General features: G+C 40.9%; 1 protein-coding gene across 2 annotated transcripts; it reads right to left on the bottom strand.

The window, feature by feature from the left end:
* Nucleotides 1-29,704: 29,704 nt before the first annotated feature.
* On the bottom strand, nucleotides 29,705-177,646 carry col6a4a (collagen, type VI, alpha 4a). Of its 2 annotated transcripts, none has more exons than XM_060850256.1 (39): nucleotides 177,612-177,646; nucleotides 176,906-176,998; nucleotides 174,017-174,117; nucleotides 160,311-160,922; nucleotides 157,988-158,608; nucleotides 156,182-156,745; nucleotides 152,350-152,910; nucleotides 149,926-150,510; nucleotides 142,059-142,631; nucleotides 133,568-133,923; nucleotides 131,105-131,183; nucleotides 121,197-121,342; nucleotides 120,841-120,933; nucleotides 120,693-120,746; nucleotides 108,677-108,748; nucleotides 108,549-108,575; nucleotides 108,385-108,429; nucleotides 107,821-107,874; nucleotides 103,095-103,157; nucleotides 98,568-98,633; nucleotides 98,384-98,437; nucleotides 95,893-95,928; nucleotides 94,468-94,530; nucleotides 83,322-83,384; nucleotides 80,619-80,681; nucleotides 77,817-77,879; nucleotides 76,013-76,063; nucleotides 71,527-71,562; nucleotides 71,348-71,410; nucleotides 67,676-67,738; nucleotides 63,726-63,761; nucleotides 63,250-63,286; nucleotides 61,084-61,098; nucleotides 60,472-60,965; nucleotides 58,712-58,793; nucleotides 56,420-57,088; nucleotides 38,208-38,304; nucleotides 38,069-38,121; nucleotides 29,705-33,271 (listed from the first exon to the last, which is right to left on the bottom strand). In XM_060850256.1, exons 3-39 carry the CDS (start codon nucleotides 174,090-174,092, stop codon nucleotides 33,096-33,098), a joined length of 6,861 nt encoding a protein of 2,286 aa, XP_060706239.1. In that variant the 5' UTR covers nucleotides 174,093-174,117; nucleotides 176,906-176,998; nucleotides 177,612-177,646; the 3' UTR covers nucleotides 29,705-33,095. The 2 variants fall into 2 exon arrangements, with proteins under 2 accessions (XP_060706239.1, XP_060706238.1); XM_060850255.1 differs by having other exon boundaries at nucleotides 176,906-177,008; nucleotides 177,612-177,644.
* Nucleotides 177,647-227,970: the final 50,324 nt, after the last annotated feature.

Here is a 227,970-nt window from a genome sequence, read left to right as displayed (position 1 = left end):
TGTAGATGATGGAGAGTCAGGAAGTAAGCTGCTTGTTGCAGAATACCTAACTTATGAACTGTTATTGTTATGCCTGTTATAGTTGAGTTTTCTGTTCCATGGTGAACCTCCAAGATGGGAGACTCAGCGATAGCAAAGTCATTGAATATTATGGAAAAGGCAACCTTATTCGAAATAGTCATTCACCAGCCTTGCTGTTGTCCAGGTCTTGCTGTATGCAGGCAAAGGTTCTTTCATGACTTGAGAAATTGTGAATGAATCTGAGAATTGTGTAATAGTTGCCATTGTTGACCTTATAATTAAGAGAAATAACTAGAGATAGGACACTTCCTTTATGAACATCTGCAGTTGTGTTCTGGGCTGAGCTTATTTGATGCTGACTACCAGAATCATCTTCTTTCATACTTGGTATTGTTTCCACCAAACTCCAAGGGTCTCGATTAATTTAAACTTTGAAGGGGTTTTACACTTAGTCAATCACTTCTTACATCACAAGGTCAGCTACCTTCACACATTGATTCTAGAATTCAGCTGTCACATCCATATTCCAACCAGGACTGTGATAGTTCCTGGGACTGAATGTCTCTGGCAGAATCTAGAATTGGTGAATGGGTGAATAGGTGTCACTTGATGGCACTATTGAAGCTTCTTCCAACAATTTAATCATGTTTGAGAGTGGGTTGTTTGAGTGGCAATTGACTCTGTTGAATGTATTCTGCTTTTATGTCCATGCATACCTAGGCAATGATCCACATTGTTTTATAGCTAGTTTTATAGCTGTTTAGTTAGGAGTACTTTTGTTTCTGGAACACAAGTCCTCAGTGTCACAGCCAGATTGCTGTTGAGGTTTATAACCTTTGTCAGGTCCTCAGCAATGATGGAGATGGCAGAGGTTTGTTGAGAAGAATTATCCACTATCCAATGCCTGAAGATTTTTGTACATGCTTCAGTCTTTTACACTCATCCGCTGGGATGCAGATGACTATGGAGCATTTCTGTCTTATCAGTCATCTAATTGTCCACCACCATTTATGGCTGGATGCTGAGGATTGCAGAGCTTTGATCTGATTCATAGGTTTTGGGATTACTTACCATCTGCTGCTTTTCCTGTTGAACATACACTGAGTTTTGCAACGTTACCTGGCAACTGATTTAGGTATGACATGGAGATGCCGGTGTTGGACTGGAAAGAACAAAGTTAAAAATCACACAACATCAGGTTAATAGTCTAATGGGTTTATTTAGAAGTGCTGGCATTCGGAGCACAGTCCGTCAGAACTGCCGATCGATGAGTTGAGCAACATATCCTGTTCTTAAGAGGGCAACCTTGAGCACTTTCAGGTGTCCGTCACATTCCTCCTCATCTGAACAGATGCATACGGCTTTTCCGTAGTGGATGGCTGTTTTGATATATTTAGGGTGAAAGCTAGAGAAGTGTTGCATTGTGAGGTTATCCGTGGGTTTGCAGTAGAGTGAGGTGCTGAGGTGCCTGTCCTTGATGGAGATGCATGTGTCCAAGAATGAGACAGATGCTAAAGAGTAGTCTATGGTAAGTCTGATGGTGGGATGAAACTCATGGATATCACTGTGTAGTTGTTTCAGTGACTCTACGCCATGGGTCCAGAGAAAGAAAATGTCATCAATATACCTGGTGCATAGTGTTGGTTGGAGGTCCTATGTGGCAAAGAAGTCTTGTTCAAACTTGTGCATGAAAATGTTGGCACATTGGGGTACAAATTTGGTCCCCAGGGCTGTTCCGTGTGTCTGGATGGAAATCTGGTTGTCAAAGGTGAAAACGTTGTGGTCAAGGATGAAGCAGATGAGTTGTCGAATGGTGCTTGGAGATTGGAAGTTGTTGGTATTGATTACTGTTGCAGCAATGCTGTCATTGTGGGGAATGCTGGTGTAGAGTGCTGAAACGTCCATTATGACGAGGAATGTCATAATAGTCCATGGGTGCTGAGTTTCTGTCAGAAATCTGTAGTGTCACTACAAAAGCTGTGAGGTTCCCTGTACACTGGGTTTCAAGGTGCCTTTGACATTGCCCAAGAAGATCTCACACAGGGTCCCAATGCCTGATACAACTGGATGTCCAGGTGTGTTAGCTTTCTATATCTTGGGAAGGCTGTGGAAGTCCCCGACTTGAGAAATACATGGGATGAGACTGCGTAGGGAGCTCTGAAGGACTGGATCCAAAGTCCTGATCAATGTGTTTAGTTCACGGGTGTGTTCTTTGGTCGGATTGGCCAGTAGTTGCCTGTAGTGTTCCTGGTTGTTCAGTTGTCAGTACACTTCCTTGCAATAGTCCGTTCTATTCTGAATGACGAGGGCTCCTCCTTTTATCTGCTCGTTTGATGACGATGTTGTGATTGGTTTTGAGAGCATGGATGGTGTTGTGTTGTGATCAGGTGATGGTTTCTTCTGTCTTGTAGGTGTGGCTGATGAATCTGGCATTTACACATTTCCTGACGCTATAACCATCAAGGTCAAGCCCAGGGTAGTGGATCTCCAGAGGGGTCCAAATAGACTCCTCCTTTGGTTGCTCCACTACACATCCCTGTGATGATTATTCTAGTTTGTCGGTCATCTCATTGGGATTGCTGCAGACATCTTGGAAAAATTGTTGGAGTCTCATTCACCTGATGAATTCCTTTCTGTCTGCCGCAAGACCAGTGGAATCCATTTTGGTGGTGTAGCAGAAATTGAGCCCTCAGCTGAAAACTTCAATCTCAGCTACCGATAAAGGAGCAGCACTCCGAAAGCTGGTTCTTCCAATTAAACCCATTGGACTACAACCTGGTGAAGTGTAAATAGTTCAGCTCCTGACATGTTCTCCTGAGCTCCATCTTGAATTTGTTATTAATATAGTTTGATGGTAAGGAATGCTTGGGCATACACTAAGCCATCAGATATGTCTAATGATGACGTATAACTTTACATAACTTTCCAGAGGGCATTTGATAAGGTGCCTCACTGAAATCATTGCAGAGAAAAATGCTGAAGGTATCAGGGTAACGTACAAGTATGCTTAGCAGATTGGCTAGCTAGCAGAAAGCAAAGAGTGTGCATTAATGGATGTTTGGCTAATTGGTATGATGTGATGAGAGTAGTCCTGCAGTGGTCGGTACTAGGGCCTCAACTGTTTTAGAATTTACCATTAATGACTTAGACAAGGAGAATGAGGGCTTGGGAGGGCATGCAATGTTGAACGAAGGGAGTGCTGCACCTTATGAGGTGTTGCCTTTTGAATGCAATGTTAAACTGGGAACTTGCCTGTTCTTTAAAGTGCACGTAAACATTCTCATAACACTATTTTGAAGATGGGCAGAGACGTTATAACTGGTATCCTGGCCAACAGTAGATGCTCAAGAATCTGGTCATTATCACCTTGCTGTGTGAGGGAGCTTGCTGTACATAAATTGGTTCCAATGTTCCTTAAATTAAGATGATCAGGATATTTCAAGGAAAAGTTCTTAATTGGCTACTTTGGATATCTAAAGGCCATGAAAGTAATTTTATGCAGTTCCTTTTTTTAACCAGGTCTGTGAAAGGAAAGACTACAGGGAATTTAAACTATCATTTTATGATCCCAAAAATATAAACATCCCAGATGCCCTCCTGGTATCCTGAAAGTTTTCAACTCTGGTGTATTATTTGGATATATTGGCCTGAATTTTCATGGAATTGGAGACACTCCTTGCTGAGGTGAAATGGCGGCCAGGTCATGATTCGACAATTCCAACCTCATTCCTAAGGTTTCTGGTTCTTAACTATTCCATGTAAGGGTAGTTTCAGTCATGAGCCAGTGTCTAGCAATCCCTTCCTGGCTGGCACCATTGCAGAATTGTGGCATGTCTGACAACTCTGCCATTTTTCTGGAGTTCGGCCTAAAATGATTCATGACATCTCAGAGAGGTTGTAAAATGGAAGTTCAAAATGTCCTACCCATGTCCTCAAGCCAATCCATGAATCCCATACATCCCCATGGCCCCTCTTTCTCCATGGTAAGCTCTGACTCCCAGCCCCTCACACCCTTCCATGCAAAGCCTTAACACTTACATGCTTATTCAATGATTATATCCTGTGAGAACTAAATGAACTAATAGAATTCATTAAAACAAAGCTTTGATAATGCAATCATTTATTAATGACATTGAACTTTCTTTTGAAAAAACTAGGTTTTACTGAAAGCCAATAAATTTGTCAATCATTTAGATGTTTTAAAAGATTCAAGCAATTGTAAGATTTGATTAATTAGAAATCAGTTTAGAAGGTGTCATTAAAAGTAGAGAGGTGTCATTTAAGCAATGTTTTCCTTGGGACTCAGCTGTTTCAGTGTTCTAATGGATGTCTGAATTCACAGCCAAAAAAATCATTGTTCATATCCTTGCATACAATACCAAAACTTATAGCCGCCATCAGATGTAGTTTCATATTACAGGTCATCTCAAAGTGCTTTGATTTGTAGAGAAAACCCAAAGTTCTCGTATTGCGGAGTAACGTCCTCTGATATTAAGGAAAAGGATTGAACTCTGCTGTCAGGCCCAACATTTGATCCACAACTCTGCAGGACTTATAATATTTTCATGTGAGTTTCAACATTTTCTTCAGCCAAGAGTTGATCTTTCCTCAGCCTTCTCTGTCAAAGAACATCCTTATCATCTTCTTCTGGTTCTCTTGTGTGCTGTACATCATCCGGTGTCCTTTCCAGATCAACATTCCATCACCCTGAGAGAGTGGGTGATGAATGATGTTGTGGGTGAATTCCAGCTGGCAGTCCCTGCTATATTTCCCTCTCTGCTTTTTCCTTCTTGCTTCCAATTTCTGCAAAGAAAGAACCAAAGTCATGCAATGTGTTCTGTGCTGTCCAGTATTTTGCTTGGCCAAACAAGAATTGTGGATCAGTATTTTGTTTTGAATCTTTCGACTTTATCAGAGCAACCCAAATGATTCTCTATACCTTATTCCCCTATATCGATATGATATCCTAACAAGGGGTTTACAGTAACTCAGCTTCCAATATCCCTTACTCCCACATGCCTCTCAATGTCAAAATGGACCCTCCTCACTTATCACCCACCAGCCTCTACATCCAAAGGACAGTAAGCTGCTAATTCCTTCACCTCCAATGGGATGCTATGACCAGACACATTTTCTTTCCTCCAATTCCAAGGGACTGTTCCGTCCGGGACACTCTGGTCCACTCCTCCTCCATTCCCAGCACTTCCTCACATTCTTATGGCATCTCCCTCCACATTTGCAGGAGATGTACCTTCTCCCTTTTCACCATCCAAGGTCCCAGACATGCCTTCCAGGTGAAGCACTGTATTCACTGCTCACAGTGTGATCTTCTCTACACTAGGGAGCAAAATCAAACTTGGTGACTGCTTTGCAGAACTCCCACGTTCTGATTGTAAAAATGACCCTGAATTCAACAATGACTTTTTCTGTTCCTTTTAGGAATTAAAGAATGCAAGCTGGAACAAGTCAAAAGAGATCCACATCCCCCTGGAACATCGTTACCCTCTCCTTCCCTCTGACTTCATCCTTTCTCCTAACTCCATCACTTGTTGGATATTTATTATCCCTTCTGACTTTCCACTCTCTGATGCTGATGATTTCATACTCAGCAAAGGTCTTAGTTTTATCCCTCTGAGACTCCACCTCAGGCAATTTTGGGCACAAAATAATGTTGAACTCTTCTTCCACATCTTTTCCTCTTTCCTCATTTCTTTGGACAGGATTTTTCTCCCTATTCCACAGACCCCTTCACCCATCTCCACCAATTTCCCTCCACCTTGAGTCCTCCCTCTGGCCTTTTAATTGTACTCAACTGATTCATTGGGAACCGTTGATGTGACATGGTCGCCTTAATTTCTCTGCCACTCCTCACCCATTCAAACCTGTCCCCCTCTGAACTGACTGCACCCCGTGCTCTCAGATCCAACTCTGACTTTGAGATCAAACATGTCGATAAGTTGGTGCTGTTGTTGTTGGTGGACTGACCTCTACATTGCAGATGCAGAGCACCAGCTCTCATATGGCTCTTCCTGTCTCCCCCAGACCATGACCCCACCATGGAACACCAGGCCATTATGTCTACGACAGTCACTAACCTCATTTCATCCGGTGATGTCCTCCCCACTTCCTCCAAGTTCATAGTTCCCCAACTCCATCCAGCCCACGTCTACCTTCTCCCCAAATTGCATAAATAGAGCTGCCTGAGAAGACCCATCAGTTCTGCCTTATCCTGTTCCATGGAACCTATTTCTTCCTACTTCAGTTCTCTTGTTCAGTCCCTCCCAACTTCCATCTATGATTCTTCTGACACTTTACGTCAGTTTCAGAATTTCCAGTTCATGATGTCCAGCCACCTTCTCTTTACCATGGATTTCCGATCCCTTTACACATCCTTTCCCCACCAGTGTGGTCGCAGAACCCTCCACTTCTTCCTGGAAAGATGGGGCCTGAACAGTCTCCGTCCACCACTACTTTCCTCCGCCTGGCTGGACCCATTCTCACTTTGAACAACTTCCCTTTTAACTCTTTTCATCTTCTTCAGGTGAAGGGGGTTGGCATGGGCCCAATTATGCCTGTCTCTTGTTAGGGTATGTGGAACATGCCTCATTCCAGCCTTACTCTCTTTCTCTGGGAAATTGATAACATCATTAGTGCTGTTTCTCCCTCTCATCTCAAAGTGGAAAAGTTTATCAATTGTGCTTCCAATTTCCACCCTGCTTACACCTTCGCCCGGTCCAACTCTGCCTCCTTCCTTGACCTCTCAGTTTCCATTTCTAGGGATAGCTGGCCACCAATATCCATGACAAACCCATCAACTCTCACAGTTACCATGACTGTACAACCTCACACCCTGCTTCCTGCAAGGATTCCATTCCATTCTCCCAGTTTCTCCATCTCTGTCACATCTGTTCTGACCATGTTATCTTCCACACAGGAGAACGTCAGGACTGCAGAAGCTGGAGATCAGAGTCAAAAAGTGTGTTGCTGGAAAATCACAGCTGGTCAGGCAGCATCCAAGGAGCAGTAAAGTTGATGTTTCAAGCATAAGCGCTTCATCAGGAATGAGGGGATGGGGGTTGAGACGTAAATAGGAGGGGGGTGGAGTTGGGGGGAAGGTAACTGGGAATATAATAGGTGGAGTTGGGGAAAGTGATGGTGATAGGTTGGAGAGGAGGTTGGAGCAGATATGTAGGAAGGAAGATGAACAGGTTCAAGAGGGCAGTGCCGAGTTGGAAGTCTGACTCTGTGATAAGGTGGTGGGGGGGAAAGCAAATGAAGAAACTGATGAAATCTGCATTGACTCTGTGTGGTTAGAGCTTCCCAAGATGAAGATGAGGTGTTCTTTCTCCACGCATTGGATGGCAAAAGTTTGGCAGTGGAGGAGGCCCAGGTCAGGCAACCTTCAAAAGGTTCACCTTTTTCTTCAACAGCAGATTCCCCGCAATGTGGTCAACAGGGCCCTTAGCTGTGTCTGAGCCATTTCCCACCCTCACTCCCAGAGCACTGATAGGGTCCCCCTGCAACTCTCTTGCCACCCCATCAGCATCCACATTCAGAGGATTGTAAGCTGCCATTTCCGACACCTCCAGTGATATGCCCTATCCGGACGTGTATTCCCCTTCCTTCCTTTGTCAGAATTCCGCAGGGGCCATTCCCTCTAGCATGGAACACAGAATAGCTCCCTCAAACTAATGGAAACAGACCCCTCGGCACAATTCATCCATACTGACCAGACATCCCAATCTGACCTAATTCCATTTGTCAGAATTTGGCCTTTCTCCTTGTAAATCCTTCCTGTTCATACACCCATCCAAATGTCTTTAAATGTAATTGTACCAGCCTCCACCACTTCCTCTGGCAGCTCATTCCAGACACACATCACCTTCTGCATGAAAAAGTTGCTCCTCGGGTCTCTTTTAGATCTTTCTCCTCTCACTTTAAACCTATTCCCTCAATGTTTGGACTCCCCCCATCTTGGTAAAAGACCTTGGCTATTCACCCTATGTATGCCCCTCATAAAGCTCTATAATCACCCCTCAGCCCCTGACACTCCAGGGAAAAAAGCCCAAGCCTATTCAACTTTTCCATGTAACTCAAACCCTCCAGTGCTGGCAACATCCTTGTAAATCTTATCTGCCCCCTTTCAAGTTTAACAACAAGCTTCCTACAGAAGTGTGACCAGAATTCTATGCAATATTCTAAAGTGTCCTCGCCCATTTCCAGTTCAGCCACAACATGACATCCCACCTCCTATACTCAGAGTTCTGATCAATGAAGGCAAGTATGCCAAATGCTGTCTTCATCACCCTGTTTACATGTGACTCCACTTTCAAAGAACTATGTACCTGTCCCTTTGTTTGGCATCATTGCCGAAGACCCTACCATTAACTGTATAAGTCCTGCCCTGGTTTGCCTTATCAAAATGCAATACCTCACATTTATCTAAATTTAATTCCATCCGCTACTCCTCGGTTCACTGGCCTGTCTGATCAAGGTCCTATTGTACACTTGAGTTAACCTTCTTCACTGTCCACCAAACCACCAATTGTGGTATCCTCTGCCTACTTATTAACCATGCCTCCTATATTCACATTCATGTCTTTTATGCAAATCATGTTGAATGCTGGAACAGGTTCAAGGTGCCGAATAGCCTACTCCTGATGCTTTTTAAGCATATTTCTTCATTTATATCTCATAACCCCAGCATTTGCTATTTTTTCTATTAAACTTTCAATTTATCATGAGGCAATCATTGTGCCAAGAGACCATGTGTCCTGGACTGTAATACATGCTACACCCTGGATTGATTGTTTTTTTTCAGAAGATGGAGTGCAAAACAAGCTCTTAATCTGTTAAAGTCCACTTCATAAAAATAAAGAACGAAGGCTTAGATGGCTATCCTAATCAATCTTGATCACAGGCTGCCACTAAAGCCTTTACTATTTTCTTTATCTTTCTGGCTGTAATGCAATATTTAAATTGTTTGGAGATGGAATAATATGATATATTAAAGAGTGTATTGCTTGGCACTCTTTACCCTGTCCATTATGAGACACAGCATTTGATATCTGTTTTATTTTATTGGGCCTAGCTTAGTAGCTTTAAACAGTGTCAAAGTCTGCAACAGTGTTTTGCTCAGCCTGTCGCCATGTTGTAAATGAACTGACTTTATCTCAGATGGTCTGGGTCACCATCCCTGCTGAAGAGACGTGGGAAGGGAACATGATTGTTCCGTGTAAGCTTTGGGGATGCAGCCCAAAGCTCTACTATGAATATAATTGCAAACAAGTTTTGCTGCCTCAGCAGTTCATACATAACGAGGCATGCAGGTATTGCAACATTGAAAATCAATTTAGATTTGTTCACTAAGCTTTTCCTATGTGCAGTTGGCTCTTCTTCAATAACTGTTGTAAGAATTGAAAATGGTAATAGAATAAAATCCTTTCCACTTTCTACAAAGTATAATGTCAAATTAATCCCAGACTCAACTTTTAAAACATGCAAAGGGCACTTTGAGAGCAGTGAATGTTTGTGTTTCATTCTCCAGTGTACTCTTAGCTAAAGCAGAGGAAGGATATTCTACTGTACAAGTCAGTGTGGTTACAGAGCCAAAATTGTAACATGGAGTGTGGGAAAAGCTGGTTAAAAGAAATCATTCAATTCAAATTACATATATCCTTTCTCTTGCACAAATGCTGCCAGTTCCACCTCTCTTAAAGACAATATTGACGACAATTGCACAATGCAGCTGCATTTGCAGATTAGTGGCACAGGAGGATTCGCAACGGCAATGTCCATTGACAACTCACCAATAGAAACTTTGATTGAATGCTTCAAACAGTCTTCAAACTTCTTCTGTGATTGGAAGCTGCCCTGGCGGAGTAGCAAGTTGCAGCTGTAACAAAGGAATGCAGGTGGAGAATTTACAAGAATACCAATGACGTAAAGCTACAGACCCATAAAGGTAATGGGACAGGGGTCACAATTTGTGACCAATATATGTTATGCCAAGGAAAATATTAACACTTCACTACGTACAAAGGAAAGCAATGTCAATGGTGACCAACAGAGCAAGTGATGTTAAAGAGAGTCTGAAGAGGGGAGCAATAGTCTGGGCAAGTGTTTAGCCTCGATGTACATAGTTAGCATAGTGTGAAGAAATAATTACTTTACAAAGACACTAGCAAACTGTTTTTAGTAATGTATTGTACCCAACCACCTCAAGACTACCCTCATAATATAAGGTGACTGTGACTGAGAGCCCAAAAAAGTTACAGCAGCAGGAAAACCCTGAACACACACTGCCCCTGCAATTCCCACTCTCATTCCTTCCAATATTCTTGGTTGTATTTTACCTGGTTCCAGTGCCTTGTCAACTTTCAATGATGACAGCCCATCCAACATTTCCTTCATATCAATTTTGACATCTTCCATGAACAGGGATTCCTCTTCTCTCACCATGGCCTATGTAACATTTAGGACAAGTGGAAAGTATTTATTTAACACTCAGCTATGTCTCCTACTCCCATGCATGACTTCCCATTTTGGTCCCTGATCAACCCCTTTTCCTTTTACCACTCTTTTTTACTGATAATATGCCTATTTAACACTTTGAAATTTGCCATTATTTTGAGTCCCAATCTTTTCTCATAATCCCTCTGTATTTCTCCAAGATAATTTTGCATCTCCCCTCTGAACCTTTTCTATTCCATTTGGTTCTCAGTTGTATTTTCCACCTGACACCTGTCACAAGCACAACTTTTACTTCTTTACTTTAATTTCTGTCTCTTTATTTCATTCAGGGAGCTCTATAATTGTTTGCCCTTCATTTGCCTTTTGAGAGAATAGACAATAGACCATAGACGAAAGACAATAGATAATAGGAGTAGGCCATTCTGCCCTTCGAACCTGCACCACCATTCAATATGATCATGGCTGATCATCCTTGACAGCACAGGGACCACCTCCTCTTTGAAGATAACTCTTTGTTTCGCCTTTTGTTCAAACCTATCCAGCCTAGTTTCATTTTTTTTCTCCATTGAAGTTGGCTCACCCCCAGTTAATTATCCTTATTTGGGATTGCCTACTGACCTTTTCTATCACCTTCCTAAACCTTAAGTATGATGATCGCTGTCTGCTAAATGTACCCCACACTTTTCCAAGAACCATATCTAACAGTGCATCTTTTCTTGTTGGACTGAACACACAGCGCTGCAGGAAAGTTTCATGAACGCAGTCAAGGAACATATGTCCTTCTCCACTCTTACCACCACCAATGTCACTGGTTACATTGTGATAGTTAAAGTCTCCAGTTATACCATTCTATAATGTTGGCATCTCTCTCTAATTCTGAAAAATGCATTGCCGGAAAAGTGCAGCAGGTCAGGCAGCATCAAAGGAGCAGGAGAATTGATGTTTCGGGCATAAGCCCTTCATCAGGACTCTCTAATTTACATACAGGTTTATTCCTCTACATCCATCTCACTATTTGGTCATCTATAGACTGGACAAATCAACTTAATTGTACCATTTTTATTCCTTAGCTCTAGTCAAATTGGTTCTGTCCTTAAGCTCTCTGGGACCTCCTCACCCTCTAGCACTGCAATGATCTCCTTAATAGCACACAACATCTTTCCCTGTCCTTCCCCCTCTACCTTTCCTGAACACCTTGTACTCAGAAAATTTAATATCCAGAATTCTGTTTCTCAAGCCAGGTCTCTGTTATCCCATGACATCTTATTTCCACATGGAAATCTGTACCTATAATTCCCCAATCTTGTTTTTTAACATCCATGAACAATAACTTCAAAGTAAAATTCATTGTTTTCTCTCTAAATATGACTTCGCCCATTGATTTTCTAGTATTAGTGCTGTCTGTCTCTCCAAAGGTTTTGTATTCCTCTCTAATGTTTCCTCTTGGCTCTCATATCCTTGTTCAGATAAAGATCAACCATCAGCACCAGCAAAACATCTGGCAAGGAACTCAGTCCCAGCTCTCTTCAGATGCAATTCATCGGGCTTATACACGTGACATTTCTCCAGTCCCTTTTATTTTGCTCCAAAATGCCAGTGTAATGACCTGTGTTGCACTGTCGTGCATCTTTTTTGTTTTTAATGCCTTTTCTTTATCTTGTTAATGTACATTGCTACCCCTTGAAGAATTAGAGGCTTGTTGTAGCAAACTTCTGCCTGCAGGTGGCATTCATACCAAAAAGGAGTTTTTGACATGGCATGGGCTTTTTTAAAATTTGTGTTCATTTGGAAAAAGTAAAATGTAAAACCAATGAAAATGTAGGCACAAGCAAGCCCATTTAATGTTAAAAACTGTTTTCTTCAGTGTTTATGAGCTAAATTTTCTTCTAGGAGCACTTTGGAGCTTTCCTCTCAGGGCCCTTTTAGAGGGGGACAGTGGCTCAATGGTTAGCACTGCTGCCTCACAGCACCAGGGATCCAGGTCTCATTCCAACTGTGTGCAGTTTGCACATTCCACCCATGTCTGTGTGGATCTGCTTCAGTTTCCTCCCACAGTCCAAAACTGTGTAGGTTAGGTGGATCGGCCATGCTAAATTGCCCATAGCGTGCAGGCTAAATGAATTAGCCATGGCAAATGCAGGGACAGGATGGAACTGGTTGGCATGCCCTTCAGAGGGTTGGTGTGGACTCGATGGGCCAAATGGTCTGCTTCCACACTGTAGGGATTCCATGACTTTTCAATTTAAAAAAATTATGTCAGCACTAGTCTCTCATTTATTTTTAAAGAGACAGAAAGATAGAGAAACACAGTGCTTTACTAGATGTTATAACCATTGATTTTGTTTGTAGCTGTAACTTTAGCTCTGAACTCAGATTGTTAGGAAAGGAGTTTTGAAAACAGCCACCTTTTCAGATTTTAGCGTCCGCATTCTGCCATTAAGTAACTACCATGAGTCACTTCTGGTATATGCTTCTGCCAGTGTCAGACAGTGACAGCAGATTCCACAGTTTGTCCTATTTTCCTGTCTCCAATGCATGCACATCCCGGGGCATCATTTGTACCTGACTCCTCCAGACTGCAACAAGGGAGACTGCTCAGAGTCTCCTCTTGCTCCTGTCACTACACCCTTTGTATCTGCACATGCAAAGCTCCGAGCAGTTAACCATCAAAAGGCACAGCCAGGATGACTGGTCGTTTGGAGGAGAGGTGTAAGAAGGGCACCAGGCAGATGTTGCAGAGTTTGAGGCCTTGGGAGATGTTGTCTATCCAGAGTCACGGCTGCAAATTGGCAGGACTTTGGGGTCTCCAGCCCACCAACTAGCAGCCCACTTCAGTGGTTGGGGGTGGGGGGGGGTGGGGGGGGGTGTTAGTCTGGGGTCTTGGTCAGCAGCAGGCTGAGTTGGTAAAGATCAGTCTCGCCTGCAGGTTCAGGCAGGCCAGCATCAGTGAGGAAGTGGGACAACAGAGTCTATGGTGAATGAGGGCCTGGTAACATTCAGTAATCCTGAACCACAGGTCGTAACACAGTCCAAGCAGGGTCCTTGGCTCCTAGAAGCAGTCCCAGATCTTCTTGGAGAGGGCCAGGAGCAGAATTCCCGGTAAAAGTTGTCTAGCATTCTTCTACTTTGATGTAAATGCTCAAATCGCACTCAAATATCAGTGAAACGATAATGTGGGGTATATATTCAAAGATAAGGCTCTGTTCAGAGAATGTTCATTTGGAGCTAAGTATGGAATATTGAACTCATTTCACTACGGTTTCTGACTGCTTTTCAGATATGAGACTAATACATGATATATAATTGAGTTTGATAATGATTGACAGTAAGTTAAGCTCCTCCCCATTAAAAGTTTATGTCATTGTATCACCATAGGCAGCAAGCAACAGGCCTGAGCTCATCGTGAAAGGATGGTTTAACAACGTCCCTGACCTATCAACAGGTGGCAAGCCTGAGTAAACTGTGAAAGTCCAGGATACTGTGACAGATCCAAATAATAGGGGAGAGGAGGACAAGGTTCCAGGGTCCTATCAGACCTGGGAGGAGATGTTCAGCAAGTCCAAGGATTGGTGGATGAGGCCAATGTTCTTCAAGACCGGGGGGATATGTGGCAAATATGGCTGGTGGAGAAAAGGCAAGGCCAGGAAGACAGTTCAGAAGTTGGAACAGATACATTTATTCCCTCCAAGAGTTAGAGTCAAAACTCCTGCTCTCTACCAGAGACAGTAACATCAGTAGAATGGGCGGAGCGAATATTGCATGAGGGCAAAGGTGAGGACTGCAGATGCTGGAAACGAGAGTTTAGATCAGAATGTTGCTGGAAAAGCACAGCAGTCAGGCAGCATCCAAGGAGCAGGAAAATCAGCATTTCGGGCAAAAGCCCTTCATCAGGATTAGAGGCAGGTAGCCTCCAGGGTGGAGAGATAAATGTGGGGGGTTGGAAGTGCTGGGGAGAAGGTCATGAGGATAGTGCTGAGCTGGAGGTTGGAACTGGGGTAAGGTGGGGGGAGGGGAAATGAGGAAACTGGTGATGTCCACATTGATGCCCTGGGATTAAAGTGTTCCGAGGCGGACATGGGAGGGGGAGTTGAAATGTTGGGCCACGGGGCGATGGGGTTGAGATGTCCCTGAAGCGCTCTGCGAGGAGGCACACAGTTTCCCCAATGCAGAGGAGACTGCATTGGGAGCAACAGATACAATGTGCAGGTAAAACTTTGATGGATGTGGAAGGTTCCTTTGGGGCCTTAGATGGGGGTGAGGGAGGAGGTGTGGGTGCAGGTTTTGCAATTCCTGCAGTGGCAGGGGAGGGTGCCAGGACGGGAGGTTGGGTTGTAGGGGGGTTTGGACCTGACCGGATAGTCATGGAGGGAACAGTCTTTGCGGAAAGGGGTGGGGAGGGAAATATATCCCTGGTGGTGGGGTCCATTTGGAGGTGGCAGAAATTTCGGCAGATGATATAGTTATTGCTAAGGTTGGTAGGGTGGAAAGTGAGGACGGGGGTGGGGGAGGGGGGCTTCTGTCTTTGTTACAGTTGGAGGGGTAGGATTCGAGGGCGGAGGTGTGGGATGTGGATGAGATGCATTGGAAGGCATCTTCAACCACCTGAGAAGGAAAATTGCAATCTCTAAACAACTAGGCCATCTGGTGTGTTCTGTGGTGGAACTGGTCCTCCTGGGAGCAGATACGGCAGAGGAATTGGGAATATGGGATGGCATTTTTGCAGGAGGTAGGGTGGGAAGAGGTGTAATCCAAGTAGCTGTGGGAGTAGGTGGGTTTGTTAAAAAATGTCAGTGTCAAGTTGGTCCTCATGAATGGAGATGGAGAGATCCCGGAAGGGGAGAGAGGTGTCAGAGATGGTCTATGTGAATTTAAGAGCGAGTGGAATATGTTGGTGAAGTTGATGAATTGCTTAACCTACCCGCGAGAGCACAAGGTGGCAATGATGCAGTGGTCAATGTAACAGAGGAAGAGGTGGGGTGTGGTGCCGGTGTAATTACGGAAGATGGATTGTTCTACGTAGCCAACAAAGAGACAGGCATAGCTGGGGCCCATACAGGTGCCCATGGCTACCCCTTTGGTTTGGAGGAATTGGGAGGATCTGAAGGAGAAATTGTTAAGGGTGAGGACCAGTTCAGCCAAACGAATGAGAGTGTCAGTGGAAGGGTACTGTTGGGAACATTGGGAGAGGAAGAAACGGAGGGCTTCAAGGCCCTGGATATGGCGGATGGAGGCATCAAAGGAGCCTTCTACATCTATCAAAGTTTTCCCTGCACATCCACCAATGTCATTTATTGTATCCGTTGCTCCTGATGCGGTCTCCTCTACTTTGGGGAGACTGGATGCCTACTCGCAGAGCACTTCAGGAAACATCTCCAGGACACCCGCACCAATCAACCCCACCGCCCCATGGCCCAACATATCAACTTCCCGTCCCACTCTGTCGAGGGCATGCAGGTCCTGGGCCTCTTCCACCGCCGTTCCCTCACCACCCGACGCCTGGAGAAAGAACGCCTCATCTTCTGCCTTGGAACACTTCAATCCCAGGACATCAATGTGGACTTCACCAGTTTCCTCATTTCCTCTCTCCCCACCTTACACCAGTTCCAACCTTCCACCTATCACCTCCATCCCCACCCTCATTCACCTATTGTACTGTTTGCTACCTTCTCCCCAGCACCAGCACCAGCACCACCACCATCCCCGCCCCCCACCCACCTCCACCATTTATCTCTCCACCCTGGAGGCTTCCTGCCTCTAATCCTGATGAAGCGCTTTTGCCCGAAACATAGATTTTTCTGTTCCTTGGATGCTTCCTGACCTGCTGTGCTTTTCCAGCACCACTCTGATCTAAACTCTGAACATTGCATGAAGATACTGTTAGCTCACACATTTTTAATGTCTCTACCCTTGAGATGTTATGTTTCTAAAATATGATATTGCTGTAGAGTTGAGACAAATTAGTACAATAGAAGCAATTATAACTGGATTTAGTAACACCTAGATTTTGAAACAAAATACAAACATTTTAAATTAAGGTTTTGAAAATGTTAACATTAAGGATAGCTTTTCAAGTTTGAGTGGTTATTCTCTTAGTATTGTACTAATGGAACGTGGCAAGCCTGAACTTAAGATCTATTAAACAGCAACAAACTCTCTGTGCTATAATTTAGGTTAATCACAGTCTTAAAGTTTATGATGTGCGCAGCTGCCAATATATATTCATTTGCTGGATGGTGATGTAATGTGAGACTGCCCTTCACTGATACTTCACTTTGAAGATTCTTTGTTGGAACAATCTCTGCAACAACAGGCAAAAGTACTTTGGAATTTACAAATATTTAGTTCTTTTAATTTATTATTTGTACTAGAATAATTGTAGACTTCTCATTTTTACCCATTGTTTTATATGTTTACAAATGGTTTTAGCAATCCTGGAATGAAGTTGTATCAGTGAGATTAGGATGTAAATATGAAAATGAGAATCTGGCCGGACTCTTTACAAGGAGAGGTGAAGACAGAATTGTTCATATTTGAAACCACAATGTTAAACGCTTTGAATTACAATCTGGAATTAATCACAGTCAAATAAATCAGTTTTAGAGTTGCAAATATTTCACACAAATAGCCTAATAATGGTCTATTTAGAGACGCTGGAAAAAAGAAAAATCACAAGTGAATATACTGGTAACTTCAGATGGTATAGCATTAATAGCCTTTGTGTATCTAACAGCAATAATTGAGACAACTTCGAGCTCAATGCATCTAGCAGGACATTGTCACTAGAGCTATAAAAGAAAGAAAAGATTGTGAGAAGTCAATCCTGGAACAATTTGGTTCATGTCATAAGCCATATGTTGAACACAACCAGACATTTTCTTATAGCTTCAGCCTAATTTGACCTGCTCAATGATCACACAATTGTTTGCCAATTGTGTACTTGACTGTCCCACATGAACTATAAAGATTGTAACTGTCACCAGAGCTTGGTACATTGGTCTCATGAGGTCTAGATTTTCAGTACTAGAGTCATCATGCAAAAATGTTGTTATAAAAGCAGTTTTATTGTTTAAGGTTTTTTTTATCTATTTAGCATGCATGGGGAATATCTGAGGCTGGTCAATCAAAATGCCAATTCCTCATGCTCAACCAATCAATAGATGTTAGAATTAGAATTAGAATTAGCTGTATTGTCACAGGTACTCACATGAGTACAGTGAAAAGTTTACAAATTGCCACTTACCGCACCATCTTAGATACCAAGATAACAAGGTACCGAAGTGCAGATTCTTAAATACAAATTCTTAGAGAAATAAAAATCACAAAAATAAAAAGTCCAACAATAAGTTAGAAAAGTAGAGAAATAAGAGATCAGAATAAGAATATTTCCAACCCACACTGTGCCAGGGTTCAGCTGAAGGCCTGGAGTCAAGCCCATGCTGAGGCAGGGAGCTCGAGTTCACGTTGAGTCCAAGAGTCATAGCATGGAAATAGACCCCTTGGTCCAACCAGTCCATGCCGACCTTAATTCCCAACTAAACTAGACCTGCCTGCCTGCTCCTGGCCCTCCAAGCATTTTCATTCATGTGCTTATCTAAATGTCTTTTAAATGATATAACTGTACCCGCAACCACCACTTCACCTGCAAGTTCTTTCCACGCATGAACAACTCTTTGTGTCAAAAAAAAACTCTCGTGTCTTTTTTAAAATGTTTCTCCTCTCACCTTAAAAAACATGCCCCTTAGTCTTGAAATCCTTCACCCTAGGAAAAAGACATCTTACCTTATCTTTACCCTTTATTATTTTATAGACCTCTACAAAGTAATTTCTCAAACTCCTACACCTTCAGTGAAAAATGTCCCAGGCTATCCAGCCTCTATTTATAACTCAAACCCTCCACTCTTGGTAACATCCTGGTAAATCTCTCCTGAACCTTCTGTAGCTTAATAATATCCTTCCTAGAACAGGTTGACCAGAGGCTTCACCAACGTCCTCTACATCCTAAACATAACTCTTATACTCAAAGGCCTCAGTAGCGAAGGCAAGCATGCTAAATGCCTCCTTAACTTATCTATATGTGATGCAAACTTCAAAGAATTATGGACCTGAACCCCTAGGTCCCATTGTTCTACAAAACTACTCAAGGTTTCTCCTTTTAATTGTATAAGTCTTGACTTTGTTTGTTTTTCCAAAATGTAATACCTCGCATTTATCCAAATTAAACTCCATCTACCACACTTCAACCCATTGACCCAATTGAGCAAGATCTCTTTGTAATCTTGGATAACTTCCTTCACTGTCCACGATACCACTAATCCTGGTGTCATCCGCAAACTTACTAACCATGCTTTCTATATTCTCATCCAAATCGTTTATGTAAATGACAAACAAAAGTGGACCCAGCACTGATTTCATGGAACTCTGCTGGTCTCCAGTCCGAAAAACAATACTAACGCCAGGAGGTCTACTCCACACCGACTTTTACCTTGGACAATGCTAGTCCTGGTCAAGAATGGGACATATAAATTGAAAGGAAGAAAAGCACGTGAAAAGAAAGAGAATAAAAGAAAAGAAACAGAGTGGATGAGTTCTACTCTATCACCACCTTGGACACTATACTTATGGTGGTTTGGGTGTTGAGGTCTCATGAGAGATGTGGGAGGGGAATGTAAATCTAGTGAGTGGCACTGAGGGAACAGTAGGTCAGAATATAAAATATTCATGTGTGATTCATCTTTGAAAGTTAACTTTGTGTCTGTGCAGTGGGGAGCAGTGATGTAGGAATGACAGGCTAATATTTCAGTGAGGATAGCAATAATCTTGTGTTGGCCTTGCTAATGATTGCTTCTGAATATTAATGATTACTTCCCCAAATGCACCAAAGCTCCTGGTGGCTGCTGAGTGTTTTGATGTCTCCTAAAATAAGAAAAAAAGTGATTAAAAAGAATCATGATGATCTTAAAGGATGTTCAATTCATTGCTGTTGATGACAAACGATGACTGTTTCTGTAAAAAAAAACACTTTTCAAATTGTGTCTCTTGATGTCAAGTGATGCTACTAGATGCTTTGATCACAAAATGAAATCAACACTTTCCATTTGGCAAAATTAGGAAGGTTTTACTGGAACCATACTAAACATCAGTTGTAAACTGCAGTGACAACACTGTGTACAAGTCTGTCACCACAGTACAGGAAGGATGTGGGTGTGCTAGACATGTTAGAGAAATGATTTCCACACATATTGGCTGGAATAGAGAATTTTAACAATATGGGAAGATCGCATAAACTGGATTAATTTTGTGTAGAACAGGCAAGCAACTGAAAAACCATTCTGGAGAAAGGTCACTGGACCCAAAACATTGATTCTGCTTTCTCTCCAGAGATGTTGCAAGACTTGCTGAGATTTTCCAGCAAATTCTGTTTTTGTTTCTGATTTCCAACATCTGCAATTGATTTGGTTTTTTTTGTAACTTAAGAGACTTCTTTTAAATGGGAGTAACCTGCCAATTATCGTATTGTTTACATTTTACATGGAGACTTTTACTTCATAATTCAACTATCACAGCAGTGCACCAAACTCCGAACTTTCCCAGGACTGCAGACACTGAGGTAGGGTTTTGTATGTGCTGGCTCCTCGTGTTGAGTTTATTATCAATAATGTCTTTTATTTCGTAACAATCCAGGCGAAGTCTGTATGACTCAGCTTTGGAAGAGTGTTCTTGTTGACGATGTGGAGGGGTTAGAGCAAGGGGAGATGATGGCCTAGTTGTATTGTCACTGGACTGTTAATCCAGAGACTCCAGTGATGTTCTGGGTTTAACTCCCACCATGGTGGATGGTGGAATTTTAATTCAGTAGAAATCTGGAATTAAAAGTTAAATGAGGACCATGAATACATTGTCAATTATTGGAAAAACCTATCTGATTCACTCACATCCTTTAGATAAGGAAAATACCATCATATTTACTAACGGGAGAGAAACTGCAGCTGAGGGAAAGCCATCAAGGTCCTTTAATTGTCAGAAGATCAATGCACGGGTCAAAAAGCATAATCAAGAAAAGATTACTGTAAATCTATCCTGTTCCAGAAATGTTAAAATCCAGAGGAAAATCAGCAGTTTTATCAATTTTTGTACAATGTCTGGAAAATTACATTCAGTTTTGAAAATACTAATCAGGATGGGGTACAGCAGAGATACACAGGAATTAAATTAGAACACCAAAAACTGCCTTCTGTGATGGTCAATAAAATCTGGCCTGGCCAGTCACGTTCACGCCCTGTGAATGAGTAAACAAAAAGTTTCATTTATTGCTAAGTTTTGTTGGACAATGAGAAATAAATCTCAAAATGCTTGGAGCTATCATCAAGGAAGTGAGTCATCTGGATAGAAATTGTCCCATCGGGTAGATGCCATTTGGGTTCATGAAAGGCCGGTCATGTTTAACGCACGTGCTAGAACTCTTTGAGGGTATTACGAGTGCAGTGGACAATGGGGGACCAGTAAACATAGAACATAGAATATTACAGCGCAGTACAGGCCCTTCGGCCCTCGATGTTGCGCCACCCTGTCATACTAATCTGAAGCCCATCCCACCTACACTATTCCATTTGCCTGTCCAATGACGACTTAAATGCACTTAAACTTGGTGAATCTACCGTTGCAGGCAAAGCATTCCATACCCTTACCACTCTCTGACTAAAGAAACCACCTCTGACATCTGTCTGATATCTATCACCCCTCACTTTAAAGTTGTGTCCCCTAGTGTTTGCCATCCCCATACATGGAAAAAGGCTCTCCCTGTCCACTCTATCTAACCCTCTGATTATCTTGTATGTCTCTATTAAGTCACCTCTCAACCTTCTTCTCTCTAACGAGAACAGCCTCAAGGCCCTCAGCCTTTCCTGGAAAGATATTCCTTCCATACCAGGCAACATCCTAGTAAATGTCCTCTGCACCCTTTCCAAAGCTTCCACATCCTTCTTATAATGCGGTGACCAGAACTGTACACAATACTCCAAGGAGAAAGTGAGGACTGCAGATGCTGGAGATCAGAGCTGACAAAGGGCTGAAGAAGGGCTTATGCCCGAAATGTCGATTCTCCTGCTCCTTGGATGCTGCCTGACCTGCTGCGCTTTTCCAACAATACTCCAAGTGTGGCCGTACCAGAGCTTTGTACAGTTGCAGTATAACCTCCTGGTTCCAGAATTCAATCCCTCTATTAATAAAGGCCAAAACACTGTATGCCTTCTTAACAACCCTGTCAATCTGGGTGGCAAATATCAGGGATCTGTGTACATGGACACCGAGATCTCTCTGCTCATCTGCACTCACAAGAATCTTACCATTAGCCCAGTACTTTGCATTTCAATTGTGGTGTACTTGGATTTCCAGGAGGCACAGGATGCTGCACAAAAGGCTGCTACATAAGATAAAGGTATACAGTGTTATGGGTAATAGCATGGATAGAGGATTGGTTAACCAGCAGAAAACAAAAAGTGGGGATAAATGGGTATTTTTCTGGTTGCAGATCAGTGTCTGGTGGTGTGCTTCAATGATCAGTGTTGGGACTGCAATTTTTTACAATTTACATAGATGATTTAGAGTTGAGGGCCAAGAATAGTGTGTTAAAGCTTGTAAAAGACACTAAAATGAGTGATAGAGGACACTGAAAGGACAAAGTATAGATGTGTGCAGAGGACATTGAAAATCTGCAAAGGGATAAAGATTGGTTATGTGTGTGGGCAAGGGTGGATGGAGTACAATGTTGGTAAATGTGAGGTCATCCATTTTACATGAAATAGCACCAAAATGGACTATTATGTAAATGGTGAAAGATTGCAGCATGCTGCTGTGCAGAGGGACCTAGGTGTCCTGGTGTATGCATCACAAAAGGTTGGTTTGCAGCTGCAGCAGGTACTTAAGATGACAGTTGAAATATTGTCCTTCATTGCTAGAGGGATGGAATTTATAAAGAGGGGTGTTATGCTACAACTGTATAGGGGGCTAGTAAGGCTGTTTATGAGGCAATATACTGGAACTATACCCATTGGAATTTAGAAGAATGAGGGAGGATCTTGTAGAAACATACAACATTATGTGGGGAATAGATTAGAAGCAGGAAGGTTGCTTCCACTGGTGGGTGAAACTAGAACTAGGAGGCATAGCCTTAAAATAAGGGGGAGGAGAATTAAGGAGGAACTCCTTCTCCCAAAGGGCTGTGAATCTGTAGAATTTTCTGCCCAGGAAAGCCACTTCAGACCACTTCATTGAAAGTTTTTAAGCAATGATATATTTTGAAGAGTAAAGGAACTAAGATTTATGGTGAGCAGGTGGGTAAGTGGAGCTGAGTCCATGAAAAGATCACGGTGGCTCAGTGGTTGGCACTGCTGCCTCACAGTACCAGGAGCTTGTGTTTGATTCCAGCCTTGGGTGACTGTGTGGAGTTTGCACATTCTCCCTGTGGCGGTGTGGGTTTCCTCGCACACTCCTAAGACGTGCAGGTTAGGTGAACTGGCCATGCTAAGTTGCCCATAGTGTACAGGGATGTGTAGGTTTGGGTGGGACTCACTTTGGAAGGTTGCTGTAGACTTGTTGGGCCAAATGGCCTGTTTCCACACTGTAGGGATTCTATGAATGCAGAGTAGGCTAGATGGCCTACTCCTGCTCCTATTTCATATATGTTTATGTTCTTTCCTTGTCAGTTGGTTTGTGTTAGCAGGGACCAGTTCTCTGCTGGCTATTCTACCGCTTTGCAAGCTCTTCAAATAAGACTTTTTAAAAAATGCTTCCACTCTCCCTCATCCAGTTTGGATTAAAATGACAGAACATTAAGAACCTCATCGCTATGGTCATCTCCCCCTTTAGCAGTTTCTTCACTGGAGGTCTCACATATTTTGACCTGCTTTAACTGGGAATCTGTCGCTTTCTTCCATTCTTGCCTCTGCTTTTTTAATTTCAAATATTCTTTCTTGTTTCTTTCCCTATCTCTCACTTTCCTTGCCATGGTGCTGTAGCTGTAGTCTCTTCTGTTCCAGAATTAGCTGCATCAATTCAATTTCAAGGTTATCAGCTTCAAGCTTATAAATTTCAGATTTTATCATTTTTGCTCAGACCTCTATTTGTAATTCTCTGGCCTCATTCTTCACTTCATAAAAGAATAGTTCGTTTCAACTATTTCAAGTTATTTCAGTCCTAAAAACACGTTCACTTTGCAAGTGGACCTTTTGATTAACAGATGATATCACAAAACACACACGCGAGAAAAACCTGCACTGACATTTTTAAATTATGTCTAGAGATTAATTTAATTTCTACTGCCAAATCCTCTCCTTAGCCTATGGGTTCAAATCTTGAACCGTAGCTCCCAATTATCTGTTATGATCAGGCATGGAGTGCTAGTTGTGATTTCTTTTTCTCTTTCCCCACTCATCATTTGATTTCAGGAGGCTTTTCTATTAATTTTAAAAGGATGCTGGATTGCCAACACAGTGTGTACTTGACTGTCTGCAGCTTGTAAAAATTAAGCCAAACATTTGTTTCTGAGTTTAACATGTAAGAGATTAATTTTATTGCGAAACAACATCCAGGTAAAAAGACTGAAAATGCACAAATGGCTAAATAAAATACAGATAAAATAAAGATTCACTGATTGCATCAACTGCTTTGGTATTTCTGACACAGTCGGTTTACAGCAATGACTGGTGAACCCCAAAAATCACTGTTACTGGGTTGAAATCTTCCAGATAAAATTCTCTGTTTGCAATGAGGTAGTTTTCTGGCCAGATATCAAACCACAAACAGGATTTGCAGCTTTCTTTGAGAGGTCTTGGGAATGTTGGGGGAGGAGTGTGTAAGGCAATCATTTCTACTGTTTTTTGTCAATTTGTCTGCAAATCCAAATCCAGCATTCACACCCAGATACCTAGGTCCCATGGCTTCTCTTCAGCTTGGTCAACATCAGTTTGAAAAAATCAAGTGCAAATCCTGAGAGATTGTTCGTCTATTCCCAGTACTTAGCATACCCATTATCATTTTTTAGTTAAAGTGATTAACTTTTAATTTTCCAGCAAGGGTAAATATTGAAAATTTCTGCTTGTGGGAGAAACAGGCACTGTTTAAAAATAAAGGATAGGCATGGTCCATTTGGGGAAAGTGCACTTACACTTGAGTTCCACTGATCCTGGGGCTGTCACAGGAATTAAAGATTTAATCAAATTACTCAAAGTTCTTCAGTTGACCTGCCTGATGAACTCAGGTTAACAGAAATCATTGATCAAGTTTCTGAACTTAACAAGAAACTAAGATGCATTCCAAAGGGATTAGTTCTAACTACAGGAAATGGAAATAGATAGGGTATATAGCAAGGGGTTTTTCCCGGGGGTGGAGGAGTTCAAAACTAGGGAGCATATTTTTAAGGTGAGGGGAGAAAGTTTCAAAAAGAACCGAGTGTCAATTTATTTAAACATGGAATGTGGTTCATGTGTGAAATGAACTGCTCAAGCAAGTGGTGAATGTTGGTACAGTTACAGCATTTAAAAGACATTTGGATAAGTACATGAATAGGAAAGTTTGGAGGGGTATGGACCAAATGCAAGCAATTGGGACTAGTTGAATTTGAGAACATGGTCAGTGTGGACTGGTTGAACCTAAGGGTCTGTTTCCATGCTGCATGATTCTTGACTCAAATTGATTCTTGAATTGTTCATCCTCCAGCTTTGATGAAATATGAAGAACTGTTTACATACTTTGTCTTTATGTCTGTCAGGTCTCTGTGCAGCCTGCATCTCTGGGCTTTACAATGCAATTAATACAAGTGTAAATTGGCAACTACTTCCTAACAGTATCTATTGTTTAGTAAAAGTGTCCTGTTTTTCATGTTATTTTTGTTTACATGTGGCCAGCTGAAGAAATTGCAAATCAAATCTCAATCTAAATTCATCTGCAGGGCAAGTCTTTGATGTGACTGATTATACCAACCTCCTTTTCAGCCTTGCTTTCGTTGTCCAGCTTTGTGGTACTGGCTCATTGTCTCCATTCTTAATTAGTTAAATAAAACAAAAGAACTGTGAATACTGCAGACCTGAAACAAAACTGAAACTGCTGGAAAAAACTCAGCAGACCTGGCAGCAGTTATAATGTGTTGAATCCTGTGTCCCACAGATGCTGTCAGACATGCTGAGTTTAGCCAGCAATTACGATTTTTGTTTCATTCCTATAGTTTAAAAAAATACCTGCAAGAGCTTCTATTTCCACTCCAATAATGTTAGCTTTAGCTTTACATGATGGCCTCATTGAGACATCATGCAAACAAAATGCCAGATTTCATATATATGCTGATGATCCCTATTTCTATCCCAACACCATTTCCCTTAACCCCTCTTCTATCTGTGATTTGTCACCCTGTTTGTCTGACAGTCTCTGGATGAGCATACACATTTCCTAAGAAAATAGAAACATAGCAAATAGGTATTCGTCCCTTCTCAGTGCGCTTTTGGAATTCATTTCGATCATGGCTGTTACTTCGACTCCATACCCTGTTTCCATTTTTACCCTATACTCTTTGATCCCTTTATACCCAAGAGGTATATTTGACTCCTTCTCGAAAACATTCAATATTTTGGCTTCAATCGCCTTCTGTGGCAGAGAATTCCTTAGACTCATTACTCCCTGGATAAAGAAATTTCTCCTCATCCTAAATGGCCTTTCTTAAACTACCTAAATGACCTATCCTTTAACTATGATCCTTGGTCATCTGAAATATCCTTCATGTTTTTACACTGTCTAGTCCTGTTAATCTGTGCCAATCAGGGAGTCCTGGCTGACAGATAAGAGCAGCAGAGACAGACATCCTGTTCACTCTGACAGCTGACACTGAGGGAGCTAGATCAATGTCAAGGACTCTCCCCATGTAAATAAAGGGTGACTTGATGATGGGATACTGGCTTCTGTGGAGTTATATCAGGTGCCAGGTCTTGAACCAAGATTATAGGCTATAATCTGAACTAGAACATAGAACATAGAAAAATACAGCGCAGTACAGGCCCTTCAGCCCTCGATGTTGTGCCGACCAAAGCCTACCTAACTTACACTAGCCCAATAACCTCCATATGCTTATCCAATGCCCGCTTAAATGACCATAAAGAGGGAGAGTCCACTACTGCTACTGGCAGGGCATTCCATGAACTCACAACCTGCTGAGTAAAGAATCTACCCCTAACATCTGTCCTATACATACCACCCCTTAATTTAAAGCTGTGTCCCCTAGTAACAGCTGACTCCATTAGCGGAAAAAGGTTCTCACTGTCAACCCTATCTAAACCCCTAATCATCTTGTACACCTCTATCAAATCTCCCCAAAGCCTTCTTTTCTTCAATGAGAACAGCCCCAAGTGCCTCAGCCTTTCCTCATACGATCTTCCTACCATGCCAGGCAACATCCTGGTAAACCTCCTCTGCACTCATTCCAATGCCTCCACATCCTTCCTATAGTATGGCGACCAAAACTGCACACAATACTCCAGATGAGGCCGCACCAGAGTCTTATACAACTGCAACATGACCTCAGGACTCCGGAACTCAATTCCTCTACCAATAAAGCCCAGTACACCATATGCTTTCTTCACAGCACTATTTATCTGGGTGGCAACTTTCAGAGATCTGTGTACATGGACACCAAGATCCCTCTGCTCATCCACACTACCAAGTAGCCTACCATTAGCCCAGTAATCCATCTTTTTGTTACTCCTACCAAAGTGAATGACTTCACACTTAGCTACATTGAACTCCATTTGCCACCTTTCTGCCCAGCTCTGCAACTTATCTATATCCCGCTGTAACCTGCCACATCCTTCTTCGCTGTCCACAACTCCACCAACTTTCATGTCATCCACAAACTTGCTCACCCAGCTTTCAAGCCCCTCCTCTAGGTCATTTATAAACAAACAGCAATGGTCCCAAAACAGATCCTTGTGGAACACCGCTAGTAACTGCACTCCAAGATGAACCTATACCATCAACTACTACCCTCTGTCTCCTTCCAGCCAGCCAATTCCTAATCCAAACCTCTAATGCACCCTCAATGCCATACCTCCGTAGTTTTTGCATTAGCCTACCATGGGGTACCTTATCGAACGCCTTGCTAAAATCCATATACACCACATCTACTGCTTTACCCTCGTCCACTTCCTTGGTCACCTTCTCAAAGAACTCAATAAGGTTTGTGAGGCACGACCTGCCCTTCACAAAACCATGCTGACTATCCTTGATCACATTATTCCTATCCAGATGTTCATAAATCCTATCCCTTACAATTCTCTCCACAACAGAAGTGAGACTCACTGGCCTATAGTTACTAGGGCTATCCCTATTCCCCTTCTTGAACAAGGGGACCACATTCGCTATCCTCCAGTCTTCTGGCACTATTCCGTAGACAATGACGACATAAAAATCAAGGCCAATGGCTCCACTATCTCCTCCCTAGCTTCCCAGAGGATCCTAGGATAAATGCCATCAGGCCCAGGGGACTTATCTATTTTCATCCTTTCCAGTATTCCCCAGACCTCTTCCCTACATACCTCAAGGTCATCCATTCTAATCACTTGTGACTCAATATTCACATCAGCAACAGTGTCCTGTTCCTGAGTGAATACTGATGAAAAGTATTGATTTAGTGTCTCTCCAATCTCCTCCGCCTCCACGCACAACTTCCCACTACTATCCTTGGCTGGACCGATACCTACCCTAGTCATCCTTTTATTCCTGACATACCTATAGAAAGCCTTTGGGTTTTCCCTAATCCTACCAACTAAGGACTTTACATGTCCCCTTCTCGCTGCTCTTAGCTCTCTCTTTAGATCCTTCCTGGCTACCTTATAACTCTCAATCGCCCCAACTGAACCTTCACGCCTCATCTTTACATAGGCCACCCTCTTCCCTTTCACAAGGGATTCCAATTCCTTATTAAACCACGGCTCCCTCACAAGACCCTTTACTCCCTGCCTGACTGGTACATTCTTATCAAGGACACCCAATAGCTGTTCCTTGAACAATCTCCACATATCATTTGTGTTCTTCCCTTGAAGCCTATTTTTCCAATCCATGGATCCTAAGTCATGCCTCACCGCATCATAAGTTCCCTGTCCCCAGCTATAACTCTTGCCCTGCAGTGCACACTTATCCCTCTCCATCACTAGAGTAAAAGTCACCGAGTTGTGGTCACTGTCCCCAAAGTGCTCACCTACCTCCAAGTCTAACACCTGGCCTGGTTCATTACCTAGAACCAAATCCAGTATAGCCTCACCTCTTGTTGGCCTGTCTACATATTGTGTCAGGAAACCCTCCTGCACACATTGGACAAACACCGACCCATCTAAAGAATTCGAGCTTTAGCTTTCCCAGTCAATATCTGGAAAGTTAAAGTCCCCCATAACAAACACCCTGCTACTTTCACTTTTCTCCTGAATCATCCTCGCAATACTTTCCTCTACTTCTCTTGGACTATTAGGAGGCCTGTAGAAAACTCCTAACAGGGTGACCTCACCTTTCCTATTTCTAACCTCGAAATAGGTTAGAAATCAAACTGGCTCTGGCAAAAAAATGGAGGGATCTCATAAAAAGTTATCGGGAAATCATTATGGATGGGATTCATTTTCTTTGCTTTGTTACATAAAAATGTAAAAGCAAAAAGAGCAGATTAAAGGACCAGTTGGCATTTCCTATCTTATTTCCGATAATGCACATTCATTGCAATTAATGTATGTAAGATAGAGATAGCACCACAGAAGGAATAATTTCTAAGGTGTATAATCTCTGTCCTTCCTTTATAAAGCAGGATACAACTAGGATGGAGACAGGAGTTCCATAAGCTGGGAGGTTGCGCACTTGAACGTGGAACGGGCTCCAGTGTCACATACGAAGTTGTTGCAGGGGGACAGTATTGACCTTCATATTGATAGTCCTCATTTTTGGGGTCTGGGCTGGGCAAGAGACTTCCCTACTTTCAAAAGATGTACTTTTTTAAAAAGAAAAATCTCTTCTCCATTCCTGCTAAGGTTTTCTGGATAAATTGCACTTGCATCCCAGCAGTTTATGTAAATAAGGTTTTTTTCTTATTGACATCTGCGTCAATCCATTATGGCCATTCATGATGATCCTCTTGCATCACATTTTAAGTGCAAGGTGCAGATAATTTTTCATTCAAACAAAAACAGAATTGAGTTTATAAGTGCACTTTATATTACAAGACAAATAAATGTTATTATATCAAAGAACCGTAGATTTCACATCATCAAATTAGCATTACACTGAAGTCATCTGGTTAGAACCCAGTAGCACCACAAGAATCATTGACTAGGTTAGGTAATACAAAGTGACATACAAATAACTGTATTCCCTACCCTGAGCACAGAAAAATAATATTTCCCTTAAAAACAAGTAATACATTTTGTAAACAAAATGAAAGTATATGGGATGAAATGTAAAATGTCAGCATGGATTGAGGATTGGGTTGACGGGCAGAAAGTGAAGGGTAGCCATAACTGGGTCTTTCTCAGGTCAGTGGACTGTGACAAGAGGGATATTGTACAGACCAGTGCTTGGGCCTCAGCTTTTCAAAACCTACATCAGTGATTTAGGATAAAAAAAACACTTAGTGGGAGTGAGAGTTTTGAGGGCAATGCAAGGGAATTTAGGCAGGGATGAGTGAGAGGGCTATAAATGTCAGATGAAACATGAAGTGGATAAGTATGAGGTTATTCACTTTGGGGAAAGGAACAAAGATGAAGAGTATTTCTTAAGGGGTGAGAAATTGGACAGTGTTCCTGTCCAAAGGGAGGGTCGGGTCGGGTGGGATGATTTTCAATGTGATGAACTGGGGGAGTGAGAGAGGAGGATGAAAAAACAGAAAGAATGAGGCCGAGTGCCCTCTCTCTGTGTAACCCATAGCAACCGGGGAGGGAGGGAGTAAAAAAAAATTGGGCGTGGCATGGTGGCACAGTGGTTAGCACTGCTGCCTCATGTCAGTCGAGACTCGGGTTCAATTCCCACCTCAGGCGACTGACTGTGTGGAGTTTATACATTCTCCCCGTGTCTGTGTGGGTTTCCTTCGGGTGCTCCGGTTTCCTCTCACAGTCCAAAAATGTGCAGGTTAGGTGAATTGGCCATGCTAAATTGCCTGTAGTGTTAGGTGAAGGGGTAAATGTATGGGAATGGGTCTGGGTGGGTTGCTCTTCGGCGGGTCGGTGTGGACTTGTTAGGCCGAAGGGCCTGTTTCCACACTGTAAGTAATCTAATCTAATCTAATTCAGTAATCTAATATTCCGAGAGCCAAATATTCGTTGGAGCAGAGCACTGGAGATGTACACTGGGAGCCTGCAGAATCCTAGACACAGCCGATTCCAGGGGTATGACCCCGGAAATGGAAAACTCTGTCCCAGAAGTCACTTCAGTCTTCTCCGCCATTTTAGATTGTGGCTAAACATCCACCTCAATGCCACATCTGCAAGCTATCCTAACATCCCTCATGTAATTAGTAACCAGAAATCTGTCTATCTCTCTCGAGCTAACTTAATGAATGAGTTCCCATAGATGTCTGCTGTAAAAAATTCTAAAGATTCACCATCGTTTGAGTAAAGATGCTCCTCCTCAACTAAATGGTTAGCCGTCTTTCTGAAACTGTCCCCCAGAGCTGAGGGTAGGGTGAGAGGGGGAGGCATGTCCTTTCTGCATCAACTCTATTTACCCCTTTAAAGAATGTATACATCTCCAAGAGGTCACCTTTAATTCTTCTAAGCTCTAGAGAAGACAGGCTAAGTTTCCTCATGCTCTCCCCATGGGACAGTCCCACCAAACCAGGAATCAGTCTAATGAATCTCTGCTGTAGTCCCTCTATGTCAAGCATATCCTTCTCAGGCAAGGGGAGCAGAACCATACATGGGACCCCAGGTACGGTCTCATCACCGTTTTATACAAACTGAGTTGAGATTTCTTTGCTTTAGTACTGAAACCGACTTGTGATAAAGATTAACTTGACATTTGCATTCTGAATTGTTTGCTGCATCTGCATGTTAGCTTCCAGTGACTTTTAATCAAGAACCCCATTTCTTTTACATCCATATAGGGTCGAACTTTGCTAAATATGTAACTCATCCTCCAGTATATTTCGTACTTGAAACAGGACTATGCTGTGAACAAAATCTCTGTAAACAGCGTAAAATAAAGTCACTTCTGAAATATTTGCACCACTACTCCTTTAATATTAAATTAAGCATGTCAGCAAATGAAAACCAATATATATTTAACAGAAACAAAATTTACACAAAAGAAATTAAACTTCTGGAAGATTCTGGTCTCAAACTTAAATTATGGCAGGAAGCTGAAATGACAATGAATGGCAATTATCACCAAAAAGACGTGTGGGGCATTTAATTTTGACAAGGATTTTACATGCAACTTGCACTGATACGACAATACATAATAGATTCCAATATGAATTGCTCAATATGAACCAATGTCTAATTTCTACCTCTTTGCTTGTAACCAGCAGATATTCAGACATCATTTTGGAGCTTTTTAAATACAAAGTAGCCAACTGCATAAAAACCAATTCTTTATTACTCAATTGATAAAATTAGAAAATAAAACTGCCTAACTACTTGCCACATTATTACAATACTTTTTTTGATATTTAAAGAACTTACTGCTGAATAGAGAATAGGACCAATTATCTTTGATCCAACTCATAAGGGATCAGCACTACAGAGACTTAGGTCTCTCCTTGAACTGAACTGCTTGCAATTTCCCAGGTGCCATTTGGATCTGCGTATACTAAACCTTTAGGCTTAGCATCAATATTTAAATGGGGTAAAAGTGGACTTTGCCTAGTGTCAATGTTATGCTTGCTTGGTCAGTGACCCAGAGGTAGACACCTGCCAAATGCAGGCACTAACACATTTTTTCAGGACAGGGAAAAAAAAATTCTCACGCGCGTACAGGCTTTGTTTTTGAATCATCTTTCCTCTTTCTTGGGAAACGGAAAGCACTTAGGATCTTGGGCTGATGATCTCAAGCAGTAGCCAGACACACTACCCTCAGAAGTCCTCTGCTGTGCTCACAGTTCCTCCAGCAATTACAGTCTAGAATTCTTCCAGGCCACAGGAAGAGCTGAGAATGGGAAATAACTGAGGACATTGACTTCTCACTTCTCTCATGCTTTAATTTGATTTTAATTGTTTTTTAAAAAAATCCTTGCAATCCATATGATATTCTGTCATTACTTCTGGATGACCCTGCTGCCATCTTTCTTCTCTATTTCGTTTGTGTAAAAAACATTCACAGAAAGAAAAATATACATTTTTTTTTCCTCAGGATGTTGGTGTTGGTAGTTACTAGATATTGGCGGCTATTTTTTTGCCAGGGCTGTCCAGCATTGAGAGACAGTGTAAACTTATAGCTCAGATTCTTAATTATTAAGAAAAAGGAATGTTTAAAAGGTATAAATATGATGTATCAGTGTAAATGAGGTATTCTATACATAGTTGGGAAGTGGTATGGCACACTGAAATGTTATGTTTGTGTCAAGTCTGTTTATCTGAAATGACCAGCATTTAGAAGGCTGATTTTAGACATAGGACTTCGCACTCCTCACGGGTGTCAAATCTGTTCTGGTTTCCTCCACAGCCGCCGTACCAAAACCTCTTGCAGGCTCGTAACGTTTTATCGAAGTACCATTTTAGGTTATAGTTGTAGCACTGTCCTTCATCGAGATTCAGCGTACACAGATCTAAAATGGAAGTTGAAGAAAGAATGAATTGCATTTATGTCACACTCTCCCTGATGCAGCAAACATTCATAAGTGCTTCACAGCCAATGAAGTCCATTTGCAGTCACTGTTGCAATGCAGGAAGTACGGTATCCAATTTGTATACAGTAAACTCCCACAAACATCAATGTGATAATCACCAGATAACTGGCTCTTGTGAAGGTGACTGACATGCTATTACCAGAAAGGAATAAAGCAAACTAATTAAATTAGTTATTTCATATTAAATTAACTAATTAAGTTATATCAATAAAGTTGTCCTTCTGGATTATATTAAAATAATTGAGCAGAATATTTTCATTGGAAATATGAGCAATGGAATGAGATGGAATATGTGCTTGATTCCATTGAGCAATCTTTATTTATTATCCTGTGAAATAAAGACTGAATGACATTAAGAGCCGGATTTTCCTTTGTGATCCTGTCCAAACTCAGCTTGCATATAGTGGGACAATGATCAGGTGAGCACAATCTACCAGTAATTCCCCATCATGAACTTCAGTTTCCCATCGACTGCCAGTTACTTCCTTCTATCCTGCCACATTACAAAGGCTGACATGAGATTCAAACTTTTGAGTGAATTTTCATGACAGTCGCTTGAACTCAGCAGAAGTCTCTTTTCCCTCCATATCAGCTGCTGCTCACACACATTCCGAGATCTCCATCTCAGTTAAGTCCCATCAAGCTGGGAGATCTTTCTGTTAGCCCCTCAGTTTCTCGCCTCCTTACTGGGCATGGTAGAAGCAATCCTGCTGCACTTCCTTCTATTTTGCTGTTTTTGTCCTTTCTTGCCCAATGGAGTACACTGAGGTTTACTTAAAATTTTACCACATCACAAACCATATTTCCTCCATGGTTTACATTGTTTCCAACGGGGCTGGAGATATGAAGATGAACCAGGACTACCACATAAACAGTAAAACTCTGATTTTACCTCAGCCAACTTAGCATCGACGTACTAGTCTGACCAGATCAATGCAGATGGCACTGCCAGAGTGCAGTCTGGGCTGTTTTAACTCCTTGCCCATATTTTACGCTTTCAGTTCAAGCTCCCAGCTGAAGGTAGTGGAAATGATGAGTGGTTGCAGACTGGAGCAAAGTTATGTAACCTGAGCCAAAAAATGACTGAGGAGGAAGGTCCGAGGCAATCACAGGGAGAGACAGGGAAGCCCAAAGCTGAGAGGCCATTTTCCCTTAACGTTTTCAGAATAGGAGACATGCATTTTTATGTATTACTTATAGTCACTTGGTTGTACAGAAATTGAGTAACACTAAAGTAAAGGTACTTGCTTTTGAAACTTTTTATCTCGCGCACAAGACATTCTGCCTGCCAGAAAAGTTAGTGATGTGTATTACCAACACCCTCGGTTGGGTTGTGTGCACTACCACTATGCTAACTAGGACAGAACTGCAGCAACTCTCTGGTCCATCAGCAGTATTAGAACTGTATTCAACCATAATCTGTATGGTCTTGCATGTCCACTATTCGACCACTGATATCAAACTAGGGGATCAATCCAGATTAAATGAATCATATAATCCCTACAGTGTGGAAGCAGGCCATTCAGCCCATTGAGTGCACACCGACCCTCCGTAGAGCATCTCACACAGAGTCACTCCCTGACCCTAGCCCTGTAACCCTGTATTTCCTAGGGCTAATCCACTTAGCCTCGAAGGCTGAGGGTTGACCTTATAGAGGTTTATAAAATCATTAGGGGAATTAATAGGATGAATAGCTAAGGTCCTTGTCCTCGGGTGCGGGAATCCAAAATTAGAGGGCGTAGGTTTAAGGTGAGAGGGGAAAGATTAAAAAGTCCAGAGGTAATGTTTTCATGCAGAGCGTGAGCGTGCATGGAATGAGCAGCCAGAGGAAGTGATGGAGGCTGTTGAATTACAACATTTAAAAGGCATCTGAATGGGTACATGAATGGGAAGGATTTAGAGGGATAATGGCCAAATGCTGGCACTTGGCGTAGGTCAGATTTGAATGTCTAGTCGGCGTAGACGTGTTGGATGGGAGGGCCTTCATCCATGCTGCATAACTCCATGACACAGGAAGATGGATATGGTTGTTGAAGATCAGTCATCTCAGTTCAGGACATCTCTGAAGGAGTTCCTCAGGGTAGTGTTCTAAACCCAAAAGCTACTTCATCAACGGCCTACCCTCAGAACTGGGGGTGTTCGCCTATGATTGCACAATTCAGCATCATTCAGAACCATTCATGACTCCTGAAAGCAGTCCATATTCAAATGCAGCAAGATATGGACATTATCCAGACTTTAAAATGTCATGTAAGTTTGGTACTATACAAATGCAAGACCATCTCCTAAGTCACCATCTAACTACTGTCCCTTGACATTCACTGGCATTACCATCGCTGATTCCTGAATTGCCAACATGCCACATGAATGACACATCAACTCCCTCCACCACTGGCGCTTAGTAACAACAGTGTGCACTATCTACAAGATCCACTGCAGAAATTTATCATGGCTCATTAGACAGCAGCTTCCAAACCCACGGCCAATTCCATCTAGAAGGACAAGGGCAGCTGAGACATGGGAATACCATGACCTCCAAGTCACTTACCATCCTGACTTGGAAATATATTGCCATTCCTTTACTGGTGCTGAGTCAAATTCCTGGAATTCCCTCCCTCAGGACATTGTTGGTCAATCTCCAATACACAGGCTGCAGCAGTTTAAGAAGGTAACTCATCACCACCTGCTCAAGGGCAATTATGGATGGGCAAGAAATGCTGGCCAGTGAGTGATGCCAATGCCTCATGAGTGGTTAAAAATACATCTCTCTCTTGCTCATGTGCAGAATCTGTCCTTTGCAATCAGAAAGAACACATCCACATATTGCACCTTTTCCAACTGAACAAAAGACTGTGGGTTACCATTCCATGCATTCCCCAGGGCAAGTCTCTATCAATCAGATTTGTCTTGCCTGTTTTGAACCGAAAATAAGCTTAACAGTTTACTGTTCCCTTGTGCATTTCCCACGGTAACTCCTCTACCAATCACAGTTCATTTGTCAACCAATCACGCCCTCTTCTTATGCAGTAATTATTGTTATTTCCTTTGAGATCTGGTATTCTTGCGATTCTGTCCTGATGAATGCAAGATACATCAGCATGTCTCTTTTCTTAGTAATAAATTATTTAATGCTCACACAAAACACACAGGGCTAATTTTAGCCCGGTATGAATAGGACACCTGCCATTTAAAACGGCCTCCACAAACTTAATTTGGAGAGGATATACAGCACGCAAGCAGGTGATTCGGCCCAACTAGTCCACACCAGTATTGGTGGTCCACTCAAACACCTTCGCATATGATCTCATCCCAATCTACCATCATAACCATCTATCTCTTTCTCTCTCAGTACTTGTTTCATCTCTCATTAAATACTGTGCACATTAACTACTCTCCGTATGGTACCGAGTTCCACACTGTTACTATTCTTTGGATAAACACTTTGATTTTAAGTTTTCCATTCAATTACTGACACATTTCAACTCTATTCTCATTAGCTACTCATTTAACCAGGGTTTTTTTTAAGGGCTCGCGCCCTTGCCTAATTCAGTCCAGAGCATTATTCATCCAAGCAAACCGATTCCTAGGTGTCATAGAGACATGCAACACGGAAACAGACCCTTCAGTCTAACTCATCCATTCTGACCAGATATCCTAAATTAATCTTGTCCCATTTGCCAGCACTTGGCCTATAAATCTCTAAACCCTTCAAATTCATATACTCATCCAGGTGCTTTTTAAATGCTGTAATTGTACCAGCCTCCTCCACTTCCTCTGACAGCTCATTCCATACAGATACCATCCTCTGCATGGAAATGTTGCCCCTTAGGTCCTTTTTAAATCCTTTCCCTCTCACATCAAACCTATGCCCTGTAGTTCTGGACTCCCCCACACCAGGGAAAATACTTTGTCTATTTATCCTATCCATACCACTCATGATTTTAATAACCTCTATAAGGTCACCCCTTCAGCCTCTGACACTCCAGGGAAAACAGCCCCAGCCTATTCAATCTTTCCCTTTAGCTCACACCCTCCAACCCTGGCAACTTCCTTGTAAATCCTTTCTGAATCCTTTCAAGTTTCACAACATCCTTCCGATAGGAGGGAGATCAGAATTGTATACAATATTTCAAAATTGGCCTAACCAATGTCCTGTACAGCCGTAAAATGTCCTCTCAACTCCTCTACTCAATGCTTTGACCAATAAAGGAAAGCATACCAAATGCCGACTTTGCTAACCTATCTACCTGTGACTCCACTTTCAAGGAATTATGACCCTCATCAATCCTCTTTGTTACTTCCTCAAGAAACTCAATCAAGTGAGACATGATTTCATTTAGATCCTGATCATTTTTACCTCCCCCCCCCCCCACCATGAAAACACATCAGAGAAGTATCAAAGATTCTGGAAGAAAGATTTTATACAGCATTGTTTCCAGGCTTTACAAGTGAAGTCTGATCATCAGTTGCCAAAGTTTCCCTCATCTTCTCCCACCCAGAAGAACTGGATAGACACTACCAGGTACTTATTACAAGGTGAATGGTTAGTTCTGAACTATCGATCTTTTCTTGCTGAAAATTGGCCATTTGAAATGGACAGTTGACTACTGGGATCTGGGAGGTCAAATAGCTCCGACTTTAAATTGATGCTATCATCCCACAACTTTCCAAAAACCATTCCTGGATTAGCAAACAAATGTGTTGGTCTGCACTTACCATAGATATTGTTATCATCTTTCTGTTCTTCAAAATCTTTCAAAGGTTTCATTCTGTAATGAAGAAGTCGTACATAAATGACTGAAGGAAAAATACAAACAATATTCAAAACTTGATAGCTGATGTCTGCAAAACATACGTCGGATCAGGAAATGTTTCTGGTTCTTTTGTGTTGTGAGGATATATTTCTTCGCACTCCCTCTTGAGAGATGGAGGTGGATAGGTGTTGATTCCGGCTATAACAAGAAATGAAATAGTTTAAGCCTTTGTAGAATCACAGCAAAACACACATTCACATTAATATAAAATGCAACAAACTGTGCGTAATTTTGGTGAAAGGAATTTTTCAGTCCATGGCAGAACATAATTGAACTACTAGGATTCTTCTGGTGCAGTGGCAGTGTCCCTATCTCTAAAGCAGAAGAGTCCATTCAAGTCATACCTGCTGTACAGGTATGTCATAATATGTCTGAATAGGTTAGTTTTAAAATAATTATAATCGAACTGCTAAGGCTCTTGTTGTACAATGGTAATGTCCCTACCTCTAGGCCAGAAAGCCTAGGTTCAAGTCCCACCTGTTCCAGTTATGAAGAGTTTGGAGAGATTGGTTGCCTACAAACAGAGAAGATTGAGGGAGTGACAGGGATCAATGGCCAGTGAACACAGATTTAAGATAAAACGCTGGAGTTAAGAGGAAAGGTGAGGAAAGACCTTTTCACTTAGAGGGCATTGGGAATCTGGAACTCACTGCCTGCAAGGGTAATCAAGGCAGAAACCCTCATAACAGTGAAGAAGTATTTAGATGTACACTTGCAATGCCAAAACGTACAAAGTCAACTGAGGAAAAAGGGGATTAAAACAGTTGGTGGTTCTTTTTAGCCAGGCATGGACACAGGCATGAGCTGTAGATCTCTGTGACTCTAAAGATGCATCATAACATGTGTGAAAGGGTTGATGAAAAAGATCTATAATTCAACTATAATATCTTGGCTGACTCAGTTATCCTGCATTATAACTCCACACACATACGCCAATTAACCAACATGAACAAGGACAATCAAATGGTTTGACAGAGGTTTGATATAAGGAATCCATATAAGGATTCCATATAAGGAATCATTTTCCAATGATGTAGAAAGCCTCTTTTCAGTCTTTTATTTTTTGTTTTATCTTTCCTGATTTGTTGATTACCATTAATGTTGGAAGAATGAGAATTCCATATGCTATAAATCGATTCACAAAGAATGCATTGCTGGCTGAAAGATCTTGCGAGCAAATCTCCCATCAATTGAAATTATGTGAAGCTGCAGGTGTTAGACTGGGTTGGATGAGGTCAAAAATCACACAACACCAGGTTATAGTCATAGAGTCATAGAGATGTACAGCATGGAAACAGACCCTGTGGTCCAACCCGTCCATGCCAACCAGATATCCCAACCCAATCTAGTCCCACCTGCCAGCACCCGGACCATATCCCTCCAAACCCTTCCTATTCATATACACATCCAAATGCCTCTTAAATGTTGCAATTGTACCAGCCTCCACCACATCCTCTGGCAGCTCATTCCATACACGTACCACTCTCTGCGTGAAAAAGTTGTCCCATAGGTCTCTTTTATATCTCTCCCCTCTCACCCTAAATCTATGCCTTCTAGTTCTGGACTCCCCCACACCAGGGAAAAGACTCTGTCTATTTATCCTATCTATGTCCCACATAATTTTATAAACCTCTATAAGGTCACCCCCCAGCCTCCAATGCTCCAGGGAAAACAGCCCCAGCCTGTTCAGACTCTCCCTATAGCTCATATCCTCCAATCATGGCAACATTCTTGTAAATCTTTTCTGAACCCTTTCACGTTTCACAACATCTTTCCGATGGGAAGGAGACCAGAATTGCACGCAATATTCCAACAGTGGCCCAGCCAATGTCCTGTACAGTCGCAATATGACCTCCCAACTCCTGTATTCAATACTCTGACCAATGAAGTAAAGCATACCAAATGCCTTCTTCACTATGCTATCTATCTGTGACTCCACTTTCAAGGAGCTATGAACCTGCACTCCAAGATCTCTTTGTTTAGCAACACTCCCTAGGACCTTACCATTAAATGTATAAGTTCTGCTAAGATTTGCTTTCCCAAAATGCAGCACCTCGCATTTATTTGAATTAAACTCCATCTGCCATTTCTCAGCCCATTGGCCCATCTGGTCCAGATCCTGTTGTAATCTGAGGTAACCTTCTTCGCTGTCCACTACACCTCCAATTTTGGTGTCATCTGCAAACTTACTAACTGTACCTCTTATGCTCGCATCCAAATCATTTATGTAAATGACAAAAAGTAGAGGACTCAGCACTGATCCTTGTAGCACTCCACTGGTCACAGGCCTCCAGTCTGAAAAACAACCCTCCATCACCACCCTCTGTCTTGTACCTTTGAGCCAGTTCTGTATCCAAGTGGTTAGTTCTCCCTATATTCCATGAGATCTAACCTTGCTGACTAGTCTCCCGTGGGGAACCTTGTTGAATGCCTTACTGAAGTCCATATAGATCACATTTACCACTCTGCTTTATTTGAAAACACTAGCGTTTGGAGCACTAAGTGTTTTCAGATCAACTGAAATGGGTAGAGCAAAGCTTTAATATTATGTACAGTTGTAGATTAATGATCCACGGCTAAGACATAACTTTGATGGCCTCATTTGTTTACAGATGTTGCCACTTGTATCATTTCTTCCATTAAACAGAAAATAAGAACCTACATTGCTGAACCTGAATACTGAAAATATGAAAGATGAGCTCTTTCTGAAGGCCCTGTGCTTATGAATGCTTTTCGTGCATTATGTGAGAAATCATGGCCATATCACTGACAATATCTTGAGAGTTTTGAAAGAGAATACATAGCAGAAAGTAGAGATACGATAAAGAGGCAGATTTTTGTGGAGTCGGGAAGACTGTGTAGACTTTCCAAAATGGCAGGCAGGACCGGGATGCACAAGTCCCACTTTCATTTCTGACAGGTGCAGTTTATTTTTAAGGAAGAAGGAGTGTGTGTGATTCACACAGGAGTAAAACATAAACTCAGCAAGGGCCATCTGATGGAAGTGTTATGTTCAAACGGACCTTATCTTGGTTGATTCCAGGGGTTTAACCTAACTTGTGGAAATCTTGAATTGACAGAGTAAATGCAAATACTTTTTTGAAGGAGAGATATCGTTTTTATCATTCATGATCTGAACGTTCGTTTCAAATGCTATACTCTTTAAACTTTAAAGCGTGTCTGCAGCTGCCAGTGAGAATGAAAGAAAACCCTTTGTTGAAAGCTTTGATTGACAAGTGTAGGTTAAAAAAAGGAAAAGCAGTGACTGGCTTTGCAGTTTCAACAGAGCTCTTTGATGACATTTCCCCAACAGCTATCATTATGTCATTGAGAAAGATATTAGATACTCCTGCTGGATGTGTTTTCAGCAGGAGGGAGGTAAGGTGGCAAACCAATCTCTGCTCAGGCACCATTGAGCTCACCCCCATAAAAGAGAGAGTAGCTGGGCACCAAAATATACCACCCAGCTACCATATGTGGATAATAATGAATACTTAAGGATCAATTGTCAGTCTTCATTAAGACTGATAAGTTAGTCATGGAACTCTTCCATAAACACAGAACAAAACCCACATGCCACTAGTTTAAAATCTAAACTTTGAAAGAAATGAAAAACACACATTTACATCCCTCTGCTTATTCAACAAAACCCACCCTCACACCCTATTCAGCCCTCTCCCTGAGATGATTAATAATCCCCATCCGAAGCACCCAGTTTACTTCACTTCAGAATCCACTGTATCTCCTTTGTAGGCCTGCTTGCAATCCTTTTATCGAGCTTCTCCTGGGACTGCAAGAACTGCTGGCTATTCAAATTGGCTGGTAATGCCAGAGCATGGTAACCTGGGATAAAAATCTTGCTATCACCACTTTAGCCTGCCTGAAGCCCATTATGGCTATGGGGTAAGCATCATCTGGGCCTATTGGCTAGCTTCTGACTTTTCTTCTGCGGTAGGCAAGCTATCTGCTCCCCTGTAATATTCAGCTCGTTACATATATTTAGCTGAATTTTAAAAGCTACAGCTACCTCAGTAACTGAGTTCACAGTTTGACTAACAATGTAAGGACACTTTCAAAGCATTAGATTTATACATCAGAATTTACTTCACAATTGTGCTTGTAGGAGTGAAAGTTTTATTAGATTGTTAGAAGTTTATTCCTCTCCATATGGTTTCCTGAGATTTCCCCTTGTTGGATACTTGGTGAGTGGTTATGAGATCATGAGGTGCCAAAGGAGAGGGATGGGGAGGTGTGAAGGGACTATGATTGGAGGAAAAAGGGCTGTTAAGAAGGGGGGTGGTTGATGAGGCTTAGCGACATAAGAACTTCAAAAAAAACACCTGGATATAGTTTGAGAGCTGAGATAAACTTTCTAACCAGCCACAATACTTGCCTACTCCCAATGCCTCCAATGCTCCGCTTTCATGGCCCACTGACACCATTCTATCTTTCATCTACCTCTCTATGTGAAAATTATACATTTTGGTTTACCATTTCAACTGATGCCTGACATAAGCTATGTGCCTTATTAGCTAAATTCTGGCCGTGAGGCTTTATTGAGCAATCAGGGAATGCCTAAGAATCACTGCAACGGCTCCAAAGCGCTAAATGTTGGAACAAGGCCGAACGAGTAAGCTTTGACCTTACATCTGGGAACTCCCAGGTGATGCTCCGAATCACTGCGCTCAGGAAGTAAACTTCCTAAAGGCTGTCATGTAGAAACTCTGATTTTTCCTATAGGAATTTCAGATTGGTTCAGTTATTATTGCTCTCAGTTAAATTATTTCCAGATCTTGTAACAACAAATATGCCAATTATCTACGTCTCATTTTGGCAATCAACGTTTTAGTATTTTGTTCCACTAGACTGTATTTGCTGACAAAGTCAGTACAAACCAAATCCTTTTCCCCTCAGCACCACAAATGTTCCACCTCAGGAAAGAAAACTTAGTTCTTACAACGTAGTGAACTAGAATTCAAACACAAAATATCTGGCGGTGGCCGGTCACAAAGTAGGGCATCTGGGACATTGAGAGCGGCCTCCACCTGGCCTGTCCGATGGAGGTCTGTACTGATGGTCGGGGTGGCAAAGGCAGCTTGGTGAACACCGGCGGGTCTTAGCCCAGTGTGGGTGAAAGCGTGCCCAGTGCAGAGAAAAGCATGTCATCTTGGGTAAAGCCCACCTTGGAGGCTCTGCAGGTCCAAGGCTTAAGGAAGGACCAGGCAAAAGTGAAGACTGCAGATGCTGGAGATTAGAGTCAAGAGTGTGGTGCTGGAAAAGCACAGCAAGTCAGGCAGCATCTGAGGAGCAGGAGAGTCGATGTTTTGGGCAAAAGCGATGATTTTCCTGCGTAAGAAAGGACTGTCATGTTTGACTTTTTAACTTCATTTAGCTACTTTTATGCTAAGAAAACTGTCACGCTGAACCTTTTAACTTATTTCTTTATTTTTCTGTTTCTGTAACTAAGATTTTGTTCCTAAGACGTTGCAATGTATACTTTTCACTGTACTCCTGTACTCATGTTTGAGTGCACCTGATAATAAAACATAAATCTAAATCTACTTACTTGCAGTATGCAGTATCTACTTTCATTCCGTCCAGTGATATTCAGGAAGAAAAATGTGCAGGTTAGGTGAATTGGCCTTGCTAAATTGCCTGTAGTGTTAGGGGTAGGGGAATGGGTCTGGGTGGGTTGCGCTTCAGCGGGTCGGTGTGGACTTGTTGGGCCGAAGGGCCTGTTTCCACACTGTAAGTAATCTAATCTAATCTAATGGTAAAGTGGGGAGCTGAAAGGGTGAAGAGAGGTTGTCAACAACACGGGAAAGCAAGGTGGGAAATTAATGGGAATGAAGGAGATCAGAAAGGGAGAGCTGATGGCATTAAGGGATAATAAATGAAAGATAGTTGACAGTGACAGGAAAGTATGGGAAGGGAGAGAATGCTAAGTGTCGAACTGATGAAGGGGAAAGGAAATGTTAGCAACACCTGGGGATAAGGAGTGATACATATGTCCCAAAAGACAGGGCGAAAGTGAGGACTGCAGGTTAGAGTCGAGAGTGTCGTGCTGGAAATGCACAGCAGGTCTTCCTGAGGAGCAGGAGAATTGAAGTTTCAAGCAAAAGCCCTTCATCAGGAATGGGGCTGTGAGCCATGGGGATGGACAGATAAATGGGAGGGGGAGAGGAAAGGTAGCTGAGAGTGCGATGGGTAGATGGAGGTGGGGGTGCGATGGGTAGATGGAGGTAGATGGTGGAGGAGGGTGGAGCGGATAGGTGGGAAAGAAGATGGACAGGTAGGACAGGTCATGAGAGCGGTGCCAAGTTGGAAGGTTAGAACTGGGATAAGATGGGGGAGGGGAAATGAGGAAACTCCTGTCTCAAAAGACAACCCAGCAGTACTCATGAGTATCTACATACAATGTAAATACTTTTCATGACTGAATTTCTTCTCCAGTTCTTGGACGAAGCAAAAGGCTGGATATGTTTCTGGCACACTTTACCAGCCATCTGTATTGATAGTACAGAACTATAATTAGGATTGTGGATAGGGTGTGGAAAAACAGACTAAGTACTGGCTAATGGACACTGTGTTGACTTGTGTGTCATACCACCATTGAGGATTATTTTAGTTGGCAGGATTTCTGCTAGAACCCTTCCTTGATGGTTCTGTGAATTCATGGTATAGAGAAAGATAAAATATTTTTAATTATAAATATTTAAATAGAGTGACCTTAGAGGCTTAGATTTATCCAGGTGTGTTAGGGCAAAAGAGTAAGGCACCAGGAACAAAGTAAATCTCTGAAAAAGGTTCCCATGCATGGCATTAGATGTGGGGAGATAAAAACAACATAATGAAATAAAATATGCCCCCAGGTGAAACAATAAAACATCAAGAGATATTAAAATTCTGCTTCTGGTCACTGATTATAAGAAAAGAAAGCATGATTTAATATATCATTTCATTTATCATAGAAGTCTTGGAACCATAAAACATAGGAAGAGGTGTAGATCATTCAGCCCCTCAAGCCTGTTCCACCATTCAATAGGATCAGAGTTGATCTGACATTCCTCACATTCACTTTCCTGCACTTTTCCCACAGCCCTTGATTCTTGATCAAGAATATATCTCTCTCAGTCTTAAATGTACACAAGGGCTCTGACCCACAGCTCTCAGTGGTAAGCAGTTCCAAAGACTCACGACCCTCAGAGAAGAAACTCCTCCTCATTTCAGTCTCATATTGTTAGCCCTTTACCCTGAGACCATGCCTTCTAGTCACTCTCATGAGGGGAAACATCCTCTCAGCATTTACCCTGTAATTACAATTTAAATGGTACCATTTCACCATCAACATACCCACAAAGGCTACAGCTGTAAATATTTGAAAGTATAGCCTTTTAAGAATTGCAAGTTAATCTCTGATGATGTTGCTCACAGATTTATACAGAAAGACTGAATAATGTGGCTACCATAGAATATTATAGCACAGAAGCAGGGGAGGGATATATTTCTTCGGTGGTGACATCACACAGGAGTTGGGAGATATTAATAAGGATGAAACATTGATTGTGGAGGACTGTGGTATGTAGGGTGAAGGGGAAACTCTGAGTGAGTCTTGTTCGAGCCATCACCCCTCAGCATTTCAAAGGGACCACTGCATCCATTTCATCCTGGTCCACTCCTCAATCAATCCCTTGCACTTATCAAGATCCCTTTCTATTTAAATGCAGGAGATGAACCCCTAACTTTTTTACTTTCTCCCTATTCAAAGCCTCTCGTATTCCTTCAAGATGAATCACAGAATCCCTGCAAATTCACACCGACCCTCTGAAGAGTAACCCACCCAGATTCATTCCCTCATTTACCCCTGACTAGTGCAGCTAACTCACACATCCCTGTACACTATGGGCAGTTTAGCATGGCCAATTCACCTAACCTGCACATCTTTGGACTGTGGGAGGAAACCCACACAGACACAGGGAGAATGTGCAAACTCCACACAGACAGTAACTCGAGGGTGGAATCGAAACTGGGTCCCTGACACTGTGAGGTAGCAGTGCTAACAACTGGGCCACTGTGCCACCCTAAATTAAACAGCAATATACTTATATTTCTTTCAATTTAGTTCTGTATCCTCTGCTCCTTGTGTTATTTTCTGACATTGAAAACAGTAAAACAGGCAAGCTCATTGCATTACAGAATATTTCTATTCAATCTGTAATGGTGTCTCTGAGTTTCCTGTCACCTATCAATTTAATCTCTGTCCGTACTGACCCTGAGTTTTTTTGTCCTCTGTCTTCCACACTGTTCCAATGAAATCCAATGCAAGCCTGAGGAATATGACCTCACCTTTCAATTAAACCTTTCCCAGCCTTGCAGACTCAACACTTTCAACCAAATTACAGTTCCTCAAGATCCATCCTTTGTTTCTTCTCTTGTCCATATACTATCTCCTTTTACCTTGCACCGTTATGTAGATTGTTGTGTAATCTCACATGTCTTCCATCTTGCCTTGGATTCTGTTCTCTTTATCCCACTAATGCACTTGTATAAAGTCAGTTAAATCTTTTTCTTTCCCGTATCTGATGAAAGGTCATTGACCCAACGTTTAATTATGTTTCTCTCTCCACTGATGCTGCCTGGCCCACTACATATTTCCAGATGGTCATAACTTGATTTAAAAGAAAACAAATATCCCTATTTTCCTCTCTGGTTCTTTGCCAGCAATTTTAAGGCTGTGTAAATTGCTTAATGGCCTACTTGCCAATGAAAATATTTTACTCATCATTTCAAAAGCCCTTATACGTTTCAATGTCTTGATTATTAATTCTCCCCAAAGCCTTCTCTGATCCAAGAAAATAATGTCAGTTTTCCTACTTTCTTCCTTTTACTGATGTTGCTCATCCCTGGTACAATTCTGGTAAATCATTTCAGCATATTCTTCAAAGACTTGACATCCTCCATAAGGTGTGGTGCCTAGAATTACACAGTACTCTGAGATATAACTGGTTATTTACAATGAGGTAAAAACAATGACTGCAGATGCTGGAAACCAGATTCTGGATTAGTGGTGCTGGAAGAGCACAGCAGTTCAGGCAGCATCCAAGGAGCAGCGGAAATCAACACCCCCACCCTCCTCTAGCTTATCTCTCCACGTTTCAGGCTCTCTGCCTTTATTCCTGATGTTTGGCTTTTGCCCGAAACATTGATTTCGCTGCTCCTTGGTTATTTACAATGGTTTAATGTACACTGTACAAAATTTTTAAAACAGCTATTTAAGTCAAGCATTCCATTTACTTTTTAACACGTTTCTTAACTTTTTGTTTCATCGGATTTTTTATCAGATTCCTTTATTACTATCCCTCTTTTTAAAGTTGTACAATTTTGTTTGTGCTGTACATCTATGTTCTTCCTTCTATTTTGCACCCCTCTTGCTCTCAACCCCAAGATTTCCTCTTCCTTCCTGTCTGCTTTCCTCAGAAAAGGTTTTAAAATTCCACATGTGCGACAATGGACAGCTCCCAGAAGTGAGTGCGAGAACACGTTAGTTCATGAATCCACATTTGATGATTGAAATGCAGGCAGCACACAGACTTTGTCACAATCACATTACAGTTGTCAGCCAGGCTAACAGCACTGCTCATCTGCTGCAGGCATTAGCCACTGATCAAAAACATGACTGTCTGGCACCACTGAAGCTTAGCCCGTACTGCTTAATGCTAGCCTGCATTGCTTAAAGGAGGGATGAATTGTGGCTAGAGAAGTTGCTGGTAATGACACATGAAGTCAACCTGATGTGGATAAAAGGTGAAATCTTGATGAAGGAGAAGGAGACAGTAGGTAGAAGAGATGCTCTGTATTAGCCAGTAAATCATTCAAACACACTAAAAGACAATGAGAATAGACAGCCATGGAGTTCAACACTGGGAGTCTAGCCCCAAATATTAAGATGCAATATAATAAGAGGTTCAATGACTTTGCATCAATGTTTGAGGTCTATAAATGCAGCTTCAAATTATATAAATGAGCACCTAATATAGCCTTGGTCCAAATATCAACAAGAGCTCAAGACAGTGGCCGCCTTTAACACCAGGGCAGCATGTGACAGAATGTAGCATCCAGGCACCTTGGCAAAACAGAAGTCAGTATAAATTGGGGAAGTGCTCTTTTCCGATGGGATCACACCAAGCACAAAGGAAGATGGTTGAGATTTCTCCAGGTCAATCATATCTGGCCCACACTGCTGCAGGAGTTCCTCACAGTGCTGTCACAGGCCCAACCATCTTCAACTATTTTGTCAATGACCTTCTCTCTATCATAAGATCAGATGTGGAGATGTTTGCTGATCATTGCACAATTTTTCGTTGTATTCACAACTCTTCAGATAATGAAGCAATCTATGTTCACCTGCAGCCAACCCTAGGCAATATCCCAGATCGGGCTGATAAATGGACATTGGGCAACATTCATGCAACATAAGTATCAAATAATGGTCATCTCTAAGAAGAGGGTATTTAAGCACCTCCACTGAATGGCATTACCTTCACTGATTCCCCAATTATCATCATCACGAGGAATGCCACTGACCAGAAGCTAAACTAAAACAGTATAAATACTTTAGCTTCAAAAGTGTGTCAGAGGTTATCTGGGGAAGGGGGTGGGGTGGTTTAGGGTACACCCCTCTGTCGAACTCCAGGGAAGGTGTGGAGAGAGAGAGAGAGAGAGAGCAGATTGTGTCCAACATCTGCAAGGTACAAGCCCAGAGTGTGACAGAAGACTTTCCTCCTACTGGGATCACGCAGCTCCAACAACACTCAAGAAACTCAACATTATCCAGAAGAAAGCAGCCTATGTGACTGACACACCATTCACCATCTCAAGCAGTTTCCTCCATCACAAATGTTCAGTGATGACAGTCTGTACCATCTTTAAGATACACTGCTGCAAATTCTGAAGGTTCCTTTGAAAGCACCATCCAAACCTGCAACCATTACCACTTCAAAAGACAGGGCAAGAAGATATAAGGCAACACCAACACCTTCAAGTTCCTCCAGTGACATGGGAACTTGGTTGCTATTCCTTTACTATTGCTGAGTCAAAATCCTGGAACTCTCTTCCTAACAACACTCTGAGTTTCCCTATAGCACATGAACTGCAACAATTCAAAAATGTGACTCCCCATAACCTTCTCAATAATGGAATAAGCAATAAAGCTGAACTTGTCAGTGACACCTCATCCTGTGATCAAATAAAAACATCACAGCTGTCAGATAGTCCTAAGTGACCTTACCCCATCACTCACCTACTGACAATCTCTATCAATAGAACTTATATCCCAGTGTTCTACTGGGTTTTCACACAATTGGCATTGCTAATACACAAGGAATGGGGAGGAGAGTCTGGATAGTTTTATCCAGCAAATAATCACACTCCAGTGGAAAACACAAATTCTAGAAAGAGTTGAAATGACTGATAGGGACCTCGGTAGCAGGGATACAGTTGAGTTAGAGTTGGAGTTCCTGCCACCTGTCCAACCAGTGCTTTATACTCACAACCTGTGAGGACAAGAAGAAAGATAGCAGGGAGTAATGCCGCAAAGCAGACCAAAGCTGGAATCAAAAGTCAGCCCATGGGTGAACAAAGAGCATAAGTGAAATTAATCGCAGATTCCATAATTACAGGAATAGACATAGACTGCATCCTCTCCAACTAAGGACAAGAATCCAGAAATAATTAGGCAGGGTACTTCAATTTGTGCGATTCACACTGTTCTGAGACCAGGAGAAAACTGTAGTGAGGAAGTAGTTTAGGACTGGTGTGTAATGGAAATGGTAGTTAGGGAGATGGCACAAAGAAATGGTATGAATTAGTGAGATTGAAAAATGGGATCTGTAAGAAATGTAAACAAAACAGGACAAAACAGAAATAGGAGAGAAGAAGGTAATAGAGAAAATTTACATCAAGGAGAATAAATGGAATTGCAGAACTGGACCCCACAAAGATGGCTATGTATAAAATGTGAGGAATTCCTATATATAAAAAAAAATTGAATGTCTGTATAACAATTTACGAATTGTCCATAACAAAACAAGAATACTAGGAGCTAGCAGACATTGGGAGAAACGACTCACAGTTAAACACACTGAGAAATGGCTGCAGAAAAATCAAATCAGTCTGGATATTCAATGTGTTAAGTACAGAGGAACCTCGATTATCCAAAGGACATGAGCGGGGAGTATTTCGTTTGGTTAATCGAATGCCGGATGACATAGTTAGCCAAGCATCGGGACCTTTCAATCTTGTTCAGATAATCCGATATTCGGTTAATCGATTGTCGGATTATTGAGGTCCCTCCGTGTAACATATTTTTAGAAAAATAAAATAGAACAGGGAGAGTAGAAGAGCTGCAATGCATGTTTCAACATTAAACAGCATTTGGCAGTAAACATTCGGTTTTCATTAACCGGTGCATCCTCTATGGGATAACATCTACCAATCAGAATCTACTTGCCAACAAATCAGCAATTTTTACATTGATATTTCTTACCAATTGACCTGAGAGCAAAACAAAAAAAATTCAACACAATGTTTTTTTTTTCTTTTTCAGAAAAACTCAAGTTCTGTACAATTATACAAGGAACTTAAACAAACTCAAAGAGGACAGAGCCAACTGGTCCAGATGGATCTCTTCAATATATTGTAGAATAGTCTAGGGAAGAGGTAGCAGAGTCATTTTTAAAAATTTGTTATAAAAACAATGTACCAGATGACTGGTAGATGGCTGATGTAAATCCTATATTTCGGAAGGAGAACACAATGAATTCTGGAATCCTCTGGACATCAGTAAGAGGAGATATAATGCAATCCTTACTAAAGGAAATAAGTAATATTTTCAAGTGAGAAAGAGAACAATGAATTGTCAGCATAGATTTAAAAAGGGAAATCTTGCTTGACCATTGAGTTTTCTGAGGAAGTAAAAGAGTGAGTAGAGAATGATTATGTAGCAGTTGAAATTGATTTTCAAAAGGTTTTCAATAAGATATCTCATATGAATATGGTCAGAGAATAGGGGACAAGTTGTACCTTGGAGACTAGCTGACTTCAGAACAGAAAGAAATTATGGTAAGTAAAGATTTGTTATAGAGCGGCAGAAAATAGGAAATAGTGTTCATAAGGATTGCTATACTCATAATTAATATTAACAATCTGGACAATGGAATAAAAAACAAAACGCTTTCAATTTGCAATGATACCAAATACTGAGGAGGGCTGCAGAAGATATTAATAAATGCAGAATGAAACAATGATGGCTAATCCTCATAAATAGTTAGTGTATTTCGATAAGAAATTTAGGAGGTAACATTATCAGAAGGCATAAGGCTTGATAGAGGTAAGTAACTATGGATTGTGCAGCATAAATGCCCCAATCACAAGAAAGTGCAGCACAGGTTAGCATGGCTATTTAAAAAAGCAAATCCATTATTAGTTTTTATTTCTAGAGGAATAGAACTAAAAATGTGCCAACATTGGTTAGATCACACTTAGGATGTTGCATGCAGTTCTGGCCACTATACTATAAAAAGCATATTGTAGCACTGGGGCAAGTGCGGAGGAGCCTTCCAAGGATGATACCAGAATTCGGGATACAGCTCAGGAAAGGATTGACAGGTTGGATCTTTTATCTTGAAAGAGAAGCTGAGGGAGCGACCTAATAGAAGCATTTTAAGTTATCAATGGTCTTGGCAGAGTGAATACAGAGAGAATATTTACATATTTACTCTTATGGGAAAGAATATAGTGAGAGGTCATCAATATAACAGGTAGTCACCAAGAAATCCAATAAGGAATTCAGAAGCAGCTTCTGCACTGTAACAGTGGTAAGAATGTGGAGCTCATAATCACAGAGGATGGCTGATGTCAATAACATAGCCACAGTTAAAGTGAGGTCTGACAAGCATTTGAGGGGAAAAGGAATAGATAGTTAAAAATTTAGATTTAGGTAAGGAATGATGGAAGGAGGCTCAATTGTAGTATGGACGAATTAGGCTGAATGGCCTGTTTAGCTGTCACATATCATATGTAATCCTTTGTAACCTTAAGCTTGAGAGTTGCTTGGAAACATGGGTGTAAGTCACACAGGGTCAGCTTGCTGCCAAATATGATCAAACTACTGTCACTACAGCAACAGATAGCATTGCTCAAAGGGGCTCACAGGGTATTTCAGCACTTGAACAAATATTCTCAAACAGAATGCTCAGTTTGTTGGGACAGTGCCTTGCCCAAGTTTCAATGGCTGAGAACCATGAACCTGCTGCCCCTTCTCAGGAAGGCAACAATCAACATTCTGGTATTGCCACTCCTCCAGTGCCCTATAACACCAAGGCGGTGGTCTCTAAAAACAGGTCTTCTGAGTTCAGAGTTGTCCTCTAGGCCATTACAGTCTCCTCCACTAAAGATTACCAGCCTTACAACATCCATGCTGCAACAAATAGGAAACTGGGCAGCAAAGGCACACACCAGAAGATATAGGGGCAGAATTAGGCCATTTGGCCCATTGGGTCTGCTCAAACATTCGATCATGGCAGATATATCTCTCAACACCATTCTCTTGCCTTCTCCCTATAACCCTGGATTCCCTTACTAATCAAGAACATAGCTATCTCTGTCTTAAATACCCAGGGAAGACCATCGCTAGGGAAATCCATTAGGGCGATTCATTTACAAGCAATGTGGAGTTATTTTACCAACTTGATATAGATGTACTTATTTAGTGGTGGTCTACATAATTTTATATTGGGGATGACAATATGATAATGACAGAGAGAAGGTTAACGTGTGCAGGGTTAATCATGTTAGTAAGTGGGGGATTGTGATTGTAATTATTGTGCTCATTCCTGTCTTCCCCCGATAGGAAGGATGTTGTGAAACTTGAAAGGGTTCAGAAAAGATTTACAAGAATGTTGCCTGGGTTGGAGAATTTGAACTATAAGGAGAGGTTGAGTAGGCTAGTGCTGTTTTCCCTGGAGCATTGGAGGCTGAGGGGTGACATTATAGAGGTTTATAAAATCATGAGGGGCATGGATAGGATAAATAGACAAAGTCTTTTCCCTGGGGTGGGGGAGTCCAAACACTCAAAATGTTAGCTTGCTCTCTCTCCACAATGCTGCCTGACATGCTGTGATTTCCCACATTTCTTGTTTTCACTGTGTTTTTCTTATGTGGGTTACCACTGTCAATCTGATCTGTTGACATGTAAATTAAAGTCACCCATGGTTACTGCTATCACTTTTTCACAAGTCTCCAATATTTCTTGTCATATACTTTGTCATCAATTGTGATTATTTTTAGGGCCCTATAATTTACTTTCACTTGTGATTTCTTTCCCCTACTAGTAAAAGAAAAAACACCAAATTATTATCGAATTACATGAACCGGCAGAAGAAATCAACTAGCAATTCTATGGATCTGGCTGGTCCTTCCTGCTGCTCATGATGATACTATGGCAGCAAAAGGTGTATTTTGTCCTGATTTTTTTGGAGAGATTTTAATACAGAGGTACCTAGCTGCCTGTTTGAAACCAATTCAATAAATAAGCTTGTGAGGCTTTGGAGTTTTTTTTAAATTTGGAACAATAGAAGCAGCTTGATTGGGTGGGGTCAAGCTTCCATAGAACCAGGATGTTTCTTTAGTTTTAAGGTTTCAGGAGCAATTGCTGCTGGGGTCTTGAAGCTGGGTTTGGAAGCTGCAGTACAGCTCTCTCTTCTACTCTCTCTCTGAGTTTTCTCATGATCGTTTTCCTCCTGTAATGGAGAACTGCCTGTGAGGCAATGTATTTCACTGAATTTGCCTTTGCCAAGGGTATGTTTATGGGATATTATTATATAGGAACTGTTACTGTTTAATAATTAAATAATCTTTTATTCCATTACATTTTCCAATCAAGTTTAAGTTATTCCAATTTCTTTTCTGTTTTGTTTTATTTTAACTGTAGTGTATGAATGGAGTGTGTTTTGCTTCAAATCTAATAGTTTGACCAATTGATTTACATCCAGAACTCAATACCTGACACTTGCCTTTAAAATAAGAAAAAGTGCCTACGCTACCTCCTTGACATGTTTTGAGGGGGTTTGGTCTGGTCCCTAATACACTTAATACATGTTTGGTTGTTCAAGGTCAAGAAACCATGTTGGCATTGACACTGATCTTCAAAATGGGATTGAATCTGCTGATTGGTATCATATTCCATCTACTTGCTGCAGACTTTAGACATATATGCTAACACCTTCAACAATATGGCATCTGTAACAATTTCTACCGGAACTGTAAATGTACACATCAAACACCATTCTAATTTCCAAAAGAAAGCCACAATATGCTACTGAATCCAATTTCACATCATACCTGTCATTAAGCAAAACTCAAATTAGAATGAATTTAGAAAAAAAACTGTTGCACACCTTACTCTTTATGGTGTAAAAACAATGACTGCAGATGCTGGAAACCAGATTCTGGATTAGTGGTGCTGGAAGAGCACAGCAGTTCAGGCAGCATTCAACGAGCAGCGAAATCAACATTTTGGGCAAAAGCCCTTCACCGAAAGCCCTTTGCCCGAAACGTCAATTTCACTGCTCCTTGGATGCTGCCTGAACTGCTGTGCTCTTCCAGCACAACTAATCCTGAACCTTACTCTTTATGTCTGTCTCTCTTTGTCACTTAGACGTTGGAAGTTAGGATTTCTGCTCTCACTTTCAGCGAAATCATTATACTGATCGAGCAGATCAGCTACTGATTATACACAGGCAGCTCAATATTTCTTTCTAGCGGTTGAAAGGATCAGGCTGTTAATCTGTTGCAACCTATTACAATGGCTGTGGATTTGCTGTAACCTGCTGTACAAAGAACAAACAGCAAAGACCAGTAGAGCACAGGAAAAGGCCCTTTGGCCCACCAAGCCTGTGCTGATACATGACACCTTTCTAAACTATAAACCCTTTGCCTCTTGCGGTCCGTTTCCTGCTGTTCCCTGCCAGGTATGTATCTGTCAAGATGCCTCCTAAATGTTTCTATTGTATCTGCTTCTACCACCTCTTCTGACAGCAGATTATAGGCACTTACCATCCTCTATGTAAAAAAACTTATTCTCATATCTCCTTTAAACTCACCACATTTTACCTTAAACTTATGTCCCCTAATAACTGACATTTCTACCTTGGGAAAAGAGACTCCAACATTATATCCACGATGACTGATGATCTGTTGTAACTTGTTACAATTACTGCTGTTCAGTATCTCTCCAACAACGAAATGAAAATTTACGTCACATGCTGGGATCTAACTGGCAGCTGCAAATCAATTGTTGACTTTAACATTTAACTGATGTTTTAAAAATGAATTAACAATAAATTCAGAAAGTACTGTTGCCATTCTTTTTTTCCTCTCTTAGTCTAACCTAAATTCCCTACTTTATTGAAAAAAATAGTTTGGCTTATGCAACTCAAAACCAGTACATTACCAGTTTAACTATCATTTTTTCTTGTTTTCTTAAACACACAAGTCCTTTCTTATAATAAAATGTAACATAGGTTTTATCTCTGTCAAGCTTCTGAAAGCTTTCCAAAGCTACTGGAATGTTCTAGCAATTAGGGAAAAATATCCCCTCAATGCAGCTGATTGAAACTGCTGCATCCCTCCAGATGTTCAGAAAATACAATCCAAATATAGCTCACAGAGCCTTGGGTGAAAGTATTAGGTTTTGGGAGAGATTTAAGCCTTCAAATAAAATCTAGAAAAGACACAGGAGTTAATGCTGTATATAAAATGAATTATGCTGTGGTGAAGTATTTTTCTTTTGTTTAAACTATCACAGTGGTTATGAGAAATATGCATTTGTGGTAAAATAAAAGGTACCTGAAAAGATATGTTCTGTTTATTGGGACCTATTGGCCAGGCTGCATGATGTCGTGGTAAGATACTTGGGAAAACATTGTGTACAATATTAGGGATTGTGTGTCACACAGTGTGATAATGGGAAGATTGAAAATGCTCATTGCCATGTCAACTGAAGGAGTAACAGGTCCAGTAAATAAACAGGTTTTCAAAGATGTATCAAGTTCAATAAATAACTGATATCCATTCAGATAAATAACAATTCACTTAAATGAAAATGAAAATAATACTGTCCAAGCAGTCATGTTTGTGCTTATCATACACTGCTACAACTTTATATATAAACTTCCTAAGTTGTAAATGCACTTACTTGCCAGATTTTTCAGAAAACTCACAGCAAACCTTTGTGCGTATTCAATTTCAGCCTCCAGGGCTCTATCCAAATGAAGTAAATGTTGATTAAAAGGAAAACTGACAAACTCCTTCAGGAATGTGGCATTGGATACCTTCCCAAGGGCCAGTGCGAATATCGTGAAACCTTTACATTTTGCTTCTTGGGATATTTCCAATAATTTCTTCTCATCAATGCTTGTTTCCCCAGAAAATATTGTAAAGATAACTTTGTAAGTTCTCTGATTTGTGAGATTTGAGAAGAAATTTTTCAAGGTCCATTCAATGGTACTGTCAATGCCAGTGGCGCCCTCTAGCTGATTAAATGCGTCATGGATGTGTCTCTTCTTTAGTCTTTTCACAGTGTAATCCAAAACGCCAAACTCTAGGTTAAATGGATCTTTCCCATATCTTGGTGTGTAGTTTGGTGTGTGCTGTACCAGAGCCACCCGGGGATGAAGACCGGGGGCTGCAGTTTCTGTAGAGCTGACAAACTGATTAAGCATTGAGTTCAGAAAATGCTGCATTGTTTCAGATTGGGTAGGTTCCATCTGCTGTAAATTATCATGAACAAAGGCTATGTCCAGGCTCACTGGAATAGGAACTGGGATCAGTCTCCTTGGACACTGGTCAGCAGGACTACATTCATCTGTAAGAGAAAGATAAGAAAATGTCAACTTATTTAATAGGACAGTTTTTTTCACAACAATGCAAAGCGTTGTAAACATGGTGAACAAAGTCAAGAATTTGAAGTTCTCCGCCCAAACTCAGCATATACCATTTCACGTGAGAGTAAGAATGGGGGTAAGTCACATTTTCGGAATTATGATGGGTGCAGTTTGGACTTGGCAGGAACAGTATGGAACTTTGTAGATTTGTTTGGATATCCAATGACTCTTTCAGAGAGATACAGTATTCCTTTGGACATAGTCCCAGGATACCTTTGGGGAAGGTCAGATGCCCTTTGGGAGATGTCAATTGCTTTTTGGGAGAGGCAAGATGGCCTTCAGGATTATCAAAAGCTGGCATAAATGTGAATAAAAAGTAAAAAAGCTCATTGGAATTGTGAAGCTTATTGGAACTAACAATTGCATCTGCCAAAATTGTGAAGGTGAAGCTGTCAAAAAGAACTATTGAAAGCATCGAAAGAACTGTCAAGCTTTCAAAGAATTTTAAAATCTTCCCTTTAAAATACTTGAAAAATATTGTTTGCTATTCCACTCTCTGTCTGTTGACATCAGCCTGAAGGTGACTATTACTGGATTAGTGCTGCCCGACTAATTTCACAAACTTCCAATTCACCGTGTGATGCTGGCAATTATCAACAGACGGTTACAGTCTCTACTAAGTGAACCTATGATTTATAATACTTGTTTTTCTAAGATTATACAGTCAAATTAAGCATTTGTTCCAATATTTGATTACAAAGTTTAACTCAAGTTGCATAATTTGTACCTATGCATGAGAGTTAATTAAAAGAAAGCAAAATTCTGCAATAGGCACTTCAAATTTTACCCTATTTTCTTTTATTGTAGGTCGGGAGGTTTGTCCATGTTGGATACAGAGTGATTTCAATGGCATGGATCGACATGAAATGGAACTGCATTGACATAGGTTCATTAGAAGTGGGTGGAGGATGCGGATGGCAGAAATAGGTTGACGTGGAACATATGAGGACCCATTGTGGATGGACAAATGGTGACAGATTGGCATGCAAGGTATGACAGACGAAGGGATTTGATGGAGGGTGTAGTTTGGCGTAGAGATTATGAGTAACCATTGGAGTGAGTGAAAGGTATGTGTTGCAAAGAATGGGGCATGGGAAACCAGTTCACCCCCATATCTAGCAATCTCCGCACTTATTCTGGTGTCATCCAGCTCAACTCCCAAGAAATCTTCCACTTCAGAATAAAAGTTCCAATTTCTGGGGTACATTTTCTAGCATTAGCCTTCCAGAGGCCAGAACTGTCCCAACTCTGTGCTCATTACCCAGGAGCAAAACCAAGGCCAAAATGTTTGAGGGGTAGGATCTTTTTCTTTACATGTATATGCCTTTTAGTTAGCAATTTAGAAATATTAAGCATTAAAAATCCCTTTTTTTTAACATATTACAAGATATAATAACCACATTTTATTTTGTTAAACAAGATATTGAAAGATTTTGGGAAAAGACTGCAGGAATTCACTCCATAAAGCAATATATTTGCCTAAGCTTCAACTGTATTATTAAAAGGCATGCATAAATAAGGGCTTCAAAAACTTAAAGTCATACCATAGCAAAGTGTACATAAAAAGACTTGCTTTAACAATTCTTGGGATCGTTGTTGCTGTCTTGGTAATACAACCACCGCATCCTTATGAAAAAAAATGTAAAGAAAATCAAAATTAAAAAATCTTCATGGTTGTAAATGTAACCATATAAATTTTGCAATAGAAATATGATCTCCAATCACAATTGCCCCCACCTGGCAGAAGCTGTTTTCCAACATTATAAACCATACTGAACAAGAGTCATAGCTGACTCGAAACGTTAACTCTGTTTCTCTCTCCACAGAGGCTGCCAGACCTGCTGAGTTTCTCCAGCGTTTTCTGGGTTAATACCAATATTAACTTATTTTCACCCAAAGAGCAGAATGCCCATTGGAAAGAAGCAGGGTCCTATTTTAGACATGTGATGGATCTACATTTTTAACCTGTAGGCTGATCTGGTTCACTCTGGCAACTGGGAAGCCTGTCAAAAACTAGATCCTGGGCCAGAAGAGATTAAAAAAAGTTAAATACTTGGAAGCATTAGCTTATATTTCTCTTTTTAGTTTTCTTTATAAAAAAGGGTATAAATAGCTCTCTCCTAACCCTAAATATTATCCATTATTCCCACAACACTGATCTCATTGAGATCTCATAAATGTTTGCACGTTTATATGTTGATGTTTGTAACATTTACACAATACTTCCTTTGCCTACAGTGAATGAACAGCTAGAACTAAAACAGTAGGAAATCTAAACTTGCATTTAGTTTGTATGTTGTGATGCTTCTTGAATGTGTAATGTAGATTAGTCAGATGCTAAGCAGCAACACAAGTTCTACATTTTGCATGCTAATGACTTGAAATGTACTTTTAAACTAATTTAAGATCTATTCTTCCAGACATATAATCTCCAAAATGATTTTTTTTTAAGAAAAAGCAATATGCAGCACATCAGAGATATATGTAGAAGTAAAACTTTCCCAACTTACACACAGTCTGAATGTGTCAGAGGTTTTATGAAATAAATCTTGAAAATTAAAGATGGAATTGCATGGATAGCTGCCGTGGGCTTGCAGGCAGGGGAACTGTGAAATTTCCCCATCCAACCACCTCCAAACTGTCTGAAATTTTACAGAGAGCAGGCAAAGTCTAGGGCAGCCTCACTGCAATTCAGGCCCTTAAGTGGTCAATTAATGGCCAATGAGGGTCACTTCCTGTGCAGTTGCAATTCTGAGGTCACTGGGAGGAAGTCAAGGATGGAGGGGAAGCCCTGCAGGTTAGCCTGCACACAGGCATTGTGTGGGAAAAGGGAGAGCCCCTTTGTCATTGGGCTCCTTTCCTGATTGTGGGCACACTCCTTCTCCACAGATCTGGATTGTGTGCTCCTTACCACCCTGGCTTTTCCAATCTGACTGTGTCCCCACCAGTCACTGCTGTGATACCACCACAGACACCTGGCACGAGGCTGCTGGCACTTAGAAGCATGGATTATGTATAGTCCCAGCTGTCCTATCACCTTGAGTGACAGTGCTGCGACTACTGGCCAATCTGACATCCACCTGTGTGAGGAGAATATGTCCCACCTCCAGCCAACTAATGCTCCATGGAGCTGCCAGACTTAACTTGTAGTGCCAACCAAGAAACATTGCCATGAAATTATGTCCCTATTCTCATTTATAATTCTGATTCTAATTCATCTTACATTCTGCCGAACAAATTTTTACATTTTCAAAGCAGCAAAGAGTGTGTTAAAAGCATATGTGTATATAATAATTGTACTCACCGGAAAAGCTTGTTCTACCTCTGGGATGTTCTTAAACGAAATGATAACTGGAGTGATGCCGAAAGCACTGAGCTGAGAGGCAGCTGCAGGTAAGACCTCAGTGTCTTGTGACCCTCCATTCGTGATGAAGACAGCTATTTTCTTCACAAGGACGCCGTTTCGTACTCGTTTAAATGTATTGCTTGCAACAAATTCCATGGCATTGCCAATATTCCGTCTGTCATTCGATCTTTCGTGTGCCAGTGCATCTAATTCTTTCAGCAGTAACTGTTTCTTCTTAAAGGCGGAAAATCGAATGAAAGGCTTTGCTACATTACTGAAGGTCAGCACTGCGACACGAGCCCCAGTGGGACAGTTGCTTTCAGCGATGTTAATATCCTCGACAAAATTAGTTACAATGGTCTTCATCCGTTTAAATATTGCTGGTGTAACATCTGCGGACATGTCCAGAACAAATGCCAACTCTGTGGGGTATGCTGGGCATTCTCCTCTTCCTGGAACAATGCAGAGAAGCAAAACCTTTATAAGTGTCATGTATTCAAACAAGCAAGGGTCAGAATTCAAAGAATTGGCAAATGTTTTAATTTGTAAAGCTCTATAGTGATTACTTACTTTGTGAACAACAAGCTAAAGAAGAAAAGAAAAGTGATATTAATGACTGAATTTCCAATTTTTATTATTACCTGTCCATTTAAACCACTAAAATAATCAATCGGCTAACTATTGGTATCTAAAAAAACATTTTACATACGCAAAAACTGAAGTTGCTGGAAAAGCTCAGCGAGTCTGGCAGCATCACTGAAGAAACATCAGAGTTAATGTTTCAGGGTCTAGTGATCCATCCTCAGAACAGCAACTTCAGTTTTTGTTTTGGATTTACAGCATCTGCAGTTCTTTTGGTTTTTACATTTTACAAATGGTTATGTAACTTAATTTAACCTAAATATGTGAGAATGCAAAGTCTCAGGAAGGTTTAGTTATGGTACCATGAAGGGTATTTTTTGGTTTACAAAGCTGTGGTTGGATAGTCCATCATCTTAAGAACAGTATTTCAGTCTTTTTGAAAAGTGGTGGGATTGAACACTTCAATCAATTATTAGTATTGAGGTTGATGAGGAGGAAGGGCTGGTAGACACAATGGTACAAACTGGAAGGTTACTTGAGTTTAGCTTTGAGGTTGCCATTCCTTTATGTTTGTTTCTGTTGTATTTCATCAGTTTATTGTCAAGCATTTTGAGAAAACATGATGCAAAGGCAGGTTATCTACTTTCTGGATTTAAAAACCAACCCCAAATTACATTTCAAACTTGAATGACAACAGTCCACAAAATGTAGTATTTTCTCCTTATTAAAGGAGATGCTGTAGAAAGCATGCAATTTGAAGAGAAAGCTTCAGCTTTTTTCATGTGTTTCAACATCTTGATCACTTCTTCTCTTCTCTGATTCTTTGACTCCACAAGAGCAAAGAGAGTCATGCCCAAAGGTCCTTCGTTAGTTTTTCTGGTTAAAACATTCAGTATCTGAATCACAAAGTCTGGGAGATCACAGGAATCCATATCTGTTAAATTGATTTCTGCTGGATAGGTAGAGATGCAGCAATTAGCTTTGGTGCTTAATTTGGAATTAGATGGTGACTGAAGTGTTCACAGGAAACAAAATCTGTCTGCAAGCTAAATGTTTCTACTCACTTAATAATCTGTGCTGCTCACCTTTCAGCAAACCCCAGATGAGCCAGCTAGGTCCAATTTCTACATTAGGATATTAATTATAAATTATAATACCTTGTGGAATTATGGAATGTTGATCACTGAATTATTTTATAACTGCTTCTGTTTCTGTCCAAACAATAAACCCGCTTGTATAAAATTCCTTGACACAATTTTGTGAGATTATCCATTAAAACTGAGATAACACCAGTGTAATAACTGGTAGAGAAAATACATTTGCCGTCATATGTAACCCCCTTATGAACTCTCTCCAACAGCATACACATACAGAAACAAAAAGACAAAAAGGTCATTGGAGATATCACTGGAGTGAGAAAACTAGGGAAGCAGTTAAATGGTTCCGATCCACAGGGTTTGCATAAATAATCTCTTTGCTTTCCTAGATTTTCTGATCTTTGCAATTCTTCACAGAAGAGAAGTCATTATTATGTTTAAGAAACTACAAATCTTTTTAGATACTTGTTAACAGCCATAGCGTAAAGTGACTGGTGAGCGAAAGTAATTTTCTTCAGATTTTACGTTTTTTTAACTGGAGGGAAAGCCACATTATATGTCTTTTACAGCAGTCCAAAAGCTTCTGCCAGTATTATACACACTCACAAGCTGCTCAGCTCGACAGAAGTCAGTTGTCATTACACTGATGGCCCTCGTCATTCCTAATTAGTCACAACTCCATGTATTAACCAGCAACCTGTTGCTGGTGTGCTCTCAATTTGCACACACACCCTGGTGCTGGCCCAACTACAAACAGACTCCCCCACTACTTGACCAAAGCAGTAATGTGAACATAATTTACAATAAACTTCAAAATTTGCTTTTTAAAAGTGTAGTCAATCCTTCCTTTAATTTTCGAACAGTCCATTTACTATTTCAATCCACACTCGCAAATAAAATAAAATTATATTGTCTTTACAACCTAAAGAAATATAATTTGATTTCACATTCCCATGAAAACCTTCAAGTACAATAACTTTCTCAAATTTTCCAAATTTATTGTGACACTGGAGCTTAAAACACTGAGAAGAAGTAAATGTAAACAGTTGTTACTTACGACAGCTCTCTCGTATATACGCAATAAGGCCACAAGACTGCAAGGAAAATGAGATGGCTAAAATTTAAAAACAAACTTTAGAGAGAAACTCTTCAATTTGATACACAGTTGTAGTGGTTCTGTTCGCCGAGCTGGAAGTTTTTGTTGCAAACGTTTCGTCCCCTGGCTAGGAGACATCATCAGTGCTCTGGAGCCTCCTGCGAAGCGCTTCTTTGATGTTTCTTCCGGCATTTATAGTGGAAGCGCAACATATGAACAACTCCGGTTTCTACAAACCACTATAAATGCCGGAAGAAACATCAAAGAAGCGCTTCGCAGGAGGCTCCAGAGCACTGATGATGTCTCCTAGCCAGGGGACGAAACGTTTGCAACAAAAACTTCCAGCTCAGCGAACAGAACCACTACAACAAGCACCCGAGCTACAAATCTTCGCACAAACTTTGAATACACAGTTATCTTTTACATATACAGCTTACCGTTTCCAATGCACGACCTTGTGCTCCTTGCTGGCCCTGAAATACAGAAAAAATAAATCTTGTTCAAAACTACAATTTTTTCAGCGTTATTAATGTTGTCTCCCTTTTTCTCTTGAAATTATTGTCATTTTTTTCATAACATTGTGTCATGACCACCTTCCACCTGTGGTGAACTCTATTTTTTTAAACAAGTTCAATGAGCAGAAGGAGAAAGTGAGGACTGCAGATGCTGAAGATTATAGTTGAGAGCATGGTGCTGGAAAAGCACAGCAGGTCAGGCAGCATCCGAGGAGCTGGAGAATCGATGTTTCGGGCATAAGTCCTTCATCAGGAATAATAAGAAACATTGACTCTCCTGCTCCTTGAATGCTGACTGACCTGTTGTGCTTTTCCAGCAACACTAGCTCAACATATTGAGCACAATGAACATAACAGCTGAATCTGCTCTTAACTTCACCTAGTATCTATAGCTTCATGAGAATCACTAGAATGTAAGCAGGAGCAGATATTTGAGTATTGATAAAATGTGCAGCTGGAAAAAGGTCAACAGGTCAAGCAGCATCAGAGGAGCAGGAGAGTCAATCTTTCAGACAGGACACTCGATTAGGGTATTTTTTGCTTCTTAACACAGTGAGATAGAAGTATTCCTACTATTGCCTCAGCTGAGAACATCAAAGTCGCAAAATCCAATTATTATTAAATCTTGAACATTTATTGGATGTATGACTCAATTATTCACTCAGTAAACTTACTGAGCCATAGAAAATGCAATTAAAATTGACTTAAACATAAATGTTCATTTTTTTAAAGTAAGTGCACAGAGGCCGATATCCCATTACTCAGTTGCCCTTCATTTACATGCGCAGAGTACACTGGTTGTGGTCAGCTGGCTTGGAGTCAGTCCCTGAAAGACAAGAGACTTTGAATCCTCTGTTCATATCTGTCAGCTAGAACTCCCTGATATGTCCAGGTTAGCAACACCAATCAAGGATCTCATAATCAACAAGGTCCACCTGGGTCCAATCACTACACCCTTACATGCTATTTTCTTTCAAAGCAAATGTTAAATAAAGTGTTAAGATTGAGGAATATTGGAACTGGAATAGGCCATGTAGATCCTCAAGCCTGTTCTGTCATTTAATGTTACCATGGATGATGTATATCCTCATTCAATGTATCTGCATTGGTTTCACTGCTCTTGATCCTCTTGGCATTTCATGAACGTCAGGTTCAAAATTATTAATTGAATTAGCGTCGACTACTTTATGTTAGAGGGAATTCCACACTTGAACTAAGGTTTGGCTTATCTCTGATATTAAGGTCACATCCTTTTGTTTGCACATCAGTTTCTATCTATTCGCACAATTAATTCTTTCAAAATTCCAAGATTAAGGGATCAAATGATCCCTTAATCATCTATGAACCCAGCCTATCTAATTTAATGCTTAAAAAGTATAGATAACTGTTACATAGATGATTCCAGGTTTTTGATCTCCATGACATAAGCTTCACAGCGTTTACTAAACTTCTAAATATCAGTTATAAATACATATCCGAAATAGTTGTGAACCTGAGATGCTTCTCTCACTCAGGTACTCCAATCAATTTACTTACAGAGTATATTTCCTTCTCTGGCTATTCCTTTATCTACGTGGGCTAACTGTTGGCTCATGGCATTACTTGGGTTGGAACGTTTTGCTTGGCAGCCTGACTATGTCGATGAGTTAAGTCTCAGTGAGTAACCTCAGGCATACAATCTCGGGGAAGAGATCGAACAACCAGGATGTGAGCAGTTATTGAGGTGGTTGCTGATGGATTGAGCTTCGAAGCACTTTCAAAGCTAGATCTTCAAGAGTGAAGAATTGGCATCCCTTTTAAAGCAGGCAACATTTTAATGAGATTTGGTGGTCCACAATGTCATTTTTAATTATCAGATTGCTGAGGAATCTGTGCGATCCGCATTAAAGTATCTGTGGCTTTTTGTATACCATGGGGTGTTCGTTCACAGTTTATCTATCAACTCATATTTAGCTCATATTAATTCTGAATGTGAGAGTTTAAATTGTAATGTAACTTGTTTTAACCTACTAGTGTGTATAGTGAAATTTGTTGAAAATGATAAATCATCTGTATTTATCCTTAGTATGGACCAGGGATCTCAAAATTTCTCTATGTAAAACAAAAAGTTATTGGTCTTTAACCAGATCAGAACATAATTTTGGTGCCTTGTCCAGGGCCATAATAGATGGGAGGCCACGTCCTTCACAAGATGGGTGCACTACAGACTAAGTTGGAAGCACCTTATAAGACAGTGCCTGCCTCTCCAAAAGCAGTCACTGTCACCCAATTTAGGAATCATTTTTGCTTCATAAATGCCCTTCAGTATTCAGCAAGGCCTTTTCTAATACCAAGATCTGGAGGCTGAAAATCTAGGCACAAGAAATAAAGCGAAACAGTAGACAGAAAGTAACAGAAGATGGAGTACTGGGCTAATGGTTGGATACTTGGTAGTGTCGATGAGCAGAGGGATCTTGGTGTCCATGTACACAGATCTCTGAAAGTTGCCACCCAGGTAAATAGTTCAGTGAAGAAGGCATATGGCGTACTGGCTTTTATTGCTAGAGGAATTAAGTTCCGGAGTCCTGAGGTCATGTTGCAGTTGTATAAGACTCTGGTGCGGCCGCATCTAGAGTATTGTGTGCAGTTTTGGTGGCCATACTATAGGAAGGATGTGGAGGCACTGGAACGGGTGCAGAGGAGGTTTACCAGGATGTTGCCTGGTATGGTAGGAAGATCGTATGAGGAAAGGCTGAGGCACTTGGGGCTGTTTTCATTGGAGAAAAGAAGGTTTAGGGGTGACTTGATAGAGGTATACAAGATGATTAGGGGTTTAGATAGGGTTGACCATGAGAACCTTTTTCCATGTATGGAGTCAGATATTACGAGGGGGCATAGCTTTAAATTAAGGGGTGGTAGGTATAGGACTGATGTTAGAGGTAGATTCTTTACTCAGCCAGTCGTGAGTTCATGGAATGCCCTGCCAGTAACAGTGGTGGACTCTCCCTCTTTATGGGCATTTAAACGGGCATTGGATAGGCATACGGAGGAAAGTGGGCTAGTGTAGGTTAGGTGGGCTTGGATTGGTGCACCATTGAGGGCCAAAGGGCCTGTACTGCGCTGTATTTTTCTATGTTCTATGTTCTATTTGTCACTGCAACCAATATTGCGTCTAACAGACCAAAGAGGAGGGCTACTATCAAACTTTCAAAATGCAGATTATTTAGTTTTGCAGTTAGATTGAACTTGTGATGAGTATGGGAAATGGGGGCCAGTTGCCTCAGTTGCCTGGACAGATTGCATGTGATTCAGAATAAAAACTCATACTATTGGTATAAGTCCTATTTCTGCTAAGGTACACTCAGGACTTGCCTCTTCACCCTGGACTGAGACCGGAAGGTAATGCCAACTACTGATGACAAAAAAGTTGCTAAGAAAGCAATTCATTCTGAAGCATCAAAAGACAATGAGCTGAATCAAGGACCTGCATTTGGGCAGAACATGATTGAAACACTATAAGTAATTTTGGCATTATTACTGACATTGGTCTTTATAAGTGTTTTGATTTATGTGCTTAAGCTGCTGAAAAAACAAAACCACAGAGAAAGAATAACAATCAAAAATCAATGTTGTGACTGAATTGAATTGAATTGAATTGAATTCATTGTTACACATACTGAGGCACAGTGAAAAGCTTTGTCTTGCGAACAATACAGGCACATCACAGAGTTAAGTAGCATAGATAAATAAATAATAGTACTTAGAATGGTACTAAGGACTCTTATTACAGGTGAAGCACATCTCATTTGATGTGTTGTGGCACTAACCAGCACTCAGTTTGCACGTTGATGACTATTGTGATTGGTCAGCTCATTTTGTAGAACGTATCTTACCATTTCTCCAGGATGTCCAATTGAGCCTGGCTCACCAGGATCACCAAGAGGGCCAGCATTACCCTGATATTACAAAAACATCACATTATTTCACTTGAAACTTCATCAACAATAAATACCAGTGATAATTATTTTAAAAATCTATAATTAAACATCAGTTGTGACTATAACTTACTAATGCACTTCATTTTAAAATTGTCAAATGTTCCTTAAGTATTTCATAAACCTGTGACATGGGACATGAATGAGGTTGCAGGAATAGCCAGTGAATTAATTTCTTTCTACTGAAGTTGCAGTCCAAAATATTTATAAAAACATTGGAAGTTCAATTTTAAAAATCACATTTTGACTTGGTCATCTGAGACCCATGATGCCTAGTTAAAACTTCCTTCCTTTACATTGAGCTGTTCAGCAAAGAATTGCAGTGATGTGCAACTTTTTCTCTTTAACACTAACAGCAATTTAATAAAAAGCATTGAAAACAATTGCCGAAGTCCAAGATTTAGAATAAATACAGAGCAGGGAGTTTATTTTAGTTTATTCATCCAGGCCAAACAATTCAGTCTTGCCAACATCACATCTGTCACATAAGTAAATGCATGTGAATTTTTTATTTCCATTGCTGTTTCCAGAAGACTAATTTAAATATCATTTACATTTCTCATGAAAGAATTTTTCTGTAATCAGTTATAAATTGATCTTTCAGTACTGTAGTATGTGTCTCTTTGTCAAACTCGCTTAAGTTGTTTTGAACTTACTTATACCTTTCAAACCCTGACCTATCACCATCAGGTATCACATCCAATTTTTGTTCTGCTGATTTAGCAACAGAATTCAGCATTCAATTAGCTTTGCATGTTCCTGCTTGATAACGATTATATTTATTGGAACCGATGTGAACTGGGATGGTCTGGTAGAGGCTGGTTGCATGTTATTGTGTTTTTGGAGGGGGTAGTTGTGGTTGGGTATTAGGGGGCAGTGCACAGACATGAAACCTGGGAGAATGAGTTGCCTCTAGGTCCTGCTGAATTTAACAGTACAACCTGATTGCTATTTTCTGGGTGACTGCCTGCCAGATTAAGAGGCTACTGTCTGACAGGCTCTGTTACATTTGATGTGTGTTTCACAGCTGCTACTGACTGCACACAAAGGAACTTTGAGCAGAGGTAGAGGTTACACACTAAGGCAAGCCAACTAATACACTTGCAGGTCTTCAAACAGTCCACTTTCCCTGCACTGTCATTTTCAGTTACTGATTATCCAAGTTATCAATTACATACATGGTCAATAATAAACATGTGTATCCATGAATACAACTGTGGATTAATTCTGGATAGTTCCACTTCAGCCAGTCTCTGCATGTGCATTTCAGACATTGGTTTTAAATTGTGCAATTCCCATAATGGTCCATGTGTGCTTTGTATTTGGATGTTCATCTGGAATCTCCTAATTCCCAGGATGATGATCCATCTCAGAGGAATGTCGTGCCAAGTTGAGTGCTGTTGCCATGGGAACTGTTGCTGCTGACCTATTTCTGTTGCTACAGAATGATTGATGTGGAATTGGTGGGCATTTTGCCCTCTGTTCAGGTGATGGGATCAGATCTCTCTGGTCAGCTGTATGCAGTGAAGGCACAGCTTATCTCGTCATGTCTAGGTGTTTGCAGTTGTGATCATGTATCTGGTCATTCGTGTTCACCATGCACAAGTAAAGTAGCAACTGCTCCATACAAGTGTCAGGCCGTCACACAGGCTTTTGATGAGAATGTTGAGCATTTGCACTCTGGTTCTCCAATCATCAGCTTTGGCAATGACTTGGCAGCTTTACCAAAGTGAAATTCAGCTTTCTGTAATCTTATGTTGATTTTATCACACAAACTTATTTCAACTACAGTAATTTTTTTCACTATTGGAAGGGCAGTCTGAGTGTGGCATGACATTAGTCTTTGGACTAATGTTTTCCATGTTTTCAGCCGGTAAAATTCTTGACTTAGTCTGAGGTGGATTTGTCCAATTTCTTTATGATACATTTAGTGATTTTCACTGCCATCTCAGTATTTCTGTTCAACTGGCTATAGTGTTGAAATGATATATGTAGTTGAATTTCCCAATGTTTTATGAATCAGCTAAATTTCTCACTCTCACTGATGGACATTGATGTCAGCTGGTGTAGTAGTTGACAGTAACAAGAGTGAAGATGTCTACTTCAAGCATCATCTGTGTTTTGTCTGGACTATCATGTGCCGTAAAATGCTCTTTAGCTTGCTTAGTTCATAGCAAGCACTGAACTGGCTGATGTACGGCTAGTAGAGAAATCCCCTGTCATCCACAGATTGCAATACCTTGATGGCTTGCATGGATGCACTGCAGCATCTCGTTTCTCATGTCCTTAAGGGTAATGATATATTTTTTCCTTTGTACAGGGTGCCACTTCAGGCTATTATTTCATGTCTGTGTGCCCAATATTCTATTATAACACAAATATGTCCCTGAGGCTCTCAGGTCATTCTTTTGACTTGTTTCTGGCAGCACGTGGGACAGTTGCAACTTGTTGCTTAGTTTGATTTGAGAAAATGGCTGTCTTTCAGATTTAATATCTCTGCTGGGTCAATAATTTCCACAGTATGTCAAGCTTTGCTTCCCATTGAATCTGGAATTTTCCACATTTTGTCCTTGTAAATGTGTTCAGAGGGAGTCACACTCTCAACGATGTTCATCTGTTTCTCTTGTTTGTATATCATATCCGGACGATACATCTACAGAAGAAGTAACATTGTTTGCAGACTTGGAGCAGATAGAAGTGGTTTGATGAAGATACTTTGAAGTTTGAATGCTTTGTGGTCATACTGCATGGTCACTTTATCTTTTCAAGTAAATATTAATTAAAGTGCTCTCAAGAAAAGGTCACAGCCAGGGGTTCTTTCTCTGTCCGTTCAACTTCTGTTAATGCCCTGGATCCAAATGCAACTGGTAGTCCTTGCTGCACAGGGTTTCTCCAAACCATGTCTCACCAGCATAACACTGCAAGGTGGCTGTCATTGACACCTCAGCACTGCTGAAGTCATCACTGGTTGCTTGATTTGTTTAAAAGCCACTTCTTGTCCTGGGCATCACTGCATATCCTTAGCAGTGAGCTTATCTAGATGTTCACACACTGATACTAAATTAGGCAAGAACTTGCCTAAATGGTTCACAAATCCAACAAAACCACAGCTCCATCTTCCCCAGTGCTGCTACGGAGTACTGAAGAGGGTGAATTTTCTGCACCTTAGGGCTTTCGATCTTGTGAAAGGCCCACAACCGCCGTATACAGCACCTCATTGGCTCTTTCTGTAAAGAAACAAAGCCAGGATCTTGCCAGCTGTCCAGCCGGTGGGTGAGACACCCTCTTCCTCCATTAGACACCATTCTGATGTATAAGCTTTGCTTAAGGTGTGAGCAAACTGTGATGCAAAGAAGATTAATGGACAATGCTGATGTAAGGGGGAATCCATTAAAGTTTGTTAAGCTAGCAAGTGAATAAAAGACTTTAAGTTTTCTTTCCTCAGCTTTTAATCAAGTTTAGTAAAATGGTATGTATAAAGCAGAACATAAAATGCCACACACAAAACTATTTTGTAATCTTTAAGACTTGAATTAAATAAATGGAGAATAATTTAAAGGAAATTCTTACCCTGCGACCTCTTACTCCTTTTGGTCCTTCATTACCAGGGACTCCAGGTTCTCCATCTTCTCCCTGAAAACCACGATAGACAAATACAGGTAAACCATGATAATGTGTGAAGATGATAATAAAGTTCATAAAATTACATGTTATATTAATATTCTAACTTAATTAATTGCAATGATTACCTGTGGGCCAGCATTGCCAGGATTTCCACGTGGTCCCTGAAAAATGTGATTTAAGAGCAATCATTTTAATCCAAAGATATACATCACCATCTCTAATTCTACTAACATTATCCTCTGGAATATTTAGTGATATCTGTGTTATTTGCACTTTTATATTGAAACAATATTTAGATATGAACTATTTAATAACACAATGAGTTGTTAATGTTGATTTTCCTGAGCTTCGCAGGAAAAAAAACACCTACTCCTCAGTGCTCAGGAAAAAAGGACAAGTGATCAACTGTGTGGAGTTTCCTCCTCATTGACAGACCCCTGGTTCTTCATGACATCTCTGTCGGGGATGAATAAAGCTAGACTGGTAAGTGCTAACGAAATAGGCCAGTAATGTTAAAGTTGGGGTCTGGTGACTCTCTTGGGCTTCTTACATTCACGTCCCTTGTCTTGTCAGTTAGGTAGCCATTTTGAATGGTGCATGTAGAAGTCAGTTGTAGCTCAGAGGGCCAGGTAACAAAGCCAATGTTAGCACAGCTCTTAGCTATCCTACATTAGATGTCAGAAACCAGAAACACTGGCTCTGTGATCTTTAATCTCTAAGTCTCATTTAAAGCAGCTAGACCGAGGTTTGTTTCTATCTTTATAATTAATCATCTAAGGAATATTATATAAGTATCATGTACATTGTTAAATAGTACTAGTTAATCCACTTATTTTCATAATCCTTTATTCTCAATTCAGCATTAACAACATAGTTTTTCTAGTTTTGAATATACAACTTACTCAGTTAAGGAGAATAAGGTGCTTCTAGTAATACCCTGTCTAGATATCCATGAATCCAGAACAGATATCTGCTCATTCACCCCACTTATTGATTATGAGTGGTAGTACTTCATTGGGTACCACTTTTGCCTATGTAACAAGAGTAACCATAATTCAAGGAGAAAGTGAGGACTGCAGATGCTGGAGATCAGAGCTGAAAATGTGTTGCTGGAAAAGCGCAGCAGGTCAGGCAGCATCCAAGGAACAGGAGAACCATAATTCAAAACTAATTAATTAACTGAACAAATCTTTGACATTTCCTAAAGTTGTTATATAATTGCAATTCTTAATCTTTTTTTTTATGTGATGATGCATAGTCAAGGCTGATTTGGCCCTTATGTAGTCTCGGTCAATCAGTACTTAATTCTAGCAAACATAGTATCTTCCAAGGCACTATTATTGATTGTTCAAGCAGTTAGTTTAATTCATTTTACCTTAAGGAGCAGATCTAGCATGCAAATTCTTAACATTCAATTTGAAACACCACTTCAGATTGGATAGTGCTGGTTGAATAAGCACTGTAAGTTTGTCTGTTCTGATAGCTTTCATTTTCCTTATAAATGAACTAATAATAACTTTGTACACTCCCTGATCCATAAACCTCAATTCTTACCAAGCTGCCACTCAGCTGTATGGAAGTAAAGTGTTTAGAGAGAATATCCAACCAAAAGGAGCTTTACCTCTGTGGTTTTTCCACTACTTTGATTTGGAGATTTAAATATTGTTAATGTACCACTGGGTTTATACTACAGTATGAAGAATTGCCACATGGGCTCTAACGTTCAGTGGAAGCACTGTTTACAGGATACCCAGACTTTGCACTGAAGTTACAGTGGCAAATTGGGAAAACCTTGGATAAACACATATTTAACGCAAACATGCTTAAAATTATACGGGAAGTTAGGACCTGAAAAAAAAGTTCAGTTAATCAAATAGATTGTTCAATTTACATCAACTACATATCGAAATAAACATTGACCACATTGTTTTTTTCTCTCTTCTATTAACTGTGGAATTTATCAAACTCTTTGGTCCTGTAACACCATTATTGCTATGATAATGTTAACATGCCATTACAAGCGTACTATATATAAGCTTCCTACTCAACTATCTGTTCTATTCTACTTCATGATGTTTATTGTAACCATGCAGACACCTCTGAGATAACCAGCGTCCGAGTAAAGTTATTTTAAATTGCAACCTTTCGTAAGAAGTGATCTGGTGTTTCTTGTACTTGGGGCCGGGAAGTCATAATCAAGGGCATCACTGCTCAGAAATAGCTCTCTATCCCTGAAGCATGGATTTCCCAAACTAAACTCTCATTGCATGGAAGCAGAAAGTTATAAAATCAACCGCATAGCAAAATCTATATGTACCAGGTGGATTAGCTATGGCGTTTTCTAAAGTGTAGAAGGGGATATGAAATTTGCTTTGAAAATCAAGCAAGTTTACTTAACTATTTTGTCGTCAAGTGGTTCTGAGCTCCATTAAATTAGAATTTGCAAACAGAACATAAGCACATTCTCCTTGAGCCTAAGTGGTTCTCACTTCTGCTAAATTAGAATTTGCAAATTTAGGTAAGCATTCTCTTTATGCCACGAACCAAAGAATCTTAATATTGAAATCCTCCATTTTAAGCAGTCACTTATCATGCTTGCAACAGATTCTTGGGCATGACTTGAACCAAGTTCTAAATCTTGTCACCTAAAGTGAGCTTATGATTTTGCAAAAATAGTCCACAAATAAATTTCAGCCCCTAATTGTTAATACATTGTTGTAGATGGGAAACTCAACATTTTTGGAAGGTTACATTAGTCAGAAAGTGTGAATAGTTTTAATGCTTTATCAATTCTATGATTTAGGGCATTTATGCAAGGGTTTATTACATGGCCGTGTGTTAACCTTCTGTACAATGTTAGAATATAAAAAGCAAACTGTGTGACATGGACCAGAGAATTGGGAATTGAAGTCAGAACACCCAATTGATGGCATTCTTAATTTTCCAGTGATTAATTTTCATGCTCCACAAATTTGGATGCATCGCAAACAATGATCCTGGGTCTCTGTCCCATATTCTCCAATCCAAGTGATAATTACACAGAGTTCTGTATCAGAAACAGAGCTGAACAAAATTTAAGTTTCGTTTGAATCCTTTCCTTAAGAGCAATGCAACTCTGCCCTCTGTAGGACCTGCTCACAAATAACATCACATCAACTCCACCAAAAATTTGAATACTTGAAGCTCTGAGGAAGGTTTAACCTGACTGCCCAAAACCTGGAAATGAGATTATGATGCAATGCAGACAGCACCAGGTAGTCCTGCTGGCATTTTAAACAATGGCAGCAGCTAGCTCATAGCATTAATACTGTTGTTGGCTGGATACATCTGCAAGGTGCCAAAAACAAAGGTGGGCTAACACCAGTGAAAAACACCAGCAAATGTTTGGAAGCTGTCCTGGAAGCATTGATGGAGGAAGTATAAAAGTGGAGTAATGTTCTGTATCTGCAAATGATCAAAAGGCACTCGGTGCAACCAGCCAGTGGAGATTAATGTCAAACGTTGAGCTTCCAGGAACTGGATGCAGTGCTGCAAGAGTAACAATAACTTCACCCAAATGTTTAAGATCAGTACAAGCGTTGCCAGTTGCCACACTGTACCAAGTACACCATGCACCTCAGCCCTGTCTCTCATCTAACAACAATTAGCACTGTTCCGAGACTCGCACATACTTTCAAAGCTTGCTCATACTAATAATTACTTAACTATAACAGCCATATCATCCAATCAGATTTCACAACACCCACTGACACAATTCCCTCTCCCTTGTTGGAAAAGGTGGCACACAATGGAGCCAGCTGGAGGATATGACAATACACTTTTACCCCCGCTGAGGCAATGGTGCTGAACGTCACTGGGGTGCCCAAGACTGATTAGCTGAAAGCATTAATGATTATGGTACTCTCATGCCCATGCATTCAGTTTTCTCATTGACTGACATTCTCTTCCAGTTTACAAGCCGGCGATGGTAAAATAATTTCTTTTATTAACTTGGCTAGATTTCTGCACAACAACCTTATCCTTAAGTCTTTCTCCTTTGTCAGTTTACGACCTGCTGAATTTGGATCATCCATCAGTAAGGTTTCAGACAAAGTGCTTAGTGTGTTCTTGCTACATTGTTTGTTTCTCTATGAATACTTCAAACCATTTAATTTAAAAGATACCTAAAACTAGCATCAGAGAAATGTTAAGCTGATATTACATCTGATAAGAAAATTAATTCTCCATTTTGATTAATCCTTCTCATTTCTAACAGTTAGCAAAATGTTGTTATTTGATAAGTCAAATGATACGTTAATTGCAATTTATCAAAGATCTGCCTTTGTGATGTTTCTAGGAATGTTGATACTATAATGGGTTAAATATTAATCAACATTCTAATATTGGAAAACAAGGCAAAAAGATAGTGTTTCATCTCTCACTGACACTTCACTGCTCAGATCAAGTAGCAGAATAGAGAGTAAATGTAATGTTTGGAAGATCAGGAGAGAGACATGTGGCACAACACATCAGTTCTGATCCCCTCACCTATGCTTTCACTGGGAGTCTTAACTAACACTACATGCAACAATAATATTGTTTACCTGTTACTTAATAGTTTTTCTGTTTTACCTTTCTGCCTTTTACTCCATTGGGTCCAAATACATTCTTGCCATCTGCTCCCTGGATGATAAACAACATGGTTTACAATACAGTCACACAATTTGTATACACTTTTTGAAAATCTATTTATGTATGTCAAAATGCAAATTCTATCAAAACAAAAGATAGTTGTAATATGACCTTAAGTTTATGCTTTATATAAATGGACAATAAATGACAACCAAGCCTGAAAGGAAACTGTCATTTATGGGATTTTAAGCTTTAGCTCCTTCGTCTTATTCTAAATCCCACTTCAATAAATATTATTTATTCTATGTGAATTAGATTTCATTGCGTTAATCATTGTGAATTACAGTGTCAAGCCTGAGTTTCAATAGGGTAGATGCTACTAGTGTGTCTATTACTAATGCTTAAATGTGTTTATTCCAGTTGACTATTATTTTAAATACATTGTTAAAATAGTTCAAATAAGAATTTGGTGTGCATGTACTCAGCTTGCATATGAAAACTACGCAAAGTGTATTTTTTTCTATGATAGTATTCTCATTAAAGTCCTGTCTGATCTTGAATGGTTGACACACATCTATAGCTGTACAACATTAGATTAAAATGCAATTTTTGGTTATTGTCACAAGTTCACATTTGCTCTGTCATAGATAGAGATATGAAAGTCAATATGGTATTCTATTATTTACTGGGATTTTTTGCAGTTTATTTCTTCCAAGTGACTGCTTGAGACAAAAGAATTAGAGATTAAATCCATGGCTTCTGCAACACCATTAGGTTCCATTCACAAAAGGTTATTGATAAATCAACAGCATGATTCGTCCTGTCCTCTCTTTCCCCACGCCAATCAGTGTATTTACTCAAATACATAAATGATCCAGGCTTGGCTGCTGGTTGCTGAATTCTGAAATGTCACAGAGTTTTGGAAGCATGTTGGTTTATATTTTATAGAATACAACATCATATTGAGTCCTATTAATCAAGTTATTTGTTTCATCCTGAGCAATGGTTTCATTCTAAAACAGTAGGGAAAATGAAACAATGTTTCAGGCTAGTCACTCAAATTGAAGGCTTTTAAAACATATTCACCTTATCATCTTTGTAATGGCAAAATATTCCAACTGACTAAAATTTGACCAGTTATTTTAGCTTGCATAAAGCTAGCCTAATGTGTGATATTAAAGTTCCTAAATTGACAAGTGAATATTGTAGGCAGAAGGTTAAATGAATTGTGTAATATTAATAAATGGGCTAATTGTTGGCATTGGTCTGCTTACAATGCATTATTTGATTACATAGGGATGCTTCATTCATGTACAGTTTGACACAGCTACTGGAATGAGAAAAAGGGGCAGAACCATAACTACTCTTTCACAGGGTAGAAAGACAGGCATGTGTTTCAATCAAGATACTAAAATCCAGCCAGTGTAAATATTATAATCTCAAATTAACCTGAAACAATCCTATTTATTTCACAGAAGCAACTCCTCATTATTGTATCCTTTCTGCTGTTTGTAAAATTGTAATCCTCTGTAGTATTCTAAATAGCAAATCAGCTTTGAACTTTTCAAATGCCAATAACATACTGTTACTTCAACCTATTAATTTTTGGAAAATAATGTTGGAAGTTGAGTAGAACATAAGGAAGAAGAGAATCAAGGAGAAACCTCAACATGATCAGGAAATGGACCTTCAACTTTTATTTCTAATGCTCTTTCAGATCATTTGTCATTCATTGCCCATTTGCACAGAAAATGTGCAAAACGTGTTCGAAAGAAGAATAATTTGAAATAAAACAGATGTTCACCGTGATCCCACGAGGTCCCTCTACTCCTCTTACGCCTTTCTCCCCAGGATTTCCAGGTTGACCCTGTTAAATATCCCAAAAACTGGTTAGTAGTTGATTGATAATACAATTATATTCCAGGTGTAATACGGGGTAGGCACATGTTACAACTTGACATTTTCAAACAACGCATGTACACAAAAAAAATTAATCAGCAGTAAAGTGTTGTAGAGTTATTAACAGTTAATATGATTCTTCGATTCCCCACCCCCTACCACTGTCATAAAGTTCCTGTTGTGTGAAAGTCAACCTGAAGGAGGTAACTCATAAACGCTAATCTTATCCTAAAGTAGCAACAGTTCCTCACACATACAGAAATGGAATTTCTTCACAAGTTACAAACTATAAAAGCTACAATCAACTACTATGTGATGCTGTAAAGCTCCAAATGATTAAAACGACACAATGGCTCAGTGGTTAGCACTGCTGCCTCACAGCAGCAAGGAGCCGGGATTGAATCCAGCCTCAGGTGTCTGTTTGTGTGGAGTTTGTACATTCTCCCCGTCTCTGGGTGCTCTGGTTTCCTTGCACAGTCCAAAGGTGTGCAGGTCAGGTGAATTGGCCGTGCTAAATTGCCCATGGTGTACAGGGATTTGTAGGTTAGATGCATTAGTCAGGGGACATGTACAGTAAGAGGGTAGGGGAATGGGTCTGGATGGGTTACTCTTAGGAGAGTCGGTGTGGACTTGTTGGGCCAACTGGCCTGTTTCCACACTGTAGGGGTTCTATGAAAATATGCCATGTTGGCATTGTGAAGGTACCTACAGAAAATGGACTGCAATAGTTGAAGCAAGCAACTTTCACAGCTAGCTTCTAGGGCAGTTAGGGCTGGGCAACAAGTGCTGGCCTTCATCCTTCATCCCCTGAATGGAACAAAAAAAGTGGCTCAGATCCTCCAGACTCTGCAAAGTTGGAAACAGAATATACAGAGGAACCTCATTATCCGAACACCAATTATCCAAACATTGGCTTATCCAAAGGAGATCTCGAGGTCCCGATAGAAACATTACATCAAAGACGTGTTTCCAACAGTGATCGTGTCTTTTGTTCACAGTGATTCAACAGGCACCGTCTCCAAATGACTGACCGTCCGCCCTCTCTCTCCCCACACTTTCCCTGGCGTTCTAGATGGTATACCCTAAACCAACCTCCCTTCCCCAGATAATCTCTCCAACATTGTCCTGTACAGGGCAGAGGTGGAACTTGTCAAAAAGTTGAAGTAAAAAGTTGTGTGTGTGAGAGAGAGAGAGAGTGAGTGAGTGAGAACTGTTTGGAGACTTACCCCACAAAGGCAGCAGCAGCAGTCTTATTGTTGGTGTCCAGTCAACTCCCTGGAGAGAGGGCGGGGACAGGGGAAATATTGAACGGGGTGGGAGGGGTGGTGTTGGTTGGGCAGGAGGTGTTGGACAGGGGCGGGCATGGGGAGGTGTTGGACGGTTAAGGCATGGAATGGTGGTGTTGGGGGGGGCGGGGAGAGGTGTTGGATGGTTGGGTCATGGGGGTGGTGTTGGGGGTGGGGTAGGTGTTAGACAGGGGCGGGCTGGGGGATGTGTTGGGGGTGGGGGCAGTGTTGGATGGGGCGGGCGGTGTTGGGGATGGGGGAGGTGTTGGGAGGTTGGGCAGGGGGAGGTGTTTGGGGATGGGGGAGGTGTTGGGGGCAGGGGAGCTGTTGGACTGGGCGGGGGGTGATGTTAGACAGTTGGGGGGAGTCAGAATGGTTAAACTGTCGGTTGATTCCTATGTACTCTAGCAACCACAGGAATGAGGAAGAGCTCTAATCCTTCCACCTTGGCGTGGGATCATGATTAGCAAGGACCCGAGAAAGAGACCAGCCTGTCAAACTGAGCAGGCTTTAGTGAAAATGAGCAAGGAAGTGAGCAATAGATGAGTGGTGTCTCCAACATGCAGAAAGTGCACGAAGAAATTCAAGGGATTCAGGAGGGTGGGAAAGATGAGTGACATGACATTTTTAGGTGTCCATGATTTCCCCACCATTTAGCTATACATTATTTCTCAAATGAATACATCATACATGTTCACTCACTCCCTGCTCTCCAGGTACCTCTGTACACCCTCACCTGAATAGTCAAAGCTTGCCCCTCTCCCACTGCTCTTTCACATCCATGCCACTAATGTTACCTTTCTCTCCAAAGCATCCAGTTTTCATAGTAACAGCTTTCTCTTTGCAGAAGAAGATGCATTATAAGAGGCAGTGACTACCTCGCCCATTGGGAAGATGTTCTTGTTGATGGGTGATTATAGACATCAGTGACATATCTCTATGAAAGCCAGGCCTCGTGATCTTGTGTGCTCACACAGGGAGAAAACTGATACTTTGGATTAAGATCCTCTGCTGTGGGGTCTCACCTTCTCTGGATCTCTCGTGTCTATCCCTCCTGTCCGTGGAGCAACTTACATCTGAGGAGATGGTATCTGCTAATGACGACGGTGTTCCTGGTGCAGCCCATGCTGACTGTACCTTTCCCATGTATACCAATCAAATAAATGTAAGTAATGGTGACCACACATCCAACTATTCCATTGGCTTATTGTAAGGCACCTTTGAAGTATCCAGCCATAAAAGGCACTACGTAAGTGAAATTCTCTTTTTAAGATTAATCCTATTACACACCATTTCTAGTTTGGTCCCACCTTTCTATTCCCTTCCTTATTTGTTCTCTCAAGAAAGGCAAACTCCCACCGTATCCATTTAGTGGTGAACATCTTGTCTATATTAAATAAATGGTAAATAATGAAGCTTACATGTTTTCCTTTATGACCAATGTCACCATCCATTCCCACACGGCCTGGCTCGCCAGTTGGACCCTGTCATATAAATAATACAGAAGTATTGATTAAAGTGGTTGCCTGTTTCGTAAACACTAAAGAAATCTAATTTAGGAATAATTGTGATTCTTGAAGTTAATTTATGAATGTGCATTTTACAGAGTGCATGTTTAAAATTAAATGGGATTTCCCATATATCATGAAGCAATTAACTGCCAATCTATTCATTCATTTTAGAGCTGTAGGGATCCTGAATTTGTCTCTTACAATAAATGTCAGAGCTGGTAAGGAGTGGCACTGCGATCTCAGAAGATGCACTGGGGCAAAGTTTGTGGACATGAGATTTGATGTTGCTGAGAATGTAAACATAATCAGTTCCCAACACAGAATTTCCATTCTTTATTACTGGGGAATGATCAGTCACAGGATCAGCTGAAATTTCTACTCAGTAGTCCCTTAGTAGCATTTGGGATAGAACTTGGCACTCCTGAGATCAGCTCAGCACAGACCAGCAATTAAAACTGTTGTTTTCTTGGTCTGTTACTGCACTGGCCACAACCACAACCAGCATTTCTTTTCAAGCATTAACCCAAAGTCCATTGTTATCTGTATTGCACTAGCAAGGGCAATGATGGTCATTACTGTCTTCAGAGTATGAAAGCCTAAGTTCTCCATGATATAAGTTTCAACAGCATTAGATGAAGCTGGTCAATTTTTATTAAACTTTGAGTCCACTATAATACATGGTATATTTGGCACTAACTGCAGAGATATTTATGCAGCCACCAACTATACTGTGGTATATTTATATAAAAAGGAATATAAATTATAGTGGAATATCAACACTAAAAAAAAAGCAAACTCCAACTTGATACAATTATTTTGATCAATTGTCAGAATTGTACAGTTCTGTACATGACAAATTATTCAACATAGCTCATCCGAGTACACAGATTTCGGATCAGTGGTGCTGGAAGAGCACAGCAGTTCAGGCAGCATCCAACAAGCAGCGAAATCGACATTTCAGGCAAAAACCCTTCATCAGGAATAAAGGCAGTGAGCCAGAAGCATGGAGAGATAAGCTAGGGGAGGGTGGGGGTGGGGAAAGGGGTGTAAACTGCTGTTGAGGTTTTACACTTCCAACTCTTGCATTTGTAATTTGTATTTTATTTGAAATTTATTTTGCCTTTAGCTTAATAAATATGTGGCTTATCAACTTTCTCCCTGCTCCAGGTCAGTTATCCATTGACAAAGATGGGGAAGGTCTCAGGTATCTCCTGATCTGTGCTGAGTTAGCTACTCCCAGTCAGAGTGGCAGCAGATAAGCTATCATTGGATTTAATATATTTCAGCTGGAAATGGGAAAAAAATATGCTGTTTGTGCTCATCTTCCAAAATGGATTGCTGGAAAGTACACATGCAGGTTAGATGAGGACATGACTATTATATTTCTATCATTTACCCTGCTGATGTTAATCAGTAATAAAGCTCAGTTGGACGAGATGCCCAAATAAGGAAATAGTGATCCTCGCTGACTTGGAGAGTCGGGAGAAAAAAATGAAATTGCAAGAGATAAGCTAAAACATGCAATCTTTTGGATCTTCAGAAAGAAAAGAGAAATAGTTTTAAAGATGAAACCAAATTTTAAAAATAAACTGTGTGAATTACATTTAAGGTCAGAGTGAGTTCTGTTTAAAGATTAAATAGATTACTAACTTGCAGTCGTGACTAAAGGATATTAAATATGATCTGACGCTCACAATTATAGCTCATTCAGTACAATGTTTTACCACTAGATGCCACTGTTGCTCCAGAGATTTAGTGAAAAAGTCGTGATCAACACTGTTGTATGGAGAAGTATTCTTCACTGAAACAGAGCCAAACTTTGCATTGATGTACTTATTACAGATCTTGACACAAGATTCTATCAATTCCCACATGGATAGTCATGCATCAAACTCATGATCTGCCTCACCTTCCTTTCTGTCCATTAGAACAGTAAAACATACTCTTACTGATGAGACAACTCCCATCTAAAATGATACCGTCATTGACTGTTAAGCTGTTCCACATTTGAAGATTCTCTTGGTAACTGTCTGAAACCCCTGCTTTTTGATCACTCTTGAGTAACTGTCACTCATTCTTGGCCAAAGCATTTCACGTCTGCTCTGTTTTCCAGGTCTGAATGAGTACTCAACAACCTAGATGCTTTTAATCAACCTGTTCTGATATGTTATGACACACCTCTGAAATAGGGAAGATTTGACAAATTGTGTTATTTGGGCCAGAGGTAGGGGCACTAACACTCTGCCACAAAAGCCCCAAACTGATGCTGAGATTTTGACTCTATTCTGGGCTCAGTGTCTCCTGGGCCATTAGCTCAGTGTTAATACCTAGCCCTCATCTACCTCATCTAAAAGTAAATTAGATTGGAGCACTTTTATATTGCTGATGTTTGCACTCATTTTAAATGAATGCAAGCAGCACTCAGCGATTGGGCTGAATAATACAGTGCCTTGAGGCATGCAGCTGTTGTGACATGCTGTAATTGTAAACAGCTATTCATATCTCTACATTATCCTGTAATCTCCTTAACAATGTCTAAACAGAGTAATTTTCATCAACCTGACCAAAACTGCCTCTCTCACAGACACACCAAGATTCACTTCCAATACAAACCTGCCGACCTCGGGCTCCCATTTCTCCTTTTCGACCTGGAGTACCAGAGGTTCCTGGTTTCCCCTGCAACAAGAAGACACTTGTCAATAATTGTTTATAAACTCTGGCACTGGGTTTTAAGTTAGTAATGATCCAGTTGTCCCACAGATTATTTCATAGATTTCCTCCACACTACTGTCACTTTATCATAGAATCCCTACAGTGTGGAAACAGGCCATTTGGCCCAACAAGTCCACACCGACCCTCTGAAGATTAACCCAACCAGACCCATTCCCCTACATTTGCCCCTGACTAATGCACCTAACCAACAAACCCTGTACACTATGGGCAATTCACCTAACCTGCACATTTTGGACTGTGGGACAAAACCAGAGCACCCAGAGGAAACCCATGCAGACACGGGGGAACATGCAACCTCCACACAGACAGTTGCCCGAGGCTGGAATCAATCCTGGGTCCCTGGCGCTGTGAGACTACAGTGGTGACCACTGAACCACCATGCTGCCCTAGTCCTGTATCGTATGCCAACATTACATTGATGATGTATGTACAGTTATAAACTCCAAGACTGATAAATGGTGGTTTGCTGCCCAACCAAATTTGGTTTGCTGAACCAAATAATGCAATAAAGTTTCTTTAGTACAAACTATGTGATAAGTATGGGTTTCACATTGGTACAGTGGCAAGCACTGCTGCCTCACAATGCCAGGGACCCAGGTTCAATCCCAGCTTTAATGACTATCTGTGTGAAGTTTGCACATTCCCTCCTCTGGGTGCTCCCGTTTCCTTTCTTAGTCCAAAGATGTACAAGTTAGGTGGATTGGCCAGAGTAAAAATTGCCCATATTGTGCAGGTTAGGTGGATTGGCCAGGCTAAAAATTGCCCGTAGTGTGCAGGTTAGATGGTTGAGGCATGGTTAGAAACACCATGGGGGATTATTTTGGAGGAGGGATCTGGTGGAGGTGGAGGAAGGGTCAGTGCAGACTCAAAGGCCTAAATGGCCTCTTTCTGCATTGTCAAGAATTTCTGAACATTCATACTCTTCTATAAACATTTACTCCCTTAAACATGAACTCATGGTGGCCATGGTGTTGCCTTCCACAATATCCATTTACAGCAAGTCACTATAATACTTCGATAGCTCCTTTCAAATTCACGAATTCTAGAAAGACAAGGGCTACAGACACATGGAAATACCATCAACTGCAAGTTATCCCTCACAGCCAATGGTGAAAGTCTTGCAATTTCCTCTAGGACGAACTTCCACCACATGAGATGCAGAAGTTCAAAAAGGCAACAATGCTTACATCCCCATTGGTACGAGTTGGGTCTCAGTGTAAGCGTGCTGTTTCCAAACTAATCATTAAAAACGGACAGTTACAAACCACAGTGTAACATTTTTCCACAAGAGTTTTTGTCCCAGTGACCAAATTTATCTCCTTGTTAAGACATAGTAAAAAATTCCTTCATTTTGAATTCAATTATTAAGTACAAGGAAAAGTAAATACATTCAGAGCACAAATCCCTTCTGTGACATGTATGAACTGAACTATTTTAAATGAAGCAAAAGCAAGTTTAGTCAGGTTAATCATTACAAACTTGGCACAGTTATGGAGTTACTTAACTGTTTTTGGTAACAAGTATTTCCTAAAACCCACATCACATCATTACTGTTGGTATAACACCACTTCTGTTCCCAGACTGTAAAGATAGCCTGTCACCCATGATTTGGAAAATATTTGTTCCTAGCTTCTTTAAACAAGATCCATTTTAATTTATGATGTGGAGGTACAGATATTCAACTGGGGTGGACAAAGTCAGAAGTCACACAACACCAGATTATAATCCAACAAGTTTATTTGAAATCACAAGCTTCCAGAGCACTGCTCCTTCATCAGACTTCACCTGACGAAGGAGCGGCGCTTGGAAAGATTGTGTTGGATTATAACCTGGTGTTGTGTAACTTCTGACATTTTAATCTGAGAATAAATCTTCTCAAAATTAGTGTGTAAACAATCAAGTCTACCACAACAACAGTGTACTCCTACCTCCACTTCATCACTTGCATTCTCACCCTCCTTGGTTACATCCCTGATATAAACTCAGTTGAAAACAGAAGACATGGAGGGCTATGCAGGGAGCATTTAAAAATCATATTTGCTTATGGGGCCTCAAGAGTTGAGAGGGAGGGGGAAGTGGAGGGGGAATGGGACTTCTATCATGAGTACTCAATCCCTGTCACGAATGGATTGGGGCCATCTCCACTGTCCTTAGTGTGAACTCTCTTGGCTCCTTCTCTGTGACCCGCTCTTTTTACCTGCTTCCTGCCATCACTCACTGATGCCTGGATCCCTCCTCGATCCAATGCCTCAGGTGGGTGTAGTACCAGCAGTGATCTCTCTTTGGCTGAGTGGCAGTGTTGAGCATAGAAAGGACTGCAGATTCTGATTGCCTGGCAATTCTCACCAGACAGGACCTCCACCTTGAACCCTCTCAATTGATCCTCAGCTGTGAAAGGTAAGGCATGTGGCATGGTACTCTGAATCCGAAGTAGATGGACATCTGTCAAAAGTGCCTTCAATCAGTTGGTCAGAGGGGGCCTCCAAAGGCCTGCAGTCATCTGGTGCTCTCCTTGGTCTGGGCCGTCATCGTTTTCATCCATTTACTGTCACGCCATAGCATGACTCTCTGGCATAATTGCTTGGGGTAATGGTAGGTCTCCCAAGTAAGTACCAGGATGTAGAGTATGCAACAAATCAGCACCAATCTGGGGCCTCCTTATCCTCCAATCCCTCTCTCCTCCAACAACTTATGCCATTCTGCCTGTACGGCCTGGTCTATTCTTTCAGACCAAAGGGGGCAAATCTGACCAACCACATCCTTTCTCCTTATGCTGCCTCTGAGGTTATAGAGTCACAGTCATAGAGATGTGCAGCACGAAAACAGACCCTTCTGTCCAACTCATCCATTCTGACCAGATATCCTAATCTTATCTGGTCCCATTTGCCAACACTTGGCCTATATCCCGCTAAACCCTCCCTATTCATATAGCCATCCAAATGTCTTATAAATGTTGCAATTGTACCAGCCTCCACCACTTCCTCTGGTAGCTCATTCCGTACACACACCACCCTCTGCATGACAATGTTGCTCCTTAGTTCCCTTTTATATCTTTCTCCTCTCAACCTAAACCAATGCCCTCTAGTCCTGGACTCTCCCACCACAGGGAAAAGACTTTGTCTATTTATCCTATCCATGGCCCTCATGATTTTATAACCCTCTATAAGGTCACCTCTAAACCTCCGATGCTCCAGGGAAAATAGCCCCAGCTTATTCAGCTTCTACCTGTACCTCAAATCCTCCAACCCTGGCAACATTCTTGTAAATCTTTTCTGAACCCTTTCAAGTTTCACAACATCCTTCCAATAGGAAGGAGACCAGAATTGCACACAATATTACAAAAGTGGCCTAAACAATGTCCTGTACAGCCGCAACATGACCTCCCAAATCCTGTACTTAATGCTCTGCCCATTAAAGGAAAGCATACCAAACACATTCTTTACTATCCTATCTACCTGTGACTCTATTTTCAAGGAGCTATGAACCTGCACTCCAAGGTCTCTTTGTTCAGCAACACTCTCTCGGACCTTACCATTAAGCGTGTATAAGCCCTGCTCCCATTTGCTTTTCCAAAATGCAGCACCTCGTATTTATTGAAATTAAACTCTATCTGTCACTTCTCAGCCCATTGGCCCATCTGATCAAGATTCTGTTGTACTCTGAGGTAACCTTCTTCGTTGTCCACTATTCCTCCAATTTTGGTGTCATCTGCAAACTTACTAACCATACCTCCTGTATTCATATCCAAATCATTTATATAAACAACATAAAGTAATGGACAAGCACTGATCCTTGTGGCAATCCATTGGTCACAGGCCTTCAGTCTGAAAAACTACCCTCCACCACCACCCTCTGTCTTCTATCTTTGAGCCAGTTCTGTATCCAAATGGTTAGTTCTCCCTGTATTCCATAAGATCAAACCTTGCTAACCAATCTCCCATGGGAGATCTTGTTGAACGCCTTACTGAAGTCCATATAGATCACATCCACTGCTCTGCCCTCATCAATCCTCTTTGTTACTTCTTCAAAAAACTCAATCAAATTTGTGAGACATGATTTCCCATGCACAAAGCCATGTTGACTATCCCTAATCAGTCCTTGCCTTTCCAAATATGTGTAAATCTTGTCCCTCAGGAATCCCTCCAAAGTCTTGCCCACCACTGATGTCAGGCTCACCGGTCTATAGTTCCCTGGCTTGTCCTTACCACCTTTCTTAAATAGTGGCACCACATCAGCCAACCTCCAGTCTTTTGGCACCTCATCTGTGACTATCGATGATACAAATATCTCAGCAAGGGGCCGAGCAATCACCTCCCTAGCTTCTCACAGAGTCCTAGCGTACACCCGATCAGATCTTGGGGATTTATCCACTTTTATGCATTTTCAGACATCTAACAGTTCATCCTCTGTCATATGGACATTTTTCAAGATGTCACCACCTATTTCCCTACATTCTATATCTTCCATGTCCTTGTCTACAGTAAAGCCTGATGCAAAATACCCATTTAATATCTCCCCCATTTCCTGGAGTTCCACACAAAGATCACCTTGCTGATCTTTGAGGGGTCATATTCTCTCCCTAGTTACCCTTTTGTCCATAATGTATTTGTGAAAACTCTTTGGATTCTCCTTAACTCTATTTGCCAAAGCTATTTCATGTCCCCTTTTTGCCCTCTTAAGTGTACTCTATTGCCTTTATACTCTTGCAAGGATTCACTGGGTCTCTGCTGTGTATACCTTACATACACTTCCTTGCTTTTCTTAAACAAACCCTCAATTTCTTTAGCCATCCAGCATTCCCTATACCTACCAGCCTTTCCTTTCACCCTAACAGGAATATACTTTCTATGGATTCTTGTTATCTCATTTCTGAAGGCTTTCCATTTTCCAGCCGTCCCTTTACCTGCAAACATCTGCCCCCAATCAACTTTTGAAAGTTCTTGCCTAATACCATCAAAATTGGCCTTCCTCCAATTTAGAACTTCAAATTTTAGATCCGGTCTATCCTTTTCCATCATTACTTTAAAACTCAAAGAATTATGGTCGCTGGCCCCAAAGTCCTCCACTACTGACATCTCAGTCACCTGCCCTGCCTTATTTCCCAGAGTAGGTCAATTTTACACATTCTCTTGTAGATATATCCATATACTGATTCAGAAAATGTTCTTGTATACACTTAACAAATTCCTCTCCATCTAAACCCTTAACATGATGGCAGTCCCAGTCTATGTTTGGAAAGTTAAAATTCCCTACTATAACCATCCTATTATTCTTACAGATAACTGAGATCTCCTTACAAATTTGTTTTGCAATTTTTTCGCTGACTATTAGGGGGTCTACAATACAATCCCAAAAGGTGATAATCCTCTTATTATTTCTCAGTTCCACCCAAATAACTTACCTGGATGTATTTCCAGGAATATCCGAAGTACAGCTGCAATGCTATCCCTTACCAAAAATGCCACTCTCCCTCCTCTCTTGCCTCCCTTTCTATCCATCCTATAGCATTTGTATCCTGGAATATTAAGCTGCCAATCCTGTCCATTCCTGGGCAATGTTTCTGTTACTGCTATGATATCCCAATCCCATGTTCCTAACCATGCCCTGGGTTCATTTGCCTTCCCTGTTAGGCCCTTTGCATTGAAGTAAATGCAGTTTAATTTATCAGTCCCAGCTTGTTCTCTGCTTTGTTCCTGCCTGCCCTTACTGTTTGACTTGCTCCTTTTTCAAACTGTACCAGTCTCAGACTGATCTCTTTCCTCACTATTTCCTTGGGTCCCACCCCTCTATCTTACTAGTTCAAATCCTCCTGATCACCTCTAGCAAATCCCTCTGCCAGTATATTAGTCCCCTTCCAATTCAGGTGCAATCCATCCTTCTTGTACAGGTCATTTCTATCCCAGAAGAGATTCCAATGATCCAAAAATGGGAACCCTTCTTCCCTGCACCAGCTCCTCAGCCACGCATTCATCTACTCTATCCTCCTATTTCTATTCTCACTAGCTTGTAGCACCAGGAGTAATCCAGACACCACTATCCTCAAGGGCCTCCTTTTTAAATTCCTGCCTAACTTTCTATACTCTCCCTTCAGTATCTCATCCTTTTCCCTTCCTATATCATTGTTTCCAATGTGTACAATGACCTCCTGTTGGGTCCTCTCCCTTTTGAGGACATAATCTCTGAGAATTCCTGGATCATGGCACCAGGGAGGCAACACACCATTCTGATTTTTCACTGCTGGCCACAGAAACGTCTGTCTGTGCCTCTGACTAGACGGTCCCCGACACAATTGATCTCTTGGAACCCGATGTATCCCTTGTTATGTTAGAGCCTGACTTGATACCAGACACCTGGCTGTTCATGCCACATTCCCTTGAGAGTCCATCACCTTCTACATTTTCCAAAACAGCATATGTGTTTGAAATGGGGATAGCCCCAGGAGATGCCTGCACTACTGGCCTATCCCTCTTACCTTTCTGAAGTTAACCCATCTATGTGACTGTATCTGCGGCTTTTCTCCCTTCCTAAATCTGCCATCCATCATACCCCCTTGCTCTTGTAAATTCCTCATTGCCTCTAACTGTCTCTCCAACCAATCCATTCAATATGAAAGGATTTGCAACCAAAGACATTTATTGCAGATATAATCCTCAGTAACACATAAACTCTGTCTGAACCCTCACATCTGACAAGATGAGCATATCACTCTACTAAGGGCCATTTTTGCTCCTTCACAATCTACAGACACAGAAAATAGCACCGTCTTATTGCTCTAAAAAACACTGCTCCATGCTAACTTAATACTTATGGCTTATATTTTAAAAATGTAATTAAGGGACAGATCTCAATAAAACATAAAATCAGCCAAGAACCCATTCTATTCACGACTGTAAATTTACAGCAAGGCTCTACTTAAATCAATTCACTTATCTGTTTCTGTGCTGTGACCTCTCCCGAACAGGTTCCTCCAATAACAATTGTGATTTTTGCTGTTTGTTAAGTTTTCCTAGATGCATTCCGATATCCAGAGATACATGAATTCAAACAGCAAAGGCAGTAACTGTGCAGATTCACTGCTGTGTCAGTTTTCTTTATCTCACTCTCTCTCTCTCTCCTTTACTGACCATGTGCTGCCTATTGTCTGTCCTTCTCCCTTTTAAAAATCCCGTTGTTTGACATATTTTTCCAAAGTTCCAAAACAATGCAACAGCATTTCAAACAGTAATTGCTCCTCCTGGAATTTAGGAAATCACCTCCAACACCTGAAATTCCTCAACAAAGCAACAGCTCCTATAGTCACTAATTTTTCCTGTCCTCCATCTTGGAATACCCTAACAAATTGTTGGTCTCCAACAAATTAATTCTGCACAGCACTGATTCTCTTTCAATGGGATCCAAGGCTTTGCAGTTCAATATCTCATCTTGGCTACCACAGACTCTTTAGCACCAGGGAAGGATCCAGTGAAAACTACCCTTGCGTCTTTTATCATGCTAATTTTGATCAACTTTTGTCAAAAAAAAATGCAAGCTGCCTTTCAAGGACAACAAAATGATCTCACGTCAATTCTGTTAAAAACTGAAAAGCATACATACCTTAAGACAGAAAAACATGGACAAACAGAAGAAAGGATGAGAGAAAGAGAGAGAGAGAGAGAGAGAAGAAAGAGATAGAGATGGGTTCTTTTGATTCATTCACAGAATGTGGGCATCACTGGCTAGACTGGCAGTCATTGCCCATCACCAATTTCCCAAGGGGCAGTTAAGTGTAAACCTCATTGCTGTGGCTCTGGAATTATTTGTAGATCAGCTGAGGAAAGGACATCTGTGAACTGGGTGGGTTTTTCCCCCCAACAATTGACATCATGGTCATTATTAGATTTTTATTGAAATCAAATTCCATAATCTGCCAGGTGGTGGGATTCAAAGCAAGGTCTCAAAATATCAATTGGATCTCTGGGTTAATAATTTAGCATTAATGCCATTAGGCTATCACCTCTTCAACATCTCCCCACCCAGCACCACCATGCAGGGGAGGTGCAGGAACTGAGTTGGTTTACTATATAGGTAAAGGACTGGAAGTAGCACGCCACAATATTTACTTTCAGCCAACTGTTTGCGAGCACCAAATGACAACTTTGCTGCAGTCCTTCAGTTCTGGAAAGGCAGAGGATGCATTGCCTCCTACATTAACCTGATCAAGGTCAAGAGTCTGGAAAGGAGGGCCAGGGAGGCGAACCGTGTTTGACAACAGGGGAAAGCAGATATTAAGAAGGGAACAACAGATGTCAGTTGAAGCTCTCCTCTCGAGTACTTGGTGGCCTCTGGTGATGCCTTAAGGACGTGTTTATGCACAGATAGATTTTTCCATTTATCTTTTTTATCTTTTTCTTCAACAAAAGGCTTAATACCCATCATGGATTTGCGCCAGGGTAGTTATAGGTGTGGGTGTCTGGTATGGAATTGATTATAAGTCACCAGACATCCCCAGTATCACAAATGCCTGTCTCCAGCCAATTCAATTTAGTCCATGTGATTTTAGATCGAAGGTACAGGGTACTGCAAAGGATGTGGGTCTTGACATTATTTTGACAATAGTTAATGAAGACCTGTGCTCTACAGCTTGCTGCACCCCTATCCGACCTGTTGCAACACAGTGTCTGCCGCATATCCACTGATTTGCACTCTATTGCTATAGCCATTGGTGTACCAACAGCACGAATAGAGGGATCGAGAGACCTCACTCTAGGTGCCCATTTCTCTACAGGAGACAGGGTAGTGCCAGTAGGTACCCGGCCTGAGGAAGAACCACCCCCAGGCCATGGCGAAGTCTCCAGAGGAGTCCGCCATCTCCTGCCTGTGGAAAGTCAAGCCGAGGAGCCTCCACCAGCTTCTGGGAAGGACACACTGAACACATTTGGGCCCTCCAGCCACAGAAGGCCCCCAGGGTTAACCAACACAACTCCAAAGCCACAGGCTCCCCAGTAAGGCAGGGTCCCTTCATCTCAATGGCAAAACCGAGGACTGCACTGAGATGTGCAGAGGAAAAGAAGGAAGAAGACTTTGTGAGGACATGTGGGTTGTAAAAATAACAATTCACTGTCAATATGCTAACGCCTTTGTAAATTTACGCTGAGCTGTGTCAGTGAATGCCTGATCTGCTGCAACTACAATAGTGAAGGTACAGAGACTAGCCATCTTTAGGGTTACACATTTTACAATCCAAGGTTGAAGTGAACAGCTTTTGCACTTTATGCATAAATATCGGATACTGGAAGGTGATTGCTACGCTGCCAGTTGGGGTCAATCTTCCAGGTTGCAAACATTGGTGATGTATCGCAGCCATTACAGGGTGACATTCATAATGTGGTCATGTGTGTTGGGGCAAGCACTTGGATTGCACACAAGAGTTAATATCGAAGGTTCACATGGAATGTAGCACTTGCTGGTATTTTTCCATGTTAGTGGAAGGATATCTGTGTAATATTGAAGACCCTCATACCATACATAATTGAATTCCCTTCCCTCACAAATGAACCACTTACCCCATCCACTCTGTGTGTGGTGGCAGCTATTTTCAGCTCCATTGTAGCCTTGCTATATACAGAACAATAGAATGAAACAGCAGGTGCTCCTCACACAGTGGGTCTCAGGCTAGGCCTTTTGCTATTGGCAAACCTCCAAATTTAGACATTCCCTTATTGGTCACTCTCCCCATTGACTTCCTTTAGTCCCCACTTATCTGGTCTTTCTCAGTCTCCCCACTTCAATTCCCCAGCCCTAGGCAGACCAGGTAAACATGTCCAATCTAGGAATGCATTGGGCCTCCTCACCATGGAAGCCAGGGCGCTCCTGACTATGAATTATCCAGCCATTCCCACAACACCCCTTTCCCTTCAATGCTCTATCATCACCTTCCCTCCTTATATATGCAATTGCCCCTATGCAATTGTAATTCTTTCTGCATCCCAGCATACTGCCTCCAAACTCCACAATTAAGATCCACAGTTCCCCTCCGGCAACATTGTCCTGGATAACCAACCCCCTTGACGGTTAGTGATTGGACCCCAAGACTGACCACAGTCCAACCCTTTGAATAACTTCAATGTTCACAGGGCTGTCCATCAACAAAGACACAAAGTGAGAGAATGCTAAGAGAGTGAGCAAGGAACCCTGACACGAGCCCTGGGCGAATTTATGGAGTTGTGTGCTCGTCCTTCCATGCACAGTTTTCTCAAAAGCAACACTGCATTGCCAATGCAATCTAAAATGCAGCATTCAAGGAGCAGGTACGTACTGTAAGTGGGTCAGAAATGTGCCATGATGGTGTGGTAAGGCTTGAATCTATCATCCATGGACATTGGATGCATCCTGCGACTGTCCAGGGTATATGCTCTAAATATGCTCTGGGCTTCCAAGATGGACGTCCAGAACAGCAAGTGACAGGTAACAGCTCTGTGTTTCATATGGGGAATTCTTGGTGTCTTGTTTCTGTCCATTGGGTGAATGGATGAGAAAATGCATAGTCATCAGACAAGACTGGGTCACAATGAAGCTGTTAATGAGCAGCAAACCATCCAAACAGGCCTCACCCCACTCACCCAATCTTGACTTACCTTTTGACACTTAGTTGGAAAATGGGACCTCTTCATTCAAAGTCGAGCTGATCTTTGTTCAACATCAATTTTTTCAAATTTGTCACCATAGTCCATGTCATTCAGAGGCTGACAAAATTCCATCTATAATGTATCATCACACTAATTCGAACATGGGGCTGTGCACTATGTTTGTCTATTATCTAGGCTACTGTGATTCTGAAAATTCACCCAAGTGTATCCATAGGGAAAATAGAAACATCTTAAATATTAGAAAATTACAAAATGCTTCATAAATCTTTGCGTTATTTTCATCTCAAAATAAATTTAGTTCCGAAACTCATTGAAACATTATTGAAGCACAGTTGAGAAAAAAGAAAAACATCGTGCGTTCACAATGATATTATATTCATCAAATCTAGCTCATTAACAACCTGTATGCCTCGGAATCCTGGATCTCCTTGAAGACCTGGTACACCATCTCTTCCTTTAGTTCCCTAGATGCAAGAATAAGCATTATTTCATGATTTCATGACCAATTACCATCTTAACAAAGAGAATAAGAGAAATTGGTGCATAATCAATAACTCTATATGCCATTGCTGATTTGCTAATGTACATTGTTTCCTCTCAATCATCACACTGCTCACCAGCAATTAGCCTTATTGTTCTTATTTTGTTTCTCATGTAAAAACCTAATTTGTTGATTTATTAATATCATTTCATAACTGCCCCAAACTATGATTTTCTGTATTGGTTTCAAAAAACCAAGGTTCTGCAATTCTGGCCAAAATCAGCTCGCATGTATCACAATTGCAATTGGGACACTGCGGGACCTTTACTTCCTTACCAATTACCCGTTTCACGCTCATTGAACATCACTTCTTCTTCCTGAACATCATGAAAGATGGAATGGATGCTGAAGGGACTAATGGTGTAGGGGTAATGTTATTGGACTAGACAGCCAGCTATCTATGAATGCTCTTGAGATACAAGTTCAAATCTCATCAGAAGAGCTTTTAATTAATGTTCAATTAATTACAAAATCTAACATAATGCTCCTTTTAGAGAATGAAATCTTCTGTCCATGTATCATCTCATCCTACATGTGACTCTAAACCTACCGTTGGTTGACTTTTAACTTCCCTCTAAGATGACAGACAAACCAGTCAGTGGTTGACCACTACAGAAAATTTAATTAAGGATAAAACCGAATGGATCCCTTGGCATTGATGTCGACTCCAAAAGGTACATATTGCCCTGTCAACTCTACAAATTCCTGCCCACTAAACCCTAAAAGAGCTGTTCCAGAGACTAATAGAGCAAAATCCTAGACAGTCATTGACCAAAATATACATTATAACTTGACACCTCTGATATTTATCCCTGGTATAACCTCTACCAGCAACAGGAGAGATCTATCAGAGATGGAAGCACACTGGTATAATCAGGAGGAAGTGGTCCTGTGAGTTCTCAGTTTTTACTCTGAACTCTGACTCTAATAACTCAATCAGGTAACTTTTGATTGAGCTAAATGTGGAAATCTCCTGCTGATTGCACCCTCTCTCAACTAATGATTAAGTACTCCTTCATGTTGAACAGCATTTGGAGGAAGCACTGAGGGTAGCAAGGAAAGTGTGATATTGAACCTCACCTTGTCTATCAATATTGTTGAATGGGTTTATGTGGCACAAAAGTTTTCCACAAGAATAAAATGTTTATGCAGTTTGCTCATTCTGAGATGCCAGCCTAAAATTATTTCTTTCACTTCTGCTGTCTACACTGCCATCTATTGCATGCAATTAGATGCTATATAAAAAACTTTGAAAGTACCATGATTAGGACAAAGTAAATCTTACCTGTGTACCAATCTGTCCCCTGGCACCAACAGGACCCTATTAAAGTGAAAAATTAATTTGAAGTTCTCTACAATCAGTTATTCCAAAAATAATGTTATGATGTAATATTTCTTATCAAACGATATTTTTGAAAAAAGATTTTCCACTTTGTCTAAAATATAGGTAAGAGGTAAAAACAAATATAATTTATCAGGATATTAAGCTTCCCTTCCACCTCACGAGTCCCCCAAGCATTTATCTTGGCCTCATAATCTTCCACATCTTCACAGTTATTCCTCGGTGAATATAATTGTGCTCATAGGACCTTCCTTCACATGTGCATTTGAGGCACTTCCACTTCTCCTGACCCTCACCATACTCGTTCACATTTTATTGACCCCTTCATGAACTCAGCTTGTTGTACAAGCATCCAGTCAGTGATGAGTCACAATTTCTACATCCTAAAGACTGGAAATGCTGAAACCATCACAAGTGGCACTTCCTTTTCCCGCCATCTAAACTATCTCTCTCCCTTACTACTGTCTTAAGCTGACTTAAAGAGTTGGATTTTCATGGTTCCAACTGGGATCAAACTTAAGCAGACTGGAAAGAAAAAAGGCCCTGCCTTTGCTTCTGCCATTGGCAATTTCCATCAGAAATGGAGAGAACAGGACCTGAAAGAGCTCTGCTCCTAATAAGGGAGTTGCTGAAAGGAATATAACCTTATTGACAGCATCTATCTAATAAATTTGTTTTAATCTTCAGGGAGGTACCTGGACTTATGCAGCTGTTGGTTTCTACACTAGCTGAATTTGATGTATCTCCTATGGATTAGATGCAAGATGTGTTCAAAAGGTAGGCTTACTGATTTTGCCTCCTTTGTAGTCCATTCACAAATGGAATAGCATGAGTTGTATCTGTATTTATTTGGTAGAATATACAGTGTGAAATTGGAAGATGTAGCTACCTATCACAATACTTTAATCTGGTTGTTGCTTCTGTCCACCGGTAAACTGTCAAATTAGATTCCCTACAGTGTGCATAAAGGCCATTTGGCCCATCAAGTCCACACCAACCCTCCAGACAGTAACCCACTCAGATCCATTTCCCCCTGACTAATGCACGTAACATGATTGGCCATGCTAAATTGCCTATCACCTAACCTGCACATCTTTGGACTGTGGGAGGAAACCGGAGCACCTGGAGGAAACCCACGCAGACACGGGGAGAACGTGCAAACTCCACACAGACAGTCGTCCAAGGCTGGAATTAAACCTGAGTCACTGGCACTGTGAGACAGCAGTACTAACCACTGAGCCACCATACCACCCTACTAAAGCTAAATATTGTAAATGAGAAAAAGTCTTCAGATTAATTTTAAAACTCATGATATGAATAAAATGATAGCTGATGCGTATGTTTTGCAATATCGAAAGAGCAATTTAGTATACTAACAGTGTCTTATTTAAACTTTTCCCTTTACCTTACATATTTAGTCTAGACAACTGTGATGGCAGTTCTGAAGTCTGTTTGTTTTTGTGAGGAGTTTAATGGGCTCTTAGCTATAATCAAACTACCTAATCATCTTATCATTGCTATAATCCAGTGTGTAAGTGACTTGGTGAACCTGTCTGTTTAATTGTAAAGATTTAAGAATTATTCAACACACTCCTAGCTATAAGAATAGGGCTTGTGAATTCAGAGCATAAATTAGATAATGAGTGAAGGGTGAGAGGCAGAATGTTAGACAGTGAAGAGATGTCATGAGGGTGAGTTTATAGTGCTCCTGCACTTCAAATGTACAAAGATATGCTAATGCTTGCATTGGAAGAACTGGACTCAAATTGTTAAGAGACCGAAAATGAACCATGTAACTGGCCTGCTCTGGTGTAGGCTAGGTCACAGTTTCGGAGCAGTCAAACTTGCTCCAGACTATGTAGAGCTTGGACCCTTGAAAAATACTACCTCCTGGTATGAGGCAAGAACAGGAGACAGCATTAGCCCTGTCTCCCAGTACCAACTTCCAGTAAGAAAATCCAATCCAAACTGTTTGAAGTCTCAATATCCTGTTCAACCCTGAGTTGAACTTTGCATCTCAAGTTACTTCCATTACACGTATATATTTACTTCCATCTCCATTAGAGTCTGAGTTTTTGAGCTATTTAAGTTTTTTACATTTCAATTTATCAGCAAGGTTAGATATTAAAGGGTATATCTTGTAAATTTCTAATTTACTTCAAACAGTAAATTAATCTATGGTCACATTCCATTTTTAAATTAAGTTGGTAAGTAGAGGAATATACATCTTTAATGGCCAACTTGAGAATTTGTTCTTAATCTGAAATGTTATCTAGATAGTTAACTTGATTTGAATGCAGCCACCTTTTCTGTTTCTGTTTAGAGTTTATTGATTAAATGTGAAATAAGGGATTTGATTTGAAAAATAGTAGTTTAGATAAGTAACTATGATAGAACAGTAGCAAATCTGATTAAGTAAAGGAGACTTCCTTACATGATTTCCGACACCACCACGTTTACCTGGATTACCACTTCTGCCTGGATCACCCTGTAACACAATGCTCACTATTATTCCATTTATGATTATCACAAAGAAAAATGTCCAATATGAATCATAAATATAAATTACTAAATATAAATCACCAAACAGATATGTTAGAGAAATAAAGCTCAGGTACCACTTGGCCGGGGTTTCCTCTTTCACCCTTTTGACCTTCAACATTATTGCTTGTTCCAGGTTCGCCCTAAGAAACACAAAGGAAAAGAACAAAACTTTGCTTAAAATCAAACAGTAAAACAGCTTGATCAAACGCGGTGCCTAAATGATTCAACAAATAGCATTAGTTCTTGCTAAGATCAACTCTGTATGCACAATGAGGAACATATTTCCATAGGAAATAGTGGGTCTCAAGAAACCTTTCAAACCAGTGTTTTGCACTTTGGGACACTACAGTATGTTAATGTACTGGTGTAGCGACTGCAAGTTGTGCAATGCACTGGTAATCAGATATCAGTTTTTGATCCCCACAGCCCAATGCATTGACACCAAACTTCATTGCTTTTTTAACTGAGTCCTGTCTTGAGTTGTGGAGAGTGAGCATCATCTATTCTGTTATCTTTTCTATTGATGTTGCCATTCCCTTTCAGAATTCACCAGAAATGCTTACGACTCTCTGCAAAAGGCAACAAAGGAATCTCTCTAACCTATTCCATTCTAATTCTCCAATGGTACTGTACAGATCATAAATGAAAGGTTCATCCTTTAGCTGGGCACAGTCTTTTAATACTGAATTGGAACTGTAATGTCTACAACCCCGATGCCACCATGTGGGTTTCCACCTTTCAAGCAGCATAAAGGGATAATGGGTGTTCCAGGAGGAAGTTAGTGGTATTTGTTTTTGGCTGGAAAACCCACCAGCAGAGAAAAAATCTGGCCTATCATCTTATTAGATTAGATTAGATTACTTACAGTGTGGAAACAGGCCCTTCGGCTCAACAAGTCCAGACCGACCCACTGAAGCGCAACCCACCCATACCCCTACATTTACCCCTTACCTAACACTACAGGCAATTTGGCATGGCCAATTCACCTGACCCGCACATCTGTGAACTGTGGGAGGAAACCAGAGCACCCGGAGGAAACCCACGCAGACACGGGGAGAACGTGCACACTCCACACAGTCAGTCGCCTGAGTCGGGTGAATTGAACCCGGGTCTCAGGCGCTGTGAGGCAGCAGTGCTAGCTACTACGCCACCGTGCCGCCCACAATTCAGGATATTGTAATTATAAATCCATTTTAAATTTTGCAAAGTAACCAGTCACTTTGGGATCAGTCGTGCCACTCACCACTCTGATTTAGAATGGTGTGAATCTTAGCTAGGTAGCATAGACTGTGATATCAACAATATATTAACAACAATAGAGCTGTGGATGCCGGAGATCTGATTGTCAGTTCTGATGAAGTGCTACGGGACTCAAAATGTTAACTGTTTTTCTCTCCACTGATGCTGCCCTACCTGCTGAATTCCCCCAGCACTTTCTGTTTCTGTTACTAATGCTGTGCTGTCAGATAGGGCCTTATCTTGATAGATCTTAAAGGTTGCCTGTCAGTACTTGAAGCAAAACAGTCTTCATTCCAACAAAACACAATGCAAATTAACTAGTCATTAGGACCTTGCTGTGTGCAACATTTCCAAAATGTTTGTCTCATTAAGAACAATCGGAACAACTTGTTATATGTAAAATATTCTGAGGTGTTTCTATGAATTATAGTAATTATTTCCTAACTAGTAGTGAGAAAATCTATTAGCTCTTCTGTCAATCTTAATTGAAGTAATGTGTCTGCCTAATGTAATTATAGGAAAGCTAAGTTACTGCAATGATAGAGAAATACAGTTCTTAGAGTATGTGACAGTGAGTTTTCATGGTCTAGATTGTAGTCAGAATTCTTCTGGGAAAGAAAACTTCAAAAATATATTTAGGGGACCTCTTTGCATCTGATTCCATTTTAAAATAAATCACCTCACATCATAATAACTATAGTTGTTGCCTCTGATTAACAATCAGCTACGAGCCATGATAGCAAATAATGAGTTTGTCAATCACTAAACAAGAAAATTGTGGAGCAGACAAGGGTTACTCATAGGGAGCAGGGATTTAAAAACACAGAAATAATTTATTCTTTAAATCATCAAGCTAAGTTTGACTTCAGTAAGGATCAAGATTGAACAAGATTAAACAGTGTTTAGAATTGCTACAGCTACAGATAGAAGAAACTGGATTTGATTAGTACATTATTAATCAGGAATTATATGATTTATATTCCATTTCAATGTCCAAGAATCGAACAATAGTGGATTTTAAAAAAATTCTTGCAATCTGCAGAAACATAAGATTTCCAAACTAAATTTGATCAAAAGAAATATAAAACAAAATCAATAGCTAGTTTGATAACAATCTTGCAGTATTGCTCTCTTCTATTCTGTAAGGTAAAATGATCTGTGATCAAGTTGCAACAAGCCAATATTAGACTGTAAGTTAATGCTTGCTAAAGACAGAACAGGGAAAGCTATTCAAGGACTGGAAAATGTCATTAAACAGTAAAGGTCAGATAGGATGTCCTCTTAACAATTCAAGTTGACCACCTTATATTAGGCTATTGTTGTAAGTATAACTCCCAATTTTATTGCTGATCTTCAATTCCATTATTTTATTGAACTCTGAAGTTGGATACTGCATTTATAAGGTCCCAATGTACGATTACAGTTCCAATGCCACCGAGAAAGAGGAGCCCAGGTCAATCTGACTCAGCAGTTTCAGTGAAGGTCAGAGTAAAGCCAGGTGGGTAAGTGCAAGGACATGGAGTTGCATTCATTAACCCTACAGAAGGAGGATTATGGAGGTTAGTGTTGCAAAATGAGAGATTGGTTAAGTGAAAAGGAAAACAAAAATTTTTGGATGGAGTATAATATGGGAAAAAGTGAACTTTACTACTTTGGTAAAAATAGGTAAGCAACATGTTATTTCAACAGAGAAATCATAGAATCACAGAATCATAGAATCTCTATACTGTGGAAACAAACCCTTTGGCCCCAGAATTCTACGGTGTGGGGAGACCTTTTTAACCCTGGATGCGAATTGCCAAAAGCTGGTATGCTAGTACAACAAGGGATTAGGAAGACCATTGGAATCATGTAATTTATTACAAGAGATAGAGAATCTAAGAGTAGTGAAGCTTTGCTGCAGTTGTTCAGAAGGTTGGGAATACCACATCTGGTATATCGTATAGTTTCCACTTCCTTATTTGAAAAGGAATATAATTATAATAAAAGCAATTTAGAGAAGATTCATGAAACTGATTCCTGGGATATGGGAGTTATCTTATGTAGGGATGTTGAGAGATGATCTTACTGAAATATGTATGAGACTGAGGAGGCTTGACTGGGCGAATGCTGAAAGGTTGTTTTTGCTTATTGGAGAGACTGGAACTAGAGACCATTGTTTAAAAATATTTTATTTTCCTTTTAAGGTGGCGATGAGGAGCATTTTTATTTTTCAGAGGATCATTAATCTGTGGAATTCTCTTTTCCAGAGAAGAGTCAAGGCCTGGTCAAGGAATAAATTGAAGGTTAACTTAGGTTCATTCTTGGAAAAAGTAAGGACTGCAGATGCTGGCAATCAGAGTCAAGAGTGTGGTGCTAGAAAAGTACAGCAGGTCAGGCAGCATCTGAAGAGCAGGAGCATCGACATCTCAGGCATAAGTCCTTCATCAGGAATGCCTGAAGCATTGATTCTCCTGCTCTTCGGATGCTGCCTGACTGGCTGTGCTTTTCCAGCACCACACTCATAAAGGTTCATCTGGTTCACTAATGTCCTTTAGAGAAGGAAATCTGACTTTTTTTTTGGTTTGGTGCAATATAGCTCCACACTTGCAGTCATTTCTTAACTCCCCTCTGACCAATTAGGGATGGGCAATAAATGCTGACCTTGTTAGTGAATGCCATCCTCTCGTGAACAAATAAGAAAAGATTAAATCAGTTATGATCTTATTAAATGACAGAGTGGGTTCAAGGGCCAAATAGCATGTTCCTGCTCCTGATTCTTATCACTGTGTGTTAATATAATCTGGCTTCCAATGGGTTGAGGGTAGCTCCAAAGGTGTTCTCCCATTCCTGATTGTAGTGGCTAATGCTCTTGAGCTTCCCACAGGGTATGGCCACCCCTCACCACTGAAATCCCGTTGGCTATGGGATAAAGTTGTCAATCAAAAGAGCCTCAATAAGTTCAATAGTGGGCTAGCTTCTGACTCTTTTCCTGCCTCCACACCCTCACAAGATACTTCTCCTCTCCCGCCAGCCTTGACAACCACAAGTTGGGGAGCACAAAATCCAGCTCCATTTCTCACAAAGCGGAATTTTACTCATGTGGCTGTTTACAGTAACCCAGTTTGAACAAATCTTAAATATAAAGACAAATTTTCAGGCATTTCAGAAATGCAGCTGACTGTAAAAAATACATGATACACCTTAATATTTGCAAAACCTCCAGTTTAATATCAAAGCTTCCATTATTCAACGGAATTAATCCTAAGCAGTTGCATTGCACAGACAACATTCTCAAGCAGGTTTGAACAGGACTGCAGGACTGTTCTGCACAGTCTGTGATGATCTATGTTTATGCTATCACTTTTCTAAAGATTACTTACAGGGTCTCCACGCGAACTGCTTTCTCCACGCTCACCTGGTATACCTTTCTGGCCTTTTCTACCCTAGAAATGAAGACAAGCTATATTAGTTTTTTGTAAATAATTTAAACTCGTCAGCTGAATTTAAATGATTCCATTGGTTAAGAGTGGTTTCACTGCCCAAGAGTGCATTGCACTCCAGACAAATGAACACTATAATTCACTCAAGGGGTTCTGCAGGGTATCCAAAGCACTGTCTGGCAAAGTGATATATTGATCCAGGTAATGTCCATATCTTGCAATTTTGATCTTAGCTGAAAAACATCAAAGAAAATTATAGTCCTTCCATGCAATCAGAAAGCTAATCTATGCATGGTAGCTTCCCCACTACTCCATTCACAAACATCTGAGTTTTGCTCATGATGCCTACTAAAAGACCACAGCACTTATTGCAAATGCAGATAATGGTGACCACTTGAGTTCAAAGTTTTCTGGTTTTTATGATACAAGTCTTAGCTCAAATTGTGTAGTAATGTAATGAACATGGTCCGTGGTTCAGAAGAGCTCACCAATGATTAGACTGTATAAAGGCCTGCCTTTTTCATATTTAATTTTATTTAATTGCTGGAGTAGACCACACAATGAAAATTGGATAAGAACGTTATCACTCCACTGACAAAGTTGTCCAGCTTTTTTGTCCTTTCAAAACCACAGAAGCTCAGGAAGGCAACATTGTGCAAGTTTGTTTTACAACAAACCTAAACAATTATATAATGTTGAAATGGAAGTGTCAAATCTGCATCCATCATTTTAATTGGCAAGTTATTGTGCAGAACATACTGTAGCATTGGCCCATGGAGTTGCCTTAAGACATCCCTGAATCTTTCAGTCAGGTCTGCCTTGGAAGAATCTGAGAGACAGACAGTAAAATGATGCGGTGGTTGGGTGAAGGGGGGGGAGGGGGAGGAGGGTAGCAGGGGAAAAGTTGATACTTGGATTAGAGAGACCATGTTCTTGAGGATTCAAACAAGACTGGAAGATTTGTTTAACTTTGGCTAGAGGGAGTGATTCCCAGGATCACCCTCACCTTGAAATTCAGCTTGGGATTAGAAAATACCGAGCTGGGGAAAGTAAAAAGGAAGGAAGCTATCAGCAGCTGAGATCAGCTTTGGACTGGTTCCTAGATTGTTCCAAATAAGGGACAAGATATAACCACGGAAGGGCCACTTAAGTTATTTTATAAATTAAATTTGGAGGTTGTTTTCCCTAACTTAGAGTTTAAATTGCTAATTGAAATAATGTTTAGACAGCATTACATTTAATTTATTTGTTACAAATCAGAGTTTAAGCCTGAAATCTTTTGTAATCCTTTCAGTCAGTCACTGTAAATATAGAGATAATAAAATTCCCATATTCTTATAATGTATAAATAAGAAAGAGAGTCTTGTGCCGACTGCTGTTTTATAATTACCTTTAATATTACATAGAAAAGTTAGCACAGAAACAGGTTACTTATGATAGCTAGTCCAAAACAATACAAACCAGTGTAACTGCAGGTTTTGGAAATCAGAAACAAAGACAGAAATTACTGGAAAAACTCAGCAGGTCAAGCACCAAATATGAAGAGAAAACAGAGTTAATGTTTTGGGTCCAGTGACCTTCTTCAGAACTGAATGTAACTAGTAAAATTTATGATAAAGAGTGAGTGAGGCGAGGGCTTAGAAGTAAACAAAAGGTAGTGATGTAGCCTGGAGACAGAGTTGGACAGACAAAGGACTAGCAAAAGGTAAGCCTGGGAGAATGAGTAGCTGGTAATGGGGACCATTAGTAGCTGATAATGGGTTGTTTGTGGTAGCAGCCAATGTGTTGACCTGGCCTGATGTGTGGGTACAGTGCTCAGGCCCTAAAACTGTTGAACCATGCCACCTTCACATGCCATTGCAGAAGGTCTAACACCTATCCATTTACTTCCTCCTTCCTCAGTATCCAAGACCCCAACATACCTTCCAGGTGAAGTAGTGATATATCTGCACTTCACTCAATCTAATTTACTGTGTTCACTGCTCACAACATGGTCTCCTCTACACTGGAGAGGTGAGGCTGGGCAACAACCTGGAAAACATTTATGGTCTGCCCACAGAAATGACCCTGAGCTTCCAGTTGCCAGCCACTTTAAATCACCACTGTGTTCCCTGGCCAACGTCTCTGTCTCAGGCTTGCTGTAGAGCTTTAGTGAAGCAGGATCTCATTTTCTGCATCGGGACCCTGCAGCCTTTTGCACTCCATGTCGAGTTCAACAACTTTACAGCTTAAGCACCTTCTCCCATGTTATTACGCCAGCTCCCACATACCAGGCTGTTACCACAGTCAGCCACAAATGGTCTCCATTTGCAGATATTTATTCTCCCAGGCTGAGGTTGCGCATTCCTTTGTCTGTCCAACTTTCTTTTTCCTCCCTCTGGGCTCCATCCCTACCTATTATTTACTCCCTACCCCCCTCCACCATTTTTAGCATGGATATTTACATTTTCCTGGCTACAGAAGGGTTGATGGACCTGAAACATTAACATTGTTTTCTCTCCACAAATGCTGCCAGGTCTGCTGAGTTTTTACAGCGATTTCTGTTTTCTATTCCTGAGATGCTGCCTAACCTGCTGTGCTTTGACCAGCAACACATTTGCAGCTTAGTCTGTAGCAATGCTGAGTAATCATCTAAATTCCGGTAATCCACTGTTTCCCTATCCCTTTATCTCTCCTTCCTTCAACGACCTATTTAAACATCACCTGAATGTCGATAGGATCTCTGTTTCAATAATTAACTTCAATTCGACATTCCATAGCCTACAAACGTCTGTCTTAAAAAAAAAGTTCTTGCTTTCCATCATAAATGACTTGTGGTTAATATTGTTGATACCCTCTTATACAAGTGCTCTGATGAGTGAAAACACTGAGCATCCATCTATTTTGCCACGTTTAGTCACATTTTTAAACATCGCTGTCAATGCGTTGCTTAATTTTCCATTTTCTAATGAAATCTGTTAATGAAACTTTGTGAGATCTTTTTAATGAAAGTGGAATCTCTATTTTAAGGTGCTATGTGTTCAGAAGCTATGGGTAGAATGTACTGGATGATTTTATAATGAAGGCTGCGCTATTTGTTAAATTTTAATCTGAAATTTAGATCTGTTAAGCAGTAAACAATAGTCACTGCCGAGATAAAATATTCTTTAGTCATGATGAGTTTAATGTAATGGTTTTTACGATCTGCAAGTATGTCAGTTTAATGAACAATTGATCATTCTTGAGGATATTGATTAATTCTTCAAAATCTGTTGCTTTGTGAGTTCAAATGTCTCATACATCAACGCAAATGCAGAAAATAATGTCACATAAAGAGTATAAAGGAGATTATAAAAGAAATATTGAGCATGAAAAAGGAGACTTCAAAAACCAAAATATAATCTCTGGAAACCATAAACAGTCCTTCAGAAAATCTCAAGCAAAGCACTTGAAAATAAACAAACTATAATCTCTGGAAATCAAGAATAGCCCTCCATAAAATCTGAAGAGGAACAACTTGAAACATAAAAAGTTAAATTATATTTTGACAGATGCCTGCATGGATTGGGTGGAAGCATGTCAACTGTGAATTATATGATGTACACAGGGTCTGTGCAGACGATACACTATATACACCAGCCCAGAAAAACTGAATGTTAAGAAGGAAGAAACCCTGTTCAAAGCCAGCATTGAAATCTTCCCCATAAAAGTGGCAAAGAAAGAGGTTGTTCGGTCTTTTAGCCTTGTGCCTGCCCTGAATCCTGTCAAACAGCAAGCTTTGGTGCTCGGATTGTGTAGTAATCGGAACAAGGTTGGCTAGGTCGATTTCGTTGAGTGTGAATTGCCTGATTGGGACCAATCTGGGAACCACGGCTGACAGACATTACCAGGAATCTTAACGATTCTCTTCACTTTTGGGACTGGCTCTGAGCTAGCTGGTCAGAGTCTATGCACTGTATATGTGTAAATAAAGGGTGATGGGATTTCAGCTTCTGTGGAGTTGTTTCAAATTATAAAAGGAGTTGGGGAAGGGGTAGGGTTTACCAAGTTATTTTAGTGAGAAGAGTATAAACAATAGTCACAGCAGTAAAAAATAATTGGGGATAGGCAAAAACCTTCTGAATCCATGCCAACACTGGGTGTCCAATTTTCCAATTGAGAATGTCTACTGTCACCTCCCATCCAATTATAAATTCTGATGGTGCATACTCACTTCTGATTTTGTTAAATACTCATATACATAGGCACATACATTATAAAGGCAATTTTTTTACAACTTTATTGAAGAGCTTTTTTCTCTACATCTATAAGGGTTTCGCATCTTTAAGGGTTTGTTCATTTTTTTTAATCATTCATTATTTCAAGTTATTTCAGAGATTTCACATCGAGGGCCGAAGGGCCTGTACTGTGCTGGACTGTTCTATCTTCTTGGATGTCTAGAAATGCAGCCTTTCCAATTTTCAATGCTGGCAGGCAAAAAAAGGATACCTGAAAACTTAGATTGGGAATTGTACCTGAAAAACAATCTTCCCTTTTGTTTTTATAGATGCCAAGAAAACTACTATGTGTTTCCTGCACTTGCATTTTTTCCCTTTTATATCATTGAAACAGGACAATTCTCCACAAAGCAGCAGATAGATATTTCTTTGGTTTAATAATTAGTAACAGACAACAGGAAAGATCTTACCGTTTTTCCCTGAATGCCTTTTTCACCAGGAGGTCCAACAATTCCATAAACTCCCTATAAGAAAACATATTCTTAATTTGTATATTAACCATTATATATTACATATTGAATGTATTATGCAGATCACTGCACATAAATAATCCTGTGTATATGACAACCCATTTTTTCTGCCCCAAAGCTCATGTTTTTGCATATACTTGTCTTTTCAGTCATGACATATGTATGTGCGTTAGCAATCCACCTCAACTTTGCACCCAACAAATCAATGTTATGCTTATCAATTGCGTAAAACTGGTTATAAGGGATCAAGCAAGCAATATGAACTGTTTCATGAAAATTTTCAACAATTTGGGACTTTCCCAGAGAGAAGGAACCTCACTCGACAATTGGTGAAAATGCTAACCACCCACACCAATGGTTCACTTGCATCCGTGTTGCGGGAAAGTCAACCCTAATTTTCTGAGGCTTCAAATTTCAATTTGTATAATGTCATCTATGGTTTATTACAATTTGTATAGCATTTGTGAATGGTCTTTGTGCAAATCTGGTTCAGCAAAGTTTTACCTGCTCTCCAATTATTCCATCGATACCATTGTCTCCATCACCGCCCTGTTACAAGAGAACACTGGGTTTTAGTTCATGGCATAAACTTAGAAAGGTCAGGCTGACGAAAATATTCAAGTTTCAGGCAACAGAGAACGGGAAATTCTTTTAAAATCCATATTTACCTTTTGTCCTCGATAACCTCTTCTTCCCTGAAATACACATACAGTTGATTATAAGATTATAAGACTAATGTGTAATACTTATTTTTATATATGTCACTGATGTGAAGAAATAAGAAACATATTCTTACTGTGAAGCCCTTAGCACCTGGACATCCATCATCTCCAATTGTACCATTATATCCAGGTGGACCTCTCTCACCCTAAAGAAACAAAGTAATGTCACTTAAAACTGCAGGTATTAACCATAAACATTTTTTACATAAAGATAAAAAAGGTATTAGCTGGAGCCCTAACAACCTCCTTAAACCTCTACCTTAATCATTCTTAAAATTCAGATACAGATGAATTTGTAATTTTCATTGATGGAATAAATACCATAATCCTTGAATTTTGTAAATATTTTCAAGTCATTTATAATAGGCTGCTTGGCATAGCCCTGTTTTATTGATCACAAAAAGTATATTACAATATAACTGGGTATAGTTCTAAATTTGAAGTGGTATCAACCTAAATATTGGTCGGGAAAGTATCAAGGAGGCTCAATTGTTCTCATTTTTATCTTTTTCACACCATTTCCTGTCTAATACCTGGCACGATTGATAGTGTGAGCTAACGGGCATGAGACATGGCGGCTGTAATAGGCCAGGATCATAACCCATCAACTGGACTAGCAACAAAAACTTGTACTTAAATTGCACATTTGATGTAACAAAGATGTTTAGAGAATAAGCAAACAAAATCTGACACTGGGTCATAGCAGATGATATCAAAACTGATGACCAAAAATTTGTTCAATGAGAAAGGATGTCTTAAAATGTCTTAAAGAAGGAAACGAGATGCAGAGAAGCTAAGAAGTTCAAAGAAAAGCTTCTTGAACAAATTACCTAGGCACTCGAAGGTTTGGGCATCAATAATGGACCAATTGAATTCAGGATGTCTAGAAATCGGAATTACAGGAACTTGAGAGATCTCAAATGCCTGTAAAGCTGGATGACATTGGAGAGATAGACAGGAGGGACCTTAAAACAAAGGTGAGACTTTTAAACTGAGGCATTGCCAGAATGGTAATCAATGTAGGTTAGCAAGGATTGGGGTGAGGGATCCAATGGGACTTAGTGTGGGCAAAGTTTGCGTGATTCAGTTATGGATGACCTAAAGTATCAGGAGGGCAGAATGTGGGAGAGGAGTCAGGTGTGAATTAACATTGTCTTGTGTAAAGATAAGAAAGGCATAGATTAGGATTACAGCAGTAGATTAGCTGAAGCAGGACAGATATAGGCAATATTATGGACATGAAATTAAAACAGGTTAGTGGTAAAGTAGATATGTGGTTGGTGGGTCAGCTCAGCATAATAACTAGCATTTAGATTGTCAAAGTTTTGGTTCAACCTCAGAAGCGTAACAGGTAGATATAAGGCTAGCAAACATAATTTGTGATGGTGAGCAAAGATGATGGCATCAGTCCTTCTGATTTTAGTTGAATGAAGTTTCTGGATATCTAGCACTACAAGTCTGATAAACAATGTGACAAATCAGAGACAGTGGAGTAATTGGAAGTGATGCTAGCAAGTGTTTGGGATAGAAATGCAAGATTATATTAAAGTGCCTTCTGGCTAGCCATATCATGTGACTGCCACCATGAGGCACACACATAGTGCTGGCATCCACCTCATAGCAAGTGTGGGCTTCCATCTGATAGCAAGTTCAATGACACTACAGAAGCCAGCCTGTTTGCTCTGGAAGTTTGAAACAGTGAGGTAGAACTCATTGTCATCAGCAACCCAAGAGTTTTCAATGAATGTGCCAAAGGGTATTGTGGAAATGAGAAATGGTAGAGAGCCAAAGTAGATTCTTGGGAAGTTCCAGTAGCAAAGGTGTGGGAATGGAAAGGAAGGCATCATTGCTGATTTGCTGAACTATAATTGGATTAATAACAATGAAAATCAGTAGCATTTCATTGGAAAACTGAGAAGAAGAATTGGAGGGTAATAGCATTGTCAATCATGTCAAAGGATGCAGACAGGTTTAAAAGGAAGGAATAGTTCATCACGGACCAGATCACAAAGGAAGTCATTCATGACTTTGATAAAAGATGCTCCAACATTGAGAAGGATGAAAATGTAGAACTGGAGCTAACTGAGCATTGGCATTTCATTAAAGACATTTTGGAAAAGACAACAATTTAAATAATTTTTTAAGGATAAAGGGGTAAGAAGTGTATTCTTGAGACGACAAGTGATGACAGCAGATTTAATAGGGACGGTCATTTCCTGCAGAGAGAAAACCATTAACCATATCAGCTACATTGGGAGCTTGGAAGGAAAGTGGCTGATCAACACTCTGATCAGATTGGGTCAAAGAAGGAGAGCAAGATGTGCTCAGAGAGGATGTGATGGGAAATAGGAGAGAAAAGGGACAGAGCTGCAAGTTAGGGCAGGGTTATTTAGGTATCACAGAGGAAATGTGGCCGCATGGGCAGGAGGGAAATTGGTAAGATACAGGGACAACTAAACAAATGGTCTTAAGCTTTGTGAAAAAGTTTGATGAGCTCCTTGTACTCATTGTGGGTGATGGTGAAGAACACAGGGATAAACGCTTAAGGATGTGAGATATGATGGAAAACAGAGGCCTCAGGTTACCTCTGTATTTCAGGATGATCCTGGCATAGGGAATAGTTTTAGTACAGGATGGTGAGATGCAATACTTGGTCCTAACTGAACTGGAGATGTACAGATTTTAAAGCAGCTGTCTTTTATAGGCATTCAAGTCTTCACTTGATACAGGCATACTCTACAAAGCTTCTTAAAGATATACTTCTCCACCTTTGTTCTTTTGCAGCTGGCATGCTGAGGTAGCCATGCTACAGTGCAGTTGGATTGCTTAACTTAAATCCAGGCGCATACATACGTAGACACAATGTGCTGCAGTAAAAATTAATTGAACTCTTCATTACCCATGACCCACATCTCATCCTTATATTACAGGATCTAACCGAAGTATAATAGCATGATAGCAGAAGATCCTAAGTAGACCTCACCACAACACATCAGCAAGGTACCTGGCTTTCTTCTCAAGTGAACATAAAAGGTTCACAATACTATTTAAAAAAGAGCAAGCAGTTCTCCTGTGACCTGACATTTATCTTTCAACCAACACTCAAAACAAAACTAACAGACTATCTGGTCATTTGTTTCATTGGTGTTTGTGGGCTCTAGCTGTGCACAATTCTCATTCTGTTTCTAGAAGCAAAGGATTTAAGAGTTGCCGTTTGAACCCTTGAGCCTATCCACGGTCGAGTTGGTTGTGTCTCATGTCTGCACCACCTGCCTTCCCCTCTCCAACCCCCAGCCACCCCCGACTGCTGTGTCCAAAACTTAATAAATTCAATACCTTGACTAAATTCAATACCCCAGTCTGCAATGTTTTCTGGGGAAGTGAATTCCACATGCTAATGAGTCATTGAGAGAGAAAAAAAATCTCCTCATCTTTGTCTTACAAAGGAGACCTCTTATTCTTTAATGGCATTCTCCAAGTCCCAGCCTGCTCTATAAAAGGTCACATTCTCCTGGTAACCACTCCATCAAGTCCCCTCAGAAGCTATATGATTTCATAAACTCATCTCTCATTTTTCTAAATTCCATTGAATACCAGCACAACCTATTCAATCCTTCTTCATAAGATAAACACTTCATCTCAAACATGAGTCAAATGAACCTTCTCTGAGTCAGGTTCTAACTCAATTATATCTTATCTTTCCAAATAAGGAGACCAAAAAGACTTAAAGTGTGGTCTCACCAATGCCCTGCACAGTTGCAGTAATATTTTTGTGTTTTTAGATTTCGTTTTCCCTTGCAATAAATATCAACATTTCATTTAACTTCTTGGTACAACCCAGAGAAATTCTAAAGTAGTTCATTTTGACTGGAAGAAGATGGAAGAACTGATTAAAAATAAAGAGCACATTCCAAAGTTGTTTCAAGAAGAGATGGACTTGTAGGTATATATGCATAAGACACTGAATATGGCATGGCAGGTTGAGAAGTCAGATAATAAAACTACAATATCATAGATTGCTGAGTTCAAAGGGGTATAGAGTACAAGAGCCAAGTTGAACCTGTAGAGAACTGGGTTCCAGTTCATGGGGCAATGGCACCTGTACTGGGGAAAGGGAGAACTGTTCCATGGGACAGACTGCATTTGAACCATGCTACGACCCATGTCCTGGTGAATCATATAACATGGGCTATAGATTGGGTTTTAAACTAATTAGTGGAAAGGAGGAATGAATGGAGAGGAATTTTAAAAAGTCAAAAAAGAAAAAGAGCTGATGTGCAGGGAGTAAAGAGTATGAGAATAAAGAGACATGCAGTTAGAACTAAGATGCAAAGGAATTTCACCTCCCAAAGGCTGGTGAATGTCCAGAATTCTCTAACCCAGGGAGTTGTGGAGACTAGATTACTGAGAGTGTTTAAAGGGGAGGTAACAAAATTTTTGACATATTGGGGAGTAGATGGGTATGAGGAGCTGGCATGAGAGAGGAGTTGAGGCCTGGAGCAGATCAGCTAATATCTCAGCTAATGACAGGGGAGAATTGAGGAGCCAAATTGCTACTCCTGCTTCGACTTTTTATGTTTATTATAAGTCTCCACTGGATAGGTCACAATGTCCCCAGTCTATCCATATAACTGATCCTCATTTCTGGAATCATTCTTGTGGCTCTTTTCCAGTGCCTTCGCATTCTTTTTAAAATATACTGCCCACAAAATAGAGACTTAAAGTAACCAAATTGTTCTTGTACTTGACACTCCTCGATGCGATGTAAAATCTTATTAACCATTCCCTCAACCTGCTTCATCACCTTCAATATTTTGTACTCATAACCAATTCCATCTACTTTTGAAACCACTTAATTTTGTATTATCTCTCTGTACATTTCTTTGTATTAAACTCTATCTGTCAATTCATTCCAACAATGCGCCTGTATCCCTTTAAAGTTCTCTACTTTCCAGCTCATTGTTTACAAGACTTGTCAATTCCAAGACTTTGAAAATGTTGAAATTTTGCCCGGCAGAACAAGACCCCCCAGGTCATTAATATATATCCGGCAGAGCATCTCTACTGTAAACCTTCCACCAGTCCAAAAATCAGTTCAAAATTTATCAGTCCCCTCTGTTTTCTGTCTCTCAGCTAAATTCATATCATATCGCAAATTTACCTTTTATTGCATAAGCTCTAAATTTGCTCACACATTCATGATTTGGTATATTATCAAATGCCTTTTGGAAATCTATATGCACCACAGAAACAGCATTAACCTCACTAACCCGCTTGGTTGTCTTGTCAAAAAACTCACCAAAGTGTATTAACACAATTTGTTCTGAATAAATCTACACTCCGTAACTAACCTTAATTTGCCCAAGTGATCATTAATTTTGACCCAACTTATCATTCCTAAAAGCTTCCCCACCATTGAGGTGTTTACAATTATTACTTGGTTTAAATCAGCTGATGCTTGTAAGAAAAAAAAATCAGATTCATACATATGGATTTGATTATTTGATTTTATGGATATTTTGAAATGGTGAGAGTAGCAGTGCTGCTGCTAAGTTGTTGAGAAAAGAGTCTCTCATCTGCAAATACTGTTTGTCCCTTAGTCAAGTTTTGATGAATGAGCCATTAAAAGGAATGTAAATAGTTTAGTCAAAGCAAGTCATAACACTTAACATCTTTGCACTATCTGGATTTTTTAAAGAAATCTAATAAGACAGGCAGTTTGTTTGTTCTGTTGAGTCACATGACAGCATTGCTCTCTTTGCTGGACTCCCATTTTCCACTAACATGTTCAAACTCCACTGTTCACATTCCATGATAAATCCTGCCTGTCCATTACTGCAGTTCTCACTGGTTATATTTAGTTTTTTTTCACTTGCTCTCAATTCTTCAGTATAATAAATTTTAAATTCTCCTTCTTTCCAACACATTCAACCATGATTTCATATTGTCCAGCAATGTTGCTTTCCAATCACTCTATTCCTGACTTCAACCCCTTTTTTGGATTTGTTTGCTGTTGGACACTGCTACGGGTGAAGAACTAGTGGCCGCTTCAGCTTTACCCTCTGAAACTCCATCCAAAATGACTTGGCCTGTCCACCTCACTCACCGCCTTCAAAAACTTTAAAAACAACATTTCCAGAGCCAAGACTCTTTGTTAACTCTCCTTAATCTCCCTTTCTGTTTGGCTCAGAGTTCATTTCTTTACTCCCAATGTTGAATATTTCTTTATGTTAAAGCCACTCTAACTGGACAAGTTGTTGTGGAAAGTGATGCATCTCATTCAGAGTGTATACTTATTGTGAAATCTTACACTCCAGCTAAGACGGGTACTGATAATTAAACAAAAACTAAGATCTAAATGTACGCTGAGGCACATCTACCCCCAGAATCTGTAGAGGGAAATTCACTTCAAAAAATTGCAACTTCTGCTAAATTTGTAACTTCTGTTGTAGCAATATCACTCATTTCCTGGGTGTTTAGGATGTGCTAATTCAAACCTAAATTTATTAGTACTCTGTCATCTTTTGCTTTTCTAGGTGTGAAGCTATCACCTCCCAACACCCCACCACCATCCCACCCAGCATACCCAACAGGCACCTTCAGTGTATCCCTTGGCACTATCTGAAGGGCCCATCCAGGTACACGTTACTGCCTCTGTACAAATAAATGCCCATTCTCAGAGCTCACCAACTTTCCGACAGAAGAGGTTCAATCATGGCCAATCTATTTCCTGCCACCTGCATATTTCAAAGTAATATTCTCTTGGACTCTTGCAGCAGATCAACAATCACTGCTGCTCTCCTTTTTTTCTCTCCAGAATATTCATTCAAAAGTAAAGAACTGACAAATGCATTGCAAGAAATAATAAGAAGTCTCACATCATCCAAAGCATTATTGCATCTTAGATTTGACCGAAACCCACCTAACTTAATGGTGACCACTTGCAGACAATAAAAACTCCCTGCCACCTTTGACCATCTACACTATCCAAACTGCCTGAGTTGCAGTGTGATTCTTCTCATCAAAATACAGTTTGATTTCTCCTGTTATCCCTCTTGCATTTTCTCCTCCACCACACCAGGGACTCGGGTTCGATTCCACACTCAGGCGACTCTCTGTGTGGAGTTTGCATGTTCTCCCTGTGTGTGCGTGGGTTTAGTCTGGGTTGTACAGGGTAGGTGGATTGGCCATGCTAAGTTGCCTATAGTGTCCAGGGATTCACAGCTAGGTGGATTAGCCAAAGGTAATGCAGAATTAAAAGGATAGAGTGGGGGTGTTGGGTCTAGGTTGAATGCTCTTCAGGGGGTCAGTATGGACTTGATGGGCCAAATTGCCTGCTTCCACACTGTAGGCATTCTATGATTAAGAGAAGCTCACCTAGTTCCTTTTCTCTCTCTCTCTCTCTCTCTCTCTCTCTTTTAACATCTGCATTATTTTTCATGTCCCAATCACCCAGTTTCTGCTCAAATATTATCTGTCCTAAAGTCTCTGCACTAAGAAACAGTTTATCTTGTAAAATCCATGCTTTAATTTTTTTTTGTAGTTTTGATTTTGGATCGAAATGGGAAGAGAACTGCTTGAAAAGCCAAAGATGGCTGGGGGATGACAGCATATTTTAAAAGCCAGTTAACTGATTGTCGGAAGTGCTATTTGCACAGCTGTTTGTGCAATCACTGGGGAAGGTCTACTTAGAGATAAGTGAACTAGATCAGTGAAGCTGAACATAACTATAATTAAACCATATTTCCCTGTACCATTGTGTTGGACAGAATTTGTTTTTGGTGCAGATCAATGAGATACCTTAAGTCTCAAGTACGTTATTGGTCATTCCATTTTAAAGGTGGAAGAAATGTTGACATTCAGATTCTCAGGCGAGCACGGCCTCAGTCAATTACTATAGAGTCATAGAGATTTACAGCACAGAAACAGACTCTTCAGTCCAATTCATCTATGCCGACCAGATATCCCAACCTAATCTAGTCCCACTTGCCAGCACCTGACCTATATCCCTCCAAACCCTTCCTATTCAAATTGTCATCCAGGTGCCTTTTAAATGTTGCAATTGTACCAGCCTCCACCAATTCCTCTGGAAGCTCATTCCATACACGTACCACCTTCTATGTGAAAAAGTTGCCCCTTAGGTCCCTTGTATATCTTTCCCCTATCACCCCAAACCTATGCCCACCCCCACCCCAAGGAAAAGACTTTGTCTACTTATCCTATCCATGCCCCTCATAAACATCTAGAAGATCACCCCTCAACTTCCAACGCTCCAGGGAAAACAGCCCCAGCCTATTCAAGCTCTCCCTATAGCTCAAACCATCCAAACCTGCCAACATCCTTGTAAATCTTTTCTGAACCCTTTCAAGTTTCACAAAATCCTTCTTATAGGAAGGAGATCAGAACTGCTTGCAATACTCAAAACATAGCCTAACCAATGACCTGTACAGCTGCAAAATGAGCTCCCAACTCCAATACTCAATGCTCTGACCAGTAAAGGAAACCATATGAAATGCCTTCATCACTATCTTATCTACTTGCGACTCTACATTTAATTTCTTTAGTCATCCAACATTCTCACTACCTACCAGCCTTTCCTTTCACCCAAACAGGAATATACTGTCCCTGTTCTCTCATTATCTCATTTCTGAAGACTTCCCATTTTCCAGCCTTCCCTTTACCTGCAACATCTGACCTCAATTAGCTTTTGAAAGTTCTTACCTAATACTGTCAAATTAGCCTACCTCCAGTTCAGAACTTCAACTTTTAGATCCGGTCTATCCTTTTCCATCACTATTTTAAAACTCAAAGAATTATGGTCACTGGCCCCAAAATGCTCTCCCACTGACACCTCAGTCACCTGCCCTGCCTTGTTTCCCAAGAGTAGGTCAAGTTTTACACCTTCTCTAGTAGATACATCCACAAACTGAATCAGAAATGTTTCTTGTACACACGTAACAAATTCCTGTCCATCTAGGCCCTTAACACTATGGCAGTCCCAGTCTACGTTTGGAAAGTTAAAATCCCCTACCATAACCACCCTAATATTCTTACAAATAACTGAAATCTCCTTACAAATTTCTTTCTCAATTTCCCTCTGACTATTAGGGAGTCTATAATACAATCCCAATAAGGTGATCATCCCTTTCTTATTTCTCAGTTCCAACCAAATAACATCCCTGGAAGTAGTTCCGGGAATATTCTTTTTAAGTACAGCTGTTCCATGATTAATACAAAAACAGACTTTGCTGGGAAAGATCAGCAGGTGCGGAGCATCTGTGAAGAAAAATCTGAGTTAACGTTTGGGTCCAGTGACCCTTCCTCAGAACCCTTAGGGACCCAAAACCTTAACACTGATTTTTCTTCACAGATGCTGTCAAACCTGCTGACCTTTTCCAACAACTTCTGTTTTTGTTCCTGATTGACAGCATCTGCAGTTCTTTCAGTTCGTGCTATGATTGATATGTCATGGAGTTGGCTATTCTACCTATACTTCCTGATAGAATCTGAGGAACATTGCACGAAGTCCAACCTTGTCTTGGTAGATTCCTTCCTTCCAACATTCAGGAAGAATCCTTCTCTCTTAAGCTCCTCACAACCTCCAGGAATATATCAGGGAGCTAGCACCAGTCCAGAATAAACAAATTATTTCGCTCATTTCTCATTTCAAATTCCTCTGAATTCAATTTTTGGATTGGCTTTTTAAACATTGGAGTTGAGACTGTATCATGTCTGATAGATCAAAGTTGCCTTTAACCAAATGGTAGAGCTTTGCAGCAAGTTGAGTTCAAAAGACATTTAAGAATATTTACATTATGGAAAAGTAATTAATCAGATGGGAGGATGCAATTTAGCCATAATCATCTTGAAAGATGTTGAGTCAATATTTGTCCCAGACATGTAAACTAATACCACATTACAAAAACCATACCAAACTGAAAACATCGCGCTTTTCTACACAGAACACGACTTTGAGGTTTTGTGAATGTCTGTTTCTAGCATTCCCTTGACCAGTAACAAATGGATTTCCACTCCATGATTCAGCCAGCACAGCCAATAAGCAGATGGGTTCCATCAGTGGAATCAAAAACTAAATTTTATTATCGACAATAACTCAGCTTTATTTTAGAATAATTCAGTACTTTACTACATTCTGGTTCTGATGTAAATATTTGAACATCTTCAGATTATTTATACAGTTTCGTTTCAAGCAAATTCTCCCCCAAAAATAATGCAAACCTTCCAAACTCCTCACAGGTTTTGAGTATAATCTAACCCTTTTAATTCAAGGTTGCTGAATTAAAATGACATGGTAATTACATTTGTTTTAGAATATACATTTCCACTGCATAATTCAATTTTTTTAGCATCAAGGGGCGCTAATAATAGCAGCAGACTATAATGCAAACTGAAGGAGCAAACAAAATATTTTATCATCTCAGTTCTTTAATATATTTCCTTTGCATTATCGATATGAGATACTTTGACAGTTTAGTGGAGAAATTTGGAAGGTGCCACATGCAGGTCATGAAAATTCTTGCGAACTAGAGAATTCCATGAGCCACAATCTACACAGCCAATATGGTATAATGCAAAATATCATCAAGGAAACTCACTGAGGCTACCCTTCGTCTACCCCTCAAGAGTCATGTTGTCTATTTCCACAAGCAATTGTTCCCCACCTATAGCTCCTGGCTAGAAGAGAATGAATCAACAGCTAAATTCTGCAACATGTTATTTGGTAGGAAATACAAAAGAAGTACAAATGTAAGGCAATATTGTAACTATCTTGTCTAATGTCATAGTGGTGTTTACATTCACATAACTGAGAGCTGGAATTAGGTGCAGGTGGTTATGAGTCATCCCAGCACAAAGTTACCACCCCTGCAGTATCATGGATATATTTAAATAAAGATGTAACAAGTCAAAGAAATATTTAATGATGTCTTCACAGTTATTTGATTATACAAGACGTTCCTTTTTATTTAGCAGTAATTGTAAAGCTTCTCAGAACATTTTGGAACAACTACAAAATCAAATTCCAAATTCAGAAATATACAAATTCCATCAGAGGCCAGAAATAAATTTATGAATTTTTTTTGATACTTGTAACAATTGTGAGCTGAAAATGCTGCTGGGTAGATAGGCTGTCCACACTTGAAGCACCCCAGTTTTCCTGCCTGCTGAATTAACGGAAAATTGGACCGGGGATTTTAATTTATATCTGATTTATTTCATCTCGAGACAGGAAGGTTAAATGCTCATATTTTCTAAGACCAATTTCATCTCTTTAAAGTTGCCTTTTGCAAAGTTAATTTTACCAGTGTTGTGCAATTCATGGTTCAGGAGAATTAGAATTGATTCTAAGTTGCGACAAAGCTTTACTGATGACCTCAAATAGGCCTAACCCCCATCTCCAAGCCAATGACCGACCTGCTGTGAATTCCAGAGGGATAGACCCTGACTGCTCCAAATGCCTGCCTATTGAAGCAGTAGATCCTTTGTCAGATACAAGTCAGAATGCCATGTTACCCCACAGAGAATCTCAATTATTAATTTAAGAATTACAAGTCTCAAGAAAACTGTTTGCTCTCAATTGCTTCACGAATGCACAATCTGAAAAAAGACTTTGGGAGGTAATGTTTAAGTAATGTTTATGTGTGAGGAGAAATTCTGAGGTTAATCCCCTCCTGTATGATCATGACACCTCACCCAAGCTCAGTGTAACTTGCTGCTGAGTTGGCAGTGACAAACATAATACATCAAGTTGTCCATTTGGTGTCTGCTACTCACCTTGCTCTCTCTACATATATGTGGCAAGTGCCTTCAGCCTGTTTGTCCAAATAACAGGATGTTCAATACTTAAAATTGATTCCATTGTAACCTGCATTCGAAGCAGTTTACAGTTTTAGGTAGTATTCAAGCTATCCTATATTGTGAGATACCTGCATTGGCTTTCTCTTATGTGCATTTATGGAGAAGTCATCCCTCTTTATTCTGACACCTGGTAAATGCCACAAACCTCAGAAATAAGCAACAGTGGCTGCACTTAAAGACAAACATTCAAATCCATTTAAAATACCAACTCACTTGTCCTCCCTCTTCTCCTGGGTAACCTTGAAGTCCCTTTGTTCCTCTTTGTCCCTAAAACATGAACACATCAATTAATGAATAGAAAACACACTTCTTGTTCAAAATTCCAATGAGCAATCAATGTGCACATATATTGACAACTTACTTTCAGCCCGTTGATCCCTTGCATGCCAATCAGACCTGGTTCTCCCAAGCAGGTGCATGCAACATTACAACACTTTGTTTCCATGGCTGAGCTCTGCAGACAAACATTGTATTATCAATACGATTTAAGTAGCATATTGTGTGATTAACTTCTAAACATAATTAAGAAACTGAACAGAAAACTCTTCATCTGAGGCAATTACACATATTGATATTAAGAACACTCACAAACAACACATTAATAAAAGTGCTCATTGAAGTGTCACTGAATAAATGGGGTAATTTGTTTTACATTCCATTTTTGCACAGAAAGCTACAGAAGAACAATTCCATCTTGCTCTTCTCAGGATCACTTACGATTTGTTTCATCAAGGCATTTCCAATATCGTTCATTTCAATTGATAGCTGTTGTTTGTATCCATATCCAGTTCCAAACTCAATATGATGCATCTCATCCACATTCACAGCACCTTCCAGAGCCACTGTGATGAGTGTGTGGATTCCTGTGAATTATAAAATGCCTATTTATTATTGCAATTACTATCGATAACTGAGTAATATTGAAGGTTGGATGGTTCATAGCCTGTGTTAAACAGATGGGAGATTTTTTAAGTGAGTCTATAGAATAAGGTGGAATACATGCTTAGAATAGAAATAAAAAATTAAACTAAAATTAAAACCTTCTGAGGTAAATCATTGCAAATTGGCAATCCTTTCGATTGCTTGCATGTTTGGCAGAATGGCCAAGAACAAAATATTCACCAATTGTTTTTTTTGAATTGGAATTTATCCAGACATTTCATTGTACTGACTGGCTCATGATCACGTACCTTTCTTTCCTGCGACATTTCTAACTGCGCAGTTAAAATGGAGCTCATTCTGCGGCTCCCTACCACACAATTTTACCGATTCAAAATACTTTTCTGAACTCACTTGTTTCCATCAAATAAGTGGGGATGCAGGACAAAAATAAATCTTAAAATTCAGTCCAATAATCATGAACGAAATGATGACTGATTTTGTTTTTTGCAAAAACTATCAATGTTTCCTAACCCAATCTGCAATAACTGTCCAACTTTGACAGTTAAATCTTTCAATTAAGTGAAACTTGACTGGTGAGAATAAACAGCTCGCTTGTCAAAGATTTTATCCTCCTGCTCAATTTTATTAATCCTGTGTGTGGCACTACATTGAATGCTTTTTGGGAATCCAGATATACTGCATCCACATTTTTATAGGATCCCTACAATTTGGAAACAGGTCATTCAGCCCAACAAATCCACAAAGCATCCCACCCTAACTCAACCACCTTCCCTATCCCAGTAACCCTGCATTTCCCATGGCTAACCTATACATCCCTGGAAACTATGAGCAATTTAGCATGGCCTATCCACCTGACCCGCACATTTTTGATTCTCACTTATCCTTAATTAGTAGCTCCTCAAAAAACCCAAATCTGAAAAAAACGATACTTCTTCAATAAATCCATATGTATTTAGACCAATCATACTGGCTGAAACCTTCCAATCAGTATCAAAACCTGTTTTCCAACGATGACCAATACACCCAATTACACTCCTCAAATTTCTCTGACTTTGCTTCCAATATAAGATTCTGTAGAATTCCTTCAGCACATGAAATCTCAGTGGGAGAAAGAAAATCTGCTCCAAAGTCAAGCCACCTCACCACCAACCCCACCCTGTCCCCAATACCGCCACACCGGACCACCTTCAACCTCCCCCATCCCAACTGTATGCACTAGCCTCCCATATTGGAAAGAAAGGGTTCCAAAGTTGCTCAATGTGTAGATGAATGAGTGTACCTGTGAATGAGAAGGTGTGTTGATGGGTAGGGTAGGAGTGGTCAAGTGGGAAAATCAATAGGATGGTACACAAAGTAGGAAAGTGGGTAGGACAAGAGCTAGTCGAAAAGAGCCTTGCTAGGGGGAGGGGATAGGAATATAGGAACTGGTTATCAGGAGGACCCCAAGAGTTCAAGGGATCTAGCTGAAGTTTGAGGGAAGAATCAGGGAGTTTTGAGAGGGGAGTTACAGGTTCAAGGGCTGAGGGTCTGACAGTCATTTGCACAATTAGCTAGGAGTTAGATGAAGATTTTTCTAACATTTGCCGAGTAATTATGCAGGTAATAAATGAAACTGTCCAAAGACTGCAAATGTAAACTTAGAACTGAAGATTTCTTTCGAGTATCGTGGGATGAAGGGAATTATTTATTAAAACTTTGAACTTCCTACTTTCTTAGGAGTCAGGATTTCAGGACTTCAACAGGATCCTGACACTCATCCTCTTCAATTCCTTGGTCTCCAATGATCCAGTGACCAGAAAATTTTGTGAAGCATGATTTTCTAAGTGCCCTGCAACAAGGCCCTAAGAATGAATTCCAGTATTTTCCCCAAAAATTGATATCAGACTAACTATCGTTCCCTACCTTCTCTCTCCCTTTCTCGAATTTGGGGGTTGGAGGAGGGGCAGGGTGGATTATATTTGTTATCTTGCCATCTTTTGGAACTATTCTCAAATCTAAGGAAATCTGGAAAATCAAAACTAACATACCACTGTATCTGTCACTGCCTTTTTAATCTCTAACATGGAAGCTATCAGATCAAAGGGATTTGTCAGCTCTTCATTGTGTCAATTAATTAGTAGTGCTTCTCTACTAATACCCATTTCTTTAAGTTCCTCATTTTTAATAGACTCTTAGTTACCCACTATTTCTAGCATTTTTTGCAAGATATTCCAGCACTGTCACTCCAATACTGCATTCCTGGTTATTTTCCACATATTTAATTGTGTGATGGGAAATGGGCACGTTTTACAGGTAGGCGAAAGTGAGGGCTGCAGATGCTGGAGATTAGAGTCAAGATTAGAGTGGTGTTGTAAAGGCCCAGCAGGTCAGGCAGTATCTGAGGAGCACGAAAAAAACCCGCTCCTTGGACCTACTTTGCTTTTCCAATACCACTCTAATCATGTTTTACAGGTAATGTTGTTTCTATTTCTGATTCAGTGTGAAAAATAAGGCTGAAAGCAAGCTTCAGCCAGAAGTGCTAAGTGGATTATCATCTTGACCTCCATGTGGGATCTCGTATGTCATTGATTCTAATCTTCAACCAATTGGAATAATTCCATGTGATATCAAGAAATGATGGGAGGAAAAATCCCTGAGCCCTGAGAACCTCCTGGTAGAATGGCTGAAGACTTGCACTTTTAAACTACCAGCATCCCTAGCGAAGTTGTTTCAGTACAACGTGACAATATGAACAAATTCTCAAATAGTCCTCCTCACAAGAGCCAAGCAAATCCAGGCTGGCCAATACCTTCCCCTCAATCTACTCCTGATTATCAAAGTGATTGAAGTCATCGTTTACAGTGCTGTCACATTGCTCATACTAAACAAAAAAATGTTTAGTAAGGCTCAGCATGGGTCAGGATGATTTCGCTCCCTGTCTCATTAGAGTCCTGATCCAAAAGTGAACTATAGAACTGGAGAAATGAAGTGAGACATCATAGAGCCTTACATCATAGAGCCCTAGCAAAAGTAAAGTCAGTAAAAATTGCAGGAACTGTTCCAACGTCTGGAATCATGTCTATCTCAAAGGAATATGGCTTTGGCTGTTGGAAGCTAATAATCCAACACTCAGGACATTGCTTTAGGAGTTCCTCAGACTAATGTCCTCAACAAGATGCAAAGATCCATAGACAGCACCTTCCTACCCCAAGACCATTTCCATATTGAAGGACAAGGGCAGCAGGTACTTGGGATCACCATCACCTGCTGGTTCCCCTCCAAGCCACTCACCACCTTGACTTGGAAATATACCGCTGTTCCTTCACAGTTGTTAAGTCAAAATCCTGGAATTCCCTCCCTGCTGGCATTATGGGTCAACTCACAGTAACTGGATTGCGGCGGTTCAAGAAGGCAGCTCACCATCACCTTCTCAATGATAAATAGGGCTGGGCTAAAAATGCTGATCAGCCAGCAACACCCAACTCCCACAAATGAATAAACAAAACATAATTACAAAACTGATGAATTTAAAATGTACCTAGCCCTAGATAACATCCTTTAGATTAGATTACTTACAGTGTGGAAACAGGCCCTTCGGCCCAACAAGTCCACACCGACCTGCAACCCACCCATTCCCCTACATTTAACCCTTTACCTAATGCTACAGGCAATTTAGCATGGCCAATTCATCTGACCTGCACACCTTTGGACTGGAGGAAACCAGAGCACCCAGAGGAAACCCACGCAGACATGGGGAGAATGTGCAAACTCCACACAGTCAGTCACCTGAGTCGGGAATTGAACCCAGGTGTCTGGCGTTGTGAGGCAGCAGTGCTAACCACTGTGCCACCGTGCCACCTTCTAAGGTGCAAAGCAACGCTTCCTACCTCAACAACTTCAAAAGGGGAGCCATTTGAATTGATAACTCTGCATTTGAAATGTTGATTAATTCAGCAACATGACAGTGTGAGACTTGACCTGCATCCTGGATTAATCAGTGCTCAGAGTTGGAAAAATTACTCATCAGTCTGGAACAGAAACTTTGACAAATTCAAACAGCATAAAACTCACCAGACAGCAAGCTCACACGGCAGAGCTCCAAGAATCTGTTCTGAGGAAGACATTCCCAAAGGAGTGTTTTTACAAAGGGAATGAAAATCAAACATTGTTCTTTTTAATGGGCATCAGAGAGTCCTGAAACCACAAAACTGGTGAAGAATAAGGAACCTTCTCTTGCTCACATTATCTAGTGCTCAGTGGAACCTCATTGTTCAAGATAAGACTTACAGCAGACTTTGCAGCAACACATTGAAGCATTGGTCCTAACAGTATTGCATAGGGATTTTATTGGAACTTCCTTTTTATAAGTACATTTTGTTTTCTTTTAATCTTGGTTCCTTTAATTTATTGTGAATAACATTATCTTTTTATCCCTACAGGAACTATCAGCATTACTTGTAATAAATAAGTTTTAGCAGGTTTAAACTGAAGCTTGAATACTGATCTATTTTAATTAAAATCATTACAATTAAAAAGGTTGTAAGATCTCTCTTCATCGACAGTTCACTGGCCACATGTTTTATCCACGTGACAGTTGTGACATTAAAAATCACCCACCAGCAAAATATTAGCAGTGGCCAGTTGCCTAACTGGACTAGATTAGATTAGATTAGACTTACAGTGTGGAAACAGGCCCTTCGGCCCAACAAGTCCACACCGACCCGCCGAAGCGCAACCCACCCATACATTTACCCCTTACCTAACACTACGGGCAATTTAGAATGGCCAATTCACCTGACCCGCACATCTTTGTGACTGTGGGAGGAAACCGGAGCACCCGGAGGAAACCCACGCAGACACGGGGAGAACGTGCAAACTCCACACAGTCAGTCGCCTGAGGCGGGAATTGAACCCAGGTCCCTGGCGCTGTGAGGCAGCAGTGCTAACCACTGTGCCACCGTGCCGCCCCCAATTGACTATTTAAGTCAATATACACAAGATAAGTATAGAGCTTGTCTAAAGCAAGCCAATGATTCAGAATTCTGCAGTAACGCATCTCCTGACTCCCCTAAGGTTGTCCACCATCTACAATGACTAAGTAAGGAGTTGATAAATAACAGATCTAATAGCACACAAAGTTCAATGCCATTCAAGACAAAACAGACCACTTGATCAACATCCTCTCTGTCACATTAGCCATTCACTCGACTTCTGTGTCAATGGGGCTGCGGTGGAGATGGTTGAGAGCTTCAAGTTTCGCGGAGTAAGTGTCACCAACAATTGATCCTGGTCCATCCACGTCGAAGCAACAGTCAAGGAATCACACCAACACCTTTACTTCCTCAGGCTAAGGAAATTCAGCACGTGCTCGATGACTCTGATGAATTTTTATAGTTGCACCATATAAAGCATCCTATCTGGATGCATCACAGCTTGGCATGGCAACTGCTCTGCCGAAGACCACAAGAAATTACAAACGGTTGCATGGACAGCCCAATCCATCAGGAAAACCAGCCTTCCTCCCACTGACTCCACCTACACTTCCTGCAGCCTCAGGAAAACAGCCAAAAAAAATCAAGTTCCTTCCACGCTGGTTATATGCTCTTCCACCTTCTTCCAATTGGCAGAAAATACAAACGTTTGAACACATTCCAACAGATTTAAGAACAGCTTCATTCCCACAGTTATTAGAACTCTGATATGTTAGAATTGCTTTTTCTCTGCACCTTCTCTGTAACTGTAACGCTGTGTTCTGCATTTTGTTCTATTACCCTGTTGTACTTGCATAAGGTTCAATTTATCTGCTTAGCATGCAAAACAATCCTTTTCATTGCATCTCTGTACGTGTGACAGTAATAAATTGAATCAAATCATTCCTACCATGATTGACACATAGCACTCATATGGCTCACATACAAGATGCACTGCAGCAATTCAAAGACTCTTTCGATAGTCCCTTCCAAACTGTGAGTTTTTTTTAGATTAGATTAGACTTACAGTGTGGAAACAGGCCCTTCGGCCCAACAAGTCCACACCGACCTGCCGAAGCGCAACCCACCCATACCCCTACCCCTACATTTACCCCTTACCTAACACTACGGGCAATTTAGCATGGCCAATTCACCTAACCCGCACATCTTTGGACTGTGGGAGGAAACCGGAGCACCCGGAGGAAACCCACGCAGACACGGGGAGAACGTGCAAACTCCACACAGTCAGTCGCCTGAGTTGGGAATTGAACCCGGGTCAACAGGTGCTGTGAGGCAGCAGTGCTAACCACTGTGCCACCGTGCCGCCCAGAGTTCTGGCACCCTGGGACAAAGATATCAGATACATGGGAACTCCGCCATGTCAACGCTCACTTCTGAACCTCACACCATCCTGACTTATTATTATCACCACTATTTCATTATCACTTGATCAAAATCCTGAAACTTCCTAACAACAAAGACAGTGTACTTACAATGGACAGACTGCAATGGTTCAAGATGGTAATTCATCGCTAAGTTTGAAAAGACAATTTGGGATGGGCAATAAATGCTGTCTTTACCAACAAATGCTCATACCACAAGACTTACTGCAAATAAATCACTCATCTCACATAAATGTTTATTAGATTCATTAACAGAAATTATGCAGAACAAATGAGTTAATCAACTCAGTCAGTCTCAGTCACTATAACTGGCAATATAAATGTTGCAAGAACAGTCCATCAATTCTGTTTAATATGAATTTACCACCTATTTCTGTGCAAATGATAAAAAATTAGCTCACTCACCTCCGTTATTTCACCTTCTGAGGGTGTGTAATGGCTTGTAATTACCTCAAGATGAAAAGACACTTTTCACACGAAGGATGGTGTATGTATGGAATGAGCTGCCAGAGCAAGTGGTGGAGGCTGATATAATTACAACATTTAAAAGCATCTGGATGGGTACATGAATAGGAAGGGTTTAGAGGGTTATGAGCCAAATGCGAGCAAATGGAACTAGATTAATTTAGGATATCTGGTCAGCATGGATGAGTTAGACTGAAGAGTCTGTTTCCATGCTGTACATACCCCAAGACCCTATGACTTCATAAATTACCTCGTCTTTATATGAAGGACAAGAAATTGTATAAGTCGATAAAATGTGGAGCTCGAAAAACACAGCAGGTCAGACAACATTGGAGGTGCAGGCAAGTCGATATTTTGGGTCAGGGCCCTTCATCAGACTGGATAAGCGTACAAGTTGTTTACAAAATGTAAGGGATCCTATGTTACGCTACCAGAGACATAGAATATAGGCAAATAGATAATTTTATATTGATTTATGTGGTCACATAAGGCATAATTTTATAGTGCTCACTTACTTAGAGCCTATATGCAAGACCCCAGTTCCTTGCTTTAACTTGCTTTGCCATACCAATCAGCACAATCACACAATGAGGCAGCTTGCCTTGTTGCTAGCAGTCTTGGTGAAAGCGATCATACATTTGCTGCATGGCAGCATGCTACATCAATCTTACACCCGCAGAATATAAGCCAGATGCTTATTCAGCCAATACACTAGATAAAACCACCTCTCATTCTTCTAAACCCCAATGCATTAAGGCCCATTTTCTCTTAAGATGACCATTTCGTCCAAGGAATAAGCATAATGAACCTTCTCTGAACTGCATTCAGTGCAGCATATCTCTCCTTAGGTCAGAAGACTAAAACTGTCAAATTTTTTGTGTACAAACTTAAAAATCACACAACATCAGATTATAGTCCAACAGGTTTATTGGGAAGCATTAGCTTTCAGAGTGCTGCTCCTTCATCAGGTGGTTGTGGAGTATAAGAGTGTAAGACGCAGAATTTATAGCAAAGGTTTACAGTGTGATGTAACTGAAATTACATATTGCAAAAGACCTGGATTGCTTGTTGAGTCTCTTATCTTTTAGAATGACCATGTTGGTTTCAGTTGCTTCATATGTAAATCGCAGAACATTTACAAGTTACATTCTCAAGTGAACTTTAACAATTGGTGTCATGTTGGCCCAGATAATGCATTGAAGGTGTGAGACGCCCTGAGTGAGGCTGTCTGTGCACCAATGTTCAGACTGATTCTAATCTAAAAAATGGATTTACAGAATCTTACATGGATTCACACAGTTTTTCAGCAAATTGTTAAATGCATTATCTCTATGAAAGGGACAGGCTGCCCTTCATGAGGGTCAGCCTAGTTTTAAATCATGGCAGTCACACACACTCCAGAAACCCCAACTGAGTGTATAGTGTGTGTGGACTGAGCTGTATTCACCCGAGTCAGCAGGGCATAAGAATGTTTGGACCTATCAAAATTACACATGTTCACTAACAAGTCTAATCCATATTTTAGCCCTTGATCTTGGTTAATGTAATTCTTAAAGCAGCTGTTTATACAGCTGTGTTTCATGAAGGAATTAATGGATTAGCCATCAGTTGTTTTTATGTTTATTTCATATACCTATTACTCATTGGGAGTCTCGATCTCATTCTTTACTTCGGTGGTCTGTGTATTAATCAAATAATCACCAGTATGTGGAATGTATGCAAAGGTGAAAGTCTGCGCAATGATGTCATATATACACAGTGTGTACAGCTGTTTTTAATTCAACAGCACTCAGAATACTGGCTGCAAAACCTGGTTATTGTCTCATGTACAAATTGAAGACAAGCTCAGAGAAGCATTAAATTGACAACAATTGCAGCAGAGCAATCGGCCACAGGCTGTCAATAAATGTCAAAATGAAGCAGAAAGTGTCAGTTAATATCAATGCTGTTGTATCCAGAGGACATATACCTTCTGCTCCAACTTTATAACCTCAAACTAAGCACTCCCACAGGCTACTTAATAAATTCTCATCTCCTCTGTATAGAAATATGCTTCTTGCAGATGGTGGAAAATGGCTGTTAATGCTGCAGATATCTACTATGTCATAAATAGATGACAGATAGACTTCAGTGAAGGCCAATATAATGGATTTTGAAAAAAACATTTAAAATCTTGCCCTGTTATTATTTGCAATGGACAAGTGGTTCAACTAATTTAAAATCCTTCTCTCAGTCCCTCATTAAACCTGAATTCTGAGAACACATCAAAATTTCTAGCACTCAGCAGTGCAATGCCTAAATTAGCAGCAAATATTTTGTAGAAGGTAGACCTACCATTGGGTATATCTTTTTAATATACCCACACAAAGGTAAATGGAGCACCTGAGAATCCATAGGGTAGTAAGGACTGCAGGGTGCATGTGGAAGAATTCTCCATCCAATGTTAAATCCTGCCAAATCAAGTCACATGGGATGCCAGGAGAAAATACAAGCTAAATTGCTCATGCAGTGGTTTATGTTGAAGTCTCAGAAGGAAATATTGACTTGTTAAAAACAAGAGTTCGTGAGGGGCTTTGGAAGCATTTTGGAATTTAATATGGATCTCCCTTTAATGCTAATAAAAACTTATTCTGCACTGGATACTTTAAACACAGCTTTATAACGTGTAACTTTTTCTGTTTAAAAAAAAATCAAACACAAGTGTTGCATGAACTACAAATTGGTCATACCACCTTCTTAATCCTTCAACAACATTATTGGAAACCTGAAACTCTCAGCCTTACAAGTTTGGGAATTTGGTGTGTTACAAGTAATACCTAGAATTTTAGCATTTGTAGATTCCTGTAAATAGGTCTAGCAATACCATTGGGAGTTTTATAATGAATTGAAAATGTGTGTACAGTACCTCTATCGTTGATTTCTTTTGAGCTTTGTTTCAGAACTATTTCTCTGTCATCAAAGCCATCTGTGAATAATACCAGTGCCTGTATAAAGATTGCAACGAAAGTGACAGTTATTTTTGCGAATTGATATTTTAAATAGCCAGACTGTGAAAGGAACAGAGGAAAAGAAACTGTTAATCTCCTTGACCTGTAAATAGTATTAGATTAACTGTAAGTACATAGAATATGCAACATTAAACAATTCGTTCTGGCAAACTAGGCTGCTCTATTGTTTATTCTCCACACAAGTTTCTTAAAATATTTTGAAGAGGTCTGGCCTGGTCCATTGTGATAGCAGGAGAGATTTCTAACATCTCAAAGAAAATTGATCCTGCAAGAAATGTATAAACTACTTGCTTTGAAGTATATGTCTTATCAGCGAGATGGTTGTATGTGCTAATAATGGGAACTTGTTCAAATTGATGTAAGGAAATAGGATTGGACTAATAAGCAGATATGCATGGAATTAACAGGCTATTGTCAGAAAGCAGCTTGAAGCCCTACACTAGTCTTCTCCATTATAATTTACTCTTATATTTCAGCCTTTCAGGCTATTTTCACATTCCTCTATTTTAATGTAAAGTCTAGATTTCTGTTGAAAGAATTCAAGCTATTGGCCTCAATTACATTCTGATTTCCACGTTCTATTTACTCTGTGCTAATGGCATTTTTCCTTATTCACTCTATTAGTAATTATATTGTATCTATGTACTTTGGATTCTCCCTTATGTGAAAACATTATCTCAACATTGAGCCTGTCCAACCCATCTATCACTTTAAAGATTTTCATGAGGCAAACTATGAATCTTCTCTCTTCTCAAGAAAAAGCTCCAAACTATTCAACATTTCCTAGAAGCTATAATCTCTCAGCTCTGTTCCCGAATCCTGTCATTTTTTTTAATGCAGTACCCAGTGTTTCTACATTCTATTTAGAAGAATGGACTAATCTGTATACAGTACTTGAAATGTGACCTGATTAAGATTCATGAATATTGAATGCTATATTCATGGATTTAAATGATTTACAACAAGGTACATGAACTGATGGTGCAAGTGGAAGTATGATTTCATTGCCATTAAGGAGATGTGACTGCACGCTGACCAAGACACTGAATGAATATTAAAGAATATTTGACACTTAGGAGGAGTAGAGAAAAATGAAAGGGAGGTGGGAAGTGCTGACAATAAGGGATGAGATATGTGTATTAGTGACTGATCAAGAATGGAGAAACTATTTGGTTGGAGCTAAGAAACAGTAAGGGGCAGCACACATTGATATAAGTTGTTAATAGGCTTCCAAACAGTTATGCTAACATAAATTAAATCAGGAATTCAGAGTTAAAACTGACTGCACAATCTCTGTTGCTATTAGCTTCCTCTCATTCTCTTTTTACATTATTTTCATTTCCCCAAAAGGAACTGCAAAACACTCAACTGCTGTAATATTTATCAACACATCACTTGGCTGATGATCTCCATTAAAAAGGGAGATGCATTAAAAATAAGCACAAGAAAGAACATGATCTGAGGTGTTTGAGACATTATCCCACAATCAATTCACTCGGAATTTTGAGCTAAATAGTCAAGGCTCATAAGATATCCAAGACAGCTTCAATATTTATGTCTGGAGAGACTTTAAGCATAACAAGCTTCAATCCATTGATGTTAAATGTAACTTTTCACTTATTTAAAATCCACAATTTTCCTGGAAACATCAATATGTAACAGTCAATGGAGGCGACATTAGCCTAAAATTCATTGGGATAACTAAAGTTTACTACATTCTAGGTGAGATCAGTTTAAGTAAAAAGACATTGAATCTTTGTCCAAAGGGCCCTCTTGTGACAGTGTCCCTATCGATGTACCAGAAGGCTTGGGTTCAAGTCCAGCTTGTTCCAGAGGTGTGTAATAACATCCCTGAGTCAGGTTGATTAGAAAAATAGGTGAGATAAATACAAATTTGTACCTTACATCCAAGCAAATTGCTGCAGATGCTAATACTGAACACAACAAATGCTGGAGGTTGCAACTGGTCAGGCAGCATTCAAAAGCTAACATTTTGAGTCTAGATTACATTTTATCAGAGTCATCTAGACTTGAAACATTACCTTGCTTTCTCTCCATAGATGCTGCCTGACCCACTTGAACCTTCATCCATTGTAAATCAGAGAAATAGACAATCCATCTGAAAACTGAATCAATCATCATCAAAGTTCATTTAAATGTAGTATGATTGTGAAAACAGGAACAAAACCACCTAGTTGCCGGCAATTAGTGCAAAATCCAAACCATTACAGTGCAAGCAGCTAAACATAGCTCTTTCATAGTCAATTTAAAGTCAATTATTATTCTCAACAGACTTAAGACTAAAACGTTTGAAAGTGTGGCACGCAGAGTTTTCTAGACCTTATGACAAATAAGCTTACCTTGGCTGTTGAAGTCGATGCACTGAATGCATCAATAAATGATTTTATATTTTTTGCATTCAGATCAATGTCGTCATCTGTTTGAACTCTGAGCAGCTTATCCAAAACGGCTGGGTCATACTCTTCAAAACCGGTATCAAAGACAGATTCGCCCCTGTTGTTTATTAAGTGAAAACCCATTCTGATGTTTAGCTTGGAAGCAGATGCACAGCTGATCGATTGCATGGATGCAATTTCCTGTAATATTGAACCAAGCTTTGCCTTTAGCTTTTGCTGGCTATCGAATATGTTCCTGGAACCAATCCTTCTTGAGAAATCAAAGCCCACAGCAATGTCTATCGTACATGCTGGATCCTCTGTAATGTGAACAACCCAAAGTCAAAGCTTTTTATACATTTTGTACAATAAACGCTGAAGTAAATAACTGTCTTTCCAATTTTTTGTTTGTTTTGCAAAGATAAAGTCAGGAAGAAATAAGAAAATTAGAAACAAGCAGAACAGTTTCAACTGGGTGGGAGAGTTGTAACTAATTTGGCAGATGGATGGGAACACCATTAGAAAAGGGAAACAAAATGTTTGAAAGATTTGGGGAGAGACAGCCAGCAACTGAACAAACGATAGTAAAGTGTTATATGGGATCATGCTAAGCAGGAAAGCAGTAAGATTTAATACAGGTTGTGAAAGTGCATTATAATAGGTGCAAAAAATCTGGTAAATAAGATTGGCAAGCTGCAAGTAAAGCACACTCATAGCACTGTGATATGATGGTGATGACAGACGTCTCTAAAAACGGATAGCATTTGAAACTAAACATTCGTGGACACAAGGGGCCAGATTTTTATTTTGGATTGAGATGCAATCTGGAAATTCTCTGGGTCCCAAGAACACATCGCATGAACCTGATGTCCCCATGATCCACCTTCAAATGTTCAGGTCAATTAATGGGCAGTAGTAAGCTTAACATCCAACTGAAAATAGCAGGCAGGTTCCTGAGGCCAATGACAATCCTCCAGTGGTGATTAATTGAAAGCTCGACCAACCCAATATTAATACACCCAATGCTGATGAAGGGAGAAAAAGGTGTCTCAACACAGGGGTACCCTCTGAGGATGAACCTGATTCTTCTTTTACAAAAATACCACAGTGGCTGGGCCAGAATAATGGAGGAAAGCCCCTCTATGTGACAGCCAGAAGCCACTGGAATTATGGAAGGGATGTCCCTCATAAGACAAAGACCTATCCCTGTCTCCCTCCACTGTGAATCACAGAATCAGCACCGGCCATCTGAAGAGTGTCCCATCCAGACCCAGACCCTCCAACATATTCCCATAACCCTATATTCACCATGGCTAATCACCAAGCCCACATTACCCTGCTTACCATGGGGCAATTTAGCAAGTTCAGTCCACTAACCTATATATCTTTGGATTGTGGGAAAAAAAACAGAGCACCCAGCAGAAACCCACACAGACACAAGGAGAACGTGCAAACTCCACTAAGAGAATCACCGAGGCTGGAATCAAACCTGGGTCCCTGGTGCCATGAGGAAGCAGAGCTCACCACTGCGCCATAATGGTGCTCCTGTTGCTGTATGCAGTGTTACAAGTGAAGCTGTTTTGCCTACTGAGTTTTTCCTAAACACTGACAGGATATAGGCCTCTCTCTATCTCAACTGGCCTCCTCTGCTTTGAAACGGGGAGCCATTCCAAACCGGAAAAGCCTTCGTAAGGATGGTTTGGTGCACATTTATAACACCAAACCTGCAGGACAGCTAGCCGTATGCAATGTCGGACACAATCCTCTGCCTCAGGTCTCAACCCTAAAGAGTTAGGATTTCAGCCCAAGGCATTCCAGTATAATAGGAGTAAAATAAAAGGAAGACGGGTAGGATTAGTTAACTTGCTCTTGTAGGAACTGGCAGCATCGACAAACTAAAAAGCATTCTTCTCTGTCTTGTGGTTCTGATTGGTGCTTTCTGACAAACCATGTACTCTCTAATATAAAGACAGGTAAATAGGTCAACTTTCATGAAGGTTTACTCTTTTCCTCAATATCCATTTGAAATCATTGATTAAGAAGGGCTGCATGCATGTTGTGGGGCCAATGTTCGTTACGCTGGTAATATGCATGCACATAGCGATCAATAGATAAAAATGGTGTCCATGTGAATGAATGATCACATAGTAGCACTAAAGAGAGTCAGGAATATGATTTTAGTAAAGGCCTGATCCTGCAGACAATCAGAAAGTGTTGGGGAAACTCTGGCAGCATCTGTAGACAGTGAAGCAGTCAACATTCTGAAGGTAGAAACTGTTTTAAGTATGGTGGCATTCAGAGGATTCCCTGAGTCTACCTCCCTCTATGCTCACTTAAACTTCACCCACATAGTTCAAGTGGGGTTTGGGATATTCAGGATAAGCAGGGAGCTTCTGCTTTGGCTCCTCAGGCACTTGTTACTCCCAAGACAGCTTACCCAACCTCCCTGTAATGAGGAGAGCAAGGGTAGGAAGACAGAGCATAATCCGAATCCTCTCCTTCCTCTGGAAGTGATGGAGACAATACTACCTTTTGTGGCTCTGCGGATGAGGAAGGGTGAAGTTACAGGAAAGAACAAAGACTGCACAATTGGACGTGTTCTTAATATCAATCAAAGGTCAATATTAGGCCTATCACAACAATGTAAAAGAGGTCCATTAGAAATCTAAACTGGGTTTCAAAGGCACTATCATAAGTCTGTTGGAGAATTTCTACAGTGTATCTTGTAGATCATATACACTAATGCCACTGAATGCTAGTGCTAGAGTAATTGAATATTTGAGGATGTGGTGCCAATCAAGTGGTTGGGTAGTAACAAGTGTGTTTTTGAAACAGAAAAGTAACTTAAAAGCTGAGAATGAAGATTAAAAGTGCTATGAGAAAGAAAAATGTTAAGCATTTCCAACATAGTTTATTTTTATGTAACAATAACCTGCATTAAAGCAGCCTTTAACATTGTGTTCCAAGAAAGTTAGACAATGAGCTACATATTAGAACAGATGGCCAAAACCTTTGTTTAAAAAAAAATTAATTCTGCCAAAAATGACTATCTTAAAGGAGGGACCTCCTCAAAGAAGCTCTGAAACTGACTCAACTCCAAAAAATTACAGCGGATAGGAGTTATTGATATAAGAATGTATGAGGGGGCATAAATACAAATTGAGGGGTGATAGATTTAAGACAGACGTCAGAGGCAAGTTCTTTACTCAGAGAGTGGTAAGGGTGTGGAATGCCCAACCTACCAATGTAGTTAACTCAGCCACATTAGGGAGATCTAAACAATCCTTAGATAAGTACATGGATGATGATGGGTTAGTGAAGGAGATGAGGATAGTTCACAGGTCGGAGTAACATCGAGGTCCGAAGGGTCTGTTCTGCGCTGTATTGTTCTATGTTCTAAGATACCCATTGGGAATCTAAAGGACATTCTATATAATAAAGCTATTCACTCCCTACTCAGAAGTTGATCTGAGATTTTGTCAGTGACTCCACAAGAGTTTATGTCTGATAATGTCCACCATAGTAATGATGATTTCATAGGCTGCATGGAAAAAGGCTGCTCATGTCTTCATTAAGTGATAAACTAAATCTGGGTACGGAGGTAGGACAATTGTATGTACATTATGTGCACCTTTGTAATCATTTTAGTGTTACCAACAACCAGCTCCAGATTTTTTTCCTTTTATTCACTCGTGGTAGATGGGCATTGGTGGCTGGATCAGCAGTTATAAGTCATCCCTAGTTACCCTTGGGAAGGTGGTGCTGAGCCAGCTTCGAGAACCACTGTGGTCCATGTGCTGCAGATAGACCCACAATGCCATTAGGGCAGGAATTCCAGGATTTTGTCCCAGTGACAATGACGGAACAGTAAATCAGGATAGTGAGTGGCTTGGAGTGGAATCCTGCAGGTGGTGGTGTTCCCATATATCTGCTTCCCTTGGCCTTCTAGATTGTTGGTTTCAAAGGCACTATCTGAGGTTTGTTGGTGAATTTCTGCAGTGTATCATGTAAATAGAGCACGCAGCTGTTACTGAAAGCTAGTGCTGGAGTAACTGAATGTTTGAGGATGTAGTGCCAATCAAGCAGCTGCTTTGTCCTGAATGGTGTCAATCTCCTGAGTGTTGCTGGAGTTGCACCCAATCAGGACAAGTGGAGAATATTCCATCATATGTATGCCTGAAAATTAGACATTATTGTTGTAATCAATTCTTATTAATTATGGTGTGTAGCAATTTGCAAATTTATTGGCATCAAGTTATGGCAGACGAAGGGGATTAAAATGATATTCTGAGATTGTCCTGAACCTGCTACAACATGATTTTGACCCTGATGCTAATGCTATTTGCAAGAAAGAGACGTAAAAATTGAGTACAGAGTTTTAAAGGCTTCAGGGTTTGAATAAAGTGGTTGCTGTGGACATTAACAGTTGCAAATGCACAAATTTTGATCAGATTAGATATATCAGCTGGCGGTAGTCATTTGAATTGATTCCATTGTCATTTCTGATGATTAGAAGGATATAGCCACTCCTTATGCTAGTGCTGCTCTGGTTAAATGTATTGGCAATTTTGAATTATTACAAACGGCTTGTTCAAAATCTAACAATACTAGCAGACAAATTTAAATGTTGAAAGTAATGTTACCCAAAAATCTCCTGATAAAGAAGGCACAGTGAAAAATCAGGGTTTGTGGATGGGAGTAAACAAGGTGAACTGTATCAGTATCTCAACTTACACAGCTTAATGTACAAATCACTGATCTTGTCAACCAAGAGTTACACTTCAACTCCCATGTGGGATTAGCAAAGATTGGTGGTAACCAGGGTGGACATGATGGCTGAAAGGCCTCATTGTGTGTTGTAAAAGTATCTATGAATCTAGTAGCTTGTGGGATCATCACCTTATGTGTTCAAGTATCTTTTGCTGAGCTTGTGATTGTAAGGTATCAACTGGTTTCAGGTCCAGCATCTCTACAGACAGAATTATAGAATGCGTAAGTGTCTCTCAACCATGTGATAGTCAAAGTATGTCAGCTTGATCATGTGTGTTTATTGGGCACGGGGCTGAGTTTGAAAGGACGATGTAAAACCAGATACCATGAGGTTTGGAAAAGATCGAGAAGGCTCAGTGAATTTATTGCATGCACATTTAGTAACACCTCAGTTATACAGTAGTATCTTAGCTTTACTACAACTTATTGGTAATATGCATGGAAGATAATGATCAAAGGTAAAAATAGTACTTAAGTCAAGATGAATAAGTTACCACACTTGAAGGGAATCATGAAGTCTCAATGACAACCTCATTGTGTATTATTACAATTGTGTGGACATTTTTCATCAACCCACTCAGCTACATTACAACACATGCCTGGGGCAGGTGGGACTGTGAACTCAAGACCTTCTGACCCAGAAGAAGAGACACTACCACTGAGCCACAAGAACTCTTGCTACAAGAGTACACTGGTGTGCAATCTACCATTTAAGATACAAAGACAAATGTAAATGAGAAAGTAATCCAACAGTGCTTCATGAAACCGCAAAAATTCATGTGTTGAAGGCCCACCCACATTTGTTTCAAGTAGATTAGCTCCAAGAGTTTGAGCCAGTGGTGTTATAGTGATGGGAATATATTTAAGTCAGGATGTTGTGTGATGTTTGGAAGGGAACTTAGAGGTGGTGGTGTTATCGTGTTTCTGTTGTCTCTTCTCTTCCATGTGGTTGAATGTGCAGGTTAGGGAGGTGAGAATTTGCAGTGGAACTTGTAGATGGTACACGTTAGTGATAGTAACCTCACCTACCTCCTTAAACATTAAGTCCATCTATAACAAGCAACCCCACAATGACACTATCATTGTGGGATTGCTTGTTATAGATGGACTTAATGTTTAAGGAAGTAGGTGTGTTTGCTATCAAGATTTGGCTTGGATGCCAATGAGTTTCTTGAATGCTGTTGGAACTATGTTCACTAAGAGAGGAATACTCCACCAGAGTCCTGTCTGTGCTTTGGTGGTGGAAAGATTTATTACAGACTAACTCGTCTCTCACCTCTTGTAGCCACAGTATTTCTGTCACTCAATATTGAGAGTGGACCATTCAACATGTTAACACAATTGAATGGCAAAGGCAATGATTTAATTTATCAAAATTTTGATTACCTAGTGTATGACTCTATGTGTGTGATTCCTGCAGCGATTCTCACAAGGAGTTAAGGACTATGGGGAGAGTGCAGGTAAGTGGAATTGAAACACCCATCAGCCATGATTAAATGGCGGAGTGGACTTGATAGGCCGAATGTCTTATGGTCTTATGGATTCAAGGAAGTGGCTCATCACTCCCCACGCATGGGCAATTGGAGAAGTGAATAAATGCTAGTCTTGCGAATGATGCACACATCTGAGTTAGGAATAAAGGAAGTTATTTGTCACTTATCAGCACACACCAGAATGTGGTCTAGGTCTTGTTGTGTGCAGGTACAGATTGCATCATGATCTGAATAATTTGTCAGTGGAACAGAACACTGCAGTTTTAAACTAACATCCCAACTTTGTTGTAATCTCATTCAAAGACAGAAGAGATCACTACTTCTTTGATTCTGAAGAGAAATACAGTTCGACTTTCCTGTCCTCTCCAACTGAAAACACTTGCATCTTCTGACAAGATAGCAATACAATGGATGATATCCTGACTTCTTTTCTTCTGCTTCTATTATAGATGCTGACATTAATTGTGTTGACTTTATCAATGCCATAGATGAGGCCACTTACCTCAACAAACAATCAGGAATGACATCGAACTTTTAGCCTAAATGGTAAAGAAATGCTTTAAGCAATGCAGGTTTGAACTGAGCCTTGGAAATGTACGCTGATATTCTAATGCATAGAACTGGTTTCAAGTTTTCTAAAAGTGCTATTTAAGATAAAGATCTTGTTCTTGCTTCCTGATTGTTTAAAGCTCTCTATGAGATCAGAAATAAAGTTAAGTTCTGGATTAAATAATGGCAGGGCATCAAGATAACAATTAACAGAATGGAGTGAGTTACTGAAGTGTACTGCATCTCAGTATAACATGCCACACTTGGGGCAGAGCATGGAGTAGAGCTTTTGTCATTGGGCTAGTAATCCAGAGAGTCAGGCTAATGTTCTGGGGATGTGGGCTCGGACTTGAACATAGAAGGTGGGAAATTCATATTTAAGGGCTGTTGTGGTGTAGTGCTAGTGTCCCCACTTCTGAGCCAGGAGGCCTGTACTCAATTGCCAGAGATAATTGGCAATCAATTATATCACCAAGCAGCTATTCCCAATTTCAGTTACATCATAATGTGCTCATTATGAGTGCTCATTAGTCCATGTGAGAGGTTGCAGATCAGCTGTGGATGGTGGGATGAGCAGGGAATCTAAGCTTGGGAAAGGAAGGAACATATATTGCTTCACTGTTTGTAATAGGCTGCTCCATTGACAATTGAAAATATTTAGCTTCACGTTATGTAGTCAATGCTTTTATTTGCATTGGATAGCAACTTAATATTGTTTTGTTCCTCTTGTATTAGTAGGTAAAGTCATGACTGTCATAACAGACCATCGGGCTACTCTCTCATTAGAGAAAGATAACTAGCAGTGGTTTAACCTGAGGGTTAGCACACCTCAGGAAAGAGGAGAGGTTGGAAAGAAGAATCCTTCATGGTAACCTCGGCTGGTTGAACTCATGCTGTTGATATTACTCACCAGCCATCCAGCCAACTGAGCTAAGCCAATCCGGGAAGTTGAAAAGCAAGAATATCTGATTTTGAATTTCTGAACAGACACTGAGTAAGGTATCTCTAGACTTTTTAACATACAATTTGCTCACCAGATTGTGTCTGGAAACTATCCCCAAAACTGTAAGCTGACTACAGCCTGAGGGTGCAGGCATCCCAGAAGCAGCCGGGAAAATAGTAAAGCATTTTGTTTTCAAAGTGTGGAATTTCTTTTCTGGGAACTGTTCAAGACAGAACTCTGAATGCAAGTACAGATCCTGACTAGTAGATTTTTCCTATTAAAGCCTAGCATCCAAGTTCTAGGATTCACATCCTTATATATGTATTTGTTCTTGTGCATCTTATTAATAATTTTAATTTTAGCTCATCTACCTTATTAATTATTCTTCCTGAATCATAGAACATAGAATAGTACAGCACAGTACAGGCCATTCAGCCTTCGATGTTGCGCTGGCCTTTTATCCTACTTCAGCCATTTATGACTGACAGAGATAGCACCCAGCAAATGGAGTGGGGGATCGGTCTAGAAGAAGCTCCCTCTGCCCCATTCCACCAAAGATGCAGAAAGACAATGGAACAGTCTAAGACAGTACCAGATTTCATTTATGATTTAGACAAACAGTTGCTGAGGCTGGGATAATGGTACAAAGAGCCAAGCACAATCCTTTAAAATGTTGCATCACTGTTAAAAGTTCTCTTACCTTTTGGCGGAGGAGGAGGAGTACAGATGGTATGAACAATTCTCCTTTTAACTTTACTTAAGTCACTAATGTCTTTAATAAACATTTTTCTCTCTTGTGATCCAGTGATTTTCAGAAGCTCAGGGCCCTTTGCATTTTTAATACCTAGTGCAAATACTATAATATTCTGTTTGTGCAGCTCAGCAGCTGCTGTAACTACACGGTCAGTAGATATCCCAGATGCAATCACTAAAAGATACAGGGGCACTTTTTCATTTCTTCGATTTCCCTCGAGTTGTGGTAGGTGTTTATTCACAAATGTTAGCGCAGCTCCAGTTTTGGTTTCTCCACCTATCTGGGTGATCTCATCAATTTTGCTCCTTAGTGTATCATGCGAATCAGACTCTGCCAAGTGGAATTCAAATTCCTGCGTTTCACCATACTGGATCAAGGCAAACTGGAAATGATCTTTGCCAACGTTAAACAACTTCACAAAGTCTTTCAAGTCAGTCTTCATCGTCTGGAAGTCACTGCTTGTTACTGCGTCCGAGCCGTCCAGAAGGAAAATAATGTCTGCTTTCTCAAGTCCACACTCTGGAAAAAATAAAGAGAAGCAGACAGCATTTAGAGTGAGGTAACATGATGTGCTGAAAAAAATGTACTGAAAGAAACACAGAATGAGCAAACACAAATTGATACTTCAAACATTCATAAATTTCGACTTGGTGCAAATTGCAATTATGAGCCTCCGCAAGTTGGTGGAGATTCAAAGAACTTTTTTTAATTAAGCATTTCAAGGAATTGATTAAAACTACAAATCCTGGGGCTGGATTGCAGAAGCTGAAGGTTTGGATCCCATTGTAAGTACGGTTTGAATTATGTACTGTCTGCCTTGTTCAATTAGAACAAAGTCTGTCTTCTATCAAAGACTTTGTGTAGACATCATTCCAGCTGGGTACCAGTAACTTAGACTGATACCAAAAAGAAAGATTATGACGTGAACCTACCTAAGGCATCACAGATTGTACCAGTGAATGCAACAACAGCATATTCTGCAGAGATTTGCCCCATTGCCTTTTGTTTCACAGCCCTACGCTAATGGCCTTCTGAAGAAGTGCCTGCTTTCAACAACAGCATCAAGCATCACCTGCTTTTGCCACTGACAGAAAACAGACAGCTCTGCTTCTAGCAGCTTGTGGAGGCAATAAACAAGCGAGGTGCTCACCTCCTGCTCAATTAAGGCATTTACATTTAAGTATGGTATCCCAAGAGTGCAGCTGAGAAGCCGTATCAGACCCAGACCATGTATGAACATTAGGTGCCCCATTTTATTTTACATATCTGGTATCTGGTTTCAGCATTAGTGTCTATGATCCCTGTGCTCCTGTCACAACCTTGCAGAGGACGGGCAAATCCAGCCTGGTCTCGTCAATCTCATTGAGCGTTTATTCTGGCAGAAAACTGTTCATCTGCATTAGGTTGTTTTCCAGTTGTGCTTATAGAAGGACCGGATGTGTTTTACTGTAATGTCGAGAAGATGTGAGAAGAATATAAGAAAAACCTGACAGGTATCGTAAGAAGGTTCTTTCTAGGATTGAAAATGGAACCAGGGCAGAACAATCAATTTGTACCTTTTTCAACTGAATAATAACTAAAGATTGTCTCAGTTAAGGAGAAAGGGAATAAAAGGAAGAAAAAATGGAAATTAAGACACTGACAATATATTGATTTTTCACTCCCTGAGCAACATATTTACATGCCCTATAGATTCAAATTGAATCATGTTTATACACAAGAATGTTGTCCTGTTACAATTTATGAATATAATTGCACTACCCTCCCTAACACTGAAACATGCTAAGGCAGGAAGAGATTGAGCTGCAAACACATAGACTAATTTGATTTGGCAACATGCTCAAAGTGATTACAGATGGTTACAGATTGAAGAAAAATGAATGATAACCATCATGCACAACTGGATGTGACAGAGCTGGATTCCACCATTGTTTATGGGATTGCTTAGCTCTGTCGATCACTTACTGCTTATGTTGTTTGCCATGCAAGTGGTCCTGATTGGTAGGTTCACCAGGTTAACACCTCATTTCTAGGCATTCTTGACATGCCTTCCTGTACTCTTCATTGAACCAGGGCAGATTCCTGGCTTCAGGGTAATGGTTGAATGAAGGATATGCCAGTAATGAAGGATAGGAGGTTGCATATTGTGTTGAAGTACAATTCTGTTGTGCTGATGTTCTCACAGCATCTCCCAGCAAGCCTGGATACCCAGTCTTGAGTTGCTAAATCTGCTTGAAGTCTGTCCCAATTAGCACAGTGATAGTTCCAGAAAGATATTTTCAATGTAACAACTGGATTCATCTACACAAGAACTGTGCAGTGGTCACCCTTACTGATATTGGTCATGGATAAGTAGATGTGCAACAGGCAGATGGTAAGGATGAGGTCAAGTACATTTTTCCCTGTTGTTGGTTTCCTCAACTATCTGCTACCAATCCAGTCTAGTAGCTATGTCCTTTAGGACCCAGAACATTACCTGGGTCACTGGATGAATAGTCTAGTGATAATACTTGTAAGAGGATTAATACTGGCCGAGGGGTACTGTCATTCCATATCATCACTCCATGGAGGAGCAGAAGAGTTTGGGTCTGTCACAATTTCATTTATTACAGGACAATTTCATTACAGCTACTGCACAATTTCATTTATTACAGGAGTTCCATTTCAAGCGGATGAGAAAATGACTGCAGTTCCACCTGGCACAGCCAGGCACAGTGCCTACGTGATCAACTTTGATCACGTGGAACTCCAGCACAAGTATGGCTTGGATAAGAGGAAATGGGTAACCCTTAATATTTAATTGTTTCATTTATCCCATGCAGGTCTGAGTCAAGATGAAGCACGGATATTTCATGGACGAATCATCCATCTCAGAGGAGAAGGAGGAATCTACTTTGGACACAGTTTCACTTCATTCCCAATATCTCCATCAGCACCATAATCTCATGTCACACTTGCAATTTGATTCAGTCACAAATATTGTTGATGCACCTGACAGAAACCTTGATAGTGAAAGTCGTTGATAGCAAGAGGATTACCAGACCCCCAGACTGATGATATCTGCATGAATTGTTTGACAACACAATATGGGCTTTAAGTGTAGGTAGGGCAAATGGACCACCTGATGGAGCTTCCAAAGACAGTACTATGTGGACGATGGAAGAGTCTAACCAGACCAGAAACAATGCAGCATCTCTGATGGCTGTGTGATTGACATTTTTCTTGGAGATTAATGATCTTCATGGAGATCCAGAATCAGCTGAGTGGCTGGTGGATGCTGGAGTTGGGTGCCAACTGCTTTATTTTATGGACTGGCCACCTGGATTCTCCACCAGGAACTCATCCTTCTCAGGTGAGCCAGAGGTACAAGGGTGAAGCGGCATATTCCTTCTGCATCTGGGGGCTTCCTTCAAGATGTGGATCTAAATCCTTGGCACTTCTGCGGATGACAACGATCACATCAAGAAGCCATTATAACAGAAGTTCTCAATAAACTGGAGCCTTCTCAGTCATCCAAGTATACATAGCAGCAAGGTCATGAAGGCTACTCCTTGCTGCATCTCTTAGGATCTCTCGCCAGTGAGTTTAACAAGAGCACCTAGCTCCATTTGGATTGCACAGTAATTACAATCTCTTGGTTGATAAGTTCTTTTTCTGTTGTTCACCTCAATAAATCTTCCATTTGTTGGTCCTCCTTGTCTTTCCAATTCTTGCTAATATCTTTGTTCCCTCAATAATCTTGAATTGATGGCCAAAGGTGTATCTATTTAGCTTTTCATCCTTATCACAGTGCGCTGTGTGCCTGTGTTTGCACTGGACAATGGGATTAAAAGGTAAGGCCTTATTAGAATTGCTCTAAAATTGCAACAAATCACAAGAAATAGTTACGCATTCAGATACCTTGGGCCTCTTGTGGTGCAGTTATGGTGTCCCTATCTCTGAGCCAGGAGGTCCAGTACAAGTTGCTTTTGCTCCAGAGATGTGTAATAATCTCTGAACAAGTTGATTAGAAAATATCTACAAATTTCTGCAGTACATCGTGTAGATAGTATTTACTGCTGCTATTGAGCGTCGATGGTGGAGGGCGTGCATACTTGTGGATGCAATGCCAATCAAGCGGGCTGCTTTTTACTGGATGGTGTCAAGTGGTGAGTGTTGTTGGAGCTGCTACTTCAGCATCACTTGTGTGAACATTGCTGTACTCTGCCTGTGGTCTAAGGAGTACCTCAACGTGCACCGTCTATCAAACTTGATCTTCCACATCCTTACCTCAGAGCAGGTATTATGGTAGTGATGTATTCAGTGCTCATAGCCTCCCTCCCCTCCCCCTCTATATTGCTAGGCTAAGCACTTCGCAACAGGCTACCACATTGTGCAGATCTCAAGATGGGACAAACTGAAAGAACCAATAATGCTGCAATTTAGAAATGCAAACAGAAACTACTGGAAAAGCTCAGCAGGTCTGGCAGAATCTGTGAAGAGAATTCAGAGTTTACGTTTCAGGTTTAGTGACCCTTCTTCAGAAATATTTCTTTTTACTTTTACACTTTTTAGTGGGATGTCGGCGTCGCTGAGTGGTCAGCATTCTTATTGCCTGTCCCCCGTTGCCCTTGAGAAGGTGGTGGTGAACTGCTACAGTCCACCTATTGTGGGTTGACTCACAGTGCCATGGGGGAGGGAATTCCAGGATTTGGACCTGGTGTCGGAGTGGGAACATCAATGTATTTCCAAGTCAGGATGGTGAGTGGCTCGGAGGGGAACTTGAAGGTGCTGGTGTTCCCATATGTCTGCTGCTCTTGTCCTTCTTGATGGAAGTGGTCGTGGTTTTGGAAGGTGCCTTCTGAGGATCTTTGGTGAATTTCTGCAGTGCATTTGCACATGATACACACTGTTGGTCCTGAGCATTGGTGGTGGAGGGAGTGGATGCTTGTGGATGCAATGCCATTTAAGCGGACTGCTTTGTCCTTAATGGTGTCAAGCTTCTTCAGTATTGTTGGAGCTGCACTCATCCAAGCAAGTGGGGATTAATCCATCAGACTCCTGACTTGTGCCTTGTAGACGGTGAACAGGATTTTGGGAGTCAGGAGGCAAGTTACTCGCCACAGTATTCCTAGCCTCTGACCTGCTCTTATAGCCATTGCATTTATGTGGTGAGTCTAGTTGAGTTTCTGGTCAATGATAATTCCCAGGATATTGATTGTGGGGTATTCAGTGATGGTAACACCATTGAATGTCATGGGGTGATGGTTAGTTTGTCTCTTATTGATGATGGTCATTGTCTGGCATTTGTGTGGAGTGAATGTTACTTGTCACTTGTCAGCCCAAGCCTGGACATTGTCCAAATCTTGTTGCATTTGGACACGGACTGCTTCAGTGTCTGAGGAGTCATGAATGGTGTTGAAAATTATGCAATCATCAGCAAATAGCACCACGTCAGATCCTATGATGGAGGGGAAGGTTACTGATGAAGCAGGTGAGCCTCAAACACTATCCTGAGTAACTCCTGCAGAGACGTCCTGGAGCTGAGATGACTGACCTCCAACAACCATGATGTAGCGCTGCCAATGTTGGACTGGGGTGGACAAAGTTAAAAATCACGCAACACCAGGTTATAATCCAACAGGTTTATTTGGAAGCATGAGCTTTCTGAAGCACTGCTCCTTCATCAGTTCCAAAAGTTTAAACTTCCAAATAAACCTGTTGGATTGTGTATTTTTAACTTTGTTCAATGTGTCACATGGCTCTAACCAGTGGAGAATTTGTTCCCTGATACCCATTGTTTCCAGTTGTGCTAGGGCTCCTTGATACCATATTTGGTAAAACATAGTCTTGATGTCAAGGGCTGTCACTCTCACCTCACCTTTTAGCTTTTTGGTCCATGTTTGAATCAAGGCTGTAATGAGGTCAGGAGCTGAGTGGCCCTGGCAGAACCCAAACTGGGTGTCAATGAACAAGTAGATGCTCATATTGCAACTGCATTGGATAGCTTGGCTAGGGGAGCAGCAAGTTCTGGAGCACAAGTCTTCAGTACTATGGCCAGACTGTTGTCAGGGCCCATAACCTTTGCAGTATCCAGTGCCCAACCGTTTCTTGATATCACATGGAGTGAATTGAATTGGTATCTGCGGACCACTGGAGGAGGCCAAGATGGATCATGCACTGCGCACTTCTGGCTGATGATTGCTGTGTCTGGTGGCTAGGGTTGGATGTCAACATTGTTGGATCAGTGAACCCTCGACTTGACTGCATGTAGACTCTGCCAGTCCTTTCATGGGCTCAATGTTCCTGATCATGTTGGATGCCCATTCAAAGTGGATTGTACATGCATAAAGCTCATTCGGCAATCTCAAGATAGATGACTGAGAAGCTGCGAGCATTGTTCGTGATACACGGACTCCCAGAAATATTGGAAACGGACAATGGATATCATTTACCAGCAGGGAATTTGATTCTTTCTGCAAGTCTGAAGGCTTTTGGCAAATTAGGATGGTATGGAGCTGTCCGTTGACTCATGATCTAGTGGAAAGAGAGGTCCAAGTGTTGAAGGCTGGTTTAAAGAAGCAGCCTACAGCATCAACTGAGACCAAACTGTCTCCAGTGGAGATAGCTCCAGCGGAGTTGCTGATGGGGAGAAGACTCTGCACCTGGTCAAACCTAATATTTCCATAAAAAGAAAGAAAGAAAATAGAACAAGAAAAACACATATAATCAGGAAAACAGAATCTCCTCAGTTCAGGGGACTGAATCTGAGCTAGCTGAACTAATGACACAGCCAGTATGCTGTGCACTAATAAATACGGGGTGACTTGGTTAAAGAAGGAAAAACAAAGAAAAATACACATAACCAGGAGTACAGAATCTATCCAGGTCAGGTGATTGACTCTGGTCTGACTGGCCATAGCCAGTGTACTGCAGGGAAACGTTCTCTTGACTGGAGAAATTGCCTTTCTTGACTGTTTTTATTTTGTTTGTTTTGGCTGTATTCAGCTGCACTGACCAGCACCACCATCACCGCTACAACTACTGCTGCCCCAGTTAAAAATAAAAATATAACCAGATGAACAGAATCTCTCCAGTTCAGGGGACTGACTCTGAGCTGGCTGGCCACAGATATGACCTGTGCGTAAGTAAATAAAAGGTGACTTGGTGACGGGATACTGTATAACCAAGAGATTAGAGTCTCCCCATTTGAACACTGACTCCAGGTTGGCTGGCCACAGCTGGTGCACTGATGCAGTATTAAAATAAAAGGTGACTTGGTGACGAGACCCAGCTTCTGTGTCATTAGTTCAGCGTGTGGGCCCCAGACTGAGCTTTCATGTGTGGACGAGGCCTTCGTGTGTGGACCAGGCCTTCGCATGTGGACTGACAGCTCAGTGTATTGGCCAATAGTTCAGTGTGTAGGCCGATAGTTCAATGTGTGGACCGACAGTTCGGTGTGTAGGCCGACAGCTTTGAGAAATGTGTATTTAAACAAAAATGCTTTCTGTATACTAATAGATGCTCTATATGCATGAATGCAGTTTGTTTTTACATTCAGCATTTGAGTGATTGTAGAAATTGAACAATATTCTGTAAAGAAAAATATAACCAGGAGAGTCGAATCGCTTCAGTTGAAAACTGACACTGAGCTGGCTAGCCACAGTGAGTGTACCATGCACTAGAAAATAAAAGGGTGATTTGGTGACCCTTTCAGGTATTTCAGCACATTAACCTGGATTCTGCATGCAAATCTCTAGGTGTGATTGATGTCCCATGGGCTCCTTGACAGATACATATTCCATACAATCTTCTTGCACAACCAACTACTCACCTGGTTTCGTCTCATTACACAGCAGCTGAGAAATTATCGGGGATAACTGAGGTAAATAACCAAAATCTGGAGCACTATAGTAATTATCTGCTAACTGTGTGATTGAAACAAGTTCTTCTTTGTCGGCACCAGCTATACCAATGGCATAGACTTCCACATGGTCCCGCTTGAGCTTGTTGGCTATTGACTGTATGTCTTCTGAATCTGCGACTTTTCCGTCAGTAATGAGGATAATGAACTGTGGCACTTTGGATGTGCTTTCTCCTCGACCACCTTTCTCTTTAGTCAGAAGTTCCTTAGCGTGTTTCAGAGCCTTCACTGTGTACCTAGATCCTTGTGTCTCCTTCTGCAATTCTCGAACTGCATTTCTGATTTCAGCCTTGCTAGTGAAGTCATCGAGCCTGAATACGGTCTGTGGGTTGTTTCCGTACACAATGGCACCAAAGCGAACATTATTATAGTCAACTTCAGAACGGTTCACTACTGCCATTAGGAAGTTCTTCATGCCGTCAAACTGAACTGCATTTATGCTGTCTGACCCATCCAGAACAAAGACAATGTCTGCAACTTCTATCCTCTTGCACTCTGTTTAAAAAACATTCAATAATATGTAATCAGTAGAAGCAAAGACAAAGGCAAACATTTGATACCTTAAACAAAACCAGGTATTATTAGCATATCTGGAAACAGGAAAGTTGAGTTAATGTTCCAGGTCTAGACTGAAAGCTAGAAAGTAAATGAGTCCCATTCTTATAGAAGGTACTCAATTCTGGACACTGCACTTCGGAGACGATACCATGTCTATTGATGGCATGCAGTAGAGACTGGCCACAGCGAGGGAAGGGTTAACAGCAAGGGCCCAGGAGAGAATTCATGGGCACTGGTGCTTCTCTTGTTTCCAGGCCCTTTATCACCCAGCCCACTCATGTCTCCAAACTCTGTTTTTAACCATCCTCGACATTCTCAATTCTGGTAGAATCTATGTCAAACACACACTGGATAATAATGGTGAGGAAAAGAGAATAGCTTATTTTCTTCATGACAGAAACTTTACAGGATTTTTCAGGAAAACTCTTTACTTCTCCCCCATCACTTCAGCGTTCAATGTGATCAACCAAACACTGCCTTTCATTTTATTTAATAATGAGGGAAATAAACTTAAACATCAATTTTTAGAGGAAAAGATCTTTTTGCCCGGATTATTTCTAACACATTACCTGGCAACCAGTGAATGGCATAGGGAAAGTTTGATTCAGTGTACCCCGTAAGCAGAGTCATAGAGAAGGACAGAACCTTCAGTTCGACTGGTCCATGCTAACCAGATATCCAAAATTAATCAAGTCTCAATTACCAGCATTTGGCCATACCCCTCCAAACCCTTCCTATTCAGATACCCATCCAGATGGCTTTTAAATGTTGCAACTGTACCATCCTCCACCACTTCCACGCAGCCCTTCCCAGGCATGCATCACCCTCTGTTTCCCTTTTAAATCTTTCCCCTCTCACCCTAAACCTATGCCTTCTAGTTCTGGACTCCCCCACCACAGGGAAAAGACCTAGTCTATTCATCCTACCCATGCCTCTCATGATTTTATAAACCTCTATAATGTCAATTCTCAGCCTCTGACACTCCCGGGAAAATAGCCCCAGCCTATTCAGTCTCTCTCCAAAACTCAAACCCTCCAACCTCAGCATTATCCTTATAAATCTTTATTGAACCCTTTCAAGTTTCACAACATCTTTCCTGCAGCAGAGACTGGAAGGTGGGGGATTTACGAACTGTATCAGTGACAGTAAGTTTATTAGCAATGAAAGGTTAGCCATGTGGCTGCAGGACTGCAGCAGTCTGTGGAGGTAAGGCAGAGGATTAATCCAGCCAGTGATACCTTCTAATCCTAACCCTAACATATCCCACACCTCATAACCACAGTAACTTGTTTTTATTTTTAATTTCCTTCCCTTGCTTTCACCCACTGATGTAGTCACACTACATTATCGCTACCTTACTCTCAGCTTTTCAAAGACAACATGGAATGTTAATGGTCCAGAACAGGATAAAGCCCAACTGTGAGCACTCACCTATGAAGAGTGGAAGCTTGGGTGATTTACTGGATGGGCAGGAGGTCTAAAGGAATGATAAGTCAACAAGTATGACCATCTTCAGGAATGGAGGAGAAAAAAGCAGTAAAAATTCCAACTTGAGACACATTGAGCCAAGTTTTCAGAGTCTGTCCTCAATGACTGACACTGCTATCTGACAAAACATAGTGCAGAAATTTTCTTCACCAACAAAGCACCAATGACTTTCCAGTATTTGACACCAGTGAGTGAGACTTTCACCACCGCCCCATATTTGAAACATTTCTCCCGCTGTGAAATCATTCTACTAATTTTCAAAGTAATTTGGAAGCTTCAGAAACTCACCTTCAAATGGACTGCACACTTCAAATGATATCAATTTATCCAGGTCTTTCAGGGCGTCAAAGTTTTCCACGTGATAAACTTTATCTTGGGATCCTGCAATCTCCACAAGCTGAGTGTTATTAGCGTTGATGATTCCGATGGCAAAAATTGTAACCCCTTTGTCCCTGATGGCTTTGGCAGGTGCATACACCTGATCCTCCGCCTCTCCATCCGTAATCACAATAAGGTACTGTCGCTCATTTGGGCGACCCCCTTTCGAGCTATCAAAGTACTCAGCTGTATAGGTCAGCGCATGGCCTGTACGTGTCTGTTCATCCAGCTGCTGAACGTTGCGAAGCGCTTTCAGAAGTTCTGCTTTGTCATGATATTGATCGAGTTGGAATTCCAACCTTGTCTGTGAGCTGAACTGTATCAAACCAACTTGGACTCTGGTCTCTCCGACTTCAGTTGAGTTGATTAAGGTTTCTATAAACTTTTTCATTTTGTTAAAGTCTACGATCCATATACTTCTTGAACCATCGATCAGAAAAATGATGTCTGCCACATCCAATTTACTGCAGGCTAGAGGAAAATAAAGCAAAAATATGTTTGCAATGTTGTCATTTGGCATCAAGTTATTTTCAGTTACTCAACCTTCCCATGTCTTACTGACTTGATTGAATTTTTCTAGGCGGTGACAAAGGTGCTTGATGGGGTGGGGATGTGGGTGTTGTTTACATGGATTTTAGTAAGGCTTTTGACAAGGAACCTCATGGTAGGCTCATCTGGAAGATTACGATGCATGGGATCCATGGTGACTTGGCCACGTGGATTCAGAATTGGCTTGCTCATTGAAGGCAGAGAGTAATGGTGGAAGACAGAGGATCGTGTCTAGTGGTGTTCCACAGTGGTGCATACTGGGACCTCTGCTGGTTGTGATTTAGTTAAATGACTTGGATGAAAATGTGAACGGATGGGTTAGTAATTTTGTAGATGATACAAAGATCGATGGAGTTGTGGATAGTGTAGAAGGTTGTCAAAAGATACAGCAGGATATAGATCAGTTGCAGATATGGGCAAAGAAATGGCGGGTGGAGCTTAATCCAGGTAAGTGTGAGGTGCTACACTTTGGAAGATCAAAATGTTAAGGAAAAATATACAATTAATGGCAGACCTCTGAACAGCATTGACGTACAGATGGATCTTGGGGTTTAAGTCCATAGCTCCCTGAAAGTGGCCAAGCAAGTACATTGGGTGGTAAAGAAGATGTACAGCATGCTTGCTTTTATTGGTCGGGGAACTGAGTATAAGTGTCAGGATGTCATATTGCAGCTTTATAAGACTTTGGTTAAGCCACACCTAAAGTATTGTGGTCAATTCTGGTCACCACATTACAGGAAGCATGTGGAGGCTTTGGAGAGGCTGCAGAAGAAGTTAACCAGGATTCTGCCTGGATTAGAGGGTAAGAGCTATAAGGAGAGGCTATAAAAAAAAGGGGCTGTTTTCTCTGGAGCGGCAGTGGCTGTGGAGAGACATAAAAGAAGTCTATAATATAATGAGATGCTTAGATAGGGTTGATGATTAGAATCTTTTTCCCAAAGTTGAAATGTCCAATACTATGGGGCATGCCTTTATGTGAGAGGGGGAATATTCAAAGGAAACGTGAGGGGCAAGCTTTTTTACTCAGAGTGTGGTAGGAGTCTGGAACGTACTGCCAGAGGTGTTGGTGGAGGCAGGCGCGATAGGGACATTTCAGGGACTTTCAGATGAGAACACAGGTATGCAAGATATGGAGGGATATGCACCTAGTGCAGGCAGAAGGGATGAGTATAATTTGGCATCATGTTCAGCACAACATTGTGAGCTGAAGGGCCCGTGCCTGTGCTGCACTGATCTCTGTTCTTAATGTAAAATGACAAACTTTGTTCAAACGTGGTCGGAAAGGTCACCATTTGCTCACGCTACTGCTGACCTTGATACGCACTGGTGTATCTCATTCCCTCAGCTCCTGTGTGTTAACGTTTTCATGCAAGGTGACTGAGTAGTAATCATATTTATCTCAACACCACAGCTCAGTGTCCACAGATGCTACTAGACCTGCTGAGCATTTCCAGCACCTTCTATTCTTATTACAGATTTCTTTTCTGATCCATTATCTTGAAATTTTCCTCAGATACAGGAGGCTTCACAAGATTACTATCCTTTTTATGTTGACCCCAGGGTTGGAAAGGTTTCGTGGAAGGAAGAAGACTGACCTGGGCAAGCTTCCATAATAATCACTGAGCAGGAAACGAGACAAAATAAGATATTTCTAGTTTTAGACCTCAGCTTCTGAATGGGATTCCTCATCCTTCAGAAAAACAGATTGCTGTGGCTTGCCATTCTCCTGAAGATCTTGAACCCCGGGAGGGGTCTCTTGGTTCCGTGAATGGTCAAATAATCAACAGGAATACGGTCTGCTTCAGCAAGATTTCACAGTTTATTATGATGCCGAGCACAAGTTTGTCCAGTAACACAGAAGCTTGCAACACAGAAGTTAAAAGCTTCTATGTTCCCTGAAGAAACTGTGCAAACTTAGAACAAAGGCATTTTATATATGTTTCTTAAGAAATACTACACCCTTAATTACAGAATAAAGCCAATAAAATGTAATGAAATGACATAATGGACAGCAGGTTAACCCAATGATATTTTCTGGAAAATAATGTTGTTTACTACACATTTATCTCTTTCCACCTGTATTTCAAAGTTAACTGAAACAGTTAGTAATGTCCTATCTGGCTTAGTTAATTCCATGCTGTGAAGGCTCCATTGTCTGCTTTATCTTTTATTCAGTTAGCTCAGCAAGGCAGGAATGCAACCTTTAGCAGGGTGAGAAGCCATTTTTAACATAGTGTTAATTTGCAGCCTGAAGCCATTTTGTTGTTATGCTACTTTGTGGGCGGCACGGTGGCACAGTGGTTAGCACTGCTGCCTCACAGCGCCAGAGACCCAGGTTCAATTCCTGCCTCAGGCAACTGACTGTGTGGAGTTTGCGCATTCTGCGTGGGTTTCCTCCGGGTGCTCCGATTTCCTCCCACAAAAATGTACAGGTTAGGTGAATTGGCCATGCTAAATTGCCCGTAGTGTTAGGTGCAGGTGTAAATATAAGGGGGTGGGTTGTGCTTCGGTGGGTCAGTGTGGACTTGTTGGGCCGAAGGCATGCATAAAATGATTACTCCTGATAATAGTCTAATTCCAGATTTTAGGTCCTCACTCCCACTTTAGGTCTATAGTATCTCTGGGTAAAATATAACCAAAAGGTTGCTGGGCTCTTTAGTTTGAACTGGTTCTCAGTCACAAGCAGCCTCATTGTCACCACATTTAGGTTGAATCAAAATATCATGGCATTTCATTTCCATGCTGGACTTTTTGCTTTCTAGACCTGAACTAAGGCATCCCATCAACAGCATTAAAGATGCAGGTTGAGGTAAATTCAATGCTGTTTAGATGCATTTCCCCTAGGGACAGGAACCAAGGAAAATCAATCGTTACATGTCTCCAATATCCTCGACATACAGTATTAAAACAGAAATCTTTGCATGTTTTGTCACTTCCTTGAATTCCCTTCCTTGAAAGGCACTTTCAGAATCTTTACAGAATCTTTAAATATTTTTTAAGGCAGAAGTAGACAGATTTGTTATTACAAACAGGATGTCAGATTACTGGGGATATGCAGGCATGTGGAATTGAGGATAACATCAAATGAGCTATTATTTTATTAAATGGCAGAGCAAGCTTAAAGGGGTCTTTGTCACCACCCCATACATTTAACCTACACCTATTCATCCTTTGTAGAATCGTACACACTTACCTTCTTTTGCACACATATCCCGTATAACATGATGTTTTATATCTTTCAAAGCATCATAGTTTGCCGAGTGAAAGACTCTTTCCAGGGCACCTCCAATCTGTTGAAGTTCATTACGGTCAGCTTTAGCCACACCAACAGCATAAACATCGACTCCCCTTTGCCTTAGTTCTGAAGCAGGCATTAAGGCATCATCCTGTGACTTTCCATCTGTAACAACAATCAGGAAGCGGCGTACTCGATTTTTACGAGTTTTATCTGCTTCATTGAAGAGGTCCTTCATCCGTGCCAATGCTTGACCTGCCTTGGAGACACTTCCTCCGATCAATCTGATTTTTCCAATTGCTTCTTCAACCTGTTTTTTCCTTGTGTATGTGGCAAGCTCAAATTCTGTCTGTGTGGTAGAGCCATATTGGACAACGCCAACCCGTACTTTGTCCTTGCCAATACGGAACGTGCGTACTATATCAAGCATGAAATCTTTTATGTCTTTGAAATCTTCAGAATTTAGATTACCTGATCCATCAATCAGGAAATAGATGTCAGCTTCTTCAGTATCCTTGCAACCTGAGGAAAAAAAAAGCAACTGATGGAAATACGATCCAAGTATTTTAACCTATGATCACCTCTCAGCCACCTCCTTTCTAGCCTGAAAGAAATATTTCCAAACTTCCTTCATAATTTGGGATTACCTCTTCTCTGCAAAACTTCCTGTTCATGAACATCTTCCATGTGCCTCTATGACCAAGGCTGATCACCTCATTCAAGGTATCGAGTGCTTTTAAGTTGGATTATTATAACTACCTCTGGCCATTATTCTGCAAATTTAACTCACGTAATTCAGCACATTATTACATTTATTGATCTGGTTTGATTTTGATTTGATTTATTTCTGCATGGTTACATATGGTCAGCATCAAATCCAAGTCTCCTTTTTATTAGCTTTACTAAGCTATTTCAAAACCTCTCAAGTTTTTTTTGCTGCCTACTTCAATACAGGTCTAAAATACTTTAAATTCTAAATTAAATATAATTTCATATCACTCCACAATATTACACTTTATCTGGGCCATTCCACAAATTAACTGCTTTGTTACTGTTACTTTGATGTGGACAGGCAGGAGGCTGGAAGAACACAGCAAGCCAGGCAGCATCAGCAGGTGGAGAAGTTGACGTTTCAGATGGAACCCTTCTTCAGGACTCTCTGACTGATACTTTGATGTCATTTGCAAATTTGAATACTCCGCATGGAATTTCTACATCCTGCTCATTTATGCAACTCAGGAGAAGCAGCGATCCCAGCAGCAGCTGCTCCTCTCCAGCATCAATGTTCTCTAGCACATGACTATCAGGTCTAGTTTCAAAAGGGAGTTCTTCCAATAACTCACAACTCTGACAGAAGGGTTGCAGAAACAGTAGGCCTAAAAAAATACAAACACTGTTTAGGCTAACTTCTGGTGACATTGTAGCCCTCAGTTATAGTAAACAATTGGAGAGTATGAGGAAAAAACAGGGGCTTAACATTCGGTAATAATGCTCATTTCACGAGATGTTGCAAACAGAATTGACTGAATGGCCTCCTTTTATCTCATAACACTTCTGCGATTCCGTGTTTGGAATCAATCTTTCACTCTGTTGCTTTTTAACTGAATACAGTTTCTTATTTAATCCCAAAGTTCATTAATATTCTATACATAGTTATGTTTAATACATAGAGCATCACTACATTCTTTTGAAAGTCAACTAAAAATATGCTTATCCATTTAAAAACACTGTCTCCTTGGAATTCCGAAAGCTAATTCTTCTTACCTTGGTAAAGTTGACTTAGTTGTTCATGCACTACTTCAGTAGTTTTGACAATCTCAACACAAATTTTCTTCTGGAGAATTTTTTGAATCGATGTCAAATTTTCAAAATTTTCTAGGTGAGAGACAAAAACTTCTGGAGGATATGAGGCAATTTCTGCCAGCTGATTGAAACTAGTACTTTTAGTTCCCAAAGCATATACAGTAACACCAAGACGTCGCAGGGCAGCAGCTGAACTCTTGACATCATCATTGGAGTTTCCAGTGGTAATCACAATCGCAATTTGAGGAATCCCTCGTGTTTCTCTGCCGCTAGCACGTGGCTGAAAGTAATTGTCTTTGAGGAAGCTAACAGCAGCTCCCATGTTTGCAGATCCACCCCTGTAAGGCGTGTTTGCAATGTGCCTCAGAATTTCTCCCTTGTCTTGATGTGTCTTGAAGTGAACGTATGCTGTTGGGGTATTGCTGTACTGAACCAAACCAACTCGCACTTTTTCTGAACCAATATCAAGCACCTTGATAAAATTATGGAGAAAATTGCGGATCAATTCAAAGTTTGCTTCCCCAACGCTGCTTGATTCATCCACCAGAAAAGCAACATCAGCAACTGAAGCAGTTTGGCACACTGAAAATAAATAAGAAAACATTGTAAAAGCACAGTACGGCTAAGTTTTGTGAAAGCTGAGGGCATGTTCCTGTTCTTAAACCTAATCATTTGAGAAGCAAATCCCGGCCTTAAATCGAGCTGAAACGGTATTCAAAGGTACTTGGATGTCCTAGAATGTTAAACACAGAAAGTGAACTTGTACATCCAGTTTCTAATTGGGTATGGAAATTGTTTGTTGAACCTCTATTACTGGAGAATTTGAATATAGCATTTAAGATACATTATTGCAATTTGTTAAAGCCTTGGTGGAATCATATCTAGAATATCAAGTGCAGTTTTGATCTCTTGATCAATAAAAATTTATAATTTACTCTTAACATAAAAAATGTGCAATAACTGTTCACTTTTCCAAGTTGGAGATAATGTTCTACACAGAAAGGTTAAATAGATTTGGTCATATTCTCTGGCGTTTCAAAGAATGAGAGGTAGTTCATTCAAATTTTTAAAATGCTTCCAGAACTCAGAAGGGCAGCTGCAGAGTGGATGCTCTCCCCAGGTAAAAGGTCTAGGACCATAGGAGTATCATCTCAGCCAAAACAGAACTGAAAGGAGCAGGATTTTCTTCATTCAGAGGCTATTGACTTTTTGGAACTCTCTGCCAAGCAGGATATGGAGACTCAAACGTTAAGCATGATTAAGGTTGGTAGTTTTCTGCATATTTTTAAAAATCAAGAGATATTGGAGAATGCAGGAAAATAGTGTTGAGGGTGACGATCAGTCATGACTTCAGTGGATGGTGGACAGGCTTGAGGTGTTTAACACTGACTCCTCCTCCCATTTCCCACATTAGCTTTTGTTAGGAAATGATTGGAGTTCAAAGGTGAAGAGATCTTATACAGTTATACAGGGCATTAGTAAATCCACATCTGGAGTACTGTGTGCCACGTTGGTCTTCGGGCCTAAAGAAAGTCATACTTGCAAAAAGGAAATCCAACAGAAAAAAAATCATTGAACTAGTTGCTGGGATAAAGAAATTGCCAGTGAGAAGAGATTGAATAGATCAGGCCTTTGCTCTCTTCGGTGTAGATGAATGAGAGGTGGTCCCTTTGCAACACACAGAATTCTTCGGGGACCTGACAAGAATTTTGCTTTAGGTCTCTTGAATTCCAAACGTGAGTGCTGGAAGCAAAAAAGATGTCCAGATGCAGCTCATAGGTTTGTGAAGTTGGGAAAATAAAACAATGCTATCAGAACAATACTGATCAGCACATATCACTTCTTCACTGTACTTAGTTGCAATGTACACATGCACCCAACCTCCAACAAGCTTCCAATTCCACCCGTAGCACCAGCATTTTCAGGAGATCCTCTACTGACTGGCAATTACCTTCACTTCCTAAGTTCCCACAGAAAAGTTTAATATTTGTTTTTATATTATTAACTTGTTGCCACTCTACTCTAATGGATCCTTCCTTAAGTTTTTTTTGTCATTCTTTGCTTTGTTTTATATTGTATCCAGTCAGCTCACCTTTTAGCCATCTTTGTGAAATTCCATGCTTTTTCTCTGAGTCTGATATTATCTTTTGTTTTAGTTAACCATGGATAGTGGGACTTCCCATCTCAGTGAATTAGAACGCCCTTCACAATTAGACAAAATCAAAATAAAAGCCTTTCTGCCTTCCAAAATAAATTCTGATCTGAAAAAGAAAATGAACATTACCTGCTGGGGCTTTGAGTTCTTCATGTACAAACGCTTTCTGTGTCATTGTTTTGATGGTAGTGGACAGTCCAGTGGCAAACTGCACAAGTTCATTAAAGTTGTCAACTTGTACCATAAATATGTTGTTTTTTATATAGGCCATTTCTCCTAGATCCTCTCGCTCTTCTGTCCCTATACCAATGGAAATAACTTTCACACCAGCCTTTTTCAAAGCTTTGGCAGCTGCTTCAACATCATCGTCGGAAGGCGCAGCAGTAATTATTATCGCAAACTGAGGAATTCCTGCATTCTTTCGGCTTCCAGCAGATTCTGTGAAGAACATTCTGTCTATGTATTGAATGGCCCGTCCTGTTTTCAATAATGATCCACCCTTGAATTTATAAGTCGTTCGTAAGTGATCCAACACCTCCTGTTTCGTCTGAAATCTCTTCAGTAAGAATTCTGTTCGTGCATCACCACTGAACTGAGCGAGTCCAATCCTGTATTTATTTCCCGCAACATTTAATTGTTGAACAACCTTTGTGATGAAGTTCCGTATGAAATGGAATCTTCCTCGTCCCACATGTCGAGATCCATCAACCAGAAATACCACATCTGAATAAGATTCAGAAGCTGCCAATTTAAAATAGTAAAGGAAGAGTTAATGCAAAGGGAAACAGAATTCTGATGCTTGCTTTCAAATGAAAGGTTTAACCTGAATATCACATAAGTTATTGCTTTCTTTTTAAACCAAGTGTTTCAAGTGAAAGGCACCAAAATTAAAAACCCTATTTTTAATTTGCAAAGCCGTTGAGTTCCCCATTAGAGTCCATGTTGACCGTTTCTAAACATTCCATCGTTGTCCATGTGACTCCTAATTCTACTCCAAATAATAGTTCCCAGAAGCTTCCTCACCACTGACGTTAAACTGACTGATCCATAATTGTTGGGCTTGTCCTGACAGTTTTTTTGAAAGTAAGAATAATGTCTGCAATTCTCCAGTCCACCCTGAGTCAAGGGAGGATTGAGAGAATGTGACCAATGCCCATTCAATTTTCACCCTCACTTTCTTTAATACCTTTAGATGTATCTCATATTGCCCCAAATTTCTATTATGTCCATCCCAAATCATGCTGCTTTAACACATGGCCCTTTCCAAGTTTTAGTTTGAAAACAGCCGGACACATAAAATGAAATCTCCTGTTTTGATTACTTACATGGCTTTTCCTTAACATGATTTTGGAAATTCAATCCAGTAAATTCATACTAAACAAAAATAATCAGAATACTCAAGAGGTTGACAGGATTACTGAAAGCTCTGTTACATGTTATATGTTTAGCTGACAGACAGAAGGTAGAGTTTTGCACATCAGCAGGTTGCAGTGTACCTGTCAAAAATGTCTTTGAATACTGGGGTGGTGGGTATTTAACACACAGACCCAGATCAGGAAATGTGGGTTAAAGGGATAAATCAGGTCAAGGGGCAAAATGGGGATCAGGTAAGGGAGAAGGTAGTTAGTTGGATGACAGGACTGGTTGGGAAGAAAGTGAAGTCTGGCTAGACGCATTAGTTAAGACGCTTCAGAGGTTATCATCTGGGGATAGTCAGGTCAGGTTGGGGAGCTGGTGGAGTTGCATCACTTTAGGATTAGGTGATGTGGGGGGCCTTGTTGGGTCAGGAAGGGTGTGAAGGTAGCTGGGTGTGACTGGGGGCAGTGCCAATTGTGTGGAAGATGGTAGAGATCGTGCTTCATGTTGACACAAAACTCAGTTTATTAATCCTTAAAACTCTCTGTAAAACCAAACTCCAGAATAAGAAGTGAGGAACTTATCTGCTCCTCTGGACCTGGTGATAACAGATATTTGGGTGATTATGGATGGAATTGGAATCTATAGATGAGTGCAATTGGAAATGGGAACTAAATTAATCACCAGACAATCTTAAAACAAACAGGTTTCTTATGTTATGCGGTGGCAGGATACTAAAGAGCTAAATTTTGACTATTCAAAGCTGATGTATTCTTAAACGAGAGTAAGGGTAACTTTGGATACTTTAAGGTCTCTATCCCTTGAATACTCAAAGAATGTTGTTAGCCAGCAGGAATTAAAATTCTCCAGTCCACCCTGAGTCAAGGGAGGATTGAGAGAATGTGACCAATGCCCATTCAATTTTCACCCTCGCTTTCTTTAATACCTTTAGATGTATCTCATATTGCCCCAAATTTCTATTATGTCCATCCCAAATCATGCTGCTTTAACACATGACCCTTTCCAAGTTTTAGTTTGAAAACAGCCGGACACATAAAATGAAATCTCCTGTTTTGATTACTTACATGGCTTTTCCTTAACATGATTTTGGAAATTCAATCCAGTAAATTCATACTAAATAAAAAAAATCAGAATACTCAAGAGGTTGACAGGAATACTGAAAGCTCTGTTACATGTTATATGTTTAGCTGACAGACAGAAGGTAGAGTTTTGCACATCAGCAGGTTGCAGTGTACCTGTCAAAAATGTCTTTGAATACTGGGGTGGTGGGTATTTAACACACAGACCCAGATCAGGAAATGTGGGTTAAAGGGATAAATCAGGTCAAGGCAAACTGAAATTTTTAAACTTTGTAGCCAATTTGATTTAGCACCTGAAGAAAGTGGAATGCAAGCTAGAATTAGAGAAAGAAAAATTGGAGCCCAGAGATTAACTTGGATTCCAACAGAAATAAAGAAGAAAGAAAACTCCAGGAATGAGAGGGAGACAGCAAAAGGCAGGAAGAGACAGAATGCGAGTGTTCCAAAAGGAAAGGCAGCAAATGGAATGGGAGGTGTTTGAATCGCACAGGCACAATTTCACTGGCACGTAACCATGGTGAGGGGACTACCTTTAGCTTAACAATGAATGCTGGGTTATTCATGGTTACCCGTTCAGTCTCTAAAGTTGATGAGGAAGAGGTACAGGCTTTCTTAATTTCTTATGAAAGTTTGGAAAGGCAGTTAAAGTGGCCAGAAGACAGATGAGTCTTGCTGAAACAAAGGTCACAAAGATGGATCCCTGTTACCTGCTGAAATTACAAAGATAGCAAGAAATGTTATTTTAAGTGCATGCAAACTGGTACCAGAGGCATGCGATCAGATATCTCATACCCTAACAAATGCCCTATCAAATGTAGATTGATTTTGAACAGCTTAAGCAGCGGTCTTTGATTATTGGCTTCAAGTGCTTCAAACCAAGGCCACTTAGAGTCGTAGAGGTGCACACCATGGAAATAGATCCTTTGGTCCAACTTGTCCATGCCGACCAGATATCTTAATATAACCTAGTCCCATTTGCCAGCACTTGGCCCATAACCCTCTAAACATTTCTTATTCATATACCCATCCGGATGCCTTTTAAATGTTGCAATTGTACCAGCTTCCACCACTTCCTCTGGCAGCTCATTCCATAAACGTACCACCCTCTGCGTGAATAAGTTGCCCCTTTTAAGTCTTTCCCCTCTCACCTTAAAACATTGTCTACTTATCCTATCCATGCCCCTCATGATTTTAGAAACCTCTAAAAGCTCACCCCTCAGCCTCTGATGCTCCAGGGAAAACAGCTCCAACTTATTCATCCTCTCCCTGACTGTTGCAGGAACTCTGAGAAATTATTCTCCTCAAAGAATTCAAAAAAAAATTCCTTCCCTTTACCAAACTTCATGTAATTGAACAGAAAACCAGGCAGGTAGTGACCACAGTTGGTGTATGTAACTTAACATAGACACACAAACTCTGGTAGGAGAAAGTAAGGACTCGACTGTGATCTCCCCACACTCTCGACATAAACTCTGGTGGCCTGAAGCCTGAAAACTTTCACAGAGCAGAGATGATACGTGAATGGCAAGTACCCCATGAGACAGACTGGAGAGAAAAGTGGAGCCAGTCAGAGAAACCAGAACTCTATTTAACTCTTAAAAGGGATCCAGATGGGAATCATGGGAAACAATTGCCTCCAGTGGAAAAACAGGCCATTTAAAAGAAAATTGGCTTAGCCATTCCACAGAAAATCCAGTTGCCAAGCCTGTAATGGTAGCTTTCGTATCTGCTGAAGCATGATGGGATAGCTTGCTCAGGAGTTTGTTTTCAAAGAAATGGTGACAATTGACAGACCACACAAAGAGAAATAGCATTGTTTGAGACACTGGGTGCTCACTGTCATTGCTAGTGGGGAAACCAACAATGTTCTGTGAGAAAGCAACTTCTAGTGTGCTGATAAAAAGGCACAAAGGAGAATTTATGGTGGTGTAATTGGCTTAAATGTGTTCACAGACCATGTTGTTCTGGGCCTAGTAACAATGGATGTAGCCCCAAGCCTGTCAACGGCTGGAAAAAGATATTTTATTGTGGACTGACCTTGTTGACTACAGAATATCACCCATACCCTTAAAACGTAAAGGACAGTGAAATAATTCCACAGATGCTGGTATTCCATTACCAAGTCACCCTTTATTTACAATGGCATAGTGCTTGACACTGGTCCAGCTTCCTCAGGGCAAGGTCTCAGAGTGAACAGAACCTCTGACGCTCCTGTTTATATGTCAGCCAGGGCTTCGTGATAGGGCCAGGTTAACAGAACCTAGAACCCATATTCTTAAAGGTACATCTAGCCCTCCTCATTCCAATCACTGAATCCCTCCCCCTCTAAATCCAGGGACATGGGACAGCTCTTATTCTTGTAGACTTTCCTGGGGCATTTTCACACTGAATCCGTTCCTCCAATTCAGCATCAGATTCAAGCAGCTTGTCCTGGATTACAGCCCACCTCTTCTGCCCAGAGAGTTCCAGAAGAGAATCCTCCTCTTCTTCAAGCTGGAAAGGCATTGGGGCTGCAAACTCTGCCATGTCCATCTCAGACTCCATGGCTTCTTCACTGCCAGATGGAGAGAGAGAGAACCTGTAGGTTCTGACAGCCATGCTGGCTGTTCTGAGGGACCGGGTATGTTTCACTCCTGCCCCATCTGTGGCTCTGCAGCTTTCGTGTGGTCCATGTGCTTCTTCAGGACTGTCCCTCCTACCTGACCATGGCATGTCATGAGACCTGATCTCAAGTTAGCCAAGTCTCTTAACCCATGCAGGGGCACTTCCATGGTTTCAGCACCAAATTTCATCTCCTGAAGTAAGCTGTCTCTCTCACTTACAGGAGTATTGTGTCCAGGACTGGTGTTCCTGATACCATTTCACCCTTGAAACTCTGGGTTCAGAAAAATCAGATTTTACCTGGTTTGGAATCTTCTCCTCATTAGCAACTCTGCCCAAGCTATCCCAGTGGTCTGATAATCAAATAGGAACCAGGATAGTTGTTACTGAGTGAAACTGTTGGCTATTTCTTTAAGCCTCCCATTAAGGTTTGGTCCGCTCTTTCCACCAAACCATTGGATGATGAATGGTAACACAGCTGTCCTTATATACCAAATGCCTTTGAATTTAGGAAATACTCAAATTCCCTACTGTTAAATGATGGTCCATTGTCTGTGACCAACACTTCCAGGAGCCCATGTATTGCAAAAGATGCTTGCAGCTTTTCTATCATCATCATCCCCATATTTTACGAATAAACTCTATGCACATCCAACCATTTTTGAGTTGGCATCCACAATCACTAGATATGTTGAACCTCTGAAAGGACTGGAAGCGTCAACATCTAAACCCTGGATTCAGTTACCCGGCCATTCCCACAGATGTAGGGGAGCTGCTAGTGGTAATGTTTATCCTTGCTGGCCCGTCTATGTGTCTTTGTCTCCATCCAACACTGGCCGCCAGACATAACTTCTAACCAACATCTTCATTTCAGGGACCTGTGGATGATCCGGCCCATATCTGGCAGCAACCTCTGCTCAGGCCAGTCATTCCAGTTCCCCCAAAGCAATTTGCTGTCATCTATGGTGATCTGGTCTCGCCCAGACAAGAAAGGTTTCAATTCTGGTCGTGATTCCTTCTCTTTCGAGCCTCCTGATTTCTGCATCTACTTTTGCCCATAAGGCAAATAGCAGTGGGTGGGCCTTGCAAAATCATAGAATTGCTCCTGGTCAGCATGTAAGGTGGCCTTAGCTCCTCTGATGAACTCTAGACCTTTCAAAAAACCTCCAGGTATTTAATTTGAACTTCACTCTGGCAGCTATTTTCTAATCAAAAAAACGTTGAGCCAATCCAGGTGAATCTTGCTCAACCAATTTCACCCCATCAATGACAAGGCAAGCAAGACTGGAATCATTTCCCACAACAGACTAGCAGCAAACATAAGGGTTGGAGTCCAGAGGAATTTTGTGCAAAATTAGTTCAGCAATCACTGTATCAACCTCACCAGTATCAACCTCCATAAGAACCAGATTACCATTTATCCAAACATTTATTTCAGTTGGGCAAAAGAGAGCACTGCAGATGCTGGAAACCAGAGTTTATTTCAGTTGGTTCTGATTTGGATGTGCTAAGCAATTTAACTGTTATAAGCCAGATGTAGGTCACCTTTCCAGGGTATGCACTCTCCTGGACACTGGCTTATGAGTTATTTTACTCAACTCAGGCTTAATGGGACCCTTTTTGCTCTCTCGAGTCCACATAGCAGCAGCAACTACAATGGCTTGTCATCCTAGATCCTGAGGGATGTGTTAACCATTTGGCTGAGGCTTGTCTTTGTTTTGGGGTTTTGCCATGGGCTGACCTAGAGTCCCTCTGTCTAGGATATGTCCTGAGTGAGGATATGCAATTGCCTTCATTCAAGTGGTGCTTCCCAAGCTCAGTCAGATTGGCGAAGGTGTCCTTTCCCACCCTGTACCTCATATGCTCCACTTGCCACATTTTCCAATGACAAAGCCAGTTATAGTGCCTGTTTGAAGTTCAGTTGGGCTTCAGCAAGTAGGCACTTTTGCATGGTCACATCATTAATGTCACATACTAAACAGTCTCTTAGAACCTCTTTAAGGGTTAAACCAATGTGACATGTCTCTGCTAGCCATCTTAAACTCGTCAAAAATCCTGACATTGAATTCCCTTGGTTTTCAAATTGCCAGGAAAAAATAATAATATCTCGAAAGTAGAATAGGCTTGGGGTTGTATTATTCCTTAACTAAATCTGTCAACTCTGAAAATGTTTTCGTATCTGGTGCCTCAGGAAATGTTAGGCTCCTCGTAACTGAAAAAAACTGCAGGTTCACAAGTTGTCAGGAGAATTACTCATTGCTTTTCTTTTGCCCCAATGTCATTTGTCAGGAGAAAGTACAGCATTCTTTCCATCTATTGGGCCCCGTCTTTGATGGCAGGATCGAACAGGTCAAGCTTCCCAAATAACAGCATGATGCCAAAACTTCTTATCCCAACTGCTACAAACGAATTTCTTCAGGACCGTATATTTTTCTCATCAAAATAACTCCACAGAGACCAGTATCCAATCACCAAGTCACCCTTTATTTACACGTGTATCGTACTTGACATAGTCTGGCTTTCTCAAAAGGAAGCTCTCAGAGTGAACAGAACCTTGGAAACTCCTTTTATATATCTGTTGACCACAGCTCCCTGATTGGACCAGGGTTAACAGCCCCAATCTGGGAACTCATTCTATGGAGGTCCACTTGGCTGACCTCGTTACAATCTCGACACAGGGTGGGGTGTTGGGGGTGGGGGGGGGGGGGGGGGTTTGTTGCATGAATCACAAAAGATTAATAATCTAGAACAGTTAGTAATCCAGAAATCAAATAGAATGTCATTCTTATTGCAAGGATAATTGTATATTGAATTAGGGAATTATGCTTCCTTTACATTGGGCCCTGGTGAAACCACATCTGGAATACTGTGCAATTGAAGTTGTTCAGGGACGGTTTGCTTGGCCACTAGAGTTATTGGGGTGTCTTATGTGGCAAGGTGAGTCAAGCTAGGCCTGTAGGCTTTTTTTAAAATCAGTAAGGGAATCAAGGGTGGTAGGAAATAGGAAAGAAAGTTGAGTTGAGGGTTATCAGATCAGACATGCCAAACTTGCAGAAATTTAGAAATGAACATCAAACTAACATGGCTCAGACTGTCTAATCCTGAAAGGGCTATCCAGGGGATGAAATGCATGAATTTTAACATTCATCCTCTAGTATGTGTAGCTCAAAGTGGATCTTCAAGTGTGGGGTGAGATATCTTGATTACAGGTACAATAACTTAAAACTCAATCTGTACAGAAAGATTTAAACACACAGATTTAAAGGTTTCGTGACAATGGGCAATCAGAACTCTTTGTGAAAGAAATGGGATTTTCCTCACTGTGAGACAACAAGGATTCACATATCCCAACCACCATGATACAGCTGGGAATTCTGGAACAGAAAAAAAACAATGCAGTAACATGGTGTAACATCCAGAAATGTCCCCAAACATCAAGACGGAAGTCTCTCTTTCTCTGTCTCTCTCTCTCTTTGGAAATGGTGTGTCCAGTTTTGCAAAAGGTGATCACCCTGAGAGTGAAAACCAAGTTCTTGCAAACTGTGGCAATCTGTCTTTCTAATTGTCTCTAGAAAAACATCAAGTTGAACATATAACCAAAGAAGTATGCTTTTCATTATTCAATTCAACCTTCTCACCCTCTGTTTTGTTCTGTTTTCTTGCATATATGTCACATCATTTGGATTTATTCTGTACTAGGTTTAACTTCAGCCTCTGTTACCAAAGAATTTAGAAATAAATTAACTCTTTAATTTTGGTTAATGCAAGGAGATCAGTCTGCCACTTTCTTGATGGTTTTCTTTTTGTTCAACTGCATGGTCAATTGGGGAAAAAAAATACATTTGTTCAAAAATTCAAACTCAGCTATGCCAACCCAAGAGTGAGGGGTTACTAATTTACTCACCTCTTCAGACTTGGTTGTAACAGCTGTTAACATCAGTGGGTTATGCCAGATATTAAATTATCTAACATTTCCAGGGTATGTATTTGTGTACATACATTTGGGCTAGCCATGTGCTAAGAGACTTTCATTAATACTGGGTAGCACAAAGCAGATCATCAGAGGGTTAAATATTATGAGCAAACTAGAGCATATGTGCACAGGTCAGAACTTCCAATGGGTCTTAAAGTGCAGCAGCAACTAAAATTCAGTCTACTTTCATGTCCAATAGCAAAACGTCTGCTCCTCATTATCAGGGTTATGTAGTGATTGAGTTTTACCATACATTACTTGTTAAATTATTAGTATGTTGTTTGTTCAAACAACATTCTGTTAACCTTTCAATCATCTTCACCGCCGTCAATTGCAAGGCTTCTCGTCTCCACCATTCCCACTATTTCTGATTTTCTCCATGCAAACATTCCAGTGTTCCCTAGAGAGCAAATCCCACCCTCCCTCCTTCCCCTCCTCCTTCCGAAGAAAGCTGAAATTGATGGCTTCCCTCAGCCTCGCAATCTGCCTAATTGCAATCAGGAAATGGACAGAAGATCAAGTCTGATTGGTAAATTCATGTTTCCTGCCTCAACATAGCTTCCTCACTCTCTCTGCCTCTACAACAAATGGCTAATCAATTGGGCTGTGTAGCTACACAACACGAAGTCTTTCTTGTGATTAGCAATTTTTATCATATGTTCTAACACTTTCAAAAGTATGACATTGATCAGTTTGAAGAATCAAATAACTAAATTTTGTACAAAGAGAAAGGAGTTGGTACTGTAATCATAATCAAACCGTCCACAATGGCACTGAATAGCATAGCAAACTCAAAGAGCTAAATTGCTTATTGGAATGGTTGCATGGAGAAAATACAGGCAGTCCCTGATTTACAAACATCCAACTTACAAACCATACAAGTGTGTATTTACATTAATTTTAAAAGATCCAACATGCAAATGCTTGCTTGCATTTACAAACAATGATTTCATATTGTAGTGTACTGTGCTCTGACTAGTGCACAAATCAACTTAGGAAGAACTCAAGAATGGAACCTGTTCAACTAGGGAACTGTCTGTACAGGACGACCCCTGTATCCATGAAATCATTTTCCGTAGTTTCACTAACCTGTGGCCTGAACATATTATAGGGAGCCTTTTGGAACCATGAATCAGGGGATTGCTGGGAAGGTATATTTCCCATTGAAATGAATGGGTTCACTCCTACGCGCGGTTATGGGCTTCCGCGGTAGGTCTTGGAACATATTCCCCAAGGGGTATGGGGTGGGGAACCACTGTACTGCTAATAAATACTGTACTTCTAACCCAACCCACCAAAATCTAAAAACCTATGCAACACTTTTGGGCATTGAATTGAGGCACAGTTAGATTTTTTGAAGTCTCTCTACCTTTAACAAAGTAAAGTTTTCAAGGCTATTCACAGAAGCATTTTCAAACAAAAAATTTAATAGCAAGCCATAAGGAGATATTACATTAGATGATCAAAAGTTTAGTCAGAGGCAGACCTCAGAAGAAAGACACAAAACATCAATCCTGCTTTCTCTCCATAGATGCTGCCAGAATCTGCTGGGTTTCTCCAGCAATTTCTGTTTCAGATTTCCAGCATCTGCAGTTTTTTTTCTTCTATTTCAATCTTCCCAATATTTATAATGGAGAAAGTTTCTGGTCATCCAGTACTGGATGGCAGACAAGCAGTCTGTGAGCTTAGACACAATGACGGGGTTGAGAGCGGGGTTGGAGAGAAAGAACTCAATGCTTCCATAGCCAAGTTCCCAATATCACTTTGTGAGAGAGGAAAAAGAAAAACAAATCAGAGGAAGTCACATTTTTCCATGATGGAAAAGAAAGCCTGATGATAAAAAAGGTCCTCAATGTGAACCAGTTGTAAGTGTAATTTAGAAAATGGCGAGCAGTCCGCATATGTAGACCACACATGAAGACCGTACTTCTCTGTAGATGTGATGTCTCTTGCGGAAAAAAATAGAGACCTAACTTTACAAAATGTATCTTCCCCATGAATTGTACTTTAAACTATGTAATTGCATTGGAAGACATTTCAGGAAAGCTCAACTCCCAAAATGATAACACCATTGTTGATTGAAGGCGCTGGGAAGGTTTTAGCCACAGTGAACTGTGTATTGGCTGCATTGTGACTTCTTAATCATTTGGCTTTGCAACATCTTCCCTAGTTGTTAAAACAGCTAAGATCAAAAAGATTAATTGGAACCAACAGAGCCAATTATTAACATTACTGTGTTGCTAACTGCATCACTGAGCTATGCACAACAAATGCAATAATTTAAACATCATGAGAGACATTTTCAAATTTGTGCCAGGGGACTACTCAATGATTAAATTGAAAATTATCCTCAGCAATCCCTTAGCAACAGTAATCACTGACTGACTTTCAAAATGACTGACTGAGGCACAGAGAGGCATTTTGAATATCCTCAGTTTCTGAAAGGATCTATGTAAGTACAAACCTTTTATTCGCACATAAATAGGACAGAAGAACAAGATATTTTAATGCAAAGCAAAAACTGGAAAGGAAATTGTTACAAACAAGATTTCAAAGGAAGATTTCCTGAAGATTTATTTTTCTTAGTTTTTGGAAGAAACAAATACTTTATATCTTTTATGTATCTCTGATTGGTTGATCCTCTTTTGACTTGCACTGTGGTCAGGAATGCTTCCTTCTAATTTGTGCATAGATCCACATCCGTCCAGTTTTGCCCATAGGCTATGTTTTAGTCGTCTGTATCAGACAGATTTCTTTTTCTCTGATTTATTTCAACTCTGAACGAAAATATATTTAAGATTAAGAATTCAGGAAGACCCAGAAAAAAAAACTGTCACTGCCAATTATGGCCATATACAATCACCCAAATGACTTTATTTTTATCCTTGATTGTTAAGAATGTCAAATATATGCAAGCTGTCAGATCAAATTCTCACTCTCAAACATTGTATTGGTCCACAGTCATCATATCAAAGCAGTTGGTTAACTCAACTGAAAATAATTTTTTAAAAACTCATGTCACAAAAATTCACCACACGGTTTTTGTTTTTATAATCAGAGATTTAATAGGATTATAGAGTTAGAATCACAGAATCTCTACAGTATGGAAACAGGCCATTTGGCCCAACAAGTCCACAGCAACCCTCTGAAGAGTAACCCACCCAGACCCATTCCCCTACCCCATTACTCTTCATTTACTCCTGACTAACACACCTAACCTACACATCCCTGAATACTATGGGAAATTTAGCATGGCCAATTCACCTAACCTGCACATCTTTGGACAGTGGGAGGAAACCCACACAGTCACAGAGAGAATGAGTAAACTCCATACAGGCAGTTGTCCGAGGCTGGAATCAAACCTGGGTCCCCGGTACTATGAAGCAGCCGTGCTAACCACTGAGCCACCATTCCACTGGGATGATTTTGGCCTTGGGCAAGTGTCTGTGGGGAGTTTGCACATTCTTCCCATGTCTGCGTGGATTTTCTTCAGGTCCTCCAGTTTCCTCCCACAGTCCAAAGATGTGCAGGTCGAGTGAATTGGCCATGCTAAGTTCTCCATAGTGTTCAGGGATATGTAGGCTAGGTGCATTAGTCAGGGGAAATGTGTCATCTAGGCGCATTAGTTATGGCATTAGAGTGGTCAGGTAATGGGTCTGGGTGGGCTACTTTTGAAGGCTGGTGTGGACTTGTTGGGCCAAATGGTTTGTTTCCACACTGTCGGGATTCCATGAGGGACTCTATTTTTAAATCAACCTGCTCAAACCTGTACTGATGCACCTGCTGTTCAGGTGGGACTTGAATTCAGACCTGAGGCCCAGAATTAGGCACACTGACACAGCGCTACCAGACTCCATTACTTGTATCGAGTTGTTCAGATATGTCATGACTTACGTCAATTGATATCATATCTCAATGTGGGGCTTGAATCTTGATTTTCTGGCACATGTTTAGAGACACTATCACTGTAAAGGAGAAGTCACTATAACTTTATCAGATCATGCAACTGTCCTCTCACTACAGAAAGAGTGAGAGAGAGAGACATCCGATGGGTAGTAAAACCGAAGGATCATCATACCATAGATAAGGGGAGAGCTGGAGAATGACAGTCTTTCATGGTAATTTCTGCTAGTACAGGAATTGAACCCATACTGTTGCTAGTTATATTGCATTGTAAACCCACCACCCAGCCAACTGACTATCACAATACCACAACACCTTAGGGCAACATTCTCTTTGGGACCAATGTGGGATGTTCTGCTGCAGTATAATCTCAATAGTCACTGCCTTTCAGAAATCAGTATGTAGAAGCCTAGGCATAGAAGTCCTGAAGTTTTTAAATCCTTAAACCCTAAAAGGTAAAGTATGCAAAATGAGAACTATATTACCTTACATTTACTGTGCAAAGGAAGTTCCTTAATAATCTACTGAATGAGTAAATGTGGAAGCTTTTCCTGTTCCCATTTCTTTGCTGCTTGACAGCTATTGCTTCCACTTAATTCAAGAGTTCTAAGTGAAAACCTGATTTTTTAACACACTAATGCCCTGCGCTACTCTAGCTCTTCTCCACTTAATTACATAAACAAAGCAAGAAAGCTTTTATTTCATGAAGATGTTTGCTTGTGCAGTACACTACCTCAGTGTCACAGGACTCATTCAATAAACATGATTGCATGGTTTTTGGATTGTTCACCACAGAGAGTTAAAATAAATACATCTGTCAAAACTAAATGTGCACTGTTCATTAAATGGAAAATAACAAAAATAAAATGTGTTTATAAATATATATTCAACTGTTTACATACCACTTGGTTGAGACTTGATAACACATATATTTGCAGTTAGAAGAAATAATATGGCAGTTACTTCCAACCACCCCATATTGAGAAAGCTCCAAGATATTTTCCTGAAAAAGACACAGTTCATTAATCTTTTACTACCCCTTCAAGCTTAAAAGGGAGCTCTTGCACAGTTACAATGATCTAAATGAGCTTAATTAAATGCTACATTATAGCAAAGCAACAACTTGCAATGACATAATATCTTTAACATAGAAAAAAATCCAAAATATCATAGAAAAGCATAACAAACAAAAATCACAACTGAACCAAAGAAGAAGACATTTTGATCACGAAGTGAATTTTGTGATGGACTTAAACGCAGAAACAGAGGTGCAGAAGCTGAATGGTTGAGGAAGGGAACTCCTGACTATCAGCTGGAGGATCTCAATTTGATCGGGGTCTTTTGGTGCTGCTTGTTGGGACGGAAGCCCAAAATGAAAAGTTCAAAACATGGAATTGTAGAAAAGATGGTTTCAGATCTGAGAGATGACACCACACTTAAGGACTTTGGACAAAGCCCGAAGTCACACAATGACATGTTATAGTCCAACAGGTTTATTTTAATCACAAGCTTTCAGAATGCTGCTTCACTTCACCTGAAGGAGCAGTGTTCTGAAAGCTTGTAGTAATTTAAAACAACCCTGTTGGACTATAATGTGGTGTCGAGTGACTTTTGACTTTGTCCATCCTGGTCCAACAGTAAGGACTTTGGAGATAAAGGTGGGGGTTGGGTGTTGGCTTGTTACTTTACTGGGAGGGGCTAAGATTTTTGAGAAGGGCCTGTTCATAGTAAATTGGAAAGTGATGGATAGAATCTAAGGGGAGGAAACTATTTTTAATACCAACCTTGAAGGGTAATTAGGTGATCACTAGTTTAGTTAGAATAAGGTCAAGAGAGCAGGAGCTGTCTCTCCTGGACAGGATGAGCTCAATGATGCTATTAGGGCAGCTGGAAGGGAAATATACAAAGATAAGGCTTGATGATCCTGGTGTGGTGAGCAGGTTTGGTTTGATGGGATTCAGCCAGATTTGACAATGCTTGCAATGGGTTTTACTGAGCTGTGCAAAAACACCTCTGTACACACTGAATAGAATAGGTTACTTTTTTTAAAAAAATGCATTTAGGTAGCACATTGATAAACAGCTGGTGGATTTTGAAATACAGTCAAAATGTAATGAGTAAGTTTCAATGAGCCACAAAATCCAAATGTTTCTCATCCTTTCATACATCAAAGCTCCCATAACACCTTTGAAGGAAAAAAAACAGCGAGATGGTTACCCTCGCTCCCTGCATCAATAGTACTAAAAGAAAAATCAATTGATTGGATTTAATGGCACTGAGAGTGTTGCTAGCAATGATCCACAAATAATGACGAGGTAAAAACAATGACTGCAGATGCTGGAAACCAGATTCTGGATCAGTGGTGCTGGAAGAGCATAGTAGTTCAGGCATCCAGCTCACTGCCTTTATTCCTGATGAAGGGCTTTTGCCCCTAACGTCGATTTCGCTGCTCGTTGGATGCTGCCTGAACTGCTGTGCTCTTCCAGCACCACTGATCCACAAATAATGACAGTGTGAGTCACTGTAGTCTGACCAGACCACAGGGCTGCGCTCATTAGAGAGAGCAACTGGTAGTAATTTACTCTGAGGGCCACCACACATTAGGTGAGGGGCGAGGCTGAGAAAGAGACGCCTTCCTGGTAACGTCAGTCGGTGATGGGAATTGAATCCATGCTATTGGTATCACAGTGCTCCGCAAATCAACTGAGCTTCATTCTCCTGGATACAGCCTGACCTGCTGTGTTTTTTCCAGCACCACACTCTCGTCTCTCATCTCCAGCATCTGCAGTCCCCACTTTCGCCTGAGCTAAAGTGCATGCTGAATGAAGTGTGATGTAAAACATTAAGCTCTCTCCGTGTGCAATGGGCACAGACAGATTTTATCTGAACTATCCACTGAGAGACATAGATAGGGGAGATACGAGGGATACTTTTCTCCTTCGCAGCCAGTGTCTATAAACGGGGGGGGGGGGGGGGGGGGGGGCACGGATTTAAAGCAGGAAACCGAAGATTTAGTATTTTTGAGGAAGAAAAAACACTAGAGAGTGCTGACTATCCGGAACCCAGTGCCTGAAACGGACATAGAGTGGGGATACGGGTGGAAAACTAGAGATATTTCATTACTTATTAGGTGAGCAAAGTTAAATCACACAACACCAGGTTACTGTCCAACAGGTTTAACTGGAAGCACTAGCTTTCGGAGCGACGCTCCTTCATCAGGTGGTTGAGCATTATTGTAGTAGGTGCAATATTAGGTGAGCATTTGACACGTTTTCGCATACAAAGCCTTGAACAAGTGATTAGGACAGACGCTTGATGACCAGCACGGACACAATGGGCCGAAGAGCCTCTCTCAGTGCTGAAAAAAACACTATATCGGTTTAATTCTAATTATTATTCCTTAAGAATGCAAACCGCCGTTGTCTTTCAAATTCCATCGGGATAAAGTTAACCCACTTTTAGACATAGCGTATTTTTGGATAAATGCGCTGTGTGTGTGTGTGTGTATCCTTATCTGTTCTCAATTAATCCGATCGGCATTCGGAAAGATCTTCCAAGTGTTCATTAGCCCTTTCCGTAGTCGTGTCTGAACCCTGTCAGTAATCGCACAATTTCAGTCAATGTGCAAACCGAAAGATTTCTAACAGCCTCGTGGAGCCGAAGTGCTGCATATCTCAATTCAAATGAAAGTCGATCACATCTACATAGCGCCGGCTTTCCCGAGCTGCCGGGGAGCTGCACACCCCCCCATACACACACACACACACAAACCCCAATCGTTTCACACTGACCTTTCCACTCAGCCACCTTCTCACCCCGGAAGGCAGCTCGGCTTTTGCCTCTTTGAAAGGAGTCGACCACCTCGGGACAGAACTTGGCCAATGCTGCAGTGCACTCACAGAAATAAAAGGCAATGTCTTTTCAGTTTCATGGTATGGACGGATTAATGCCGAAAAGAGAGAGGGGTTAGATCGCGAGAACAGCGTACACTGCCACTCTCACAGCCCGCGACCCCTCAAAAAGCAGCAATATAACCGATGCATTTTCGTGAACAAACGAGATCGCTATCTTGGGTCCAGTTTAGAGGCTCCTACATTGTTCTAAATGTCCAGCAAAGCGGAGATCCACCTCAAACAATGGATTGCAGTGAAGAGGCAAACGCTAACTCCTTACAGCTCCATATGGAAGTTGAGGAAATCTTTACTGAATAGGCATCTTTAACCGTCTAGAAAACCGAAATCCCCCCCAAGGTATTTTTGCGGGTCAGACAATCTAAAACGAATCTATATTGTCTCTTGCCATCTTCACATTAATGTAATTGAAGTAAAAATCCCCAATTTAAAGTCTCAGAAATGGGTCAATTTAAAGTTGAAGGTAAATCGACTAAATGCAATGGCAGCACAGGAGTTTTATAACGGATGTATACATTCAGTCATTGTCTAGCTTTATTCTGTATAAAATTCATACACAAATATTGCAAAAGCTATTGCTACTTACATGTAAACCAGATGATATCAAGCCGCCTACTGCAGACAGCACATTGGAAAACTCCGAAGTTTCACGTTAATAAACTGCTCACAAGCTCCTCCTCCTGATTACACTTCATACCTCCCCAAAGGGAAGCAATTGGAAATAATAATTACACAGGTTTTTTTTACAGTAAATAAAGTCCGCCCATTGTTGTCCAAGTACAGGCGGCTCTACCACGAACTCTCTGAGTGAAGTGGTAATCTGTTACATTCCAGTTGAATGTCTGGTCTTTGGGGTTGAAGAGGAATTTGCAGAGTTTCAGGGCATGAGGGAAAATTCATTGGGGTAAAATGACGTGACCAACCGCTTTGCGAAAGTAGAAATCACAGCAGACAGGTAGATGTACACCTAAGACTTCCTCAATATGTTTTAAGAAAGGTGCCCATTATCGGATCATAACTGTGGGCAAAGCATAGGATGTGTGTAAAAATCTACCATGGATGTAATGGTGTAATGCAAAGCATCATGGCACCTTTGGTCACAAGTACTGAGGCAACACCCAGTACTGAGATCATTTTTTTAGATCTGTTTATTCACAAATTTAAAGCCAATTTGTGAGATTGCCATGATGATGCCAAACTTAAAAGGGCAATGCACTCAGAGAATGAGGAAGAATTCGCAGAGTGAATGATAACATATAGCAGAGTGGGCGAAACAAATACACCAGTTACTTAAAGATGCCAATGATAAGTTATTGCAGACAGAAGAGAGAAAGGTGTTATGTAGATGATTCATTAAGATCACCATAAAGGAACCTGAAAGAGTCTGCCGAATATTAGTAGACTTGATGTTCACCCAAAGGAAAACAGTGAGCACCAAGTTAAAAAGATACTGAACTCTAAGGCCTATGTGGTTTCATAATTCAGTTGTACTGCAGACAGAATTACACATAGAATTATTTATCTCCCAAATCAAACTCCTTTAATGTAGCTAGGACAAACTTGACAATTTACAGAGATATGTTCTAGCTACAACTTCCTTGCATTCATAAACAAAGTCGTAGAGTCATTACAGTGCCATCAAATTACACCTAACTTTCCATGTGTTAAATTTGAGGAGAGATTGTTGGCACTCATGCTGTATTCCTCAGAGTTTAGAAGAATGAAAAGCGCTGTCAGTGAAACAAATAAAATTCTTCGAAAAATCAAGGAACCGGAGGACAGTGCAGGAAAGGCAGAGTTGGTGTAGAAGATTATCATACTGAAGCAGTCTCAAAGGAGGAATAGTTTATACATGTCTATTTTATATGGATTTTGTTTGTGCCAAAGCTCAGTTTAACTGCTCCCAATGCTATTGTTTTCTTGGCCTTCAGATTAGACTGCAGCATGACCTCAACAACACCCAAGCCTTGACTGACTTGGGAGCAGTTACGTTTGTGAGGTATAAACACCAATGGCCACCTCTAACAAGGAAAAGTCTGTTATCTTCTGAGCTTCACTGGCACCACTGTTACCAGGTTTAATGCTGTCACTATCCACGAGGGTCACACTTGGCTTGAAGTTGAACTGACCCATTAGTTTCATGGCCTGACTATAAGCACAAGATAGGTTCTGGGTGCTGCACAACAAAACCTTCTCAATGTTTCTCAAATCAGTGGAAGTCAAATGTGCCCCATTCCAAAGTTGGCAGCAACTAGACCGCAGCCAGGATACACCCAGAATAAAGCAACCGGTTTAACTGATCATTGCCACTAAACTACATATGCAATCTGCACTATCAGTGCACAGTGGACTGCAGTATCTATTATCACCTTGCAACATTTTCATAAACAACACAACCCAGGTATTCAACCTTCTCCAGAAAGAAAGACAATATCATAGGAACACCATAGTTCACCAGATCCATCAAAATCTAAGCTTCTCTGACTTTAAAAAATGTATTTTGAAAACCCTGGAATTCATGATTGAAAACTGTTAGAAGTTTTCCATCACCAGAAAGATCACTGTAGTCCTTCAATGTTACTCATCACCATCTTTTCAGGAAACGTAGGAATGGACAATATATAGAACACTGACAGCAATGCCCATATTCTAAAATTAGATTTAAAAGTTATAATGCAGCTAATGAGTTTACACAGAGGCTTTTGCAAAGTATAAGACGCTACATGGAGCAAGACCCATTGCAAAAGAAGACCATGAAATGATAATTGACAAGAGGAATTCATATCCATTTTTAAAATAATAGATGAGAGTTTAAAAATGGTAACTCTTGTAGAAAATTCACTTTCAATATTCAGTTTAGTGAGACATTCCAGGGCCCAGGATGCATCACATTGTGTTTTCATTCAATCCTGGGATGTGGCCTTTGCTGGCAAGGCAAGCATTTGTCGCCCATCCCTGGTTAGAGCTCGGAAAATGTGGTGAGTTTTCTTTGTAACTAATTACAGGTCATGCCATAAGCACTGTATTTATATGGTTGGTCTGGTTAAACTTCTGGGCAAAATTGAGGATTGCAGATGCTGGAGATCAGAGTCAAGATTAGAGTGGTGCTGGAAAAGCACAGCAGGTCAGGCAGCATCGGAGGAGCAGGAAAATTGACGTTTCAGGCTCATTCCGGGTGAAGGACTTTTGCCCAAAACATCAATTTTCCTGCTCCTTGGATGCTGCCTGACCTGCTGTGCTTTTCCAGCACCGATCTAATCTTGATTAATCTTCTGGTCATTGATTAGCTTCAGCATGTTGTTGGCATGTGATTCAACAACAATAATGCCAATGACCTTTGAGGGCAGGTTGTTACATTCTCTCTTGCTAAACATGACCGTTGCCTTGTACTTGGGTTACACACGTTACTTACCATCTATCAGCCCAGGCCTGAGTGTTACATGGATTGTGGCTGCATGCAGGCACAGGCTGCATCAAAGTCTGAAGAGTTTTGAATACTCAAAGATGAAATTGCCTTGGACCCATTCTCTCATTATAGAGAGAGATGACTGGAGACAAATTTAACTTGAATGTCACCGTACCTCAAGGCAGGGGTGAGATTGAGAAGGCAGGACCTTCAGGGTAACCTTGGCTGGTGTGGGAAATTGACCTGGCACAGTACGCATCACTTCAGATTGTAGACCTGCTGCCCAGCCAACTGAGCTAATTTGATGCCATACTTGGTCAAATGCTGCCTTGGCATTTCACCTTTGAAATTCATCTTCTCTGTTAAAGCTTGATCCAAGGCTGTAATGAAGTCAGGAACAATTTGAGCATGGCATAACCCAAACTGAGTGTCAATGAGCAGCTTATTGCGAAATGTGGCTTGACAACGCTGTCAATGACATTGGTCTGTAGACTTGCTGATGTTGAATGATGGGCAATAATTGAAATGTCCTGTTTTTTTTGAGGACTGGGCATATCTGGGTAATTTTCTACATTGATGGGCAGATGTCTTTGATGGAGATGTACTCTGGATCATTAGTCCAGGGGTTGCAAACAAAAAGTCTTCATTTACATCATGCCTAACAAACAATTTTGTACTTCGGAATTCTTTTCACTGCTGTCAAGTAAAAAATAAAACAGCTAATTTGCATATCACTGTAAGATTAATGGCCACATTATCTCTTTTAACAATCTTGTTTGAGGATTAAATAATGGTCAGGAGAATTCCATTGCTGTTCTTTGAATTGGATTCGAGGATATGTTGCATTAAATTGAGAAATCAGATGGGGCCTTAGATCAAGACTAAGTCTCCAAAAACACTGAACTCTTGGAGTATTGCCTCAGGGTGCTTAGTGAGATAATGTGCTCAAATCTATAGAGTACAGTTTGAACCCATGACCGTCTAATAATGGTAGGGGTGCTGCCCTAGTCAAGGCATACATGAGATAAAACATGTCTTTTGTGAAAAAAAAACAACATTTGATAGTTCTGTACTTGTGGTTTTTCAAAGCAAGTAAGAAATGTGTTAGGAACTAAGGTTTGGCACTCCCAACATGAAAAAACATGTTGGCCAGACTGTTTCTGCATTTCTGACTGAACCTTTAATTTTGTCCTTAATTAAATGTCAAAGTTCAGATTTTGCCCGTGCTGGGGCCCTGCACACATCTGACTCATGCTGTAGGGAGGTGATATGTAATCCAGAGATCTAGAGCAGATGGTGGAATTTGGATTTTTAAATAACTCTGGAATTTAAAAAAAATGATGATCATTAAAACACTGTCATAAAAGAACCCATCTGGTTCACTGACGCTCTTTAAGGAAGGAAGACTGCCATCTTTATCTGGTCCAGCTTCCACGTGTCTCCAGATCAAGCAGCAATATGGTTCACTATTAACAGTCTCCTGAAATGGATTAATAAGTTATTCGGTTGTATTAAACTGCTAAAAAGCCTCAGAAAGAGGAATAAAACCAAATAGACTAGTTGGCCTTGACATAGGCGATAGAAATTATCATAGCAAACTCTGCCCTGCCAACCCTGCAAAGCTTTTGATTAACAGCATCTGGGGCTAACACCAACACTGAAAGAGCTGTCTCATAGATGAGTCAAGCAACAGTCTGACATTGTTACACGCAGGAATCATACAATGTCCCAGACAGCAACTCCAATATTTCAGCAGAAGTGGTGGCACAGTGATAGGCAGTCAAGAGGGAGTTGCTGAACATTGACTCCAGTTCCCATGAAGTCTCAATACATATCAACATGGGAAAGAAAACCTACTGCTGATTACTGTACCTCTACACACCTCTGCCAATTAACTAGTACTCCACCATGTACAATGTTTAGCAAAATTTGGGACTTCTCAGATACTGAAGCAGTTCATGCCTGAAAGCAGCAAGACTTGAACAATATTCAGGCTTGGTCTGACAAGTGCCACACAAATGCAAATCAATGACTATGATTACTAAGAGAGAATTTAACCATCACTCCTTGAAATTCCATGACGTTACCATCATTGGAGCCTCCACCATCAACATCCTGGGGGTTACCATTGACCAGAAATATAAATAGTGTAGCTCCAATAATAAGATCAGAGTCTAGAAATTTGCAACTGGTAAATCACCTCCTTATTCCCCACAGCTTGTCCACCATCTACAAGGCACAACTCAGGAGGGTTGCTGTGAATGGAATACATCCCAATTGTCTGGATGAGTGCAGCTCCAATAACACTCAAGAAAGTTTCAGGACAAAGCCACCCATTTGATTGGCACCACATCAACAAACATTCATTACCTCCCCCACTGACACACAGGACCAACAATGTGCACCATCTACAAGATTCACTGCAGAAATTCACTGAGGCATCTTCGATAGCACCCTCCAAACCCATTACCACTACCATCTAGAAGGATAAGGGCAGCGGTTACATTGTAATACCACCACCTTCAATGTCCCCTCACTATCCTGATTTGGAAATATATTGTCAATCCTGCAATGTCACTGGAACACCACCCGAACAACATTATCTACAGCAAAGGGACTGCAGCAGTTCAAGAAGGTAGCTAACCAGCATCGTCACAAGGGTATTAGGATGGGTAGTAAATCTGGCTTAGACAGGAAAGTCCATAGCTTATAAACAATTTTTTAAAAGTCTGAAGTGTTTGAAATGGGCTGGCAACCAATATAACAACAGGGGGGGGACGTCGATTATCCGAATGTGATGGCCGGGCACTCTTTCATTCGGATAATCGATTATTCGGTTAATTGATTAAATGCTTTTCCTCAGGGGCTCGGAGTTTTTAAAGTCTGTTCCTCATTCAGGAGACTGCAGCAGCGCACGAGGTCCCCCCTAACACCAGCGTCCGTCCAACACCGACACCCCACCCCCGCCCCTGTCCAACACTGCCCGTCCTCAACCCCGTCCGACACTGCCCCCCAACCCTGCCTAACCCCGCCCCGCCCCGTCCTACACCTCTACCCCCAACTCCGTCTGACACTGCCCCCCCAACCCTGCCTAACCCCGCCCCCGCCCCGTCCTACACCTCCACCCCCAACTTCGTCCAACACTGACCCCCCCCGCCCCCGTGCAACAACCGCCACCTCCAACCCTGTCTGACACTGTCCCCATCCCCAATCCTGTCCAACACCGCCCCCCTCGCCTACCCCCCCCAACCCAGTACACACCCGCCCCTCTCTGGAGCAACTGGACTATACACCACCAACAAGACTGCTGCTGCAGTTGCCTTTGTGGGGTAAGTCTCCAAATAGTGTGTATACACACACACACACACACACACACACACACCTTTTTACTGTAACCTTTTGACAGGTTTCACCTATGTCCTGTAAAGGACAATGTTGGAGAGATTATTTGGGTAGGGGGTATAGGGTACAGCCCTCTGTGGAACTCCAGAGAAAGTGTGGGGAGAGAGAGAGGGCGGACGGTTAGTCATTTGGAGACTGTGCCTGTTTAATCACTGTGAACAAAAGACGTGATCGCTGCTGGAAACACGTCTTTGATGTAATGTTTCCATCAGCACCTTGAGATCTCCTTCAGACAATCTGATTTTTGGATAATCAAGGGTCCTCCGTATACTAATAGATTCAGCTCTAGAGGCTCTGCTATAAGAAATCAGCATTAAAAATAGAGAGCAGTATAGAATGTTTGGAGGTTTGATGTTCTAAGATTTGGACGCAAGATTGATCACCTTAATAATTAGTCAAATTTAACTAGTAAAGACAAATAGGCTTTTATATTTCGAATAGTAATCATTTTATAAACAAAGATGCATTTACATGAGGGTCTTGATACACATCTGGCTCCATTGAAAGCTAAACAAGATGACAATGTCATCTTCAATAATATTACAGTGAGTGATGCTCCTTGTACCCTTACCCTTTCAAACCTTCTTATACAGCACTTCCTTCCAAATCTTTGCCCTGGTTATTACTTCATATGCATTCGCTTTTGCTGTTAACTTTAAATCCTACCCCATCATCCCCTAAGTCCCTAACTTTATATATTGAATCGGTCAGGTGTTTTCATGACTGCCTGATCATGTTCTCATTGAGACTTGGAAGATCAGTCGCATTTATTCTAACTTTTTTTTATTGTACTTGACTGTTTTCATTAAGGTCTGGAGATTGCAGTACTCTTATTGTTTTGGATTCAGCATTTGGTTCTTCCAAATGGATTAACATTTGAATCTTTAGTACATTGGAATAAGGCTTCTCCTGTTTATTCTTTTAGAATCTCCTGCATTCACACCAGACTCAATCTCTGTTGATCGATGTCTCTTTGGACAGTTACCTCTTCTCTGTTTTGATCTCTGATCCAAATCCTTTGACTTTCATTTAGCTTTGACAGGTTGTTTTTACAGTATTGTCTGTTGAAGTTTTTGCTTCTTATGCTGAGTAACATTTCCACTGTCTTGCACTCTTATAATTCTAGACATTTAGTCCTAGGAGTAATTTATTGGGCAGGACAGAGAGTTATGTTTTAAATTTCTTTCCCATCTGATGCAATAATGGTGTGGAACTATAGATTAAGAGGTCTACATGGAAATCTTTATTCTACTTTTAGCGTGATTTGATTATTCAGATTCCTCTTTCTGTTTCACCAGCAGATTCAAGGTATCTGGGAGAACTTAGAACATTCTTCTTTTTTGTCTGCAAAATGAGTGAGATACTCATTAACAAATTGTGGTTTGGTGTCTAACATAACTTTACGTGGTACCCCATGTGCTGCAATCAGTTCTTTAAATGTTCCAATGACTATATCAGTAGTAAACATGTATAAATTTTAACATTGATCCCATCTAGAAAAATAAGCAATGGCAATCAGGTATGGTTCAGGTTTGAAGAAGGTTAAATCCATTCCTAGATGTAGGTGTAGACAGTTTCTCTAGATAATGTATGTGCCTTTATTTATGCTTGACCATGTACATATCCCATTTTGTCAGCAAATCTCAGGTAAATGCAATTGCAGTCTCCTGATTCCTGACTAAATCCTTGTGAGTTTTTTTTAATCACAAGCTTAAGCAAAGGGTATGTAGTGTGTCTCATTTAAGACTGATGAGATATTCTGAGAATCTTTCACAACTTAATGGACTGCATGAGCCTCTTTGTCCATCGCATCTCAGTTGTTGACAGTGCAGTGAATGTGTAATAGATCGATCTTTGATTAAAAAGGCTGTGGCTGAGGAATTTGCCGCAGTAAAGCTTGGTAATGAAGTGTTGTAGTGTGCTAGCATATCTGAGGACTTTAGCACTTTCTTGATCCTCTAGGGTTAGGGTTAGATGAAATGCTTGTTCCTTGTGTGCATCCCAGCAGCATGCTTGCATTTTTGTCAAGAGTCATTTTGAAGGTTCAGTATCTTATGCAGAATTTGATAGGGATTGATATACCATTGCAAGAAAATGTTGAAGAGCTTGGAGTTGGCAGTTTGCTTACAGCTCTTATCATAAATACCGGAAGAAACATCAAAGCAGCGCTTCACACGAGGCTCCAACAGCACTGATGATGTTCCCTAGCCAGGAAACGAAATGTTTGCAGCAAAAACTTCCAGCTCGGCGAGCAGAACCACAACAACGGATACCCGAGCTACAAATCTTCAATCAGATTTTAAGCTCTTATCATTTGCAGCTTTGCCATTACGCCCTTGCGACTCACAAGGTGATCTAAGAAGTGAATAAACATCAAAATGTAACATTTTTGATTGGAATGTCAGTCCTTTTAGCTGTAAACAATTCAAGATTAGGTCATTTTCTGAGTGGCAGTCAGTAACTAGTGAAGTCTTACAGGGATCAGTGCTTAGTCCCTACTATTCACAATTTATATCAATGATTTGATGAGAAATCTAAATTTCATTACTTCACATTTACAGACAACATGAAGTTAGGTGGAAGGGTGAACTGTGAGGAGGATGCAGTCATGTTTCAGTGTGTTTTAGATAAGTGAGTAAATGATTGGGCAACTGATGGCAGATAAAGTATAAGATGGACAAGTGGGATGTCACCCACCTTGGTAGCAAAAAACAGACAAGCAGATTATTATTTGAATGATGATAAGTAGTGAAACAGAGAGATGCAACAAGATCTAGGTGTCCTTGTATACCAGTCGCTGAAGGTAAGCATCCAAATGCTATGTGATCCATCTCCGACCCGAGTATACTAATTCATTTTAGTTGACTCCGCTTTCATGCTCACATAGTTGCTCTTGTTTAGATTTAAAATACTGGTCCCAGACACAACCTTCTCCCTTTAAGAAATGTAAAATTCAATTATACTGTGGTTGCTGCAATTTGGGCATGCCTTCACTTTCAAGTCATTAATTAATCCTGATAAATTACATGAAACCAGGTCAAATATAACTTGCTGTCTGGTCAATTGCAAAGTATATTGCTTTAAAAAACCATCTCAAAAGTAGTTCATGAATTTCTCATTCAGGCCTTTATTGCCAATCCAGTTTATATGTAGATAAAGTCACATGTGATTAGTGATATACCTTTATCACAAGTATCTGACATTCCTTCCTTTGACTTTGTCCTACATTGTGTTCAGGGACCTTTAGATTAATCTCGTATTACTATTTTCTTTTCTTACCTTGCCTCTAATCTTCAATATACCATTTATTCACACATTTGCTCCCATGTGCTGCAGCTTGTTCTGCCAATCTTTATGAATTTAATTAATTAATTAAATTAGAGCAAGAACTAATTCCAAAGAGCTCCACTGAATCTGACCAAATGACACTATGTCCTTTGCTCATCTGCTCCCTCCAGGTGCTGCTGACACCCATCTAGGATTCCTCATCTCACCAACCCTTCTGGGTGGCTGCTGACTGCCTGTTTCAGGATGCCCTTTCACCCACTCATTTGTTAGAACTGGAGTCATTCCTTGAGGTACCAGCTCTTCTTTTTACCTTTATTCTAAGCTTTTCTCCAGCCGTTTTGTCTGATATCCCTCTCTGTGCAGAGTTCAGGATTTTTAATTCTACTTCCTTTTCCACTGGTCTTCCTTTTACTTTCTCCATTCTTGCCACTTCAAGCTTTCCTATTTCTAGCCCTTCTTCAACTTTTCTTCTTTCTTCCTTCTCACCTCTTTCTACTCGTCTTTTCTTTACTGTTTCTCTCACTTCTTTTGCAGTTTGTTTACCAGCCAGTCACTGAGCATCTGCACAAGAGGCTGCCAATTTAATTTTAGCAAAGGAACATCAAAAGGGAAAAGAAAATGCAAACTTTAACACGGTATAAAAACTGGCTGAAATGGCCTTATCATAAATATCAGAAACAAAGTTTGAATTCTTTCACTCTTGCATCAACATTGCAGTGAGTCAAACGTCTTTAAATCCTGACTGACTGCTGGCTTGGCTTCTAGAACTTGTTCTGAGAATGTGCTTTCACTGCTTGGACATGATTCCTGATGTGTTGGAGATAATTTGCACCATCTTGAAGTTTCTGCGCCTTTTGGTCTGCATTTCCCAGCTGTCAGCCTTCACAACGCCTTGGAGGATGATTATGATGATTGATCCAAGAGTTGGAACAAAAAGGAACACCAACCAAAGCATTAGCAGCTGCTGATTTCCCCTCAGCAATCTGCCGCTAAACAGGATAAAAGTGCTGAGCACAGTGCTCTAGTGGCACCCCAATACAGGGTATACAAACAGAGGGTTAGATTCTTGGATGAATATTTAACACAGAGCTCCAGAGGTTCATATTTTCTTGTCTGGAAGTTGCTCCTGCATGCATTTTCTGTGAGAAATCTGTAAGTGCCTTTTAGTATGCCCCAACCAGGGCTTCCAGAATGATAATGGCCTGCTGTGCCGTGTACAATATGACATGATAACTCCAGTCCCTCGTCAGTTGTGTTCAGTGCTTCTGCATAGGCTGACAGGATCTTCTATTTCGGATGCTGCTCCAGGATAATCTTATTCACTGACAGCCCCCAAGGGTTCTGTATTCTTCAACAACAACTCATCCCCCTGTCTCCAGTTCCAATTCCTCCTCATTTCTGACGTGCACAGCAAAGTGTGAAGACCTAACTCCCTTTATTTATGTCCTTTTCAAGAGTGATCGATCTCCTCTGAGACATCTTCCTCCTCGTTTTCTGACGCCAGCTCCTGATAGACACTTGTAGAACCTTAATTGACAGGATGCAAGGATTCTAAGTCATCATTTGGCAGATCATTACTTAAATGGCTGTTCAAGTCAAGTTAACATGGGTGTGTGTTGTATGACATATGGCAATGTTTAATTCCTTTGCGTGATGACTCAAAGACTCTAAATCCTCATTGCCATTATAATGCATGGGTGATTTATCCCCATCACATCCTCCTCTACAGTTGTCAAAAGGACAACACTGGTGGGTCACCTCTAGTTCTCTTCCTTCCCCTTAAATAAGACAAAGAACTGTGGATGTTGGAGATCTGAAACAGAAACTGCTGGTGAAACTCACAGCATCCATGGGGAAAAAACAGAGTTAACGTTTCAAGTCCATTCTGATGAAGAGCCACCAGATTTGAAACATTAACTCTGCCTTCTCTCCATAGGCATTGCCAGGCCTGCTGAGTTTAGCCAGCAATTTCCGTGTTGGTTTCCATCACATTTCCCCCAACTCCTTGTTGCTCCGTACTGTCTTTTCATGGGAGGAGTGAAAAGGAAAGACCTGTGAATGTGAGTTCTGGAATCTCTTGAGAGGCTGGAAGGACACCATTAATGGAGGATCATTGTGTGGGATGGGTGTGAGTTTACAAAAAAAATGAAGTTGAATGACAGTGGCGGCTGGACAGGTTGATGAAATGCCTTGATGTACAGGACTAGATGTACCTGCAAGGGTTGTTGGTCTGAAGAGTGATGTGCAAGACAAGGCTTGGGGGGACTGAGTAAGGCAGTTTGTATCTGAAGGCCACTCACCTTTCCCGGTCTAATCAGGCCAATCAATTGCCTGAAACATTGATTTTAAGAATCTTCCTGCTGACCTTATAGGCCCCAGCTAGCCAAAGTGGAGGACAGTATCTCCTTGCAGGTCCTTGCTTCCCACAAGTATGATGTCCAGTGACGCATGGGAGAAATGCAGAGCTGCCTGCTCACCGCGAGCCTCCATCAGTGTGTTCCTTGGTTGGTCATGATCTTTCCACAATGCTGAAATTTGACCCTTCCCAGATTCATTACAAGCCAAATAAATTGACGTGAATTATGGGGTGTCTTCCCACTCTAATAGGTTGGGAAACCACGAGGTCAGATACAAGTGCAATGACTGCAATAAAAGCCACTTCCACACATACTGCTGAAACCACTGAGCTTCTGATATTTTGCCAGTCTCCATACAGTGTACAGTTCTGGAAATTGAAATTCAGACCTATTATCACCATTAAGTTGAACTGAGTGATGCTAATTAAATGCTATTGTTAAAGGTTGGCTTAAAAGTACTGTGTTAACAATGATTTGGAGATGCCGGTGTTGGACTGGGGTGTACAAAGTAAAAATCACACAACACCAGATTATAGTCCAACAGGTTTAATGTTCCCTCCCAGTTGGGGAACACTTTAGTGGTCCAGAACATTCAGCCTCGGACCTTCGGGTGACCATCCTCCAAGATGGACTTTGGGATAGGCAGCAGAGAAAAGTGGCCGAGCAGAGGCTGATAGCTAAGTTCACACACATAGGAAGGGCCTCAACCGGGACCTTGGGTTCATGTCACATTAAAGGTGACCACCATTGCACTATACATACACAGACACACTCCTACACGCACAAACTCTCTCACACACACAAGTACTCCTATACACACATACACACGGACACACATACACACAGACACGCACACAGACACCCACACACACCTTACGGATACACACACTCCCACGCTCACACATGCACCCCCTCACAGACTTAAGACACTCTGCACTCACTACACACACACATACACTTTCTTACACTCACAACCCCCAACCCAGACAGACATACACACCAGACAGACAAAGACCCACATGCACACATATATTTTGTGGGGTGAATTTGTACTTTCAGGGTTACATTGTACTTTGCTCAAAAACTACATACATTCATGTAGAACTCTGAGCTCAAAAACTGCATGAATTCATGTAAAACTCTGTTATCTCACTTTTTAGATTAGAATCAATCTAAGCATCATGGCATAGACAGAGAACACAGGGGGCCAACACCTTCAACATATTGTCTAGCTATCACCATTGTTAACAGATAACCCGAGAATGCAACTTTTAAAAAAAAGGGTTTTGTGATTTACACATGAAAGAAGTGAAACTATCACTATATTCTAACAGATGAAAGGCTTAACAATCAATTTTCAATGTATAATTTCAGTTACATCACACTGTAAATTTTTGCTATAAATTCTGTGTTACGATCGAGCCCTCCACAATCACCTGATGAAGGAGCGTCGCTCCGAAAGCTAGTGTGCTTCCAATTAAACCTGTTGGACTATAACCTGGTGTTGTGTGATTTTTAACACTGTATTAACAATTAATCTGATAATTGAAGCATATAACTCCCTGACATAATTCAACCTCACAATGTTTTCAGATGTTCACCATGTACAGCATGCACATGTTGAAACAAAACCTGTTTCCCTCTCTCAGTGACAATGGTTCAGCTACAAAGTAGCACTTTCCTTTGTCACACGAAGATGTGGAGAGGATGCTGCTCAATTTCAGATAGAATTTTGGGTGATTTGAATTGTCTACATACAGTGATTTATTTAAACTGGTTTGACGGTTTATTTTTTCTTTTGATGTGTTTAACGACAAACATTGAACAAAATATGTTCCTTCATGGAGACTTTGTGTAATTCTGATAAAAGTGAATAATAAATGTTGTAGTTATACATTATTGCCTCCGAATGTCAGAAATTAAAGAAGCTGTTAAATATAATTTTTTTGTATAAGTATTTTATTAAAAGGTTTTTTAAATCTTTTACAAAGCATTTATTTATAAAGAAAAAGAGTAACACCATCAAAACAGAGAAAAAACATAACACAAAAAAACAAGGCCATATCATAGTATAGAGTAAAAAATGAGGTCTGCAGATGCTGGAGATCACAGCTGCAAATGTGTTGCTGGTCAAAGCACAGCAGGTTAGGCAGCATCTCAGGAATAGAGAATTCGACGTTTCGAGCATAAGCCCTTCATTCCTGATGAAGGGCTTATGCTCGAAACGTCGAATTCTCTATTCCTGAGATGCTGCCTAACCTGCTGTGCTTTGACCAGCAACACATTTGCAGCATATCATAGTATAATTGTTAATAAGCAACCCACTATTCTACTAAACCAAACAAACATATCTACTTAACTAAAACGAAACTACAAACATATTAAATAATTACTAGCTTAAACTACATTCAAATAACTTAAATAATATCTCACTACTTTATTCTATCTTACTCATCTCACCACCAGTGAGGCTCCCATCCCTACAGTACTCATATTCTTTTCCTTCCAGTCTCCTCCTCCCGGGGCCCCATGGCACATAGGGATTCCCATGGTTATACCACGGCCCTGACTAATATTGCCGACAAGTCAGCATCAATATAATTTTAAAAGGGCCGCAACATCTTATAAAACTGTTCCATTTTGTGGTGCATCATATTTTTGAGGTAATCTTGGGGGCAATGCTCCATCACCAGCCTGCACCACCTCATATACCTGGTGGTTTTTCTGACTTCCAATTCTGTAGAATGTTCTTCACCGCACAATGGGTAAGGACAGTCTCTTCCCATGTTCCCCCAGAGAGGGCAACTTTGGCAACCCCAAAAGAAGAATTATTGGATCCATGTTAATTTCAATCTGCAGGATGTCCTTTAACTCCTTTACTACCGCACTCCAATATCTTTGGATCTTGCAATATGACCAGTAACAATGTATGAGAGTGCCTATATTAATTTTACATTTGGGATATCCTGATGACGCTTCTCTCTTAAACCTAGTGAGTCTCTCTGGTGCCATATGAGCCCTGTGTAAGATCTTCAACTGCATAGCCTGCGCTCTGTTACATACTGAAACTTTCCTTGCATTCCTCCAGATGTCTTTCCATATCTCCGGTAAAATGTACTCTCCCAACTCTCGGTTCCACATCTTACAAAGTCTTTCCATATTCCCCAGGGTGCGGCCTTTCTGTAAATTATATAAAGTACTAAGTGAAAGAGTACCCATACACCAAAGTACCCTTTTCTCCACATCTGATTTATAACATTGGGCCAGGAGTGTGGTCTTCCTCTGTATATAGTCCCTTATCTGGAAGTATCGGAAAACGTCCCCATTGGACAATCCATATTTCTGACTTAACTGACTAAATAACATTAGGACTTCTCCTTCGAATACATCTCCCAGACATAGAGTTCACTCATTCTCCCATGTCTTATAGTTGAAGTCCATTGCCCCAGGTTTAAATCTTTGGACTCCTATCAACGGGGTAAATGGTGAAGTCTTAGACCAACTCGCTCGTCTTGCCTCATTATCCTCCAGGCTTTCAACATATTTAAGATAATTGGGCTGTTGCACTGCTGGGTCACGGATTTCATCTTGTCCATAAATAATAAATTACTTAGAGGATATCTCGACTGCGAGGCTTCAATATCAAGCCAAATTGATTCTGAAATCCCCCATATTCAGTCACCAACACATGTTGTTAAATATAATTTACTGACAGAAAAGGATGAAAGTAGAAATTTTCAGTACCGATATAATGTTAAAAAAAAATTGAATTACCAGTATTGGAGAAGATTTTTTTCTGTTTACTAATACTGAACAGTGGAATATTTATTAACTTTGGCATCCAAAGCCCCCACTGTAATGCCCAGGCTAGGCGTGGCAAAACCAGATACAAAGAAAAGCATTTGTTTCAATAAATTGATTAATGTCCATAAAGCCATGATTTTTTTTTCTCTCTGGCTCTTGTGCACTGAATCGAATTTCCAATTTGTGCCAAACTAAATGTTTTGTCTCACTGAGCTGTATGCACCAGAGAATGGAATTAGGCAACCCAAGCTTTTATTGCCCTGTTAAACCTGTCAAAGAATGTAAACCATTTTTACTGGACTGATTTTACATAAAATCACACTTTTGTGGGGAGCTTTAACCCATCAGGACTGGTGGAGGAGGTGAGCAAAATATAAATCCTGACAACAGGCTGCCTTCAATGTTATTGGATGTGCATTTTTTGTACCATAGGTGAATAGTTTACATTTGTTAGGCAGGTCTGCATTATTTGCTTCATCCAACATTTACAATTCTCAGGACCTGAGAAACAGCAACATAGGTCAGATCCGGCAGCTCGGTGCTTTATGATAAGAATACAAGCAATAGGCACAGGTGGTGATGATATGGCCACCCAAGCTGACTTTGCTATTTAATAGAGTCATCACTAATCTTTGGCTACAGATCTACTTCTCCAACCCAAACCCTATCCCCTGATTTCATGCAAGTCCAAAAACCTGGCTGTTTCATTTTTAAATATATACAGCATTCACAACCTTCCAAAATAGACAATTCCAAAGATTCATAATTCTTTGACAGAAGACGTTTCTTCTTTGCAGTCCATTTGGTGTAAAACGTTAAAAATCACACAACACTGGGTTATAGTCTAACAGGCTTATTTGGAAGCCCTTGCTTTCAGAGTGCTGCTCCTTCACCAGGTAGCCCGATGAGCTCGTGCTTCCAAATAACTCTGTTGGATTATCACCTCATGTTGTGTGGTTTTTAAGTTTGTCTACCCCAATCCAATACCAACACCTTACATTTAATGTAAGTACACCCACAATGCCATTAGGGAGATAGTTCCAGGATTTGACCCAATGACACTGAAGAAATGGCAATATAATTCAATGTCAGGAAGGTGAGCAGCTTGGAGGGAAACTTGCAGGTGTTGGTCTTTATCTGTATCTGTTGTCCTTGTCATTTCAGATGGAAGTGGTCATCCATTTTGAAGATGCTATCTGAGGACCCTTGGTGAATTTCTGCACTGCCATTTTGTATGTGGTGCAAACCACTGCTGCAGTGTTGGTATTGGAGGGGGTGAATATTTGTGGGTGTGTGCCAACACGGTAGACTGCTTTATCCTGGATGGTGTCAAGTCTCCAGAGTGCTGCTGGAGCAGCACTCATCCAAGCAAGTGAGGAGTATTCTTTCACATTCCTAACTTGATTTGTGCCTTGTAGACAATGGAAAGACTTTGGGGAGTTGGGCAGTGAGTTACTCTCTGTGGGATTCCCAGCCTCTAACCTACTCTTATAGCCACAGTACCTATTTGCTCATCCAGTTCAGTTTCCTATCAATAGTCACCTCAGACTAGTGATAGCGCGGTTTCACTGATGGTAATGCCATTGAATGTCAAGTGGTGATTGTTAGATTATCTCTTGTTGGGGATGGTCATTGTTTGGCATGTATGGTGTAAATGTTAATTCCCATTTGTCAGTCCAAACCCAAATACTGTTTAGGACTTGCTGCATTTGGACATAGAGTACTTGAGTACCTGAGGAGTCAGGAATGGAGGTGAACATTGCATGATCATCAGTGAATGCTATCATGATTGTAATATGTTTGGCCAGATGGACCTCATTGAATATGAGTTCCCTGATTGAGACTGTCAATCTGGTTGAATCAGGGAGCCCTGGCTGACAGATATAAACAGGAGTGAGAAGGGCATTGATTGTCACTGGCCACTCGGATGTTTCCTTTCTTCCTGGTGGTAGAAATTGATTAAAGATTTATACACTTGTTGTCTTTCACTGTGTCTCACACCTGCACACAAAAAAAAAGGAAAGAAAAGAAAAATACATATATAACCAGGAGAGGAGATTAGAATTTCCTCAGTTCAGGGGACTGACTCTGAGCTGGCTGAGCCACAGTCAGTGTGTTAAAAAAAACATATATAAGCAGGAGGGTCAGACATCCTGTACACTCTGAGAGCTGGCTAGATCAGTGTCAAGGATTCTCTCCATGTGAAAATGAAGGGTGACTTGGTGATGGGATATCGGCCTCTGTGGAGTTATTTCAATTCCCACTTTTGACCTTATGATAGAGGGAAAGTCATCGATGAAGCAGATAAAGATGTTGGGCCGAGGTGGTATGACATGATTTTTATTAAATGTGGAACATCAAATGTTGCGAAGCCTTCAAACAGTTATGAACATTCACTTAAGACCATAAGACATTGCAGCAGAGTTAGGCCATTCAACCCATTGAGTCTGCTCCACCATTCAGTCTGGCTGATATGTTTCTCATCCCCATTCTCCTACGTTCTCCCCATAACCCTTGATCCCCTTGATACTCAAGAACCTATCTATTAAATACACTCAATGACCTTGACCTAGCCTCCACAGCCTTCTGTGGCAGTGAATTCCATAATTTCACCACTTTCTGGTGGAAGAAGTTTCTCCTTATCTTCATTCTAAGGCTGTGCCGTCGGGTCCTTGTCTCTCCTATCAATGGAAACATCTTCCCAACATCTACTATGTCCAGGCCATTCAGGTATTCTGTAAGTTTCAATTCTTCTATTGAACAACAGGAAAAACAAAGACAAAAAAGCTTTTTGAGCTAATTAGTCACTTTTGATTAACAATAAATTTATAGTCAATTGATGATGACCCCACACAATTCACATCTACTGAAATGGGCGTCTCTTAAGTCTGGTCAGCTCACTGTGCTTGATGCTATATTACTCTATCATAGTGAACATGTTGTTCCATCAAGGCAATGTCCTACTCTCCCTCCTCTGAATGTGCTGCTACTCTCTAGCTCTTCAGCATCCATCTTTTTGCCTGCATCAGTTGGACAGAGAACATCAAGCTATGATTATGTGGCACACACTGCAGACAAAACCATACCTCAGAATCTTATCCATAGCCTGTACCACAATAGCTCTGGTGGAAAAAATGATGAATTCAATTCATGCTGCTACCATCCTTCTAGGCAGTGAGTTTACCCTAAACTCTCTGGGTAAACCTTTGTGGTTCCTCAAATTCGCTCGAAACTGCCTGTTTCCTAAAACTGTTCCCCCAGGTTAATGACCTCTCTACTATAGGGAAAGGTTTCTCCCTAACCACCCTGTCCATGCTCTTCAGAACTTTGGAATGCACTGCAGATAAATCCATACTTTGGAATCTTATCTATAGTCTGTGCTACACCTCAATATAATCTCTCCCTCAGCCTTCTTGTTCTAAGGAAAACAACTTCAGCTTATCTAGCCTCTCTTCATAGCTGAATTTATCCATTCGGGGAATATCCTGGTGAATCTCTTCTGTACCTTCTCAAGTGTAAACACATCCTGGACAGTGATAATATGGAACCCTTTCCTATTGATGAATTCAGTTTCAATATATGGGGCTCTCAATGCAACTGTGTACAGTCTATAGAACTCTGCATGTCAGGGAAGCCAGTGATATTGGCAAAGCCTACTGCCTGGGCTGCAGAATTGACCTCATCACATGAGATGGAGTGGTGGGCTGGCACATATTGTATTGGCAACCACCTTAGTATGTTTGTGGATTAAGGATTGAGTAATCCCACACAGCTCCTCAGTGGATGCTTGGAAGTAGCTGGTTGATTAATTTAGTGTAGATGTCAGATTGACAGCCACCGAAACAGGATGACCACCCACCCTTGCAGATCGCAAGTCCTGGCCCAGCAGATGGCGCAATTCTGTGATGGTGTCCCAGGACCTCCTCAGTCCGTGGCAGCTTCCATTATTTGAAGGACATGAAACTGGGGGTAACAGACTCCAAGGCTCCAGTGCCCCCTCCACAGACTCAGGGGAGTTGCAACCTCTTCATATGGAGGCTGATTGACAGCCACCAGAGGGTACTGCTGCCAATGGACTCACTGAACCCTCTGTTCCTTCTCAGTTTGTCAGCACCTTCATTGTGGGGTGTCCACAGCATAATAACACCTGTTGCTGAATCTGTTAGTCACAGTTCCAATTAAATTGTGAGGGACTATCAGAAATAAATGGTTCCTTAATAATACAACTGGTCAGCAATCATAGCACATGGAATGAGAGTTTACAATTGTCCATAATACAGTGTGTCATGGAGGCCTCTGATAATTAGAGTTGTGCTATGGACATTGAACATTACATGGACCACTGACCCACTAGACCTTATTCAGATGTCTGCAGCACAAGCTGTGTCACATAAATACAATAGGAGATTCTAAATCCGATAAGATTAATGAAACATTGTCCCTTCAGATCCCCTCCACAGCCCATAGCACACAAAATATTGTAGGGATGCATTATGAGGGCATGTTCTGATGTACCTACAGTTCAGTTTGAGAAGAAACCAGCTCCACACCTTGCACAGCTGATAAGACCTTGTATTGTGCTTGGGAATTGACAACCACTTTAAAGATCACCTGTAGTCACTTTAGCTTCACGGAGGATGTGAAGATTAATTTGTGATAATCAATGAAATGATCATTGTTCCTTCTGGCCAGGATTTGTCAATACATAGTTGGTCAATACATGGAGTGCACACACAGAATGTTGTGATGCCGGTGTATTTAATCGCAGACCTATAAGTGCCTAATTAATGCAGTTGCTCCTTGATAGGTCTCAAATCGCAGATGTGTGTAGTCCATTCCCACTGATAAAATGAACAAAACTTACTCCAGCAACTCTGGGTGTGCTGGCAGCCATGTTCCCTTCTCATAGCACAGTTGAGAATCGGATGAAGGTGGAAGGCTTCCAACATCGTACTTGGGAGAGTAATTTACAGGTTCCACCTGGTATCCTATGCCTCTTGCAACTTTCATGTTCCTTTCTGCATTTCAATCCCTGCTAACCCCATTAAGGTTGACGCTCTCCACATTCCCACCCAAATACTTTCTAACTATTCCTCTTTCCGATTTACTCTTGACTGACTGTAGCCCCCTTGACTGGACCAGGGCCTAGAACCCTTAGATTTTCAGACATAGTTATTTTATTCTGAAGTGTGTGCAGTGCATTTGCCATAGAAGCTGCTGACAAACACTTGGAGGTCCCGCTGGATGGTGTGTTACATGAATGGGGCTTCATCTCGTCCGAGGACCAGCATCGGATACCAAGACAACTAACCATGCCAACCTGGTCTGAGATTGCCATCCAGGTTAAGACACTGTCAGCAGTCTGGAGGAATGCACAACACTGTAGCAAGAAGTTCAATGCCCTGCTTCATTCTGACAGGATACTTCAATCCGGTACCTCACACTGCCTCATTCTCTGTCACTGTACCCACCTCTACCACTAACACTACAGCCTGCAACATCTGCTATTCACTGTCACCTACCTCAGTCCTTACACCACTAACCTGCATGCCCTCTGCATTGCCTACTCATTCACTCTGGACACCTTCCTGCCTCTCTCTCATTCCATAAGGAAAACAGCCCGCAAGTGTCAAGATGGGTGCTACTCTTCACATCATTTGGCTCCTCATCCCTTATAAGGAGGGAATCCTGACTAACCATTCTGAGCACGCTTGACGTACTGGCCCAAGAGTGAGTGAACACTGTGATAGCAAACAGAAAACCTGCTCCAGTTCTTGAGCTGGGTGTGTGTCCCTGAACACACAGTGCCATTGTTATAGCACTACAATGATAGTGCTAGTTCAGTCTGAACTGCAGTACTGAAGTGTTTTGGAAATGTTGCATGAGGATTCTTAGAGGTTGACATAAGTTTGATCTCACAGTCCACGGATGTGGGGTGCATGTGACTGGTACCCATTTGGAGCAAGCAGCAAGTTGCTTGAAACTCATAGAAAATGCTGGAGAAACTCAACACGTCTGGCAGCATCAGGGGCTTGCTTATTTGGTCTTGTAGATAGGAGGGTCGAAAGGAATTCCTTCAGTGCTATAAACGGTTTTGGTTTTGATTATTTTTCTGATTTCGTACTCCATGATATTCTTTATTAATCTTTCATGTGGTAGCTTGTCAAAAGCTTTCTTGAGGTCCATATACACTACATCCACATTCTTCTCAAAGTCAGTATGAATAAACTGGGAATTCACAGAATTGTCACAGTTTTGTGTTAGCTACAAATGGTCACTTCAATGCTTAGTGCAATACCTTTCACCCCATAGGGGTCTACTTTGAAGATTCTAACGTATTGAAACCATATGCAGATCTTGGTCTGATGGGGTCTAAGTCATGTGTTGCTGGAAAAGCGCAGCAGGTCAGGCAGCATCAAAGAAGCAGGAGAATTGCCGTTTTGGGCATAAGCCCTTCTTCAGGAATCCGGCTTATGCCTGAAATGTTGATTCTCTTGCTCCTTTGATGCTGCCTGACCTGCTGCGCTTTTCCAGCAACACATTTTTCAGCTCTGATCTCCAGCATCTGCTGTCCTCACTTTCTCCTGGTGTCTAAGTCATGCCTACTTGCACAGTGTTCCCAGTGGAAGCACAGATTGGTTCCTAATTGTGCACATAATTGACAGTAATCAGTTACCCACCTCTATGCTTGGCCTCCAGCAAGGTTGCTGGGAGACATGAACATGCTGGGCACTCACCTTAATATGAGATTGCCTCATTTTAATCCTGAAGTTATTCAACCAGGCAGGAAGGACATTTCATGTCCAGACCTTGACAAAATTTTTAAGAATTTTGACGAGAGTAAGGGGGTGACTTAAATAATGTGAATCAGCCCTTTATCTGGATCATCATTGCATACAATCAGGGAAAAGATTAAAAGTCCTCAGATGCAGAAAAAGTTGGTTCCAGAACTTGTTTCTATCCTTCTCTTTAGGAATGTTTAGCTGAATTTTAAAGTATGAGCAAGGACATGTACTCAGAGTGGGAGTCACTGATTATTTGAAATATTTGGAATTCTTTTTAATAGAACTTTTATCCAAAGTTAGATCTCTGTAATCAGATCATTTTGCCATTATTATTCATTAATATGTGACTTTTTATAAATGGGTAACGTATCCAAAATTTATTTCAGAACCAAGTGAAATTGAGAATTGAAGTTGAAATGTTGCTCCCAGTGCGAGCAACAAAACCATTTCCATGAGATTTCACCTAAAGCATCCCCCACACCATCCTGTCCCACCCCAAATCAGGAAAAAAAACTAAAACAAAACAAAGTTCTCAAAAAGACCAGGATATCCCCTTAAATTAGTTTAAAAGACACAACCCAGTAGCCCAGAAAACTAGCTTTATATGGACAACATTAGCATCTAGTTCAGTTTCCAAAGTAAAGGTCATGAAATCCTAGCCACACTCACATTACTGCTTTCTGCCTTATTAAGATTTTCAAATGAATCCCTGGCTTCTCAACATATGAAAATTATTAATTGAGTACAACATGGGTGAAGATTAAACACAGCTGATCCTGCCAGATATTTGTGGTGCCTTATGAACCAATTATGTGCTTTTAAGGAAAGTAACTGCTCCACAAACCATTCCACTGCATCCTTTTAGTTTGGGATGAACGATTACCATTGCACATCTGGAATTTATTAGGTTAAGTACCTTTTGACAGACTTAAAAATGCAAAGTCCTTTCAAACGTTCTGCAGAAAATGTGATCTCTCTAAATACTTAGACAAAGAACCAGCAGAGTGCCAAGGATTGTGGTGATCTCCACTTACTTATCCAATTGCATCATTGATACAGACAAGACAGATTATTGACTTTGCAACCAGACAATGGAAATAGATTGGCGCACATTGCATCCATCACAAGGAGAGCAAATTTATGTTGTGGGAATCATTTTCAGGATGCAATTTCTCACACCTGATTTCTACAAAGGTATTCCCATGACCAAATTGGAAACAGGTGATTTTTAATACCAGGTACTGACCTGAATCTAACGTTATAAATCTTGATGGTGCAAAGCTGGGTGGTAACACACATTTAAGGAGTTATTTGTCTTCTGGGCTGATTGCACTTGATTTGCTGCATCCTCCTGCACCTACAGCAGCCCTCTCATCAGTTACCTAAGTAACTGATCTTCCTGGATTCAGAAAATTCTCCAACCCAGTGCTGACTACCCTAGCCATTGATCCCACTAATCCTTCAAGACTAAGCAATGGATCAGATGAGCATCAGAAGCAGTGGAATTTCTGAGGTTCAACTTGGTCAGCTGCTTTGGAATGTTCAGTTGGCACATTCAGTTCAGCAGTTTTCTGCACAAGAACTTCCCTTGGTCAACTTTCTAACCATAGTGCCCTTTTTGCATGTATTTCTGGAGCTATTGCAAATTCACAGGACTCTTGCATGAGTTACAGTGCATATTCTGCTGAAGGTGTTGTGAAAATTGCCTCCACTTGTATCCTAGAGAGGAAAAGCACAAGATAACAATAGCATGTGAAACCATATTAAAATTAAAGATAAAAGGAAGTTCAGCAGCCTAGATGAAAGTATTGCAGCTAGCAAATGAATTAGTAAAGCACATGAAAATGTACGCATAAGTCTAATAAAGACTTTATTCCAACAATATGTGAGGAATAAATGTTGAGTAAATGTTGGCTGAGCAGCTTAGTGAATAGAGTTGTACAGAGTGGCTCATTCTGCTTCCAACCAATTATTGTCAGATCAGGAAGACAGCAGGCCACTGGAAACAAAATGTGACAAAACATCAACATAAAAAAAGTTAGAGAGATGTCTTCATGGCTATGTAACGACCGTGACTCTCTGAGGCAATCTTCTGCCAAAAACAAATTCCAGACAATTACATGTGTTTAGATGACATAAGCAAATGAAGATCTTAACAGTAATATCCAAAAGAAGACATAAAATAACTTCATCGTGAATTCAGGATATCCTGTTCTCATAGTCATGGAGATGTACAGCATGAAAACAGACCCTTTGGTGCAACGTGTCCATGCCGACCAGATATTTCAAACTAATCTAGTCCCATTTGCCAGCATTTGGCCCATATCCCTCCAAACCCTTCCTATTCAAATACCCATCCAGGTGCCTTTTAAATGTTGCAATTGTACCAGCCTCCACCACTTCCTCTGGCAGCTCATTCCATACTCACACCACCCTCTGTGTGAAAAGGTTGCCCTTTAGATCCCTTTTATATCTTTCCCCTTTTACCCTAAACCTATGCCTACTAGTTCTGGACTCCCCGATCCCAGGGAAAAAACTTTGTCAATTTATCCTATCCATTCCCCTCATGATTTTATAAACTTCTATGACATCACCCCTCAGCCTCTGACGGTACAGGGAAAACAGCCCCAGCCTATTTAGCCTCTCCCTATAACTCAAATCCTCCAACCCTGGCAACATCCTTGTCAATCTTTTCTGAACCCTTTTAAGTTTCACAACTTCCTTCCGATTGGAAGAAGACCAGAATTGCATGCAATATTCCAAAAGTGGCCTAACCAATGTCTTGTACAGCCATAACATGACCACCCAACTCCAATACTCAATGCTCTGACCAATAAAGGAAAGCGTACCAAACGCCTTCTTCACTACCCTATCTAGTTGAGACTTTACTTTCAAGGAACTAGAACCTGCACTCCAAGGTCTCTTTGTTCAGCAACACTCCCTAGGACCTTACCATTGAGCGTATAACTCCTGCTAAGATTTGCTTTCCCAAAATGCAGCACCTCACATTTATCTAAATTAAACTCCATCTGCCACTTCTCAGCCCATTGACCCAATTGATCAAGATCCCTTTGTAATCCAAAGTAACCTTCTTCGCTGACTACCACACTTCTAAGTTTGGTGTCATCAGCAAACTTACTAACTATACCTCTTATACTCACATCCAAATCATTTATATAAATGATGAAAAGTAGTGGACCTAGCACCGATCCTTGTGGCACTATACTGGTCACAGGGCTCCAGTCTGAAAAACAACCCTCCACCACCACCGTCTGTCTTCTACCTTTAAGCCAGTTCTGTATTCAAATGGCCAATTCTCCCAGTATTCCATGAGATCTAACCTTTCTAACCAGTCTCCTATGGGGAACCTTGTCGAATGCCTTACTGAAGTCCATATAGATCACATCAATTGCTCTGCCCTCATCAATCTTCTTTGTTACTTCTTTAAAAAACTCAATCAGGCTTGTGAGAAATGATTTCCCACGCACAAAACTATGTTGACTATCCCTAATCTTGCCTTTCCAAATACATGTAAATCCTGTCCCTTAGGATTCCCTCCAACAAGTTGCTCACCACCAACATCAGGCTCACTGGTTCTTACCACCTTTCTTAAATAATGATACCACGTTTGCCAACATCCAATCTTCTGACACCTCACCTGTGACTATCGATGGCACAAATACCTCAGCAAGAGGCCCGGCAATCACTTCCCTAGCTTCCCACAGTGTTCTAGGGTATACCTGATCAGGTCCTGGGGATTTATCCACATTTATGCATTTCAAGACATCCAGCATTCCCTCCTCTGTAATATGGACATTTTTCAAGATGTTACCATCTATTTCCCCACATTCTAGATCTTCCATGTCCTTCTCCACAATGAATACTGATGCAAAATACTCGTTTAGTATCTTGCCATCTCTTGCGGTTCCAAACATAGGCTGCCTGGCTGATCTTTGAGCGGTCCTATTCTGTCCCTAGTTACCCTTTTGTCCTTAATGTATTTATAAAAACCCTTTGGATTCTCTTTAACCCTATTTGCTAAAGCTATCTCATGTTCCCTTTTTGCCCTCCTGATTTCCCTCTTAAGTATACTCCTACTGCCTTTATACTCTAATGATTCACTCGATCTCTCTTGTCTAAATCTGACATATATTTCCTTCTTTTTCTTAACCAAACCCTCAAATTTTTTAGTCAGCCAGCATTCCCTACACCTACCAGCCTTTCATTTCACCCAAATAGGAATACACTGTCCCTGGACTCTCGTTATCTCATTTCTGAAGGCTTCCCATTTTCCAGCCATCCCTTTACCTGCAAACATCTTCTCCCAATCAGCTTTTGAAAGTTCTTGCCTAATACCGTCAAAATTAGCCTTTCTCCAATTTAAAACTTCAACTGTGAGATCGGGTCTACCCTTTTCCAGGAGTATTTTAAATCTAATAGAATTATGGTTGCTGCCCCAAAGTGCTCTCCCACTGATACCTCAGTCACCTGCCCTCCCTTATTTCCTAAGAGTAGGTCAGGTTTTGCACCTTCTCTAGCAGGCACATTCACATACTGACTCAGGAAATTTTCTTGTACACTCTTAGCAAATTCCTCTCCATCTAAGCCCTTAACACTATGGCAGTCCCAATATATGTTTGGAAAGTTAAAATCCCCTATCATAACCACCCTATTATTCTTATAGATAACTGAAATCTCCTTACAAATTTGTTTCTCAATTTCCCACTGACTATTAGTGGGTGTATAATATAATCCCAATAAGGTGATCTTTCTTAATTCTCAGTTCCACCCAAATAACGTCCCTGGATATATTTCTGGGAATATTCTCCCTCAGTACAGCTGCAATGCTATCCCTTATCAAAAACACCACTCCCCCTCCTCTCTTGCCTCCCTTTCTATCCTTCCTATAGCATTGGTATGCTGGAACCTTAAGCTGCCAGTCCTGTCCATCCCTGAGGCACATATCTGTAATTGCCATGATACCCCGACCCCATGTTCCTAACCATGCCCTGAGCTCATCTGCCTTGCCTGTTAGACCTCTTGCACTGAGATAAAGGCAGTTTAATTATGGTCTTATGGTCTTATAATTTATGAGTCCTACCTTGTTCTCTGCTTTGTTCCTGCCTTCCCTGACTGTTGGACTCGCTTCTTTTCTGAACTGTACCAGTCTCAGATTGATCTTGTTCCTCAGTATCTCCCTGAGTCCCACACCCACCCCCACCTCCACCACTTCACTAGTTTAAATCCTCCTGAGCAGCTCCAGCAAATCTCCTTGCCACTATATTCGTCCCCTTCCAATTCAGGTGCAATCCATCCTTCTTGTACAGGTCACTTCTACCCCAGAGCAAATTCCAATGATCCAAAAATGAAAATCCTTCTCCCATTTACTAGCGCTTCAGCCATGCATTCATCTGCACTATCCCCCATTCCTTCCCTCACTAGCTCATACCACCGAGAATAATCCAGATATTACTATCCACGAGAACCTCCTTTTTAAATTCCTGCCTAACTTTCTATATTCTGTCTTCAGAATCTCAATCCTTTTCTCTTCTTATGTCATAAGTTCCAATATGTACAATGACCTCCTGCTGGTCCCTCTCCTCTCTGAGACATCCTGGAACCTGGGAGGGAACATACCATTCTGATTTTTCACTGCTGGCCACAGAAACATTTGTCTGTGCCTCTGACTGGAGAGTCCCTAACACAATCAATCACTTGAAACCCAACATAACCTCACATTACATTAGAGCCAGATATGAATAAATATAAAAATATTTATTCTATATCAATATTTTTATAAATAGTCCTATATAAATATTTTCACCTTAATTCCGAGGTTTGTGCACTGTCTTATAAGCTCAAAGGATGTATGTTCCCACACCCTGGACAATGCGCACATGTCTCTTCCTGTTAATACTCAAAGCCCTTCCTCCAATAATGCTGACAATACCCTACCAACTCCCGGAGAGTGCTTAAGTCCACTAATCCCTCACACTCAGGCAAAAGCCTGTAAAACCTGGCTATGAATGCACTGGTCGTAATGGAGTTCTATTTTGAGGTGCCCAAGATGAGTTGAACCAGTGTGCTTCTTTTGCCAAGTCTTCAACTTGTGCCAGTTTTGCTGGATTTTCATTCTGGCAATCCCCTACTGCCACCAGACATTGCTCACCCCTCACAGACATCACCTCCCCAGTCCACATCTGAAATCTCTGGCTCCTGATTAATATGGGATGAATTGGGGCAGCGTGGTGGCTCAGTGGTTAGCACCACAGACTCACAGTGCCAGGGACCCAGGTTCGATTTCACACTGAGGCAACTGGCTGTGTGGAGTTTGCACCAGTGTCCCTGTGTCTATGTGGATTCCCTTTGGGTCCTCCGATTTCCTCCCACACTCCAAAGATGTGCAGGTTAGTTTGATTGGCCATGCTAAATTGCCCATAGTGTTTAAGGATGTGCAGACCAGATAGGTTAGACATGGGAAATGCAGGATTATAGGGTAGATGCTCTTTGGAGGGTCAGTATGGACTTGATGGGTCGAATGGCCTACATGCACACTGTAGGGATTCTATCGATCAGTATTGCCAGGCAATGAGGTAATTTAAACATTTTCATGGAGATACAAGAAATAAGGAGGAGGGTAAATATCACTGAGCTGTTGGGGAAGATTGGTGAAAAGTGGAGTTTTGCTCGCTGCTAAATCTATCTTGCCCAGGGCTGGGGAGGGGGCGGAACACTGCTGAGTGTGAGCAAGATGAGAGATTACTGACCTGGATGAAGTGACTGATCGAGTCAGAGTTAGTGTGAACGGTGTTTTGAAGGAGAGGAGAACATTGTGGTGGGGTGAGAGGGGTGTTCGAGCATTGAGGGACATGAGAGGGATTTAATCTGTCATTGGGAGGAGGTTGCACAGTATGGGGTTTTACCGATCCAATTAAAACAATGCCAGTGAAGATCATGTTAGAAATAAAAGCAAAATATTGTGGATATCAGACATTGGAAATGAAAAAAAATATAGAAAGTGCTAGAGAAATTCTGTATCTTTGGAGCAAAAAACAGAATTAGTGGTTTGATACCAACATCACTTCTTCTGAGTAGGCCTCAACATTATGACCTTAAGGGTCATATCTTCAGTCGATGATGAGTAAAGACTGTGTAGTGTGTTAGAATTATGCTTGACAGTTGGCTTCTTGGTTGTGTTCATCTTTGCTGGAGATATCCAGGGAAGAGGCAAAGATTGGAAATTAAATTGTAAGTGAAAGATTAAATTGTAGTTCACATTGGATGTATCCTCTCTGACGCTGAACAGAGGTTGTGGTACAACAGCATATGGAATAGGTGCCAGACTAGCCACTTGGAGCTGCTCTACCATTCAATAAGATCATGGCTGAAGAACCACAGCCCTATTCCTACACTATTGCTATGTCTGTTCATCCTCTTTGTAACTGAAAGTCTGTCAACAACTGAATAGCAACAACTTTCCGAGGTAGAGAATTCCAACGTGTCACAAACCATTTCTGTGATGAAAGTTCTCCTCCTCATGATCCTAAATGGTTAACCCATTAGTCTGAGACTGCAACCCTGTGCTTAGATTGGATATGGAATGGCATGTGTTCAGTTTGCACAGGCATTTCACTCAGTGCTGAATCTAGGAAGGTGGGAGTGAATCCGGGTCACCGGCGCTATGAGGCAGCAGTGCCAACCACTAACCACCATGTCTCTTCAGTTGGATTTACTCATTGGGCAGGTTACCTTTCAAAATGCAACAGCAACTGGAGATCATCCCAAATATGGAGATTAGTCACACTTCATGATGTTCCTCTGAGCTTATGGTTTAGATGTACTACTCAGATGAATTTCTCCCTCTGGCTGAAAACTGTCCAAGTAACAGCTGGCATCGAGAGATTCTGTTATCAAACTATTACTGATTTTCATTGCAACAGCATTAAAGTTCACATGTAGTTTGGAAACTAATGCGCAGTTCACATTAAACTGCTGTGTTAATGGACTGGATAATTAATGCACAGAAAACCTGTATCAGCAATGCCATATGCCTGGCAAAACACCCAGTAAAATGTCTTAATTTATGTACATTGGCTTACATAGGTTCGCAGGCACAGCAGGAGTGAGACCAAGGTAGTAGTAATAGTGCAGAGTTTCACATAAATTTTGTATCCACATATTATTATTGTACAATTATAGTTCTCAATGTCCAACAATTTGTTCCCACAAGATACAGTCATTCCTCCGTATATGTAAAATTGTGAATTTGCCTATTCGCACCAAAAAAATCAGTTACCAATCTCCCCACCAATCACCAGCATGGGGGTGATTGGTAACTGATTGGGGTGACAAGTCCAGGGAAGTCCCGGAGCAAAGGGTGGGCGGCAGTGAGGCATCCAGGATTGACGCCCAGCGTCTCCTACACACTTGACCCGGTTGACTGAAAGCTCACACAGACTTAGTTAAAAGACTAAAGTGTGAGTACTTTTTAAAGCTTTTTTACCCTTTATTCTTATGCTGAACTTCTATTTATGCTTCTCTCAAGTCTGTAATAAATACGTAAGTATTTTGTACCTCGGCATCCTGTACCTCAGATGGTGCTGAGGGGCAACATTACAAACTTTTCACTGTACTTATTTGAGTGCACGGGACAATAAAGGTTAATTCTAATTGTCTTGCCAATCTCGCTGAGGGGCCTTTCATAATCAGTACGTGAACTTATCAAACAGTGTGCATTAAAACAGGAAATACCAATTTCTTTGTGCTGATTGAATTGCATGGTTTTGATGTTTTTAGACTAAACTAATAATTTCAATACAAATGGTTTGTTAGATTTTCACATAGAAAGAATGTTAATTTCTCTATGAATGAAAAATAAGCCCCCCCGCCTTTGGGGGGGGTGGGGATGGGGGGCGTGCGGCACGGTGGCTCAATTATTGCCCCTGTTGCCTCACAGCACCAGGGTCCTGCGTTTGATTCCAATCTCGGTGACTGTCTGTGTGGAGTTTGTACATTCTCCCTGTGTCTGTGTGAGTTTCCTCCTACAGCCCAAAGATGTGCAGGTTGGGTGAATTGGCCACGCTTAAATTGTCAATTAGGTGCCTTAGTCAGAGGGAAAAAGGGGTTTGGGTGGGTTACTCTTCGGAGGGTCAGGGTGGGCCTGGAGGGCCTGTCCCCACACTGTAGGGAATCTAATCTAATCTGTTGTGTTACTGCAATCATTGAATAACTTACTGAAACTTAAAATAATCTGTATTACATTAGCAAAAGTGAGCAAACACAACTTTTATGCTGAAGTATCATTTAGTCATCTTTCTTTGAAATTATTTCAACATGGCTCCTAGGGGCACAGCTATCGAGGGAAAAATTGTGTCAACTGAAGGACCCCTAACAGTAAAATGTTTTCCATTGTGGAAGTATTCTTGGAGGATCATTGTATCTTCTTGAGTATTCTTCCAATATTTTTAACTAAATATCATAATTTGTGCAACTTTGCTGTTATTTTTATTATTTACAAATATAGAGAAAATGTCTATATCCATAAAATGTCTGAAAGAGACAGTTTCTAAACATTGTATTCAGGATTTCCATGAGTTTTGTGTTTGATGTTTAAAACATATTCCATATGGTCTCCAGATACTTTCACAAAGGGTTGCAGGCACATTGATTTTCAGAGGATAAATGTTCAAGCAAAAGCTGAGTTGGTCTGATCAGATGTGAAGCATATACAAGAAATGAGGAAGACTTTCTTTTCTCAGAAGTCGAATGTCTTTGGAATCCCCCCTACCATAGAGAGCTATGGGATAGAGTCCTTGTGTATGTTCAAGGCTGAGATTGATTCTTGATCAGTGGGGAAATCAAAGGACATGGAGCAAGGACAATAAAGTGGACATGCCAAATGTCAGAACAGCCATGTTCCTTTTGAATGGCAGAGTGACATCAAGGGGCTGATTCCTGTTTCCATTTTGTATGGTCTCATGATCTTATTACCATATCAGATATTTTGTCATAAATGCAAAGACAACAAAGGCATCAACAATAGGTTGATAAGTTGATGAGGATGTTGAAATATCAACTAGGATAAGTATAAGCTTATATAACTATAAGCTTATGTCCGAAACGTCAATTCTCCTACTCCTCGGATGCTGCTTGATCTGCTGTGCTTTTCCAGCGCCACACTCTCGGTGGTGAATAGATACCTGCCTTGCCTGAGGAGGCTGTGTTCAAACAAATTAATGTGAATCAGTTAAAGCCAGAGTTGGTTTGGAGTCAGTTTCCTAATGCCCCACCCACACCAACACAACTTCCAAAATTCACACTCTTCATAAGGGATGGAGATCAGAGGTGCAAATGTGTTGCTGGTCAAAGCACAGCAGGCCAGGCAGCATCTCAGGAATAGAGAATTTGACGTTTCGAGCATAAGCCCTTCATCAGGAATCCTTCCTGATGAAGGGCTTATGCTCGAAACGTCAAATTCTCTATTCCTGAGATGCTGCCTGGCCTGCTGTGCTTTGACCAGCAACACATTTGCAGCTGTGATCTCCAGCATCTGCAGACCTCATTTTTTACTCGGAGATCAGAGGTGTTGATCCAATAAACTGGTTAAGCATCAGAAGTTGTTTTTGCAAATTCCAATTGTGGAGAGTCATTGTCAGTCGAATTCATGTCCAGGTTTATTGGAACAGGAAGTGGGAAGGTGTCTTTTTTGGGACCTTATGATTTTCACTCATCTGTAAAAGATGACAGGAAGTTCTTGGCTTATTTTTCTGTTGATCAAAATATTTACACTAATCTGTAAAAGCTGATGGGACATTAGAACCAGAGAACTGTAGAAATAATAGAGCACAGAAGAGGGATTCAACCTATCATATCCAGGCCGACCCAAAGACACCCAGATTCTCTTTCTAATCCCATTTTCCTGCACATGGCCCAGAGCCGTGCAGCTTCCAGTACTTTATGTGCAGATCCAGGTGCTTTTTAAGAGTTTAGGATCTCTGCCTCCACTACCAACTCAGGCATTGAATTCCAGACACCCACCATTGTCTGCTTAAAAAAGATTTTCCTCACACCTCCTCTAATCTTGCCGCCTCTTAGCTTGAATCTATGTCCCCTGGTTTTGAACTTTCTACCGAGGGAAACAGGTTGTTCCTGTTTACTCCCTATCTTCGAGGAGAAAGTGAGGTCTGCAGATGCTGGAGATCAGAGCTGAAAACGTGTTGCTGGAAAAGCGCAGCAGGTCAGGCAGCATCCAAGGAACAGGAAATTCGATGTTTCGGGCAAAAGCCCTTCTTCAGGTTCCTGAAGAAGGGCTTATGCCCGAAACGTCAAATTACCTGTTCCTTGGATGCTGCCTGACCTGCTGCGCTTTTCCAGCAACATATTTTCAGCGCTACTCTCTATCTTCTCCTCACAATTGTGTATACCTCAATCATGTTACTTCTCAGCCTTCTCTGTTCCAAGGAAAACAGCCCCAGCCTCTCCAATCTCTCCTTGTAACTACAATTCTCCAGCCCTGGCAACATTCTGGTAAATCTGCTCTGCACCATTGCCAGAGCAATTATGTCCTTCCTGTAATGTGGTGACCAGAAGTGCACACAATGCTCCAATTATGGCCTGGCCAGTGTCTTATATAGTTTCATCGTGATATCCCTGTTTTCATATTTTGTACCTCTGCCAATGAAGAAGAGTGTTCCATACGCCTTCATTACAACCTACTTTACTATCATTTTAGGCATGTCTTCCAAGATTAGAAACATTTCAATATGTTACACTAAATAATATTACATCGGCACAAGATACACTTCATACTGGCTGACCCCTGACCCCACCATTGCTTATATATGGGAAATTAAGACAAGTGCAGCTCTCAGGTAGTGAGGTTAAAGGCAAAGGGCTAATTTGACCAGGATAAGAAGATTATTTAAGATTATATGTTTTGTCCTTCATTTCATACTTCTCCATTCTAAATAATATTTCCATATTAAAATATATAATATTAACTTGTAAATGGCATCAAAACAATACCTCCAATGATAGTGTGACGAGTCGACATAAATGGTTTGCATTACGCATGTGAAACGTGGCATTTTCTGTTGCAGATAATAAATAGGAAATGGCATGCAGATGTAAAAATGTAAGATATGTAAAGTCTGCAAATTATATCCAAAATCATGCTAAAACATACTGAACTCGGAGAAGCGCTTATATATTGGTAACATAACCTCAGCATCATTCTGTAAAAGAATAGAAAAGAAAATATCAATTCACAATGTTAAAGATCACACAACACCAGGTTATAGTCCAACAGGTTTAATTGGAAGCACTAGCTTTCGGAGCGACGCTCCTTCATCAGGTGGTAGTGGAGGACACAATTCTAAGGCACAGAATTTATAGCAAAAAATTTACAGTGTGATGTAACTGAAATTATACATTGAAAAATTGATTGTCTGTTGAGTTACAGGTAACCACCAATGCACTATACACACACACAGACACTCCTACACACACACACACACACACACGGACACACATGTACACAGACACGCTCACAGACACTCACACACACCCTGACAGACACACACACTCCCACACTCTCACAGGCATCCTCTCAGAAATTTAGACCACTCTACACTCATGCACACACATATACACTCTCTCTGACAGACACTCACAACCCCCCACCCCAGACATGCAGATACACTCCCACATTCACACATGCACCCCCTCACAGACTTAAGACACTCTACACCCACTACACACACACACACATACACTCTCTCTCACACTCACAACCCCCAACCCAGACAGACAGACAGACACAAACAGACAAAGACCCACATGCCCACGTATATTTTGTGGGGTGAATTTGTACTTGCAGAGTTACATTGCACTTTGCTCAAAAACTGCATGAATTTATGTAAAACTCTGTTATCTCACTTTTCAGATTAGAATCAATCTAAACATCATGGCATAGACAGAGAACACAGGGGGCTAACACCTTCAACGTATTGTCCAGCTAACACGCATTGTTACAGCTAACCTGAGAATGCAACTTTTGAAAAAAAGGGTTTTGTGATTTACACATAAAAGATGTGAAACTATCATGGTATTCAAACAGATGAAAGACTCAACAGACAATCAAGGTATTTTTCAATGTATAATTTCAGTTACATCACACTGTAAATTTTTGCTATTAATTCTGTGCCTTAGAATTGTGTCCTCCACTACCACCTGATGAAGGAGCGGCACTCCAAAAGCTAGTGCTTCCAATCAAACCTGTTCAACCATAATCTGGTGTTGTGTGGTTTTTAACTTTGTACACCCCAGTCCAATACCAGCATCTCCAAATCAATTTACAATGGCATCAAAGCTCAAGCAAATTCTCACCTGTCTGGAATTAAAACGGAGTTGCTCCAACAGTGGGTGGCATGGTGGCACAGTGGTTAGCACTGCTGCCACACAGTACCAGAGACCTGGGTTCAATTCCCACCTTAGGTAACGGTCTGTGTGGTATTTGTACATTTTCTCTGTGTCTGCGTGGGTTTCCTTCAGGTGCTCTGGTTTCCTCCCACAGTCCAAAACTGAATTGGCCATGCTAAATTGCCCGTAGTGTTAGGTGAAGGGGTGAATGGATCAGGATGGGTTGCTCTTCGGAGGGTCGGTGTGGACTTGTTGGGCTGAAGGGCCTGTTTCCACACTGCAAGTAATCTAATCTAATATCATATGGGCTGAGGTTTCCCATTTTGAGTTGGAGTTTTGTCAAGCGAGATTCATAATGCTCAATCCGCTGAGGCTCACAGTAACTTTTCTCACACAATTAGCAGTAACAACACTTCCAACTACTTCCATCCCACTCAAACCCTTCTTTTTCTCATTGCGGAAGTGTTCCCACAACTGGGCCAAGAGAGAATGGTGGTCATCTAAGGCTCCTCCATGTGAAAAGAGGAGAAAATATTCAAACAGGCAGGAGAAGAGCATGAGCACTCCTGGGAATGCCAATAGGCAACAGACCCTGGAAGCTTCAATGTGCTGCACTGCTCTCCTATTAACCCATGCTTAATCTGCACAAGTTTTTAGCTGTCAGGAGCAACTGATTCTCTCATTGTCTTAATGCGGGCATGAGCAACACCAAGCAAACATTTGCCCCAAAGAGATCTGCAGCTGCATTTTGGAGGAAGAAGCCAATCAACCCTCAAAGGATACACCAGCCAGGCTTTTACCTGCTCCCCACCACCAGATCAGAGACTGTCACTTCAGTGGATGCTGCATTGTGATCAGGTTCAGGGGCCACAATCTGGTCAGCACATCCCTGACACATAACAACATGAACAATAGGCAGGTTTGGCAGAGGCAGTTGGTAAGGTGCACCAAAAGATAGAGGTGTCCGACATCATTATTGATACCATCCTGGCTCTGGCATGTATGTGTGCCTGGCTGACTCTGTGGACTGTGGTAGAAGAATGCATGATGCCAGTCACGATTAATCAATTGCTGGTTGCCTATAATCCAGTCAATAAGCATGGCTGAAGATGCAGCCAGCCATATAAATTGCTGGGCAGTTCCTCAACTGTACAGCAATGATGACATAGAGTCCTTGCCTAAACAGTTTCTCAGTCCTACTAGCCAGGACATAGAAGGCAGTCACTTGCAGAGTGGATCTCAATAGCAGTAGCCAGATGATAAAGAATACTGCAACTATCTTCAGGGAAGGAAAAGAGATGAAAAATAACAAAGGGGAGAAGCCCTGTGACTGGGGTGAAATGTCAGGTATACAATACCATTAGTTCACTTAAAGTAAGATCCAATTCTCTGGCTCAGCCAGTGCCTGCTCTAAGCAAATGATGGCCATCAAGATGTTCTTGCTTATCCGTCCACTGTGCACTACTTAGGATCTTCGTGAGAGTATTTTCTAGCTTCTTTGTATGTACCTCAAAAAGAATCATCTGTAAAATGCAACCTGTGAGCAGTAATTTGCAACAAGAGGTTAAAATAAAAACAATTGTCATTTTCCTATTTATGAGAGAAAAAAATGAGCATATTGCTTATTGGCGATAAGGTAATTGTGAGATTAGGGTGGCAATTGATTGAAGCTTTTAGGATGCCAAATGGTTGAGGGAGTCAGTGTGCCAGGTGGGGAATGTGCTAGATGTGTGAGGTCAATAGGATGCCAGATGAGTAAGGTGAGAGGCTGCCAGGTGGGTGGAATCGGTAGGATGCCAGGTGGGTCAGGACCAGGATCATAGAATTCCTACAGTGTAGAAGCAAGCCATTCAGCCCAATGAGTCCACACTGAACCTCTGAAGAGCATCTCATCTAGACACACCCCATTACCCTAGTCCTGTAACCCTGCATTTCCCATGGACAATCCACCTAACCTGCACATGTTTGGGTTGTGGGAGGAATCTGGAGTGCCTGGAGGAAACCCATGCCCAAGTGTGGAATTGGACGTGGACTGAGGGGGGGCAGGTGGTTAGGAGGATGTTGTCACTGGTCTAGGAGGTGTAAGGGATTGGGTGAGATGTAGTTGGGGGGAATACAGTGGTTAGTCAGGGGATCCATTTAATAGCCACCAAGGAGCTGGACTCATTTTTACTCTTTCAAACATTCCTGGATAACAGTGGCACAGTGGTTAGCACTGCTGCCTCACAGTGCCAGAGACCCGGGTTCAATTCCTGCCTCAGGCGACTGACTGTGTAGAGTTTGCACATTCTCCCTGTGTCTGCGTGGGTTTCCTTCGGGTGCTTCGGTTTCCTCTCACAGTCCAAAAAAAAATGTGCATGTTAGGTGAATTGGCCATGCTAAATTGCCCGTAGTGTTAGGTGAAGGGGTAAATGTAGGGGAGTGGGTCTGGGTGGGTTGCGCTTCGGCGGGTCGGTGTGGATTTGTTGGTCTGAAGGGCCTGTTTCCACGTTGTAAGTAATCTAATCTAATCTTAACTGAGGGACACCCTCCAAAGTACCGGCCTCTAATGGACTCTATTGGCGAGATCCAAGGGGAATTGCTGATTGGAATGGTGCAATCTCCTGGGTAATTCCTATAGAGCCTGCTATGGTGGTTTGTGGTGCACCAACGAATCTCGGACCATTGGAGGGTCTGAGCCTTTGGGTTTGTTGTCTGCATTTGGAAAAGAGCACCCTCTGAAATCTGCTACCGGCTGCAGTCACAACTCTCAGAGCTCCTGGCCATTCAGATTTGTTTGCAAGGCATTACTTCAATCCATATCACACTTTTGTGTCCAAGAAACTTGAGAAAATATGATGCAGAGGCAAAGCTAAGTAAAGTCACACCCTGACCAATTTTGTCTGAATTTTGATTTTGCTCACTGCTGACCGGCTAAGCAAGAAGAATCAATGCTCTTAGCTCACATAGTGTGAAGACGAACACAAAGAGGCAGAAATCTGTTCACTGCAGAGTGATCTTAATTAACAAGTTCTTCTTTTCCCTGAGTTTTAAATACGAATAGCTAAGATGAGCAGGAGATTCCATTAACAGGTCATAAGTTAAATCCCCATCTGTGTTCAATCAGTTGACGATAGCCAGGGGAATTAGGCAAGGGTGATTGGTTTCAATTTCTCACTTACTTAGATTTTAAGAATTTTTCTCTTCCCCATTTCTTCAGCATATGATGAATGCAAGCATAGTGTCAGCAGTTTTGATAGATCAACAGATGAAAGCATTGATCAGCTGAGTCAGTCAGACAGGAACATCGCTGGCTGATTCTGTGCTCAGTTAGCCATTTACAGCTATAGAAGCACAGATGCAACAATTGGCCTCAGTGTCTGTCCTGGGATTATGAGATTAAAAACAGGCAGGGCTCTCTGTCTTGATCACTAACAAGCGAGCTCTGCTAAAAGTGTGTGCAGATGTCAAATTTGGACATGGGGCGGCTGGGCTTGCTGCAATATTTCCACTGTAAAACAGCTTGCTGACAGTCACTGTCTATTCTCCCATATAACACTAGGCGCCACCAAAATTTCATTGCCTCTGCAAGGAAGAAGAAAACAAATTGTTAAAGAGCAACATGGCGAACAAATATTTCAAAGTTGAAAAAAGCTCATCAACACGTCATAGTCTGAAAGGTAAATGATAAAGTCACCACAGTCTTACTAGACAATAAACTATTCTCTCATTAGAGAGACAGATGGCTTCGATGCTGGTTTAACCTGAGTGTCACAGGCAAGGAGAGAGACTGAGAAGGAGAGTACTTTATTATAATCTCAGCTGGTACAGGGATTAAGCCCATGCTAATGATACCACTCTACAAAGCAAGCCAGCCATCCAGCCATCTGAGATAACCTACCTTCTAGGGATGGCATGGTGGCTCAGTGAATAGCACTGCTGCCTCAGAGCGCCAGGGACTAGATATTGAATTCAACAGTCTGTGTGGAGTTTGCACATCCTCCCTGTGTCTGCGTGGGTTTCCTCCAGGGGCTCTGGTTTCCTCCCGCAGTCCAAAAATGTGCAGGCTTTGTGGATCAGTCATGTTAGATTGCCCACAGTGTCCAGGGATGTGCAAGCAAGGGGGTTAGCCAAGGGAAATGCAGGGTTATTGGGATAGGATAAGGAATTGGGTCTGGGAGGAATGCTCTTTGGAGGGTCAGTGCGGACTTGATGGGCCAAATGGGTTGCTTCTCTATGGTAGGGATTCTGTTCTTTAAAATATCCTTCAACTATATAAATAAAACGATTTTGATTCTTGATATATATTTCAGAGAATCCAGATTTGAAACTGAGACACATTTATTTGCATGTAACTGTACAAAGTAAGGTCCAATAAACTAAAATCATGCGCTCATCTGTTTTTGGGTATTGAATGAAGGGAAAATCTTGATTGGGACATCAGTAGACCTCCCCTTTAATGATTTAAGCACCCATTATTTGCATTCTCAGTTATTCTTGGAACTTTAATGAACGTTCAAATGAAGACATAAAAAGAACCTAGAACCTACTGGCATTGCGGTTCCAAGTCAGAATGATAGTACCTTTATCTGTTCTTAATCTGTTCCACTTATCACAAAGATATCTCAATCTGAAGGTGGATTTCTTCACCGCTCATGTTGTGTTGTAATCTTTGGAGTGATGTATCTTTAAAAGCTCATCTTACAAATGAGCCAAATACCCAAATGTTTTCACATGGTCACAGGTCACAGTTCTCTACACTGTAGCACTTGAGGCACAGGCTGTGTCTGGAGCTTATTCTACTCTGTGTAGTAAAGAAACTCAACAGAGATCTTCAAGTAAATTGAATCTACGTCCCTCAATTGTGTCATATTACAATAATGTAAAAGTATTGGTACATGGTATGGAACTCTTTTCTACTTACAACACAATTGTTTTCCTATTAAAAGTTTTCTTTTCAACAAAAGCATCGGGAAGGAACCAGCATTGTAAGCTTGAACACCAAGGGGAACAATAAACCCACAATTCAGGAGATCCGGTGCACAGAATATCTTCAGGTCGGCCAAGTTCTTGCAGGTAAACTACCGATTTAAACATAAAGAAAGGCCATTTCAAATTAAAAATAACCATCGGGAGTGAACCTCCCATATTGGACTAACTGAAAGCACTCTTAAATTGGAACAAGAAAAATATAGGACTGTGTTCAGGAGCTGTGCAAAGCCAACCGAACAATCCTTAAACCAAAAGAGAAAATGCTGGAAATGCAGCCGCAGTAATTTGCTTTTAATCCTTAAGAAGAAAGTGAGAGACTGCAGATGCTGGAGATCAGAGCTGAAAATGTGTTGCTGGAAAAGCGCAGCAGGTCAGGCAGCATCCAAGGAACAGGAGATTCAACGTTTCGGGCATAAGCCCTTCTTCAGGAATGAGGAAAGTGTGTCCAGCAGGCTAAGCTAAAAGGTAGGGAGGAGGGACTTGGGGGAGGGGCATTGGAGATGCGATAGGTAACGCCCCTCCCCCAAGTCCCTCCTCCCTACCTTTTATCTTAGCCTGCTGGACACACTTTCCTCATTCCTGAAGAAGGGCTTATGCCCGAAACGTTGAATCTCCTGTTCCTTGGATGCTGCCTGACCTGCTGCACTTTTCCAGCAACATATTTTCAGTTTTAATCCTTAAACCAAGTTTCAAATGAAAACAAATAGAAAACAAGAATAAAGCACCATATCCGCAGACAGATTGAACAAAGTAATATATAAAATAGGAAGACAAAAGAACAGCAGAAGGCTGGAGAGCAAGTCTCCCCCGGTAAATTGGGAATACTATCCGTGTTCAAACCTTTTAAATGAAAGACGCGGCTATACATGTTGCTGAACTGGTTAAACAAGTGTGAAGGTAGTAGCAGTTGATAACAAGGGCTTGTATAGAATATATACCTTGGGATTATCTGAGGAGGGTCACACTTGCCAAAAATATGGAAAGTGCTATAAGATCAACTGCATGTACAAGGCAACTTTAAAATTCATTGATGTCCTACAGACAAAAGCCATAAAAATCAATAGATCAATTTGTCAGTAGATGCCATAACAAGGGCAATATATGTGGTTTTTCTGAAGCAGAATTGTCAGAGTGGATAATGGAGTTGGTGATTACCTCAACACCTATTGAAAAAGAGATGAAAGGTTGCAGCATTAATTCGCTGCTCCAAATGGTAGAAAATATGAAGATTGGATGTATGTAGCTGGACAATGGCATGTGCATGGATTAAATGCAGCAAAGAACATTAATTTTGTAACAAGTACACATTAAGCAAGCATTCTATCACACCTATTACAAGGCTGTTCTACATTTCAAAATCTGTGTAAGGTGTGCAGTATAAAAGAATACTGGACCCACCAATGTATGAGTTCAGCCCCAAAGGTGCAGCTAGAGACTGCAACTGGACACAACCAAACAGAAGACAGGTGCAACAACATGGCAACAGCAGGAAAGTGTATGGAAACCTATGGAATGTAAACCAACAGCTAGACCAAAGTCAAACCAGGATTGGGACAACTTCCTACTAAAGGACGAAAAGGTTTTCAACATTGTGAACATAACACGTTGTGTAGATAAAGTCAACCAATTTGAGCTTTTGCCACATTCAAAATATTTTCCCAAAGAAAACTGACAAGTCAACCTTAGCAAGCAAAATTGATATGGGAATAATGCAAATATTCTACCAGTTCAAATTCTGAAGAACATGTAGAGACACTATTAGAACACAGTGACATAACCAACTACCACTAAATTAACAGCATACAATAGGTGAAAGTGAGGACTGCAGATACTGGAGATCAGAATCGAGAGTGTGTTGCTGGGAAAGCATAGCAGATCAGGCAGCATCCGAGGAGCAGGAGAATCGACATTTCCAGCATAAGCCCTTCATCAGGAATGAGGCTTGTGGGCGGGGGGCTGAGAGATAAATGGGAGGGGGGGTGGGGATGATGGGAAGGTAGCTGAGAAAGTGATAGATGGATGAAGGTGAGGGAGAAGGTCAGAGGTGGGAGTGATGGACAGGTCAGGAGGGCGGTGCTGAGTTGGAGACTTGGGACTGGGATAATGTGGGGGGTGGGAAAATGAGGAAGCTGTTGATATCCACATTCATCCCATGTGATTGCAGGGTCCCAAGACGGAATATGAGGTGTTCTTCCTCCAGGCATCGGGTGGTAAGGGTTTGGCGGTGGAGGGGGCCCAGGACCTGCATGTCCTTGATGGAGTGGGAGGGAAATTGAAGTGTTCAGCCGGAGTCGGTGGGGTTAGTGGGTTCAGTTGTCCCAGAGATGTTCTCTGAAATGATCCACAAGGAGGTGTCCTGTCTCCCTGATGTAGAGGAGACCACACCACTTGCAACTGATGCAATAGATGACATTGGTAGTTGTACAGATAAATTTCTGACGGATGTGGAAGGATCCCTTGGGGCCTTGGACAGAGACAATAGACAATAGGTGCAGGAGTAGGCCATTCAGCCTTTCGAGCCTGCACCGCCATTCAATATGATCATGGCAGATCATTCCTAATCAGTAACCGCTTCCTGCCTTATCTCCATAACCCTTGATTCCACTATCCTTGAGAGCTCTATCCAACTCTTTCTGAAATGAATCCAGAGACTAGGCCTCCACTGCCCTCTGGGACAGAGCATTCCACACAGCCACCACTCTCTGGGTGAAGAAGTTTCTCCTCATCTCTGTCCTATTTTTAAGCTGTGTCCTCTGGTTCGGCACTCACCCATCAGCGGAAACATGTTTCCTGCTGCCAGAGTGTTCAATCCTTTCATAATCTTATATATCTCAATCAGATCCCCTCTCAGACATGAAGGGAGTGGTGTGGGCATTGGTTTTGTACTTCCTGCAGTGCAGGGTAAGGTGCCAGATGTGGGGTGTGGGCTGTTGGGGGCCGTGGACCTCACACAGACCTGACCTCTCCAGAACGCTGCTAGGGGTGGGGAGGGAAATATATTTTTGGTGGTGGGGTCCATTTGGACGTGGCGGAAGAGATGGAGGATGATGTGATTTATGTGGAGGTTGGTGGAATGGAAGGTGAGGACCGGTGGGTTCTGTCCTTGTTCTGTTGGGAGGGGTGAGGTTCAAGGGCAGTGGTGCGTGAAGTAGAGGGGATGCACTGAAAGGCATCGTCAACCTCGTGGAAGTTGCGATACAGTAGGTTTCTTATCTTGGCACATTAACATTGCAATGCAGCTATAGCAATTAGGCATGGAAGCCATAAATATTTTACTCAGTAGACACGAACAGTAGCAGGACTATGAGTGTGTGGATCTCAAGAGAATACTTGGGCTATCTAGGACTTACAATAATTGTACCAAGACAGCTTTAATGCCATTGGAAATTTCAAAGTTGATATCCTATTGTACATCAAAGAAAGTGCATTTCTGTTCAATTGACGCTCCCAAATAATGCAGCATTTATGTACAAGAAACATTTCCTGTTGTATAAATCTGCTGTGTGGATTACCACAAAGATGTGAAGTTAAACTATGTGTGTATTACAAAGGACAGCTAATCTGGGAAAATCTAGATCCAAAATGTCTGAACTGCTTATTAAAGAAAAGCCCACACAAGGTTCTAAGACTAAAGAAATTGAATCCTTTGCCAAACTAGACGACAAACACAAATTTTGGTCAGTGCACTTAACCAAAGAATCTTGGGAAGTCACTACCTTCAGAACACCATTTAGAAGTTGTAAAAAGACAGTATCTTTTTATTTATCCATCAGTCAAATCTGTTTCAGCAGCATACAGACAGAATTACAAAAAATGTGTCTGGATATATGTGCATTGCAGATACATTGCAATGATGGGCAAAAGCAGAATGTGACAGCAGTAGCTGGTTGCAAGGAGATTATTTTCATCAACAAGTGTCAGGTCAAATTAAGTCATGTTAATCCTTTTGAGCTCTAACCAGTCAGGATATAGAATCCATCCAAACTCAAGTAAAGTCAAAGATGTAAAACAATTTCCAACTTCAAAAGACAGAGACTATTCACTGGGCTGCTTTGGATTCTTCATCTTCTCGGCAACATGCATTGTACATTTTTCTGACAGAGCGTCAACACTGAGACATCCCATGTTCGTGACAGGAAGATCTTTAATGTTTGTTTGAGTCTCTCAAACAAGAGTTGTCAGCATTACTATGACCCAAGGGAGAGGAAGTCAGTACTTCACAGAAAGGGCTCATAGCATGTGCTGTGCCAGATGGCCAACTAATTAGATTTGCACCTAAAAGTCTTTCACAACCACATTCCAACGATTCCAAGTACAGCATGAAACACTTGTTCTGGTATTCAGGATTACCAGATACCATACCCATTTGTTTGGTAAGTAATTTACACTGGAAATAAAATGGAAACTATTGAATATGGTTTGGTGCAAACCACTGACAAGGGCAACACCTCATTCCTGAGGAAGGGCTTTTACCCAAAACGTCGACTCTCCTGCTCCTCAGATTTACTGTGCTTTTCCAGCACCACACTCTCGACTCTGATCTCCAGCATCTGCAGTCCTCTCCAAGAACAATACCTAGATGACAATGACTTCTGCTAGAAGTATAGAGATTTGACTTTCTCTGTTAGAAACCCAGTACTGATTTCAAACTTTGGATACACTGAGCAGTTTGCCTATTCAAAGAAGGATGCAGGTGTTCCACTGGATCTACACGTTGACAGCAAAGACATTGTGGTGGAGGGTGAATTCAACATCAATGGATTGAAAATTGATCAGCTTAAATGCAATCAGCTTCAATCAGAAACAGCTAAAAACCCATTTATGTAGGCATTGTGTAAAGCTAGCATTGAAGGGAGGCCTGACATGGTGCTAGTCACTCGCAGATGCTTTTGACTTTATAGAGATGCACTGCAAGAGATGCTATATTTAAGGGTATCTCCTCGCACATACCGTTGCAGCCATTGAGGACTAGCATGTGATACTGTTTATATGGCCGGGGATTATCAATGATATTGAAAAGCTAGTCAGGATGTGTGGGGCATGCCCAGCTCAGTAGCCACAATAAGATAAAGAACATTATACTCATGCAATACCCCATCAGCCTCTTGCACAGTTCTATTTACTGAGTACAGAGACAACCTCACTTTGATCACCAATTATTTCTCCAAATTTCCAATTACTAAACAGGTTAAAACAAAGACTTCAAGCATATATGTGGCAGACACTTTACAAATCATATTTAGCCTGTTCAGTGCACCTGATGAAATCATTTCCGACAATGGGCCACAGTACACAGGTAAGTCTTTCAGAGATATGTTTACCAAATTGTAGTGGGAGGGGGTGAACCAAGTGACACACTTATCACACTACCCCAGTTTAAATAGTTTCACAGCGCAAATAATTCACACCATTAAATCAATCATTCTTCTGAGTAAGATAACAAAAGAATATTTTCATGTTACCATGTTCCTCTCTAATGTCTCCATACTCTATCATATCAGATAGCAGCAGTCTGGGTGTGGTCTTCTAGTATGGGATTCCTAATCAAGAGTGCTTGCCTGAAACACCGATTCTCCTGCTCCTCGGATGCTGTCAGATCTGCTGTGCTTTTCCAGCACCACACTCTCAACTCTGATCTCCAGCATCTGCAGTCCTCACTTTCTCCTTGCGACCACCAGCACAGTTCATGAACAGAAGGTTTGAAAGAACAATCTTTGTCAAGCCACTACCTTTCCCAGTTCTCCATGATACAGGATGCAATCTTTGACAAACCAGGGCAGATGAAGATGGTGCATGGCTAGCAAGCAGATGCAGAACAACTTGAACTGCACTTAAGACAAAAGTTCAGACACAAATCATATAATGGAAGAACGGTTACCTGCAGAAGTATCCATAATTTGCAGTGAACCCAAGTCTCATGAAGTCACAGCACCTAATGCAGCAACTTTAAGGAGAAACAAAAGCCAGCTAAAATAAGTGTACCACTCATCAGTTTACACAAAGAACACAAAAGGCCACACCCAGACTGTTGCCATTTGTCATGATAGAGTATGGAGACATCAGAGAGGAATGAAGTGATCAGCAACATCAAAGGCTTCTGAAAGGCAGAGGTGGATTAGGAGTGACAGTGCCTCACAATTACACTTATTTCTAGAGCAATTTTGAACCTGTTGTAGAGATGAAAATCTGATTGGAGATATTCAAAGATGCCATTTTTAGGTAAAATTGTGGAAGCAGCAATGCAATAATGTTGGAAAGAAAGTGGGGTTAGAGATGGAATGAACAGTTTTCATTAACAGAGGTTTAAAAATGTGGCTATTGGGAGTAGTTTATTGGCCTGCTAACATTAGCAATACTGTGGGACATCAAGAAATAATTGGGGCTTATAAGAAAACAATAATTGTGGTTTGTTTTTATGGTGATATGAATTGGATGAATCAAATTCAGAAAGACAGCTTTAAGGATGAGTTAATTGACTGTTCCTTAGAATAATATGTTATGGAATCTTGAAGGGAACAGACTATGTTAAATCTGGTAATGTGTAATATGATAGGATTAATAAATGATGGTAGCACAAGGGATGCTCCAAGTAAGAGTGAAGATAGCATCTTCAGTCTAAGTGTGAGATTGAAACTAAGCAAAGGCAATTACGCAGGTGTGAAGACACAGCTAGTTTCAAGTGAGTGGGAAAATAGATTCAAAAGTCAGACAGCACATAAGCAGTGGCAGATACTTAAGGAGATATTTCAGAGCTCTTAATTAAGAAAGAAGGACTCTCTGAGAAAGATAAACGAAAGATGATATCAAATTGAATCAAAATGTGAAAAATTGTGGAAAAATTTGCAAAACACCATCAAATTTGGAAAATATTAATATCCCAAAACATGACTTTAAAAAAGGAAGGGCTAGAATATGAGAGTCAACCGACAGGTATTACAAATAGTAAGAATGTAACAAATATATAAAGGAAAGACAGCAACTAAAGTAAACACTCGCCCCTTATACTCAGGAATTAATAGTGAAAAACAAGGAATTAGTGGAGATTTGATAAAAGTATTTATATCTATTTCAGAGGAGACACCAGTAAATGCATCCAAAAACTATTAGAATATCAAGCAACTAAAGGAAAGCACTTAAATTCATCACTGCAGAAAAACAATGAAGAGAACTAATGGGCTAAACCTAAACGATTTCCTCAGAGCTCATGGCCTGCATCTTTAATTACATGGATACAGCGATTTGGATGCACTCTTGTAATGTTCCAAAACTGCTGAGATTCTCAAAAGGTTTCACTTTTATGTTAACTGCTGAACTTTATTCATACACCTCTTCACCCCTCCAGTTCCTTTTTCAGTTCTCCTCTGTACATTCTGTATTTAACTTGCTTCTTCATTCTATTCTGATCTTGACATTTATTATTTCTTTTTGTGTTTTATTTATTCATTTTTCTTTGGCCATACACTAATCTTTAACTTTGGATGCCCTTTCCCATCATAGGAATGTGTTTAGTCTGCATCCAAATAGACTCCTCCTTGCAGTTCACTTACTGCCAACTTTAGTTTTAATATAGCGGTATAAGACCATAAGACCATAAGACAAAGGAGTGGAAGTAAGGCCATTTGGCCCATCGAGTCCACTCCACCATTCAATCATGGCTGATGGGCATCTCAACTCCACTTACCCGCATTCTCCCTGTAGCCCTTAATTCCTCGAGACATCAAGAATCTATCAATCTCTGTCTTGAAGACATTTAGCGTCCCGGCCTCCACTGCACTCTGCGGCAATGAATTCCACAGGCCCACCACTCTCTGGCTGAAGAAATGTCTCCGCATTTCTGTTCTGAATTGACCCCCTCTAATTTTAAGGCTGTGTCCACGGGTCCTAGTCTCCTCGCCTAACGGAAAAAATTTCCTAGCGTCCACCCTTTCCAAGCCATGTATTATCTTGTAAGTTTCTATTAAGTCTCCCCTTAATCTTCTAAACTCCAATGAGTACAATCCCAGGATCCTCAGCCGTTCCTTGTATATTAGACCAACCATTCTAGAGATCATCTGTGTGAATCTCCGCTGGACACGCTCTAGTGCCTGTATGTCCTTCCTGAGGGGTAGGGACCAAAACTGGACACAGTACTCCAAATGGGGCCTAGCCAGAGCTTTATAAAATCTCAGTAGCACAACGGTGCTTTTATATTCCAACCCTCTTGAGATAAGTGACAACATTGCATTCGCTTTCTTAATCACGGACTCAACCTGCATGTTTGCCTTTAGAGAATCCTCGACTAGCAATCCCAGATCCCTTTGTACTTTGGCTTTACGAATTTTCTCACCATTTAGAAAGTAGTCTATGCTTTTATTCTTTTTGCCAAAGTGCAAGACCTCGCATTTGCTCATGTTGAATTCCATCAGCCATTTCCTGGACCACTCTCCCAAACTGTCTAGATCCTTCTGCAGCCTCCCCACTACCTGCCTGTCCACCTAACTTCGTATCATCTGCAAACTTCACTAGAATGCCCCCAGTCTCTTCATCCAGATCATTAATGTATAATGTGAACAGCTGCGGCCCCAACACTGAACCCTGCGGGACACCGCTTGTCACCGGCTGCCATTCCGCAAAAGAACCTTTTATCCCAACTCTCTGCTTTCTGTCAGACAGCCAATCCTCAATCCATATCAGTAGCTCACCTCGAACACCTTGCTCAGCAGCCTCCCGTGTGGCACCTTATCAAAGGCCTTTTGGAAGTCTAGATTGACCACATCCACTGGGTTTCCTTGGTCTAACCTACTTGTCACCTCTTCCAGGAATTCCAACAGGTTTGTCAGTCATGACCTCCCCTTACTAAATCCATGTTGACTTGTTCTAATCAGACTCTGCTCTTCCAAGAATTTAGAAACCTCATCCTTAATGATGGATTCGAGAATTTTACCAACAACCGAGGTTAGGCTAATTGGCCTATAATTTTCCATCTTTTGTCTTGATCCTTTCTTGAACAAGGGGGTTACAACAGCGATCTTGCAATCATTCAGGACTTTCCCTGACTCCAGTGACTCTTGAAAGATCTCAACCAATACCTCCGCTATTTCCTCAGCCACCTGTCTCAGAACTCTAGGATGTATCCCATTGGCGCCAGGAGATTTATCAATTTTAAGACCTTTTAGCTTTTCTAGCACTTTCTCTTTTGTAATGGCAACTATACTCAACTCAGCCCCCGACTCCCTTTAATTGTTGGGATATTACTCATGTATTCCACTGTGAAAACTGAAGCAAAGTACTTGTTAAGTTCTCCTGCTATTTCCTTATCTCCCATCACTAGGCTTCCCGCATCAGTTTGAAGTGGCCCAATGTCTACTTTTGCCTGTCGTTTGTTTCTTATGCGTTGAAAGACACTTTTACTATCATTTCTAATATTACTGGCTAGCCTACCTTCATATTTGATCCTCTCCTTCCTTATTACTCTCTTTTTTATCCTCTGTTTGTTTTTGTAGCCTTCCCAATCTTCTGATTTCCCACTGCTCT

The sequence above is a fragment of the Hemiscyllium ocellatum genome, chromosome 34, assembly GCF_020745735.1.
Source record: "Hemiscyllium ocellatum isolate sHemOce1 chromosome 34, sHemOce1.pat.X.cur, whole genome shotgun sequence".
NCBI lineage: Eukaryota > Metazoa > Chordata > Chondrichthyes > Orectolobiformes > Hemiscylliidae > Hemiscyllium > Hemiscyllium ocellatum.
The sequence above is the reverse complement of the archived record's forward strand: the minus strand, read 5'-3'. Positions and strand labels throughout refer to the sequence as shown.

What these genes read in the sequence shown, in the direction of transcription:
- col6a4a (XM_060850256.1), bottom strand. Translation starts at nt 174,092, where the DNA reads ATGGGGTGGTTGGAAGTAACTGCCATATTATTTCTTCTAACTGCAAAT. An exon ending in TATCAAGTCTCAACCAAGTG is followed by an intron (nt 160,923 to 174,016) that starts GTATGTAAACAG and finishes TTAAATTGGCAG; the next exon opens with CTTCTGAATCTTATTCAGAT. An exon ending in AGTGTGCAGTCCATTTGAAG is followed by an intron (nt 150,511 to 152,349) that starts GTGAGTTTCTGA and finishes TTTTTTAAACAG; the next exon opens with AGTGCAAGAGGATAGAAGTT.